The sequence below is a fragment of the Hirundo rustica genome, chromosome 6 (assembly GCF_015227805.2).
Source record: "Hirundo rustica isolate bHirRus1 chromosome 6, bHirRus1.pri.v3, whole genome shotgun sequence".
Taxonomy (NCBI): domain Eukaryota; kingdom Metazoa; phylum Chordata; class Aves; order Passeriformes; family Hirundinidae; genus Hirundo; species Hirundo rustica.
The window spans coordinates 59,746,063-60,015,111 of record NC_053455.1 but is presented as its reverse complement, the minus strand read 5'-3'; the positions used below and the strand labels follow the sequence as shown (position 1 = coordinate 60,015,111).

General features: G+C 50.9%; 27 protein-coding genes and 2 long non-coding RNA genes across 37 annotated transcripts; 12 read left to right on the top strand and 17 right to left on the bottom strand.

The window, feature by feature from the left end:
• The first annotated feature begins 250 nt into the window (after positions 1-250).
• Positions 251-1,436, top strand: POLD4 (DNA polymerase delta 4, accessory subunit). Its single transcript, XM_040066519.1, has 3 exons — positions 251-552; positions 632-743; positions 828-1,436. Exons 1-3 carry the CDS (start codon positions 312-314, stop codon positions 850-852), a joined length of 378 nt encoding a protein of 125 aa, XP_039922453.1. The 5' UTR covers positions 251-311; the 3' UTR covers positions 853-1,436.
• A 477-nt stretch (positions 1,437-1,913) lies between these two features.
• On the bottom strand, positions 1,914-7,435 carry SSH3 (slingshot protein phosphatase 3). Its single transcript, XM_040066340.1, is given in 18 exon segments — positions 1,914-2,104; positions 2,107-2,133; positions 2,136-2,202; positions 2,204-2,536; positions 2,538-2,830; positions 2,886-3,147; positions 3,405-3,605; positions 3,789-3,935; positions 4,016-4,062; positions 4,136-4,264; positions 4,332-4,425; positions 4,547-4,735; positions 5,119-5,184; positions 5,274-5,345; positions 5,409-5,527; positions 6,288-6,453; positions 6,577-6,614; positions 7,379-7,435. Coding segments are annotated over 18 exon segments (2,415 nt in total). The 5' UTR covers positions 7,430-7,435; the 3' UTR covers positions 1,914-1,990.
• A 714-nt stretch (positions 7,436-8,149) lies between these two features.
• Positions 8,150-13,496, bottom strand: ANKRD13D (ankyrin repeat domain 13D). Its single transcript, XM_040066368.2, has 15 exons — positions 13,374-13,496; positions 12,477-12,612; positions 12,271-12,395; positions 11,907-11,952; positions 11,681-11,824; positions 11,096-11,285; positions 10,951-11,017; positions 10,795-10,876; positions 10,521-10,582; positions 10,312-10,442; positions 9,941-10,098; positions 9,726-9,857; positions 9,430-9,593; positions 9,273-9,352; positions 8,150-8,960 (listed from the first exon to the last, which is right to left on the bottom strand). The coding sequence occupies exons 1-15, from the start codon at positions 13,461-13,463 to the stop codon at positions 8,720-8,722; spliced, it is 1,848 nt and encodes a 615-aa protein (XP_039922302.1). The 5' UTR covers positions 13,464-13,496; the 3' UTR covers positions 8,150-8,719.
• Positions 13,497-14,431: 935 nt separating this feature from the next.
• GRK2 (G protein-coupled receptor kinase 2) lies at positions 14,432-21,243 on the bottom strand. Of its 2 annotated transcripts, none has more exons than XM_040066347.2 (21): positions 21,120-21,243; positions 20,331-20,407; positions 19,690-19,763; positions 19,420-19,521; positions 19,144-19,218; positions 18,629-18,690; positions 18,374-18,425; positions 18,147-18,238; positions 17,819-17,918; positions 17,652-17,730; positions 17,428-17,558; positions 17,041-17,135; positions 16,856-16,963; positions 16,715-16,781; positions 16,455-16,555; positions 16,299-16,365; positions 16,118-16,213; positions 15,878-16,040; positions 15,661-15,797; positions 15,463-15,576; positions 14,432-15,278 (listed from the first exon to the last, which is right to left on the bottom strand). In XM_040066347.2, the coding sequence occupies exons 1-21, from the start codon at positions 21,230-21,232 to the stop codon at positions 15,117-15,119; spliced, it is 2,067 nt and encodes a 688-aa protein (XP_039922281.1). In that variant the 5' UTR covers positions 21,233-21,243; the 3' UTR covers positions 14,432-15,116. The 2 variants fall into 2 exon arrangements, with proteins under 2 accessions (XP_039922281.1, XP_039922282.1); XM_040066348.2 differs by having other exon boundaries at positions 15,463-15,573; positions 21,120-21,235.
• Positions 21,244-22,561: 1,318 nt separating this feature from the next.
• KDM2A (lysine demethylase 2A) lies at positions 22,562-56,015 on the bottom strand. 2 transcript variants are annotated; one of them, XM_040066281.1, is made up of 22 exons: positions 55,927-56,015; positions 55,582-55,609; positions 54,266-54,370; positions 41,154-41,292; positions 40,475-40,553; positions 39,234-39,280; positions 38,948-39,126; positions 38,123-38,229; positions 37,713-37,806; positions 37,088-37,241; positions 36,299-36,414; positions 36,058-36,184; positions 34,838-35,259; positions 30,170-30,253; positions 28,262-28,528; positions 27,998-28,129; positions 27,829-27,918; positions 26,508-27,220; positions 25,449-25,612; positions 25,064-25,222; positions 24,755-24,970; positions 22,562-24,665 (listed from the first exon to the last, which is right to left on the bottom strand). In XM_040066281.1, exons 1-22 carry the CDS (start codon positions 55,944-55,946, stop codon positions 24,484-24,486), a joined length of 3,624 nt encoding a protein of 1,207 aa, XP_039922215.1. In that variant the 5' UTR covers positions 55,947-56,015; the 3' UTR covers positions 22,562-24,483. The 2 variants fall into 2 exon arrangements, with proteins under 2 accessions (XP_039922215.1, XP_039922214.1); XM_040066280.1 differs by having other exon boundaries at positions 24,755-25,222.
• A 1,155-nt stretch (positions 56,016-57,170) lies between these two features.
• RHOD (ras homolog family member D) lies at positions 57,171-58,665 on the bottom strand. Its single transcript, XM_040067606.1, has 5 exons — positions 58,537-58,665; positions 57,969-58,056; positions 57,663-57,772; positions 57,439-57,573; positions 57,171-57,338 (listed from the first exon to the last, which is right to left on the bottom strand). The coding sequence occupies exons 1-5, from the start codon at positions 58,663-58,665 to the stop codon at positions 57,171-57,173; spliced, it is 630 nt and encodes a 209-aa protein (XP_039923540.1).
• A 1,785-nt stretch (positions 58,666-60,450) lies between these two features.
• On the top strand, positions 60,451-61,368 carry LOC120753762 (mas-related G-protein coupled receptor member H-like). Its single transcript, XM_040066447.1, has one exon. It carries the CDS (start codon positions 60,451-60,453, stop codon positions 61,366-61,368), a length of 918 nt encoding a protein of 305 aa, XP_039922381.1.
• Positions 61,369-62,778: 1,410 nt separating this feature from the next.
• Positions 62,779-65,504, bottom strand: LOC120753760 (mas-related G-protein coupled receptor member H-like). The gene is made up of 2 exons (XM_040066445.1): positions 64,352-65,504; positions 62,779-64,105 (listed from the first exon to the last, which is right to left on the bottom strand). Exon 2 carries the CDS (start codon positions 63,992-63,994, stop codon positions 63,062-63,064), a length of 933 nt encoding a protein of 310 aa, XP_039922379.1. The 5' UTR covers positions 63,995-64,105; positions 64,352-65,504; the 3' UTR covers positions 62,779-63,061.
• A 905-nt stretch (positions 65,505-66,409) lies between these two features.
• On the bottom strand, positions 66,410-69,447 carry LOC120753765 (mas-related G-protein coupled receptor member H-like). Its single transcript, XM_040066450.2, has 3 exons — positions 69,362-69,447; positions 68,617-68,891; positions 66,410-68,370 (listed from the first exon to the last, which is right to left on the bottom strand). The coding sequence occupies exon 3, from the start codon at positions 68,257-68,259 to the stop codon at positions 67,348-67,350; it is 912 nt and encodes a 303-aa protein (XP_039922384.1). The 5' UTR covers positions 68,260-68,370; positions 68,617-68,891; positions 69,362-69,447; the 3' UTR covers positions 66,410-67,347.
• A 1,266-nt stretch (positions 69,448-70,713) lies between these two features.
• On the bottom strand, positions 70,714-72,952 carry LOC120753766 (mas-related G-protein coupled receptor member A8-like). Its single transcript, XM_058421065.1, has 3 exons — positions 72,874-72,952; positions 71,611-72,627; positions 70,714-70,842 (listed from the first exon to the last, which is right to left on the bottom strand). Exons 2-3 carry the CDS (start codon positions 72,514-72,516, stop codon positions 70,714-70,716), a joined length of 1,035 nt encoding a protein of 344 aa, XP_058277048.1. The 5' UTR covers positions 72,517-72,627; positions 72,874-72,952.
• A 3,581-nt stretch (positions 72,953-76,533) lies between these two features.
• Positions 76,534-79,318, bottom strand: LOC120753769 (mas-related G-protein coupled receptor member H-like). Its single transcript, XM_040066454.2, has 2 exons — positions 78,810-79,318; positions 76,534-78,667 (listed from the first exon to the last, which is right to left on the bottom strand). Exon 2 carries the CDS (start codon positions 78,554-78,556, stop codon positions 77,651-77,653), a length of 906 nt encoding a protein of 301 aa, XP_039922388.1. The 5' UTR covers positions 78,557-78,667; positions 78,810-79,318; the 3' UTR covers positions 76,534-77,650.
• Positions 79,319-84,250: 4,932 nt separating this feature from the next.
• On the bottom strand, positions 84,251-85,647 carry LOC120754249 (mas-related G-protein coupled receptor member H-like; the record flags this gene model as incomplete). Its single annotated transcript, XM_040067604.1, has 2 exons — positions 84,251-85,273; positions 85,519-85,647. Coding segments are annotated over 2 exons (1,152 nt in total), but the record flags the coding sequence as incomplete, so codon positions are not given.
• A 5,115-nt stretch (positions 85,648-90,762) lies between these two features.
• LOC120753796 (mas-related G-protein coupled receptor member H-like) lies at positions 90,763-92,343 on the bottom strand. The gene is made up of 2 exons (XM_040066506.2): positions 92,227-92,343; positions 90,763-91,980 (listed from the first exon to the last, which is right to left on the bottom strand). The coding sequence occupies exon 2, from the start codon at positions 91,867-91,869 to the stop codon at positions 90,958-90,960; it is 912 nt and encodes a 303-aa protein (XP_039922440.1). The 5' UTR covers positions 91,870-91,980; positions 92,227-92,343; the 3' UTR covers positions 90,763-90,957.
• Positions 92,344-95,283: 2,940 nt separating this feature from the next.
• LOC120754248 (mas-related G-protein coupled receptor member H-like) lies at positions 95,284-96,690 on the bottom strand (the record flags this gene model as incomplete). The annotated part of the gene is made up of 2 exons (XM_040067603.2): positions 95,284-96,325; positions 96,571-96,690. Coding segments are annotated over 2 exons (1,143 nt in total), but the record flags the coding sequence as incomplete, so codon positions are not given.
• Positions 96,691-98,799: 2,109 nt separating this feature from the next.
• Positions 98,800-99,789, bottom strand: LOC120754247 (mas-related G-protein coupled receptor member H-like). The gene has a single exon (XM_058421064.1). The coding sequence runs from the start codon at positions 99,787-99,789 to the stop codon at positions 98,800-98,802; it is 990 nt and encodes a 329-aa protein (XP_058277047.1).
• Positions 99,790-100,432: 643 nt separating this feature from the next.
• On the top strand, positions 100,433-111,025 carry LOC120753763 (olfactory receptor 4S2-like). 2 transcript variants are annotated; one of them, XM_040066448.1, is made up of 2 exons: positions 100,433-100,446; positions 110,104-111,025. In XM_040066448.1, exons 1-2 carry the CDS (start codon positions 100,433-100,435, stop codon positions 111,023-111,025), a joined length of 936 nt encoding a protein of 311 aa, XP_039922382.1. The 2 variants fall into 2 exon arrangements, with proteins under 2 accessions (XP_039922382.1, XP_039922383.1); XM_040066449.1 differs by lacking the exon at positions 100,433-100,446 and having other exon boundaries at positions 110,093-111,025.
• Positions 102,393-103,349, bottom strand: LOC120753758 (proto-oncogene Mas-like). Its single transcript, XM_040066442.1, has one exon. It carries the CDS (start codon positions 103,347-103,349, stop codon positions 102,393-102,395), a length of 957 nt encoding a protein of 318 aa, XP_039922376.1.
• A 3,238-nt stretch (positions 111,026-114,263) lies between the features above and the next one.
• LOC120753761 (olfactory receptor 4D5-like) lies at positions 114,264-115,190 on the top strand. Its single transcript, XM_040066446.1, has one exon. It carries the CDS (start codon positions 114,264-114,266, stop codon positions 115,188-115,190), a length of 927 nt encoding a protein of 308 aa, XP_039922380.1.
• A 4,952-nt stretch (positions 115,191-120,142) lies between these two features.
• Positions 120,143-121,123, top strand: LOC120753757 (olfactory receptor 5V1-like). The gene has a single exon (XM_040066441.1). The coding sequence runs from the start codon at positions 120,143-120,145 to the stop codon at positions 121,121-121,123; it is 981 nt and encodes a 326-aa protein (XP_039922375.1).
• A 12,310-nt stretch (positions 121,124-133,433) lies between these two features.
• FTH1 (ferritin heavy chain 1) lies at positions 133,434-136,924 on the top strand. The gene is made up of 4 exons (XM_040066503.2): positions 133,434-133,696; positions 135,104-135,250; positions 135,707-135,832; positions 136,595-136,924. Exons 1-4 carry the CDS (start codon positions 133,586-133,588, stop codon positions 136,751-136,753), a joined length of 543 nt encoding a protein of 180 aa, XP_039922437.1. The 5' UTR covers positions 133,434-133,585; the 3' UTR covers positions 136,754-136,924.
• Positions 136,925-137,198: 274 nt separating this feature from the next.
• BEST1 (bestrophin 1) lies at positions 137,199-144,592 on the bottom strand. Its single transcript, XM_040066345.2, has 9 exons — positions 144,441-144,592; positions 144,165-144,259; positions 143,440-143,673; positions 142,714-142,868; positions 141,928-142,005; positions 140,393-140,545; positions 139,879-139,959; positions 139,208-139,359; positions 137,199-138,923 (listed from the first exon to the last, which is right to left on the bottom strand). Exons 1-9 carry the CDS (start codon positions 144,590-144,592, stop codon positions 137,744-137,746), a joined length of 2,280 nt encoding a protein of 759 aa, XP_039922279.1. The 3' UTR covers positions 137,199-137,743.
• Positions 144,593-151,252: 6,660 nt separating this feature from the next.
• Positions 151,253-163,341, top strand: RAB3IL1 (RAB3A interacting protein like 1). 4 transcript variants are annotated; one of them, XM_040066391.2, is made up of 12 exons: positions 151,253-151,450; positions 154,050-154,284; positions 154,464-154,559; positions 155,901-155,978; positions 156,541-156,756; positions 157,591-157,722; positions 158,459-158,587; positions 158,679-158,791; positions 159,104-159,127; positions 160,431-160,530; positions 161,115-161,181; positions 161,531-163,341. In XM_040066391.2, the coding sequence occupies exons 1-12, from the start codon at positions 151,440-151,442 to the stop codon at positions 161,611-161,613; spliced, it is 1,284 nt and encodes a 427-aa protein (XP_039922325.1). In that variant the 5' UTR covers positions 151,253-151,439; the 3' UTR covers positions 161,614-163,341. The 4 variants fall into 4 exon arrangements, with proteins under 4 accessions (XP_039922325.1, XP_058276964.1, XP_058276965.1 ...); XM_058420981.1 differs by lacking the exon at positions 159,104-159,127; XM_058420982.1 differs by lacking the exon at positions 157,591-157,722 and having other exon boundaries at positions 151,256-151,450.
• A 2,650-nt stretch (positions 163,342-165,991) lies between these two features.
• Positions 165,992-170,840, top strand: LOC120753814 (uncharacterized). The gene is made up of 3 exons (XR_005701233.2): positions 165,992-167,681; positions 168,299-168,469; positions 170,706-170,840. It is a non-coding gene; the product is annotated as an uncharacterized LOC120753814 (long non-coding RNA).
• LOC120753732 (acyl-CoA 6-desaturase-like) lies at positions 169,690-184,929 on the bottom strand. The gene is made up of 13 exons (XM_040066401.2): positions 184,448-184,929; positions 180,935-181,045; positions 179,745-179,942; positions 179,530-179,631; positions 178,936-179,061; positions 177,728-177,788; positions 177,318-177,394; positions 177,054-177,151; positions 176,392-176,488; positions 175,377-175,456; positions 174,222-174,347; positions 173,298-173,371; positions 169,690-173,172 (listed from the first exon to the last, which is right to left on the bottom strand). Exons 1-12 carry the CDS (start codon positions 184,652-184,654, stop codon positions 173,320-173,322), a joined length of 1,335 nt encoding a protein of 444 aa, XP_039922335.1. The 5' UTR covers positions 184,655-184,929; the 3' UTR covers positions 169,690-173,172; positions 173,298-173,319.
• A 5,083-nt stretch (positions 184,930-190,012) lies between these two features.
• On the top strand, positions 190,013-201,030 carry LOC120753733 (acyl-CoA (8-3)-desaturase). 2 transcript variants are annotated; one of them, XM_040066403.1, is made up of 12 exons: positions 190,013-190,033; positions 194,157-194,267; positions 194,546-194,743; positions 195,517-195,618; positions 195,741-195,869; positions 197,043-197,103; positions 197,214-197,290; positions 197,767-197,864; positions 198,184-198,280; positions 198,501-198,580; positions 198,962-199,087; positions 199,301-201,030. In XM_040066403.1, the coding sequence occupies exons 1-12, from the start codon at positions 190,028-190,030 to the stop codon at positions 199,350-199,352; spliced, it is 1,137 nt and encodes a 378-aa protein (XP_039922337.1). In that variant the 5' UTR covers positions 190,013-190,027; the 3' UTR covers positions 199,353-201,030. The 2 variants fall into 2 exon arrangements, with proteins under 2 accessions (XP_039922337.1, XP_039922336.1); XM_040066402.2 differs by lacking the exon at positions 190,013-190,033 and adding an exon at positions 191,976-192,235.
• Positions 201,031-201,162: 132 nt separating this feature from the next.
• Positions 201,163-219,006, top strand: LOC120753741 (acyl-CoA (8-3)-desaturase-like). The gene is made up of 12 exons (XM_040066421.2): positions 201,163-205,199; positions 211,249-211,359; positions 211,781-211,978; positions 212,966-213,067; positions 213,231-213,359; positions 214,506-214,563; positions 214,931-215,007; positions 215,459-215,556; positions 215,849-215,945; positions 216,617-216,696; positions 216,805-216,930; positions 217,230-219,006. Exons 1-12 carry the CDS (start codon positions 205,194-205,196, stop codon positions 217,279-217,281), a joined length of 1,134 nt encoding a protein of 377 aa, XP_039922355.1. The 5' UTR covers positions 201,163-205,193; the 3' UTR covers positions 217,282-219,006.
• A 14,898-nt stretch (positions 219,007-233,904) lies between these two features.
• LOC120753727 (acyl-CoA (8-3)-desaturase-like) lies at positions 233,905-242,605 on the top strand. Of its 2 annotated transcripts, XM_040066394.2 has the most exons (13): positions 233,905-234,005; positions 234,551-234,723; positions 236,123-236,233; positions 236,966-237,163; positions 237,532-237,633; positions 237,747-237,875; positions 238,715-238,775; positions 239,448-239,524; positions 239,820-239,917; positions 240,550-240,646; positions 240,908-240,987; positions 241,659-241,784; positions 242,075-242,605. In XM_040066394.2, the coding sequence occupies exons 1-13, from the start codon at positions 233,906-233,908 to the stop codon at positions 242,124-242,126; spliced, it is 1,404 nt and encodes a 467-aa protein (XP_039922328.2). In that variant the 5' UTR covers position 233,905; the 3' UTR covers positions 242,127-242,605. The 2 variants fall into 2 exon arrangements, with proteins under 2 accessions (XP_039922328.2, XP_039922329.1); XM_040066395.1 differs by lacking the exon at positions 233,905-234,005 and having other exon boundaries at positions 234,484-234,723.
• A 4,251-nt stretch (positions 242,606-246,856) lies between these two features.
• CAT (catalase) lies at positions 246,857-260,513 on the bottom strand. Its single transcript, XM_040066376.2, has 13 exons — positions 260,230-260,513; positions 256,501-256,672; positions 255,500-255,610; positions 254,024-254,154; positions 253,278-253,382; positions 252,820-252,945; positions 252,205-252,396; positions 251,323-251,475; positions 251,064-251,202; positions 249,920-250,050; positions 249,514-249,621; positions 248,906-248,992; positions 246,857-248,508 (listed from the first exon to the last, which is right to left on the bottom strand). Exons 1-13 carry the CDS (start codon positions 260,293-260,295, stop codon positions 248,443-248,445), a joined length of 1,587 nt encoding a protein of 528 aa, XP_039922310.1. The 5' UTR covers positions 260,296-260,513; the 3' UTR covers positions 246,857-248,442.
• A 125-nt stretch (positions 260,514-260,638) lies between these two features.
• On the top strand, positions 260,639-265,741 carry LOC120753818 (uncharacterized). Its single transcript, XR_005701237.1, has 4 exons — positions 260,639-260,783; positions 263,708-263,794; positions 264,073-264,120; positions 265,163-265,741. It is a non-coding gene; the product is annotated as an uncharacterized LOC120753818 (long non-coding RNA).
• Positions 265,742-269,049: the final 3,308 nt, after the last annotated feature.

Sequence of the window (269,049 nt, the reverse complement as noted above, 5' to 3'; positions counted from 1 at the left end):
GAGTGACAGTCACTGACACGCGTGACAGTGCCAGGGAGACAGGGAACACCGGGATGGAGGTAACAGGAACTGCCGCGGGGTGAGAGTGCGGCTGGTGGCGGGGACAACCGGGGGGCGCCGAGGGGGGACGACGGGGGACCGGGACCACCGCGATGGGGGCAGCGGCCGAGGGTGCCCGTGGCCGCTTCCCCAGCCCGGCCCCGCCGCTTCCGCCCGGCCACGGGCAGGGACGAGGGCGGGTCCGTCCGGCGGGTTCCCGGTAGCGGCGGGTCCCGCCCGCTTCCCGGTACTGGCGGCGCCGTGCCAGCTCCATGTCGCGCAGGGCCATGGGGCAGCCCCGGCGCATCACCGACTCCTTCCCGCGGCGGCTGCGGCGGCGGGGCTCGGGCCGGCCCCCGGGCAGGCTCAAGGACAAAAAGGACAAGGATAAGGACAAGGTGCAGGTGAAGGGGCGGGACTGTCCCCGCTCCCCCTCGCAGCCCCCTCCGGACCCGGCGCTCCTGGAAATGTTGCGGCGTTTCGACCTCTCCTGGGAATACGGACCCTGCACCGGTGAGCATCCCCGGTTCCCCCGCTTGTCCCGGTTGCCCCGGGCTCCCCCCGGCCCCGCTGAGCCCCCGGTATCCCGCAGGGATCACCCGCCTGCAGCGATGGGAGCGGGCACAAGAGCTGGGGCTGAGCCCCCCCGGCCCCGTCCGTGACGCCCTCCTGGAGCACCGGGACAACCCCGATGTCACCTACAGGTGAGTGTGGGATGGGATGGGGCACAGGATGTCCTCTCCCGGTTCCCCCCTCCCTTCCCGCTGACCCCCGTTGTGCCTCCGCAGCCTCTGGCACGACTACGAGCTCTGAGCTGCTGCGCTGAAGAAGTGTGGGGAGCCATTGCTGACGCCCCCAGAGCCTATTCCAGGGACACCGGGCGGATTAAAGCTGGTGTGAGCGAAGGAAGGGGTGCCGTGTGCTGTCTGGGGGGGCACAGGGTGGGGTGAAGCCCTTGGGGTGCAGCGGGAGGGCAGGGAGTTGCATCCTCCCAAAAAAACGCCAGGTGAGGTGTCCAGTCTCACAGTTTAATGCCACCCAACTGGGACCCAGGGAGAAAAATCTGTTCTTGGGCGGAGAAAGGGAGGTGGGATAATTTTTTTCCCCAGGAATGGGGTGAAAAAATGAAGAATGAAGTATAATATCGGGTGAAAGGGAGCATAGGGGGGGTGAGGCAGGTGGCTGTGGATTGTGGGCATGTCCTGCAGTGGGGTGGGAAGAGTGACAGTGTCCTGTGGGATTCATATGTTTAGTAGCCCTAATTAGCAGCTTTGCTGTGTGCAGAATCGCAAATGAGAGGATGTGTCTGTTAATTATTCAGGTTATCGATGACTTAATTCACCAGCTCTTTCTGTTGCTTCATCAATAAAATAAATTGTTTCTATCCCGAGGCTGCAGTGGAGCATTGGAGCCGGCAGTAACCTGGGATAAGGTGGGATGGGTGGGGGGCCACCCACAACTCCCATCCCGCTCGCACTGCAGGCTCCCAGTCCTCTGGATTGTGTTATCCTGCCGGATCTGGTCCCGTTGTTGGAACTGCAGTCCCTTGGATATCTTCTACAGGGACAGAATTCCTCTGCTGGGCACAGGATGGAGGTGTTTAGGTGGGCCTCCAAAAAATAAACACCCTGCACCCAGCCAACGCAGGGTTGTGCCCTCCTGGTGGGAAGAAGGAGGGAGATTCCCACACTCCTTCCTTGGCAGAGGGTCAGTCCCAGGAAAGGGTGAAGCGTTGGGATGGCTCCAGCCGCAGGAACAGCCCAAGGAGATGGACAGCAGCAGTCTCAGGGGCAACCTCCTTCCCTGGATGGGTGGGTTTAGGTGGGATTTTGGGAAGGAATGCCTCCCTGTGAGGGTGGTGAGGCCATGGCGAAGATTGCCCAGAGAAGCTGATTACCCCATCCTTGGAAATGTCCAAGGCCTGGTTGGATGGAGCTTGAAGCAACCTGGGCTAGTGGAAGGTGTCCTGTGGGTCAGGGCTGACATCACACGAAGGGATGCCATGGAGGGAGGGGGCCGATGCCATCTCACGGGGTGGTGGGAGAAGCACGCGTGACTTTCCCCTCCACCATGGCCACAGCGAGCTGCGGACCCGCTGTGTGCTTCAGTCCTCCGCTGCCGAGCCTCGGGGCTACCCCAGTCCCGATTCCAGCAGCAATTCCAGCCCTGATCCCAGCCTAGGCACCAGTCCAGGCCTAGGCCGCGACGGTTGCCATGGCAACCCGGAAGTTGTTCCTCTCGCGCCAAGGCCGCCGGGAGTCGTAGTTTCCTCCGTGCCCCTCAACATGGCGCCGCTGGGTCCCCGTGCCAGCCCGCTGCCCCCTAAGCGTTCACTCCGGTCCCTACTGACAGCACCCCACCCTCCAGATGCTCAGAGTCACAAAGACATCAGGGGCTGCCATTTCCACGCTTTATTGCCAGTGCAGGAGCGGTGTCGGTGCTTGTGCGTGTGGGGCGGAGGCAGAGGCACCTCCCAGCCCCAGAGCGCGGGCGGGCCGTGCCGGCTGGATGGCCTCGCCCCCGTGCGTAGGCCGCGCCCTCTTGTTGCTATGGCAGCGAGGAGGCGCCGTCCCATGCCCCCCCAATTAAGGAGTGGGTCCATCCGTGTGGGCGTGTCCGGGCTCTTGGGTGTGGCACTGGGTGTGGCCGTCGCTATGGGTGTGGTCCCAAAACGGGGCGGGGCCACCATCCAGGCTGGCCTGGCGCACCACGCCGCGCGGGCGGGACGAGGGTCGGGACCTCGGGGAGGGACCCCCTGCTCCCTCCGTGGCCTCAAACACCTGAGGGGAGCACAGCGGGGTCACCCCACAGCTGAACCCCCCCATCCCACCCTGCCCCCTGCTCACCTCCTCGGCCAGGGGCTCCCCCAGCACCTCGGGGGGCTCGGGGGTCTCCAGCAGGCTGATGCTCCGCATGACGGAGCACAGGGAGATGCGGGGGCGCCGGGAGGCCCCCAGCATCCCCCCACCAGCTGCCTCCTCCTCGGAGGGCTGCGGGGAGGCCAGCGGGGAGGCCAGCGGGGACAGGCCACTCGTGTCCCTTGCGGTGTCCTCCTCGGGGTGCGGTGCCTGCTCGGCCGCCCGGGGCTCCCACAGGCTGCTGTGCCGGCTGCCACAGACCTGTCAATCAGCACCCGGCCACTCCCCCTGCTGGGAGCCACACCCATGCAGCAGGGTGGGGTTCCCCTTGGTTCCTCCCATGCAAAAACCCCACACCCTCGCAGGTAGGGCCTGGCCACAAAAGCCTCACCCACTCAACGCAAAGGGGTCCCTACAGCCCCCACCCCCTTACCATAGAGGGGTGTGGTTATGCCAGCCCCCACCCAGCTGTCCCCACCCCCGTGTCCCCACCCTGTCCCCACGCACCTGGCGCTCAGGATGCCCTGGTAGAAGTCGAGCTGGCGCATGAAGCCGGGGTTGGGCAGGACTCCCGGCCGGCAGTGCCGGACGTGCCGCAGCGCCCGCTCCAGGGGCCACCCGAACTCCTTCATGGCGTAGGCCAGCACCGTGGCGGCCGAGCGGCTCAGCCCCATCCGGCAGTGCACCAGCGCCCGGCCTCCCGCCGCCCTGCGGTACCCACTGCTGGCACCGTGGCACGGGGGGCACTCGGGGACACAGAGCTTCCAGCGTCCCCCAGCTGCCCCAGCGTCACCGCGGCCACCATGTTCGCAGGGCACCCCAGCGCCTCGGTCGTCAAGACCCCTCCCCACGTCCCCCTGTGTGCCCCCGATGTCCCCCGTGCCCACTGACCGGACGCGGGAGAGGAAGAGGAAAGTGTCGTTCCAGTGGGGCAGGAGCTCGGCCGCCTCCTCATCGTACACCCGCACGTTCATGTACGTGAACAGCGCCGGGAAGAAGTTGTCGATCTCCCGTGCCACGTTCAGGATGTGGGTGACCCTGCAGTGACGCCAGTGGCACCCCAGGGGCTCCCCATGGCGACTCCACGCCGCCCCACGACGGTGCCACCCCACGCTCACCTATTCTGCTGCAGCTCCTCCAGGTTGGCCGCGTTCCACTCGGAGCCCTGCGCGGTGACAGCGGTGAGGGGAGGGGACGCTAACACCCGCCCCGCCCGCCCCACCTGCCCTGCCGCCCACCAGGTAGAGGTGCGGGAAGACGCGGGAAGGCCGATCCATCTGCGCCAGCACCAGCAGCATCTCGTTGTCAATGAAATCCTTGTGCTCGGCCAGGCTGTGCCCCGTGCGCCGCTCCAGCTCCTCTCGCACCTGGGCACCGCCCCGGGTGAGGGGTGGCCCTGCCGGTCCCAGGGACACCCCGCCCGGTGCCACCCACCTCCTTGGACGTGACGTTCTCCAGGTCGGCCACGGCCATCACCTCCCGCAGCAGCGCCCGCACCGCCTGCTCCGACAGCTCCGGCACCGCTGGCCTGCCACCGGCACCGCCTTGTCACCGCTGTCACCCGCCCCGCCCGGGCCACGCCCTGCCAGGCGCGGCAGCGATTGGCCAGCAAGCTGCGGGGTGTGGCAGGGGCGTTGCAGGGAGCTCACCGGAGCGGCGTGGGCGAGGCGGGGCGCACGGACTCGAGGTCGGCCATGGCCAGCCACTCGTTGAGGCAGCTCTGCTCCGAGCCCAGCGCCGCCGCGTAGCCGCGGGCCCAGGCCAGCGCGGGGCCGCCGGGGATGTGCCCGCCGCGGGCCGCGTCCTCGCAGGCGCGGTGCAGCTCCTGCAGCACGGCCCTGCCGCACAGCACCTGCCACCCTTGCGCCGCCACCGCTCCCCCCGACAGCCGTGTCCCCCTCGCTGGCTGTCCCCACCAGTGGGTGCCACCCGAACCCTCCCCAGCTCCTTCCCCGTGGCCGTGCCCAGGCGCCCGTGGCAGTGCCCGTGGTGATACCCAAATCCCCCGTGCCCGCATCCCTGCGTCCGGCGCGGCGCCCACGTTGCCCAGGATGGTGACGGCATCCCTGGTGTCCCTAGCAGTGCCACATCCCTCGTGTCTGCCGTGGAGCTGAGACCCCCTGTGCCCCTGGCAGTGTCCCAGTGCCCGAGGCGGTGCCCCCTGCCCTCGTGCTCAGGGTGGTCCCCAAGCCCCCCATGGTCAGTCCCGGGCCTCGCTCACCACATGGTCTGCACAGAGATGGGCTTGAAGATGCGCGTCTCTCCCCCCGATGTCACGCTGAAACCCCTGCGCATCACGGGGACGCAAGCGGCTCACGGCGGGCACCCCGACCTCTCTAAGCCCCTCCCTGTCCCAAAACTCCGTCCCACCCTTACCCGTCGCCGTCGAGGAACACCTGGGTGTCGCTCCAGAGGGGCAGCACCATGCCCAGCGTGCAGCGGGTGGCCCTGGGGCAGGCAGAGGTCAGGGAGTGCCGACGTCTCCTCGGGCCCTCCCCGCACCCTGCTCACCCCTCGTGGGCGAAATCCACTCCCAGCAGCGCCGTCTCTGCCTCGGCTCCCGCCTCCTCCGGCCTCACCAGCAGCAGGTACCGCACCCGCCGCGGCCGCGCCGACTCCAGCCGCACCGCCTGCCGGAAAGGGGGGCATCGGAGCGGGGATCTGCCCCTTCCCCGTGATCCCAGTGACCCGGAGGAGCACGGGGCTGGGCCATGCCCCCTCCTTGTGGAAGGGGTTTCAGCAGGTCCGTAAGCCCAAAGTGTAAAGGTAGCTGAAGGAGAAACTGGTAACAGCCGTGTCTGCTACCCCTAAAAGGAATTTCACCGAGGTTGTTGGCGTGGAAACCGAGGGGAGAAGGAGGAGAGGGACATAAACAACCTGCAGCTGGAAGAAGTGTGCTTGGAAAAGTTTTGTGAACTTGGTTGAAAGTTTTGTGAAGTTGGTCGAAAACAGCGGTGGAGACTTTTTGTGCCAATGAGCGTTGTGCCGGTTTTTTGTGCCCAACGAGTGGTCAAATGTTGATTTTTTTTTTTGTGACCAATGAGTGGTTGACATTTGTTAAGTGTATAAAAGACAGCGTGCTGTGAGAATAAACAGAAGCCTCCTGAAGACTCCACTGTGTCATTTTGTGCATTGTGACCCTCCCAACAACGACACCTCCTCATCACTTCCCACTCCATCTCTATCCCCATCCAATCCATGCCAGATTCCTGTACCCTTCCTCGATGTTTCTATCTCCATCCCGTCCCCACCTTCATCCCATCCCCATCCTCAGCCCAGCCCATCCTGTCCCACCCTGTCAATTTTCCCTCCCCACCTTGTCCCCACCCACCTCCTTCCCCGTCCACATCCCCTCCCCGTGTTCCTGGAGTAGGGGAATCCATGTCCTACCAGCCGGATGGCATCCTGGGGGCGCAGCAGCTGCATCATGAGGTGCAGGTGCTGCTCCTGCTGTCCCGGGGCTGTCCTGGGGGGCTCGGCCGGGGGGGGCTCGGCCGGGGGGGGCTCCTCAGCAGGCAGCAGCCTCGCAGCCCCCTTGACCATGACGAAGCTCTGCCTGGGGGGCAGGAGGGTCCTGAGCCCCCGGGGCACCCCCAGAGCGCTCCCCCAAGGTGGGAGGAGCTGTGTCCCCATCCCACGCCAGTGTCCCCCACGCCGAGGCTTTGGAACCCCCTCTCACCGTCGCTGCAGCTGGCCACGTCTGGGAACATCTTCCTCCTGCGAATTGGGAGGCAGTTCCTGGGGGAAATGCGACTCCGGGGTATGGACCCGGCTGGGGGGGTCCCACAAGCTCCCACCAGCATGGACACCACAGACCAGTGACCCCCTAAACACCCCCACCAAAAATAGTGTGGGGTGTAGGGACCCTTCGGGGGTCCCAGTGTGGAGATGGATCCATGGGAGCCCCTCGGGATGGCGGGGGGTGTGGCCTGTCCCTGTGCCCCCCATCCCTGGCTGGGTGAAAGCGCTGGAAGCGGGACTCTGGGATGAACGCATGGAAAAGGCCCAGTGGTTAGGGGGGGTGGAGTGAGGGGGGGCACTGGGACAGCGAAGGGACTGGGAGCACTGGGGAAAGTGGGAGCGACTCGGGACAGCCACATCCCCCCTCCATCCACACCTCCGTATTCCTCCCCTAACTATGGGGAAACCCCAGCCGCGAGTTCAGGAAACTCCAACGCGTGCGGAGGGCAACTCCCAGTAAACTCCCGCTAAAGTCCCATCGGCAGCGCCCGGGATGACCCCGCGCCGGGAGCGACCGGAGCAACCTTCACCCCTCCACCCCCGGGACAGCGGGACCTTCCGGGGCACCGGGAACCGAGAAACCCCCCCGCGCAGCCCCATTCCCCACGCCGGGATCGCCGGGACCGGCCCGTTCCCCCGGAGCACCGGGACCCCCCGGCCCACCCCGCAGCCCCGCGGCTCTGGGACGGCCCGTTCTCCCCCGGGATGCCCGGTGCTTCCCGCCGCGGTGCCGCACTCACCGCGGGGCCCCCGGCGGAGCCCCCCGCCCGCCGCACCGTCACCAGCGCCATGCCCCGCCGCGCCGCCCCCCCCGCACCAGGAAGCGCCGCCGCTGCCCCGCCCGCACGGGAACGGGAACGGGAGCGGGAGCGGGAGCGGGCACGTCCTGGCACGGCACGGCTCCCCTCGCCACGGAAACACCGCAGCCGGGAGCCCCGGAGCGCCCTCCCTTCAGAGCGGCGCCTCCCCGGTGCCCCGGAGCCCCCGCGTCCGTGTGGACGAGCCAAGATCGGCGCTCCAGCGCTTGAGACGGCCCCAGCTCCTCCGAAAGTGGGAACCCTCCGAGGGCCCCCGGCACTCGGGGCCCTCCCCGAGGCACCCGGAACCTGAGATGCCTTCCCCAGATCCCCAGAAACTGTGGACCCCCGCCCCGAGGGTCCCCCCGGCTCCTGGGACACCCCAGGCTTCAGCCGCTGGGAATGCCCCAAGTGTCCCCGGCAGGTCGCTCCCAGAGAACTCCTCGCGACCCCCGTGTGTCCACAGCCGAGGCTCCCCTCCCTGGGCAGGGGTCTTTTCCCGAGCCATATAAACAAATCAAATCAATCCCTGGGCCAGGACTGGGGGCACAGGGCCAGATTTGGGGCGAGCTGAAGAGGAGCAGCCCACTGCTGCCACCCACACGCTTACTGGATGAACCCCATCACCTGAGCCCCACCCTACCTGCAGGATCCATCCCTTTTCCCAGGCTCCCACCCCACCCATCCCTCCCTAGGCACAGACACACGTGTGTGTATATATATATATATATATATATAATATATGTATATGTACAGACATTCGGGGCCCCCCTGCCCCCCACTGCCCCAAAGGACAAGGCCTGGGGGTCCCCCAGCAGTCTCCCCCCACACTGCAGTGCCTTAAAAAAGGGGTCACCTGCATCCCACGGGAACCCTCGGGTCCGTCCTGCCCCCCAGGGGGTCACAGTACAACACCAAAGAGGAAGGGGGGTCCCTAGGGAGGGGTCCTGGGGGCAGGGGTATCCCTGGAGGGGCAGGCTCCAGGCGAGGGTCCCCGGGCTGAGGTTTGAGCCTGGTGGGAGAAGAGCCCTGGATTGGGGGTCCCGGGGTTAGGAGGATCCCTGGATCAAATCCCCTGTGCGGGGGCCGTGCCCACATCAGGGGGGTCCCCATGGTTGGGGGGCCATCCCAGCACCGGCCGCTCCCCAGGCAGGGCCGTGCCCGCGCCGGGGCGCCCCCCGGGTGGGGTGTCCCTATCCCTGCAAGGGGTGTCCCCACGCGGGACATCGGCGTCCCGAGCGCGGGGTGACCCCGTATGGGACGCCCCTGCTCCGTCGTGGGGCGCTACTTCTCGGTGAGGGAGAGGCGCAGGATGCGCTGCAGCTCCTCGTCCTCCTCGCGCCGCCGCCGCTCCCGCTCCTCCTGCTCCCGCTCCGACAGCGCCATGGCCAGGCGCAGCTGCTCCGCGAAGCTGCCGTACCCGGGGGGGCCCGGGGGGCTCCCGCCGCCCGCCCCGGGGGGGCTCCCGGCGGCCGGGGGCTCGGCGCTGGGCCCGGCCTGCAGTAGCATGCTCTCCTGCAGGGCCCTGGGGAGGGGACGGCAGCGGGGCCACGGCCACGTCACGGGAGCCGCATCCCCTCTGGCACACCTGTGCCCCACCCCTGGTAGCCACACCCACACCTGCGGTTAGCCACGCCCATTATGGCCACACCCTTTGGGCAGCAAGAGGCTCCTCCCTTCCAGCCCCTCCCCTGGCCACACCCTGACACCTTTAACCCGTGCCCTCCGACCCCGTGGACCCTGTACCTGCCCCACCCCGACACCTTCAACCCCTGCCCCTCCCAGTCTGGCCCCGCCCGGGCACGGCGGGTGTGGCACCCCACGGGTGGAACCTCACCTTTCCAGCTGCAGGTCCTCATCGTAGGGCGGCGGCTCGGCGCCGGGGCGGGTGTTGGTCAGCGCCTCCCAGATGGTCACCTGCGGGGCGCGGCCAGGCGTTAGGGGCGCGTCCGGGCGCGTGCGGGGCGCGTCCGGGCGAGGGGGCGCGGCCGCACCTGGTCGGTCTCGGTGCCGGCGTCCAGCAGGCTCTGCTGGATGGCGAACTGCAGCAGGTCGTCGTCCTCGTCCCGCAGGGGCTCGCTGCGCCCCGCGCCCAGCACCGTGTAGCCCGCCGGCACCTCGAACACGCCCGCCTCCACCTCGCACGGGAACGGCCACGCTGCCGCGCACGGGGAGCCGTCGGCACCCTCGGGAGGCCCCGTGGCCGCCCGCGGCGCCCCGTGACGCCCCACGCCCCGCCCCATGCCGTATCCGCGGGATCCCGGCGCCCCCCCGGCTCCCCCAGCCTCACCTCTGGGCCCCGAGGGCTGGGCGCCGGCGGGCTCCTGAGGGGCGCAGATCCGCACGGAGCCCAGGGGCTGGTCGCACCCGCACAGGTTGCTGAAGGTGATGCGGGCGTTGAGCACGTGGAACAGCGGGATCTCTGCGGGCACGGGGGATCAATGAAAGCCCCAGATGGATTCCTGCCACTATCAATCCCGCCCCAAACGAAGTTTTCCCTCTCACCGATCTTGACGGGGAAGCCGGGGGGCAGCTTGAGGGTGATGAAGTCGCGCAGTTTGGCGAAGTGGGCATTGGAGATGGCCATGAGGTCGATGATGGGCGTCACCTGCTCCGCCAGAGACAGCGGGTGCTGCTCACACAGCCACAGCGTCGCCTTGAACCTGCCCGGGCACCACTGTGGGCACGGGGACCCGGAGGGGCCACCAGCCACCAGCACCACCCCAGTGCCACTGCCCTGGGGCCCTGGCCACGTCCCCAGGGTGTGGACCACAGTGGCACGGCCCCGAGGACCCTGTCACCACCGCCCCACGGGTCCTGCTGCCCAGTGCCACATCCTTGCCCCACAGGTCCCGAGCCTGGGGCGGTGGCCTCACCTCTGCACCTTGCTGGACATCTCGATGGGGCGCCCAATGTTGCGGGTCTCCAGGTCGAAGTGGGGGTCGAAGTACTCCTCGGGGGTGATGGCCGTGGGGTTGGTGGGGCTGGCAGCCTGCAGGACAGGTGCCTGTGGGGACACCAGCACCGCTCAGCCCCTCCATGGAGACCCCCGGTTTCCCCGGCGACCCCCGGGATGGCCACTCACCCCGTTGTGTGTGCCGTGCTGCTGCGCGATGCCCAGGAAGGAGTGGAAGGGGGTCTTGGAGCCTGAGGGGAGAGGGGGGTGCAAGGGTGAGGCGTGGGCAGTGGGAGGGACTCCCAGGGCTGTCACCGGTCAGACCCCTCAGGGGTGACACCCCGCACGCCGCCCCACGCCTGCCACGTCACGCCCCGCATCCAGAGTGTCCCATAGCCGGCGTGACACACCCACGGTGTCCCCAGCGTGTGCACCCCTGACGGGCTGACAGGGCTGCCGTCACCTTTGCTGCGTGACTTGTCCTGGTCAGACAGATGCTCCGTCCTGGTCTTGGTGACCAGCTCCACGTTGCTGGCACTGTACACCTGTGCGGGGACACCGTCAGGCCTGCCGCACTCCAGGGCGTCCGTGCCATCCCCCGCCACGGCTCCGTGCTCACCTTGGCCTCGTAGCCGCTGACCACCTCCATCTTCTCCGAGCGCCAGCCCCAGATCCCAGACTTGTTCCTGGCGGAGTGGGGAGGCCTCAGGTCACCCTCTGGCGCCAGCGTTTCCTCCCCTTCCAGCCCTCCCTCCCCCTCCCACCTCTCGAAGGCGATGTTCCGGGTGTCCAGGTGCGTGGAGACGATGGGCGAGGTGAGCCGGCCGGCCACGTGCTCCTCGGTGGGCTGCATGGCCGCCAGCAGCAGCTCGGGCTCGTGCAGCGCCAGCGCCAGCGTCTCCGTGTACACCACCTGCTTGTCGTGGTCCACCTCCATCACCACGGCCCCCTCGTCTGCCGGGACACGGCAGCGGTCAGCACCCGGCCTGGGTGGGGCACCGGGGATCTGGGGGGATCAGCATTCCCTCGGGAAGGGGGAACTGAGGTTTCCTCCGTGAGATCCGGGGAACTGGGGGTCACTGATGCACGTGAAAGAACCGAGGTGTCCCGCAGGGGAGAGGGGAACTGGAATCCCTGGAGGGGATCTGGGAGGTCCTCATGGGAGTGTTTATAGAGCAGAGGGTCCAGGGGAACCCCTGTCGGGAACCTGGGGTCTTTACAGGGGTGTACTCATAGTGCAAGGGGTCTGTGCCTCCCCACGAAGACTGCAGGGAATCCAGACAGCTCTGAACTTATGGTGCAGGGGGCTGGGGGCTCCCCAAGGTGACCGAGGGGGGCTCGGAGCTGACCTTCCCCCTTGAAGATGTAGCTGCGGCGGCCGCGCTGCCACGTCATGTGCTCGAAGCCCAGGAGGGTGGTGTCCACCCGCAGGCTCTCGCCGCGCTTCCACACGCGGTACACGTCGCTGGGACACACCTTGGACACCAGGGGCACTGCGGGAGCAGGGACCCCTCAGTCCCGCCGCCGGGGGGACGCCGGGGACCCCCTTCCCCCGCCCAGCCCGGCCACGCTCACCCCAGCTCGTGAACTCCCACTTCATCTCCACGTAGAAGTCGGATGCCTGGAAGGGATGAGGAGCACGGTGAGGGGCTGGGGGCTCCCTGCTGGGGTCACTGGGGAGCAGGGGGAGTCTGGGGGGCAGGGATGGGGGGCCCTGCTGGGGCGTCCTGGGTGGGGATCAGGGCAGTCTGGGGAAGCGGGGTTGGACAGGCAAGGTGTCCCTGGGGAAAGAGTGGGGTCATGGAGGAGACAGGGGGTGCTGGGGCGACTTGGGGGGCTCTCTGCTGGGGTCACTGGAGAGGTGGGGAGTCTTGAGCGAAGGGCTGGGGCCGGTGGGTGTCCCTGGGGAGCTCTGGGGCGCAGTTCTGGGGGGCTCTACCCGCCGCAGCTTGCTGAGCAGCTCGGGGATGCCGGCGAGGCGCCGCGTCGCCCGCTGGTAGTCACGGTACTGGAGCACCAGCTGCACCATCTCCGGGTCCCCCGTGCTCACCGCCTCCTGCAGCACTGGGGACAAGGGGGTGCCATCAGCCAGGGGCCATCCGCACCCCCGGACGGCGTCCCCGAGTCCCCGTGGTGTCCCCGTACCCGTCCATCCATTGGCGTTCTCCCGGCCCACGTTGGCGTTGTGCCGCAGCAGCACCCGCACCGACTCCAGGTGGCCCAGAGACACGGCCAGCTCCAGGGGCGTCCGGCCACGCGGGTCTGTCAGCTCCACGTCGTGCTGGAAGGGCGCTGGGGTCACTGTCCCCTCCCCGTGCCACCCCAGTGCCCCCCGGTGCTCCCAACCCCCTCTTCTCCCGGCGGTGCCAGCCCGCTCCCAGAGCTCTCGGTTGCTTCCAGGCCTTCGGTGCTCCAGCCCCTTATTATCCCAGCGTCACCGGTCCTTCCAGTGCCACCAGTTCTTCCAGTGCTCCCGGTCCCCTGAGTCCCTTGGTACTCCCAGTCCCCGCACCACTCCCAGTCCTCCTCCAGCACTCCCAGTTCCCCCAAATGCTCCCAGTGCTGCCGGCTCCCCGTGCTCCCAGTCTTCCCGACCTACCTCCGGTTTCCCCCGGCCCCCTGTGCGCCCAGTTTCTCCCAGTTCCCCCAGTCTCCCCTGGCGCTTCCAGTCCCCCTGCAACGCTCCCCAGAGCTCCCAGTGCCCTGTGCCCCCAGCCTTCCCCGATGCTCCCCCAGTCCCTCAAGGCTTCCCAGCGCTCCCAGTATCTCCCAGCGCTCCCAGTCCCGGCAGCGCTCCCGATCCTTCCAATCCTCCCAGCATCCCCCCGCCCCCCGCCGCGCACAGCATTCCCGGTTTCCCCCAAGCGCTCCCGGTCCCCCCCAGCATTCCCAGCGCTCCCAGTCCCCGCACCCCCGCGCCGCGGTCCCCGCCGTTCTCCATCCCCTCCCCTCCCGCCCGCTCCCCTTCCCGGTGCCGGTGCGTGGGGGGGGGCGCCCGCTGCCCGGCGCCGCTCCCGGTGCCGCTCCCGGCGCCGTTCCCACCGTCCCGGCGCGCAGGGCGCTGTCCAGCGCCTGGTGCCGGTTGTGCCAGACGAGCCGGTGCAGCGGGAAGGTCTCGGCGGGCCGGGCCATCCCGGTACCATGTCCCCGGGGCCGCCGGGGCGGACGGACCGGGCCGCAGAGCGGGGCCTGCCCGCAATGGCTGCGCGGGGGCGGCGGCGGCGCAGCGCGGCGGCGCGGGGCGGGGCCGCACCGGGCACCGGGAACAGCCGACGGCACCGGCAGCGGGAAAAGGGGACGGCATCGCCGCCGGGAACGGGCAGCGGGAAAGGGAACGGGCACTGGCGCCCGGAAAAGGGGAACCGGCAAGGGGAACGGGCACCGGGCGCGGGAGGGGGCAGCGGGAAAGGGAACGGGGCTCCGGAAACGTTATCGGCACCGGGAACGGGAGCAGGCAGCGGGCGTCGTTTAATGCAGCAGCACCGGGAATGGGACTGGAACACACACCCGACACAGCGCGGGGCCGTCGGGCTTGAAAACAGGGATCCTCCATCCCCCAGCTGAGCGCCGGTACCGGCGGCTGCCCGTGCCCAGCATCTCTTGCAGGGACCCGGGGCTCCCCGAGCCTTTTTACATCGTAACAGCAGTGGGCGCCCCGTGCTCAGGACCATCGCGTGTCCAGTCCTGGGTTCATCCCATCCCGTCCCGTCCCGTCGCGGCCCTGCCGCTCCCCAGGAATGCCGGAGCACCAGCCCGGCTGTGCCGCGCCCCGGCCCTGACGCGCTGCCCGCAGGCAGGGTGTGGGCAGGAGAGGTGGCACCTGCACTGCCGGGTGACAAGCGACAGCCAAGATCATCCCTGGGGACAGCGCAGCGACGGGGGACACAACCCCCCAGCAGCCCAGGCTGGCCTGTGACCCCCATCCTGTGGGGCTGGGGGATGCTCCGGGACGTCCCCAAAGTGCTGGCGTGTCCGTAGGGCGACGCACGGGAAGGTCCCACGCCACAGGAGGTGACAAGGACTCCACGCCGCCCTCAGGGGTCGCAGAGTCATCTCTCTGCCACACAGTGAGGTGGAGCCGGATGGTGTTTTTCCATCTTTTTATTATAAAAACTCCTTTCTTTTTTTTTTTTTGGCATTCTCACATCTCTGCTCATGAAAACCTCACTCACCCGCCGGCCCGGCCCTGCCCGGTGTCCCCCAAGCCCCGGGAGCAGAGACCAATATTTACAGATGCTGCCAGGGACTGGGGGGGCAGGGGGCACCCCGGGGCCCATCTGTGGCTGATTTAAGGGGGTCCCACCTGCTCCCTTCTCCTCGGGAGTGAGGGCCGGGGGTGCCCTGGGGAGGGGCAGCGGCAGAGCCGGGGGCACAGGGGACCCGTGGCACAGTATTTACAGGGGGTCCCCGTGGGCACACACGCACTCACAGCCACACACACACACGCACACGAGGGGTTGTCACCCGTGGGACGGGCACGGCCGCGCAGGGACGGGGGGGACACGCCGGCTGGGGCTTCCCACCGGCCCCTTTGGCACACAGGGAAGCGGGCGGGAAGGACGGGGGCTGCCTTCATCTGAGCCGGAGAGTTCCTGGAGGAGCGGGGGGCGCACCGGGGAGAAGGTGCCAGGCGGCGTCACCGCAGCCACGCCCCGGGTGACACCGGCACCGGGCGCGTCCCCCCTCGGCCCTCCGGGTGCACGGAGAGCGGGGGACGCGCGAAGGAACCCAACCCAATAAATTAGAGGTGGGGTGGGAAGGGGGAAGGGGGCGGCGGGGAGGGGGTCAGAGCCCGTTGGGGGAGCGCTGGATGAACGGCACTTTGCTGAGCTCCACCACGGGCGAGCGCGGCTTGTTCTGCATGCGGGGCACCCTCTGCAGCAGCTGCTGCGCCTGGCGCTGCGCGTCCCGCAGCTCCTTCCGCCACTGCGCCAGCTCGGGGTCGCTCTGCGGGGCAGGGAAGCGGGTCAGGAGGGGGGGGACGGGGCAGGGCCCAGGCTGCCGGGGCTGTGGGGTCGCCCCACGTTTTCAGTACGGATGTCCCGGCACGGCTCGAAGGGCCAGCGGCCAGCGAGGGGGTGGCTAGCAGGCAGCGGGAGGTGGCCGGCGGCCGGGGCGTGGGGACACTCACGTCGCACTGCAGCACGAACTGCTTGCCCCCGCGGATGCGGAGCAGGATGCACTTGCGCTCCTTCACCTGCGTCTCCTCCACCGAGTCGATCTCCTCCATGGTGAGCAGGGACTGCTGGGGGGACAGGCTCAGCCCGCTCCCCGTGCCCTCCCCGGGGTCCCCCCGCCCCTCCGCCCCCCGGTGCCGTGCCCTCTTTACCGGAGACTCGCCCTCCCCGCGCCACTCCAGGCGGTTGGGGAAGAGGTAGAAGTAGCGGCGCTGCCACTGCGTCAGGAAGGGGTTGCCCAGCTTGGACATGTAGCCGTGCATGATGCAGTCCTTGCCCATGGCGTATTCTGGGACCACAGGGAGGCGGGATCAGCACCCGGCACGCGGCCGGCGGCGGTTCGGGGCGCGGGTCCTCGGCCCCACTCACCCTCCTCGTGGCCCAGCTGCTTGTTCTTGGCCTTCTTGCGAGCCTCCAGCTTGTCGGTGTCGGCGTTGACGGCGTCGAAGACGGTCTCGGTGACCTCCTGCTGCCAGCGCTCCGAGATGGTGAGCGGGAAGTTGCGGTACAGCTCCTGGTCGCTCTCCAGCAGCTGGGCAGGGCGGGACGCCGGGGTGAGGGGCGGTGGGACATCCCACGCCCCCAGCGCTCGGCCCCCGTGCCCGGTACCTTGATGCCCTTGGTGTCCTCCTCATCGAAGGAGCCGATGTCGAAGGCGTCGGCCGCGTTCACCTCGCCGCGGGGTGGGACGAGGGGCGGCGGGTACTGCGGGCGGAACGGGGGTCAGAGGGGGCACCGCCCACCTCTGCGCCCTCGTCCCTGTCCCCAGCCAGGGGCAGGCACCCCTCACCTTCTGCAGGAACACCATCTGCCAGTCCAGGCCCTTGAAGAAGGGCTCCTCCTTCACCTCCTGCGCCCTGTGCGGGGAGGAGGGCGGCTGAGCGTGGCCGCGGCGGGGCTGTGCCAGCGCATCCCGCACCACGCCCGGGGCCTCGGGGACACTCACCCTCGCCCCATGCAGCCCAGGCGCCGGTTGACGTCCCGCTGCAGCAGCCCCTCGAGCAGGGAGCGCAGCTCCGGGGAGAAGGAGTCGGGCAGCTCCACGGCCTGCGGGAGATCCCGTGAGCACACTGGTGAGCGGGGACAGGGACACACAGGGACACCCGGATGGGCACAAACACGTGCTCCAGGCAAAGGCCAGCTCTCCCCGACCCCCTGTGTGGGTGCCCGCGGCTTGCCCGCAGCCCCCTCCGTGCCCCCACCCACCATGGTGAGGGTCATCCGGTCAATCTCGTGCTTGTCCTTTGTCTTGTGCTGCCGGAACGGGCTGTGCCTGTGGCGTGGAGCGACAGGGGGCTCAGCGGTGCCCAGCCGTGCCCAGCTGCGCCCGGCTGCGCCCACACTCACCCCCGGAGCAGCTTGAAGAGCATGCAGCCCAGCGAGAACCAGTCGGCGCTGCTGTCGTAGGCCACCCCCTTCTGCAGCACCTCCGGCGCCATGTACCCGTGGGTGCCCCTGGGGAGGGGGCACAGGGGGGTCAGGGGCCGCCCCGGGCAGGGGGGCAGGGCGGGCAGGGGTGTGGGCACACTCACACGCTGGCGTGGGGCTTCTTCTTGGAGAAGTCGCAGGCCAGGCCCAGGTCGGAGATGCGGACGTGGCCGAACTCGTCCAGGAGGATGTTTGCGGGCTGCAGAGACACCGGGAGACACCCTGAGCCCCGGAGCGGCCCGCAGGTACGGGGGTGGCGAGCCTGGGGGCGCTCTGTGGGATTTGGGGGTGTCTGAGTGGCCCCGAAGTCTCAGTGTGCCCACGGATTTTGCTGTCGGGGACGTCCATCAGACCAGAGGGCGCCGTCCGGGCTTGGCGAGCGCCCACAGCGCTCTGAGGGCGCCCGCGGGGTTTGCGTCACCCGTGGGCGCCCACGGGGCGGTGGAAGGGTTTCTACGGCTCGGGGACGTCCTGCGGGTGGGGACGGTCACCTTGAGGTCACGGTACACCACGAAGCGGCTGTGCATGTGCTCCAGGCCCAGGATGATCTCGGCGGCGTAGAACCTCATCTCCGCCTCCGAGAAGACGCCGTGCTGGGACAGGTGATAGTGCAGGTCCCCCCCTGCGGGGACGGGGACGGGGACGGGCCGTCACCCGGAGCAGGCGCGGGCAGGGGGCTCTGTGCCCTGGGAGTGGCGCAGGGCTGGGGTCTCACCGTTCATGAGGTCGAGGATGAAGCTGAGCTTGTCGGGCGTGTGGAAGGCGTAGGACATGCACACGATGAACGGGCAGTCCTGGCGGGAGACGCTGCGTCACCCTCCCCTGTCCCCTGTCCCCTGTCCCCTGTCCCCTGTCCCCCGCCCAGCAGCCACATCCCCTCACCCCAGTGCTGACGAGGGACAGCATGATGCGCTCGTTGAGGGCCAGCGTCTCGCCCTGCTTCATCTTGATGCGCTTCTTGTCCAAGCACTTCATGGCGTACCTGGGGGACGGGCACGGAGTCCCTGCAGCCACCGCAGCCCCGGAGCAGGGCCGGCACCCAGCGCCCGCCCACGGCCGCGACGTCCCTGCCAGCCCCGGGCGCCCGCAGCTGCCACCACAACCCCGCAGCCCCCCCCGGACAGGGGTCATCACAGCAACGCCACCGGGACCCCCCCCCAGCCCCCCGAAATCCCAGGCGGGTCCCTCGGTGCCGGAGCGTTCCCGTTACATTTTCCCCGTGTCCGCTTTCCGGCAGCCGTAGACCTCCCCGAAGCCGCCGCGGCCGATGATGCGGTGAACGCTGAAGTCGTTCATGGTGAGCTGGAGGGGTGAGGAGGAGGCTGGGATGAGCCTGGGCACCAAGCCCTGCCCCGGTTTTCCCAGGTGAGGGACACAGAGGCTCCCTAGAAGCACATCCCCCTCTCTGGGAGGTGAGGGGCAGGGATTCCTGCTCACATGGATGTTCAGCTCCACGTTCTTCCACTGGCAGAACCGCGTGAACTTGTCACTGCAAGGAAGAGCAGAGAGGGCAAGAGTGGAGATCCTGGAGAAACACGCCCTTCAAAGGCTCCCTGGATTTGTCTGCAGGCAGGGAGCACCCCCCGGGACACCTGGGAAAGGAAGAGACCCCCAAGTCCCCGGTGTGGGGAGCCCTGATCCCTCTCTGGACTGGGAGACCCCAACCCGCATGGGAATTTCCTCCCAGCTCACCTCTCGATGAATTTCTGGAAGATGCCCCCGCGCAGGTTCTGGCAGATCTCCTCAATGTAGGGCTGGGGAGGACACAGGGCTCAGCACTGGGTCCCCAGGGCCACCCAGGCCACCTCTGTCCCATCGTTACGTGGGGGCTCATCCACCCCAGGGATTTCACATCCCCCCACTGCCACTTCCGGCCCCCGGGGATGCTTCTGCCACCTCCGGGGACCCCGACACCACCAGCCCTGGGGACCCCTGGGGTGACATCCAGGCTCCCGATCGCCTCCCTCTGAGGAGCCCCTGCTACCTCCAGCCCCCAGTCTCCCACCACCCCATGGGGACCACCAGCAATTTCCTCTCACTCCCAACATCCTGGGGACCCTGCCACCATCCCCTGGGGTCCCCATTCCTCCCGGGACACCGCCCTCCCACTTTCAGGGACTCCCGTGACCCCGAGCTCCCTCTTAAGGATTAACTCTCTGAGTGCCGCAGGTGGCAAGGACCCCTTCCCCGCCCGAGGTGATGCCCACCTGGAAGAGATCTGGGGGCACCTGCTTCTTGCTCAGGTGGCTCTGGACGTGCTCCGTGGCGCTCTTGGAGAAGGGCTGTGAGGGGGACAGGACTATGTCACCTCGGGCAGAAGGGACAGCGGCCAGGCAGGGCTGCCCGGGGCAGGAATCCACCCCCATCCATGTGGGTGCCTGGATGGAGCCTGTGGGGGCTTTGGAGCTGCTCCTGAGGACACTGTGGGCACAGTGGGGACATCCCTCGCAGGCTGCTGCCTCGCCCCCGTGCCTGGCACTCACGTGGGAGCAGGCCAGCAGCTCCTTCATGATGTAATGGTCGAAGATGTGGCGGCTGCGGGCGGCTCGCTCCTCCTCCGAGTCCAGCTTCTCGTACTTCTTGATCTGGAGAGGGCACAGCTCCAGTGGCACAGGGGCACACGGAACGCTGGGAACTGTGGCCTCTCTGGGCGCCAAGTTATCCCGCCGCCCGTCACCTCGGGTGGTGCTCTGGGCACCGTGTCCCTGGGCCCTGGAGGCACCAACCCTGTCCCCCGGGTCCTCCCGTCTCACCTCCTCGTAAAATTCCATCAGGGGCTTGGCCTCCTCGGCCTGGTTGAAGGCGAAATCCCGGAAAAGCAGGTAGCCTGCAGGGACAGAGTCGCGGTGTGAGCGGTGACAGCCCCCCAGGCCGGGCCGAGGGACACGGGGACATCCCCCGGGCCTGCCCAGCCCTGCTGCCACCCCAGCGCCAGGCCAGGCAAGGGGAAGTGCCACGCGGGGACCGGTGAGGACTTGGCAGGGTGACGGGGTGACAAGGACGCAGCTGGCACGGGGGAGCAGCAGCCTGGGGCACCGCCGGGCAGTGAGGGGGCGGCTGTGGGGCACAGTGGGGGCAGGGGCACGGGCGGGCACAGGGAGCAGGGCGGACGTGCCCGGAAACCGCCGGAGCCGGCAGAAGGAAGTGAGAGACGCTTCCTGCCCCGGACGGTTTGCGCTGGCGTGGGGGGAAGTGACAGGGCAGGGGACACAGGGTGGGGAACGTGGCGCAGCCCCCCGGCACCCCCGTCCGGCCCGGCCCCGCAAGCCCCCCCTGCCATTCCCGTGGCCACTCTCGCTGTCACGGTGGCCACCGGTGCAGCCCACCCACGCTGGCCCCTCTGCTGGCCCGGGTGCCCCCTCGTGTCCCCACGGCCCCCGTGTCCCCAGCTCACCGATCTTCTGCGCGAAGATCTTGTCAAAGGTCACCTCTCCCCGGTCCTCCAGGTACTTCTGCATGACGCTGCGGATGCTGGGGACACGGCGGAGGGGCTCAGCCGTGCCCCCCGATGGAGCCCTGCTCCCCACCCCTCCTCTCCTCCTCCTCCCGTGTCCCCGAGCCCCGGTGGCACACACGTCCTGGCATCCTGTGTGTCCCCGCACAAGTGTGGCAGGATCACAGCGTGTCCCACGCCAAGGGAGGGTGGGGACGAATGTCCCCCCCTAAAAACGCTTCACAGGTGCCTGGTAGTGAGGGCGCAGGAGGGGTCTGGCAGCGGGAGTGGGGACCGTGACCCACTGCACACCTGGGTACAGGTGTGAGTGAGTGTGTGTGTACACACGGGTGTGACACGGCGGCGACAGAGGGGACACCCAGCTGGGTGGGACCGTGCGTCTGGCAGGATGTGTCCGTGTGTCCGTGTTTGCGTGTCCCTGTGTCAGGCAGGATGTGTGTGTGCGTGTATCCATGTCCGTGTGTCTGTGCAACAGGCGTGACGCGTTTGTGTCCGTATCCGTGTGTCCATGTCCGTGTCTGTCCATGTCCGTGTCCGTCCGTGTCCGTGTGTCCGGGCAGGTGTGACCCGCACACGCACGTGTACGGGAGGTGTCCGCGACCCGCGGGCGCGTGCGAGCGGTGCCGGGAAGGGGTGACCGAGGGACCGGGGGGTGGCGGTGCCGGGGGCGGACGGACGGACGGACGGACGGGCGGGCGGACAAGCGGAGGGGCAGCGGCGGGGCCTCACCTGGGCTCGGGCAGGACGATCCTCTTGCTGGCGCGGGCGGCGGGCGCGGCGCGGCTCTTCTCCATGGCCATCAGGTAACTCACGTCCGCCAGCACCGCCTCCAGGTCCGCCATCGCGCCGCGCCGCCGGCCCCGCCGCCGGCGCCGCACCGGCCCCGGCCCGACCCGACCCGACCCGCCGGCCCCGGAACCGGAACCGCGCCCGGAAGCGGAACGGGGCACGGAGAGGAGCCGGGCGGAGGAGCGGGGAGCGGCCGGGAGGGGCTCGGCGGCCCCGGGACGCGGGCGGCGGCAGCGCCCGGAGCGGCGGGAGCGGAGCGCGGAACGGGGCGCGGCCGCACCGGGAGCGGGGCGGGGACAGCGGGGCTGGGCGGGGACAGCGGCGCCGCCACGCCCGGCCGGGAGGGGCCGTGACACCGGCTGTGGCCCTGGCGGGGTGTGTGACACCGGGTGCGTGTGCCAGCGTGGGGCTGTGACGCCGTCCGTGCGTGTGACACTGTGTGAGAGAGCGCGGCTGTGTGTGGCAGTGGCTCTGTGCGTGTCATTCCACGCCGCACGGTGTGTGCGGCCACACGGGCCGTGCCGGCAGCAGGTGTGACCGTGCGCCTGTGACACCGTGTGCAGGCTCCCTGTCGCCGGGGCCAGGAGGGGACACCCGGAGGGGACAGGTCGGGACGCTGGGATTCGCTTGGCTCTAGTGTATCACTGGTGGCACTTGGGGACCAGGGCACAGGGAGGGTGACAACGGCCTCAGCCACCTGTGGAGGGTGATGTCACCTGCCCTGTGCCTCGCCATGCAAATGTCACAGCCCAGCGCCGCAGAGAGCTGAGCCGTGACATCCCCGCAGGGTGGGGGACACTAAATGTCACCCCGGTGGCACAGGAATCCCCTGGGGGAGGGCAGGTTTCCCAAGGGATCTGGGGGGCAGAAGCCACACAGGCCTCTGGAGGACCTGCGGCCCTGGCAGGAGGTGATGAGACACAGGGACAACTGCCCCCACCCTCCAGGAGAGAGCGGGGACACCGGGACAGCTGCCACCACGGACGGCACGGGGGGGACGCAGGAGGTCCCAGCCCTGGCCTTGTCCCCTCCACTTCCCTCACAGCCAAACGGGCAGAGCTCACACTTATGCATTTTAGTTGGTCTTTTTTTTTTTTTTTTTTTAAATTCCAAAATTCCACCCCCAAGAAATAAAATATTTCCCTTGGGAGGCTGGGCTTTTCCGTCCCCCCACAACAGCTCCCACAGCTTGGTGGTAATTTGGTATGAGCAAAGCCTCTCTGAAAATCCAGGACGGGAGAAGGCTCAGGAAGCAAAAAAACCCCAACCCCAAATACAAAGAAAAAAGAAAACCAACCCCACTTGACAAGTAGGTGCCCAGGTGCCCTCCCTCTGCCCTAGTCAAGAAGCCCCAACCCCAGAGGAGAGAGCGCAAGACATGGTTTGCTTTTACCCTTAATGCTTACATTTAATTTTAAAGCACAAACATCAGAGATGGACTCTAAATCGCCAACAAAAAAATAGATATTTACAATATTTCTCCGGGGAAGGAAGGGAAGGAGGAAGGGAGGGAAGGGGGGAGGGGGGGATTGAAACGAAACAAAACCACAACCAAACCCTTAAAACAAGTGACTTTGCTTGCAGGAGTTGTCTTCAGGGAGCAGGCTGGGTTGGTTTTAAATCACTAAGTGATTTTTATTATATATAATTCTCTTTTTTTCTTCCTCGGGGATTTGCACCACGCCGGGGTGGCGAGGAGGGTCGCACACCGGAGTCTCTGCGGCTGGAGAGAGGGGGGACACGGCGGGAAGGGGGTGCTGTCCCCGTGGAGGAGAGGCCACCTCGCCCCTCTCAACAACCCCAGCTCCGGAAATTTTCTTTCGCGTTGCAAAACTCAAAAAGGAATCCAAAGGAAAAAGAAAAGCTTTTAATTCTTCCGACGTCGTTGCCGGGAGCCACCGCTGAGAGAGGCCGAAGGCTCCTCCTCTCGCCTGGGGGATTTTCCTGCTCCGAGCCCTCCGGCGCCGCTTGGGCCACGCTGCCCCTTGTCCCAGGCACTGCGGGGTTGTCCCCTCGCGTCCCCCTGCCGGGGACAGTCCCCGCGGGCCACCTCTCCTCCTTTATTGCTTCGGGAGCAGCGGGGGGGGTGCGGGGCTGGGGAGCGGGGGTGGTGGTGGTGGCACGGAGGGGACACCCCGGATTGTGCTATCGGTGCGCTGCCAGGGAGAGAGCGGGGTGCTGACACTGGGGGCACAGACAGGGGGAGCGTCCAGGCACAGGCAGGACAGGGAGGGAAATAAAATAGTGACCCAGAAAAAGAAAGATTCCAACCTTTTTTTCCTTTTTTTTTTTTTCCTTGTCTTTTTTTTGTTGTTGTTGTTTTGGTTTTTTTGTCTTTTTTTTTTTTTTTTTTTTTTTTTAAAGTGCAAAAAGCTCTCTGCTGCCCTAGAGAGAGGTTCTTTGGACCAACCATTCATTGCAAAGGAAAATCGGCAGCGAAAAGGGGGTGGGGGGGAAGGAGAGAACGATGCCGGTTCGGTCCCAGGCCGCGGAGCAGCCCTTGCCCCTCCGGCCCCCGAGTGCTTGGTGGCGCTGGGAGCTGGGGAGGAAGAGGAGGCAGCTCCTGTCCCCGCCCCGTACTCGCTCACTCACCCCTGGCTGATGCTTCCCGAGTCCTCCCTGAGCTCTGGTGTACCTGTGGGTTCTCCCCTGTTCCATCCCCTCGGACAGATGAGATATCCCCCTGCTCCTGGGACAGCCCAGCCACGGGGCTCCTGCGCTGGGCGCCCAAAGAACTGCCCGGATGTGCCGGAGGAGGAGGGGGGTGGATAGCAGTCCCTGCAGCCAGACGAGGGGAAGGGGAAGGAGGGGAGAGCGCAGGGAAGCGCCGAGCTGGTGGTGGCGCAGAGGGGGACGGGGTGTTCTGGCTCTGCTCCAGCTTCCTTGGAGAGACCTCGACCCTCAAGCTTTGTGCTACCGGGGAATTGACAAGTGTTTCAAGGCAAGGGAATGACGGGGAGGAGGGGGAAAGCTGGGGGGAGAGGGTGCCCCATTTCTCTGCACAGAGGCCTCTGTTGCAGCCCCCACCTCGGGAGCGGCCAGCCTCTGGGCCGAGGCTCCCTGCCACATGCCCGTTCCTCCTCGGGTACTGGCCAGCCTGGCGGGACGTCCTCCTCGGCAGAAGTCCCGGGGAAGGAGGAGGAGGAAGGACAGCGGAGCGAGGCCAGCGACGGCCCTGCCTGCCGAGTCAGGTGGGAGGCAGCGGCAGGACACGCAGGGCGAGGGGGGAAGGTGGCGGACCGGCTCTCCGAGAGGGGTGGGATGGGCTCTTTTCCTTCTCCTCAGTCTGCCCCGGGGAGGGTCTCTAGCTGATTTTTTGGATCAGCTTCTCATCAGACAGGCAGTAGAGGCTGTTGATGGACAGGTCCGAGATGAAGTGCTCACAGGCTTTGCGGGTGATCTGTTTGCAACCCCGCAGGTCGATGAGGGTGATGTTGGAGATGCGGCGCAGGTACAGCAAGGCCTGGTCCGTCAGCTTATTGCAGCCTGCGGGCAGAGCACAGGGAGCGTGAGGGGGACGCAGCACCGGGAGGAGGAAGGGGAAATCCAGGAGGCGCCTGGAGCAGGGCACGCACCTGCCATGTTGAGCTCGGTGAGGGAGTTGCGTGTGGAGGAGCCCACGGCGGTGAGGAGGTTGGCCGACTGGTCCGTGAGGTGGTTGCAGTGGCTGAGGTCGAGGCGGGAGAGCAGGGGCATATGGCGGATGATCAGGCGCAGCGTGGCGTCAGTGATGTCCAGCCCGGCGAGCCGGAAGTCGATCATGTTGCGGAGTTTGCTGCGATTGTCCTGACCTGCGCGGGCAGAAGGAGAAACGGAGTGGATGGACTGCCTTGGGGACCTTCCCTTGTCCAGCCCAGGGCAGCCCCAGGGCAGCAGCAGCTTACTGGGTTTGTCTGTTGGAGGCGTGAGTAAGTCCCGGATCTGAGGGTCCTTGATTCCTACTGCCCACCGAAGATCGAGGGTCCTGAGAAGGGGGCAGCTGGAGGTACTGAGAGCACAGACCGCAGACCAGGAACAGCCCGCTAGGATGAGGTCTTTCAGGCCTGGCAGAAGGGAGGCAGGTAACAAGTTAGACGGGTTTGGTCGGCTCCCAGATCTCCACCATCTTTTTCCACGCACATGAGGGAGCGGGTCCCCTCCCTGCCTGGGGTGGGACACTTGCTGGGTGATGGGACCCAGGAGTTACAGGCTTGCAGGGTGTCTCCCCCCATGACCCAGCCCTCAGGAAGCCTCGGAGCAGGCTGGTGGCAGAGGAAGGGACACACTCACCTGGCAGCCTGTTGACGAGCCATGTAAGCTGTTTTTTTGAGATATTGGTCCAGCTGAGGTCCAGGCTGACCGGCTGCCTTTTGATGATGCCGCTCAGCGCCTGGGGGGTGATGGACTTGCACCTGCTCAAGTCTATCTTTGTCCACAATCTCTTGTCACAGCACCTGGGGACAAGGACAAGGCTGAAACTTGAATCCCGAGAATCCCATGGGGTAATAAGACTGCCAGCAGGGTGCTTGGCTTCCGCAAGGAGCCCAGCCCCGGCGTGGCCCCAGCCACAGAACAAAGTAGTTCCTCCTGGTTTCCATAGGTTTCCCCAAACGTGGGAGGTTGCCGAAAGTGCTGGGCCACCCATTGCAGCCCCAGCAGGGTTTTGCTGCCACAAAACAAAGACTCCAAGTGACAGCCGCATGCCTGCTTGCCCTCTCTGGGTGCTTCTCCTCATCTTAAGGATCCTTACTCCCAGAAGGCAAAACACTGTGTGTCCCACCCCAGAGCCCCAGCACAGCTTGCTCCTTAGCCAGGAGCAAACACTTCCTCTTCCATGGGAGCTTGTGTGAGCCCGGACCTGATGGCAGCTTAGCTGAGGGTGCAGGAGAGGGGACACTTCTCCACCACACCACTGCCACCAGCTGCTGATCAAAGCAGGCAATCCCCGCTGCTCGGCTGTTAGAAACCTCCCAGTTTCCATTCCTGTCTGTTCCCAAGCCCTCCATGCACAGCTGTCCCAGTGCCAGCATTGTCTTCGGGCCTGCTGCCCCCCGAGGCATTTCCAGCCAGCAAAGCCATCCCGCCTCAGCCCGCCATCCCTGCCTGCTGGGAAGTGAGGCAGCAAGGGAGGCCAGGAAGGGCACTGGCACCTCGCAAGGACACGGAGGAAGGCAGAAGGGAATAACTGAGATGGGTGCGCGCACGGCAGAGGCACCAGGGCTGGCTACAGTGACCCTGCCTGGCTCTGGGGAGTGACGGGAAGGCACCGAGACGAGATCCTTGCCCCCGTCCCCTCTGGGTGTCTGCCACAGATGCACCCCCAGCCCCGGGACGCGTCCCTGCACTCACCACTTGTACCAGGTCTTGCACACCCGCATGCACTCGCAGAGCTCCCTGCGGGTGAGGTAGCGGAACACGGACATCCAGACCTCGCGCTGCACGCAGCTCTCCTCGCCCTCCTGCGCCCGGCCCCCGCGCCCGTTCAGCCGGGCCGCCCCCCCCTCCTCCGTGTTCTCGTCCTCCTCCTCCTCTTCCTCCTCCTCTTCCTCGGCGGCCGCCTCCTCGTCGCCCCCGCTCCGCAAGGGCGTCCTGGCGGGCGCGTGGCGCACGACCACGCGCGGCGAGTGCTGCAGGTTGGCCGAGGAGGCCGTGATGGCTTGGAGCTTGGGGACGATCGAAGTGCCGTGGACATCTTTGGTGGGGCGCTGGAGCGTCACGGTGAGGTAGGAGCCGTGCAGCTTGGCCTTCTCCACCTCCGACAGCTCTTTCTTGCCGCTGGGGTTGTTCTCCTTCTCCCGCACCATGGTTCTCTCCGTGGCCTGGAGCCGCAGCAGCTGCCGGCGCTTGAAGCGCTCGTCGCGGCTGGCGCCGTGGTGGTCGCTGGGCCCGGCCCCCGGCGACGAGCGCGTCACCACCCCGCGGGGGGACGCGGGGTCGTGGATCAGCTGCAGCATTGGGGTGGGCGAGTTGGGCGGGGGGGTCAGGGGCTCCTCGCAGCTCCGCAGGGGCCGCAGCACCTTGGCTTGCGCCGAGTCGTCGTCGCTCTCCTCCACCTTGCGCTTCTGTGGGGAGTGGGGGTGAATGGTTAGCGGGAATGAGACCTGGGGAAGGCTTGTCCCTTCTCTTTTTCCCCAGGGAAACACCATGGTGCTGGCAGGACCTGCACCAGCAGTGCCCAGTGAAATCATAGAACGGTTTGGATTAGACAGGGACACCTTGCACTGGGATCAGGTTGCTCCAAACTCAATTCAACCTGGCCTCGAGCACTTCCAGGGATGGGGCATCCACACCTCTGGCAATCTCTGCCAGGGTTTCACCACCCTCACAGTAATTAATTTCTTCCTCACAGCTCATCTAAGTACCACAAGGGCCAGAGTGCACCCACACCACCAACAAGGATTTTCCTAACCCCTTCTCAAAAGGGGCATCCCTTGATGGTGGGCTTGGCTTCCACTCTGTGCCCAACAGTTCAGTGTCTCTTACAGTGGAATATCTCAGCATCACATTGCAGTAGCATGGATCCAGGCCCCCGAGCGCTGCCCCCCCCATGATTCTCATTCTCACTGGTCACCGCCCCTCCTAGCCCTTGCTGGTTGAGCACAGCCCTGGCAGGACACAGCAGGAGGGATGGAGGACACAGATCCTGCCTTGCCACAGCACAGCTCCTTACCTGGCCCTTCTCCGTGTCGTCACCCTGGTAGCACTTGGGGCACTCCCAGCAGTTGGGGAGCTCATCGTTGAGCAGCCCTTCCCCATCCATCTGCAATGAAAGTGGGGGGTCAGCAGCAGCCCAGCCCCACAGCAGCAGCCCCCCTTTGCCCAGCTCGTGCCCTGCTCACCTGCAGACAGCCAGGGTGAACGATCTCGTTGCAGATGCAGCACTCCATGAGCTTCTTCTCAAAGTCCTGCGAGTCCTCGTTCTGATCCACCTCCCCACAAAGTGCACACGTGACCGAGTGAGGCAGCCTGGGCTACAAAGGAAAGCAGGGTTGACACCGGGGCACGGTGGGACAGCCTTCACCCAGCCTTCACCCTTTCCTTCCCTACTACCTGAACCGTGGAGAAGCACCCTGCTATCCCCCAGGAATCCAACTTGGACTCACCGCCAAGCACTGCCGGAGGACACAGGACTGCTTCATGCGGCCGGGCCCGCCGAACTTCTTCATGTCCCTGCAGTAGTGGCACATGCCACACTCGCCCTGCATGCAGGCCTTGCATTTCCTGCACCGCACCCGCCTCCGCCGGGCGCCCGACACGATGGGAGACACTGTGGACCTGACGGGAGTCGGGCGTGGCGCTGGCTTCATGGTGTGTGGCTTGGTGATGGGGATGGTGGGCAGGCGCACCCGCAGCCGGGCCTGCAGCTTTAGCTGGCAACAGGGAGAGAGGGGATCGGGTGAGGAGAGGGAAGCGCTGCATTCCGCTGGGATCTGGAAGGCCCTGATCCCTGGAATCGGCACCACCGCTTCAGATAACATGTCAGAGAGCAGCTCTGTCCCCTCAGCGCTCCGCAGCCAAAGGCGCCTGGATCAGCGCTGACCTGGCACTTCTCCTGGAGCATGCTTCTTAACCCCTCGCACCACCCCACACACACCAAGAGCTCCGCTTCCTCTCACTCCCTGTTAGGGCTCAAATGGGTCTGGAAATGGCTACTGAGTCCCAAAAGCACCCCAGAGCATCCACGCTTTCCTATCGAGGCAAGGAATGACAGCCTGATCCACCCAGGCTGTGCTGTGTGTGTCACTCTGCCAGCTGTGCAAGGGGACATCTCTGGTCGCTCTCTGCCGAGCTTGAGGCACGCTGGGAACACCCACACCCTCCTTGTTTACAGTGCAGGTAGGACAGCACAGCTCTCCAGCTGTCACCCTGCATCCCATCAGCCCTCACAGGAAATCTGCTGGCTGCAGGATCCTTCTGGGATTGGCCATGCTGGGATGTGCACCACAGCTGATGGGCTTGGGGAAGGGCAGGCTCCCAAGGATGGGGCTGGGGATGTGCCAAGCCTCCGAGTGCTGCCACCCAAAGCATGCACACATCTCCAGGTCACCTCTCCCAGAAAAGCTGCCCAAGATGCTTGTGCCGCACAAGGATTGTGCTGGATGCCCTGGGCAGGGCAGGCAAGCAGAGACAGGCACCTCCAAAAAGGGCAATCCGAGAGGCTCATTTGTCGCCAGACTCCCAAACAGGGACAAACCCTTCAAACCAACCCAAACAGTTACCCACCCTTCCCAGCCTGAAAGGGTCCTGCTCTTCCCACAGCCTGCCTTGTGAGCCCATCTCCCGCCAGGAAGGAAGAAGTGACCTCTGGGAGCCATCCTGGCAGGCCGCAGGAAGGCAGCCTGTGGAAGGGAAGTCCGGCTGCTCCATGCCTCCATCTGCCCAGCGAGCTCAGCCCAGGCTGCAGCCCAGCTGTGGGCCCTGGGCTATCAGCACAGTTGGACAGGGAAAGGCAGGGATGCATGGAAAAGTCCCACTGCTGAAGAGCTGGCTGCTATCAACAGGGAGAGACTCCCAGGAGAGAGCTGCCTCACTTGGGGTTGGAGACCTAATCCTACAACAGGGACAGGGACACAAGGGACACGTTCACCTCACAGTGAGGGGCTGGACTGCTCCTGACCATCAACCCCACACACCTCTGCCACAGTGAGGCCTGCCCTGACACATAACATTCCTCAGGCCATGCAGTTCTCCCTATCAATCCAGAAGGCTCCTGGGAGAGCAGGATCACGCCTTCCTCCCACAAGGCTCCCAATTCTCCAAGCACAACCAAAAGGCTGGAGAACACGGTGCAGCTGGGGTTGATCTGGTTACCACCCATCAGCTGAGCTGGGATAACCGGCACAGTGGGAGATCTCTGGGTTTGCCTGCGGTACCATGGAGGCGGCTGCACCCCACATCCCGCTTTGGCACTGCTCCCAAGGCGGGTATGGAAGCGGTGCCACCACACCCCAGGCTTAGGAAACGGCTCTGACACGTGACACCCATCTGGGTCCCCTCCTTGCAGCTCCTACCTTATCTCTCTTGGGCCACTGGACGATGGGGACGCCTGTAAGTGCCAGTTTGGGGTCGCTGTTTGCGTATTCTTCCAACAGCAGCTAATGGAGAGAGGGGAGGGGGGAACACAGCAGAGAGACAAAAAGCACAGGTGTGAGCAGAGGGAAATACGGCTCCCGCCAGCGAGGCAGGCTCCGACCAGATGCCAAGGCCAGCATGCTTCAAAGGCGGCTGGGAAGGAGCCCTCCTCTCCCCACGCCCGCCAGCAACCATCCCTCCTCCCCACATGAGACAGACAAGCTCTGTCGAGTCGATCTGCACCAGCGCTTTCATCAACTGCATTTCAGCCCCGAGGCCCCGCGCTGGGCTGTGGTAGAAGGGGAGAGCGCCAAGATTTGGCATTCTGGGGGGGATTTTGGAGGGAAGATTCACCAGCATTACCCCCCTGCCCCCCAGCTGCTCCCCAGGCACGGGGCAGCCTGGAGAGTGCAGCAGCAGCAGCAGCATGCAATGCTCCGGCACCCCTTCCGTGGCCTGGCACAAGCTGCCGGCAGCGGAGGAGAGCTGCTCCCCCGCACTGCCTCAGGGTTTGGCTTTGACTTGGAGGGAGAGATCCCTCGGCACCGACCGGACTGGCACGCTGCCCTCCAGCGCGACAGCCCCTCGCTCCCGGTGCGCTCCCGCCCTCACCCCCGTACTTTCGGCACCCTCCGGCGCGGCCCCCTCCCCACATCCACTCCCCACCGAATTTGCCAGTTGCAAAGGTGCTTTATTTACTTGACGTTGCCATGGTTACGCAGGCAGGAGCCTCCTGCCGGCATCCCGGCGGGCGGTGCTTCCCGCTGCCGGGCAGAGCCAGGGCAGGAGGTGCCCGGCGTGCCCCCCGCCCGGTTTTCCTGGTGTCTGGGGAGGCAGGAAGCCGCAGTCTCCCCTGGGCTCCCTGGCAGCGCAGCGTGCCGCCTTCAGACCTTCCGCCTCCCCAGTGAGCACACGGCGAGGGAAAGGTCAGGGCTCGGAGCTCCCACACGGACGTCCGTGGGACCGCAGCGTCCGCCGGCCCGTGGTACCGGGGACGGGGCGGGGGCGGCTCAGGCACGCTCCCCGTCAGGGAGCCGAGGGATTGCGGGGGCTCCCGGTTGCTGCGCCTGCATCTGGCTCGGAGCCGGGGTGGGCGACAGCCCGCTGGTCCCCTGTGCCCCGTGGCGCTGTGGCCGGAGGGACGCGGCGGAGGGGACCCTGCGCACACGCGGCCGGAGCGCCTCGGCAGCGGTGCCGGCGAGAGCGCCCCGGGGACGGGAGAAGCGAGCCCGAGCACCGGCCAGGGACCCCTCCGGGGAAGCAGGGGTCCTCCCGCTGTCCCCTCCCACCCTGTCCGGGACCGGAGCGTCCCCGCGTCCCCTCCCCGCGCCACGAGCGTTGCCAGCTGCCTGACCTTGCGCCTCTGGAGCTGCCGAGACTCTGGGGTGAAGTTTGCCGAGCCCTCTTTGTTTCGGTGCCCGCACTGCGAGGGCTGGGGCCCCCTCCCGTCTCCCCGGACACCTCCGGGGGCTGGCTCAGACCCCGGCCGGAGCCCCGGTGTTCGGGGACATGGCTGGGGGAGCAGCTGCGCCCCCCGCCCCGAGCGCCCCCGGCTCCTCCCCGCCCCCGGCAGCCGCACCGGCGGCCGCGTGCTCCTCCCGAGCCCTTGGGCAGCGGCGGCGGCAGCTTCCTGAGCCGGAGACAATGCTGCTGCGTCACCCACATGCGGTTCCCAGCAATGCTTTGCAACGGGAAGATGGCAGAAGAGAAAAAGGGAGCGAGGGAGCGGAGGGCAGAGCCGCGCTGCTGCAGCGCCGGGAGGGGCCGGGACGGCGGGGATTGGCGCAGGGTCCGGGCGGCGCTGCCCACCGGCCTCCCCGGGATCCCTCCCCTCCCTCCGCCGCCGCAATCCGAGAGGCCGGAGCCGAGCTCCCCGGGGCCGGGCAGAGCGTGGCCGAGAGCCTTTACCCCGTCCCGCTCAGGCCCAGCCTCCCCGGCGCCTTTCTTTTGTCTGCTCCCAGACGGGTTTGGGACACGGCAGAGACCCCGCTGGAGCGAGCGGGGCTTTGGAATGTAGGCGAGGGTCATCCCCCTTGCAGCTCCGCCCAGGGTCTGCACCACCACGCTGCCGATCCGGAGGGACAAACGTCCCGCCAGCCAAGTTTGGGAGCAGCCACATTCCCAAAGGCACCGGGGACCAAACCGCTAGAGGGGGACAGATCCATACCGGGCGATCAAGGTGTCCCCAAGCAATGCCAGCCCGCCGAGACGCCCCCCAGCTACACGCCGCAATTAAAATGGAGGAAACTCCTGAAATAAAGCCAAACAGCACAGGGGAGCAGCGGCTGCTCCCGCTTCTGATGCATCCAAAGCATCTGCAGGCAACTCCAGCTTTGTGCTCCCAGGAAGCCGGTCGCACGCCGACCTGGCTCCAGACTGTCACCAACTGTGCCGCCAGTGACACCCTCGGGCCCCTGGCACGGGCTCTATGTGACCCACAGGCAGGAGCGTGACCAGCGCTGCCATCCCGCCCTTCCTGGCACGGCTCATAGGCCACCCTGAACTTCCTCACCCATCCCTGAGGATACAACCCCACTCCTCACCAAATTCTCTCTGTGCCCATTGCCCAGTCAGGCAGTAAGCAGAGGTTTTGAGATGAGGTCCTGGAGACAGGATCAGCACTTCTGGGAGAGGCTTCTCTTGTTTCTACAACCCTTGGGAGCGCTACAACAGCCCCATGCAGAGCGCAGATATAACCTGTTTATGCCAGGTCACAGGGGCCTGGCTTTAGACCTGCTGTCAGCTGCCTTATGACCATCCTCCTGCCAAATCCACTCATGGAAACCAGCACACCACAGAGGGGTCAGAAAGCATGGATGGAAGCAGTCAAAAGACAACAGGACATCTCAGAAATTCCCTCTTTGTCAACGATCCTTCCAATGACCCCCACCATGCTCAGAATTTTCAGACAATTCCTGCCACAGAGCTACCATTGTCACATCCAAAGTGTCACATCCCGCCACGTGACGCTCCAGGCTGCACTTTTTTCTCCATGTGACCCAACAGACAGACACCCTGAAATCCCCATAACTTCACAAGAGACTGTGGGCAAAGGCAGCATTTTCCTGCTCCTGCTGTGCCTGGGGACACGGGATAGCAGAGGGTGGCACTGGATGGGGCAGATCAAGGTGCCAGGCCTGCAAGGCTGCATGAGAAAACGCCGTGTTCTGACCTGGGGAGCACAGACCAAAGTGCGGCTTTCCTGGCTTGGCCAGATCCCAGCTTCAGCAATGACCTTACCTGGTGACACAAGGGCAAAAGCACCTGCTGCAGATTGCTGGCCCCAGTTAGAAGCTTCAGCTAGAAAAGTCTGAAGCCCTTCTCAGGCTCTACAAACCAACCTCTACTGGCCACTTCCATCATTTCTATGGAAAATGAGTTTCGAAAGCAGGACTTTGCTGCGGTTGGACAAACTTGTCCCACTTTCCCCAGCCACTGCAGGTTGTAACTAGGGATCTTGACGCCTTGAGGATGCCCGTCCTAAGGGACTGAGTCCTGCAGCTCAGGATTACTTCCAAACCTCCAAGGACAGCCAGCTTTAAGGAGCAAATCCTAAGGGAAGTTGTCTGGGACCACAAAGGCTGTTCCCCGCAGCTCATCTGCGAGGTACAATTGGACACAGGGATGGGTGGGTCCTGCCAAAACCACAGGCACACCTTTACCACCTCCAAAACACAAACAAATTCTTTGATCAGGTCTCAAACTCCAACTGAACACCAATAACCTTTAAGGCTCTGCCTTCAAAGCGCCCAACACCAGCCTCTTTTTGTCAGTCCAAGGGTGAAACGCAGAGCCCACAGCTCAGGTTCCTCCAGAGCACCATACAGGGCTCAGAAACGCACATGTCACATTCTCAAAGGTCACAGCACACACAGGATGCCTGAAAAGCCACAGAAAACCAGAAATGCAGCCCCTAAGAGCACCTAGACTCTTTCAGCCAAGACCCTGATCGGCCAAACACAGCAGATCTCTGGATTTACCCAAACAACTCACAAAAAAAAAATAAATCAGGAGATAGCACTTGGAAATAAAAACAATGGCAAAGACAAGGACAGATGCATGGCTGTGTCTGGCTGTCAGCTTTGGTACAGGCAAGTTTGGTACAGATCACCAACAGCAAGGAGGGGAGCAGAAGGTAACTTTTTAGGGATTAGAACGGATTCCTGGGGATAGAGTGAAGCTGAACATTGCCACTTCAGTGCTGAAACGGCTAAAACACCAAAGCTCACTGGGTTAGCTCAACAGATGAAGGCAAATAAAATCCAAACAACCCTCACCAGCCCAAAATAACTGACTCTCGTAACTCCAGGTCACACCCTGGGCAAACAACTCGAACAAAGCCAAATCCACCTGGGGCAAGGAAAAGGCTCCAACTGTCACAGAGTCCACTTCCAACTGGAAGTGAACCGCATCAGCAACAAGCATTCCTGCACTGACAGCCATAGGGGACCCAGCGCCCCTCCTGCTTTCCAAACCCCAAAACCCAGGGCTGTCCCTCGGGTGTTACATCAGCCTCACACAGAGGAAGAGGACACCAATCCTCCTCTTAGGAGGAAGGTGAAACCCAGTTTCCTTGAGGGAATTGCTTTGCTCTCGCTCAGGCCTACCTTGACGTCAGCGATGAGGGCGTCCTCGTCCTCAATTCCGGTGGGAACGCACTTCTTGTGCAGAGGGAGCGACTCCAGCTTGTCCACGAGGCAGCGCAGTCCCTCCAGCTCGAACTGGGTCAGGTGCACCTTCCTGCTCTTGCGGGGGCTGCCCCCGCTCGGGTCCCAGGCCTGGCCGTTTTGGGAGCCCCGGCTGGAGTCGGAGGAGTCTATGGATGGGGTCTTCTTGAGAGCCGGCAGGCTGCTCCGGCAGCTCTTGCCCAGTTCGTCATAGTCCACGTCGGCACCGTTGGCGATGGGGCTGGTGACAATGGACCTCCTGGTCATGGGGCGCCGGGATTCCTTCCCTGCTGCGTCCTCGTCGTCGTCCTCCTCCTCCTCCTCTTCCATGTTCACTGAGTCCGAGGAGCTCAGCTCCATATCTGCCATGATGGAGAAACAGGGAAAGCCATCACAGGAGGTATCTAGTGGGATCCCCCCAGTCACAGGGGATGCTGGAGCAATGGATTTGTATGAGGTGAAAGGAACAGAGAAGCTGGAAAAGAACAGCTAAACACCCTTCCCAGTCCTGGATTGTCTGTGGGAATGCAAGGCCCCAGATATGGAAAAAGGTCCCGGAGGAAGAAACAGCAAATGCCCTAAACTGAATTTCATGTCCTAGACTTAATTTCATGGAACTGGGTTGGAAGGGACATGGACTGTCATCTAGTCCAACCCCAGTGCCATGGGCCTGGATCTTCCACTACATCACACTGCTTAAAGCCCTGTCCAACCTCATTTTGCTTTGGAGGGCTTGTGATCTCCAGCTGAGGGCTCAGGACCTCGCACCACCTTCATGGTGCGAGAAAGATGTGGACTCACTCATGACTGCGAGGTCGCTGAGCCCTCCAAGTAAACTGTGTCAGCCCTTTAAACCCTATGTGCAAAAGGCCAGCCGGAGAGAATTCCTGCCCACAGCACAGTGGTGGTCACTGCAACTTCTCCCCATCTCTTCCGTGCAAGGCTCTGAACTGCTGGCGTGCTGGTTTCACAGCTGAGAGGAACCTGGGCTGCTGCAGTGCCAAAGGAGGAAGCAGAAGTCTGGCTGGTTGTGGCTTCGTGTTTAAAAAAGACCCCACCCAGCCCTCCCCTGCCTATCACAGTGCTGAGCCAGTGCCCCAGCAGGAGGGTGTAAGAAGCCAGTTGGATAGGGGCGAGGAAGGAATAAGGGCTGGACTTACCCATGCTGAGGGATTCCTTCTGGAAATCCTTGGTCAGGTGGGAGCGGCTGGTGATGCAGTACACGTAGCGCTCCAGCACGTACCAACACATCTCGTAATAGAAGGGATAACGAAATTTATTTGGGACCTGCAAAACAGGCAAGAGGATCTGTCAGGCCTCCTACCCACTGCTGCTCTCAGGTAACAGATGCCACACCAGGTCTGGCCCAGTGTCCAGCACGGGATTCCCAAAGGTCCTTACTCGTGTGCGGTCCTCGATGCTGTAGATCCGGAGTTGCATAGGGATGTTGAAACTGTGTAAGAAGTTGCCCCCAAAAACCAGTGTGTCCATTGGAGTGTACACAGCATGGATCCAACCTTGGGGAGAAAGCAGAGTTGGAAGAACGCTTCTGATCCACCTTGCATAGTTTTTTGTCACTCTGGTGTCATCCTAGATTGTTTCCTAATCGCATTAGGCCTAGCACCAAGGGAAACAGCCTTCCAAAGTCTGTTCCAACACTCCAAACACCTTCAAAATAACTCAAGTTCCAGTCCTTATCTCCAAGGCTAAGCAATCCAGCTATGTCCAACAGCTGGGGAATTCCAGCATGGGTTTCCTTAAGGCAAAGCCACTCAGTTCATAAGTGTCAGTTGTGATAACAGGACTCAAGTGAGTGAGTTGTGCAATCCTTGGTGTTTTCTGTTCCTGGTGGTGTCATGAAACACACAGGAAGCTGAGGAGCTGCCTTGGGCCAGCCTCTCCTGAACCTACACTGCTCCATGTGTCAACATGACAGGGTCTGGGAAAGCCTCCTTCAATAATTAATCAATTGCGATGTGAGCCAGCCACAGCTTTCCTAACACTTGGGCTGGATCCACAATGCCATCACGGGCGTGTTTTGGGAGGCGCCAAGCAAAAGGACAGAGCCACATCACATCTCCCTCTTGCAGCGACTCATGAGGAAGCTAAATCCTGCCAGTGTCCCAGGAGTTTCAGCGCTGCCACAACCCTGGCCAAGACCAGGATGCCCCCTGCCCACCCTGAGGGTACCTGAGGGGATGACAAACGTGTAGCCCTGCTTGAGCTCAATGCGCTGGCACTCTGACACTCTGTCCCCAAGGAAAATGTCTCCCTGCTTCCCTGAGAGAAGCCAGTTTTCGTAGAGCTCCAGGTTCTGGGGTGTGGGAGGGATCAGCCAGAAGATCTGCAAATAAAGACAACATGCTTATGTAAGTCATCGCATAATGAACAGCTATGGCTTCTTCCCAACATCTAAATCTCTTCCTCACCCCTCTCCCTGAGGACTTCCCAGCAAAATTACTTGGACAGCTGCCCCTCGAGAGAGGACAAGCAAGGTCTTTCCCAGCCTGACACACTGAGTGCTACAGGTGGCCTGAGCCTGGGATGCTTTTTAAGGTATGATTTACATCAGTGCCAAGAGATACAGAGCCCAGGAAAGCCACCAGAGTGACAAGGAAATTTACAGAGTTAGATTTACCATTTTAAAGCTACAGTCAGGGATTGGCACCTGACTTTATGCAATATATAGGTAAGCTCAGGGTGGAAAGACTTCAGTTTGCTGTCTGGAACCTGCATCTTCAAGGATTCACACAAAACCAGACCAACAGCCACTTTCCTAAAGCACCTCTAGCTGTCCCAATAGGGACCGTCCTACCTTTCCCCCTCGGTGGATGTGATACCACACAGAAGTGCCACCAAAGTCCACGTGGAAATCTGTGTAGCAGCCCTTGACGCTCATCAAACAGTATCTGGTGGAAAAGAAGATGAGGAGAAGGTGAAAATGAATGGTGATCCACACTTCGGAGCAGACATGACATTCCAAGGGAATGGGTCCCCCAAACCCAGGCCAGTGGCTCAGAGCAGTGTCACAAGCCACCTAGCCCCTCTTCCACACAGATGCAGGGGATTAAATAAATGACTGCAGTGGCCTTACAAGTGTCACCCACAAAAATAAGCTGGGAGACTGTTCCTCCCCCTTCTCTTTGGGGGGAAACTGCTGCTCCCCTGGGCAGTTTTCCTGCAAGAGATTGCTTGCTGCCTGCCACAGCTCAGGAAGTCACTTACTTCTGCACTTTTGGATACTGCATCTCCAGGATTGCATTGGTAGACTCTGTCTGACTTTCCTTCAGGTGCCTGGGCCACATGTTATCAACCCAGTCGATCAAATCCACCTACAGCAGAGAGGCAGGAGACGTGAGCACAGAAAAAAGGAGCACAACAAAACCTTTCACTACCCCAGGCTGGCAAATCCCTTTTTGGTCCTTCCCCATACCCAGAAACTTTCCCAGTGCCACTGGGACAGTCCTGCACATAGGATCAGGTGTTCAGATACCAGCTCTGGACTTCCATAAAAACATGCCAGACAGCATCTCATAGGGCGGGATTCAGCTTCCTAAGCTTCAGAAGAGCCAGAGATGTCGAGGTTCCCTCTGCAGTTAACGGAGAGAAGTAACTGGCCCCACAGAGCTGCCACTTCTGCTCTGCTGACTGCAGAGGGAATTTGGGATGTTCATACCATCTCCCACAACTCATTTTCTCACCACAAAACAGCTTCTTGCCCCTCTTCCAGCACACCTCTGGTTTTGGCCTCCTCTGCCCTCAGAGATTTCAGCATTTTGTGTCAGGAACCCTCCCTGACACACTGTGCAGAGCTCAGACCTCCATGTTGCTAATTGCTGACAGCCAATGAACAGGCCATCTCTGCAGAGTGACACACCACGGCCACGTTCACCACAGCCTGACTGGGAGATCAGCTCCAGACTGACATCCACACTGAGCTCATGCATGTTCCAAGCAGCTCCTCTTTTACCACATCCCAATGCCAGGCTGCACCTCCCCTCCAGATTTCCAGGGAAAGCAGATCCCCGCAGGAGGAAGAGCCCCGCTCACCGTAGCGGGTCTCTGCACCAGGTTCTCCAGTTTGGTGTGGCTGAACTCCAGGCTGATGACGTTGTAGAGTTTCTCCCGCTCCTCCTCTGGCGTTTCGTAGTAGCGCGCCCACTGTGCCATGGACATCTCGATGTCCCGCTGCGTGTTCACATCCATCACGTCCACTATCCGTCGGCTCCCTGCCACAACAGACACGTCACTGAACGGTCTCCGTGCGCCACGGACTCCAGGAGGTGAGACCTTCCAGGATCCCAACGACACAAGCGCGTGCGCTCCGGACACTTACCCACACACAGCCGCACATCGTTCACGCTGAAGTCCGGATCCGGCATCCTACGGGACAAACACCTGGCTAAAAAACCCATCAAGTGCTTCTGGCTGCAAACCCTGTGACCCAGGAATTGGCACCCTGAAGGTACATCTGTGCTGCTTTGGTGTCGGAGAACTCCATGGAGCAGGATCTCTAGGGGCACAGGACTGGGGTGAAACATTAGGACAAACTTCTGGCTCGGGAAGCAGGCTTGGGAATAGGATGTACCATCTCCAGAGCTGTTGTACAGCAACTTCTAGCAAAGAAGTCAGCAGGCCTTGAGCTAAGCAATCCCAGGTCTCGTTGTAAAGGCTGCTCATGTGAGTTATCCCAATCCAAAGGCACGGCCGGAGCAGGACACGCAGTATATTCCACTGACACAGCAGAACCACTCCAGTGTTTGTACTGGCACCCTTCTCTGTACAAACACTGCTGTCACGGGCAGAGCGGGCTGGCAGCCATTGGAGCAGCTCTTGACCCAGAGAAATACCCAAAGGCTCAGGAGAAATCCAGTTTCAGCCACACTGTAATTCCCAGTGTCAAATCTCTACCCTCCCAAGTCACCCAGCAGTTAAACTGCGCCTGGCATGACTTCCTAGCCAATCCACCCCAGCACAGAACATCCTGCACTGGATGGGATGTCACCCATCCGTTCACAGCCAGCTGAGGGAGTTCAGAGCAGTGCTGCTGGTACTGGCTCTGAACGTTGGTGAGGGGTCATTTATTCCTCTAATCTTTGTATAAATCAACCCCAAAAAAACACTGACCCAGTTTACACTCAGAGCTGCAAACCTCAACGGATGTACTGCAGCAAGAAAAGCAGACAGCAGCTTAGGAGTTCGGAAAATCAGGTTGGAATTCTGGAAAATGCCAGAAATACTACAAATTGTTTGACTCTCTGGCAGTAGATGCCTATGTTACTAGGAAAGAAACCCAGCCAGACGTTGCATCAGAGCAGCAGTGGGACTTTCCAGACATTTGGTGGAACTCTGATCACCTACAGCCAATTCAGTTCTCTCCTTTTCAGTCCAAACAGACTAGGAAGAACAGGATAACCGAGGGGGGAGATATTTCTCTCCGCTCACTGCACATAAAGAACCGCATGGACACAACACAGTCGAACCAGCTTGGCAGAGCCAGGATCAGATCCCACACAGCGTGGAGAGATGAAGGAACTGGGCCACAGTCACCCACCACTCCGTGCTTCCAGCACTTACTTTATCCCCAGGCCGTCCGAGCTCCTGAAGATGAGTGGATCCCTCAGGCCGCCCCGCTGGATGTACTCAACTGTGAAGTCTGGCGTGGGGAAGACAAGAAGAGGGAAGGTTTAGGAGAAACTCCTTCGGAGGGTTATAGACACACTGAGGTTGAAAAGGATCTCTGGAGATCCTTAGTCCAACCCTGCTCCTCACTCTTCTACACTCCTTCAGAAATCCTGGAACTCCTTTGCAGCAGCTCTGAGAGGCAGCACGGTGTGTGCTGCTGACAAGCCTCAGACAGGACCCCTAAGAAGAGTCTGCTCCAACAGGCAGCTCCTGACAGGTGAACAGCCTGGATTTTGGCGCTCACTTCCCTAGGAAGCTCAGAGCCAAGCAAGAGATGCCTTGCAGAAGTGCTCCTTCCTCCTGGTAAATCCTCATGAGGGACTGTGTGATGAAAAGCCATCCCAGGGAGCCATGTGCGTGGTGAAAGGAAGGGGAGACATCCCACACAGTCCTTGAATTAAGGATCTGGTAGACATGTGGCTAAAATTACAGGTGCTGACCCAGGCAAATCCTCCCATTCCTGGCTGCCACGTGTCCCAGCAAGCTGCAGACCGGCTCTGTGCTCTCCGGAGCAAGCAGCTTCCATGCCATTCCCCACACACTCCCTGGGACTAGCAGTCCCAAGACAAACCTTTGCCTTCCATGAAGACCACGAAGGTGGAGTTGAACTTGTTGGTGGACAGCTTCTCCTCGAGGTCAAATGTCCTCTTCCCTTCGATCTCATCATCGGAGATGCCGTCATCCTCGTAACGCCGCCTCATCGTGCCACGCTGAAGGGACAACACCAGGAAGGGAGAAGTTATGGACCAGGAAGGGAAGCTATGGACCAGGAGGAACAGCCAGAGCCTCATCCTAACCTAGCACAGCTCAACCACGGCCTCTAGGGGAGCCCAGGTGTATCCTGAACCCAAAACACACCACTGAAACATCAGCTTTGCTCCTCCTCCATACAGTTTTGTGCTAATTGGGCTGTATGAGAGACAGATAATCACTCCTAATGAATTCCAACACGGAATTAGGGGAGGAGGGGGGAGAGTTTAGTGTAACTGAGGCAAAGAACAAAGAATCCGTTCCCCACTTTACAGGTGCATCAGTATTTTGCTGCACTAGAGGTAAAGGCACTTGTGAGTTTAAGTATCTGCCAGAACACCAATGATTTAAAAAAAAAAAGATTCTCAAGTTTTCATCTTTGGCTGTGCCTGTACACAAAAGGTGAATTATTCCCTTGTTTTTGAGAGAAGAGTAGCAGAGTGGAAGGAGCACTTTACTCAGAGGGTCTCGTAAGCACATCTGTACAGGGACTCTTGACAGACATCCTCTTCTGGCATTGCCGGATCTGGAAGAAATTACTGTCCCCAGCTGCTGGCCACCTGGCCAGAGAGCAGAGCCCTGCGTGGGAATGCTCCCTAAATCCCCTCAGATAAAAGGCAAACCTGCTCCGAATTAGCCAAGCTGCCTTCCCCTAATTAGGGACGTTCCCCTTATCGAGCGTGCACACCAACTGCTGGGCCAGCAGACAGCCAGGGACAGGATGGGGCAGGAGGTGACACAGCTGCTGGCACCTGCCTGCAGCAGGGAGGGGCAGTGTCACATCCCCACCAGAACCAGCCTGTGATAACCTCACTGAGAAAGAGGAATGACTCCCTCACACAGAAGCATTGCTTCAAATGAAATTTTTAAATTAATTGGATGAACCAGTGCAGGAGCACGTAGGGACACACCAGAAAAAAAAAAAAAAAAAAGGGCTTTCCCCCCACCCCCTCCAACATTTAATTTTAACTCCCAGTTTTAAGCAGGCTGATGAGGGATGCACAGGGAGTTCCCCTGCCATCAAGACAGAGTCATTCACCTATTGTTAACAGCCCATTGACTGCGCTCAGCTTTCCAACCCCTTTTCCAAAACCCTGAGCCATAGGGGACACAAACACCTCATCAGCCAGGCAGGAACAATCGGCTGCTCCTGAATGGGGCACTTCAGGCAGAGTCTTCAAGATCCCGAAATCAGGGACTGTCCAATGGCCCGGAGGATTAAACCATCTGGAAAAGGGCTGCTAGCCTTTGTCTTAAGCCATCCACTAAAGATGAGCGGGATCTCTCCGTTTTTAACAACACAAAAACTCACGTTATTTACAGGTTTTTACGGAGTATAAAGGCAGGAAAATGCATTTTAAAAGCACAGACATGGGAGTGGCACCAGCAGAAGTAACCACTTCCTTTGGAACACCTGGAATTTCTCACTGCTAAGGCTGGGCTGTGCACACCAAAAACCGAAACTCCCAAATGCTCCATCTGCCTTTAAACTGAGACTGGCTCTTCCAAGGGGATGCATCAGAACTTGAAGTCAGACATGCAGAGGTGTTATGACTGTGTTATAATGGATGATTAGCCCACCTCATAAAGCACTTTTCCTTAAAAACCACGGACTCCATGAAGCCTGTGTGGTACTTGGCTTTAAAATGAGGGCACAGAGCAGAGAGGGTTCTGCCCTGTGCAGGACTTAGGGACAATGAGCCAACCTCACGCTCAGCTTTTCCTGGGGAACCCAGCATTTTGGGGAAAGGCCCATGTCATCCTATTCCTTACTAAACCACACCAGAGAAATTCAAGGCACACCTATGCCAGGCAAGGATGTGAATCACCTTCCAGCATGACCAATGTTTCACTTTTCCCAATCCGAGGCAAGTCCAGGACTGCAGATCCCAGCAGGCAGCTCTGTCATCAATGTGCACAGAGGATGGGCACAATGAAGAGGAGGGTTCTGCAGTCCATGGTCTCACCTGCCTTGGGATCAGGTGGGTGGTGGCTCACTGCAGGACCAGGCTGCTTTCTGACCTGCTCCCTTACTCCAGACACTCACTTTTAGAGGGAAAAGTAGCTCTTTTGCCTTTGCTGGATTCAAAACCTGACCTTTTTTGGGGAAAAAGGTTTGGCATGGAAACTCTGGCAAGAAGAGGCTATGTCCAAACCAGTCCTTTAACAGATTATATTTGACCCCCTTGGCTACACTTAGGAGCAAGGGTTACTGCACTGGGCTGGAACTCAGGTGAGTCCCATCTGAGGATGAACCTCGGGATAGCTGGGCTGGAATGAATGACCAGGCATTGTGTTTCCTTCTGGAAGTGGCACCAAGCCAGGCTCTGGATTGTGTAGAGCAGCTCATTCACCAGCAATGTGACCACATGGCTGGGCCTGATTCAGATCCTCTTGGTGCCATGGGTGGATGCTGGAGATGCACTGTGGCACAAGGGAGCTGTTCAGACTCTTTTCCCAGGTCTCCTTCACAGGACAGCCTTCAAAGCAAACGGGCTGGAACCTTCAACCCAAACCACTCCACGATAAGGCAGCCGCACCACAGAAGCGCAAACACCAGGAAACAGGCAGGAACACCTTAAACTTGAATCCCTTTGCAATGAGGAAATAGAGATGCAAAACACAGAAGGAAGGGGATTGTGTCCTCCAGCCGAGCAAATTCCAAAGTCTATTGCTTCTGTCATCGGCAAAGCATCAGCCACAAACCCCCTCCAGCTCCCCGGCAGATCAGCTTTGCCTGTTCCCATGGGCAGGGAAGAGTCTGGCCTCCTAATTGGCCCAGCATGGAGGAGAGCAGGATCCCAGCCGGGGCTGAGGACCCAAAAGCACAATGCAAACAGCTCCCATCCCATCAGACCCTGCCGAGGCCACACTGCTTTCATGTCATTGTTGTCTTGGGAGGGTGGGGAAAAACAATATTTCAGGGCCCCAGAGCAGGCAGGAGGAAGGAAAGGCTTCTGTGCTTCCAGGCAGGCGTTATGGGAAGGGCAGCATCTGCGGGAGTTTTCCCCTCCTGGAGTCTGCAGCTTCCTCACAGCACAGTGGCAGAAACCACAGACCCCATGTCCCCAAAGTGGGTCTCTGTACAAGGACAGATGTGCTCAGTGGATGCTCCAAGAACCCCTTTCTTCTCTGATGTGCCACACAGGGAATTGCTGCCTGGATAAACAACTGGCTACAGGTGACACCTGCAAAGCCATGACAAGCTAATGCCAACCTCACCTCCCCACTATTACACACACAGAGCTGTGCAAATCCTTTGACAGCACTGAGTTTGACCTCTTCACAGGAAGAGCTGGCTATCCTTGTCCCACAGCCTGTGCTAGGGACAGGGCTTGGCTGAGTATCCCTTCCCAGAGCCCATCCAGACATCAGCAAGTCACAGTCCTGGACTTAGACTAGAACTGCTTCTTCCTGGGAGTGACTCCACCATTGGGAGCCCTTCCAGTATCAACCAGTTCAGCCAGGGACACACAGCTTCCCAAAATGAGACCAGCAGATGTCCCCAAAACTGCCACCTGTGACAATGTTCTGGGTGAAGTTCAGCTCCAGTGAAGCAAGGGCAGAGAGTCAGGCAAATTACATTATCTGTCAGACAACACCAGCATTCAGTATTAAACAGCACTATTTAAATTTCACTCTGTTTTCCCAGCTTTCTCTTAGGATTCAGGCATTTTTCATCCTGCTGAGAGTTTTACTAAGAGTTTACAAGTGGCCCAAACCTTTTCTTTCTGTGTCAGGCAGGGTCAAGATAAAGGCAGTTTATTCATCCTCCAAGACCAGACAGCCAGCAAGTCCCACGTAAGATAGCTGTGCCTCACCATTCCTTTCTGACCCTCCTGGCCACCATTCAATTAATGGAGGAAATAGGAAGCACGAATATCAATCCTGCTGACAACTACCCCCTCTATTCTGATTCTTTCACCTGCATTCTCCTTCAGCCAAGGATTCCAGGGAAAGTGCCTCACGAAGCTTCACAGGGGCACTCTCCAAAACCCTTCCATGGAAACCTCTTTCCATCAGCAAGATGGGGTGCAGCTCCCTCTAACAGCAAAGGAGCTGACAGTCAGCTGGAGAGAGCCAGAAAACTCCTCTCCTGTGAGGCTTTTTTTGAGGGAAGAATGAGTACAAGGTCACATTTGAAAGAAAGAACAAGCCGTCCTTTCGCTGAAAGAGCCTCATGTACTTAAAGAGTGAAACCAACACACACACCACAGTATTTTAGTCACTTCCTGTCCTGTCTGCTGCCATCCCTTTCCTCAGCTCCATTTCCCAGCCACCAGGAACCTCTTCCTGCTATGCCACAGCTCCTTCCTCCTCAGGAGACCAGAGCACCCCTCGCTTTTCCTGTCCCTCTGCTTGTTGCCCTTCCAGAGCAGCTTGCCTGTGTGAAGGCCCCCACAAGCCTCTCCTACTCCTTTGACATGAAGAATGCAGGAAATGTTTCACCTCCATTTCCAATCCCAAACTCCTCTTGTTGCAGGTTTTAACTTCTCCCTGGTTCCCAGTGTATCCATAGGACTTACCAGTGCATTTCCTCCTCACCCCATCCCTGTGCAGACTTACTCTGCTGAAATGCACCCAAATTGATAACAAATCAACCAGCTCGACTCTCCTCAGTTAAGGAATTTAACTTCTCACATATTTTTACAGCAAACAACTGCGGCTCTTGTCTAGATAAATCCAGACCTGCAACATTCAAGTCTCTTGATGGGTGTTCTGATCTTGAGCAAGTACCTGAGGGAAGTCCAAAATTCTGCCTCTGAGACATCATGCTGAGAATCCCCAGCAGTTTTAGCAGCGGCAAAGTGGGAAGAACAACTTCCATTTCTCCAGGAAGACACAAGGCAGCCTGACAGGAGGATGGACAAGCAGGGAAGCAGCCAGGCACACAGATCAGCCAGACCCAGGGCACAGCAGGTGCCAATGCCAGAACGGGCTATGCAGGGAAAATCCTACCTTGCCAGCGTTTCCAGATAGAGTGTGAAGAACCGAGGCACCAAGATTATGACACCCAATCAGCAGCCTGCCAGGTCACTGCTTATCTTAAGCACAAGAGCTTTTCCTTTCTATATCCCTCTCCAAGCCCGCACCTCCCCACTCTAAGCTCTGGAGCACCAGCACAGCACAGAGGCAGCAGGGTCCTGCCCTCTGTGCCTCTCCCACCTTCAATCCTGCACTCCCCACTCGCCCAGATATGGGAGGCACCACTTAGGATCTAAAGAACAGGCACAGGCCCCTCAAGAGACTCGGGACAAGAGGAACCACCGAGCTAAACTCGGGTTTAACGCCCCTCACCGCCTCCCATTTCTCTCAAAACCTGGAGAGCAGAATGGGCGCATCCCAGGTGGCACAACCCCGGACAAAGACAGACTCGAAGCACTAGGCTGAGGAGCAAACAGGATCTACACAAAGCTGGAGCCCTTCCAGGCTTCCCAGCTCCAGGAGGGATTCCTATCACGAGCAAGGCTGGCAGCACTTCAGAATGACCGGGGAAAACGCTTTGGTTTGCACTTTTGGGTTACAAAATTGAACGTAGACGAGGAGTAATTGGGGAACTGGAGCAAGGCAGGTGGGGAGGGAGCACGGAGTGGCCAAGGAGAGCTCCACAGCGGCTCCCAAGCCACACACTGACCAGCCAAAGCAGCGAAACCACGAGGCAGAGGAACATGCTAGATCACATCACAGATGGGCAGCTCTGGCAGCAGTCCCAAAAAGGAAGCGCCGCTCCTACGAAAGGATACGGTTCCTCACTCCAGTCACCTGCAGCCTGTGTCCCAACAGGCTTTGGTGGCACTGCTAACCCCCAGACTGCCCATTCAGACCACCAGCCATGGCATCGGGACAAATCCTGCCTGGATTCCATGAAAACCTGGAGAAGCTCTTGAAGGACCATCTAACCCTCCACACCATTTCAAGGCTGAACACCCAGTGCTAAAAGCCATCCTCTGACACTCAGCCTTCTCACTTCTGGAGAAGGCTGGGAAAACTCCTGGAATTGCATCCCACCCCTTCCCAACCAGAAGAAATCCAAAGAAAAACACCGTGCATGGAGCCCTTTCCCTGTCAGGTGTCCCCAGCACAGGCCCTGTGCAGTACCAGCTCTGCTTCTCTTGCTTTGTGCAGAAAGGCCACAGAATCTCCCCCAAACAGAAGAGAACAGGCCAAACTGCTCCAAAGAAGGCTGGCTTGAAAATGATACACATTTAATCCATATTCCCACCACTGAGCCCACACAGACCAGGAGGCAGAGACCCAGGACAAGGGACAGACAGTGCCATATCCCGAGTGACTTCATTCCTTGCTGGGGACCTCTCTGTCTCCAGCACACCGAGAGAGCACAGAACTAGCTTGGATTTTTTTTACCAGGGAAGCGCTCGCCCTCCAAATTTCTCAGTGTCCCAACCCAGCTCTGCCAAAACCTGTTGCCAGTTCTGTCCCATCAGCCAGCCTGAGCGAGGCTGGACCACAGGAGTGCTGGGATAACAAAAACACAGGAAGCTTTGAGGTTTGTACTGCAATTCCTGCTCAGTTGACACTGTTTTTTAAAGGGAACAGCAGCAGGCTGGCTGCATTGGAGGCTATAGGGCTGAGGATGCTCAGGGAGAGGGAAAACAACCCAGGGCCACTGGGAAGAACATGGACAATGTGGGAATCCAGCTACTTGGAAGGATATTTCCTCTGGACTCTGCGCTGTTACACCATCCCTGCACACACTCCCTCCCCCTCTCCTCCAGAAGGAGCCCAGCACTCTTCCCTTCCTTACTCCAAATGGGGCAAAGGGGCTCAGTTGACACATGGAAATATTTATGCACAGCAAATTAAAGACACTGAGGCAGCCTGACCTTAAAGGAGCATGCACTGCCAGCCCTCCTTTCCACTTCCAGCTGCCTCAGCTCGATCCCAAGATTACAGCTCCCAGGAGCCAGGGGTACGTGGAAGAACTAGGAGGACTTTTCTCAAGTGATATTTTCTCCTGAACTCTGTCAGGATTGGCTAAAACACAACAGGATCGTGCCCTCAGCTCCCAGCCCTGAGGACCAGCATGAACAAAGCTCACAGAGCCTCTTCCTTAACCTAAAAGGGTGTGTGGGGGCAGCTTTATTAAAACTTTTGTGTACAGAGCAATGGTTAAAATATGGAAAACCTACTACCCTGCAACCCAGAGCAGATCCCAGCCCAAAAACTTCTCTGGTTGAAGTTCCTGGAACTTCCAGTGGGATTCAGAATCCCTGGACAGCCAGCTCATTGCTGTTTACTCCCAGTGCTGTTGCTACAGCGACAGAGCCGCACAAGCATGGACACAGGAATGGGACAGAACCCCTGTCCAACAGCTCCATCTCCTCTTCCCCCATCACAGATTCCCAGGATACACTTTGTCACCAGGTTCACCTGAACCACCTCCAGTGGCAGAAGGCAACACCACACAGCCAGCTATCAGTGTTCCCCACCTGGCTCCCAAGAACTGGGAAAAGAGGTAAACAGGGAGCAACAGCAGCACAGGGAGTGCAGGACACTGTGGAAAGGGAAAAACAACACCAAAGTTCCTCACAACCTCCTAAAGGCTTCGCCATCATTTCCTCCTCTGGAATCAGCAACACTCCTCCCTCAGCAGCAGCACCACTAGAGATCCCATCCTGAAGGGAATTGCTTCCTTTATACCTTTTCAGAGGACAAGATTAGGGCAGCTCCTTGTTTCTCCACGTTTTGAGCATACCACCGTTTTCCCACATGTGCCCATTCTCCTCCAAACCCAGCCAGTGACGTGGTGTTGTAAATCTGGTGGCTCCTGACGTAACTAAAAAGGCACTGGGGGAACAGGGACTGCTCTCCCCACTTGTCAGTGTCACCTCCAGCTGGGATAACCCCAGAAAAACTCATTCTGGTTATCCCAGGAACATAAACGAAGCCTGCAGAGATTGTTTGGTAACTCACAGGTAACTTGAAGTGCTCCTGTGGTGTTTGGCTCCTTGCTTAGTCAGCACTGCAGCTTCCAGGACACACTCAGGGCACAGCCAGGCTTGGGACAGTAAGAATCCAGCAGATATTTACCTCCTGCATCCCTCTCTGCTGACAGGGAACAGCATCCACTTGCTTTCAGGGACGTATTCTCCCAGGGACCAGCACAGTCATGCATGTGGCAGGATCTAAATGCTCACAGGGATTTCTAAAGCTTTCCAAGAATAGCCTTCAGTTGCTGCTGGCTTCCACCAAAGCCCTGCCCAGACCAAATCTGAACAGCCCCTGAATTATTTAGAGCTCATTTATTACACCTGGGTCATTTGGAATGACTCATTTGTAGTGCCTCCAATTTGAGGCATGTGGGTGAGATTAATTACCCCCCTTTGCCTGGGTCCTGTCTAGACCGGGCAGCTGAGGTGTGTCCAGCAGACCAGGGACATTTGGCCAAGGCGAGGTTTCACACAGGGCACAGAGGAACTCCAGGAAGGAGCTTGGCTTAACAGGAATTGCCAGTGTCACATTTCAAAGGCGGGGAAGAGGGAGCAGGTGATGTAAAACCACCCAAATTCTCGCCCAGTGCCTGGGCCTCATCCCATGCTCAATGTCTGCAGGGAGGGACATAGGCAGGGTCACCCCAGCACACTCATATGAGCCCCAAATCAGTGGGAGCAGCCCTGGGAAAGCCAGTATCCAGCAGGACTGGCCTCTGTCACTCCCCAATACCTGGGGGTGACAAACACCAGCAGTCTCCAGGATCACTACCTGGCAGTGAGCAGCTTTACAGGACAAACAAGAAGTTGGGCTGAACCTGACGGGATTGCTCCTTGCATCCCGTTGTTGGGATACCGTGAAACATTGAAGATGAAGCAACACAGGGAAGGCAGGAAGCTGCATCCTCCTCCTTCCTATCCCACCTGACACAAGCACTCCACAGCTGCTCCCCCCTGAGCTCCCTCTCTCAGCTCTGAGGCCCTCAATCTATCCCTATCCTGTGAGAAAAACTATCACAAGTGTCCTGTCAACATGTGTGGGCCTTCCTGGCCCCACGACTTGTGTCCTGCACTGACATCACCCCATCCATCCCACAGAAAGGATACAAACAAGTTGGAAGCCACAAGATTCCAGCTGCTGGGACTCAGGGCACTGGCTGGAGCCAGCAGTGCCATCCCTCAGGCATGGGTTGAGCTTGGATCACTCCACAGCACGCAGGGCTGCAAGAAAAGCCTTGTCCTGCACATTCCCCAGGCTTCATCCCCCAGCTGATGGCTCCACATGCTGCAAAGCTCATCTGCACTCTCCCAGGGGATAGCGTGGACACCGACATGTAAGGGCAGGTTTGGAAACTGCTGTTTACAAGAGAGGCCTCGGCTTCTGGCTGGTAGGGACAGGCAGAGCCTCCTCTCAAATTTCACACAAGGATCTGACCAGAGGGCAGGGCAGTGCTAGGGCAGGACACAGACTGCCTCAAGCCATGGGACAGAGCACTTCACTCCCCAGCTCCCCTCTCACCTCCCAAATTCTCCGGCACCCACAGCACTCAGGTCTCCTGCTTCCTGAGCCTATGTCCCTTCACGGGTGTCAAAGCCCTTCCCACAGCCAAAATAAGGGTGGCACTGCACCCAGCCAGAGATGGTCTCTCGGGGCCAACACTCCAGCAGGAGCTGTGGCTCAGCCCCCAGGGAGGGTGAGGCTCCTCCTCGGGCCCTCCCCAGCAGCAGAGCCAGTTGAAGAGGTTCCTACCCCACCCTGTCTCCTCATCTCAAACTTCCAGTCCCATCAGGTTTGCTCACTACTCCAGCACACACAACAGCTGGGATTGGATGCCTCCCCGCTGCCAACTTCCATCCAGGGCATTATCCACAGTTCCTTGAGGCAGCATTCACCTCAGGGCCATCAGCTCCTGGGGCACTAAGTGAGGGAGGGAGAAAACCTCTTCAACCAGCTACACTGGCAATCCTAACTGGGAACCACACCCCGAGATACAGACCGCTGGGAAGAGTGTGATGGGCAGGATCTGTCCTTTGGATAATGGCACTCCCCTGCTGTGCTCCCAAGCCATTCCCAAGTTATCCAGTGCTGCTGCCCTTCATTTCTCACCCTGAACATTGTCACTGCAAGCACATGGCAGCACTGTGGTAATGTGCTAATCCCAGCTTGCAATTCACAGGGCCTTGCTAGTCCCAGTTCACAGCACAGGCCTGCCAAAATGAGCCCTGGAGCAGGCAGAAGGTGAGATTTCCTCACACTTCCAGCACTCAGGAATATGGCAGGACAGCTCTGCAGAGGTGCAGGCAGCCCCTGTGAGCAGCAGGCCAATGGATTCTTTTCCTCCAGAGCCATTAAGGAGTCCAGGCTCCTCGTGGGGTGCCCAACAGCTCGGTGTGACACGAGCTGGGTGCAACCACCCAGTGACAGCCAGCAAAGACTTCCAAGTCTCCGAGAGGGACTGTGGCATTGTTAGTGCCAGGGCTGGACTGTCACTCAGGCTCAGGACACAATAGAGCATTTCAGCTCCTCAGTTAAGGGCCTGCAAAACACGCAACTCCAGCTTGAAATGCTGGCACCTCAGCCCAAGCCCCGAGAACCGCCTCGTTAGGGAGCTGAGCAGAACAACACTCACACAGAATTAGCAGGAAACTACTCCACAGTGCCTGCAAGTCCCATCTCCACTGCTCCCAGTCTCTGGGTGAGGAACACAGATATCCCAAAACCTGCTCCTCTGCGTCCCCTCCACACTCAGCATCACCCACTGCCTGCGTGAGACTCCCAGAGCTCACCAGGACACGGCTTCTCCCACAGATGGTCTTGGATGGGTGCAAGACATCCTCCCAGGGATATCCCTGAGTCCAGAGCAACTCGCCCAGGCCTGTGTTATCCTGGGAGTCCTGGGTGTAGAGTCTGAGCTAGGAAGCAAGTACAGTTCGGGCAGTGCAATCCACCTAATCAAAGTGTCATTGTGCCACACAGGCATGTGTGAACGGGCAGAGAATTCCTGCAGGAACATGACCACACCTGAAGCAGAGGTGAATTTCTCCTCCAAACCCAGATGTTTCACCAACACCGATTAAATTCATTCAGAAAACCGATACACATCAGAGATTTTTTGTTGAACCAGAGGTAGGGGACATTAGTGCAAACTAAATAAAATAACACAGAACACTCAAGACTTCCTCTCTGTCCCAATGGAAACCAGCCAGGAAAAAGATGCTGTCAGTGTGATTACCTGACACACCAGAGAACAAACTTCTTCGGCCATCTCAGGTGGTACCATCAAACCACACAATTAATTCAGCTCCTTCACCACCATAAACTATTCTGGTCCAGGTTGTTTGGCTGGTAGGACTACTATCACACCTGGATTGTTTTGTTTTAAACACATTTATTTTTTGCTAGTTGAGCCCCAGTCACACATCAGAAACACAGCTGACAGCAGCAGAAACACACTGTACCACCAGCTCACCGCTTCCCTACTTGGAACTTTTCATTTAGGCCTACTAACCCAGCTCCCAAGTCCAAGGCATATGCGGGATATTCCAGTAAGTCAAATCATGCTCTACAGAAGAAAAACAATCATCTCTTAAGGATCCTTCAGCAAGAGATCATCACTGACACAGCGGGAGCACATAACGAGCTGGAAGTTTCCAGGAAAAGCATGGCAGGAGGTAGGAGTTAAGCCTCACCCATCACACAGGGGTCATGCCTCCTCCTCTGGGCCTCGGGCCAGCACAGACAACACGAGGCCGCACAAGTCCAGGTGAACCTCACCCTGCTGCCCATGTGCCTTCCCAAACCCCTTAAGCACGGAGCTCATCAGAAGGCATTTATCCAGCTTAGCACACTCTGCTGGAGCCCAGCCCATCTGCACCAGGACACCAACTCCTCTCGATTTTTATTTGAGAGATAACAAGCATTTTCAAACTGACAAGTTCCTGGCTGATAGTCCCCTTCACCTGCCATATCTTTATCCAGATGTTTTGGTTTAATCCTGGATCACTCCCAAGTCATACTAGCACTTTGAACTGCATCCAGCTGTGTGAATAAATGTGTCAGGAGGAGGAAGGAGGTGGGACTGCTGCTGATGCCAAATTAAAACATCCACCAAAGCACTGGGGAACTCCCCAGCACCCAGAACTGCCCATCTTGAGGACGAAACTTAATGCGAAGAAGCACACAGCCTCACACTGAATGATTCCAGAGAATTAAAGGATAAGGGTTTACCTTTATGGGCAGCACCTTGAAAGTGAGGGTACAGGCACTGCTGTGACTCAGAGAGCGACTCCACCACAGAGCTGCCACTTGCCCCCCCAGGGGGTTTGCAACTGCCTCAAAACAGAGTGGGAGCTACAGCAGCTCCCCATCTTCCCTGGGATCTCTGGGAATATCACCTCAGACTCTAAGAGCAACTGCTCCCAATTACAGCCCAATTCCCAGACCATTGGATTCATGCAGTTCCAGCAAACAGCAGCACAAACACCAGAGCTCCTGACAGGGCCTGACTGGGACAGTTCCCTTCAAAAGAAAACACTGGGAAGAGGCTCAGGAAAACCGGAGCTTGAAGCTGGAGCTGGTTCCCTCAGATTTCAAAGCCACTCAAATCAAGAATGGTAACAAGCAGTGTTTCAGGTCCTCTGCTTGTCACAGAAAAACACAGACACACAGAAAAACCCCTGTTGTGACAGAAACTACACTGATGCCAGTTTCATGTTCCTATCCCAAAGCTCCTTCCCCAGCCTCAGCCTCCAACTGCCCTTTCCAGAGCTCAGCAGCCAAATTCCCTTCATTAGGACAAACTTGGTGACACAAAAGGACCCACAAAGCCACCGAAGCCAAGCCCACTCCTCTGCGCAGGCTGCATCCATCCACCACCAGCCTGTTTGGGTAGTTCAACCCTGCTGCCAGGAAAAGCCTTTCCCTTCTCCAGCAGCAACAGAACCAAGGCTGCAATAGGATTGTTTCAAGGCCACTACTGACCAGTCTTTGGCTGTAACGGATCCGCTCTTCCTCGGGCTCCATCTCCGACTCCTCGGAAGAGAGCGAGAAGGACACGCCAGGACTGCTGTCGTCGTCCTCTTCCTCCTTGGAAGCCAGAGGGAAACAGTGAAGAAGGGCACGGGGACACCCACACCCCTCATTTCCCTTCTCCTTTTGGAGCCGCCCCGCTCTGGGGGCTGACAGAACCCACTGGATGAGCCCACCCCAACTTTTAAGGCTCCTATTCTAACCCAGAATAAATGTCAGGGTAAACGACTTTGCCAGCTCTTCTGTAACACTGTGGGAGCTGCAGGACTCCCACCTTGGCTCCACACCACCACCAACAGCTCCACTGGCCCACAGCGGGATAAAAACCAGGGAAGGTGCTGTCAAACCCTGGCTTCCTCAAAATTAAACATTGGAGAGCCAACTCCTCCAGACCACACCATCGCTGTTCTCGGGATATCCTGTACCGTGGTACCTGGGAGAAGCTATACTGGTACAGGACATCTCCCGTGATCAGGGAAGGCATATTGGATCTCTGCCACATACAGCACCCAAGCAGGGAAGCAGTCAGGGATCTAACTCCCGGCTGGAGGAGACCTAAATGCTGAGCTCTCCAAATGTGCCACCTTGTGACACCACACACCAACCTGGGAAAACCTCCCAGGGCGTCAGATGGCACCTACACTTTTTTTTTTTTTTTTTAAAGGGACACAAACCAACCAAAGCCTGGGTATGGCACGGCTCTTAATCCCCAGGACTATGCCTAAATCAGACCTTCGGGGAGGAGACTCGGGGAATGGGATCGGGGAAGGGCATCTGCCACCTCCTGTAGTGTTACAGAAACCGCTACGACCACGCTGGGAGAACTCGCTCCATCCTGCTCCTCCCTGACCCTCGGCTTCCACAGCAGAGCATTCCCAGTCCCGCCAGTACTTTCACCCCGCTGCCTCCCGTGGAACCACGGCACCGGGACTCCCGGCTCGGCCGAGGGAAGCAGTTTCCCCACACTTGCTGAACTCTGTTTATAAACAACCGGACAACGGGAGCGCAGCGCGCCCGCCCCTCCGCGGGGGAGGGGGCCACCCCCGGCCCGCGGGCCACCCCAGGCCGCCCCCGCCGGGGCAGGACGGGAGGCGGGAGGGAGGGTCCCCGGGGAGCTGTCAGCCGGCACCCGCCGCCCCCTCCCCAACTTCCCGACGCGGCCTCCTGGGGCCCGGCAAGGGGAGACTCGCCCGCGCCCGCTCCCGCCCGGCCGCGCTCCGGGGCCCCGCACAAACTCGGGGGTCGCCGGTGACCCCCGCGGTGCTCACCAGGTCTCTCCTGCGCCTTTGTCCTCTTCTATCGCCGGCACGGGGGGGGGAACAGAAGAGACGGAGGAGAAGGAACCCCCCGGTCAGCAGCGATCGCGCCCCGGCCACGCCGCGCCCCCGGCCCCGCCGCTCACGGCGCGGGCAGCGGGGCGCTGACAGCCCCGCCGGCCGCCCCCCGCCGCCGCGGCCCGCGTCCCCCCGCCACCGCCGCCGCCTCCACCACCACCGCACCCCCCCCGCCGCCGAGCGCAGGGGCTCCGCCGGCGCCGCCCGCCCCGTCCCGCCCGCGCGGTGCCCCCCCGGCGCCGCCGCCCCCCGGCCGGGACGCGGTTCCCCCCTCCTCACACAGAAGCCGCCGCCGCCATTTTGAACCCGTCAGAGCCTCACATACACACCGACGCCGCGCGCACGCGCCGCACGCACGGGCTCCCCCCCCACCCCCCCAACCACCGCGGCCCGCGCGCCGCGCGTGCGCCGCGCCCTCCCCTGCCCGGACACGCCCCGCGCGCGCGCGCGGCTCGGGGCGACCACGCCCACGCAACGCCCCCTCCTGTGACCACGCCCCCTCCGCCCGTGGCCACGCCCCCGGAGAGGGGGCCGGAGGGGGGAAACCCCGGTGGGATTTTGCGGGGGGTGTCCCTCGGTGTCCCCGCGGGCTTCGCGGCTGCCCACACGGCTGTGCACGCCTGTGTGGGGGTCTGAATGCAGAAACACGGGCACGTACCTGCGTGCACCTACATGACTACGTACAGCTCCCTAGTTACGTATTATAGGTATTAACAATGCTTTTATAAACTATATATAGTTGTAGAGATGGTTATAACCCAGCTATATGCAACCATATAGATAATAAATATAGTGATGGTTATAAAGTGACAATATGGTTACGTATATATTATATATTAATACATGTATAAAAACATATATATATATAAAACAGTATATATGGTTATAAACGGTGCCCCTACAGACCTGTATGTGCAGCATACACCTGGACACACCTGGACACATGCTCAACCCAAAATCAGCAAGCGACCCCATCCCGGTGGCATCTCCTCCATCCCGGGCCCGTGGTGGGACCCTCTGCCCCTAACACCCACTTCACATCCTGACACCCACACGGAGCCCCCGACGCCCCCAGGCCATGCAGGGGCTGCTCCTGCCCCACAGACCGTGTCACGCTGACGGGTTTTTTGTCACTTTAATGGCAGAAGATCACCCGGCAGTCACCCCGTGTCACCCTCCGGCGCTGGCCTGCCAGCGGGAAGGGGAGCCCCCAGATCAGTTCTCTGCTCCCAGAGCCCGGCTGCCAGGGGATGCTGGCATCCACGGCGGGACAGGGTGCTGGGATTCCTGGCGGGACACGACATGCGGTTCTCTGGTGGGACAGGATGCTGGGATTACTAGTGGGAAAGGGACGGGACTCTGGGATCCAGGCGTGACAGTTCATGCCAGGGATGCTTTTCTGCTGTCACCCCACGTTGAGCAGCGGTGCCAGCCCCGGGTCGGCATGCCGGTGGCAGAGGCAGAGGCGTGGTGCTCCTGGGGACAGCGGGAGATCCCGGGGGGGCTGTGCCGAGCCGGGGGGCTCAGAGGACCACGCAGACCCTCTTGGGTCTCGTCTTACGCTGCCTCCGGCGGGCGGCGCTGATGGCGGCACTGCAGGCTGTCACGAAGATGTTCCCAACGTTTTCCTGGTACCTGGCTGAGCATTCCATGTAGGACACGGCGCGGACCTGCCGGGCCATGGCCTCTCCCTGCGGGGACACAGAGTCAGACGCCCCCCCAGGACTCCGATATCGCCTACCCCGTGCTGGGGGCCACCCCTGTCCAGCCCCATCGTGAGGTGACACCCACCTGCTGGCGGGAGACGGGCTCCATCCGCCCGTCCTTCAGCTTCTGCAGCATCTCCTGGTCCTGCCGCAGGTCCATCTTGCAGCCCACCAGCAGCACGGGGACACCCTTGCAGAAGTGGTTCACCTCCGGGTACCACTGCGAGGGGACACGCGTCACCCAGGGATGGGCACGTGTCACCCAGGGATGGGGACAGCCCACGGGCAGAACCCCCGGGGCTGCATTACCTTTGTCAGGATGTTGTCAAAGCTGCTGGAGTCGGTGACATCAAAGCAGATGAGGACAACGTCGGCATCTGAGTAGGACAGAGGGCGAAGCCTGTCGTAGTCTTCCTGTCCTGCCCAGCGGAGAAGGAAACCATTACACACCGGCCTGGGACCGTGAAAGTGACGTCTGTGGGTTAACCCCCCCCCTCCCACTGTCACGGCACGGGGACACCACTCCAAGGCATGACCACGCGTGTGGGACACCCCGAAACGCCGCGGTGGGAGAGTGGCGGGCGCAGCATCCCGCCCCGTCCCCTCCTGTCCCACCTGCTGTGTCCCACAGGTGGATCTTCACGGGCTTGCCGGCAACCTGGAGGGATGCTGTGTACTTCTCGAACACGGTGGGGATGTAGGCCTGGCAGGGGACAGGGAGGGCGTGACACAGGTCCCACAGGCAGCTCTGGGGGGCAGTGATGGAGGAGACCCCAGAGGGAACAGAGCACGGCACAGGGAGAGAAGCAGGGAGTGGGAAACGGCGCTTCCTCCCTGGGGCAGTGGGATGGGAACCAGCCTTGTCCCTCATCCCAGGGCAATACAGAGCACCACGGATGCCCAGAGATTCAGGACAGAGCTTCTGGGGTCTCTCTGCCTGCCCCCCTTCCCTGCACTCCCCGAGTCCCTTATGTGCCCTCACTGAGGGACAAACCCTGCTCCCCACCCTGTGACCCCCCAAGAGGGGCAGAGGTGTCACAGACCCCCACCATCACCCTGCCCCCCTGTCCCCATGTCCCGCTCCAAACTGCCCCGCCACCGTTGTCTGTCCGCCGCCCTTTGCCTGTCACCGCTCCCGCACGGGGACGGTCACCCAGCCACCAAGGGACAGGGATCCCGGTACCTCGGGGAAGTCCCCTCTGGCGAAGGCCACCAGCAGCGACGTCTTCCCGCAGCCGCCATCCCCCACCACGACGGCCTTGATCTCGGTTTCGGGGGCTCCCGGGCTCTGCCCCCCGCGCTCCCGCTGCATGGGGGTGTCCGGTGAGGCCACGGAGCCCGTGTGGCCGCGGCGGTGACAGGGATGGGGACAGGGAGGCGGGAAGCGCCCGCCCGGTCCAGGGTGCGGCTGTCACCTGCCCGCCGGACCCGCCCGCCGCGGGGCTGGGGCTGGGGCAGCGGCGGTGACAGTGGCTGCGACGCAGGTACAGGTGTCCTGGCACACGGTGACCTTCTCCCGGCAGGTCCTCGCGGTGCACAAGCGTCACGCTGCCGCCCGCGCGTCCCGCCCGCCCGTGCGACGCTTCCTCGCGCTGCCGCCCGCTGCCTCTGGCACGCTCTCATCCCCATCCCGCTCCTGACCCCACTCCCCATCCCGATCCCACTCATGAGCTCTCCGCGCAGATCCCCCGGCACGGCTCGGATCCCACACCCCTGGGATGGGACCCCTGTGCCCTTCCCCGTGCCTCATTCCCGCCTCTGATCCTGGGATTTATTGCCCTGAGCGTCTGCGGGAGGCAAAGTCCAGGGGTGGAGGGAGGCACGGGGGGGTGACTCACTGCCCTGGCCCCGCTGTCGCTGCCGCCCCTGCTGTCACACCCGTGCTGTGCCATGCCAGGAGTCTCTGTCCCCGGCGCCCGGCTCAGCAGCACGCGGGTGAGGGGGCAGCCACCAGCCTCCTGTCTTCTCCTAGGGATTCCAACACAAGTGGGACAAGCTGTGACACCCTGCTTTGCTCGGGGACAGGCCATCCCAGCAGTGATGTCCCCTGTCCCCCAGTTTGGATGTCCCCAAGACACTCTCCCCTCCAGTCGATGCCCTCTGCTGCCATCCCAAATCTTCGGTAGGGGTGACTGGGTGCTTCTGCTGTAGGGATGCGGGATCATGTGTGCTGTCCCCTGCCACCAGCCTCTCCAGGCTCTCTCAGTGGGTCCCAGCCTGTGCAGGAGGGCTCTGGAGCCCCCAGAGACCAGCTGGAGTGGATCCAAATTGATGGCTCAGAGAACAAATTCCAAATTCTCACCCAGGCCTGATGCAGGATGAAGTCGGAGGAGAGGGATTCTCGTGCTGGGAGGCTGGGAGGCAAATGCACGCAGTAATGAACAATCTCAGAAGGATGCCAGCATTGGGGCAGGATGGGGAGAGGAGGCTGGAGCACCATCAGACAATTAAGAAGGTGGCAATTACCAGTCTAATGAGATATCAGGTTGAATCCTAAAAGCATCGAGATTCTTTCACAGCGAGACGTAACTGCTGCAGCGTTCGTCCTCTGGGGTATTCTCTCGGACAAAACATTTCCTTTCCCGCAAGAGCAACAGAATTTTGATGGGAGAAGAGGCAGCCTGTGTGCAACTGCCCAGTGCTCTCAGCGCCTGACCTGTGATTGTGCAGAAACGCCCCCAAAAAGCTGCTTTATCTGGGGACAAATAGGCTTCTTGGAGACCCCAGTTTTCCTCACCGGAGAAGACAGTGGCCAGGAGCACCGGAGGGAAGGAGCGTGCCTTGCTCGGACACACCGACAGCTTGGCCCCAAGGAAAGGTAGGAGGTCGGGACCAGAGTCCAGCCCTGGGCACTGCTTTTGTCTCCCTGGATGTCCCCGGAGCCCCTCTCACCGTTCCCATGGTTGTCCTCAATCGGGATAACTGGATTGATCCAACCCTCCCTCACCTCACCCCCAGCCATCCCATGCACCCCCCCCACCCCATCCCCAGCCCTGTTGTGCCACCTCCCCAGGATCCTGTCCCTGTCCCACCCCCTGGGGTCCCACTAACCCCGCTCTGCTCTGCCCACAGCTGGACCCACATCCCGCCGTCCACCATGGAGCCGAACCAGACGTCCCCACCTCCCTCATCTCCCGTTACGGACGCGGAGGGAGATGATTCCTGTGGGATCAACGTCGCCGATGCGGCCACAGACGGTGTCACGCTGCTCGTCTGCCTCTGTGGGCTGTCTGGGAATGGGGCCGTGCTCTGGCTCCTTGGATTCCACATCCGCAGGAACCCCATCACCATCTACATCCTCAACCTGGCCGTCGCCGACTTCACCTTCCTCCTCTTCATGGTCCCCTCCTCCCTGCTCTACCTGCTGGAGGACGTGTCCTGCTCCGCCGTCGTGTCCCTGATGTACCTCAGGTCCCTTCTGCTGCTCTCCCTCTTCTCCTACAACATGGGGCTGTACCTGCTGACAGCCATCAGCATCGAGAGGTGTGCCTCGATTCTCTTCCCGCTCTGGTACCGCTGCAACCGTCCCCAGCGCCTGTCGTGGGTGGTGTGCGCCCTGCTCTGGGCACTCTCCGTCGCTGTCATGGCCGTGGTCACCTCCCTGTGCCTGTCGCAGGAGCACGAGCACTGCCGGGTGGCTCTCATCTCCATGTACGCCCTCAGCTTCCTCATCTTTGCTCCACCCATGGTCATCTCCAATGTGATCCTCTTCATCAGGGTCCAGTGTGGCTCCAAGAGACGTCAGCCTAAGAGGCTCTACATCGTTATCTTCCTCACTGTGCTCTTCTTCCTCATCTTTGGAGTGCCTCTCAGCCTCTGGAATTTCCTTCAGCAGCTCGGCCACACCGTGGTGTCCTCCCAGGTGGTTTTCCTGCTGGCCTGCATCAACAGCAGCATCAACCCCTTCATCTACTTCTTGGTGGGGAGCTGCTGGAGGCACTGCTCCATCGTGTCCCTCCAGGTTGCCTTCCGGAGGGTCTTTGAGGAGACAGGGATCACCACAATCTCCAGCTGAGAGGCCACTGTGCTCGCACCGGCCGTGCTACCCACACAATGCTAAGCTGCCCACTCTCACTCCCAGCCAGGCTTGAAGGTCATCTTCCTGCAGCTGTGAGTCAGGATGCATCCCACAGCTTTTGCCTTCCCTTTTCCCATCCCTCTGATCCATGTTGTTGTGCCTATCCCATTCCCATTCCCATCCCCATCCCATCCACATTCCCACCCCAACCCTATCCTGAAAGCATTCTCATCTCGACTCCCCTTCCCTGTTGCCTGTATCCATCCCATCCCATCCCATCCCATCCCATCCCATCCCATCCCATCCCATCCCATCCCATCCCATCCCATCCCATCCCATCCCATCCCATCCCATCCCATCCCATCCATCCCGTCCCGTCCCGTCCCGTCCCGTCCCGTCCCGTCCCGTCCCGTCCCGTCCCATCCCAGCCCATCCCCGCAGGTTTCCCAGGGCTCTGCTGCCCTCCTGTGGGAACATTTGGGATTGCCGGCATCCAGACGCGTCCTGATCCCCTCTGACATCCCGGATTCCCCGCTGGAGCCGCCTTCCCCGCTACAGCCCCGCTCCTGCCCCGCTCCACCCGGGATCCCCGGCAGTGGATCCACTCCTGGCCATTCCACGCCCCAATAAACGCTGATGGATCCATCCCGCTGTCGCCTCTCGTCCCTCTCCCAGGGAGGCTGGGGGGCGGGACACCCGGGTGAAGCTCTGGAGTGGGATCTTCCAGAGAAACGATCCCCGAAATCCGGATGGGGCGGTCCGGGGTGAGCAGCCCATCGGGAGGGGCTGGAGCCTCGGGCACGGGCCCGGGAGCGATGGGAAGGACGGGAGGTGGGTGGGATGGGAGGTTGTGGGGCGGCTTTGGGACGTGGTGGGGCCCGTGGGCAGGTGTTGGACACAGCGGGACGGCGCGGGATGTGGCGGGACTCGTTGGTAATGTGTGGGATGCGGTGGGGCTGGTGACCTCGGCACAGGCGGGCGACGTCCCGTGGAGCCCATGGTGACAGACACAGGCGTCACCCTGCTCCTGGAAGGGGGCGCTGAGGACCACGGCCTCCTCCTCCTCTCCTTGCTGCTGCACCCCCTGAGCCTGCTGAGGGAGCAGCTGAAGGCAGCAGCGGAGAGCAAGAATTGCTGAAGGCAGAGAGTCCTTTGCGCCTGGCTCCCAAAATGAAAGACCTTCGGGGACATCTTTGCTGTGACACGCTGGGAGCAGCCAGGGGCGAATGCTGAGCCCCATCCTGTCCGTGCCGGTGCCAGCCAAGCTTTGGGCGCTCGGGATCATGGTTGCCCCAGGGAGAGCAGGCCATGGGTGTGTCCCCTCCCTCCAGCCACATTCCTGGCTGGCAGCAGGAACCAGAGGAGGCCGGGAAGCGCTGGCAGAGGGGGCGAAGGCAGTTCAGCATTAACAAAGATGTTTATTGATATCAGACAGCAGTGGGATGCAAGAACCAGGTGCCAGGGGGATTTGGGGATCACAGCCCTGTAGGGTATGATCCCTTTTGGGGAATAGTGCTGTAGGACCCGTGAGAGAGGAGGAAATGTGCATCCTTGGGAATGCCCCTGCTCCCTTCTCCTGTGGGATCACAGCACCACAGAGAGGGGGATCCCGTGGATATTTATTAATCAGGTGGCTCAAGGAAACCCTGAGCCACTCTCCCAGGGTCCTTCAGCAGAGCAGTGGAAGGGATCAACAGCCTGGGATCGCTGTGTCCATGGCAGGATCATGGCTGTGGGCAGTGTTTTCTTCTGGCTCCTCAAAGACCCTCTGGAGGGAGAGCCGGAGGGACTGCACAGAGCAGGGCCTCCAGCACCTCCCTGCCAAGAACAGGATGAAGGGGTTGATGGTGCTGTGGATGCAGGAGAGCAGGAAAAAAACCTGGGAGGACGCAAAGATGTAACCGAGCTGCTGCAGGAAATTGGAGAGGCCGAGGGGGAGAGCAAAGAGGAGGAAGAAGAGCACAAAGAGGAAATTAACAGTGTTGAGCCTCTTGGGTTGCTGCTGCTGGAAGACACACTTGACCTTAATGAAGAGGATTGTGGTGGAAATGACCATGGCTGGGGCAAAGAGGAAGAGGTTGAGGGCGTACATGGAGGTGAGAGACACCCGGCAGTGCTCGTGCTCCTGTGACTGGCACAGGCAAGTCACTGTGACAATGAGAGCGATGGAGAATGCCCAGAGCAGGGCGCACACCACCCACGACAGGCGCTGGGGACGGCGGCAGCGGTACCAGAGCGGGCAGAGGACGGATGTGCAGCTGTCAATGCTGATGGCCGTGAGCAGGTACAGCCCCAGGTTGTAGGAGAACAGCAAGAGCGGTAAAAGTGCCCTCAGGAACACCAAGGGTGTGATAGTGGAGCAGGACAATTCCTCCGACAGGTAGAGCAGGGTGGAGAGGACCATGAAGTAGAGGAAGGTGAAGTTGGCAAAGGCCAGGTTGATGATGTAAAAAGTGGTGGGGTTCCTTCGGAGAAGGCAGAGGACAGCCCCGTTTCCAACCAGCCCACAGAGGCAGACGAGCAGTGTCACACTGTCTACGGCCACATCGGTGACATCAATCTCACAGACATTGTCCCATTCAGTGGGTGAGGCAGGAGATGGGGACACGGTGGTCACCTCCATGGATGGACGCTGGGCAGGCAGTGGGATGTGGCCCCTGGCTGTGGTCAGAGTGGATGGGGAGTCAGTGCTTGGAGAATCCCGGGATGGACCATGCGGCTCCTCTGCAGCTCCCTGGAGAGGGAAGGGTTCAGTGGGGAGCAGTGAGATGTGCAGGGGAGGAGGGTGGTGGAAATGGTGGGGTGGGAGAGGGAGGTGGGAGGGTTGGGATGTTGGTCAGGGGATGCAGAAGGGAAGCGCAGGGCAGAGGAGGGGGGAGCTGGGGAGGGCACTGCGGTCACCGGGAGAGGGAGGCAGGAACAGAGCAGCTGCTGGAGGAGAGGGAGGTGGGGTAGGGAGGAGGGAAAACATTCCACTGACCTGTTCACAGTGGGGCAGCAGCAGGCAAAGGGGGTCTGTGCAGATCAGCGGCGCCTCCTGGTGCCCCTTACTCCTTTGGGATCCATATCCTAAAGCGGCTCCTCCCGGGTCAGTAACATGAAGGAGAAAGTGCCCAGATCACGGGGAGCTCCCCACTCCCATCCCGCTGGCTCCTCTCCGTGCCCTCTCCTGGTGCTGCTTCTAAAGCTCGGTTGAGTCAGAGGAGTCGGAAATTGCATCTTTGGCTACGTCAGAGTTCCACTTACACAGTCGTTTGTTATGGGGTTTTTTTTTTGTTTTTATCCACTAAGGAAGTGGCGTTTGCCACACAATCGACAGACGGAATTTTGTAATTGGCTGCTCATTTCCTCCTGATTAGAAACATGCCTTCCCGGCAGAATGTCCCATTCTCTAATATCCTTCCCTCTCCCGACAGGTTTCCACCATTCCCCCTTTCTCTTCCCCGAGAGATCGTGGTCCCTCCAGCAGCAGAGGGATGCTGGTGGTGCTGGTGACACTGCAATGCTGGCAGTGCCGGCAGTGCTGCTGAAGCAGCTGGGTGCTTCTCAGAAGTAACTCCCAATTCCGGGAAGGGCTCCGAGATCATTGCCAAAACCTCCCCTGGTCCAATGAACGCTCAGCTGAGCTTCCTGGCTCTATCCCACTGCCATCCTCATGCCGGCTCCCCTTTCCTGCTGCCTGTCCCCATCGCATCCTCCTCCCTGCTGGCCCTGCCCGCTCTCCATCCTCACCGCATCCTCTCCCATCCCGCAGCTTTCCCGGCCGGCGGCGGCTCCGCTGCTCCGAGCGCGCTCTGTCGGGCTCTGCTTCCCTCCCGTGCGGAGAGTTGGGATTGCCGGCATCCGGACCCGCCCCGCCCCTTTCCTCAGCCTTCCCGAGCTCCTCGGGCACTCCAGAGCCGGTCCCGTGCGGGATCCCACCGTCAGGGGGTTCCAAACGAGTCTTTGAGACGGCTGGAAAAATCCCCGCCAAGGGCATCTGGGAAAACCACGTTCAATATGAAGCGACAGCACAGCCGCGTTCATTGGCCGGGCTCACTCTGACACCGACCAGATCGGCACAGCGAGGGAAAAAACCACACACAAAACAATCCAGTCGGTGGAAGCAGAACTATGACAGGCGTGTGGACACAGACACAGAGGCAGGGCAAGGTCCCTGTGAGAAATTCCCCTCGAAGGCAGCGCAATGCTCACTCCGGGTGAAGGTGAAGCACCACTGAAACTGTAGTGTACAAGTGGCAAAATTACATTTGAACCAGAAATCAAAGTTTAGCAGCACATTTGTGATTCAGGGTCCTGAGGATCCAGCCCGGGAAAGAGAGGAGCATGTTCAGGCAGTGATAAAAGACCAGATTTTGTGATTGGGGTTGCTTTTAAAGCAATGAAAGAGGAAGCTGACATGGAGACAAAGTGCTTTTCCCATAGGTCTCCTTGCTGAGGCTGTCTCCTGTTCCTCGTTTCCTGGAGAAAGGCAAGAGCAGAGCAGAAGCAGAGCCCTGATCCCAGCAGAGGATGTGAAATAGTTCCCTGTTTGTGAGATCCCTGGAGAACATGAAGCAGCACAGAGAGCAGGGGCTGTGGCAGGACCTGGGACAGACCCCGCTGCGGACGCTGCTCGGGCTCAGCCCGTGGGCTTTGCTCCCCTTTCCCAAGTGGCCACTCCAGGGAACCTCTGGAAGATCCTGACCCAGGGGCAGCAGCTGCTGGGTGTGAGGTGATGTGAGTCCTCTGTGGTGAAGTTCTCCAGGCTGTGAGAGGAAACCAGGTCAGACTCGTCTCCTTCAATTTAATCAGTGCCCCTCAGTGGGGTAGAACCTGGTCATGGCCTTTGTTATTGGTTACGAGATGTCCAAAGGGTATTAAAAGCTCTAAATATTGTGGGAAGTGAGAAATGAGCCATTTTTGGACATTGTTCAACAGGGACACACTCTGTAGCAAAGCAAAGTTTATTAAACAAATTTTGGGTTTGGAGTTACCACATTGGAAACAAAAAAAAAGACATAAATACAAACATAATTTACAGGTAGTTGCAAAAGGACAAAGAGGAGTACAAGATGGATTTTTGCTGGAGCTGCTGTGCAGAGTTGTTGCTCAGCTCCTCCTGAGGGTGGCCAGGTTGAGGATGGAGGTGCTCCAGGCCTTCCTTGGACTTTGATGCTGGGGAAGCAGAGGATGGCCCCATTGTGCAGAACAGCAGCAAAACCCCCTAATTCCTGTGAAATTAAATGGGCCAAGCACCTGGTGAGGGGAATTTCCATCTTCCATATTCTTGTTGGTCCCAGGCACAAGGGTTCAGGGGAGTTCTCCATTGACCCTGCACTTTCCTCAGAATGATTTAATTCTGGGATGAAAGAATGTGACCAATTCCCACTGAAAGAATGAGGGAGTGTTGCTGTTCCTGCCCAGCTCTGCAGCCCTACCTGGTGTCTCTTCCCATCAGCTGGGAATGCAGGGCTGGCTCTGCTGGACAGAAGGGGAAGGATGCTCCGTGTGATCCCAACCCCTCTGCTGCCATCAGGAGGCACCAGCCCCACAGGGATTTGGGAGATCACTGGCACCCCGTGCTGCTGGGTGTGTCCCCATGGCTTAACTGTGTCACATTCTTTGCAGGAAAGAGATCCCTGCAAACACCATGAAACTCATCTGTGCAGCCAGAGGAGATGGAGTTCATTCCCTGGGGCCGAGGCCATGCGGGACATTCCATGGGGAATAGAGCTGGGGCACAGAACTGAGCCCAGCTGCTCTGCTTGGAGCTGTGTGGATCCAGGAGGGAGGAGGAGAGCCATGCTCCAGTGTGCTCCCTGCAGAGCAGCCCTCAAAAATCACCCAAGGCAATGCCCCTGCTCCCTTCTCCTGCAGGAATGCAGCACCACAGGGAGGGGGATCCTGGGGATATTTATTAATCAGGTGGCTCAAGGACACCCTGAGCCACTCTCCCAGGGTCCTTCAGCAGAGCAGTGGAAGGGATCTCCAGGCTCAGACCCCTGTGTCCATGGAGGCATCATTGCTGTGGGCAGCTTCTTCTTCCTGCTCATCAAAGACCCTCTGGAGGGAGAGCCGGAAGGACCTCCAGGAGAAGTTGCTCCAGCACCTCCCTACCACGAAGTAGATGAAGGGTTTGATGCTGCTCTGGATGCAGTTGAGCAGGAACAAAACCTCAGAAGGCAGAAATGTGTCGACAAGCTGCTGCAGGACATGGCAGACGCTGAGCAGGAGAATGAAGAGCATCATGAGGAAGATAACGATGTCGCGCCTCTTGGGTTGCTGCTTCTTGGATCCCCTCCTGGCCTTAAAGAACTTGATTGTGCTGGAAATGAGAATGGGTGCAACAAAGAGGAGCAGGATGAGGGTGTATACGGAGATGAGAGCTGCCTGGCACTGCTCCTGCTGCTGTGCTGGGCACATGTTTGTGACTGCAGGAATGACAGTGAAGAGCGAAAAGAAGACCCAGAATTGGACACTGCCCACCAACCACAACAGGCGCTTGGGAATGTTGCAGCGGCAGGAGAACATGCACATATCCAGTGTACTGCTGATATCAGCCGTCAGGAACAGTGCCCAATACAAGGAGATTGCTGACAGGTGGAAAAGGAAATTCAGGTAGAGCAGGGGCACGATATGAGAGCAGGAGATGTCCTCCACCAGGATGAGGAGGGCAGAGGGGATGGTGAAGAGCAGGAAGAGGAAGTCAGCAAAAGCCAGGTCAAAGATGTCAGTGTTACGGTTTTTCAGGCTGAGGAGCCGGAGGACAGCGCCGTTCCCAACCAGCCCACAGAGGCAGACGAGCAGTGTCACACTGTGTATGGCCACATTGGTGACATGTGTCTCACAGAGATCCTCCCATTCAGTGGGTGAGGCAGGAGATGGGGACACGGTGGTCACCTCCATGGATGGACGCTGGGCAGGCAGTGGGATGTGGCCCCTGGCTGTGGTCAGAGTGGATGGGGAGTCAGTGCTTGGAGAATCCCGGGATGGACCATGCGGCTCCTCTGCAGCTCCCTGGAGAGGGAAGGGTTCAGTGGGGAGCAGTGACATGTGCAGGGGAGGAGGGTGGTGGAAATGGTGGGGTGGGAGAGGGAGGTGGGAGGGTTGGGATGTTGGTCAGGGGATGCAGAAGGGAAGCGCAGGGCAGAGGAGGGGGGAGCTGGGGAGGGCACTGCGGTCACCGGGAGAGGGAGGCAGGAACAGAGCAGCTGCTGGAGGAGAGGGAGGTGGGGTAGGGAGGAGGGAAAACATTCCACTGACCTGTTCACAGTGGGGCAGCAGCAGGCAAAGGGGGTCTGTGCAGATCAGCGGCGCCTCCTGGTGCCCCTTACTCCTTTGGGATCCATATCCTAAAGCGGCTCCTCCCGGGTCAGTAACACGAAGGAGAAAGTGCCCAGATCACGGGGATCTCCCCACTCCCATCCCGCTGGCTCCTCTCCGTGCCCTCTCCTGGTGCTGCTTCCCAAGGCTCGGTGCAGTCACGGGGGAGTCGGAAATTTCATCTTTGGTTACATCAGAATTTCACTTCCTCAGAGCTATTTTTCGGGTTTCGTTTTCGAAAGAGAAAGTAACTTTTGTCAAAAGGTGCAACCGAAGTATTTTGCAAATGGCTCCTCGTTTCCTCGTGATTGGAAACATGCCTTCCCGGCAGAGTTTCCCGTTCTCCAAATGCCTCCCCTCTCCCGACAGGTTTCCACCATTCCCCCTTTCTCTTCCCCGAGAGATCATGGTCCCTCCAGCAGCAGAGGGATGCTGGTGGTGCTGGTGACACTGCAATGCTGGCAGTGCCGGCAGTGCTGCTGAAGCAGCTGGGTGCTTCTCAGAAGTAACTCCCAATTCCGGGAAGGGCTCCGAGATCATTGCCAAAACCTCCCCTGGTCCAATGAACGCTCAGCTGAGCTTCCTGGCTCTATCCCACTGCCATCCTCATGCCGGCTCCCCTTTCCTGCTGCCTGTCCCCATCGCATCCTCCTCCCTGCTGGCCCTGCCCGCTCTCCATCCTCACCGCATCCTCTCCCATCCCGCAGCTTTCCCGGCCGGCGGCGGCTCCGCTGCTCCGAGCGCGCTCTGTCGGGCTCTGCTTCCCTCCCGTGCGGAGAGTTGGGATTGCCGGCATCCGGACCCGCCCCCGCCCCTTTCCTCAGCCTTCCCGAGCTCCTCGGGCACTCCAGAGCCGGTCCCGTGCGGGGATCCCACCGTCAGGGGGTTCCAAACGAGTCTTTGAGACGGCTGGAAAAATCCCCGCCAAGGGCATCTGGGAAAACCACGTTCAATATGAGGCGACAGCACAGCCGCGTTCATTGGCCGGGCTCACTCTGACACCGACCAGATCGGCACAGCGAGGGAAAAAACCACACACAAAACAATCCAGTCGGTGGAAGCAGAACTATGACAGGCGTGTGGACACAGACACAGAGGCAGGGCAAGGTCCCTGTGAGAAATTCCCCTCGAAGGCAGCGCAATGCTCACTCCGGGTGAAGGTGAAGCACCACTGAAACTGTGGTATACAAGTGGCAAAATTAGATTTGAACCAGAAATCAAAGTTTAGCAGCACATTTGTAGTGCAGGGTCCTGAGGATCCAGCCCGGGAAAGAGAGGAGCATGTTCAGACAGTGATAAAAGACCAGATTTTGGGACTGGAGTTGCTTTTAAAGCAATGAAAGAGGAAGCTGACATGGGGACAAAGTGCTTTTCCCATAGGTCTCCTTGCTGAGGCTGTCTCCTGTTCCTCATTTCCTGCAGAAAGGCAAGAGCAGAGCAGAAGCAGAGCCCTGATCCCACCAGAGGATGTGAAATAGTTCCCTGTTTGTGAGATCCCTGGAGAACATGAAGCAGCACAGAGAGCAGGGGCTGTGGCAGGACCTGGGACAGACCCCGCTGCGGACGCTGCTCGGGCTCAGCCCGTGGGCTTTGCTCCCCTTTCCCAAGTGGCCACTCCAGGGAACCTCTGGAAGATCCTGACCCAGGGGCAGCAGCTGCTGGGTGTGAGGTGATGTGAGTCCTCTGTGGTGAAGTTCTCCAGGCTGTGAGAGGAAACCAGGTCAGACTCGTCTCCTTCAATTTAATCAGTGCCCCTCAGTGGGGTAGAACGTGGTCATGGCCTTTCTTATTTGTTAAGAGATGTCCAAAGGGTATTAAAAGCTCTAAATATTGTGGGAAGTGAGAAATGAGCCATTTTTGGACATTGTTCAACAGGGACACACTCTGTAGCAAAGCAAAGTTTATTAAACAAATTTTGGTTTGGAGTTACCACACTGGAAACAAACCAAAGACATAAATGAAAACATAATTTACAGGTAGTTGCAAAAGGACAAAGAGGAGTACAAGATGGATTTTGGCTGGAGCTCCTGTGCAGAGTCACTGTTCAGCTCCTCCTGAGGGTGGCCAGGTTGAGGATGGAGGTGCTCCAGGCCTTCCTTGGACTTTGATGCTGGGGAAGCAGAGGATGGCCCCATTGTGCAGAACAGCAGCAAAACCCCCTAATTCCTGTGAAATTAAATGGGCCAAGCACCTGGTGAGGGGAATTTCCATCTTCCATATTCTTGTTGGTCACAGGCACAAGGGTTCAGGGGAGTTCTCCATCAACCCTGCACTTTCCTCAGAACGATTTAATTCTGGGATGAAAGAATGTGACCAATTCCCACTGAAAGAATGAGGGAATGTTGCTGTTCCTGCCCAGCTCTGCAGCCCTACCTGGTGTCTCTTCCCATCAGCTGGGAATGCAGGGCTGGCTCTGCTGGACAGAAGGGGAAGGATGCTCCGTGTGATCCCAACCCCTCTGCTGCCATCAGGAGGCACCAGCCCCACAGGGATTTGGGAAATCAGTGCCACCCCGTGCTGCTGGGTGTGTCCCCATGGCTTAACTGTGTCACATTCTTTGCAGGCAAGAGATCCCTGCAAACACCATGAAACTCATCTGTGCAGCCAGAGGAGATGGAGTTCATTCCCTGGGGCCGAGGCCATGAGGGACATTCCATGGGGAATAGAGCTGGGGCACAGAACTGAGCCCAGCTGCTCTGCTTGGAGCTGTGTGGATCCAGGAGGGAGGAGGAGAGCCATGCTCCAATGTGCTCCCTGCAGAGCAGCCCTCAAAAATCACCCAAGGCAATGCCCCTGCTCCCTTCTCCTGCAGGAATGCAGCACCACAGGGAGGGGGATCCTGTGGATATTTATTAATCAGGTGGGTCAAGGAACCCTGAGCCACTCTCCCAGGGTCCTTCAGCAGAGCAGTGGAAGGGATCTCCAGGCTCAGACCTCTTTGTGCGTTGGCACATCATTGCTGTGGGCAGCTTCTTCTTCCTGCTCATCAAAGACCCTCCAGAGGTAGAGCCGGAGGGACCTCCAGGAGAAGTGGTTCCAGCACCTCCCTGCCACGAAGTAGATGAAGGGTTTAATGCTGCTCTGGATGCAGTTGAGCAGGAAAAATACCTGGGAAGACACAACCCTGTAGCCAAGATGATGCAGGAAATTGCAGAGGCTGAGTGGGAAAATGAAGAGCACCATGAGGAAGATAACGATGTCGCGCCTCTTGAGTTCCTGCTTCTTGGAGCCCCTCTTAGCCTTAAAGAACTTGATTGTGCTGGAAATGACCAGGGGTGCAACAAAGAGGAGCAGGATGAGGGTGTACACAGAGATGATAGCTGCCTGGCACGGCTCCTGCTGCTGTGCTGGGCACAGGTTTGTCAGTGCAGGAATGACAGTGAAGGGAGCAAAGAAGACCCAGAATTTGACAGCCCCCACCAACCACAACAGGCGCTCGGAAAGGTCGCAGCGGCAGCAGAACCTGCACATATCCAGTATATTGCTGGTGCGTGCCAGCCGGAACAGCTCCCAATTCAAGGAGACCACTGACAGCTGGAAAAGGAAACTCAGGAACAGCAGAGGCACGATAGAAGAGCAGGAGATGTCCTCCACCAGGAAGAGGAGCGTGGAGGGGACTGTGAAGAGCAGGAAGAGGAAGTCAGTGAAAGCCAAGTCAAAGATGTAAGCATTACGGTGTTTCAGGCTGAGGAGCCGGAGGACAGCGCCGTTCCCAACCAGCCCACAGAGGCAGACGAGCAGTGTCACACTGTCTATGGCCACATTGGTGACAGGTGTCTCACAGAGATCCTCCCATTCAGTGGGTGAGGCAGGAGATGGGGACACGGTGGTCACCTCCATGGCTGGACGCTGGGCAGGCAGTGGGATGTGGCCCCCGGCTGTGGTCAGAGTGGATGGGGAGTCAGTGCTTGGAGAATCCCGGGATGGACCATGCGGCTCCTCTGCAGCTCCCTGGAGAGGGAAGGGTTCAGTGGGGAGCAGTGAGATGTGCAGGGGAGGAGGGTGGTGGAAATGGTGGGGTGGGAGAGGGAGGTGGGAGGGTTGGGATGTTGGTCAGGGGATGCAGAAGGGAAGCGCAGGGCAGAGGAGGGGGGAGCTGGGGAGGGCACTGCGGTCACCGGGAGAGGGAGGCAGGAACAGAGCAGCTGCTGGAGGAGAGGGAGGTGGGGTAGGGAGGAGGGAAAACATTCCACTGACCTGTTCACAGTGGGGCAGCAGCAGGCAAAGGGGGTCTGTGCAGATCAGCGGCGCTTCCTGGTACCCCTTATCCTTTGGGATCCATATCCTAAAGCGGCTCCTCCCGGGTCAGTAACATGAAGGAGAAAGTTCCCAAATCACCAGGAGCTCCCCACTCCCATCCTGCTGGCTCCTCTCCGTGCCCTCTCCTGTTGCTGCTTCCCAAATCTCGGTGCAGTCACAGGGGAGTCGGAAATTGCATCTTTGGCTACGTCAGAGTTCCACTTCTACAGAGTCATTTGTTATGATTTTTTTTTGTTTTGCTTTTTCCACTAAGGAAGTGACATTTGCCAGACACTCCACAGACGGAATTTTGAAATTCGCTGCTTATTTCCTCCTGATTAGAAACAATCCCCTTCCCTGTAGAATGTGCCATTCTCCAGCTTCCTTCCCTCTCCCAACAGGTTTCCACCATTCCCCGTTTCTCTTCCCTGAGGGATCATGGTCCCTCCAGCAGCAGAGGGATGCTGGTGGTGCTGGTGGCTCTGCAATGATGGCAGTGCTGGCAGCGCTGCTGAAGCAGCTGTGGGCTTCTCAGAAGTAACTCCCATTCTGGGAAGGGATCCAGGAGCAGTGCCAACACCACACATCAGCCCAAGGAAGCCCAGCTGAGCTGCTTCCAGTCCTGTCCTGTCCCCATGCCATGCTGTTCCATGCCATGCCATGCCATGCCATGCCATGCCATGCCATGCCATGCCATGCCATGCCATGCCATGCCATGCCATGCCATGCCATGCCATGCCATCCCTCTCTCCATCCTCACCCCATCCTATCTCATCCCACAGGTTTCTCGCACAGCATCTCCCCCACTCTGAGTGTGGCCTCTCAGGCTCTGCTCTCCTCTGCGTTTGCCGGCATCCAGATCCCCTCCAACCCTCTCTGACACTCTCCTGACCACTCCAGACTGCTCTGACACCCCAGAACCCACCCAGGGCGGCTTTTATTCCCCTGCCATCCCCCCTCCTCCTCCTCTGCTCCTCATGGGACCCTGGCAGTGTCTCTGCTCCTCCGGGCCACTGTGTTCGGGGACCCAGGAGGGAGGAGGAAAGCCCAGCTCCAATGTGCTCCTCAGGAGCACACAGGATGATAAACGTGGCTGGAGCCAGTGCAGGAACAAGTTAGGAGACCTGCAGCGGTTTGGGGGCAAGTTCTGTAACGAGAAGCAGCAGTGCAAGGCTAAAACTCAAACTCAAGGCAAGGTCACCTTTAATATGGCAGCACTCAGGGAATACGACCACCAGAGACCCCTCTGAATGATCCTCCAGGATCATCACAGGACTTCCAGTAGGAGGAGGACACATGGAAAATAGTTCCAGGAAAGGGATGCTTGTGTTTTAGATAAGAAACGCATATTAATGATTTTGTGCGGTTACAATGGATAAACCCACGGTTGTAAAGTCTCGCCACACACACAGATCAAGGAGAGCTCCTCCTGTGTATCCTGTGCAGGTAAAGAATTCCTGCTTCCTAATGCTTCCCATGGTGTTAGAAAGTTTATTTCAGCCGATTTCAATGCAAAGATCCAGATGGGCTGCACAGGGCAGAGGAGGGGGGAGCTGGGGAGGGCACTGCGGTCACCGGGAGAGGGTGGCAGGAACAGAGCAGCTGCTGGAGGAGAGGAGGTGGGGTAGGGAGGAGGGAAAACATTCCACTGACCTGTTCACAGTGGGGCAGCAGCAGGCAAAGGGGGTCTGTGCAGATCAGCGGCGCCTCCTGGTACCCCTTACTCCTTTGGGATCCATATCCTAAAGCGGCTCCCGTTAGGTCAGTAACATGAAGGACAAAGTGCAGAGATCACTTGGCTCCTTCCATGCCCTATCCTGCTGTTGTTTCCCAATACTCGGTACAGTCATGGGGAAGTCAGAGTTTCACAGCCTCGGGGTTATTTGGCTTGATTTTTTATTTTTTTTTTAAATTTTCCCCTAGAAATCAAGTGCTCTTTTTCTTTGTTGTGACAAATGAGGCCTCCCTTCTTAAAATTGTAAAAAGTTTATTGAACTAAAATCAGGAACAAAAACAAGGTCCAGAGGCACGGCCAGGTGCACCCTGCCCACAACAGTAACAAGCCTGAGATTCTCTTGGAAAGCCAAGCCCACATTCATACATATCCCGCTCCTCAGACACAGCCCCTCCTTCTTCCCGCCTTCCCAGACCTTGTGAAATCCTCGTGCCTTTGACGGCCCACGATGGTCCGAGATCAGCATTGCAGCTTTCCACATTAACACAATACTCATATTAGAAACACTCCAAACTGTTACCCTGGTTTTTCTGAGTTTCTTTATTAGTCTTTTGATTTTCATAAATGGAGTCAGATCTTTTAGTTACTGTAGAATATTAGAGCAGTTTTCTATCTTTCCCACAGAAGTAATATAAACAAATCCTTTGGTTTTCATTCTCTGTCCTTTGTTTGCATATTTCTAACCTGAAAACAATTGTAACTGACAATTCGTCTGGCCACTGAGGCTGAGCGGTGGACACCCCAAAAAGCCAGTCTTCTGCTAGACCCACAAACGTATAAAAAGTAAAAAAATAAACAAAGGGGCTCTCTTCTCTCCGCTCTTTCAGCTGGGAGCTGGATCAGAAGAACCTCTGTGAAAATCTCTTGTCTGCGTGTGATTTCTTGTCTGTCTCAGTGACACCAAACCTTAACAGGGCTTCATTAACATGATAACACACATAATATTCGATCAACATTTGCGAGAGCCAAGCACCATACCACCTGTTTATAACACCGGTGAATGGCTCCACATTTCCCCCTAATGAGAAACCCTCCTTCCCAGGAGAGTGTCCCATTCTCCAACTTCCTTCCCTCTCCCGCCAGGTTTCTACCATTCCCATTTCTCTCCCCTGAGAGATCATGGTCCCTCCAGCAGCAGAGGGATGCTGGTGGTGCTGGTGGCACTGCAATGCTGGCAGTGCTGGCAGCGCTGGTGTGGCACCTGGCTGCTTGTCAGAAACACCTCCCATTTTGGAAAGAGCTCCAGAACCATTGCCAAAACCTGCCCTGGGCCCAAGGAAACACAACGGAGCCAAGATTTCCCAATTTTTCATTCCAGTGCAGGCTCACACAGCCCAATGGAAGGACAGCAAACAGCTGATTTGTGTTGATTTGGCACAGCCTGGTGTTTGAGTGGCGCCAGAGGGCCACAGAAAGCGGCTTCCATGAGAAGCCCCTGGAAGCTTCCACCAGATCCAATGGAGCCAATCTCGGATGGCTCTGAAGATGCACATGCTGCTGGCCCAGCTGGAGAGGTTGGTAACGCCTGGGCGACGATACATTGAAGCAGAAAGTCGGAGCAGCACACACGCAGTTCATAGCAGGGCTGGCCAGGCACCGCTGCCGGGGGATGGGGACGCGCCGTGGCCGCTGCCATCTCGGTGCTGCAGGCACAAGGGCAGTGGCAGCTTCTCCTTCTCAGCGCCCTGCATGAAGACAGCTGCTAAATTGCAGCAGCGCCGCGGCAGCCGCCACTGCCTGCACGATGGCGACAGGGTCGTCGGGCCGGTGGTGAAAACATGGCCAGCGATTTCCCAACCTGGAACCTGGGCGAGATCAACTGCTCGGCACTGCGGTGATTTGGAAGTACCTTAGTACTGGGAGAATTTGTTGGCAACGGTACCGATGGGCAGCAGTTTTTCCTCTAGTCAGAGAGGAGAGGGAGGGTGAGGACAGGTGAGGGAAAACAACACGGCAGCACCAAGGTCAATGGAAAAAAGATGGAGAAGAAGTGCTCCAAAAATCACAGCTGAGATCTCTCGGCAAGTGTATACTGTGATGAAACAAACTGTCCTCCAGCAGTCCATGAGTCCAGAGGAGATGCAGAAATCCCCTCTAGATGTGGTTTGGAGTTACCACATTGGAAACATGCAAAAGACATAAATGCAAACATAATTTACAGGTAGTCACAAAAGGACAAAGATGAGTACAAGATGGATTTTGGCTGAAGCTGCTGTGCAGAGTCGCTGTTCAACTCCTCCTGAGGGCGGCCAGGTTGAGGATGGAGGTGCTCCAGGCCTTCCTTGGACTTTGATGCTGGGGAAGCAGAGGATGGCCCCATTGTGCAGAACAGCAGCAAAACCCCCTAATTCCTATGAAATTAAATGGGCCAAGCACCTGGTGATGTGAATTTCCATCTTCCATATTCTTGTTGGTCACAGGCACAAGGGTTCAGGGGAGTTCTCCATCGACCCTGCACTTTCCTCAGAATGATTTAATTCTGGGATGAAAGAATGTGACCAATTCCCACTGAAAGAATGAGGGAATGTTGCTGTTCCTGCCCAGCTCTGCAGCCCTACCTGGTGTCTCTTCCCATCAGCTGGGAATGCAGGGCTGGCTCTGCTGGACAGAAGGGGAAGGATGCTCCATGTGATCCCAACCCCTCTGCTGCCATCAGGAGGCACCAGCCCCACAGGGATTTGGGAAATCACTGGCACCCTGAGCTGCTGGATGTGTCCCCAAGGCTCAACTGTGTCACATTCTTTGCAGGCAAGAGAGCCCAGCTGCTCTGCTTAGAGCTGTGTGGATCCAGGAGGGAGGAGGAAAGCCATGCTCCAGTGTGCTCCCTGCAGAGCAGCCCTCAAAAATCACCCGGGGCAATGCCCCTGCTCCCTTCTCCTGCAGGAATGCAGCACCACAGGGAGGGGGATCCTGTGGATATTTATTAATCAGGTGGCTCAAGGACACCCTGAGCCACTCTCCCAGGGTCCTTCAGCAGAGCAGTGGAAGGGATCACCAGGCTCAGACCCCTGTGTCCATGGAGGCATCATGGCTGTGGGCATCTTCTTCTTCCTGCTCATCAAAGACCCTCTGGAGGGAGAGCCGGAAGGAGCCCATGGAGCAGGGGCTCCAGCACCTCCCTACCACGAAGTAGATGAAGGGTTTGATGCTGCTGTGGATGCAGTTGAGCAGGAACAAAACCTCAGAAGACACAAGGGTGTAGCCAAGCTGATGCAGGAAATTGCAGGAGCTGAGCAGGAGAATGAAGACCATCACAAGGGAGATAACGATGTAGCGCTTATTGGCACCGCACTTGGTGTTAATGATGTCAATTGTGCTGGAAATGACCAGGGGTGCAACAAAGAGGGGCAGGATGAGGGCATACATGGAGATGAGAGCTGCTTGGCACTGCTCCTGCTGCTGTGCCGGGCACAGGTTTGTCACTGCAGGAATGACAGTGAAGAGAGAAAAGAAGACCCAGTATTGGAGACTGTCCACCAACCATAGCAGACGCTCAGGAAGGACGCAGCGGCAACAGAACATGCAGAGCTTGTACATATTCACCACACTGCTGGTGTACATCATCCGGAACAGTACCCAGAAGCAGGAGACCACTGAAAGCTGGAAAAGGAAACTCAGGTACAGCAGAGGCAAGATAGGAGAGCAGGACACGTCCTCCACCAGGAGGAGGAGGGCAGAGGGGACTGTGAAGAGCAGGAAGAGGAAGTCAGTGAAAGCCAGGTCAAATATGCCAGCATTATGGAGTTTCAGGCTGAGGTGTCGGAGGACAGCGCCGTTCCCAACCAGCCCACAGAGGCAGACGAGCAGTGTCACACTGTGTATGGCCACATTGGTGACATCTGTCTCACAGACATTGTCCCATTCAGTATGTGAGGCAGGAGATGGGGACACGGTGGTCACCTCCATGGATGGACGCTGGGCAGGCAGTGGGATGTGGCCCCTGGCTGTGGTCAGAGTGGATGGGGAGTCAGTGCTTGGAGAATCCCGGGATGGACCATGCGGCTCCTCTGCAGCTCCCTGGAGAGGGAAGGGTTCAGTGGGGAGCAGTGAGATGTGCAGGGGAGGAGGGTGGTGGAAATGGTGGGGTGGGAGAGGGTGGCAGAGCAGCTGCTGGAGGAGAGGGAGGTGGGGTAGGGAGGAGGGAAGACATTCCACTGACCTGTTCACAGTGGGGCAGCAGCAGGCAAAGGGGGTCTGTGCAGATCAGCGGCGCTTCCTGGTACCCCTTACTCTTTTGGGATCCATATCCTAAAGCGGCTCCTCCCGGGTCAGTAACATGAAGGAGAAAGTGCCCAGATCACCAGGAGCTCCCCTCTCCTGTTATGCTGTCTCCTTTCCGTGCCTTCTCCTGGTGCTGCTTCCCAAGGGTCGGTGCAGTCACGGAAATTGCAGCTTTGGTTCCATCAGAATTTGAGTTCCTTCGAGTTATTTCACTTCTTATCTTTTTCCTACAGAGAAAGTGACTTTTGTCATAAGCTGCAAATGAATTATTTTACTAATGTGTCCTCATTTCGTCCTGATTAGAATAACTCTTCTTCCCTGTAGAACTTCCCATTCTACAACTTCCTTCCCTCTCCCAACAGGTTTCCACCATTCCTCCTTTCTCTTCCCTGAGAGATCATGGTCCCTCCAGCAGCAGAGGGATGCTGGTGGTGCTGGTGGCTCTGCAATGCTGGCAGTGCTGGTGAAGCCCCTGGCTGCTTGTCAGAAACACCTCCCATTCTGGGAGGAGCTCCAGAACCATTGCCAAAACCTGCCCTGGGCCCATGGGAGCACCCCTGGGCCATGGGCTCCCGTGTCTATCATTCCAGTGCAGGCTCTCACAGCCAAGACAAGAGCAGGAATCTGTTGCTTGCAGGCAGCCTGGCAGCACTTGGAGCCCACCCTAATGACTGCCAATCTCCAGATGATGCAATGAGAGCTATTAGAGACCAGGGTGCTGTGCACCCACTTCCAGCCCTTCACCAGAGCTGCTCCTCCGCCTCCTCAGCCCTGGGAGCTCCTGTGGTTGTTTTTACCTGGTCCCATCCTGTCCCTTTGCCAGCAGGGACACCTGCCACTATCCCAGGTTGCTCCAAACGACAATCAACCTGGCCTTGGACACTTCCAGGTGTGGATGGCCGCAGCTTCTGTGTGCAACGTGTGCCAGGGCCTCCCCACCCTGATAGGGAAGGATTTCTTCCCAACATCCCATCTGAACCCACCCTGTCTCAGTGGGAAGCCATTCCCCCTTGTCCTGTCGCTCCTTGCCCATGTCCAAAGTCCCTCTCCACCTCTCCTGGAGCCCTGTCAGTGCATGGATCATGAAGTGTTTGCCCTTGAAAGGATTGGCCTGGTGAGGGGATGTGAGATTCCATAGCTGGGGACACAAACACGGTGTCAGCAGGGAAGAGAGGCGACAGTTCTGATCCCAGGTCCCACCACAAGTGCCACTTTCCAGCAGGAGCATCCCAGATCCTTGAGGCATGTTGTTGCAGGGTGTAATTTTGTGTTTTAATCTCATATGGTTTGTTCCCTTTCGCCCTCCTTGGCGTGGTGGTTTAGCCTGGTATCGTAGGTTAGCATAGTTTGTTTTTTCTGGTTATAGAGAAATGTGAAATGTTTCTCCCTGCCAGGACCGCGGAGTGGTTTTGGGGCGGGGAGGACAGGGACTGATCAGAAAGCTGGCCAAGACATTGGCAGCTAGTCTGACCAATGAGGATGCCAATGCGACTTTGGAAAGGACATTTAAAACTCCAGTCTGCGGCAGGTCTCTCTCTCGCCCTGCAATCAGCCATGAGGTAACGCCGTGGGCGGTGGCAGGCCGGGCCGGGCCCTGCTGCCCTCTGTGCGGCCGGGCCGGGCCCAGCCGGGCTCTGAGGGCCGCTGCCCGCACAGGGAGGGCCTGGGCCCGCTGAGCCCCTTTCCTCCACAGCTACCAGAGGGGAAGAGGGGCGGCTGAGCTCGGCAGTGCCGGCCACGTGCTCGGACCGCGGCAGAAGGGGCCAAGCCATGGCCCAGCGTAATCGCCGCTGGCGGCAGAGAAAGAAATCCTGCAGCTCCGTAACAACTCTGAGCCGAGCCGCCCTGGATGAGACCGAGGGGTGGAGAAAAGGACATCTACCCGCTTCCTCCATCAGCACAGCTTTGCATTTCTTCAGCCTCATGCGGCCCGGGGCCTACACGTGGCCCTTGCAGGCCCAGATGGATTTAACCCTTTCCTAAAACATAGAATTTTAAAGCACAACTCTACCTTGAGAGAAAGAAGAAAGAAAACAGAGGGTGCGTAGAACAGACACCACATGAAGTCAGTGAATTACAAGTGAAAGAACTAATAATATTAAAATAGGATTGAAGAAGTGGACATTTTTAAATGGACTTCTCTGGGGTAAACTATAAAGAAATGGACTGTTCTTTGTCGCATCTCCGTGTTGTTGGGGAGAATGCTATCCTAATCAAAATTGAGGACTGATGTAATTGAGATTTTTTTGGCAACTTTAAAGCCCTCGCTCCTGGGTTAAAAGGAGGCCTCAGCCTTTGAGACAAAGATGATTTTAGAGCAGAAGAAGTATTTGTAAATAGTACCCCAGATATACCAAAAGCCCTTGTTGATAGAACATCACAGTCTGCAAAAATTCCAGGAGGTAGCAAATGTGTTCCATTTAAGAGCCACTAGACTATTTTGTCTTGTAGCAAGCGTCCCCATGAACACTCTAGAGAGACTCTTCTCCTAAAGTGATGAATGATTATGTGTAAATAGTGAAACTGACTGAAAATCATAAATTGTGACTTTCTATATTGTTTAGTAAGAAAGCTAATAATTTGTAGGGGGAGAAAACAGTGTTTTAAAGTGCCATTCTGTTTTAGTTTAAGTTTTCTTTTTCTCAACTTTTTTTTTTTTATTCTTTTAGTGTGTATTAATAAAACTATTTTTGTTCATTTTTAAGTTTAAGCCTGTTTTGCTTTTCTTTCTCCTAATCTCTCCCTCCCACAGAAAAAGAATAAATACTAAAACCTCTACATTAATTGGTGCTTCCACCCCGTTTCAGTAAATTACGACCATTACACCTGGGAGGTGTCCACCCATTGGGCTGTCACTTTTCCCTGATACCTACCCCTATTCCCAAATGTTCCCTCTCAATTCTCCCAGGTACCACCCCTGTCTGCACTGCCCCTTGGGGAATTCCCTATTCTCCAAGGCTCCATTCCTTTGTTTATATAAATCTCCTCATATTATCCTCCCCACTGGCTTGTGTTCAGTCAGCTTCACTTTGTGTCGCTCCCTGCTCTTCTCCCTCTTGGCCCCTTGTCCCTGAACTCCACCCTGAATCTGCCCCTTAAAACCCACGGCTCTGGCATTGTTCCCCTGTCTTCACCTCTGCCCTGTATTTGAGCTGTGTGATGTGAACAAAGGAACCTCGGGCTGCACGTGAAGCCCACTTTGCTCCTTTTCACACTGACCCAGCGGCCACTGCCCAGGACTCCAGGACCCAGGGGTTGTGTCACACCCTCCAAAGTGCCATATCACCAGGCATGAGAGGACAGCCTGTCAGCCTGGGGAGGAATCCTCTCACCTCAGCTTTCTAGGAATTCCCTGGAATTCACTGTAGGCTGCTGTCTGACTCCCAAGGGAGTGCAGAGGATGACTCAGATAAAACCTCTAACTTTCCAAGGGCTGTAGCCATGAGAGCAGCACTGATTCAACACTTTGCAGAAGAAATGACATTGCTGGAATCCAAAGTCATCCCTCTCCTGTGTGCCTGTGCTCCTGTTCAGGCACAGAATGTGTTATTCCTTGAATCCCCTTGGAAACTTGGTGAAGGTGAAGTACCCTCCTCTTGGTGAAGGTAAAGTACCACCGAAATTGTGGTATACAAGTGGCAAAATTAGATTTGAACCAGAAATCAAAGTTTAGCAGCACATTTGTGATTCAGGGTCCTGAGGATCCAGCCCGGGAAAGAGAGGAGCATGTTCAGGCAGTGATAAAAGACCAGATTTTGGGACTGGAGTTGCTTTTAAAGCAATGAAAGAGGAAGCTGACATGGGGACAAAGTGCTTTTCCCATAGGTCTCCTTGCTGAGGCTGTCTCCTGTTCCTCGTTTCCTGGAGAAAGGCAAGAGCAGACCAGGAGCAGAGCCCTGATCCCACCAGAGGATGTGAAATAGTTCCCTGTTTGTGAGATCCCTGGAGAACATGAAGCAGCACAGAGAGCAGGGGCTGTGGCAGGACCTGGGACAGACCCCGCTGCGGACGCTGCTCAGGCTCAGCCCGTGGGCTTTGCTCCCCTTTCCCAAGTGGCCACTCCAGGGAACCTCTGGAAGATCCTGACCCAGGGACAGCAGCTCCTTGGTGTGAGGTGATGTGATGTGAGTCCACTGTGGTGAAGTTCTCCAGGCTGTGAGAGGAAACCAGGTCAGACTCATCTCCTTGAATTTAATCAGTGCCCCTCAGTGGGGTAGAACGTGGTCATGGCCTTTCTTATTTGTTAAGAGATGTCCAAAGGGTATTAAAAGCTCTAAATATTGTGGGAAGTGAGAAATGAGCCATTTTTGGACATTGTTCAACAGGGACACACTCTGTAGAAAAGCAAAGTTTATTAAACAAATTTTGGTTTGGAGTTACCACACTGGAAACAAACCAAAGACATAAATGCAAACATAATTTACAGGTAGTTACAAAAGGACAAAGATGAGTACAAGATGGATTTTTGCTGGAGCTGCTGTGCAGAGTCACTGTTCAGCTCCTCCTGAGGGTGGCCAGGTTGAGGATGGAGGTGCTCCAGGCCTTCCTTGGACTTTGATGCTGGGGAAGCAGAGGATGGCCCCATTGTGCAGAACAGCAGCAAACCCCCCTAATTCCTGTGAAATTAAATGGGCCAAGCACCTGGTGATGGGAATTTCCATCTTCCATATTCTTGTTGGTCCCAGGCACAAGGGTTCAGGGGAGTTCTCCATCGACCCTGCACTTTCCTCAGAACGACTGAATTCTGGGATGAAAGAATGTGACCAATTCCCACTGAAAGAATGAGGGAATGTTGCTGTTCCTGCCCAGCTCTGCAGCCCTACCTGGGGTCTCTTCCCATCAGCTGGGAATGCAGGGCTGGCTCTGCTGGCCAGAAGGGGAAGGATGCTCCGTGTGATCCCAACCCCTCTGCTGCCATCAGGAGGCACCAGCCCCACAGGGATTTGGGAAATCACTGGCACCCTGTGCTGCTGGGTGTGTCCCCATGGCTTAACTGTGTCACATTCTTTGCAGGCAAGAGATCCCTGCAAACACCATGAAACTCATCTGTGCAGCCAGAGGAGATGGAGTTCATTCCCTGGGGCCGAGGCCATGAGGGACATTCCATGGGGAATAGAGCTGGGGCACAGAACTGAGCCCAGCTGCTCTGCTTGGAGCTGTGTGGATCCAGGAGGGAGGAGGAGAGCCATGCTCCAGTGTGCTCCCTGCAGAGCAGCCCTCAAAAATCACCCAAGGCAATGCCCCTGCTCCCTTCTCCTGCAGGAGTGCAGCACCACAGGGAGGGGGATCCTGGGGATATTTATTAATCAGGTGTCTCAAGGAAACCCTGAGCCACTCTCCCAGGGTCCTTCAGCAGAGCCGTGGAAGGGATCTCCAGGCTCAGACCCCTGTGTCCATGGAGGCATCATTGCTGTGGGCATCTTCTTCTTCCTGCTCATCAAAGACCCTCTGGAGGGAGAGCCGGAAGGACCTCCAGGAGAAGTTGCTCCAGCACCTCCCTGCCAAGAAGTAGATGAAGGGTTTGATGCTGCTGTGGATGCAGTTGAGCAGGAACAAAACCTCAGAAGGCAGAAAAGTGTCGACAAGCTGCTGCAGGACATGGCAGACGATGAGCAGGAGAATGAAGAGCATCACGAGGAAGATAACGATGTCGCGCCTCTTGGGTTGCTGCTTCTTGGATCCCCTCCTGGCCTTAAAGAACTTGATTGTGCTGGAAATGACCATGGGTGCAACAAAGAGGAGCAGGATGAGGGTGTATACGGAGATGAGAGCTGCCTGGCAGGGCTCCTGCTGCTGTGGTGGGCACAGCTTTGTCACTGCAGGAATGATAGTGAAGAGAGAAAAGAAGGCCCAGTAGTGGACACTGTACACCAACCACAACAGGCGCTCGGGAAAGTTGCAGCGGCAGCAGAACGTGCACATATCCCGTATATTGTTGATATCAGTCATCCAGAACAGTGCCCAATACAAGGAGATCGCTGACAGCTGGAAAAGGAAACTCAGGTACAGCAGAGGCAAGATAGGAGAGCAGGAAACGTCCTCCACCAGGAGGAGGAGGGCAGAGGGGACTGTGAAGAGCAGGAAGAGGAAGTCAGCCAAAGCCAGGTGAAAGATGTCAGTGTTACGGTGTTTCAGGCTGAGGAGCCGGAGGACAGCGCCGTTCCCAACCAGCCCACAGAGGCAGACGAGCAGTGTCACACTGTGTATGGCCACATTGGTGACATGTGTCTCACAGAGATCCTCCCATTCAGTGGGTGAGGCAGGAGATGGGGACACGGTGGTCACCTCCATGGATGGACGCTGGGCAGGCAGTGGGATGTGGCCCCTGGCTGTGGTCAGAGTGGATGGGGAGTCAGTGCTTGGAGAATCCCGGGATGGACCATGCGGCTCCTCTGCAGCTCCCTGGAGAGGGAAGGGTTCAGTGGGGAGCAGTGAGATGTGCAGGGGAGGAGGGTGGTGGAAATGGTGGGGTGGGAGAGGGAGGTGGGAGGTTGGGATGTTGGTCAGGGGATGCAGAAGGGAAGCGCAGGGCAGAGGAGGGGGGAGCTGGGGAGGGCACTGCGGTCACCGGGAGAGGGAGGCAGGAACAGAGCAGCTGCTGGAGGAGAGGGAGGTGGGGTAGGGAGGAGGGAAAACATTCCACTGACCTGTTCACAGTGGGGCAGCAGCAGGCAAAGGGGGTCTGTGCACATCAGTGGCGCCTCCTGGTGCCCCTTACTCCTTTGGGATCCATATCCTAAAGCGGCTCCTCCCGGGTCAGTAACATGAAGGAGAAAGTGCCCAGATCACCAGGAGCTCCCCTCTCCTGTTATGCTGGCTCCTTTCCGTGCCTTCTCCTGGTGCTGCTTCCCAAGGCTCAGTGCAGTCACGGAAATTGCAGCTTTGGTTCCATCAGAATTTGAGTTCCTTCGAGTTATTTCACTTCTTATCTTTTTCCTACAGAGAAAGTGACTTTTGTCATAAGCTGCAAATGAATTATTTTACAAATGTCTCCTCATTTCGTCCCGATTAGAATAACTCTTCTTCCCTGTAGAACTTCCCATTCTACAACTTCCTTCCCTCTCCCGACAGGTTTCCACCATTCCTCCTTTCTCTTCCCTGAGAGATCATGGTCCCTCCAGCAGCAGAGGGATGCTGGTGGTGCTGGTGGCTCTGCAATGCTGGCAGTGCTGGTGAAGCCCCTGGCTGCTTGTCAGAAACACCTCCCATTCTGGGAGGAGCTCCAGAACCATTGCCAAAAGCTGCCCTGGGCCCATGGGAGCACCCCTGGGCCATGGGCTCCCGTGTCTATCATTCCAGTGCAGGCTCTCACAGCCAAGAGAAGAGCAGCAATCAGTTCCTTGCAGGCAGCCTGGCAGCACTTGGAGCCCACCCTAATGACTGCCAATCTCCAGATGATGCAATGAGAGCTGTTAGAGACCAGGGTGCTGTGCACCCACTTCCAGCCCTTCACCAGAGCTGCTCCTCCGCCTCCTCAGCCCTGGGAGCTCCTGTGGTTGTTTTTACCTGGTCCCATCCTGTCCCTTTGCCAGCAGGGACACCTGCCACTATCCCAGGTTGCTCCAAACGACAATCAACCTGGCCTTGGACACTTCCAGGTGTGGATGGCCGCAGCTTCTGTGTGCAACGTGTGCCAGGGCCTCCCCACCCTGATAGGGAAGGATTTCTTCCCAACATCCCATCTGAACCCACCCTGTCCCAGTGGGAAGCCATTCCCCCTTGTCCTGTCCCTCCTTGCCCATGTCCAAAGTCCCTCTCCACCTCTCCTGGAGCCCTGTCAGTGCATGGATCATGAAGTGTTTGCCCTTGAAAGGATTGGCCTGTGAGGGGATGTGAGATTCCATAGCTGGGGACACAAACACGGTGTCAGCAGGGAAGAGAGGCGACAGTTCTGATCCCAGGTCCCACCACAAGTGCCAGTTTCCAGCAGGAGCATCCCAGCTCCTTGAGGCATGTTGTTGCAGGGTGTAATTTTGTGTTTTAATCTCATATGGTTTGTTCCCTTTCGCCCTCCTCGGCGTGGTGGTTTAGCCTGGTATCATAGGTTAGCATAGTTTGTTTTTTCTGGTTATAGAAAAATGTGAAATGTTTCTCCCTGCCAGGACCGCGGAGTGGTTTTGGGGCGGGGAGGACAGGGACTGATCAGAAAGCTGGCCAAGACATTGGCAGCTAGTCTGACCAATGAGGATGCCAATGCGACTTTGGAAAGGACATTTAAAACTCCAGTCTGCGGCAGGTCTCTCTCTCGCCCTGCAATCAGCCATGAGGTAACGCCGTGGGCGGCGGCAGGCTGGGCCGGGCCCTGCTGCCCTCTGTGCGGCCGGGCCGGGCCCAGCCGGGCTCTGAGGGCCGCTGCGCGCTCAGGGAGGGCCTGGGCCCGCTGAGCCCCTTTCCTCCACAGCTACCAGAGGGGAAGAGGGGCGGCTGAGCTCGGCAGTGCCGGCCACGTGCTCGGACCGCGGCAGAAGGGGCCAAGCCATGGCCCAGCGTAATCGCCGCTGGCGGCAGAGAAAGAAATCCTGCAGCTCCGTAACAACTCTGAGCCGAGCCGCCCTGGATGAGACCGAGGGGTGGAGAAAAGGAATCTACCAGCTTCCTCCATCAGCACAGCTTTGCATTTCTTCAGCCTCATGCAGCCTGGAGCTTGCATGTGGTCCTTGCAGGCCCAGGCAGATTTAACCCTTTCCTAGCAACATGGAGCTTTTAAAGCACAACCTTTCCTTGAGAGAAAGAAGAAAGAAAACAGAGGGTGCGTAGAACAGACACCACATGAAGTCAGTGAATTACAAGTGAAAGAACTAATAATATTAAAATAGGATTGAAGAAATGGACATTTTTAAATGGACTTCTCTGGGGTAAACTATAAAGAAATGGACTGTTCTTTGTCGCATCTCCGTGTTGTTGGGGAGAATGCTACTTCTAATCAAAATTGAGGACTGATCACAATGGAGATTTATTTGGGAACTTTAAAGCCCCTGCTCCTGGGTTAAAAGGAGGCCTCAGCCCTTGAGACAAAGATGATTATAGACTAGAAGAAGTATTTGTAAATAGTACCCCAGATATACTGAAAGGCCTAGCTGATAGAACATCACAATCTGCAGAAACGCAGGAGGTAGGAAATGTGTTCCATTTAAGAGCCACTGGACTATTTTGTCTTGTAGCAAGCGTCCCCATGAACACTCTAGAGAGACTCTTCTCCTAAAGTGATGAGTGATTATGTCTAAATAGTGAAACTGACTGAAAATCACAAATTGTGACTTTCTATATTGTTTAGTAAGAAAGCTAATAATTTGTAGGGGGAGAAAACAGTGTTTTAAAGTGCCATTCTGTTTTAGTTTAAGTTTTCTTTTTCTCAACTTTTTTTTTTTTATTCTTTTAGTGTGTATTAATAAAACTATTTTTGTTCATTTTGAAGTTTAAGCCTGTTTTGCTCTTCTTTCTCCTAATCTCTCCCTCCCACAGAAAAAGAATAAATACTAAAACCTCTACATTAATTGGTGTTTCCACCCCGTTTCAGTAAATTACGACCATTACACCTGGGAGGTGTCCACCCATTGGGCTGTCACTTTTCCCTGATACCTACCCCTATTCCCAAATGTTCCCTCTCAATTCTCCCAGGTACCAGCCCCTGTCTGCACTGCCCCTTGGGGAATTCCCTATTCTCCAAGGCTCCATTCGTTTGTTTATATAAATCTCCTCATATTATCCTCCCCACTGGCTTGTGTTCAGTCAGCTTCACTTTGTGTCCCACCCTGCTCTTCTCCCTCTTGGCCCCTTGTCCCTGAACTCCACCCTGAATCTGCCCCTTAAAACCCACGGCTCTGGCATTGTTCCCCTGTCTTCACCTCTGCCCTGTATTTGAGCTGTGTGATGTGAATAAAGGAACCTCGGGCTGCACGTGAAGCCCACTTTGCTCCTTTTCACACTGACACAGCGGCCACTGCCCAGGACTCCAGGACCCCGGGGGTTGTGTCACACCCTCCAAAGTGCCATATCACCAGGCACGAGAGGACAGCCTGTCAGCCTGGGGAGGAATCCTCTCACTTCAGCTTTCTAGGAATTCCCTGGAATTCACTGTAGGCTGCTGTCTGACTCCCAAGGGAGTGCAGAGGATGACTCAGATAAAACCTCTAACTTTCCAAGGGCTGTAGCCATGAGAGCAGCACTGATTCAACACTTTGCAGAAGAAATGACATTGCTGGAATCCAAAGTCATCCCTCGCCTGTGTGCCTGTGCTCCTGTTCAGGCACAGAATATGTTATTCCTTGAATCCCCTTGGAAACTTGGTGAAGGTGAAGTACCCTCCTCTTGGTGAAGGTGAAGTACCACTGAAATTGTGGTATACAAGTGGCAAAATTAGATTTGAACCAGAAATCAAAGTTTAGCAGCACATTTGTAGTGCAGGGTCCTGAGGATCCAGCCCGGGAAAGAGAGGAGCAAGTTCAGGCAGAGAAAAAAGACAAGAGTTTGGGATTGGAGTTGCTTTTAAAGCAATGAAAGAGGAAGCTGACATGGAGACAAACTGCTTTTCCCATAGGTCTCCTTGCTGAGGCTGTCTCCTGTTCCTCATTTCCTGCAGAAAGGCAAGAGCAGAGCAGAAGCAGAGCCCTGATCCCACCAGAGGATGTGAAATAGTTCCCTGTTTGTGAGATCCCTGGAGAACATGAAGCAGCACAGAGAGCAGGGGCTGTGGCAGGACCTGGGACAGACCCCGCTGCAGACACTGCTCGGGCTCAGCCCGTGGGCTTTGCTCCCCTTTCCCAAGTGGCCACTCCAGGGAACCTCTGGAAGATCCTGACCCAGGGGCAGCAGCTGCTGGGTGTGAGGTGATGTGAGTCCACTGTGGTGAAGTTCTCCAGGCTGTGAGAGGAAACCAGGTCAGACTCGTCTCCTTCAATTTAATCAGTGCCCCTCAGTGGGGTAGAACCTGGTCATGGCCTTTCTTCTTTGTTAAGAGATGTCCAAAGGGTATTAAAAGCTCTAAATATTGTGGGAAGTGAGAAATGAGCCATTTTTGGACATTGTTCAACAGGGACACACTCTGTAGAAAAGCAAAGTTTATTAAACAAATTTTGGGTTGGAGTTACCACACGGGAAACAAACCAAAGACATAAATGCAAACATAATTTACAGGTAGTTACAAAAGGACAAAGAGGAGTACAAGATGGATTTTTGCTGGAGCTGCTGTGCAGAGTCGCTGTTCAGCTCCTCCTGAGGCTGGCCAGGTTGAGGATGGAGGTGCTCCAGCCCTTCCTTGGACTTTGATGCTGGGGAAGCAGAGGATGGCCCCATTGTGCAGAACAGCAGCAAAACCCCCTAATTCCTGTGAAATTAAATGGGCCAAGCACCTGGTGATGGGAATTTCCATCTTCCATATTCTTGTTGGTCCCAGGCACAAGGGTTCAGGGGAGTTCTCCATCGACCCTGCACTTTCCTCAGAATGATTTAATTCTGGGATGAAAGAATGTGACCAATTCCCACTGAAAGAATGAGGGAATGTTGCTGTTCCTGCCCAGCTCTGCAGCCCTACCTGGTGTCTCTTCCCATCAGCTGGGAATGCAGGGCTGGCTCTGCTGGACAGAAGGGGAAGGATGCTCCATGTGATCCCAACCCCTCTGCTGCCATCAGGAGGCACCAGCCCCACAGGGATTTGGGAAATCAGTGCCACCCCGTGCTGCTGGGTGTGTCCCCATGGCTTAACTGTGTCACATTCTTTGCAGGCAAGAGATCCCTGCAAACACCATGAAACTCATCTGTGCAGCCAGAGGAGATGGAGTTCATTCCCTGGGGCCGAGGCCATGCGGGTCATTCCATGGGGAATAGAGCTGGGGCACAGAACTGAGCCCAGCTGCTCTGCTTGGAGCTGTTTGGATCCAGGAGGGAGGAGGAAAGTCATGCTCCAATGTGCTCCCTGCAGAGCATCCCTCAAAAATCACCCAAGGCAATGCCCCTGCTCCCTTCTCCTGCAGGAATGCAGCACCACAGGGAGGGGGATCCTGTGGATATTTATTAATCAGGTGGCTCAAGGAAATCCTGAGCCACTCTCCCAGGGTCCTTCAGCAGAGCAGTGGAAGGGATCTCCAGGCTCAGACCCCTGTGTCCATGGAGGCATCATTGCTGTGGGCAGCTTCTTCTTCCTGCTCATCAAAGACCCTCTGGAGGGAGAGCTGGAGGGACCTCCAGGAGAAGTTGCTCCAGCACCTCCCTGCCACGAAGTAGATGAAGGGTTTGATGCTGCTGTGGATGCAGTTGAGCAGAAACAAAACCTCAGAAGGCAGAAAAGTGTTGACAAGCTGCTGCAGGACATTGCAGATGCTGAGCAGGAGAATGAAGAGCATCACGAGGAAGATAACGATGTCGCGCCTCTTGGGTTGCTGCTTCTTGGATCCCCTCCTGGCCTTAAAGAACTTAATTGTGCTGGAAATGACCGTGGGTGCAACAAAGAGGAGCAGGATGAGGGCGTACACGGAGATGAGAGCTGCCTGGCAGGGCTCCTGCTGCTGTGGTGGGCACAGCTTTGTCACTGCAGGAATGATAGTGAAGAGAGAAAAGAAGGCCCAGTAGTGGACACTGTACACCAACCACAACAGGCGCACGGGAAAGTTGCAGCGGCAGCAGAGTATGCACATATCCAGTGTACTGCTGATATCAGTCGTCAGGAACAGTGCCCAATACAAGGAGATCGCTGACAGCTGGAAAAGGAAACTCAGGTAGAGCAGGGGCACGATATGAGAGCAGGACACATCCTCCACCAGGAGGAGGAGGGCAGAGGGGACTGTGAAGAGCAGGAAGAGGAAGTCAGTGAAAGCCAGGTCAAAGATGTAAGCATTACGGGGTTTCAGGCTGAGGAGCCGGAGGACAGCGCCGTTCCCAACCAGCCCACAGAGGCAGACGAGCAGTGTCACACTGTGTATGGCCACATTGGTGACAGGTGTCTCACAGAGATCCTCCCATTCAGTGGGTGAGGCAGGAGATGGGGACACGGTGGTCACCTCCATGGCTGGACGCTGGGCAGGCAGTGGGATGTGGCCCCTGGCTGTGGTCAGAGTGGATGGGGAGTCAGTGCTTGGAGAATCCCGGGATGGACCATGTGGCTCCTCTGCAGCTCCCTGGAGAGGGAAGGGTTCAGTGGGGAGCAGTGAGAAGTGCAGGGGAGGAGGGTGGTGGAAATGGTGGGGTGGGAGAGGGAGGTGGGAGGGTTGGGATGTTGGTCAGGGGATGCAGAAGGGAAGCGCAGGGCAGAGGAGGGGGGAGCTGGGGAGGGCACTGCGGTCACTGGGAGAGGGAGGCAGGAACAGAGCAGCTGCTGGAGGAGAGGGAGGTGGGGTAGGGAGGAGGGAAACCATTCCACTGACCTGTTCACAGTGGGGCAGCAGCAGGCAAAGGGGGTCTGTGCAGATCAGCGGCGCCTCCTGGTACCCCTTACTCCTTTGGGATCCATATCCTAAAGCAGCTCCTCCTGGGTCAGTAACATGAAGGAGAAGGTGCAGAGATCACTTGGCTCCTCCCATGCCCTATCCTGCTGTTGTTTCCCAATACTCGTTGCAGTCATCGGGAAAGTCGGAGTTTCAATGTCTCAGTCTTACAGAGCTTGGTGTCTTTTTTTTTTTTTCCTACAAATCATGTAGTCTTTTTCTTTGTTGTGACAAACTGAGACGTTAATTTTGAGGAACTAAGGATTTTTTAGGAAAGTTAAGATAATAAGTTGCTGAATTAGCTGAAGTAGATAGGTAATCTTTGTTCGCAGTTAACAGAAGCCGGATCTTAGATAAGCTACCCCGGATCTTGTAACTCATTTCTTGTCAGGTTTATGTTTATTTAGTTGTCCTTGTCATGAAAAACAGAATGTGGTAAATAAGACATAAGATAGCTGCAGATTTCCTGCTTAAAGGACCCATTGAACACAGGAAACTGTAAGTTCTACCAAGGAATCATTTGTCACGAATGCATTGAAAAGGTAGAAAGGTCAGGACGAGGAAGACTCATCTTACTTCCTCATTTTAGGTGACCCCTCCCCAAAATAGACCCCCGACTCACTTTAAGAAACAAAGTACGCATGCTTAATAGCCTTTTTGCCAATTAGCATAGGAAGCGAGGAATGGGAGGTGACAGGGGTATGAATATGCATTTGTATTTTGGATATTCAACACTTTTGTAAATAAAAGGCTTTGTAGTTACCTGTGAATTTCACAGTGTGAATTAGGGAACTATCCCGCGTGCTGCCCAGCCATAATAAACATGCACGTTCTAACTTTAAACTGTTAGAGAGTTTTTGTCCGTCACAGTTGGGTATCGATACTAGATTAATACCCATATTTCTTTAATAAGTCAAAACGAGGCCTCACTTCTTAAAAAATTAAAAAGGTTATTGAACTAAAACCAGGAACAAAACAAAGTCCAGAGGCACGGCCAGACACACCCTACCCACAACGGTAACAAGCCTTAGATTCCCTTGGAAAGCCAAGTCCACATTCATACATATCCCACTCTTCCAACACAGCTCCTCCTTCTTCCCGCCTTCCCAGGCCTTGTGCAATCCTCGTGCCTTTGACTGCCCACAGTGGTCCGAGATCAGCATTTCTTTTTTCTCTCCCTCAAGGAAGAGCTGTGCTTTAGAAGCTCCATGTTGCTGGGAAGGGGATCAATCCACCCAGGCCTGCAGTGGCCATGTGCTCTCTGCCCCGGGCTGCAGGGCTCTGGAGATGTAAAACTGTGCCAATATGTGCCAATAGGGGAAGCTGCTGGAGGTCCTCTCTTCCACCCCCTGGTATCATCCAGGGTGGATGGCTGGGAGCTGCCACAAAGCTGTCAGCACGTGGCACTGCTGGGCTGCTCTCTGCTCTCTCCCGCCGGCAGCTGGGAGAAAAGAAGCCCAAGCTGGGCAGCTCCCATGTGGGCAGCAGCTCCTGGCGGCCCGGCCACCCAGAGGGCAGCAGGGCCCGACCCGTGCTCCCCTGCCGCCCACGGTGTCGCCTCATGGCTATCCCAAAAGAAAGAAAGCGATCCTCAGGAGATGAGGCTTTTAATTGTGTGCTTCCCAAAATCTCATCAGCATCTTCACTGGTTAAATTAACTGCCAGTATCTTGGCTAGTTTTCTGATAGGTCCCCGTCCTCCCCACCAAGGCAATTCCAAGGTCCTGGCAGGAAAAAACATTCCACATTTATCTTTAACTAGAAACAAAACCGTGCCAACCCATGTTAGGGCAGGAGATTTTCCTCCAGTCAGAGAAGAGAGGGAGGGTGAGGACAGCTGAGGGAAAACATCATGGCGGCACCAAGGTCAAAGGAAAAAAGATGGGCAAGAAGTGCTCCAAACATCACAGCTGAGATCCCTCTTCAAGTGAGGACTGTGATGAAACAAACTGTCCTCCAGCAGTCCATGGAGTGCAGAAGAGATGCAGAAATCCCCTCTAGATGTGGTCTGGAGTTACCACATTGGAAACATGCAAAAGACATAAATGCAAATATAATTTACAGGTAGTCACAAAAGGACAAAGATGAGTACAAGATGGATTTTGGCTGAAGCTGCTGTGCAGAGTCGCTGTTCAGCTCCTCCTGAGGCTGGCCAGGTTGAGGATGGAGGTGCTCCAGGCCTTCCTTGGACTTTGATGCTGGGGAAGCAGAGGATGGCCCCATTGTGCAGAACAGCAGCAAAACCCCCTAATTCCTGTGAAATTAAATGGGCCAAGCACCTGGTGATGGGAATTTCCATCTTCCATATTCTTGTTGGTCCCAGGCACAAGGGTTCAGGGGAGTTCTCCATCGACCCTGCACTTTCCTCAGAATGATTTAATTCTGGGATGAAAGAATGTGACCAATTCCCACTGAAAGAATGAGGGAATGTTGCTGTTCCTGCCCAGCTCTGCAGCCCTACCTGGTGTCTCTTCCCATCAGCTGGGAATGCAGGGCTGGCTCTGCTGGACAGAAGGGGAAGGATGCTCCGTGTGATCCCAACCCCTCTGCTGCCATCAGGAGGCACCAGCGCCACAGGGATTTGGGAAATCACTGGCACCCCGTGCTGCTGGATGTGTCCCCATGGCTTAACTGTGTCACATTCTTTGCAGGCAAGAGATCCCTGCAAACACCATGAAACTCATCTGTGCAGCCAGAGGAGATGGAGTTCATTCCCTGGGGCCGAGGCCATGAGGGACATTCCATGGGGAATAGAGCTGGGGCACAGAACTGAGCCCAGCTGCTCTGCTTGGAGCTGTGTGGATCCAGGAGGGAGGAGGAGAGCCATGCTCCAGTGTGCTCCCTGCAGAGCAGCCCTCAATAATCACCCAAGGCAATGCCCCTGCTCCCTTCTCCTGCAGGAGTGCAGCACCACAGGGAGGGGGATCCTGTGGATATTTATTAATCAGGTGTCTCAAGGAAACCCTGAGCCACTCTCCCAGGGTCCTTCAGCAGAGCCGTGGAAGGGATCTCCAGGCTCAGACCCCTGTGTCCATGGAGGCATCATTGCTGTGGGCATCTTCTTCTTCCTGCTCATCAAAGACCCTCTGGAGGGAGAGCCGGAAGGACCTCCAGGAGAAGTTGCTCCAGCACCTCCCTGCCAAGAAGTAGATGAAGGGTTTGATGCTGCTGTGGATGCAGTTGAGCAGGAACAAAACCTCAGAAGGCAGAAAAGTGTCGACAAGCTGCTGCAGGACATGGCAGACGATGAGCAGGAGAATGAAGAGCATCACGAGGAAGATAACGATGTCGCGCCTCTTGGGTTGCTGCTTCTTGGATCCCCTCCTGGCCTTAAAGAACTTGATTGTGCTGGAAATGACCATGGGTGCAACAAAGAGGAGCAGGATGAGGGTGTATACGGAGATGAGAGCTGCCTGGCAGGGCTCCTGCTGCTGTGGTGGGCACAGCTTTGTCACTGCAGGAATGATAGTGAAGAGAGAAAAGAAGGCCCAGTAGTGGACACTGTACACCAACCACAACAGGCGCTCGGGAAAGTTGCAGCGGCAGCAGAACGTGCACATATCCCGTATATTGTTGATATCAGTCATCCAGAACAGTGCCCAATACAAGGAGATCGCTGACAGCTGGAAAAGGAAACTCAGGTACAGCAGAGGCAAGATATGAGAGCAGGAAACGTCCTCCACCAGGAGGAGGAGGGCAGAGGGGACTGTGAAGAGCAGGAAGAGGAAGTCAGCCAAAGCCAGGTGAAAGATGTCAGTGTTACGGTGTTTCAGGCTGAGGAGCCGGAGGACAGCGCCGTTCCCAACCAGCCCACAGAGGCAGACGAGCAGTGTCACACTGTGTATGGCCACATTGGTGACATGTGTCTCACAGAGATCCTCCCATTCAGTGGGTGAGGCAGGAGATGGGGACACGGTGGTCACCTCCATGGATGGACGCTGGGCAGGCAGTGGGATGTGGCCCCTGGCTGTGGTCAGAGTGGATGGGGAGTCAGTGCTTGGAGAATCCCGGGATGGACCATGCGGCTCCTCTGCAGCTCCCTGGAGAGGGAAGGGTTCAGTGGGGAGCAGTGAGATGTGCAGGGGAGGAGGGTGGTGGAAATGGTGGGGTGGGAGAGGGAGGTGGGAGGTTGGGATGTTGGTCAGGGGATGCAGAAGGGAAGCGCAGGGCAGAGGAGGGGGGAGCTGGGGAGGGCACTGCGGTCACCGGGAGAGGGAGGCAGGAACAGAGCAGCTGCTGGAGGAGAGGGAGGTGGGGTAGGGAGGAGGGAAAACATTCCACTGACCTGTTCACAGTGGGGCAGCAGCAGGCAAAGGGGGTCTGTGCACATCAGTGGCGCCTCCTGGTGCCCCTTACTCCTTTGGGATCCATATCCTAAAGCGGCTCCTCCCGGGTCAGTAACATGAAGGAGAAAGTGCCCAGATCACCAGGAGCTCCCCTCTCCTGTTATGCTGGCTCCTTTCCGTGCCTTCTCCTGGTGCTGCTTCCCAAGGCTCAGTGCAGTCACGGAAATTGCAGCTTTGGTTCCATCAGAATTTGAGTTCCTTCGAGTTATTTCACTTCTTATCTTTTTCCTACAGAGAAAGTGACTTTTGTCATAAGCTGCAAATGAATTATTTTACAAATGTCTCCTCATTTCGTCCCGATTAGAATAACTCTTCTTCCCTGTAGAACTTCCCATTCTACAACTTCCTTCCCTCTCCCGACAGGTTTCCACCATTCCTCCTTTCTCTTCCCTGAGAGATCATGGTCCCTCCAGCAGCAGAGGGATGCTGGTGGTGCTGGTGGCTCTGCAATGCTGGCAGTGCTGGTGAAGCACCTGGCTGCTTGTCAGAAACACCTCCCATTCTGGGAGGAGCTCCAGAACCATTGCCAAAAGCTGCCCTGGGCCCATGGGAGCACCCCTGGGCCATGGGCTCCCGTGTCTATCATTCCAGTGCAGGCTCTCACAGCCAAGACAAGAGCAGCAATCAGTTGCTTGCAGGCAGCCTGGCAGCACTTGGAGCCCACCCTAATGACTGCCAATCTCCAGATGATGCAATGAGAGCTGTTAGAGACCAGGGTGCTGTGCACCCACTTCCAGCCCTTCACCAGAGCTGCTCCTCCGCCTCCTCAGCCCTGGGAGCTCCTGTGGTTGTTTTTACCTGGTCCCATACTGTCCCTTTGCCAGTAGGGACACCTGCCACTATCCCAGGTTGCTCCAAACGACAATCAACCTGGCCTTGGACACTTCCAGGTGTGGATGGCCGCAGCTTCTGTGTGCAACGTGTGCCAGGGCCTCCCTACCCTGATAGGGAAGGATTTCTTCCCAACATCCCATCTGAACCCACCCTGTCCCAGTGGGAAGCCATTCCCCCTTGTCCTGTCCCTCCTTGCCCATGTCCAAAGTCCCTCTCCACCTCTCCTGGAGCCCTTTCAGTGCATGGATCATGAAGTGTTTGCCCTTGAAAGGATTGGCCTGTGAGGGGATGTGAGATTCCATAGCTGGGGACACAAACACGGTGTCAGCAGGGAAGAGAGGCCACAGTTCTGGTCCCAGGTCCCACCAGAAGTGCCAGTTTCCAGCAGGAGCATCCCAGATCCTTGAGGCATGTCAGCCTGGCTAGGAAGCATCTCACTTCAGCTTTCTAGGAATTCCTTGAAATTCACTGTAGGCTGCTGTCTAACTCTCAAGAGAGAGTAGAGGTTGACTCAGATGAAACCTCTAACTTTCTAATGGTTGTAGACATGAGAGCAGGATTGATTTGCCTCTTCCCAGAAGAAATGACATTGCTGGAATCCTAAATCATCCCTCTGCTGTGTGCCTGTGCTCCTGCTCACGTACAGAACTTATTATTCTGTGAATCCCGTTGGAAACTGCTTATTGAAGGTGAAGTACCACTGAAACTGTGGTATACAAGTGGCAAAAAATTAGATTTGAAACAGAAATCACAGGTTTTGTCCTGCAGGGGCCTTAAAATCCGCCTGTGAAATGACAGGGGGCAATTTGAGTTTGTTCAAAGACAAGATTTCAGGATTAGGGTTGCTAAGAGGAACCTGACACAGAGACAAACTGCTTTTCCCAAAAGGAATGAGGTGCTCTTGGAACTGTCAACCAATGGCTCATTTCAGCCTTAATAAGAGCTCTAGCATGAGACAGGTACCTGCTCTCCTCACAGAAAAGCCAGAGGTTTTAGAACGGGAAAAACTAAGGAAATGAGCAATGTTTTTGGCACTGTTTACCAGGGACAAGATCTGCAGCAAACCCCAGATGTTGTTTATTCAACAAAATCTGGGTCTGGAGTTACCTCATTGAAAAGAAACAAAAGGAATAAATCCAAATCCAAACCTGATTTAGGGGTAGTAACAAAATGAAAAAGACCAATACATCAGAGTTTATTCCCTGGGGCCAAGGCAATGAGGGTGGTTCCATGGGGAATACAGGAACAGGACTGAGCTCAGAGCCATGTGCTCCCATACTTTCTGTCGGTCTCTGAGGTGCCACATCTCCGGGTGCCACGTGTCCAGAAGTGCCTCAGAGAGCTGTCACCTCCACCACAGTGTCCCCAGGGCCGTGGCTCCCCTCGTCACTCCCAGCTTTCTCCTCGAACACTCTCCGCAGAGCGACTCTGACGGAGCGCTGGAAGCGGCGCCGCCGGCAGCTCCCCACCAGCACGTAAATCACCGGGTTGAGGGTGCAGTTCAGCAATGCCAGAAACAAAGAGGGGTCTTCTGGGAATAAATCGCCAGAATGGGGGAGATTGAGGAAAACCTCCACGCAGAAAGGGATTCCAAAGCCGAAGAACAGCAGCACGTTGAGCAGGATGGCCACAAAGAGCTTCCCTGGCTGCCGCCTCCGGGAGCCGCAGCGCAGCTTGAGAAACAGGAACAGGTTGGAAACCAACATCATGAGGGAAAAAACCACAGAAATGGCGAGGGCTACACCTGCAAGGATGGCCTCAGAGTCCTCAGTATAGGTGTAGGTGACGTAGAGGGAGGACACCAAAGCCCCTGCGAGGGCCCAGAGGGCTCCGCTGACAACGCCCGAGAGGTGCCGCGGGCGGTGGCAGCGGTACCAGATGGGGCAGAGGGCGGAGGCACAGCGCTCCACGCTGAGGGCTGCCAGCAGCCCCAGGCTGCTCAGGTCAAACAGGTGGCACAGGAACCCGAGGACAAACACCAAATGCTTATAGTGATGAATAAAAGGCAACAAAGTCGTGCAAAATGCTGCAAAGGTAAGAAAAGCCAACAAAAGCAGGAGAAACAGGAGGAGCAAGGAGAAGTCAGCAACAGCCAGGTTCAGGATGTAGACAGTGAAAGGGCTCTGCTTGGTGTGAAAACCCAGGAACCATATGACCATCCCATTCCCTGCCAGCCCGCAGAGTAAAATCCCCAGGCACACTCCTGCAAAGGCAATCAGGGTGTAGGGAATGCTCGAGCATTGATCTGTGATAAATTCCTCCCAATCCAGAGATCCATAAAGTGTATCATTCATGGTGAAGTTTGTTGTGCTGTTCTCCTCCATGGTGATAGATCCTGCTCCCAGCAGCTGCCTTCTCCCTTTCCCACCACCTCCTAGGGAGAGATGGGGAACCAGAGGGAAATAAGGGACATCAGCATTCCCAGCATTTCCCATCTGTCCACACAGCCCCATGAAGAACCCCCACCCCTGTAGTGCAGGCTCCCACCCCTCCAGCCCTGACCCTGGACAGGAGGCACCTCCCATCAGTCCATCCCTGGACTCCTACCTCCAGCAGGAACAACGCTGTCACAGCAGCACCAGGAGAAAGGACTTGGGGATGGCTGCTGGAACCACTGGCTGTGCTTCAGCCTCATCCCTCGTGCCTGGGTGCAGCCCTTGGCCCAGAGATCACACCCCATGGTCAGAGCCTCCTCTCACAATCTCCCCACATCAGTGACAGCTTCCCTTCACGTGTCCCAGCGACAGCGATCTTGTCAGGAGGAGATGGCCACATCATCCCCTTCCTCTGCCACTCTCCAGTGTCATCCCACCATGCAAGGGGCTCCTGGCTTTCCCTGCGTGTGCCAGGTGGTCCATCCAACGGTGCAGAAAGGGATATAAATCATTCCCAGGGATGGAGGATGGCAGAGGCGTGAGAGAAATGAGTCAAAGACCTTCAGGAGTGAGAACTCACTGGTGTGCAGACATGCAACAGCACAAGTTGCTGAGCACCTCTAGTGACACGTAACTCACACTCAAAGTCTTCTTCCAACTTTCTTCTGGGAGAAACTTCCAGGAGCTGCACCTTTCTCCATCTCCCTCTCATGGATGGATGCTGAGCCTAAGTTCTCACCTTGTTTCAAGTCTTCCTCTATAGTTCCATATCCTGAAGCTCCAGTCTGGACACCCTGGAGAGCACACGGACCTTGTGCATTAACATATCCATCAGTCCTGGGGATGACAGGCACAGGATGCAACCCCAAAGGGGATGGAAAACACATGAAAGAGGGGCAGAAAATAAGCAGACCCCGTGCTGTGAAAGGCTGAGGTTGTGTGGCAGAAACCACCTGGAGATAAGAGCGCTTTGGCAGCACCATGTACCCCACAAACCTAATCTCTGAGGAGACACATCAGCAGGGGTGATTAGGCTGATGATTGAGATTAGACAGGATGGGATTAGAGGCTGTGGGCAAAGCCCTCGTGCAGTCCCGTGTCTGGGCACTCGTGATTTCCCACAGCAAGTGGACACAAGGACAATGCTCATCCCCATGGCTGGCTGCTCAGGGGCTCTGTTGTCATCTAATGAGGTCTGGAATTTCTGAGGGGTTCGGAAAACCCTGTAATAGCCAAAAGGATCATAGTGGAGTACCCCTTCCGTGGATCTGCCCTCAGCAGAGGAGGGTTTGCACCCAGGATTCCCAGCACCTGAAGGGACATAATATCACCTGTGCTGTCCTCTCACTTTTATTGTTTTAGATCCAGCAAACGGTGTTTAAAATTCTAAACTCTGAGTGCCTTCATTAATGGGATCGTAACAGATCAGCAGCTCCTCATGAAGAACTGGGGGGAGGAGAGGAAGCAACTGACATGGCCACCTCCTCCTGACAAGATCTCTGTCCCTCGGGCATGTGAGGAGAAGCTGTCACTGATGTGGGGAGATTGACTTCTTGTAACAATTTCGATTAAAAGAATAAATGTCAGGTAGTCTGATAGCACAAATAATCCCATTTTGCCCCTCAAAGGATTTGGTTTAGAGAATAATTTGTTGCAAATCATGGTATTAATTTACCTTGTTCTGTTTCCTGTATTTTTCCCACCATCCTTTGATTAATTTCTATCGGTAAAGGAGATGTAAAAGCCATGGATTCTGATCTGTCCTTTTAAAGGAAGAAGTAACAACCCTATGCATGATGTAGATAAATGCAGAGACTCTGCCAAGGGCTGGAGGAAATTAAAATAACATGCCACAATGTAATAATATAAAATAACAATCTCCAGTCACTTATTTCTTTGAAATACAAGACAAGGGAGGATGAAACTCAGTGGATAAATTTTTAAAGCAAGTTGGAAGGAGCTGGAGCCCTTTTCTGCTCTGTGGTGTGGAAACATCCCTGGTTCAGACAAGAAACGGACTTGGTGGATGTGAATCTTTTCAGTCCTTGAAATGCTCACATTAGGAAGCCCAGAATGGCTCTGTGAGCCACAAAAGGCTGTGTGTGTGCTCAGACATGGGAGTTCTCAGTTAAGAGGGGTAGATGGATTCTCCTTCCAGGAATTTTATGTCTGGTTCCAACAGGAGGATTGTTGGTACCAATCTTGTTTTCAGAGATCTGAGTGAAAAGCAACACTGAGAATTTATGAGTTTATGAATGACAAGGATGTACCCTGAGCAGGATTTCTTTGATGAAATTCAGATACCAAGACATTTCAACCTTATCAAATGAATATTATTTAATAGTCACTAGAAAGAAACAGGAACTTTTAATGTGTCCTAAACAGAGGGTCAGGTAAATCCTGTGGTCCAGGTGCTTATGTGCCACAGCTGGGAACTTAAAATGATGACCTAAAATATCTACAAAGAGGGTACTGAGGGTCAGGTGAAATGAACCTTCCCCGCGGAGTACCTCGGAGTTCTTCAGTTCTGCCAAGACATTCCAGGCAGGATTTTAGGAGGACATGGTTATCGTGTCCCGGGTTTCCCGCTCATCTCTGTCGTCTGTCGAGTCTTGGAAGGCCCTCTGGAATGCCTGCCTGAGGGCGAGCCTGAATTTCCGGTCCCTGTAGCTTCCCACCAGGAAGTAAATGATGGGGTTGAGGGTGCTGTTGATGCAGGACAGCACAAAGCCAATCTCCGGGGAATACAGGAACTTGTGGCCCAGGAAGTCCAGGAGGATGAGGACACTGAGGGGCACGGCAAAAATGAGGAAGAGGAGGATGGTGAGCATGATGACGGTGAAGAGCCGGCCCGTTTGGAAGGTTTGGGAGGTGCACTTGACCCGCAGGAAGAGGGTGAGGCTGAAGAACAGCATGAGCGGCGTGCAGACGAGGAAATCCAAGGCCCCGATGGCGATGAGCAGGCTCTGGCAGACCCTGGGAGAAGGGCGAACGGTGCACAAAACATATCCCAGAGTGTTCAGGAGCAGGGACAGGGCCCAGAGCAGGCCGGACACCACGGCAGACAGGTGCTTCGGGCGGTGTGCCCGGCACCAGATGGGGGACAGCACGGACACGCAGCGCTCAATGCTGATGGCGGTCAGCAGGTACAGGCCCGTGCCGTACATGAAGAGATCCAGGAAGAGGAATATCCCAAACTGTACCCCCACGTTGAACTGCATCAGGTACTGCACGGTCTCCACGGCGATGCACAGCAGGTAGCCGAAGTCGGCGGCCGCCAGGTTCAGGATGTAGACAGTGAAGTGGTTCCTGCGGATGCGGAAGCCCAGGTACCACAGGACCAGACCGTTCCCCACCATCCCACAGGCAGCACTCAGCAGGCAGAAGCTCTCCATGAACTTGAGGACGGTGTAGGATGGCTCTGGTTGTCCCACAGCCCCGCTCTGGTTGGTCCCAGGAGCCTGGATGGCTGTGGTTGGAAGGAGGATTGGTGTGGCTGAGGGCCTCATAACGGGTGATTCAGACCTGGGAGCAGAGAGGGAAGAGGTGGTAATTCCAGGGTGACTTTTCTAGAGGGGTTCCTTGGTTTGTTCCAAGGCTTTGTTGTTAGAAACTTGAGTTAATGGAATCTCAAAATAATTTGGTTTGGAAGGGACCAAGAGCCTGGAGTAACAGGACAAACGGTAAAGGCTTCACACTGCCAGAGAGTGGGTTTAGATGGGATATTGGGAATAAACTCTTCCCTGGGATGGTGGTGAGGCTCTGGCACAGGTTGCACAGAGAAACTGTGGCTGGAAGTCGGAATGATTGCTGGGAGTTGGAACTGGATGATCTTTAAGGTGCCTTCCAACACAAACTACTCTGGACTTCTGTGATTCCATGAGAACAACTGATAGTTTTATATATTGACGAGTTATTTCTGTTTTAATAAAGCACCATTTGATGTGGTTCTCCTGGGTCCCATGTACAGCAACAAATAAACATTCTGATCTGGCAGAGCCCTCAGCTTCTCCCTCAGAAACTGCAAGAACCACATGTAAGAAACCACAGATTATCTCGTCCTCACAGGACACGGGAGTTGTGTCGCTGATAACTTCTCCACACCATTCCATGAGTTAGGTCACTGCTTCCTTCCCCATTGTACTGAGATCTGATTGAGAATCTTGGGGGTGAAAAAAACCTGGGTTTAACACCTTTTTTTTGGTCTGATGAGAAGAAATAAAATGGTTCTTCTGCTGTCTCCCAACCAACTGTTAATTTGGACATGGAAGGCAGAGAAGCTAAAAAGAGGACAGGAACAAAAAATGGGGTTTTCTGGGAAGATGTGAATCACTGAACCATGCAGCCAGCATGAATCCTCTGTTCTCTCTTTGTGGTGCAGCAGCACACATGGAGATGGACTTCCGGAAGCATCCAGAACGTGACAGACTGAATCACTGCTGTTCCATCCCAGCACCCCCTGCACGCTGACCCCATGGGCAGTGGGAAAAGAAGTGTATAGTGCAAGGAATTTCAAGGCAAGCTTGGATGGGGCTTGGAGCAACCTGGGCTAGTGGAAGGTGTCCCTGCCCATGGCAGGGAGTCGGACTGGATGGGCTTTAAGGTCCCTTTCAACCCAAACTATTTGAGGATTCTAGGATTTCCTTTAGGGTTGATTGAAACCAGGGAACTTCTGGCACTGCAGAGCTGGATGATCACATCCTCAGCTCTTACGGCACCTTGAGCGCTTCTAACGTGAAGACTCTGGAGAGCAGCGCTGTGGCTCTTCCTCCCTCACAACCTGCTCCAGGGGTGGCCACAAATGATCACATTTTTGCAGAAATTAGCAGAAACAGTCTCAAGTTCTGTGCAGCTTTTCTGCTGTGAGACAGAGGAAGCCCATTGGTTTAAGTGGTTTCCTGGCTTCCGTGCGTCCAAATTTGCACTCGATCTGAACACACCGAGGGTGCGAACATTTGACTGTCACCTAAGCTCTGTCTCAGCCCACTGCAGCCTCCACAGGGGCGTCTCTCACCGCTGGGGGTTCGGGGAATGACAGGTGACTATTTCCCGGTGTTAAATGGCTTTGTGCCTTTGATTGTGTCATAGAATCATGGAATGATTTGGGTTGGGAGGGATCTTAAGGCTCATCTTGTTCCAGCTTCCTGCCACAGGACACTTGTCCTGCCAGGGACACCTTCCACAGCCACATTGCTCCAAAGCCCTGCCAACGTGGCCTTGGACACTTGCAGGGATAAGGCAGCCACAGCTCCTCTGAGCAACCTGTGTCTCACCACCCTCACAGAGAAGAATTTCCTCCCAAAATCTAATTCAAATCCACCATCTTCCAGTTTAAAACAATTCCCCCTTGTCCTGTCACTCCAGGCCCTTCTCCAAAGTCCCTCTCCAGCTGTCTTGGAGCATCTTCAGGCACTGGAAGGTGCTGTATGTGCATAAAGACTGCCAGGAACAGAAATGGCTGCAAATGACAGAACATCAACCGTTTTGCGTTCTGCTGTAATAGAAGTGATGAAATCCTTCTCTTACTTCTACAGGCTGTGGATAAGAACATTGCAAAAGTCACTCATCGTTCTCATTTATTTATCATATTCCCTTGCAAGGACTGAATTCCTGTCTCCAAGACACATTCAAGACATGATTCTACTTCCTTATGTAACTAATAAATGAAAGCTCTCCTCAAAGAGCAGCAGCCTGAGTCCAGGTGGTCTTTTCCTCCCTTGAGATTAAACATCCTCCCTGTGGTTTGCCTGCAAATCCTGCCGGTAGCTCCTGAGGCAGAACAACCCTGACCCCACAAAGATGTCTCAGACTATGGACAGAAAGTTACGCTGCTGTAATGCCAGGTCTCTGAGCAATGACTTTTTACATTACAGAGGTGCATTTAGAGCAGTTCAAGAACACTTGTACAGGGAAAGGAGTCCCTGGAATGAAGCTTTCCTTATATTGAAAATGATTATCATCAATTCCTGACCTACAGCAAATTTCTGTCCAGTAAAGCAAGTAAATATTTGATCTTTTTTCCTCCATTGTATTTGTTTCTCCTCCCTTCCCCAAGGCCTGACAGAAACCATCAGAGCACAATGGCAAAGACCCACCTCAGAATTTCTCACCTTTTTTTGCCTTCCTGGGAATTTCAGCGCCTGTGCCCAGCGATGTTGTCCCCTGGATTGCGTGACATAGGGTGCAGCTGGAGTCCTTGTGTCACCCCGCAGTGCTGGGCTGGGCAGCCACTGTTTAAAAAGCCATGGTGTTTTCAGCGTGACCCTCCAGGCAGCCAATCACTCATGGGGGAAATACCTCCTCTGTGTGAGTATGATCACTCAGATTCGAACCACTTCCCTCTCCCCTCTTTGCAGTGTCATGGAAACATGCTTTTACTACTTCTCCCTTCCTCAGCCGTTCTTGCAAGAGCTGTCCATAGAAACCTCGCACTGGTGTTGTGTCCTGCTCGAGGCCCGGAGATGCTCTGGTTTCACAGCCCCTGAAGATGAGGTTTTAGTGCTGCTCAGGCAGAGAAATTTTAGGTCCTCTCCAACATCTTTGCTGGAGTTTCACAACCTCCCTCAGCTCTTCTTGTTCCCTCCTGTCCCTGCCCAGCTGTCACACACCCGTCATCACAGTGGGTCCTCTTCTGACCCACAACCTCTCCCAGCACAGTTCAGCATCTTATGGAGTCCCTACAGCTTCATCCAACCTTGCACCCACACTTCCCACCTCAGCAGTTCCAGATGCCCAAACCCTGCTCCTGCTGCCCTCAACCTGGAGCTCTGGGGTCAGGAGCACCTTTCAGTGCACCTTCACATCCCACAGGCTTTCAGCACATTCCTTCAACACCTCAGGCACTTCCAATTTCCCAAAATTCCTCTAGTCTCATGCCTTTCACTTCCAGTTTCACAACTTCCCCACGTACAGAGCTTCAGGCTCTTCCTTACCTTGTGTCTCCTGAACAGACAGAACCCACCACCACCCACCCACAGCATCCCAGTCCTGTCCATGCACACTCCATGTCCATGAGCCACCCAGATCCACCTGCCAAAGGGCATGGAAACAGAGAAAACACCTTTCTCCTTTCCTGACATCCTTACAGGGAATTATTTTGGGCAGGCACCAGCCTTCCCTCTTAGTCCCTTGGGCCAGGGAAATAAAGGGACAGGAGTGGGATGCCACCCAAATTGCTGCCATATGTGTCAGTGGGCACAGGAATGGGCAGATCCAGCCAAAATTTGCTTAGCAGGTCAGAAACGCATTTGCACATCTTCAGCTTCTGTTGTCATCTGTTCTTCCTCTTCCTTTCACAAAGATTGCAAGACTGTTTTTACTTTCTTACCCAATCCTGTTTCCTATAGTGGTTACTGGAAACCCTCATTGACCTGATCAGGACTCCAGGCTATGGTGTAAAATGATATTTAAATTAAAAGACTATTTTTATCCACAGCACTATTTAATCTCCTCATTAATTTGAGAGTTTCCATTTTCTCTGCACGGATTGCTGGCATTCCATGTTGGGAGACATTCAAAATGCCTTTGCTGTTATTGGGCCATTCTGAATTTCAGCACATGTCAGCAAAACAAAGAAATGGGCAGTGGATGAAACAATTTATTGATGCACCTAAATCACAAGTTGAAAATACACGGTACATTTCAGAGCAGTGATGAGTTGGAGTTGAAATAATACACAAATTCATCGAATTCTGGAATGGTTTGGGTTGAAAGGGACTTTAAAGCTCATCCAGTTCTACTCCCAGCCATGGTCAGGGACTATCCCAGTTTGCCCCAGCCTGTCCTGGAACATTTCCAGGGAGAGGGCAGCCACAGTTTCTCTGGGCAACCAGTGCCAGGGCCTCACCACCCTTCCAGGGAAGAATTTATTCCAAATATCCCATCTAAACCCACCTTCTGTCATTTAAAGCCATTCCCCCTAACTGATCAGGTGAATAGATCTTTCTTTCCAGAGGAAAGCCTGGAGTGGCAAAGGCTCAACTCAGCTGACTTCTGCAGATTTACAAAAGCTGACTTCCTCCCCTCCCTCAGTTTTCCTAATTTGTAAAATAAGGAAATTTTTTTTACCTACTCTTTACTTCACTGCTTTGTTGAAGCATGCAAGTTCTTGCAAAAGGCCTTATTTCCTGGGCTAACAGCGATGAAATTTTATGGAAAATAGAGACTTGGAGGGTCATCAAGAAGTGACCCAAGCCATCTTCTCTCTCTCCCTTCTACCTACTACTAGAAACCTCACAGATTTTTTTTTTTAAACGAGGGTTTGTGGAGTTGGGTTTTTTGGGGGGGGGACACACAATGATTTAAAAATCCTCGCAATTTTATTATTACTCACAGTGGTATAAAACCTAAGCTGTGGATTTAAGGGGCCTTCACATTTGGGAAACATACAAAGCGTGGATTAATAGCAGAGTCTGGGAATGTTAACTTGCCCATGCTTCCCCAATTTAATATTCAACTAATCCACTGGCTGCTATTTCCAAGAATCATGGAATTGTTAAGGTTGGACCTCCAAGGTCATTGAGTCCAACCACTCCCCAGCAGTGCCACCACTAACACATGTCCCCAAGTGCCACATCCACAAGTTTTAAATCGTTCCAGACTGATGGTGACTCCACCACTGCTCTCGGTAAATTGTGCCAGGGCTGGACCACCCTGTGAGTGAAGAAATTTTTCCTAAAATCCAATCTAAATTTCCCCTGGCAGTATGGGATTAATTTCTTCTCCTTCTCACCACGGGGCATTCACACCTCCCTCCTCCAGCCTCAAGAGCACTTGAGCTGAGAGATTTCCTTGGAGAGGGTGGAGGAAGTCTGCATAAACAGGGAATTAAACCCTGGAGGAGGAAGCTTTCCTTGGGGAGATTTGAAGAAAGTTACTTAAACAGTTTTTTTCTCTCTGCTTGCTGGGCTGTGTGTGCACCCTTCAGTGCCCATACTCTTTCCAAGCAGCTCTAACACGGGCAGGAAAAGCCAGGATACACTTGGTGATACAGGAAAGCAAGGAATTAAATGAGGGGGGATTAAAAAAGGCACCTCCTAAGCAAGTGTGGGAAGCTTTTCAGAAGCTGTTCTATGTTCTTTAAAACCTCTACCAGGAAAGGGAGATGTTGGGGACATAAAATCTCACAGCTTTTACACAAAAATTACATCTCCAAACAAAGAGGAGGTAAGTTTTCCAGGATCTTTTCCCTTTCCTCTTCTCTTTCCTTTTCTTAATTTGCTTTCCTCTTTTTCCCCCTGCTGCCCATCTTCTTGACAAATGTGAAAATACAAAACCAAATTTCCCCTGAAGCTGCCAACCATCTCCAGCTCTCTTTGGCTGTAACCACGTGCAGAACTGGTTTTGTAGTCCCAAATCAGGTTATCAAATTTTTTTTTTTCAATTAACCATCTGAGATTTTAGGCGAAAGCCCTTGCAATAAGGGCATGGTGCAATTCCTTGTCTTCTTCTTCTTCTTTTTTTTTTTTTTTTTTTTTTGATTCTAACAGTCCGCACTGTATTTATTTTATATTGCAATTCATTTCACTATATCGTGTACCTCTAGTCAGTAACTGAAAAGATGATTTTAGGGGTAAGAACGCCCTTTTATCCCCTTTCTTGAGTATGTTTTACCTCCTGCCAGTAAAACTGCAAGCACAGGAAATGTCCCAAACTTTCCCAACTTCCTCTTTAGGTTTCACTTTTTTGAGTTTGAGAGCAATTTTAGTTTTCCTACATTTCAGCATCTCCTATGGGTGCTCGATCAGCTTTTTGCCTCTAGAGGAGTTTCTGATTTCACTCTATTTTAAAATCATAAAATAGGAGGCTGGATCAGATGGATCCAATCCCAAAGGAATCCAGTGCGTGACATCCTTGCCCCTGGTAGTGAGCTTGGAACTAGATGGTCTCTAAGGTCCTTTCCAACCCAAACCATTCCAGGAGTCTATGATTCTATGGCTGTGTCTCATACAAGGCAAATTAAATATGTAGAGGGGGAAGAACAACAGAGAACTAAACAAAAAACCAAAACAAATTTTAAAAAGCACTAAAAAAACTTAATTCTAATCCTACAACAGAGAACCAAACAAAAAACCAAAACAAATTTTAAAAAGTGCTAAAAAACCTCAATTCTAATCCTATGTATTTCTTAGAGAGAATGCACTTCTGATAAAGAATTAATTTTTAAGAATGAAAAAACTGATGAATCATTTTGTCTTTATCTTTCCACATTTCCAGGCTCTGCACTGCACATTGCCCGGTAGATTGGCAAAAGGAAAACTCCAGCGGCATGAAGGAATTCGTCCTCCTGGGCCTCTCAGAGAACCAAGGGGTGCAGAAAATATATTTTGTGGTGTTCCTGCTTTTCTACACGCTCACAGTGGCAGGAAATCTCCTCATAGTTCTCACTGTGATGAGCAGCCGGGACCTGAACTCCCCCATGTACTTCCTCCTCTGCCACCTGTCCTTCGTAGATGTTTGCTTCTCCTCCGTCACAGCTCCCCAAATAATTTCTGGCTCCCTGGCGGAAAACAACACCATCTCCTTCGCAGGTTGCATAGGGCAGCTCTTTGGGGTTCACTTTTTCGGCTGCACAGAGGTTTTCATCCTGACAGCCATGGCCTACGACCGCTACGTGGCCATCTGCCGGCCCCTGCGCTACCCCGCGCTCATGTCCCGCCGCCGGTGCGGCCGCATGGTGGGGGTCTCCTGGGCGGGGGGCTTCCTGCACGCCGCCCTCCAGACCCTTCCCACCGCCCTGCTCCCTTTCTGCGGCCCCAACCAAGTCGCCCACTACTTCTGTGACGTCCACCCCCTGCTGCAACTGGCCTGCGCCGACACGCGCGCCGAGGGCCTGGCGGCGGTGGCCAACAGCGGGGTCATCTCCCTGAGCTGCTTCCTCGTCCTGGTCACGTCCTACGTGGTCATCCTGGTTTCCCTGAGGGGCCGGACGCTGGCGGGGTGGCGCAAGGCCCTGTCCACGTGCGGATCCCACGTCACCGTGGTGATCCTGTACCTTGGGCCCAGCACGTTTGTTTACATCCGCCCGTCCGGTGACCTCTCCGAGGACAGGAGCGTGGCTCTGTTCTACACGGTCATCACGCCCATGCTCAACCCCTTCATCTACACCCTCCGGAACAGGGAGGTGAAGGGAGCCATGAGGAAACTGTGCAGGAGGAAAGTGGGAAGTGGAAATGGGAAAGGGTAGGGCTGTGGCCGTATTCCTGAAGGATCGGAGAAAACCAAGCGTGTCTTGCTGTAATTTCTTCTGCGACGATGCCCCAAAATGAGCCTTTCAAAGAATGCCTGGCTGTTGGCTCCTGCTGTAATTAGGAAGGCACTAAAAGTTCTTTTTATGGTGGCAAAGACATTGGGAACTCTGGCATTCCCTTCCTATTCCTTATCAACGAGCAGAGGCCCAGACCACAGCCTCCTGAGCAACTGCAACACCAGTGCTTAAATACTGTTAAAAAATACTGAAAATGTTGTCCAAGTAGAGCATCCCATAAGAAAAAAAAAAAAACAAAAACCAAAAACCCACAACAAAACAAAACAAAAAACCAAAAAAACCCAAAAGCAAACACAAACAAACAAACCCCAAAAAAACCTCACCAAAAAACCACCCAAAAACCCCGGATATTAAGAGCTAGTTGGGTGGCTTGCTGATGAAGGAACAGGAGGGGAGACTTCTCCCCTTCCTCTCCCACTTCAACAAATCCTTTCTGCCCCATTGCAGGCTAGGTTGGATGCATGGGGCTGGGAGCAACTTGGTCCAGTGAAAGGTGTCCCCACCTATGGCAAGGGGTTGGAATTAGATGGTCTTTAAGGTCCCTTCCAGCCCAAACAGCTATTCTGCAATTCCAGAATTATCTGTAATTCTATCTAATTCACCTTTCTCTGCGCAACACTAAATAAAATAAATGTATTTTTTAATCCTTTGGAGGTGAACACCAGTGGGGTTTTTTAGAGGTCTCACTTCTGAGGGCTGCTGAGCAAATAATCACCCACAGCTTATGGAAGGTGTCACTGGAAATAGTGTCAGGCTCCCCTACACTTTGCCAAGAATTCTCACAAGAATTTCATACTTGAGCTCAGAAGTTGCTTCTGTGCTTTACTGTGGCAGTAAAAATACCTGGTGAGCGAGGAAAGCTCACCACAAACCTTTGTGCAATTTTTAAAGTGATTTCCTGAGTTACTTCTTGCTTTAAAGTTGTAAGTCAGGTTGTAAAGTTGCAAGCCTAAGGGATAACATCAGTGATATTTTTGCTTTGTGCTGTCAACACATAAATTACGAAGAAATAAGATTGTAGATGAGAAATACTGGCTTAGGACAGAAAGCAAAATTTATGTCAATTTATATGAATTTATATAAATGTCCTATGTAAGAGACATATTTACTCCGACATCTCTCTCCAGGGACTACACTAATAACTACCCAAAGAACAATTTTAGCTCCTTGCCCACTGATGATTTCTGACAAAACTCCTTTTGCCTCTGGGATCTCATTACTCCTGATAGTCTTGTGCTTCTGTTGTGTGATTTACTTGAACTGTTTCTGCTACAGAAGTAATTGCACTTGAAGATGCTCCTGGAGGTTTGGGTTTTTTTTTTTTTTTTTTTTTTTTTTTTCAGAATGGGAAATACAGAAGGTTGGGCTGTTCTTTTCAGGGCTCAGAGTTGGCAGAGACACAGAGCTGCTTTCACAACTTCTGAGCAGCACCTTGCAGAGAGTTTCTGATGGAACTGAGACATTCTGATGGAACTGAGAGGTTCTGATGGAACCCCTGGAAGTGGTTTGGGGAGGTCGTCAGAGGAAGGACAGCAAGTGAACTCTGTGGAAGTGTTCTGGGATTGTTCCTTTGTTTTGATCAGGCCCCACTGAAATCCTGCCTTTGCAAAGCAGCATTGCTGGTGAGTGACTTTTGTGAGGGCTGTTTCATGATTTAGAAAAAGAACCATTAAAAAATCAGTTCCATGTTTAGAATCCCAGAATGGTTTGGTTGGCAGGCACCTTAAAGCTCATCTTGTTCTGACCCCCTGCCATGGGCAGGTCCGTTGACCAGCGTGCTCCAAGCCCTGCCCAGCATGGTCTTGAGCACCTTCAGGAATATCTCACACTAGTGATCCTTATGTTCTGCATGTTCTGTAAGGGTGGATTTGTGGGTGTGTGTCAATAAAGGAGGGCCACCAACATCTCATTCACTGTCCCAGTGTCACTACAGGTGTATTTATGGGGTGTTCCACACCACAGCCAGGACCTGGGTATTATTTCTACCACCTTCCTCAGCTAAATAATCAGAGCTTGTTATTACACGTGACAGTGACATACTCGGGCTTGGATTTCACTGTTACTCCTTCAGGGAGGAGTTGGCTTTGAACTGAAATTGTCCCAAAAGCAGCAGATGAAATACAGTGGATACTCAACATACCAGAGGACAATGTATGTGTCCTGTTAATGTCCCCTGTCTAATGATTTGGCCTTTTAGATCTTTTAAGGCAGGTTTTTTTAATGCTGTTAGCATCATAGACATCTGGTTTCTTACTTGTAACCTCCTGCTTGCTGCGTTATAAACTCCTCAGCAGAAATGAACAGAGGAGGAATTTCCTGGAGGGATTTTAAATTGGCAAGTGCATTCCTCCCTCTGCTGGTGCCACTTTAACCTCCACAGGACAGTGAGTGTATTGGTCTGCTGAAGGACTTCAAAAACTCCTTTAAAAAATAGAGAGGTGGAAAAATCCTGCAGGGTTTTGCAGCTTCTGCTGTGTTAGAAACCCAAATTTCTCCAGAGAGGAACCTCCCAGACGAGGTGTCTGCCCATGTATTTCCGATTTCAGAGTGGATAAGCTAACTGGAGAGCCCTTTCCTCAATTTAGAGGAGTGTCATTAGGATCAGAACATGGAACAGCTCTTGCTTGAGAATGGTAGCATTTGCTTCAGTCATGGCACTTCGGATTTCCAGCAGGTAAAAGTACAGCACAGCAATTTTCCAGCATTCATGGCTCTTGTTATCTGAGAGCAGCATGTGCTGGAATCACCATTCCTGAAGGGATTTAAAAGCAGTATGGATGCAGCACTTGGGGACATGGTTTAGTGGAGGGCTTGGCAGTGCTGGGGGGATGATTGGACTCAATGGCTTTTCCAACTTCAGTAATTTCATGATTCTGTGATTTCTCCCTGACAGAATGGGAGCGCACCAAATACAGCGCAGGAAAATAGTGGTCAGAGTGAGTTCAGGAGAGAAGGTCAATGTGGAGGGGCCAAAGACCTGAACAGGGACAGAAGAGGGGGTGAGCGCAAACTCTGCCTTCTGTCATTTATGACATGACACTGTGCTTTCTGCAGCAGCAAATGCATCCTGCTCCCACCATCCATGAACCTCGGAGCTGTAGCACATTCCCTTCCTGGCCACCCCCTCACCTCTGCCATCAGAGGCTGAGCTGCCGCAATGGCACAGGACAACTTCTCCCGGGTGACTGAATTCATCCTCCTGGGGCTCTCCGACACCCAGGAGCTGCAACTCCTCTTCTTCACCTTCTTCCTCCTGGCCTACGCCATGGTCCTGCTGGGCAACCTCCTCATCATCGTGACAGTCAGGACCGACCCCAAGCTCTCCTCGCCCATGTACTTCCTCCTCTGCAATCTGTCCTTCATCGACATCTGCTACACCTCTGTCACCACCCCCAGGGCGCTGGTGGCCCTGCTCTCAGGGCACAAGGCCATTGCCTTTGAGGGCTGCATGGCCCAGCTGTTTTTCCTGCACTTTGTGGGTTCCTCGGAGATGTTCCTCCTGACGGTGATGGCGTTCGACCGCTACACGGCCATCTGCAGGCCCCTGCACTACACGGCCATCATGGCCCGCGGGGCCTGCTGGGCCCTGGTCGCTGCCTGCTGGGTCGGGGGCTTTATCCACTCCATCGTCCAGACCGTGCTCATGCTCCAGCTGCCTTTTTGCGGCCCCAACACCATCCACAGCTACTTCTGTGACGTGCTGCCCGTCATCCGCTTGGCCTGCGCCGACACCACCCTCACCGAGTGGCTCATGGCCTCCAACAGCGGCCTCATATCCCTGGGCTGCTTCCTGGTGCTGGTGGCCTCCTACGCGCTCATCCTGGCCAAGGTCTGGGCCCACGTCTCCCAGGGGCACTGGAAGACGCTGTCCACCTGCGGCTCGCACGTGATGGCCGTCACCCTGCTCTTCATGCCCTGCATCTTCACCTACCTGCGGCCCGCTGGGACCTTGCCCACCAGCAAGTACGTCTGCGTCATCTACACCATCTTCTCACCCATGATGAACCCCCTCATCTACACCCTGAGGAGCAGTGAGATGAAGGAATCCATGTGGAGGCTGCGGAAGCTCTGCAGAGCCTTCTGAGACGAGCTGGGTTGGCAGAACCCTGGAGTTACACCCAGAGTTACACCTAAACTCTGGAGTTACCCTTGGAGTCACGTTCCTACACAATACTCTACTCCTACACAACAATGACTACAGATTTCAAATGATGTGCGAATACATTTATATACCCGTCTAACTGTTAATATTAAAAATAATAAAAATCCATGCTGAAAACCCCAAACTCCCTAAACACTTTCGCTCGCGTGGGATCATAATTTTCCAATAAATAAATGAATCCAGGATGAGGTTTGTCTCCCTCTCTGGCATGCTTTTCCCGTGCTGGGACAGCAGGTGGCAGAGGCACATGCACTGTGTCCCCAAATTCACCCACCGACACTGGAAGATGGAGACGGCACAGATTCTGCTCGTAGAGTTTTCTTTAGACGTGTAAGGATATTTTTAGTCATAATTCTCTCACAGAAGCGAATTACTAAAATCATACAAGACACAATATAGAGAGAAAGGAGAAGGAGGGGAGGTGGACTTTGGACAAGGGCATGGAGGCAGGACGAGAGGGAATGGCTTCACACTGATACAGGGTGGGTTTAGATGGGATACTGGGAAGAAATTCCTCCCTGTGGTGGTCTGGCATGGGTTTCTCAAAGAAGCCACGGCTGCCCTGTCCCTGGAAGTGTTCCAGGCCAGCTTGAATGGGGCTTGGAGCAATGTGGGATATCAGGGATAGTGGAAGGTGTCCCTGCCCATGGCAGGGGGGTTGGAATGGGATGGTCTTTAAGGTCCCTTCCAACCCCAACTGCCTCTATCAGGCATTTACATCACCAAATCCATTAGGGGTAGAAATTCAGTGGTTGCCACGAGGGGAGCATCATCAGTTTCTTTGTGCTAGAATGATTGAGGATTGGATTCATCCCACCTAAATAAAATCATGGAATCACTGAGGTTAGAAAAGCCCTCTAAGATCATCAAGCCCAACCATTCCCCAGGGCTGCTAAGGCCACCACTGACCCATGTCCCCAGGTGCCACATCCACACAGCTTTTAAATCCCTTCAGGGTTACTGACTCTACCACTGCCCCGGGCAGCCTGTTCCAGGGCTGCAAAACCCTTTCCATGAAGGAATTTTTCCTAATATCTAATCTAAACCTCTGCACAGGAAGTGAAAGGATTTCCACTTTGCCTGTCTCTCCGTGCGGTCTTAAATTAGCCCTCACTCCCATACCTGTAGGAAGAAGAGGATCATAAGCATCAGTGAGTCACTGATCCTCCTGGTTAAGAGAGATTTCCAAATATCTCCCATCCTTCTGCAAATGAGATTTCTTTTTAATAGTAAATTTCTACTCAGGATCATCATAGAATGGCTTGGGTTGCAAGGGAGCATTTTTTTTTAGTATTAGAGAAAAATGTTGAAAAATTAAAATGTTCTTTAGGTCAATTAGGGTGAATTTTAATTGAGAAAAGAATGTATCACTGTGATTTTTTTTTTAATAGTCCAAAAAATCTTTTATAAATACTTTATTTATAAATCAATGCAAGGGAAATTGGAGCTGTGGTCCAGTTATTTTGCCGGCAATTTGTTCACCATGTATAAACCTAGGGCATCAACAGTGAACAGATTTGAAATAGTTGCTCCAATTTTGATAAAATAAATTTTAAAATCCCTGGTTTTGGCAGCTGGGATTTCAATACAAGGAGCTTGAAGCAACCTGATCCAGTGGAATATGTCCCTGCCCATTGCAGAGGGCTGGAATGGGATGAGATTTAAAGCCCCTTCCAACCCAAACCATTCTATGAAGACAAACAATTTAATATAATTGATTATTTTTCCCCCTGGAAACATCTTGGTACAACTTTAACAAGGCCTCAGAAGATGCTGTTAAAAAGTTGGTGCCTGACAAATTGCAAAGGTGCAGCTTTGGCACCTGAGTTTGTCCCTCTGTGTAAATTGGCTCCACTGCGCACCATTAAAAACTCCCGGAAATTATCATCTCTATGAGCTCACCCTCAAGTTTATTGCCCTCACCTAGAGGACAGTGAAAAATGGCCTCAAAGGGGAAAAAAAATCCTTTGAGAACTGTCAGGATCTCCACAATGCTTTTGTTAAATCCCAAGAAGCCTGAAGAGGTCCCAGGCTAATCAATTTTATTTAAAGACTATGAGACTGAAACACAAATGGACACCAGAGAAAAGGGAGCATTTTCAGCAGGCTCTAATCAGTCTGGGCTCATCATAAACTTTCCTAGGTGGAAACCTCAAACAATGGCAAAGCTGGGTAGTCCCAGAAGTGGACAAAATCGAATCACTTTGGTGGCATTAGAGTGGGGATGGCATGGAGGGGCAACAGGGCAAGAGGGGTCTAATCCATCAATAAGTGCACATCTGGATTCTGAAAATAGAGATATTTTTGTTGTTGTTTGTTTTGGGGTGGGTTTTTTTTTAAGAATTTTTATGATAAAATCTATTGCAATATAATTTTTATTTATTTACCTTGAGGCAGAACACTTGTCTCAAAAACTGTCCTGTGTTTCTACTTCTAATAACCCAGCTATGATTATCCCTGTAAATAAGCAACTTATTTAGAGTTAGATGTAGAGTTGAGAGCCTGGGTGACTGGCACCTTGAGGAGGCCAAATGCATCCCACCCCCAAAGAAACATTTAAGATTTATGAGGGGAACAGAATCACAGAATGGGTTGGCTTGGAAGGGAGAAGTGAGGGATGGATCTCTTTGCTGTATCTCTTTCTGGCGTCTGGGTTTATTACAAAATTCTTTATTGCAAAACTTCATGGGAATTGTGATGCCTGATGGTCCTTGGGCTAACTGCAGCACACAGGGAAAGGTCTGGACCATAGGGATTTATTCCAGCCACAGCTCTGCACTCCCGTGGCAGGGATAGGTCTGTGCTGTGTGGCCCTTGGAGAATTCCAGTTTGTAGAGTCCTGGAATGGTTTGGGTTGAAATGGACCTTAAAATTGATGTTGTTCCACCTCCCGTCGTGGATAGGGACACCTTCTACTATCCCAGGTTCCTCCAAACCCTGTCCAACCTGGCCTCAGACACTTCCAGGGGTGAGGCATCCACAGCTTCCCTGGGCAACCCGTGCCAGGGCCTCACCATCCTCACAGGGAAGAATTTCTTCCTGATATCCAATCTAAATCCCTCATCTTTTAGTTTAAAACCATTCCCTCTTGTCCTATCACTGTTTGCCCGCGTAAGACACAGAATCTTTAATTTTCCAGGAGTTTGCAAACAGAGCAAACAGGCTGGGAGAATGATGGCCAGCCAGAGTCCTTCATGTGAACAGTGCAGAATTTATGGTCAGGTATTGCTGGAATATGAACAGGCCTGTTCCCAGCCCTGGACATCACACAGGAAGTGGCACTCCCATAAATCACACATGGAGGCTTAATGGAAACAGAGGGGAATTTTTGCTAGCTCTTCAAAGTATTAGGTTCCTTTGATTACCAGCCCCTTTTGGCAACGTTCTGAAAAACCCCTCGTCCATGCAATTAAGGGAACATCAAAAAAAAGTGTCAGACACGCTCGTCCCCAGACACTCCCTCATATTTATAAAGCCTCATTAAAGAAGAGAGGTGCCTACTCCTGCAGCCAAGCCAGTCCTTGTGGCACGTGTCTGTGTGAATATTCCAACGCTGCTCTGTCAGGATTCAGCTCTTCCTTACGAGTGAAATCATTCTTATGTCACATGTAGAAAGAAGAAAAAGGATTGTTTTGTTTCCCGGACATGCAGACAACTATAAATCATCTGTGATTAATTCTGTGCAGCAGTGAGTATTTCTGTGTTGCTTCTGTGCTGTTTCACCTGAATGAGCTCCCCATTTTATGAAAAGGGATGTCACTTTTTTTTTCGCTGAGTTAACTGTTTCTTGTGTAGTTTAAGCCCTGGCTTTGCTCCCTCTCAAGTTTCTGGAAGAACACAAGACCACAGAGGAGCCTGGCCAGACGAAATATTTCATCAATCTATTTATCCCTGCATCTCTTACAAATGAGAACGTAGTGCAATATTCCCACCACCTCAAAATCAACCCCAAAGTCTCCCAAAAAGGAGGCATTTGGACTGAACTTTGCTTTCCCTCCCTATAGGGCTGGTATGTAAATCCTTATTGTAAAGCTCTGTTCCATGGAGCAATGCAGGGTAAGTGGGAAGATCCTTTAATGCCACGTTTAGACTTCTTTGAACTGGGGGAAGGGGGGAAAGTCTAGATGGATGCTCCAAGTACTAATGGTATTATGGAAGTCTTTAGGGTAAAATTTATAGAAAACTGGAAGGGGGGAGTCTTTAGTGGGAGGTCAAATTGTAACTTTTTTTTTTTTTTTTAATGATAGAATCATAGAATGGCTTGAGGTTGCAAAGCACCTTAAAGTTCAGCTGATTCCAACCCTCTGCAATGGGCAGGGACACCTTCCACTAGACCAGGTTGCTGCAAACCCCATCCAAAAGCTGAAATAAAGCCCCAAAATGCATCTCTCTGCTGTTTATGAGGGATTTAATTCTTCTCTGATGGCATTACTCCCTTAAAAAGTAGGTTTCAGCTTCAGTTGCTAATCTAGACCCTTTTGGTGATATTATTGATACTAAGTAATTTATGTTGAGAGGAATTTTAGGGATCAATACCACACTCCCCTTGCTCAGAGAACCTTGAAAGCCCCGTTGCGTTGCCTGGGGCTGTGTCCAAGCTGGACACCACAGGGAAAGCAACTTCAACTTTCATCTCTTTAGTCTGAGGCGGCAACTTGCAAGAACGAACATTCCAGATTAATCACTGTGAAATTTAATACCTACATTTTGCCTTTCGCATTAGGAATGTGTGGGTTTGGAAATGGTTTTGAACTTCGAAACAGATGAAAAAAACCCCACCCTCACAATCTTTAAAATGAGGATGAAATCGTGGTTAAGTTACACCTTCTTTATTCCAGGGGAACCTCTGCCTCATTCCCACAATGAGAGAGAAGATGCAGAGGGTCAACCTCTCAACAGTGTCCGAATTTGTTTTCGTGGGTCTCTCTGACGCTCCAGAAATCCGTTTGCTTCTCTTTGTGCTGTTCCTGCTCCTTTATTTGGCCACCATGGCGGGCAACCTCACGCTCCTCGTTGCCATCAGCACTGACTCCCACCTGCACAGCCCCATGTACTTTTTCCTCGGCAACTTATCCCTGCTGGATCTCTTATGTCCCACCATCACCGTGCCCAAGATGCTGGGGGCCCTGCTGCTGGAGCACAAGAAGATTTCTTTCTCTGCCTGCCTGTTCCAGCACTTTTCCCTCATTGCTGTGGTGGGCACGGAGATTCTCCTCCTGGCTGTGATGGCCTACGACCGCTACGTGGCCGTGTGCCACCCCCTGAGGTACCCGAGCATCATGAGCACCAAGCTGTGTGCTCAGCTGGCCGCGGGCACATGGGCTACAGGGCTTTTGAACTCCCTGCTGCACACCTCTCTGGTTTTCACGCTCTCTTTTTGCGGTCCTAACAAAATCCAGCAGTATTACTGCGACATCCCTCCCGTGCTGGTCCTCTCCTGCTCGTCCACCCACAGCAGGGAGTTGGTGATCCTGGCGGTGGCCGGGGTGCTGGGGAGCAGCGCCTGCGTGGTCACTGTGGTCTCTTACATCTGTATCCTCCTGGAAATCCTGGCCAGGAACTCCCCTGGCATCTGGCACAAGGCTTTCTCCACCTGTGGCTCTCACCTGACCGTAGTTTGCCTTTTCTACGGGACCACCATCTGCACCTACGTGCGCCCTTCCTTCACCTACTCCCCGCATCGCGACAGGGTCGTGTCCATGCTCTATGGAATGCTCACCCCGCTCCTAAATCCCATCATCTACAGCCTCAGGAACAAAGAGGTAAAATGTGCCCTAGAAAGAGTGATCAGCTACGTGAGAAGGGCTTTAGCAGGACAAGAAAACATCGCTCAGTCTCCGCCATCAGCTGGGTAGAAGCTACAGCTTGTGACCGATCTTCTCTAACTTTCAGACATCTAAAAAATCAGGTGCTGGAATACAAATTCATTTTTTCTGGGCTCAAAACTCCTCCTCTGAGCTGAAAACTCCTTCTTTTGGCTCCCTCTTCAGTTAGAAGGGAGAACCGTGCACTTCCAGAATTGCGTGGCAAAGCTTTGGGTCGTTTTCACAGCAGGAGAAGCGTCCAGCTGGGAATGTTGTTCTCCACTGAGCACTGAGGAAGCTGAGGTGAGAGCAGGCAGGTGTTGGATGCATATTTTAGGGTAGGAATTCTGGGAATTCGTACTCGGGCACACTTCGATATACCGTACAAAAGCAGTTTATATCCCTTTCAAAATTAAACTCTGAATACATTAAATTGCGTTTTATGGCTCAGCCCTGAAATCTCTCTTCTCTCTTTCTCCCCTTGTTGGGTGTCTGTTGTTTTCTGGAATCTCCAGAGTTCCACCTCTGGAATCACGTTTGGCACTACATTTTACCTTTTTCCCATTTTTTTTTTCTCCTTGCTGCATCAAATCCTACTGGAAAGAGAGGTGATGCTGCTTCCTGCAGCTCACCCCTCTTTTCACCACTTCTCTTCTTTGTAGAGAAATAATAAATCATCTTGTAAAAATGCTGAGATTATTGCCACCTGATTGACCCCCAAAGTTTCTGATGGGATAGCTTTAATAAAATCTCTTTTATTTAGCTACAAGTGGCTCTGGCTCTGAATTTTTAAATACCTTCATTTTGTGACGAGACTCTGTATTAATTGTAGCCTTAAAGTGTCTGAAATGAAAGAAAAGTCATCAGTGTGAACAAGATCACAACTGTGAGCAGGTTATTTATGAAACAATTCATCTGCCAAAAGAAAAAAATCCTCGTTCCAGCTCTTCCAGGACTCTGAACAGGAGCACAACCAGGGCACAGGAGCTGGATTTGTCTTTATGCACAGCTTTACTCCTGACCAGAACCCCTGGAACCTGGAATCTGTTCCAGGCTATTGATGCCCCCTTTGGGTTGTCCAGGCATTTTCACAAGGCTCTGAGGGATTTCTGCCAACCACAAGTTGCTGTCCAGGTGCAGCTGGTGCAGCTAGTGAAGGATAATGATGAAGGCTCAATTATCCTTCAGATCCCTGCCACAACTTCTGCACCAACCACGTGGAGGACTGGAGAGGTGTTGGCCAAGCCACGAATTCTCCAACCAAGGTGTGGAGAAGTTTTCATTTTCTTCAAAAAGGAGGAAAGTTTCCTTCTCCTCAGCGCCTGTGAAGTTGTCCCCGAGGACTTGTTAGAGGATGAGAGAGGTCCACCAGGAGCTTCCTAAGAGGGTTTTAAGATCATTAGAGGCTGCTTCAGGGTGCCCAAAAGGGCTTGTTAAGATGAAGGGCCTTGGGTGGCTGCTCCCTAAAGGACTGAATACTCCTTTTTCCAGAGGTGATGGAATCTAAATGTAGCTGGGTGGACCGATGCCTCAGGAGGGGCATCAGCCTGTGTGCAATTCCAAACCCTGGATGCCTTTAAAAAGACAGATCTGCATTCCAAGGTACCAAACTAGAGCCTGATTTCCAACATGGGTCCAGATGGGAGATCCTGATGCCTCTCCTGACTTGTGAAGGTGGAAAGGTTGGATAATCAAGTCTAACTTTGCTACAGTTCCCTCCCTCTCCACCCACCAGAGCCATGTGTTCCCAAAAAGATCCCCTGTAAGGAGCTGTTTGCTGCCAGTAGACCAAACAAGGGTAACTCAGCAAGGAATGTGTTCCTTCTTTTCTCCCTCTTTTCTCCTTCTTTCCCAGAGAAGCTGTGCCTCATCCCTGGAAGTGTTCCAGGCCACGCTGGATGGGCTTGGAGCAACCTGGTCTGGTGGGAAGTGTCCATTAGAGGTTCACCCTTTATCATCAGCTCTATCGCCCCTTCACGAATCGAGGTGCTAATCCCTAAATATTCCTCGAAACCATGACGCCCTCTTTCATCTTCCTCATGCCCAGTAACTTCTAACGCTGGAAGGAGACAGCTGTGATTTTCTTTGGCAGCACTGGGAAAATTTAGCAGGGAAGGATGGTAATACACTCACCCAGCTCCTGCTCCTCTTTCCCTGGGTGTCTATTTTTGGCTGCTCATGGAAATCAATACCCCTGGACTCATCACCACAGAGCTCCTCTCAATTCCTAGAAGTGGAGCTGCCCTGTTGGAAAGGGGGTGGGAGTACAGACAGCACCAAATAAATCGAGGAAAAATACTCTATCGATGAAATTCCTGTATGAACGATCCTCTGTGCATTTCCACTTTGCTTTTGCCACTGAAAAATCAGATTCACCTATTATTTGGCTAATCTCATGTAACTAGTGAGAGACCATATTCATTTTTTTCTATTTCTAAGCATAAAGGATTCCTGAAATTCTTGATGTGCCTTCAAAAAACAAAACAAAAAAAACAAAACCAAACCAAACCAAACCAAAACAACAAAACCAAAACCAAACAAACAAAACCCCCCCAAAACAAAAAAATCCACCAAAAAACCTCCACGAAACAAACAAACAAACAAACAAAACAAAGACAAAAGAAAACAACAACAAAAAAAGCCCCACAACTTTTTTTTCCGTAAGCAAAGTCCAACTATATTATTTATGAGTGGATTTCATTGCTTGCAATGAAACCAGGTCAGATTTCCCCCTCTTTTTTCTGGCTTTAAAATTTCCAGAACTCTGAGACTCAAAAAACAGTTGCATTTGGCATGTCAGTGCTATTTTCTCCTCCCTTTTCTCCCTATTTTTTTAATTCTTAAACAAAAAAATGGGTTCATAGAATCAAGGCTCCTTGTGAAGAGACTTTGTGCTCTCTGCAGCCACTCTTTGAATACTTGGCTTTAAACAGCTTTAAAATGAAGGAGGGAAGGATTAGATTGGATGTTGGGAACAAATTTATCCCTTTGAGGGTGGTAAAAATCTGGTTGTTTATTACTCCCATTTTAGACAGCTTCGTGTTATCTCATTCAAAGGGTAACCACCGAAAATTTTGGAATTCATACTGCTCATCCAGGCTTCCTTTCTCTGCCCTGCCTAGAATTTATCAGCAGAAATGAGTATTAACTTTTGCAAAGTTAGAGTTAAACTATATGCTTTTCCTTGGAAGGTTAAAATAATACCCAGAATTCCTTTTTCAGCAGACTGAGTCCAATTCAAATTCAAGTTTGAGGTAAAAAAGAAGTGTGAGGGGAAATGCTTGGAAAGACTAAAGATATTTGGGTTTGAATATTTAAAATTATGTTCATGGTTTGCTTTCTATCAATTACTTAGGAATTAATCAGCCTCAGGAACGTAAGCTCACAAAATATTTGTGAGAAATCCCAGAATCAGATGCAACACTTAATCTTAAACTTGGAAAACTAAAAGCTTTTGTATAGGGGAAAATAGTTCATTTGTTTGCCAGCTCTGCCATGCCTTCTTATAGAGAAAGGAATTTATATATATTTTATCATAATTTTCTGGCCTCTTCGGCTGTCACCAAATATCTTTCAGGCCTGTTCTCATCCTGCTTTCTTGACGATTTCACCACTTACACATATTTTTCTATTTTCTCTTTTTGCCTCTAGGCCACAAGCCCTTGTTTCCTTTCTCACAACATAATTAGGTTTTTATTTCTGCCTAATTGTGTAACAAAATGCTTGTTGCTGGTTATGGGAATGTCCAGCCTGAAGAAGGGAAAGCTCCAGGGAAACCTTAGAGCCCCTTCCAGTGATGAAAAGGGCTCAGGGAGAGCTGGAGAGGGACTTTGGACAAGGGCCTGGAGTGACAGGACAAGTGGGAATGGCTTCAAACTGACAGAATGTGGGTTTAGATGGAATACTGGGGAAAAAAAAAAAATCCTCCCTGTGAGGGTGGTGTGGCACTGGAATGGATTTCCATGGGAAGCTATAGCTGCTCCATCCCTGAAAGTGTCCAAGGCCAGGTTGGATGGGGCTTGAACCCCAATCTGGGGTAGTGGAAAGTGGCTCTGCCCATGGAATGTGATGGTTTTTAAGGTCCCTTCCAACCCAAACCAGCCTGTGAATCTGTGATAATCAGGACTTTATAAACACTGGAAATGGTGATTTCTCAGAGGAACCAAATGTTGTGCGTATGCCTGTTCCTTATAAAATCTAAGATGCAATTTGACTCTTCTGTTGCAACATCTTGCGTTGGGCACGGGTTCCACTGGGATTATCTCAACGCGTGCTCCTCTTTACACATCCCCGGGCACGACCTTCTCTCATTCCCCCCACTGAGGGGGGTTGTAAGCGAACAACTCCCCCACCGCCATGACACCCTCCCGCTGACGTCATCCCCAGGCGACACGGATGCCCGACACCGCGGCGCTGAGCCCCGGCAGCGCTGCGGGATGGCGGAAACCACCCTGCAGGTCCCCGAGCGTCCGTGAGGAGACAACAGTGGTAGGGCCGCCCCCGCCGAACCGGAGAAGCCGCTGGTAAGCACGGCTCCGCCGTCGCGCCGCGCGGACTACAACTCCCGGCGTGCCTTGGGGCAGCGGCGCATGGAACGCGCGGATTGGCCGGCGGGGAGCAGCGCAGCGCGGGCGCCCCCACGTGGCGGCTCGGCCGGGCCGGGACCCCCCGGGACAAAACCCGGGAGAACCCGGGAGAACCCGGGAGAACCCGGGAGAACCCGGGAGAACCCGGGAGAATCCGGCTGCCCCCCGCTCCCGTGCCACGGGCCTCGCCCGGGCTACCTGGAGGGAGCCATGCGGAGTGTGATGGCTGGGAACGGGGCCAGTTGCTGCAGTGATTCCCTTCCTTTCCCTTCCCTTCCCGCCCCCGTCCCCGTCCCCGTCCCCGTCCCCGTCCCCGTCCCGTGAGCGGGAGGAGCTCTGGGACGCAGCAGGGAGGTTCCTCCCTTTCCAGGCAGCCTCTGGCAGGCAGGAGAGGTGGAAGTGTAGCTTGGAAGGGTGCTGGGAGTTGTGACCAGCCTCTCAATGCCCTCTTTGTTGACTGTAATCTTACTGCTGGAACACGATGGGAATGTTAACAAAGTTCCTGGAATCTTCATGGAGAGAGCTGTAAAGGACAGCATCCCTCACAGAGCGACTGAACTGAAATGACAGCTAATTAACCTTTCATTTATTCCCTGATTTATGGTATAACACGAGTTTTTGCAGGTGAAATAAAGAAGCTTTCTAAAAGAATCATGACGTCCTCAGTTTGGTTCTTGTAGGTATCAGGCAAAGCACGTTGTCTGAAAATGGAATGTTACCTCATTCCCCGGGAGGAGGATGAATAAAAGTCATGTGATGGTTGGAAGAGATCCCGCCTGCTTCCCAATTCCTCGCCCTCGAGGTTTGGTTGCTTTCGGAGGTGCTGTTGCTCAATCCTGATCCTTCCCCCTGGAAAGGAAGGAAAGCAGGAACTGCCTGAAACAGAGATCTGCCTGGTTTTGGCAGGGGGTGATACGGGGAAAGGGCTAGACCTGTCTTCTCCCAATTGCTTCTGGAGAAAGCCACTTCTGAAGGACCTGGAACAAGAAGAGAAAGCTTCCAGCTGATGTAAAGTAATGGTGGCGTCACTTTCTCTTCCTACTCCTCAGCCTCTCTATGCTGGATGTGGCTGTAAAAACACAGATTCCCGTCCTCCTTTTCCAATCTGCAATTCCCTGCTGTGTTCCCATCCTTGTCGCTGCAGGCCTGTGAAGTGGCAGTGTGACAGTTTAGGTTGAAATAAGTTTAGGAAGTGCTCCTTTTCAGCTGCTTTTCTGGCCTCTGGAATTCAGCAAGAAGGGATTGAACCCTTCCCACCTGAGGAATTTTGTGGTGACAAAATTTTTCACCGCAGCAGGGCTGGTGATTTGAAGGAGAAGGGTTTCCAGCAGAAAACTCTGGAAGTGGATATTTTCTCCTGTCCAAGGCTGACAATCTCCCTGTTCCTCTTGAAATGCTTGTATTTATGTGGAGGGAAGTAGGGCCTGGTGACTCCAGAGCAGATCAGAGTAAACACGGGCAGGGAATAAAGCAGGAATTGCCTTTTCCTGGCAGAGTCCACTGCTAGTTAGGCTGAGGCAGGGATACAGGCACTCAGGAATTCCAATAAAATCCTGGTGGCTTTTTTTTTGCGTGGTCATGCTGAGCCTGCTGGTCATGATTGAACAAAGTTCCCTGGATTAGGTAACAATGCTGCAATTCTGCCTTCTTTTTTCTTCTTAGTCAGACACTGTTTTCCTTGGTGACCTCAGAGATTCCCTCGTGGTTTTTACATCCTTCTGCTCCCTCCCAGGCTGTTGTTTCAGCTGGTGTCAGCCCGTTGCTCAACCTGCACCTCCTGACTGGAGAAATGCTTTGTCAGAGAACTCTTCCCCTCTGGGCTGGTCTGAACATCCTCCCTGCTCCTCGGGATCTCGGTGAAATCCTCTGTCATCACCCTTTGCCCTCGAGTCGCTGAGCTCCTCCGTGTGTCTCCTAACTCTGGAGCTTTCAGACCCATCCAGTGACCAGCCCAGCCCTAGAAAATGCTCAAAAATGCTGTTTTGTGCTAAGTTCATGACCTAAGTTCACACTCTAAGGGTGGCTGGAGGCATGGAAAAGAGACAAATGAGGTGTGGGGGTGTTTGTGTGAGGAATGCAGCCTTTTTGGCTGTGGGGGTGTTTAATCTTCTTTCCTCTGAGCCTGCTGTGGGTTGTGTCCCTTCTTAGAGGATTTTAGAAGGAACCAAGAACACCAAACACCAGGCAAGGAAGGGCCTGGCCCGTGCTAAGTACGTGTGGGGCGGAAATATATTTTTTTTTAAAATTATTATTCTTTACTTGTCAGACTGGAAAGTTCCTGATTTGAGTTTCAGTCTTGGTCATCACTGCCTATTTAGACAGGTTTGTGGCCATGCATGACTGAGCAAGCTACTCACAGGGCAACAGGGTGGAAGATTCCTTAGGGCAGGCAGAGCATTGCTCTGGCTGCTGTCTGAGAGGGAACCTGAGGGCTTCTCCTCCACAGCTTTTCCTGGGAGCATATTCCCAGGACACTGACCACGAGCCCAGAAGGCCAAGGTGGTCTGACCGAGGGGTTGAGGGTTCTGCCCAGCCCAGCAGAGCATCTGAATCAGCCACGTGTGATTGCTGAGGGGTTCCTGTGGCTGCCCTTCCCTGTTATCTCCCAGTCCCACCGAGTGGGTGGCCTCTCTGTCACTGCTTTATTGCCTGCTGGGATGCTGATAGCTGTGGGCACGGCCCAACATCTGCTGAGCTGAACACAACGACTCCGACGCGGTCCTGAAGCCCAACCCCACCTGAAGGGTCGCAGCCATTTCTTGCCCCAGCAGAGATGATTGTCCCTGGTTTACTTCTCTCTCTCTGTGCAATTTCCTTGCTGCTTTCCCCCAGTTTGTTCAGTGTGCGGGGAAAGCACCGGATCGCTTCCCCACCTCGAGGAAGGAGCTCATCCAGAGGTGACTTTGCAGGACAACACTCCACACCTCAGCAATGCCCGGCTGCTCCACAAGCAGCACACAGAGGATTAGGCCCCACTTGAGCCCCTTGAGCTGCTTTTCAGTATTTTTACTTTGATGCCAAGGGCCTGAATGTCGTGCCTTAGGAGGAAGTTACACCCAGCAGGAAAGGTGGATGTGGGTGTGGAACCTGTGGGGTTGTGGCCGCACCTCTGCGTGAACCACAGGAGTGTTCTCAGCGTCCCCTCACGGCACAGCACAGCAGGAACCAGCTTTTCCCGGGGAAAACTCTCCCTGTGCCTCACCTCTGAGGGTGAGAACATCCCTCTACATCGATTCAACCCCTTCACTTCTTCTGGAATGAGTTCCTGGAGAGACCTGCACAGCAGTTTGGGGGTGTCCCCCCGCCCATCCTGCCCGGCAGAGATCTGCCATGGGGCACTGCTTGTTCTTGTGGTGTTTTATCAGGCTGCTGCATGTCCTTTAACTGCCAGCTCCGTGTGAAAGCTTGTTTCTTCTCCTCATGCTTGAAAGCATTTGCTGCTCGTCCCTTTTTGGGTGGCTGAGTGCAAAAGGAGCCTCCTCTGAGAGATTTAGTGTCTGCTCAAACCCAATTCTGCATTAAATCCAAGGAGCAGCTTTGTGCATCCTCACAAATTTCCCTGATGGCCTCAGGGGGGACAAACCTGTTTGTCTCTTTGATTCCCAAATAAAACTTCTTTAAAAAGAAAGAAAAAAAAAAAAAAATCACCCCTGTATTTAGAATCAAAGCTGCCTGGTGATCCATGAGTGCTTGAACGCTCGCCGGTGTTTTCCAGGGGAATTCATGCTCAGAACGAGGCAATTTTTCTGTGGTGAATTGAGAAATTTCCCCGTACTTGTTGACTTTAGATGGGTGGTCTATTTGCAATTTTTGTACAGTATTTGAAGGAAAAGTTCAATACAACAGAAATGGGACAGGAATGATCCCCACCCCCTTGCTTTTAACACTCTGAAGCCGAGAGGGGGAGGAAAAAAAGGTGGATGGCACCACGGGAGGATGGCGACAGTAGAGCAAATGTTGTGGATTGTGGCCTGCGGTGGAATGTCAACATCAAACTTATTGTGGCTTGTGCAGCTTGGCAAATCCGTGCTGTGAAAGCTCCTGTACGTGCACCTGGGGCACAGGCTGCCTTTGGAATCAGGGATGGAGCTTTTCCCTCACAGACAGTGGAATCAGTCTGGAAAGCAGTTTAAGAAGGGATGATACATCCAAATAAATTCGCCAGATCCTGCTTGTGGCTATGCCGACGGAATTACTGTATTGTTAACATTGTTCTTCCTCACTCTCTTGGCTCTAAGTGTATTTTTAGAAGGTTTGTAAAAGACATAAAAATAAAGGGTATTTTGGGCAAATTAGAGAATTGCAAATCTCCTACAGCATTTTGTTCAGACTGTGTGTAAAAATACTCCATAGAGAAAAATTCCTGCATCACAACTTAGAAGAAGTTTTTCTGTCTAAACGAGGGTTTTATACTCATTGTCTACAAAACCTTGTCATACAAAGCTACAGATTATTCTGTGGTTGGGACTTTTTTTCCTGTACAAAAAACAGCTCCGTGTTCGGTCTCCAGAGCAAATTTCCCGGCAGAACTTCAAACATCCTTTGTCTGTCTCCCTCTGGAGAGTGCTTCCAGGAACCAGCAGCTCTGTGTACCCCAGTCATTTGCATTCTGCGCTGCAAGTACCCAGTGAGAACTTGTTGCCTAAATCCTGCGTTTCCCACCCGGAAAAATTCGGGCGCCTAAAAGGAACGAACGGAAAAGTTCGCACCGAGTGTTTTGCCCGAGGAGCGGCAAGCAGGAGTTTTCAGTTAAACTCCCAGAGCAAGTGGAGCCCAGATGTTTTTAGTAAACAGCTTTCAAAACTCACAGTTGAGACCAGTGTCAGATTTCCAGGCACATGATCAACCTTGGAGCCAAGTTTAGAGTTGCTTTTGTGTTTGCATAAAGCCTGGAAGCTGAATGACACTGAAGTTTGTGGATGGAGTGGAGGTTCTCCATAACAAATATTTGACTGGATGCAATTTCTCTTATTTACAGGACTTTGAGCTTTGGGGGGAAAAAAAATTACTGTATTTTTGTTGATTTTACATTTGAGGCATATTCAGCACTTTCTTGCTCACTGGAATTGGAACAGTTGTTGATTTTTAACTGGGATCTGTTATTATTCTGGCCATTAAACCAGCAAAATCAAGTGTTTTAAAGGTAGAGGTGAACAATTTCTACAGCTGAGGAATGAGATTTGTGCATTCCTGGGCATTCTGGCTCTCTGCTCACACCAAGGCAGCCCTTTTGCTGAAGGTGGCCTAAGCCACATGCCAAGGTTTTGGCCCAGGGACTGTATCAGCAAAAAAAATCTGTCTCAGAATTTACTTTGGGCAAATACTGTGCAGTATTTGTTTAGGAGTCCTGTTTTCTGCCCCTTTGGAGAGGTCATGCACGAGAAGGGCACGGGTGGACTCAGGATAAATGATATTAAAGTAGGGGTAGGAGTCATGGAAACTTTCCCTTTGGGTGTATCTTGATCTCTGACCTAATAATCTTCTGTATCATATGCAGACACTCACCGAAAGAAGCTCTGAATAGTTTTCATGCTTAAAACTCAGCTTTACTATCCCCTTACGGGGCGGATTTGGGGGTCTGTGCCCCGTGTACAGTAGCTAAGCCGTAAACAACAAAAGAACTTGCTCCATTGTTCCCGATGGGATGTCATCCAAGGGAAAACAGGGGTTGTCTTCAACAATTTGAAGCTTGTGTAGGCAGACAATACACTGTTTTTGCCTGTGAGCAGCATGAGCATGCCTCTACTTCAGCCCAAGAAAGCAGCTGAGTGGGACATGAATTCAAAATCCTCACACCCTGCCGAGAGGATGGGACAGGCCCTGGGCAGCTGGGAATATTGGGGGATGAAAAGGTACTAAAACAAGGGAAGAATTTCTTCCTGAACAGTAAAGCTGGGCTTCCCATCAAGTGACTTTCACATTTAGGAGGGAATTCTTCCCTGTGAGGGCGCTGAGGCTCTGGCACAGGGTGCCCAGAGAAGCTGTGGCTGTCCCTGGATCCCTGGAAGTCTCCCAGGCCAGCTTGGATGGGGCTTGGAGCAGCCTGGGATAATGGAAGATGTCCCTGCCCATGGCAAGGGTGGAACAGGATGATGTTTAAGATCCCTTCCAACCCAAATCATTCAGGGATTTTATTTTAAATGCATTTTCACGAAGAGCAGCACAAGATAAAAGGAGGCCCAAACCAAGGCGTGAGGAAACAATATGAAATAAAGGTGAAATTAAAACAGTAATTTGAGGCAGGAAAGATTTGGGAATGGCTGACCCTTATCCCATATGAGAACAGAGTGTTGAATTCTTCACCTTGGTCGCCAAGACATGACCCCCCTGGCTGTGCAACCCCGTGTTTCCTCTTCTGCCCACGTAAATCTGCTGTCATCAAAAACACTGTGCATTGTGCAACTCCAGAAAGCAGAATTCAGGACTTCCCTAATCCCACTGACGTGTGATCACGGGTGGCACAGACTGTCCGAGCTGCAGAGGAAATATTCCCGTAACAAACTTTGCCATTATGGAGGTTTGTTTGGTGTTCCTGTTATGAAGACAGGCCCCTGTGAACACAGTAATAAAGAAAAAAAAAAAAAAAAAAAAAAAAGATTCTGCCCAGCAGGTACTTTTTTTTTTTTTTTTTTACATAAGCATTTCTGTGGGAGGAGGAGATTTGACATGTACCTGGCAGCCTGCTGAAGCATATGTATGGCCCGCGTTATCTTATACATCTTAATTACTTGTGATGGTTAACCGACAGGGGCAGCATAAAAACCTGAAACAAAGGGAGGCCGAGGCTCCCTGCTCCCTCCAGGGCATTTGGAGCGTCTGGAAAAGTGCTCTGGTGCTGCCCTTTACCCACATACAGTCATTTGTACAGTTACACAGTTACGCAGCGCGGGGAAGGGTCAAAAACCAGATAAAAATGTGTAGAAAGGGCTGGTGAGAGGAAAACAATTATTTAATCAGAGTTTATGCTCTGAGTACATACAGGAAAAAAATATTTGAGTTTGCAGGCTCAGTGCGTAGGGGAAAAATTATTTATTCTGAGTTTACAGGCTCAGTAAATTGTATCCCTGATGGATTTCAGCAGTAACATATGCTTGGGGAAAACCAGGGTTGAACGTTGGCTTGGGAAAAACCAAGACTGGGGCGTTCAGTGCTATGGGATGATCTCAGTTTAAGCAGTTTCTACTCCCTTGTAAACTGGTTAAGAAAGCAGAAACTCAAAGACTCCAGTGCTTATTGTAAATTAATGACTGAAGGGAATGACTGAAGAACCCGGTATTTATTGAAAATAAACGATGGCACACACCGAGTGACCGGGACAGCGCTAAAAGTAGCTGAAATAGTCATCTCATTACCAATAGGTTCAGCTTTTGATGTTCGGCCTTCAATTCCTGGATTTAACTTGGATTTTAGGAACTTTTTCTCCTCACGGGGAGGGCGGTCAGGCATTGGCACCGACCGCCCGGGGCAGCGGCGGAAGCTGGGAGGGATGTAGTGTGTGGGACACGGGCTGGCGGCAGGCTCAGCAGCGGGGCCGAGTGGAAACGGCCGGATTTGGGGATTTTCGGGGGGGATTTCCCAACCAGGGTCACTCCGTGAGGGACGGCGCGCGCGCGGCGGGAAACGGGGGCGCGCGGGGGTCCCGCCCTTTTTGTGGGCGCGGCCTGGGCGGGTGCTGAGTCACGCCGGGCCGGCAGAAGGGCGCCGGGACGCTCCGCCCCCCTCTGTGGGGGCGCGGCCTCGCGCGCGGCCCTATAAAAGGCGCGTCGTGAGGCGGGGGATCGTCACAGCGCGTCGGCGGCGGAGCGAAGCGGGTTCCTGCGTCAACAGTGCTTGGACGGAACCGGCCGCGCTCGGGCCCGCCGCGCCTTCCCCCCCCAAATCCCACTGCCTACACAGTCGCCTCAGCACCCACCGGAGCACCCCAGCCATGGCAGCGCCCCCCTCTCAGGTGCGCCAGAACTACCACCAGGACTGCGAGGCCGCCGTCAACCGCCAGATCAACCTGGAGCTCTACGCGTCCTACGTGTACCTCAGCATGGTGAGGGCCGCGGGGACAGCGGGCGCGGCGGGCTGAGGGAAGGGTCCTACGAGGGATGAGGGGGCTGCACGAGGGCCTTGCCCGGCGCGGGGTTCCTGGATGCCGGGCGGTGCCTGCGGGCGGAGCTCCTCCTCCTCCTTTTTCTCCACCTCCTCCTCCCCCCTCTGTCTTCAGGCCCGTCTGGGCCGTCCCCTGGGTGTAGGTGAGGCCCTTTTATCTCGCCTGCTCCGCGGCCCCGCCGCGGCCGTTGCCCTTGGCGGCCCCGTTATCAGCCGCGCTCAGCGCCTCGCTGGCGGCTCTGCCCTTGGGGCCGGGCTGGGTAGCGGGAGGTGCCTACCGAAGCGCTTGGCACCTTTCCCGCAGGCGTGCTCGCCTCCCAGGCTCGGGTTTTCCTCCAGGAATCGGTAGGAGTCCGTGGTTTCCTTGGGCCCTCTATTTACATGTCTCCTTTGGCCCGAGGCGCCCGTTTTAGCTGTTCCCTGACCTCTGTGCAGCAATCCTGGTGCTTTGGGCGTGCTGGGACGTTGAGACTTCCTAGTGACACTGTGCTGTGCTTTGGCACGTATTTTGTCGCTTTTTTTCCGTGTTAATTTCTTCCTGAGCCCTGCTTTGAGCTTCTGTTCGTGGGTGATAGTGGTACACGAGCACCGCAGCCTTGCCTTGAACCCCCAGGCCGCTGGTTTAAGAGCAGAGAATTCTGTAGTAGGCTGGTAAATAATTAGCAGTTGATACAGAACTTTCTGTTGAATCCTGGTGTTGGCTCTGATCAAGGAATAAACAAGCTGTGTGATGGCTTCTAAGTGCTGTTACGGGTTTTTTTTGGCTTTCAGAACAACAGTTGCTGTTGAGTTAGTATTTTAGTTGCTATTGAGTTCATATTGTAGTTCAGTTTATCTCTAGTATTTTAAATGTGAGGTGTTGTTTTGTTTTTTTTTCCCCAAAAAAAGTAGAAAGTGTATTCCTTACTCTAATCCCTGGAAAGCCCAGGGAAGCAAGAGGGTTTTATTGCAGAAGTACCTAAAAGTTCTTGGCTTGCCTTACCTGGTGTTGCAAATCGTGACCCTGACTTGCACTATGATCATTGTAAACAAGCTCAGACCAACAAAGGGAAGATTTCTCCTTGAAAAAAGCTTTTCAAGGCTGCCGATTAACGGTGCTCAGAACAAGTATCTGCGGGCTTTCAGGTTTTTTTGTTGTTGTTGTTTTTGTGTTTTCAGAACTGAGCCAAGGACACAAACACCATTTATTTGTGCCCTTGGTAGGGATACGGGTTAAAATTTAATCCCATCTGGAAAAATTAAACGATACCAAGGGCAGAGTTGCTCTGCACTGCCTTGCTGCCCTGGGCTTGGACTGCAGCCATCCTGAAGCAGAGATTTAGAGCCTGTGAACTCTTTTATTTTTCAGTCCTACTATTTTGACCGGGATGATGTGGCCCTGAAAAACTTTGCCAAGTACTTCCTGCATCAGTCCCACGAGGAACGGGAGCACGCTGAGAAGCTGATGAAACTGCAGAACCAGAGGGGTGGGCGCATCTTCCTGCAGGACATCAAGGTGAGCTGGGGGCTGCCCAGCTGGAAGGGGATGAATTTTCCTCTGGGTCCTCCCCAGAAGGAGGGAGATGACAGCAGCTGACACTGGAGAGGCGCAGTAATTTGAGATGTGGAGCAATCTGTTTATTTGTGAATGACTAATAAAAAAGTACTTCTGGTGTAAGGAGAAGGTGCTGAGCCCCAGGTTGCTTGCTGTGAGGTGAGGGCAGAACCAGAAGGCAGCTGGTTCATCACCATCATTAAATTTAACACAAAGCAGATGTGCTCCATGCACTGTTTGGAGAAGTGGGATTTTGAGGGTTTTCTCAGTTCTGTTCTGAGGGTGCACTTTGGATTTTTGACTTTGCATAAATGCCTGGACTTGGTCTAAACAGGCTTTGAGAGTGATCTAAAGATTCTCCACCCTGCTGGTCTGTGGGTTCTTAGAGAAAACACGTCCTGTGCTTTCCCCTTGCAGAAGCCAGACCGTGATGACTGGGAGAGTGGCCTGACTGCCATGGAGTGTGCCCTTCACCTGGAGAAAAATGTGAACCAATCACTGCTGGAACTGCACAAATTGGCAACTGAAAAGAACGACCCACACGTAAGTGCATGCTGAGCATCAGTGTGGCTGTCCAAGGATGTGTCTTTAAACTGTGTGGCTTTAGGGCAGTGCTGTGTGTCCCTGGTACTGTTAAAGGTCAAAAAAGCTGTGAACCAGGCTGGAGTCCTTTGGTAGGGTTATCACTGTCTTTTCAGCAGCATTTTTAAGGTGGCAGAGATCTAATTTATTCCCTCTGAAGTGTCTGTGAACAGTCTCTATGGAGACAGTTTCTGAGGGGGTTGAGTTCCATCTTTTTAAGTCTTTTTGTCACGAGGCTTTTCTGCCACAAAATTCCAGAGTTCCTTTGGAATGTTAAAAGCCCTGATGTTTCAAAACAGTGTCTGAAAACACAGAATTCTTCTCAGGTGGAAGTTTTTGGCAAGGCTGGATTGAAGTTGCTTACTATCAGGAAGAGATTAATATGTGTGAGAATTCAAGCACTCTTGGGAGTGTCCTGCCTAAGTTAGAGCGACTTTCTGAAACAAAACCAGAGGTGTAAATCCTCATTCCTAGGAGCTTGCTTTGCAGTGGGAGTGTCTCAATGGCTAATGCTTCTTGCTGTGAGGAAGAGGAGAGGCTTCCTGAGCTGCCTGGCTCTTTGGGGTTCTGGAGCAAGTGGGCTTATGTAAGCCTGGCTCACTTTGATCTTGTTCTGCAACAAATCTGCTTCCTCTCAGCTTGAAAACTCTGCATCCTCTCTTTTCCTTAGAGAGCCTGGGTAGGATTTCAGGCCTGAATTTAAACCTCTGGTCTCCCTTTCAGTTGTGTGACTTCATTGAGACCCATTACCTGGATGAGCAGGTGAAAGCCATCAAGGAGCTGGGTGACCATGTGACCAACCTGCGGAAGATGGGGGCCCCCAAATACGGCATGGCAGAGTATCTCTTCGACAAGCACACCCTTGGGGACTGTCAGAGCTGAAGCCTTGCCAAGAGCCACGCTGTGGGTTTCAGTGGGACTCCTACTTACTGTCCAGCCGTGCATGCAGCTTCAGCTACCTAGATAAACAGTTCCATACTCTGTACCAAATATCTCCCCCCTCTCTCTGTGTTTTATGTACTGCCCTCCAGCCAATAAAGTGACTTGGTTTCAGCTGGCTTTTCCTGTTTAGTTTGGAGGGAGAGCAGGCAGCTGTAGTGAAGGTGGCAGGAGGTCAATTTGTTGTGTGACACGGGAGATTTGCAGCTGCTGCTGAAGGCAGAAGTAGGAAAACATCTGGTTTCTTTAGATTCTGTGCGGGGAACTAAAATGAGGAAACAAAACCAAGGTCCTGGGCTTGAGCCTCGCTTTTATTTTCTGAGGGTGGGCGGTAAAAATCAGCTGAGTGGTGTCTGCTGCCATCCAGCTTTCTCTGAGCACTGTGAGATCCGTGGTGGGGAATGTGGAACTTCAGAAGGAAGCAGTGTGCTGGGCAGATGCTGCAGCTGCCTGTGCTGGCAGGCCCTTACCCTGGCCTTATCCCAGTACTGGAAAATACCAGCCAGATGGGACTGGAAGAGGCACTGTGGGTCTGCATCACAAATGATGGGACTTTCTTCAGTCCCTTACTTTTCCCTGGGGTATCTTGTTAGGGAGTGCAGGTCCTGCCTGGGGAAGGACTCAAGTTCTCATTCTTGCTGTGAGAAGGGAAGGATCCACATTAACTGTGCTCCTGTTCTGGGCTACACCTGGCTGGTCAGGCTGGTACCTGCCATATTTAACACTCAAAAGTCTCATGCTTTTGCTACAGATTGGGGGGTTTTTTGTTGCTTTTGTTCTTGTTGCAACTCAAGTTGTGCTTGCTGCTGTAGCTGAGACCAGGAGCAGCATGTCCTTAGCGCTGGTTTCAGCCCAGGCTGGGCTCCAGCTGTGTGTCCAGCACCTCTGTTTGGGTGAGTACCAGGATAAGGCAGGTATCCCATGGATTCCCCTTTAGCTGTACTGGTCCATCTGCTCCTCCCCTGGGCTTTCACTGGCTTCCAGGATCACCTCCATCAGCCCCACGTAGTCACCCTCAGCTAGCGAGATTCCAGAGTCATTAGGGGATGGACTCTCTGCTCTCCTGGGCTCTTTGGGAGCTGGGGGGTTAGTGTTTCCGTTCCCAGTGTCTCTCATGTTCCTGGAAACCTCTGGGTGCTGGTCTGGAGCGCTGGCTGTGTCTTCCAAGCTCAGGCTGCGAGCCTCGGGACCCAGGTTGCCCTTATGGGACCTTTCCATCACTGGAGAGGTGACAGGAGTGAAGGAGAAGCAGAGGGAGGTGCTGCCTCCGGGGGTTTTGTTACTGGGGGTGTGAAAGGCACTGGAATGCTCCGAATTGGGAGTGGCTGAGCCCATGCTCTCCAGGTTTAGCCAGGGTGGATGTGAGGCTTTGGAGCTCTTCAGGCTTTTGAAGTTACCTTGCTTCTCGTGCTCAGGGGGCTCTGGCAGGAAGGGGAATTTGGGGCTGTTGGATGCTGTGGATTGCGCTGCTGGGCTTCCTGTGATGGCAGCTTCCCTGGAGCTGCTCTTTCCTTCTTCTACTGTTACAGCCGTGGAGTCAGGACCTTTGCTCTGCTCTGTTGGCCAAACAAAGGTTTCCTTTGCAGCAGAGCCCAGGGAGCTCTGGCTCTTGTCCACATCGCTGGCCCTGGAAGGGGAGGCATTGACAATGACATCCCGAAGAGAAGTGGAGCATGCGGCGATGCTGGAGAGCGCCGGTGGCTTCTTGCGCCCTTGGCGGCGGGAAGGGAAAATCATGGGGATGGAGCTGATGGGCGTCTGCGGAGCGCTGTAGAACCCGGGCCTCTCGTAAAAGGGGGTGGACATGAAAGCATCAAACTCCTTTAGTTTTCCCTCTTCGCTGTCCCACTGCTCCTGGGAGTCTCCCCTTGGCTGATTGATGCCGCAAGGGCTTCCAGCCTTCCCCATGTCCTGGTAGGTATAATGGGAGAAGGGCGACGTGGGATCTCCTCGCCGGCGCAGCAGGTTCATCCGGGAAGAGGACCTGGAGAAGTTGGGGGACTGGACACCCAGGAGGCGGCCCAGGTGTCCCAGCAAAGGAGTGGAGTGGTTGGCCTCCTCATTCTCTTTAATCTGCTCCAGGGGCTGGAACTCCATCTCTTCCTTCTGCATGCTGGGAAAGGCAAAGTGTTAACACAGCCACAGATGGAGGGGAGGAATCTACTGGAGAGGCTGGCAGTGCTGGGAATGCTGCTGCTAGTGGCAAGCCTCTCCCTGTATTGCCATTAGCCCATCAAACAGGGATGCTCATCATACAGGTGAGTGAGGAAAAGAGGTTATTTTTATCCTTTTCCTTGGAAAATGTTGGCTGTTGTGGATGAGCCTAAAAGCTCCTCAAGTGTAGTGTCCCACACAAGACCTGAGCCAGGTGTTGTGACACTTTGTCCCTGCACTCACCTGATGTCAAAAGTGGAGCCCAGGAAGGATGGGCGCTTGTACTCGGCGGTGGCTGCAGTGTAGGGTGGCTGGGGATCGGGCTCGTTCCAGTACAGGTCCTTCTCCAGAATGGGTAAATCCTGGTGCATCTCATCCACTGCCATGAGGGAGACCTGCAGGGGACAGCAGGAATGTCACACGGAGTGAACAGCCTTTTGTGTGCCTGTTATCACAGGACAAATGAACCCAGAGCTGGAGGAAGTGGTGCAGCACAGAAGCCAGGCGAGTGGCTGGGGTTGCTGTGGTTTCCTGTCATTTGGGTTGTTCTCACACAGATTTGATTAACTGGAAGGAAAATGGCACTGAAAGAGACTAGGACAGAAGGGCAGGAGGTGTGGAATTACTGCATGGCAGAAAGCAGAGGAGGCAGTTTTAGATGGACACGGGGTAGGAAAGCAAGGAGTGGCAGGAATGACATGTTCATTCAAGGCTGAAACAAGCAGCCTGGATCCATCCCATGTGCCGGAGCATGGACTGAAGCTGCAGTGGGCTTCTGTGTACAAAGATAAGCCAGAAGCCCCAAATTCCCTGGTGTGGACCGGGAGGATCTCCTGTTGCAGGAGAACTTGGTCACTGTCCTGCCTTGGTGTTCTTCAGGTGAGGCTCACCTGGCGGATCTTCTTCCCCTTTACCTGCAGGTTCCTGTCGATGAGCCAGTTGGCTTCAAAGTCGTCATCGTCCTCCCCAAAAGGGTTGATGAGCTGCTCAGCCACCTGCATGTGGAGAGCACACAGTAAAGGTCACCACTACCCCTTTCCCTAACAGGAGGAAGTCAGGTGTAATGTTCCTTGAATTCTAGGCCCTGATTTTCCTCCCAAAAGGGGGTGCATTAAAAGTGGAGGCATCCCAGGGGCTGGGAGACATTGGAATTTGTAATAACTCCCCCCCTGCTTACACAACCCTCCTGCAACTTAAGGAGCTCCTTTTTTTCCCTCTAGTTAGGACCAAAGCCTAGGAAAAGTGCAACTGGTGTCCAGAATGAGACAGCTGGAAAATTAGAGGGTCCTGGCAGTTCCCTCAGCCCCTCTTGGCTTCCTGCTGTTGCCCATAGATCAAAGAACATTGCTGGGTTCCTGGTGAGCTCACACTGGGAAAAACCCTTAGCTGGGTCAGATTCCAGCTCCAGCCATGTTTTCTTGCACATACCTTTAACCAGCCAGCGTAGAAGAAGAATTGCAAGAACGTAAAGACAGGCACGAAGAGATCCAGCTCATGGCCGGGATATGCTTTCTCTGGATCCAGGAATTGCCTCCCGATCAGACAGGCCAGGAAGAAGCTGTAAACAGCCACGGTCACCACCTGGGAAGGACGCCAAGGGACACACGAGGGCAGTGTGAGTTCCCAGCATCTCCCTTCAGTCCCACCCCACACAGCTCCAAAGCCAGGCTCTGTAGCTTCTGGGAAGCCTTGGATTCAGTTCTGACAGGCTTTTTGCAAGAGGATGCATTTCCCTGCAGAAAGCTACAGATGTTCCATTTTTCCCTTCAGCTTTTACGTGCACTCGGTGCTGCCCCTAGAATGGAATCTGTGCAGGTGTCACAGGTCCACATCCTGGACGGGCTGGGAGCTGTCTCATGGCTCAGTCCATGCTGGCAGGCTACTTCCAAGTCTGGGAAGGGAACTCTGGCATTGCTATTAGCTCCTTTCTTCCCGCTCCTCATGCTGAGCTTTTATCTATTAATATTTGCCTGCCTGGATTTCAGGCTGTGCTGAGCTTTGTGCTTTTCCCTGTCATCACAGGACTGGAAACTTCCCCTTTTCAAGTTAAAAGTAACCAAGACTCTCACATGATCCTTTGATGCAAACAAGGGGGTTCAAAACAGGAATACACTTTCCAACATGTTCCACATTAACCTCTGGGGCTGCCAGAGCAGCAGCAGCTCCTGTTCCATGGTGAAGGGCATCCCTGTTATCTGAGCAGCTGGATTGTAGGAGACAAAGGAGCAAGGTGGGGCCAAAGTGTCTGCCTGGGCTGATAAACAGCTGAGTACACGCCTGGCACAACCTTCCCGGGATGTGATCCCTGCAAGGTGGTGCAGGAAGTGCATCTGTGTGTTCCTGTGTTTTCCGTGGATCTGTGTGCATTTGTTACCCCTGGTTATTTCTGCAGAGGTGGATGTGTCTGAGTTAGGGAAAGGAGGCTGGGCTGGGTGTGTGCTGAGGTACCAGTGGAAGAGAGATGATGTGTGCAGGTGGGCATGAGGGATTCAAGAGTATCCTGCATTTTTTGTGCAGGGGTCAGGTAAGAAGCACTTCTACAAGGACAGGCTGAGAGAGCTGGGGTTGTTCAGCCTGGAGATGAGAAGGTTTTTGGGAGGCTGTGGCCTTCCTTTAAAGGAGCTTACAGAAAGGAGGAATGGGGATTTTTTACACAGGCAGATAGTGACAGCACAGGGAACTGTGGTTTTAAACTGATAGAGGGCATGTTTAGATTTGATATGAAGAAGGAATTCCTTACTGAGGGTGTGAGTCCCTGGCATAGGTTGTCCAGAGAAGTTGGGGCTGCCCCATCCCTGGAAGCACACAAGGCCAGGTTGGACGGGGCTTGGAGCAGCCTGGGATAGTGGAAGATGTCCCTGGATGAACTTCATGGTCCCTTCCAACCCAAATCATTCCGGGATTCCAGGTGTGGGTGTGCACGCGCAGTGGTGGAGCAATGGGTGTGGGGATTCCCTCCTCACCTGGGTGTAGACCAGGGGGATGCTGATCCAGTCGTATCCATAGAGTTTCCCGCACTGGCTGCGCAAGGTGTTGAGCTCCTGCAGTGGGGAAAAGGGAATGGCATGTCAGGGTAACTTCCCATCTCCTTGCAGAGCCTCTCCAGCAGCACTGTTCCCCATTGCTCCAGCCCTTGCCCTTCTGCTTAGACCTTCTCTGGAAGGGGGGCTCAGTCTCAGCCTTGGAGGAATTCCCTGCTGCATGGATGACTTTCCCTGAGCCCAGGATCCCTTCCTAGCTCACTTCACAGCAGTTTCTCCTCACAAAATGAGCAGCCAACAGGTAAGGCAAAGAATGCCCTCAGGAGCATCCATTTCTCTCTCCTGTCTGTAGATAAATAAATATCCCAGAGGGAGAGTTCTCTCTCTGGGGGCAGATGAATCCTGCTCCAGGCAACCGAAACCACGTGACTTTCTCTGCACAGAAATACCGAGAAGGATGAGCTGCTCCAGAGCCTTTTTGTGTGCAGCTGGGCAGGGATTGTTGCCAGGTTGTGCCTGTGGAGCATGGCTTGTTGCCCAAAACTATCTAAGAGGTTTTAACAGCAAAGTCTTCTACAGGACCTCAGTTGCTGAGGATGTTTTTCACCCCACCTAGACTTCTAGTTACATTCTTCCTTGTGGCTTTCCATCTGGATCCTAGAAACCTCCACTGGCATTGGCTGTCGTGGAATGGGTCAAGGACCTGCTTCACAGGTGCCTCCTGTTCCCCAGGATCTCCAAGACCTGCCTGTCCTCTCTGTCACTCACATTGAGGATGCCTTGGAGCAGCACGCTGTCCCGGATCCTCCCGTCATTCCTCGCCTTCACTGCCAGGTTGGAGAACCACACGCACGGGATCCAGAACTTGTTGTGGGGGGAATTCAAGCTCTCAAACTTCTTGTGCTCTTCTGGTGTCATGAGGCCTGGATGGGAAAGAGCAGATGGGAGAAGGATGGACACAGAGGGCAGAAGGAACTGATCTGGTCTGAAACGAAAACATCTGAATCTCAGGTGGATTCCTTGGCTCTCCCTGAAAATCCCAGAAATGACTCAGAATTTGGGGAGACATGCAAGAAGGACAAGTCTCCTTGTTAAAACATTGAGTCATGGAGGCGGGATAGTGGGGTTTTGCTTTGGATGTCTGCAGCACATCAGATCAGAGCCATCAGGGAGATAAAGCACTGCTGAGGGTGCAGCTGCCTGGTGTCCATAGATATTTTTTGAGAATGGGATCATTTGTGTCCCAGAAGTGGCTTTTCTTTTTAGGAGGCCAACAATATCACTCCTCTGTAGATTACCAAGGGAACTCAGACCATGTGGGCAGACTGGTAACGGCTGCACCTTGAAGAGCATCTCCCAAGAGGATTCAGAGTGCCCAGCACTTAAGCTCAGAGACCTGGGGCTCGAATTCCCAGCTGCCCTGAGGGAACAGCACCGCCCCATTTCCAAAGAACCTTTCCCAGGGCCCCCTGCCCCTGGAGGAGCAGTGCTGACCTGCCCTCACGACGTGCTCCATGCTGGGGAAGCGCTTGTAGACGGCGGTGCTGACAGAGCGCAGGATCAGCACGCTGACCAGGTTGCTGTAGCGCATCAGGGTGCGGCGCAGGAGCCTCCCGTACTCGTCCTCCCCGTCCACGTTGCAGGACACCAGGTTCATGATCCGGTCTGGCCATGGGATGCTCTCGTACTGGGCCCACCAGCGGGACACCACCAGGGCCACATAGAAACCTAGAGGGGAGCTGAGAGAGTCAGGCATCTGAAAAGAGCTTCTTCCTCCCACTGTCTGCTCTCTGTGGGTGCAGGAATATCTGGAGGGGAATTCAGTCCTCCATGCTAGAAGGAGTCTGGATTTCCTACTTTGTTTCATAGAATCAGAACAGTTTAAGTTGGAAGGGACCTTAAAGATGATCTCATTCCAACCCTCTGCTGTGGACAGGGACATCTTCCACTAGAACAAATTGCTCAGAGCTCCACCCAGTGTGGCCTTGAAAACTTCCAGGGATGAGACAGCCACAAATTCCGTGGGCGTATCTGGTGTCACTTGGACCTTGCCCTCCTGTGCTGGGGGCACTCACAGCTGTGACAAAAGCAATATATTCCACTTGAGCAGTTTTACAAAGGTAGAGGGAGGGACCTGCTCTGCCAGCAGAGCTCTGCCAAAGCAAGGAGAAGAAATGCTGTCCCAATCCCCTCCCTGCTGGATTCAGACAGCTCCTTACCCAGCACGAAGGACACAGGGATTAGCTCGGCATAGCTGTTGCAGTACAGCGCCAGCTTCTCGAACATCAGCCTTTGGCTTTCACTGAGGATCAGCCTAAAAGGGATAAAACAGAAGCAGTTCTCCCTCTCCTTTCTCTCCTTTCTCTCCTTTCTCCCCTCTCTTTTCCTTCTGGAAAGAGAGCCTGGCAAGTGCCTGTCCAGCAGGATCCCTACTCTAATCCTGTGTTTCTCCCGTGTCCCGCCCCAGGCCAGGCCGTGGGTGTGAGGTTGCTCACCTGTAGACAAGGCTGATAGTGAAGTAGAGTGAGATGAAGATCAGGAACTCGGAGTAGAGCAGTTTGTAGATGCTGCCTTTCCATTGGAGCAGGAGCTGGGAGAAGGTGCCCAGGCGGGCATCAGCCACGCGGTTGGTGTAGGTCACTGTCATCACAGCTCCTGTGCAGGCACACGACAAGCAGGGCTTGGAGCTCCAGCAGGAGGAGGACACGGGGACATCCCAAGTGTCCCACCAAGCAAGATGGAAAGGAAGGTGAAAACAGAATGAGCTGAGATCAAAAGCCAGGTAAAATGGAGGCAGCAGCATGGAGAGCCAGGAGGCAATCTTTGGCAGGCAATTAATTTGATGAGTTTGCCATCTTTTCTCTGTCCTTGAGCTGGTTATAGGATGTATTTTCTGGCGGATCCCTTTGTTTTTAGTGTTTGATTTTTGTCAGCATTCAAGTGGGGCTGGTTGGTTGGAGCCCACTTTTGCCACCCTGTTCCACAAAACACTTGTGGTAAGATTAATGTCAGGGTCACAAACTCCAAAGTTTATGCTTATCCCAGTAATTTTCTTAATATAGCTTTTGTTCCAAATATGTTTCTGTAAACCTACTTGCTGGGAAACATCTTCCTGGAATACTGGTGGGGAAAAAAACCCAACCCAAAGGAAGGGGAAAAACCCCAGAAAGATTTCTTGGGACTGATCCAGGTGAAAGCATCCCAGCAAGGATAGCTGTCTGCACTCTGCTGGTCCTAGTCCTGCAGGCAGAGCAGCCTTCCCTGTTGGAGATCTGTGGAATGGAGTTTGGCCAGGCTCACAGGGCCCGAATTCCAGCAGCTCCACCTCCCTTCTCCCTCAACCATATGTTGCACAATAAATCACAGTGGCTGAAAAATAGGCATTGAGGCTCCTGAAATGCTCCCCAGGCATGCAGCATCCCCATTTCACTCCTAGTCTAACTTGCATAAATAATTCTTTATAATCAATTAATAATCAGACTCATAGTTATATAAACCTGAATGTATTTTAAAAACATCCCAACAAACAGCAAGACACCAGTGCTATCCATGCCAGGCAGATTGGTGAATGATTTCTTGGTTTAGAAATAATTATCCAGTGTGAAACTGTTGGTATTTCTGAATCCTAACATGTCACCAGGCATTGCTATTTAACAGAGGTAATAACGCTGATGATTATGGGGCCCTGGGCTCTTCCCTGCATGATGGGGATGAAGAAGCACTTCAAGGGACAGTTCACACCTTGGAGCAGCTGAAGGCAGGTAAGTTTGGGCCCATGTTCCTCGTTTAAGCATCCTGGTGGAAGATTTACACTTAGGTGGGGACAACTCGCATCCCAGCGAGCTGCTGCTGCAAAGAAAACTAGCAGTCTGGATTTTCAGCTATTTCAACCAAGCAGCATCTTTGTCCCAAAGATGTCACCAAACCCAGTCATCAATCCCAATCTGTTTTAGGCTGGTTTTGTCATCAAACCAAACCATCAATCCCAATCTGGGTTTGGCTGGTTTTGTCAACAGTCCCAATCTGGGTTTGGCTTTTTGGTGCTGCTCCTCCTTTGGGTTTCCCTGTTGTAACTCAGGTCCCTGAGTCCCCTCTTAAGGGTGACAGAGAGGAGCAGAGCTGTCGCTGTCCCCAGCTGCACAAATGGCCCTTTCAGTAAATCCTCGTGTCCATTCCATATGGGCACAGAACTTGGAAGAGTGGCTTTTAACTGCCCCAGAGGTTGCACACACAGGCTGTCCAGAAGAGAAAAGCATGCCCAAAACCCCATACATTTTGGGGGCCCCTTACACAAAGCTGCATCTTTTCTCTGGGCTTTAGGGCTCGAAAGCGCTCAGGGAGAGTCTTTGTTGCGTAATTCAAATACAGATCCCCTTTTTTACCAAAGAAGGAAAACTCCAGCTCTTGTCGATGTAAATGATGGATGTCGCGCACCTCTACTCTGTTCTGCTCCCATGTGGGGTATGAGGCTTTTCCCAGTGCTTTTCCCTCCAGCCCCAATGGTTAAGGCACCTCCCTGCCCACCTGCCAGCCTGTGCTGGGCTGCCCTGGGATGTCACTGGGCAGCTGGCACATTCCATCTGTGGCTGAGGTCCGTGGTGGGAGGTGGCTCACTGGCACACCGGAGTCAGGATGGGCAGGAAGAGCCCACCCGGGGAGCTGCTGCCTGCCACTGCCATCATCCCCTGCTCATCCCTCTGGACTAACCAACACACCTGGAAATCGACTGACCTGGAATTCAGTTGTGGGAGCCCACAGCAAGCAAGATTCTGGGACATCAGGTGCATCACCCGCCGCAAACAGACCCGAGCAGGTATCGCAAAGATGGACAATGAGCAGACAGAGCAGAGCGACGGAGCCAGAGGAGGTCACGGATAGGCAGGAGCACGGATCTCTGCAGGAGAGAATGATCCTCCTGCTGCTGTTAGGAGGACCAGATACTCACAGTCATGGGCTCCTGAGCCGTGCCAGAGGCTGGGGAGGTTTGGTCCTGCACGTGTCCCCGCTGGGTCCTTTGTGGCCCGGGCCACCGCCCGCCTCCTCGTGCCCCCTTGGCTCATAGGGGGATTGGACTTGCCCCACACGGTGTGCTAAGGAGCCTGAGACCCACTTGGGAGCTGCAGCCGGTCACTTGATGCCGTAATCCCTCCTCATTACAAAAGAGACTCTGTTGTCTTTTGCCCCGTTCCCTCCTAATCTTCTGAGTAAGCCCTGCGTGTTTATAGAGGCGGACGGAGGAGGGGGAGGCAGGGCTGGCTGCTCCGCTGCTGCTAACTCCTGGCACAGCCATGGTGGCTGCCAGAAGAGAGGCATTTTTTCCTCTAATTCTTTCCTGTTTGGTCCCTCTCTCTGTGTCACAATCTTACAGGAACTCCAGGAGATTATGCAGGGCTGGAATTTTCCACCAAGGCTGTAAAACGCGGCACGCTTGGGGGCTGCCCTCTCTTCCCTAGGTCAGTGAAACACCTGGTCCATGCTCTGCCTCGTTCTCACAGGATGTTTCCCTCTCATCCCTCACTGTCCCTGGATGAGTTTGCCACCTCTTCCGGCTGTGGTTTGGACGCTGGGGATTTCCAGTCTCCACTGGCTCTCTGAGACTTTCCACGTGTTTGCTTTCTTTTGCTCTTGCTTTTCCAGCAATTGCTTGAGAGCTGTCACTGTGCTTCCTTGCATGACATCCTGGGAAACACTGGTCCTTGCCTTGCTCTAAAACTTCCACCAAGCCAGGGGACTCCTTCCCTCTGTCTTTCCAGGCTCCCTTGTCCCTTTTCTGCTCCTGCTCCTTCCCAGTTGTGACCATCCTTCTCTTCCACCACCTCCTCAATGCCTTTGGTCAGGTCTTTAGGACAGTCCCCTTCCATGAGGCTCTGAATCAAAATTTTTTCTTAATGAACTCATCTTCCGTCATTTAGGAAGCTGTGGGACACTGTGGAGAGGGTGCACAGGTCTGATCCTTGCAGGTAAGAGCAGCTGGAGACCCAGGCTCCTGTAATAACCCATTTTCTCTTGTGCTTTGTCTTTGACACTCAGCATCAGTAGCTGGGATCCATTTGTCCCAGCTGTAGTTTCTTCCTTCCTGTGGCTGATCCTTGACAAGAGGAGTGGGTTGTTTCACTGTTCCTCTGGAGCAGGTGCTGCCTGGTATCTGCCTGATGTGGGATTTCTGGTGCAGTCCTGGGAATTGCTGCCAGTGGCAGGGAGATCATAGTTTAAAATGTGGGATTCAGTGCTCTGTGAAGGGAGATGAGAGCAGGGGACCCTCTCGGAAGGGAATGTAGTCCACTTCCACAGGGATGGAATTGGTGAAAAGGAGGCTGAGATAGATCTTGAGGATCTTAGTGCCTGAACCCTCATCCTGACACAGAGCAAGGAGACCAAAATGCTTCAGGTGAGACATTTTCTGCAGCTGTTGGGAGGACTTTGTCTGCTCCTGGGGGCATGGAACAACAACCCCCTGAGCGTCCTGCTTTTCTGGAGGGATGTGCTGGCATCTGGGGGCCTCTGCTGCCCTCCTCTGAGAGCAGCTCTGCTGACAGCTTGTGTGCTCCACAGCTGCTCTTGGGACAGCAGGAGCTCTGTGTGGAATTTAATATTTTAAAGTAAATAACTGAGGGCTACCAGTGTGGCAGAGCTGCTTGGATCTCTTTCCACATCTGTTGTAGCCTCAGACCCTGAGGAAGAGGATGGTCTGAAAGCCTGCCTTGCTCAGCAGAGCAGGAAGCAAAGAGGTGCTGACATCCATCCTCAGCCTCAGAGCCCTGGAATCATCCTCGTTTTCTCCATGCTCAAGATTTACACATTGAATTGCTGTGCTGGGAGTTGAATCCCTGTTTTGGGAATGCCAAAGGGCCACTCTCAATGCTGAGTTAGCAGCAGCTGGCTGGGAAAGGCACAGTGCCCTCCTTGCTCTCTCCCAGGGAATAGTAAGTGTTTTTAGGGACAGTAGGTCCCAAAGCTTGGTGAAATCCCTTTCCCTTCTCCAGTTTCAATGCTGGGATAGACACAGAGGCAGCTGGCATCAGAGGTGTCTCTCCAAATTATATTCTTCCTTGGAATCTGATATAATTTTTAAAAAATTGAAGTGGGAAGTGCCTGGGGAGATGCTGTTTTTCATGGACAGTATTTACTCAGAGGTTGGAACTGGACAGAAATGCTTGAAGAGGATGCCGTCACCAGCACTTTTGTGAGGACTCCCCAGGCTTATTCCCCTTATGCTGCAGAATTCCTCACTAATTCTGTGCCACTCTGGGAGCTGGGATTGCCTGTCCCTGTGCCAAGCTCCATCTGACCTTTGCATTTTGCTTTTAGGGGCTTGGATGGTGACAAATCTCTCACTTTCACTACTCTGATGTTGCACAGTTCAGTGTGTACAGCATGAAAATGAGGAAGGGGTCCTTAGTGAGGTCCCTCTTCTCTTGCCTTAGGAATTGTGGGGACTAGGTGCCAAAGGGAGATTCAAATGTGCTGGTGCTGGAAATCAGAGACCCCAGAGGAGCCTTGCTGCAGCCTTTGCAAACATGTGGCACAGCCGAGGAGCCAGTCAGGAGGGGGTGGATGGAGCCTGGAGTTTTAGGCTATTTGTTCTCCTTTCCATGGCAACAACATCCGGTTTGAGTTTGCTGGGTAAGGGCTATCAGCACGTCAGATCCTGCTTTCCAAACTCAAAGATAATCCCTGTTCTTCCTTCCCTTCCCAGCTTCTGTCTGGCTTTTTCTTCTCCTCCCTTCTTCCCTCTTTCCCTTTCTCCTTTTCTTTCTTGCCATTTCCCTTCCTTTTATTTCCCCTTTCCCTTTCTCCTTTTTCCTTTCCTTTCCTGCCTCTCTTCTGGGCAGAAGAGGGGAGCACATGCCACTCTCCCCCTTGTGACAAGTTACTTTTTCAAGTGGCTGGGATTCAGCATCTCCAGCACATCGCTCTCAAAACTTCCTGTCAGCACTATCAGTTCTCATCCTTCCTGCCTTTGTTGGCTCCTGGAAGCACTTCTACCTTTCTAATCCAAGGACCTTCTGTCACTGCCGGCCAAGCCTTGGGAGTTAATAATTACAAAGACTAATTACTTCTGGTGCTGCTTTGCAGAGCTGAAGATCTTTCACCTCCTCCCAAAAGTTCCCTGAAGATAGCAAAGGTTGCAGCCAGAGACACAAACATCCCGGACACTCCGTTCCCAGATTTCAGAGCATGGGCTTGGCCCGTGCTGTCCCCATGGATCCCAGGCATGAGGCAGGGCAGGACTGGAGGTGACACGGACACCCAGGAGATGCTGGGACAGAGAATTGCTCCCTGTGTGGTATCCACAGCGAAATCCTGCAGTGGAGACGACGATCACCATGTCTGACTCTTGTGCCTCTGGTGCTGGGTCTGTCCCAGAGGCAGAGGATGAACAAGCCGAGAGCAGGGAGGGAGCTGCTGCTGTGTGTGAAGGCTCCAAAGGCACACGGCTGCCTGGAGGGAAGCCTAGGGCAGTGGCAAGGTAGGATGTGATGGGAAATATTCTCTGAGGGCAGGAGCAGGTTTTGGTTCAAAATTCCAATGCCGTCAATCCACAGGTGGCAATGGGATCCGCTGTGGGACAGGGGTGACAGCAGGAGTGGTTTGCCTGTTGGGTTCCAGGCCCAGTGCTCCCCTTGAAGTATAAAAACCCTGGACAATCAGCAGCAGCCTTATTTCCCCCATCCCTCCATCTTCCTGCGTTTACATCCCAGGTTTCCCCTCCATATTGGCTCTGTGTGGCACCGTTTTGGTAGTGGGGGGCTACAGGGAAGCAGAGATCCACCTGCAGCCCATGGAGGAGCCCACGCTGGAGCAGAGACATGCCCGAAGGAGGCTGTGACCCCACAGGGAGCCTGTGCCGGAGCAGGACATGCGGAGAGAGGAGCCCACGCTGGAGCTGCCTCATCCTGTGGAAGGGATCCACGCTGGGGCAGCGCATGAAGAACTCCCTGGAGAAGGATGATTTCTCCCGTGGGAGGAACCTCACGCTGGAACAGGGGCGGAGTGTGAGGCATCCCCCTCTTGAGGAAGAAGGAGCAGCAGAGGCAGCAGCCCCCATTCCCCATCCCGCTGTCGGGAAGGAGGCGGAGGAAGCCAGGAGCGATTCCGAGCCGAGGACGAACAGCGGAGCGGAGGGACGGGTGTCGGACGCTTCCTTTCACCTCCTCACTGCCCGGCGCTGAGCGGACGGGTGACGAAGCCCGGTAATTCCCGGCTCCGGGCCGTGGTGCCCGTGGCGGTGCCGGCAGAGCGGCCCCTCGGGGCCCCGGCGGCGCTCAGGGCGCAGCCGCGCCCGCATCACGTGGGCGGCGGGGCCGCGGCCGCTCGGGCTCCGCTTTTGCCTCCGCCGGGCACGGCTGTGGCTTCTCCGGGCGCGTCTCCGCTTTTCTCTCCGGCTTCTCCCCCGGGCTCGGCTCCCGCTCCCGGTGCGGCTGCCCCGGCCATGGGGGTGGCGACGGGCGCGCCTCCGCCGTGAGCGGCATCAGCAGCAGCGGGACCCAGCGATGTTGCGGGGGTAGGTGCGGGTCCGGACGGGGGAGGAGTGGCGTCCGTGTGCCGGGGCTCTGTGTCTCCGTAGAATCCTGGAGCGGTTTGTTTTGGAAGGGCTCTTAAAGTTCAACCTCTCCTGCCACGGGCAAGGACGCCTTCCACTAGACCGGGTTGCTCCAAGCTTTGTCCGATCTGGCGTGGACATTTCCAGGGATGGGGATGGCTTCTCTGGGAAATCCATTCCATCACCCTCACAAGGAAGAAGTTACGTGGAAGGAAAGTAAGGAGATGGAATAAGGAGACGGCAGCACTCCCAGACACAGGACTTGGCGTTTTATTGCTGAGGCAAAGACAAGAAACACCAGTGTGTGTTCTGCTGTAATATAACATAAAAATATAAATCACTGCCGGATGCTTTGCCAAACGCGTGAGGGATGATGCTGAGCACACATGGGATGCTGAGCTGCCCTGGGCTGATGCTGGTCCATGGCGGGGCAGCTCAGGCATCCATCCCGGCGGGGATGGAAAAGTCAGGCCCTGCTCCCAAACCTGCTGGTAAGAGTTTAACCTGGAGAGAGCCGGAGGCTGCTTGCACGGGAAACAACCCCGTCGGATCAGCGCTGCAGGAAACATGTGGGGCCCGCTGGAAAAAGTGCAGATCCTGCACATTTTTTTGCTTTTTCTACAGAAACCAACTGTAGAACGTTGTGGGGTGTTGGGGATTTTTTTTTTTTTTTTTTTTTTTTTTTTTTTTGGTACGTTTGCATTTCTTGTGTCTGTGTGTGACGCTTAAGATATGATCCATTTTTGCTGGAAAGGCAGCTAGCCACCAGTCAGCAAGAGAGGCAGTGTTTGTGATGGTCCTTTGGTCTGTGGGCTTGGATTTCAGAGCCCCACCTGGACACTGAGCAGAATCCAGCATAGCCAAGGCTTCCATAGGGATTCTGGTTGCACAGTGCGGAGAAGGAATGAGCTATTCCATCACAGATCATTTTCCAGGATATGTTTTTGGCATTACAGAGTGTGGGTGGGACTGTTTAATTCCTCCATATCCTCCAGTTTTCTTCCGTAGTGTGTGGAAATACACTGAAATTTCTGTCTCCTGAGGCAACTTTCATCTGAGAATTAGAGACTCATAAAGGAACAACTTTTTTTTTTCTTCCTGTGGGCTAGATTAAGTGTATTCGTATTGGTAGACTGGTGAAATGTTCCTTTTCCTTGCTACTTCTTTTATTTGTTATTTTTGTCTGTGCTCTGGTTTCCTTGCTCCTTTCTGGTGTGATTTCTTCCCGGTGTTCAGGGAGTTCTCCACATGTGCTTTTCCACATGCTTTCCTGTGGTACCTGAGCTGGTTTAACTGGGACCTGCTGCTTTGTTCCCTCTTTGGAAGGTGCCTGTGGACAGCTGTTGGTCTTGGACTGCTTGTGGGGTACAGAAAGGGAGAAATTAGGGTGGAAAACATGATAGGACACTCTGGGACTGAGGAGATAAGCCCAGCCTGTGTGGAGTCAGAGTAAGGGGAAGGAGCATGGCCTGGTTGGAATGCAGGAGAGGAAAACACTGAGATGGGGCAAAGAGAAGAGGAAAAAGTGAACCTGAGCAAAAAGAGGTGATGGCTGCTCTGCAGGAGGAGGTGGTGGGCAAGGAGCAGCGTCCAGGAGTGTGGGAGGAGGTGCACAAAGAGAAGGTCAGCAGAGCTTAGCCAGGGCTTGTGAGCCAGAGATAAGCAGCAGCAGGTTAATCTGCAGGGCAGTGTCCGTGTCTGGGCAGGATAGAAACCTTCCACGTGGGGAAGCCTTGGACACGCTGCCCCTGCCTTCAAATGGAGGGAGATTCCAAGGGGAGAGCTCGATGAGGAAGAGGAGAAATGCAAACACTGCAGTGACAGGAGTGCCCTACATGGAGGGCACTACATGGAGGGTTTTCCATTCCTAAAACTTCTCCAGCCTCTCTGTTAATTTGGGAGTTGACAGAGCCCTACTGAGCACCGGGGTGCAGTGTCCTGGGTGACTCTTCTGGTTTCTTCTTTCTAGGATATCTCTGCCTGCTGGCTACTGAAACTAAAAAACAGGGCTTTGACCCAGCTTGGGGAAAATACACTGGTTTAGACAGCTCTGTGGAGGGTTTCAGTGGGAAATAGGTGGGAAAATTGGTTAAAAATAGGGGTTTTTTTTCCTTCTGAAGCAGGTGCAGGGGGCAGAGGAAGGCTGAATTGGGCAGTGGAGGGGATTGGGGTCTTTATAATAGAAAGGGGAAAGCTGTGTTCCTTTTTTGCGCTACTTCAGTTGGGAAGTCTGACCTTAGGTCTACAGGGTGTATCCTGGAATCCTAAAAATCCATTTGCAGGGTGTTTCTCTTGGACAGCAGGTGAGGATGGGATCCCTGGAGGAGCTGTCCTTAGTTCTCCTGTCTTCTCCTGAGTTAATAAGCACAGGCTGCCAAAAAGGTAAAGCGCTTCCACAAGGATGCAGGGCAAAGGAGCAGGTGCAGCTGTTGCTGCCCAAATTCTCCCCCATCACCCTTCCTGCCTCATTCCCACTGCCTGTGCCTGGATGTGTTGTGAGTGTTGGAGGAAGGCTCTGCATCGCCCCTACACTCATTTTCCCCGCGCTGTTACCCCACAGCCAGGTCAGTTTTGAGGAAGAGAGCCAGAATCCACCCGCTGTGGGCCACTGGAAGCCCCTGATGCCATCCAAAGGCGACAAGGAGGAGCCAGAGAGTGGATGCCAGGATGCTGGAGGTGTGCAGGAACCCCAGTCCACGGAGCACCTCAACATGTCCCGGCTGCGCAGCTCCTCGGTGGAGATCCGGGAAAAGGGCTCGGAGTTCCTGAGAGATGAGCTGCACAAAGCACAGAAGGTGAGCCCCAGGGTGTTTGGGAGCTCCTGGGGAGGGTGGCACAGGTTGGAGCAGGGGGGGCTTTCCTAGAGGTGGTGACAGGGGCCTTGGGTCAGGGATCAGGTGCTTGGCTGGGGAGGAAGGGCTGTGATTGACAGGCTGGGGCAGGGCATTCCTATCCCTCTCCATTTCCTCTGCAGGAGCTGAAGCTCAAGGACAAAGAATGTGAGAGATTGTCAAAAGTGAGGGAACAGCTGGAGCAGGAACTGGAGGAGTTAACAGCCAGCCTGTTTGAGGTACCACCCTCTTCCTTTTCCCATCATTTCTTCAGCTAAGCTTACATCCAGCTCCTTTAAGACAGGCTTTCCATGGACTTCCAGCCATCTCCTCCCACAATTTCCTCCTCTGCCCCGTTATTCTTTCCCGTTTGGAGAAGCAGAGGTGGCTGCAGGTAGAGCCTTTACCTGGATTTCTTTCCCTTTAAGCAGCTGTGGGGTGACATAAAGAGCACAGAAGTTATGGTTCCAAAATGTGGGAATGCCTGGAGCTGGAGCCAAGCACAGCTCCCTGTCCCTCTCCATGCCTGCTCTGTAGTCTGCTGTGTAATAGAGATGATTCCTTGGCTCATCCCAGCCCTTGCTGGGGGTGTGACCATGCTGGATGTCCTCATCCACTCAGCTTCAGTGACTGTCCAGGCCTGTTGGTTTTGTTTTGTTTTTTGTTGTAATGTGATTCTTGCCAAGCTGTATCCCAGCAAAATCCCATTCACCAGCAGCTCTAATGTCTGGATGATGAGAAAAGCTAGAGCCCATCTGTGCCTTTGAAACACAGGGCTGTGAGACCCCCTTCCCAAAATTCTGGCTGCCTGAGCACAGGGTGATCTTGGAGATCATGTAGCCAAGTGCTGTCCCCTTCTTCTCTTTGGTGGTCTTGGCCAGATGCTGCTTCCAGGTTTTAGGGAGGCCCCAGCTGGGCTTCATCCCACTCCTCTCTTCCTGTGGGAGAAGCTTCTAAGGCAGTTTCCACATCTGGTCCCCACCTGAGCTCCAGGTCCTGCTGTGTCACAGCTGGGGCAGTGGGGACCAGCTGCTCCAAAAGGGACGTGGGAGGCAAAGTGCAATAACAAGGCAGGCAAGAGCAATGCCCTCACCAAGATTTGGATCAGCGAGTCTGGATCAGGATCAGAGCCACCAGCAGCAGTCAGGGTCAGGAATCAGTGCAGGGATCACCCAACAAGGCTGCAGTGACTGCAGGAGCCAGGCTGAGGTGAGGTTGGAGTCGCTGAGCTGTTGGGTTCTAAATGTTAAAGCAATTCCCAAAGGCAAGGAAAGGCAAGCTCTTGCTTCTGGCATTCTTCTCAGCAGCCTCTGTCAGTGAGAGATGACCTTGGCTAGCTAAACTCCTTAACTTGGCCAGCTACACTCCTGGAAAGGGGATGCACTCCAGGCTCTGGTGCTGGGAGCCTTTTCTGGGAAATTCTGAGGGAAGGCTCTGCCCAGCTGAGGAACAAACCCCCTAGATGTGGCAGGGACATCTGTCCCCTTGCCTGGCACATGTGATGTGGCATATTTGTGACCTGCCTTGTTGGCTCTGTGAGCTGGGGTGCAGCAGGTGGATTGAAACTCTCTCTGGTGCAGGAAGCCCACAAGATGGTGAGAGAAGCCAACACCAAACAGGCTGCGGCAGAGAAACAGCTCAGGGAGGCCCGGGGCAAGGTGAGTGAGTGACTTTATTTTTGGGGTTGATATGATGGCATCTCTACCCAGCCTGGCCACAGGGCTGTTTGCTGGCTGAGCAGAGTGAAGTGCAGCTTCATCTCTCTGAGATGTTCTGCTCCTTTTCCAGCAGACACTTGAGTGAGAGGGAAAAGGCCTCTCACAGACATCCTTGCAGTCTCCTGCCGATTCAGCTCTCATTCGGGAAATGGATCCACAGAGAAATAATGAGTTTAATTGTCACAGCTCTGGGACGGAGGGATAGAGCAGGAGGGACCTGGGGAGTTGGAATTTCCTGACACGGCTGCACCACAGGCCTGCTCTAATGGCACCATCTTGAGGAGAGAGAAATTTCTTCGGAGTTACTGATTCTGAAGAGAGCCTGGGGCAAAAGGGGTAGATTCCCAAACAGTTTAAAATTCTGAATGATGGTGGCACTGGGAGGATGGGAAGAAGCTTCATGGCTGGGCTTGTCGCTGCTCCCATATGGTTTCAGTGTTCGATGGGGTGCAGCAAATAGAGCCCAGCAGGTGCTGAGGGTGACTCTTGCCTGTGTCCCCAGATTGACATGCTGCAGGCAGAGGTGACAGCCCTCAAGACGCTGGTGATCACATCCACACCGTCCTCCCCCAACCGCGAGCTGCACCCTCAGCTGCAGAGCCCTTCCAAAGCTGGCTTCAGGAAGGGCCATGGGAGGAACAAGAGCACCAGCAGTGCCATGGTGTCAGCTGCCAGCCACGGCGTGGCTCCCGAGCCTGTCAGCCGGGAATGCAAAGAGGTGGGTCAGGGACGTTCGCTGCACCGGCCTCGGAGCCGCTGCTCGGGCTTCCCACAGAGCTCTGTGGTCTCACTGAGCAGCTGTTTGTGCCTTGTTCCCTAAATTTGTGCTGAGGCAGGTGCTGGAGGGTTTCCTTTTGTGGGGATTTCCTCTTTGTCGGGACAGGAAGCAGCCGAGGGGTCGCTGAGGGGCAGATCCAGGGGGTGCCAGTGCTGTGAGCGGATATGGAGAGCTGCTGAGCAGAAGCCAGTTCTGTTAGACAGATGTGAACACAGCTGTCCTGGGAAGCAAATAGGAGGCACTTGGTCAGGAAAAATGAGACTGAAGAAGGATGAGGTGGGGGAATATGTCTCACTAGTGATTTTTTTGGAACTGTGGCCTGTGTCGTGAAGAATTGTTGAGGGAACGCAAAGGCTTGTTAAAGATTTGGATCTGTCATTTCTTCATGGAGGCAACTTCCACAGGGTGCAGATCTCCTGGAGTTTCAAATTTCAGGGCTCAGCCTCCAGAGTGCCCAGTGTTATGTGTCAAGGATGGGATAGTTTTTGTCCCTCAGAATCCTTATGTGAGAGGCAATAAAAGGGAACCTGGCATTCAGAGAGTTGGTGCTCTGTGGGAAAGATCTAAAACTGAGCCTAAAAATGGTTCCCTTTTTGCACCTCAAGCTGAAGTCTAAAGATGTGGCTTGTGACCCTGTGGTGCCTTGAGGACCACGCTCAGTTCCTGCAGGGGAGGACTTGAGCCTTTCTCCGTGTCTCGTGTTTTTTACCTCCCTCTTTGCCTGTCTCTCTAAACCTCTTCCTTCGCTGTCTGTCTCTCCCTCTGCCCTCCAAGTCTGGTTTCCCTGCTCTCCTCTCCCTGCTCCTTTGCATCCTCCCTGGGAAGGCTATCCACATCACCTATGAGCCAGGCTGGCAGGCCCTGGGAGCAGATGCTTCCTCCTCCTCCTCCTCCTCCTCACGGCAGGTAACCAACCTCTGGGAGCGGGTGGGACACACCTGCCTCTCACGCTTCCAGCCTTTCAGTTCCAGCTTCCTTGTATGCTAATCTCCATTTATTTTTTTTCTTTCATTTTGTTTTTCTCCATTTGTTTTTCCATCTTGTGGCTCTGAAGCTGTTGCTGGTCCCAGGTGAGCCGTCTCCGTGGCACAGAGGGGATGTGCTGGAATCTGGACTTTTCCAGCTGCATTCACTCACGTCCTTTGCGTTGCTCAGCTTAGTTTTATTTTTTCCTTTCAGAAGCTTTTGTTGGGCTTGTAAGGAGCTGCTCTGTCAGTCATGTTGGTGCTTTGCCCAGTGATCCATCTGGGATTTAAATGCCAGATCCCACAGAGTCTCCTATTGCTCCTCAGCTGCTCTCATCATTCCTGCCACGGGTTGAGCGTGCACTTCATCTGTCAGTGGTTGTGTGGTGGCTTTCCTGAAGCCACAGGAGGCCTCCTGGAGGAAAATGAGATAGAGAGGTGCCTGCAGGCTTCTGGCACACACAGCCCAGGGTGGCTGTGCCTCTCTGACACACAGATCTGCTGCCAAGTGGCAAATGAGACATCCTTGGAACCAGGCAGCTTCCCTCAGATACTTCCATGGTGTCTGAGCCTCTCAGATGCCAGAGCAGATGTTTCATGGGTTTCCTGCATAGTAACAGGTACCTTCTGATGTGGTATTCCTCCCTCTTCCCCTTCCCCTTGGACATTCACTGCAGGTCGACTCCATTTTATTTGCCGAGTTCCAGGCCTGGAAAGAATCTCCAACTTTGGACAAATCCTGCTCCTTCCTGGACAGAATTTACCGAGAAGATGTAGGACCTTGTCTGGACTTCACCAAGCAGGAGGTGAGTGCTGGAAAAGCATGAGCAGCTGGCAGCTCTGGAGCGTTAACCTTCCTGGAATTCATTCCCGCTCTCCCTCCTCGTTTTGCTGCAGCTGTCGGAGCTGGTGCGAGTGGCTGTGGAGCAGAACACCCTCACCATCGAGCCAGTGGCTTCCCAGACTGTCCCCGTGGGCAAGGTGGCAGCAGAAGAGTGTGGTGGCCCCAAGTAAGGACTGTGTCTCTCTGCCTTGTCCCCTCCTTGCTGCTGGTTTGTCCCCTGTCACGGAGTGGGGTGACAGGCAGCTTGGAGCCACCTCACACTAGCAGGAGTGATGTGATATTCCAAGCAAAGAGGAGGGATTTTATTCAGATGTTAAATTTAAGTCCTTTCTTACCTTCCAAGGTGTCCCCGTGACAGAAGGGACGTGCAGGTTTCCTGCCGCTCTCCTGCAAATTATTCCCCTAACGACCCAGCCTGTGTTTATCCTTATCAAGTTTCCTTTTGATTTTTTTTAAAAATATTTTTTTGTCTTCGCAGTGGCTTCCGGTCACAAATCCTAACGTAAGTGAAATATTTATTGTTCAGCCGGTGATCAAAGGTCCCTGGAGCATTAACAAGTCACTAACTCAGCGCCATGTGGCAGCTTGGAGGCTTTTGCTGAGCTGACCTAACTCTTTAACCCTGTTTAATTTCCACCCAGGCAGGATGGGAAGGAACTCATAAAAGACCCAAAAGGACTTTGTTCCCTTTTTTCCCCAGATGCAAAACGCTGATTTTTATGGCAATTTTGGTTAGCTTGGTTGCGATTTGCTGTGGTTTTACACCACAGCTAAGTGGTACCAATCAAGGGAGAGTCACTCTTTTCCAGGATGTTGCAATGCTCAAATATGTGGCTCCTTACAGGTATCTTGTTTACAAAGGTTTTGGTCATCCTGCACCTCCTGGGAATTTAATCTCCTCAAGTTGTGTTAATATCTGGTCAATGATTACTTCTCCTTGCATCAGGACACTTGGAACCCATGCTTCCACTCTTGGCTAATGTTTCCCTTGAGAGCAGTGGAAAACAAGCCCAGGGGCAAGCCCAGGAGTTCTCTGCTCCCCTCTGCTGTCACCTCCTGTGGCTTCCCAGAGAAGTTTTTTTGCAGTTTGGGAGTGATGTTCCTCTTCCTTCTGAGTCCCTGAGGAATGTGGTGATAACTGTGAAAATTCTGCTTTATTGCTTAAAGTGGTTGTGGGGATAATCTGCCGTGCAGATAGCAGGAGAAAAGGGAAGAAAATACAGGAATGCTGCACTCCTTGCTGATGATTGTTTGGAAAAGGCTGTTTTTACCCTCTGAAATCTCAAAATTGGGAAGCCAAACTCCTTTGTCTGCCCAAGGAGGGGTTGGCTTGTTTTCAGTTCTTGGTATGTGCAAATTCTGCTTGAGTGCTGGATTTTACCTGTTTTCAGGCCAGCTTTGGTGCCCAGACAGCGTGATTACATCTCAGCCAGGAAAGCTGATACACCTGAGCCTGCCCAGGAATGTGGGGGACATGTGCAGAGACCAGGGGACATTGGTTGTGCTCGGCTCCAGCCTTAGCTCTTTAATGTTTCCTGTGGTTTCTTCTGGGGCTGTGTGTCAGGGAGAAGGTGCTTTCACCTAAAGTATCCTAAACTTGCTATTTATTGAATATTTCCAGGAGCAAAAGAATATCAGCCCAGGATTTGGGGTTTTTTTTGTTGGTTTTGGTTTTTTTTTTTTCCTTCACACTGCCTGGCCCAGGAGTGGCTTCTGATCTCTCACTTCCATCTCTCCAGGTGGCTGAATTGCTGGATCTGTGCTGTTCCATGGGATTGCTGAAGTGCTTTTCCCTTTTCCTGCAGGAAATGTGCTCTCAGTGGCCTCCCCAGGACCTGCAAGCACCGGATCATGCTCGGGGATTCTGGAAGTTACTATTACATTTCCCCTTCCTGCAGGGCCAGGGTGAGTCCTTCACCTCCCCAGGGTGCCTTGACCTTCCAAAATTATTCCATGCCCTGCAGTGGATGAGTTCCTGAGGGTCAGCCCTGGAACTGAGGAAAAACTGTGGGATTTGAGGTTGTTCCTGAGGCTGAGGTGGCTCTTAGTTGATGATGATTAGGGGGCAGATCCAGCTCTTCCTTCTGCTTTCAGATAACCTTCAGTGTGTTCACTTTCCACGATTTCTTATCAGTAAAGAGCTTTGATTGTTTGGCTTTATTGTTATTATTTAATCCCCCTTTGTAAAACACAATAATTTTCTGCTCTTTAGAGGCTGTTGCTGTTCCAGTCAGATCTGTGCCTGGCTGTGGGAACAAACTGTCCTTTCTGTGAAGGGGAGGGAGAATGTGGATCATTTGTTAATGTTGCTGTTGAGGCTCTTGGTCAGTGGAGGATTTTAGAAGTTAATTCTTTCCTGAGCTGCAGTTTTGAAGAGCTGATCCCACAAAAAGTTGTTTTTTGTGCGCAGGTTTGACTCATTTTCGTTACTTGCACCAAAGTAACGTCTCAAATCTTTGTTCCTTTTTTTCCCTTCCTCTGTCACTCAGATCACAGCAGTGTGCAACTTCTTCACCTACATCCGTTATATCCAGCAAGGCCTGGTGAGGCAGGATGGTAAGAGCTGGCTCCAGTGGGATGCTCTCTGTGGAATCAACTGGGAGGAATTGGGAAGGAGCTGTTTGGAGTGACAGGAGTGGGGCCAGCTGGGGGTGTCTTTGAGAAGCAGATAAAACAAAAGAAAGCACGAGGGGAGGAGTGGAGCATCTCTTCCTTGCGTATCAGCTTCCTGGGAGCTTTGCTCTGGGGTGGAGCTGACGAGGGGTGACCTGATGGGCATGTCCTGCTTCCCTCCCCTTTGGGAATGCTGGGAGCACAGCAGAGCAGGAGCTGCTGGCCAGCTGTGCCCTCCTCACTGATTTTTTGGTGGTTTTTCCCCCTTCTCTGCCCCCGTTGTGCTTTGCAGTGGAGCTGATGTACTGGGAGGTCATGCGGCTCCGGAGGGAGATGTCTCTGGCCAAACTTGGATTTTATCCCAGCGAGATGTAAGCAGAGCCCTGAGCGTGGAAGCAAAGTGCTCCTGGAGGAAGGGTTTGGGGTGCAGTGCCTGTCCTGCTCCCTCCCACCTTCCCTCTGCCTGGAGCAAGGAGCAAGAGGCACAAGTTCCACCTTCAGCTGTCCCACTCATTCAGGTGTGACTGGAATGCAGCTGCCACGCTGCCCCTGGAGCTGGGCTGGCCCTGGCTGCTCCAGGATGGCCACCCATGGACTCTGGAGTCTCCTATATGCAGTGTATACCCGTTCTTTTTTAAACCTTTTGTTTTTATATGCAGCCTGGCATAACCCAAGGCCAGGCCTGTGCAGGGTGGGAATTCCGGACCTTCCTTGCGAGCCAGCCCGTCAGGACAGATGCTGGCTGTCTGTTCCACTTGTTTATTTGGGATGGAGGGTGCTGTCCCCGAGGTCCTGCTGACCACAGCAGCCCTGAAAATGCCAGCAGAGCACAATGATCCTGAACAGTTTGTTTCCAAGTACTTCCTTGTTCCTTTTCAAGGAGCCTGCAAGAGAAGCTTGTTGCCAGCAGAGTCACAAAGAAGGATTTGTTCCTGTTTTTAGCTGGATGTTTGGCACTGGGTTGTGCAGGCTGGGGAATGGCTGGAGCTGTGCACCTGGGGCCTCCAGCAGAAGAAAGGGAGCAGGGAAATTCCCTAACTCCCAGCTGGCTGCAAGATTTTTTTCCCTCTGGACTAGGGGATCTGCTGCAGTTGTCAGAGGCAGATGCAGGAGCCTGTGACAGTCCCTGGTATGAACCTCACCCACAAACAAGCCCTGGAGCTGTTCCTGCTCTTGAGGCAGCTTTGGGCAGTCCTGTTCCCACTCTTCAGGCAGAACCCATGTTCCCAGGTTGGGTTCTTTGTGTCTCCAGGAGAAGCATGCCCAAAGCCCAGATTCCTTCCTGGTGTTACATCAGATTTGGAGATGCCCATCCACTGGGAATCACAACTTTTCCTGGGCTGCCATTCCCTGGTGGGGGAATCTGAGACCTCTGTGTGTGCACATGGGGGCTGCCCCAAAATGTGCTGGGAGGGAGGGATGTTGCTGGAGCTGCAGGAATGCACAGGCCTGACACATCCTGAACTCAGACCCAGGTTTATTGAAGCCATGACAGTATTTTGTAGCTAATTTAGTGTTTTTTTCAGTGACTCTGGAATCAGCTCAGTCATCACCCATTCTGGGGATTTCACTTCTGACAGGCTTGTCACCCTGTCCCTCTACCACCCTCAGCTGCATAATTCCATCCTCTCCTGAAGGATATTACAGTAGGAACTCGATTTTTCTTCTGCCAAGCTGCTGGATTTTGTCTAGTGGGGAGAGAAATAACACAGCTTTGGTTTCCCTGGCTGTGGATTTCAGCTCAGGTGAATTCCACCTCTGGAATTTCTCCCTGCATCTCTTCCCCCTGTCCTTTTGATCTCTCCATGTCTTCCTGAGAGCTGCTACACTGCACAAACATCGCAGCACGGGGAATGAGATGATCTCTCTGGGTCAGAGATATTTTCATTTGTGGGATTTTTTTTTCCCCCCTTCGGTGTCACGTCAAAAAGCACTTTGAGACAGAAGGAACTGCAGCAATGCCTTGTCTGAGGTTGTCTTGCATTTCAAATGAAGCAGAGAGAACAATTGGTGAAGGAAAATGAAATCACTCCGTTAGCCGCGGGATGGTTGCACCCTGCTCTTTCATAAAGGAAAATAAACATTTGCTATTAACCTCTATAAGCCTGGTTGGAGCTGGAGGATTGGGGTGCTGGGGATGCAAGAGAAATGCCTATAGGATGGGGTTTGGGATGCTTTTATTCATCAGAGCAGGTACATGTTCTTCTTGAGGGGAGCTGAGGCTTCTCCTGCTCGGTTGTGTCTCCTTTAATTTGCTGGCTTGAAGCACTGCAGGGGTGCTGGGGAATTGGAGGATCTGCTTCCTTCCTCTTTCCTCATCAGTCTCTCCCTTTTCAGCAGGCAGAGCTTTTGGGTCGCTCTGCTTTCACTAAAACCACTTGCTCTCCTCCCTGCCAGGCTCTGCATATTATCATGGAAGATCTCATCCCCTCTGGGAGATGACAGTGGGAGAGCTGTGTACAGAAAGGGATTTAACTTCATTTTCTATTAAAAAAAAAAAACCCACGCAAGAATCTGGTTGTGCAGCACAGTCAGGCAGCCACGAGAGGGCACAGGCAGCCCAGGCAGGGATTATCCTCCCTCCCTCATTCCCTCCCTGTCTTCCCTGGGAGAATGGAGCATCTCCAGGTCCCACCCGCTTCTGACCCTCCCTGCAGCTTCCCTGTGCTGCTGGGAGAGGGAATTGGGCAGCTGGAGAATGGAAAGGAAAGGAAGGATTTGGATTTCTGTAAGGGATGATAAGGTGAGAGACTGGGAGTGTTTTGCAGTGTCTGTGTCTTTCGGAGTAATGTCAGCAGGGATCGCTGTCAGAAACTTCCCTGTGCTGTTGGCTCCTAAACTTCTAATGTGTCAGAAGAGACATCATGTCCTCTATTCCCAACCTCTTCCACCAGAACTTTCCTGCTGTTTTTCCCCTCACAAATAAACCAGAGTTTGAGCAGAGTTCCTGGGTCTTCTGGTACCTCCTGTAATCTTTCTTGCATCTATTTGCCCCCACAGAGGGTCTGCCAGCCTGTCCTGGGCCAAAACAAAGAGCTTCAAAAGGACGGGAGTTCAAAAATCTGCTTTAATAGACGTGTTTGACTTGCTTGATTTTGTTTTCATCCCTGTTTCTCTGGAGCTTGGGAGAGAAAAGGGATATATGGATATTTGGATGATGGTGGAGGTTAGTGTTGTGCACAATGAGGTGCTTTTAAGCATTTGGATATTAGTATTTGAGAAACTGGGATTTAGACCAGAGAGATTTGGTTGCTCCTGGCAGTTCCCTGTGTCTGCTGGCTGTGTCCTTTCCCTGCTTGTGGAATTACTCCAGGTTTGCTCAGGGCTGTAAATCAGGCTGTCTTTGCACAGCCGGTCAGGCCGTCCCCACACGCCCGCAGAGATGGATGGTTCCTGTTCCCAGGAACGAGCAAATGAAAGAGTTTTTTTATTATTATTATTTGCTCCAGCTGCAATCAAGGAAAAGAGAGAAGATAAACAGCTGGCCTCAGAAAAGTCAGGACTTTCCAAGCTTTCCCAGCCTTCCTGTCGGGTGAATCCCTCAAAGCAGTGAGGATCCCTGCGGAGCAGGCGACGCTGGGCCAGCCATGGGGAAATTCCAGTCATTTTGGACATTCAGGGAGCGTGGCCCTGCCAGGAAGAAGTCAGATGCCCTGGCACAACTCTCAGTGTGCACGTGGCACCCAGGGCTGGGGCTGGCCAGCTCTGCCAAGGCAACCTGTTCTTAATAGGAGCAAATCCCAGTGGTGCCACCAGTGCTGGGAGCCAAGAGGTGGGATTTGCTGTTTGTCATGTCAATATTCCCGTGTTTGTGCAAGGCTCGCTGGGCTGAGCTGGAGGGTTGACCTTAGTCAGGCTGAGAAGGCAGCTGGACTTTGTGCTGGTTTATATAATTTCCAGAGAATGTTTCACCTCCTTTCGGGAGTGGATTTAGGAGGGAAAAGGGAATGTAGAGAAAACAAGACTCAGCCTAGTTGTGGGCTGGATGTGAGGGGAGGAAGGGAAAATGGCTTTGGAGTGGCCTTACAATCAAGGAGGGTGGATTTGGATGAGATGTTGGGAAGAAATCCTTCCCTGTGAGGGTGGTGAGGCCCTGGATACCTGGAAGTGTTTTAGGCCAGGTTGGACGGGGTTTGGAGCAGCCTGGGACAGTGGAAGGTGTCCCGGCCCATGGCAGGGGTTTGGAATGAGATGAGCTTTGAGATCCCTTCCAAGCCAAACCATTCTGGGATTCTGTGATAAACCTGAGCTGCCAGTGGTTTCCTGGCTCAGGAGATGAGATAGCACTGGCTGGAATGATGGAGCAGGGAAAGTTTAGGAAGGAAAACGTACTCCTTAGCTTTTGTTTGGCTTAATCTCGAGATGATTCCCCTTGTAGGAGAAAACATCATCTGCACAGGGAAAGCTGAGTCACTGGTACAAATCTGGTTACTTACAAGTGACTCCAGTGATGGAAAAGCCATTTGTGCAGGAGTAGAAGTCCCAAAACAGCTCCCCATGGGACTGTGCCAGAGAGGGGAGCTGGGAGGAGGAAGCTGAATGTGGAGGCGTTCCCCAGCAAGCTTTGCAGTGCAAACCCCATCACTCAGTCCTGTGCTGCTCACAGAGCTTCCAGGGATGGGGGCACGCAGAACATCCTGAGCTTTTAACTTCCAGTTCCTTCTCCCTCTCTGGGGCTGCAGGCTCCCCCCTGGCAGATGTAGCCTTGGGATTGGCTCAAGGACAGCTCCCTGCCCTTAATTCCCCTGGCTCACTGTGCTAATTCTGCTCTGTTAATCACCTTAGCATCAATGTAAGGTGCTTCACGCCAATGGACACTTAGGTGGGTCACGGCTCAGTGACACCTTTGCTCTTTCTGCATCAGCACCTGCACAGAGGTGACTTGTCCCTTGCCTTTGGTGACCTTCCCCATTGTCAGGCCACCAGTGCCATTGGGCAGAACCAGGAGAAAGGAGGGAAGCACCAATCCAACTTTCCATCAGACTGAGGGCAGTGATAAATAATGTCTCAGGAGAGCTGGAGCAGTGTCTGATGATCCCATGGTGCTTTTGGGCAAGGGAAGTTTTGCAACCACCCCAAAATCTTGGCAGTTCTGGCAGATATTAGTCCTTAATAGGAGAGGGAAACTGGGTTCCAAATCTGATTCATTTCACACTGGAATGATGTTTTTGTGGAGAAGACCTCGTGGGCTGTGTTTGAGTAGTGCCTGAACAAACTGAATTGGGAAACCCCAAACCCACAGCTTTCTGTTGTCAGCAGTTGGGCATTGCTACTTTCTCCTCACTGTGCTGGTTTTAAAAGCCTGGCTTTACACATTCACAATACACAAATTGCTTGAGTTCCCAAACCCTCTCTCTTACTGCAGCATGTGGGACTCATCCCTGTCCCAACACCACCACATCCAGGAGAGCTTCTCTGGAACCATTTACTAAATAATTCACAAGAGACCTTAAAAACTGTTCCTCTCTGTTTAGAGAGGGACATTGCAGAAAGGAAATTGCACCTTAATCTCCGTCCTCTGTTTTGTGTTTGATTCATTTGTGCAGGCTCAACATCTCTTTGCTTTTAATTCTTTATTTTATGCAGACAGAAACATTCCCAGGGAATGCTTTGGGCGGGAAGGGGTCTCTAAAGATCATCCAGTTCTGGACTTGCCAAGAAGCTCCTGCTGCACCATTCAAGCCCAGACATTCTGTTACTGTGGAGCTGTTGATTTTCTCCGGGGATGTGGAAGGAGTCATGGTGCTGGAATGCTGCTGGAACACTGTGGCTTCACCATTCCTTGCCCTCTAGTGCTGTTGGATTCCGTTTCACTTGCATACCTTCACCAAATCAGGTGTTCAGTTTTAGCACTCTGAGCTCCAACATGATGGGCAGACAAGAACGAGCAAGGCATGGAATTGGAACTGGCAGCAGCGCTTCGATTTCTGTTCACATTTTATTTCCCCCTCCCCAGGGTAATGGTGAAGCACAGGCTCTGCTGCTTGGCTCCATTTGGAGTTGTGAGCATGGCCTAAAGGTTTGTGGACTTGCAAAGGCTGATAATTTAAACTCTGAATGATTTACCTGGAGATGCCAGACCAGGAACTGGCTCCAGCTGAGAAACCAACAGCATCTTCAGCTCAGAATCCAAACTTCCAGGTTTTATCAGGCATCTGTAAGCAATAAGGGGACAAAACACCTAGAGAAAGTGCAATATGGCTCCTATGTTTTATAAAAAACTGCAGCTGCTGCTTAATGAAGGCCAGGCTAATTGAGGCCAATTAAATTAATCAGACAAGTGAACCAGCCACACCCATTCCAAGGAGGATGGGTGCAATCACAGGTAATTACTGTCATTAATCCTCTACTTGTCATCCCCACAGCCAGCACCTGGCCAAAGAGGTTGGGGAGTTACCTAACTGTGCTCAGGAGGGTGCTGCAGGCGAAGGTGGTGCTTCCAGGTGAGGATCCTTCTTCTTGGCCTTTTCCCACTCCTTTGTCAAATTTCTGCTGAGCCTCCCTTGACCTGAGCAGCCTGGGCTTCACCTTCAAACCTCAGCGGTTGGCAGAAGCTGGAAAAGCTCTGACACGGGATATTTTAGGGCACGTCATTGTTCCCCTCAGTGAAGCTTACGTTTGTACCCTCCAGCCTCTGTGGGGGGTAGATAACATCTTTATTTTTATTTTATATTATTATTTATTTTTATAATTTTACTTTCTGCTGTGGGGCAATGATTCACCTCCTGTCTCGCTCTGGAATTCTGGTTTATTCCCTTTATACTCTCTACAACATGGTTTCCAAGTGGATAATAAGTGTGTGGCTGGAAATGTGAATGGAACATTCACCTTACAGCAGCTCCAGCAATGCCCTGTTCTGTAGAATCCCCAGGACAGAGGGATGGTGTAGGGAAGACTCAGTATGGAAGCGTTTCTCTGTGATATCTGAGGAATTTAGGCTAATTTTTCAATAAAATATATGTTAACATGATATAACCCAGCATGAACACTAGAAAAGAGGGGTTTTCAGAGGCTGAGCTTATTGTTGTTTTGGGTTTTGTTTTGTTTTGTTTTTTAACAGAGTTTTAAAAACCTGTTGCAAGAAGGAAGCTCACAAATGTGGAAGTGTTCAAGATCAGCTTGGAGGGGATAAAAACTCTACACCTGAAGCCGTTTCTCCCCATGCTGATGCCACACACAGATTATGGTGTGAAGAAGTTTCCTGAAACCTCTAGAACTGGGCTGCTGCAGAGTAAGTAAAACACGATTTATTTATTTTTTTAAAGCAATATTGTTCATGGCTGAGGCTATCGATTTGTAACCGTTAATTTTTATGTACATGCCCCCTGTGTTTGCATTAGGGGAACCTGTTTATTCTGGGATGAAATGAAAGCCCTAAAAACAGGGTCATTTTCTGCTTTGAGTTCTGTGACACCCCGCGGCACCTGCTTTTGGGCAGGATGAGTTTGCCTATGGAGCAATTCCTGTGGACTCTGGCAAGCTCCAGTGTTGGTTTTAGGGGACAGATAAGTATAATCTGGCCATCAGTTTGTCTCCTGACCCTTGACAGACAGCCTGTGAGTTTCCTTTGTCTGCCCCTCCACCTGATGGGCCGTGTTTCAATGGGTTCATTTGGCACAACCAGCTCTGTTAAAGGCTCTGGGCTGACCTCAAGAGTTTTGACCTAAAATCCACTGCTGGTGTCAACCCAAAATCCACCAAAGTGTTGGATGGAACTGTGGGTTGGAAAAGCTGCTGCAAGGTGCTCATCACACCCCAGAATGAGCCATGAATGGGCACAAAATGGACTTTAAGAAAACTGTAAAATGCTTCTATGAAGTTTTCACAACAGTTTTGTTCTCAGCTGCCTCCTCAGACAGTCTGGAGGCTGAGTTTGAGTGGCCAGGCAAATCTTTGACAGGAAAATCTCCTTTCCATTGTTGCTTGCTTCTAGGATGAGGGGAAGCAGCAGCATTGATCCTGAGATTGTGAAGGCTAATAATAAAATCCATGTGTGCTATTAAAGTCAATGGTATCAAAGTAATTCCATTAATTTTACCACGTGAAGTGGAAAAAGGGCTTTCCACACTCACTGGCTAACAGCTCTTCCATAAAAAGCCCCAGAAAAACCAAGGGAAGCCATAATAAGCAAGTCTGATCCAGGTCCTTTTTTAGTTTGCTTCCACAGTGTTCTTGGCTTGGGATCTGATTTTGAACTGCTAAAAAAAAAAAAAAAAAAAAGGTTACAAGGCTAAATCTGAAATTGGAGCTTGAATCACCCTTTAAGTCAAATCCTACCCTGACTCTTTACAATTCTGCATTTGAACATGTGTTTGATCTCAGACCAAAACCTGGATGGTGACATTCCCACCCTAGAGATGTCCCTGCTTGTGGATTTGTATGGCAGAAGTCACTCCAAGAGGGGATAAATTCCCTGAGCACCACTGACTCCGCAAAAAAACACATAAAGCATTTGTATGGTCAACAAATAGTTATGATTTTATTGAGTGGTAGAATACACAAGGAAAAAAAAATTGTTCTTTTTGAGTGATTGATTTCTTTTTTTTTTTTTAAGAATTTAAAAAAAAAGAAACAACAACAAAACCCAAAAAACAGGAGCTGTCCTATAAGGAATGCTGGTTTGCTGTTTTAACATTGGAAATGTTAGGGCATTGTTAGGAAGGCTTTCTTGGGAAAGCATCTACTAAGGAAAAGGATGTCTTTGCCCTAATGAAGACCTCAAATCCAGCCAGAGAGCTCAGCCCCTGCAGCAAGGGTTCCTGATGAACCTCCCAAGCTCTATTTCAGTGAGCAGTTGAGATCTAGACTCCTCAAATCCATGCTTGGAGGGAGAACTCCAAGGAAAGTCCCCTAATTCCCACTGCGCTCCTCCCTGGAAACTGGGGGCAGAGGGTCCCTGCTTCCAGAGCTCTGGGAAAGGGGGGCTCAGTGTGAGATCCAGCTCACTCTGAGGTGCCTGTGGATGTCACCAGTCCCTGCCACCTCCTCTGAGCCTGAGCTCTGCCCTGTCCTGCCCTGTGTCTCCAGCACAGCCCTCCAGGCAGATTCCAGCCATGCTGGGAGATCCAGATTCCAAATTTCTCCTCCTTCACCCTCAGTATTTTTCCTCCTACTCTCATGCATCCCTCCCCAACCCCTGACCTTCCCAAACTTCTCCCATCTCTCATTCTCCTCCCAAAACACACCCAGAGGCCTCTCTTTGCTGCAGTTTGTGCTTTTCTCTGCCATCCTTAATCATCCTGGTCCTCCAGCTCCTACTCCAGTCCCCCAGAGTGAGTGGAGAGAACAAATCCAGTCCTTCCCTGGCTGTTGTTTGATTCTCTGCCCTGAAACCATCTCTGTGTTTCCAGCTCCACATTGCCACGTTATGTAGCTGGGTTCAATAAATCCTGGCAGGCTCCCAGCACCTCTTACTGGCTTAGGGGTTTTTAAAAATTATTGTTATTAATGTCTGTGTCTCATTACAGTACAAATGAATGACCTTTATCAAGAGAAAAAGTGGACAAGATTTCATCTCATCATTTTTCAGAGAAACTGGTGAGTTAAGAGTCATCAGAAAGCTGAGCTGAAAATTCTGTTTCAGTCATTTTGATGGCAGATTTTAACCTGTTCGTGTCTCGCTCATTGCTGCCTTGTTGGAGGCAAAGCTCATGGGAAGTTTATATCCATCTACATTTCCAGTCTTACTGAAACTTCCGGAATGTCTCCAGGTAAACCTAATTTTACTTGGTGAACAATGATAACAAAGCAGAGTGATCCAGACTTCCAGGGCTCTTTGTCTGGGATCTCTTTGACCTGCTCCAGTTAAAGAGTGGAGAGCTTGTAGAATCCTGGATGGTTTGGGTTGGAAGGGACAATAAAGGTCATCCAATTCCACAGGGACACTCCCTAGACCAGGTTGTTCCAAACATCATCCAACCTGGCCTGTAACACTTGCAGGGGCGGGGTGTCATCAAGGAATCAAGGCACGTAGAAAACAGTTCAAATTCCAAGATAGAAAGCTGGGATTTTTTTGGAAGGAGAGAAAAAAGCTGTATGAGCCAGAGGGGCTTTGCCTGAAAAAAATAATGCATCTTTTTTTTGGGAAAAAAAAATGCCCATTTGCCTAAGAACTGATCTTTCCCCAAGATCAACCCAAACAGTTTCCCAAGAAGAAAGGTGAGAAGAGAAGGAGGGGACAGGACTAAGGAGGAAAATTTTTGCTCTGGAAATAAGACAAAAACCCCCAAGGGCTGTCAGAAGAATAAACTGGATATTTAAAAACTTGCACTGCTGCTGCCACTGCGCTCGTGGGTCATCCTTGCTGGAGCACAGTGAAGTACATTCAAGGAAGAGATGCACAAATTAAGGCAGTGCTGATGAGGTTAGCCAAATTCCAGGCTAGCTCCTTACTACCTGCCTGGGAGCTCACAGCATGCAGAAGGATGTTATTTATGGAGCTTGTCACCCTGAACATTCCTGGTGGTACCTGGGTGAGCAAGACCCCCAGAACAAGCCCTTTACAAACCGTAAGTATTGCTTGCTGAAGTTGCAAGATGCTGAATTCCCCATATGTAAGCAAAGATAAAAATCTCATTTTATTCTCCAAAGCAGGGAAGGGAGTACATTTTTTTTTATTTTTTTTTGCAACGCTGGCCACAGTCCCAGAGTCGTCTCTGTTCACGATGAAACACCTTGCTGATTCCCTGGGATGCTGCTAGGATTCAGGGATTTGATAGAGAAGATCCAGTTTCAGAGTTGAGGGAAGTAATGAGGCGTGCAAAGTAACCAAAGTCTCCTTCCTGGTGTTTCCAGGGAGCACCGAGGTGATGCTGGAGCTGGAGGCTGCTTTTGGAACCACAGCCCTTTGTCCTAAACCAAATAAATCTTCTGCTGTGTTGCAGCTGAACCCCTGGATTTATCTGGGGTCAGGTTACCTCTTCCAGAAGCACCTGGAAGCTGTCCAACCATATCTCCCGATAAGCCATTAGTGAATTTTGGTAATTAGGCGCTGGGCAGAAGATTGAGTTTTAGACAACTTGGGAGAGGGTTCTCCAAAGGTCTCACATCAGCAGCATGGCCTGGGCAGGGCTGATTCCAGCTGGGATTCTTGGAGCAGCTCCTCCTTTTGCAGGGAGAACTTTCCTCCTGTGATTGTTCCGAAGGGAAGGGTGAACAGTGCCATGGCTCCTGGCCTGGGCGGGCAGGAAGAGGCTCGGTGCCTGCCAGGCTTATGCAGACAGGCAGAACTCTGGGTTCCTGCAGGGCAGGATGGTGGAAGGGCCATTTGTGGCTTCCCTGGAGCACCGAGGAGCAATTAGCGCGTTTTGCTTGTGTGATTGTTTTGGTCTTTTGTGTGATTTACTGGCAATTCGCTATGCTCGTTAAAGAGAAAACAGACCCTCTCCTAAAGGAGACGTTTTGCTGTTTAAACCCAGAAATCTTCTACCGACCCCTGGGAAGAGGGGCCAATCCTGAAACCACGGCTATCGTTAACCCTGCTATGGTTAGGGGTTAGCTGTGCAGGGCCAGAGTCACAGCTTGCACTAAAGGGATGCTATGATTAGAGAAGGGAAGGAGGCAGGGAAAGGAGCGAGCTGGGTTCTGGACAAGGCTGGAAGAGCAGTCCAGCAGCTGCCAGTCCCGTGGGATGTGAATCCTCTTTCATACAAACATGGGAAAGAGGCATGAGCTGGCTGAGGTGTCCTTGGATTGCAAACTGAGGCCTAAAATCCCTTAGGTGTGACTCAAGGTTTGTGTGGTTTAGGCAGGATGAGAACGAATCTTGTGAAAAGAAGATCAAGGTCAGATATTAATGCCCCTTTTTTAAACATCCATCATCATCCTCTCCCAATCTTCCGTTCCTTGCACTGCTGGCCTCGCTTTCCAGCCTCTGGAGCACATTTTAAATTTGCCTGGGATTAAACAGGTTTCCTGGGCCTGCAGCAGGAGCAGCTGACAAGACAGGAAATTTCATCCCTTCAACCATGGATTTAGACTGAGATCTGAGAGTAAAAGACACGTGTGATACTGCCCCTGCCCACCCCCCCTGCCCACCCCCATCCCTCTCGGTCACTCACACCTCCCCAGAAAGATTCATGATCACTTATGGAGATAAGCATCCAGCCAGAGATCTCCAGATTTCTTTAGGGACCTGTGGAAAGAAAAGGAGAAGTTTGGGAACCTTGCCTCTGTCGTGAGGGCTGTTACTGAATTTTAGTATCAGCCAAAGGATCACACTCACAGAACCCACCCTCTGTCAGCATGAAGCCATTCCCCCTTGTCCTGTCACTCCAGACCTGTGTCCAGAGTCCCTCTCCAGCTCCTCTGGAGCCCTTTCAGGCACTGGAAGGGGCTCTAAGTTCTCCTGGGAACCTCCAGGCTTCACCCCACCGTGCCTTGGTGCTGCATGGGCCCATCCTAACTGGATTTGAGGACAAAAGCAGGTTTGGAACCAGCGCCCCTGCCCATTGTGGCCACCCCACTTTAATCTGCCCGTGCTCAGAGTGGTTTGTGCGGGAGGTGCCTGGACTGCAGAGCTTTCTCATGTTCCCTGCCATGAATTATTCCGCTTGGAAGAACTGAGACAGCAACATTAACACCGAGCTGCTGGCAAGGACAGTTAGACTCATCTCCAGCTCTGCCTATAGGGAATTGCCTGTTGCTGCTGGCACAGCTCTCAGGGGACACAGCAGGGGCTGTAACCTGACCCGTTTCCCTTTGATTCATCACACTGCAGCAGGAGCCAGCAGCCGTCAGGACAGGGCGGTATAAAAATCGGAATCACTAAGATTGGAAAAGCCCTCTTAAGATCGACCCCGGCACTGCTGAGCCACCATGTCCCCAGATGCCACAATCAGGTTTGTCTATGGGTTAAGTGTTTGGTACTTTGACAGCAACAACACAAATTTCTGAAGTTGCTGCCATGTCCTGCATCCTCTGTGCTAGAAGACATCAGGTGTCCCTGGAAAAACGAGCTGCGGGTGGGATCAGGAGGGCCTTACCCAACGATGTCTACGAACGCTTTCCCAAGAGGCTTCTCCTCATACTGGACTCCATACTTGGCACATAATGACTTCACCAAAGGCTTCACCTTCCAGAAGTTGTGCCGTGGCATCGTTGGAAACAGGCTGGAGAGGAGAGAGAGAAAACAAAGCTGAGAAAACTCACGAGACAAGCGGCAAGGGATGGGCATTAAGGTTTGCTCATCGTTGGTGCCTCCTCCTCAAGCTGCACAAAGGAAGGGAGGCGCAGAGACACCCCTGCTTTACCCTGCTCTGTCTCAAGGAGGTGATGGAAACTGAATTTCCTGTCCTGCCCAAAGCAAAGCCGTGCTCAGGACACACTGAAAGCCAGTTCATGCGAGAAGGGACACAAGTGCAGGGAGAGGGCAGCAGGAGTGAGGGAACAGCCTCAGAGATGGCCACCCATTCCTCTGGGAATAATTGTTTCTTGCTGAACTGAATTCCCAGTGACCTGCTTTTCTACTTCTGGAAGCAGGTAAAGAAGGATTTGGGGGGGACACCTTGTCCTATGCTCTTCCATGGAGATTTCCTAAGCCGGCTCCCAAACCAGCCAGCCTCACCCTAAAATCCATTTCTTTTACACTTGGCTGTTGCCATTGGCAACAGACTGTCCATATGGCCCTGTTTCCCATATTTTTTCTGGAATCTGGTACCCAGCATCCTACACAGTCCCACACTCTATAAAACACTGGAGTGCTTTAGGGGAGGGGAGTTTTCTGAGGTGGATGGTTGGGATTTGAGCCCACAGCCTTTGTAACTGGTAGATGCATAATGGCTGCTCCTAATTAAACCCAAAATTAAGGCTCTGAGAGTGAAAATTTTGAAGCAAGATAGAAAAATGTCATGGCTGTAACAGAAGCAGACTATAACGGAATGATTTTGGGGGGAAGGGATCTTAAAGCTCAGTCAGTTCCTGCCCTGCCACGGACAGGGTCACCTTCCACTAATGCAGGTTGCTCCAAGCCCCATCCAGCCTGGGCTTGAGCACTTCCAGGGATGGGGCAGCCACAACTTCCACCCCTGTGTAGTCTGAGACTCTGTTTCCTTGGTATCCAATCCTGCCCCACCTCATCCTTCCCTCCCCCGGGCTGTGACAGGCTGGCAGTGCCCTCGTGATCCCGGCTCTGTACTCACTGGTGCTCGATCTGGAAGTTCAGGTGCCCGGTGAACCAGTCGTTGAAAAAGGACTGCTCAATGTTGCAGGTCGCTGCCATCTGCCAGGGAGAGAGAAAACTCTGAGGATTAGGGATAGCTCATCCCAAAATCAGGGTGAAATTCCTCGTCCCTGAGCTCTGGGAGTGCAGAGCCTGCTGTGTGCAGCAAGGGGAACTTTAATCTTCCCTCCGGGTCCTAAGGTTATCAAATTCTCACTAGGGGTGAAGTGATGTAGCAGCCCAAGCCCAGATTTTTAAATCTCAGCCTCTCCCATTGTAGATCAGAGGGTTGACAGCAGTACCAAGGTGGAAAACAGGAGGAAAAATGCATGCACACAAAGCTTCCCCATCCCCATGTAGTTATTGTCCAGTTTGCCTTAAGTGCAATATTCTGAGAATATTTCTTAGGTATTCTTGCCATTAATGATCATAAAATTAAATATTTTTTCTTAAAATTCAACCAGATTTTTGATTGGGTTCTTCCCTCACACATTTTACTTGGATTTGCAGGGAGATAGAACTTCAAAAATATCACGAATATGATTCTGGAATAAAGAAGAGGAAATGGAGCACTCAGTCACCCGTCTTCCAGAACAAAAGGAAAAAAGCAGTCTCCAAAATGAAGAGTCAAATTATTTTCCTCAGCTGTTTTATTGCTGGGATCTCCAGGCCTGGCCAAAACACCCAGGAATGTGTTTTTGGATTTGAAATCACATCCAGCTTCAGTCGCCACAGTGAGCCCTCTCTGGACTTGCCTTCAGGAGCAGGTAACCTTTTGATTGTCAAAGTAATTGCAGAACTTTGGAATTCCACGTCTTTCCCCAGCATTGCTGCTGGCTCTGGGAAGAACATCTTTATGGGAGAAGTCATGGACAAGACACTCTACCCTAGTAAGGGTAGTGGTGGTAACACTGGGGGTGGTGGTAACTCTCACACTCTTCCAGTAAATCCCATTTCGGGGTGAGTCAGGGGTGTTTTTCCCCCCTCCCAGTTACCTGGGAGCTCAGCCAGTCTCTGTGCTTCTCAGAATCAATTTCCATTGGAATGTGATTCATCTGGGTGACCCACACGAACCAGTGACTCTCCAGAAACCTGCAAAACCAGGAAAAATCATGACAATTTCTACAGGACGTGGGGACATCAGGCAATTAATGTGGAGTTTTGCAGGGGGCAGCAGAGATTGGATGGATATTTACAAGAAATTGCCTGGAATCATCCTTGTTCTGCAAAAGCAGATGATTCAATTTTGCAATTATGCTTTTTTTTTTTTTTTTTTTTTCCTTGCACTTTTGAGTTTCATCAAAAATTTTGGGAATAATGGGCTGGTTGTGATGAGTTTTCCAGCTTGATTTCTGACTTGGAGCATGCACAGAATTACCTCCAGAGTCAGCTGGGCAGAGGGTGGATGAGGCACTCTGGGAGGGTCCAGCCATGACCAAAGTGGGATCAGCAGTGTGTGAGACCAGGGAATGAGGAAAGGCAGGAGAATCCTGGCTGGACCATCATGGGGCAGGGGAAGATGCAGGGAGAGTGCCAGAGGAGGTGGAACTCGGAGATGCTGACAGGGAAGTAAAGCAATGGGACACAGCAGAGCTGAGGCCGGGCTCAAACAGCACTGGAGGGATGGGAGAGCAGCAGGGATGCCTTTGAGCCCTACCTGACAAACGTGAGGAGACACAGGGATCCCAGGACGCCATAGAACGGGATGTAGGTGATGAAGTAGCGCAGGTAGTAGCTGATGGCCCAGGCCAGGTCCTGGGGGGACAGGAAAAACACCAGGCATCACTTTGCCCATCTTGGATAACGTGTCCTTGCTGGTGATGTTGGGAACGCTGGGTAATTCCTGCCAGCCCCCTGGCCTCCCTCTCTGCTCCAGTTTCCAGCCAGACCCCATAAGGGATGGAGGGAATGTTTCACTCACCGCCCAGAACCTGCGCTTGATCATGGTCGAGATGATTTGGATTTGGAAATACACAGGGATGAGCAGAGGCGGGAAGACTGCAAGGCAAAGGGAGATGGTTTGGCCATCGCAGGGGTGGGAAGGTGTGTGACATGAGGGGCTGCTTCCATGGAACTGGGAATGTGCAGTTTTTCCATGGAGCCTCTCACATGGAGGTTATTGCCAGCCTCAGATGTTTTACATTCCCTTGCTCTACAGGGCAATGTTCCGGGTGCTTGGATATCCCTGAGCTGATCTTGGGACCTGCACAGGGTCCTGAGGAAGGGGGTGGAATGAGTTGGGATTTGAGGAGTTGCTCTGCTCACACAGTGAGGGCTGGAAAGGACAAGTGGCATTCCAGGAAAAGGGAAGAGAGGAGGGTGGATACTTACTGAGGAAGAAGTACTCGTGCTGGTGGTTGTAAGGCAGATACTTTAGCTTCTTCTTGCCGTACTGCAGGACACAAAGAGACAGCTCAGCCTGGGATTGGGACATTCCCAGGTAAAAGCAGGTTCTCTGTAATAATTCTTTGTTTATCGACCAGGGAGTTTTGACTGAATTCCCACCAGCAGGTAAAGAGAATTGGTGTGATTAAATGTCCTGACTTTGTCATTGTGTTAGGTGTGAGCTCAATTTTTAAAGATAATTTCTATTTACTTGATGGAATTTTGATGCACTTCACCTTCTGCCATCCCTGTGTCTGTGAGAAGGGCTGCCAGCACCTCCTTCTTTGCTAATATGAATGTGATAGGCGTATAGTCTGTTTTTTTGGAAGGGAAGGCTTGTAACACCCATAAATCAGGCACATTATTCCCTCTGGGCTGAGTTCTGATTCTGGCCTAATATCAGGTATTTTGAAGTGGAAATCCAGTTTTCCTTGTTATCGCAAATGTTTGGGTTTTGCTTTAAGCAGTAGAATCATGGTCTGCTTCCTCAGTAATACAAATTCTGGCTGAGAATTTTTAATGTTGTATTTCCCTGTGTTGTCTTTGCTGCTTGTCCGTTTTCTTGGGGTTTTGTTTTTAAAACTAGAAATCCTTGTTCCGTTGTGAAAAACGCCATGATTTAAGTGCTTTGGGTGGGTTTTTATAAGCAGGCAGTAAATATTTTGGCTCTGGAGGGGTGGATTGTATTAAAATTAAAATCACTTGATGCTGGAAGATATTTCCTATGGAAATGGAAGGTCAGTTTTGAAATGTTCCTGCTGGAATACTGAGGAACACTGTATTTCCCCCTCATGTTGTTACTTTAAGCCAGCAGGATGAAGTGGCCTTTAGTGGCTTTTTCCTTTCTCTCCAATCCCATCTGCACTGTTTTTCCCAAGTTAACCCAGGACACTTTCCCCTGTGGTCAGGAGAAAGGAAATGGATTGGGAATTAGTAGTCACTGCTGCTCCTCAGCCCAAGGGTTGGCTCCAAACTCCTGTCAGACCACATAGCCAGACGAAATCCCTGGATTAAGCATTTCCTTTCTAGCATTCCTGGAAGTCTTGCCTGCGTAAGTCATGTCTAACAATGGGAGCCAACTCTTGGATTTGCGCAACCGCTCTCCGAGGCCCTCATGGACAGGAGCTTTCCATGTTTTCCCCACTTTTCCTTACCTCAACGGGCTGTGTGTCTCCCAGGACAAAAATGTGCAGCATGTTCACATCTGGGTCCTTCTGGAAGATGTTGGGCTTGGCGTGGTGCTGGAAGTGGCGGTGGTTCCACCAGTTTGCAGAGGCACCCTGGGCAAGGAGAACAAGGAGCTTTCATCCATGGAGAGCTGCTCCCAAGGTGGAATTACCCAATCATTTATAGGAACTAAAGTGATGCGACTCAGACTGTGGGATTTGCTTTGGAAAGAGCAGCAAGCAGGGAGTGGTGAAGTTGTTGGTTGCTATGAGACTGCTGCTTCCAGAGGGATCCCTTAGAATCATCCATATTGAAAGGACACAGAGTAAATACACTCTGAGCAAGTTACAGGTCACTGTGTCTTCACAGAAAATCCCGAAATGGTTTGGGTTGGAAGGGACTTAAAAGTTCATCCAGTCCCAAAGCCCTTCTATGGGCAGGGACACCCTCCACTATCGCAGGTCACTCCATGGGCAATGGTCACCAACTTTTTTTGGGAAGGTTGAGAGCCTCCCTTCCCTACTCTGCCACAGCCAAAGTGATGCATTCCCAGAACTCTCTGGCTCCACGATTCCCTTTACCTTCAGGTGTCCAATGACAAACTTGTGGACAATGTGGTTCCAGGAAGACTTCTTGAAGACAGAGAGGTGTCCAAAATCATGTTGCAGCCACCCTGCCTGGGCCTGGGATGAGGGGAAATCAAATAGTTAGGAAGATATTGGGAATCAGAGCTAAGCAGGAAAGAAACAGAGATGGAGGGCACGTTGGGAGTGTGAGGAAGATCTCTCTTTGTCACCTGGGAAGTTGTAAGGATGCAGGAAAGGATGAGGGTTGTGATCCAGCCGGTCCCGAAGTAGGAAACCATGAGCCAAGCCAAAACCTCCATGGCAAGGATGTGGCCCAGGTAAAGGGAGAAGAACAAGGGGCTGGCTCGGAACAGGTTCATGTCCTCCGCTGTCTTCCGCAGGGTCCGGAAATCCTCCACCAGCTGGGACTGCAGTGGGACAGGCAAGAGCAGGGTGAGGCTTGGAAGTAAGCCTGACTGAGTTGTGGGATGGATGGAGGCAGGATGAGCTCCATGCTAAGGACCCTGGCTCCACATTCCAGCTTTTTGCCTTGTATTCCTATGAATAAACATCCTGGCCGGGCAGAGCCCACATCCTGACCTTTTGGACCTGGAGCCAGGAGAGTAATCCAAGCTCTGTTGAGTGTCACATCACCTGATGGCTCTTGTCTGAATGAGCTTTCTAAGCACTAAGAAGAAGCTGGAGCAAGAGGGAATTCAGTGCTATTGTGCCTTTTTCCAGAGCTGCGATAATGAGCACCCACTATCACCCATCATCCATTCAATCCCTGGGCCAGCTCCTGTGCAGCCATCCATGAGGAGCATTCCCGGGTCACGGGGCGCCAGCGTTGTCCCCTCTATTGTGAGTGACACAGATATAGCACAATCATGGCCAGCCACAAACAACGGGGCAGGATCGAGTTTCCTGGCCAGAGCCAGCTGTGCCACGCTCTGGGCCTGAATAATGGATGAGCAGGGATACAGAGCTGCCCTGAGGATGGGCACCGGCTGCTGCTCCTTAGCAAGGCCACCAGAATGAGACATCTGGGGACTTGTGTTTTGGCGCTTGGTTACCAGCAAAGGAGCAGCAGAAGGGAGAACAGTCACCAGAGCTCGTGCACAATTCCCATTCCATATGTCTCAGCTCCCATTTCACTTCAGGATGGGCTCATTCCAGCCTGGGTGGCTGGAATGGGCTGCCAGAAATTGGCTGTTGGTGGCTCTGTGGGAAAGAAAAGGTTTGTGCAGCCAAAAGTGTCACCCCCTTTCCACACATATTTGAATCCATGACAGGATGAAAATACTCTACATGGAGATGTTCAGTCACTGAGAACTTCTCTCCCTCTCTGGAGAACTTCCCAAATGGAAAAAACGTGGTGGGAATAGCCACCCTGAACCCCAGTTGAGGAATAAATACTCACGTTTTTGTCTCGGTCCTGGCTGGGCTCCCCTGGAGCGAGTTCTCCAATAAGCAGCGGCTTGAGAAACTTCTGCACCAAGGTGGGATTGATATGGAAGGCCTGGAATGCATCCTGGAGTGGAAAGAGGAGGAACTGTGTGAGATCCAGGAGGAAGATGTGCTTCCTATTCTCTGTGTCATTCCCACCCACCTCCAGCAGTTGTGGAAGATGGGGGCCAGGTGACCTCCAGCCCTGTGATCACTTTTTGGGACATTAATTCCACTAAAGCCTGATGAATTTGCTGTCCTGGGAGCGGTGAGACCTGGGATGGCATCCAGCCATATGGTGAAAGGCACCTCAAGAAATTCTTTCTGAGCAACTAAATACTTAAATCCTGTTAATTCCCTTAGAAGGTAGGCAGAGGGGAATTTGTGCAAATCCCTCATAGGATATAAATACCCTTGGAAAGTCTGCTCCTGGAGGCAAGTCAAGAGAGGGGGTGACTGTGGTGACTGCAGCTGGATGTGACTGCAAACACAAAACATACTCCTGGGTGTTTTGGCCAGGCCTGGTGATCCCAGCAGTAAAACAGCTGAGAAAAAAGTGGTGACTTTTCAGAGGAATAATGCCTTGTTTGTGGAGTCATTTTGATCCTGGATGCTGGCATTCATGAGTTTATCTGGCTCTTTCTCTATTCCTTCCCCCTGCCATGTATTTTTGTCTGCCTGTATCCCACCAGGTGCCTGATGCTCGTAGTGAGATCTTGGCCAGATCCTTTCCTATGGTGCAGTTGGAATTTTAACCCTAAGGACAGCAGCTGGGACAGAAAGCTGACCTAGATCAGAAACCCTCACTCTGTCCTTGCCCTTTCCTTGCTGCACGGAACTGGAGTCAGCTCTTGGAATTCACCTGGGAGAACAGGAAAGGTTGGTTCCATGAAGTGTTAAGAAAGCATGAAAAAAAAGAAAATCATTAAAAACAGAAGTCAGGAGAGCCATGCTCCAGCCTTTCCACCTTTGTCCCATTGCCTAACAATTGTAAGGACCAACTAAGATCTCACTCCTGGCTCTAAAGATAAAGGGCAGACTGGAAAGTGTTCCCTGTGTCCAGCTGACCCTTCTGGGAGCTGCCCTCCATCAAAAGTCTGGCATTCAAAAATGCTAGGCAATGACCTCGGGCTCAAAGTCCACCAAAATCAATAGAAACTTGGATCCAGAAATGTGTCACTGAAATGTTGACTCTGGCTCCTGGTTTCCCTCTCTGGAACGATTTGCAGAAGATGTGAGAGAGGAAGGAAAAGCAGAATCAGGGGGGAAGCGAATAGCTGACTGTGCCTGCTGCGAGGCTCCACAGTCCTGTGTGGAAAAAAAAGGGGGAAGAAAGGGAAAGAGAGAGAGAGGGTGACACATAAGTGTTAAAAAAATGTTGATTCAGTATTATTTTAACTTCTGGGAATAAAAAAGTCTTTGGAGGTCACATTGGGTGCTCACTGCCTGGAGATCCTGCAAATGATGGAAGCATTGGATTTTTTGTTAAGTATATCTCATGAAGCTCCTGTACTAATAGGTCCCAAATATAAGAGAGCACCTGGATTTTGGAATTGTTCTCAGTTCTGTATTGCAGGAGATAAAAAGCTTCAGGGAAAAGATAATCCCTGGGAAATGCGGCGTGATATTGGCACTTGACCCTCCCAACTTTGTGATCTACTGACCAAATAAGCCGAAGTGTTTTATGGGATGTGGGAATTATTCCAACTGCTTTTGGTGAGAAAAAAAGCTTCGTATAGTTGAGATATAAGCTGTACTTGAGCATTGGGAGTGTTTAGAGCAGCAGCACAAGGATTTTCTTTTTCTTTTCCGTGTTCTGTGCATGAGGTGACACCAGAACAGGTTGGCCCAGACTCGGATGTTGTGTTTAAAAAAAAATCAGAGAGCTGTGGAATGCTTTGGGTCGAAAGGGACTTCAAAAATAATCTCATTCCGCTCCCCTGTCATGGACAAGGAACCTTCCATGGAACAGGTTACTCCAAACCCCATCCAACCTGGCCTGGGACACTTCCAGGGATGTGGAGCTGCAGCTTCTTCAGGCACCTGTGCCAGGGCCTCCCTACCCTGACAGGAAGGATTTCCTCCTAAAATCCGATCTAAACCCACGCAGGGTCAAGGCCAAGCCTTTCTCCCCTGAATGAGAGAGGGTTTTCTGCCTGTAAGTGGTTGTTCACCACAGGGAAGCTGCAAAACTGATGCCAATCCTGGTTTAGTGCTCGGAGCGGTGATTTAACAATTTCAGAGCGTTTTTAAGGCCGTGCCTTCATGGAGTGTGGGATGCAGTGTAGGGTGGGGAGGTAGGGGGAGAACCTGCAATCCTGGAACCACCAACCTGTGTTTCAGCCTCCCTTTCAAGCATTCCAGACAACTGCAGTAGCAGATGCTTTTTGGTTGCTAATGGAGATACTGGAGTTAAATTCTTGGGTATAGGAGTCAAACTCCTCCTGTTTCAGCAGCTCTGTGTTTAAGCAGCTGAAAGCAAAACCTAGCCCATCTTTCTGAGAGAGGAAGCTGTTCATTCAGAGGATTTACTGAAAAAGGGCAGAAGGGCCAAAATGTGGCTCAGTGCTTCAAGGAAAAGAATGGAATATAACCACAGGACGCAGGGAAGTGGGGGCTGATGGAAAGGGGAGGTTCTGCCAAATAATTTTGTCACACATGGAGCCTCCTGTTGCTAAGGTGTCAGGAGCCATGGGAGACCGGCAGTTCCTGTTCCTGCTTGGTCTCTGCACGTTTTGGGAAAAGCTCTGAGGTGGCTTGGATTTCATTAACACGCCCTGAGGGAAGAACATGCTCTCTGGATGCACTTCTGAGGAAGGTGGTTTTAAGGGGAAATCCAGACAACAAACAATTTATTTCTAATTTGTTCCTGTTTCAAGGTTGGGATTTTTTTGTTGTTGTTGTTTGGTTTCTTATCTTTTATGTTGCTGAAACCTGAGAGGTGGCTGAACCCAGCGAAGAAGCAGCTGGAGCAGCAGCAAATGGTTTGCTGCTTTTTTTTTTTCCCCTTCTCTTTTCTGTAGCAACCTGTAACCAAAATCTCCAGAGAATTTTCTACTAGGGGAAAAAAAAATGCTAAAAAGCTCCTTGTTTTAAAGCCTCCTCACAGAAGCAACTTTGAGCCACAGCCTGGCCTCTGTTTAACCCTTCCTGTGCTCGGCTCTGTGACTCCGCATGACACACTGCGAAAGGGGAGATTTGGGACACTTTGCTCCTGAATTCAGGGCTGGAGGCACGGCACAAGCAGGACACAAAGGCAAACTAGCAGGGTTTAAGCGGAGCAATCCCTTCCAACCCATCGGCTCCGGGGAGGGGAACGTGCATCCGCTCGGACCGAGCTGGGAGCAGCGAAAGGGCTGAGCCGTGTGTCCAGCAGGTGTTGGGGAGATGGGGACAGGGGACAGCAGGCAGCCGGCTCCCTTCGGGGGAGGGAAGGAGCTGTCAGGATGCTGGTGGAGCCGGGAGAGCCGCGGGGGTCGGTCCTTACCGTGGCATCTTCGCCGGCGCAGTGGCTGATCACTCGCTGGCCCCCCGGGTGCCTGTTTGCCCACTTGGTGACATTATAAACCTTTCGCTCTATCACCAGCCACTTGTCCGTCCTCAGGTTGTGCTTCTGGATCTCGTCCCAGGTGTAGAAGCGGATCTGCGCCGCCGGCTCCCCCGAATCCCCCCCTTGCTCACCCCCTTTCCCCATGGGGCCACTCGATCCTTTGTCTTCTCGACCAAAGAGGGGAAGGGGCGGGGGGGAAACCTGTCCCTGCGCCTCTCAGGGATGTGCCGGAGGGGAAGAGCTTTCCCGGCGGGATTGAACTCAGCTGATCCTCTGCTCCCTCCCTTCGCCTTCGCTCATGTCCTCCCTTCTCTTTGTTTCTCGCTTCTCTCCGCCTGCTCGGAAGTGCCCCCTAGGCTGGCTGTCCCCGCACTGATGCACTTTATCCTCGCACATAGCCCTGTGTTTTGAGGAAGCTCGGCCCCTTCCACCCACACCTCCCCCCCCTCGCACCCCCCTCTCGGGCATCCCCCCCCGGGCATTCTCCTCCCTCGGCATCCCCTCCCTCTCCCAGCATCATCTTTTCTCCCTGGCATCCTCCTCCCTCCCGGGCATCTCCCCCCCCCTCACCCCACCACCCCAAACTCATCCTCCTCCCCCTTTCCCCGGCATCCCCCCCCGTTCCCGTTCCGCTCGGTGCCCGGGGCTCTCCCAGCGGGATCAGCCGAGCCCCAGCTCCAATCCCGGCCGTCCCGCCGCCCTCCCACTCCTGCCCATTGGCCCGTCCCGATCTTTCGAATGGCTGCGGGCCGGGACCGCCGGGGCACGGGAGGGTGGGAGCCCCTGGCCTCCTTCTCCTCCTCCACCTCCCGCCCCGAGCTTCGTGTCCTTCAGATTTTTTGGCTCCTGCTGTAAAGAGCTGCCCCCGCCGTTTTTCTTTTTTTTTTCTTTTTTTTTTTTCCCTTCTGTTTTCTTTTTTTTCCCCCTTCATTTCCTTTTCTTCCCTTTCCTCCTTCCTCCCCTTCCCCACTTTCCCCTCTTCTCCCTCTTTCCCCTCCCTTTATCCCCCTTTTCCTCCTTCTCTTTCCCACTTTTTCTATCTTCCCCCTTTCCCCCGTTTTCCCTTCTTCTTTCCCCCTTTTGTCATCTCTTTGCCCTTTTCTTTCCCCTTCCCCCTTTTTCCTCCCTTCTCCTCTTCCCTCCTTCTCCTCTTCCTGCCTTTTCCCCTTCCACTCCTTTTCCCTCTTTTTTCCCTTCACCGCCCCTGCTTCCCCTCTTTCCACCCCTTTCTCCTCCTTCCCCAATTCTTTTCTTTACCATTTTTACTCTTTTTTAACCATTTTTACTCTTTTTACTCTTTTTTTACCTTTTTTATTTCCCCCTTCTTTTTCATACTTTTTTCCTGGACTTCTCACCCCACTTCTCGCTGCTGAGCTCCGAAAGGAGCTGTTGCTGTTCTGCCCGAAATCTGCATTGTTCTGCTCTATTTTTTTGCTGCCGCTGGTGGCCTGCCAGACTTCACAGCTTTCCTGTGGCACAAGCAGAGCTGGTTGAGCTCTCCTGCCCGAGGCCATGCTTTTATTGACAGGTGGGATAATGCCATCCATGTTTGCCATCTTTTCCTTGCCGTGGGGCACTTTATTGTACGCAATTCCCACCGTGAGGTTACAAGCAAGGTGTGGCATTGCACGGGCGAAACCAACGCGGGCTGCGTTCCCTGCGGCTTTGCTTATGTCTGACAGGACCTGTGGACACTTCCCGGGGCCAGCCAGGTGTCATCCCCAGTTTTTTCTGGTGATAGGGATCTTCTCCTGTGATTATTTAGCGTAAATAAGTGGGAGGATTTTTAATCCTTTCTGTAGTGGCAGAGGCTGGGCCTAAGCAGGGGAAAGAACCGACAGGGTTAATCGTAGAATCACAGAAGGATTTGGGGGGGAAGTGACCTTAAAAACCATCCAGTTCCAATCTCTTGCCATTCACAGGGAAATCTTCTGCTCTAAGACCCATCTGACCTGGCCTGGAAGACTTCCAGGGATGGGGCAGCCACAGCTTCTCTGGGCAACCTGTGCCAGGACCTCAGCACCCTCACAGGGAAGGATTTTTTCTGATTTAAATCTCTCCTCTTTAGCTTTGTGCCAAGCCATGCTGGAGCTTTCCTCTGTTTCTGCCTGGTGTGAATGCTGCAGGATGGCTTCAGCCTGTTAAACAATCTTTGCCTGTGGTGTGGGGAGAGGAAAGTCAGAAATGACAGGAATGTTTTGCCAAGACTTGCTAGTTTTATTTAGTTTGGTTCAAAATAGCCCTGTGACAAGGATCAGACTAAATTGCAGCCAGACACCACATTAAGGTGGACCTGAAGCTTGTTGCTTGTGGTGAGGGAAAAGTTTGCTGAGTTCTTTGAATTTGTACACATCCAGGCACAGCTACAGGACTAAAATTCTTGATTTGAATAATTGGAGATTTTAATCCTGTAGGTGTCCCTGGATATGTACAACTCAGAAAGAAATCCTTCCCTGTGAGGGTGCTGAGGCCCTGGCACAGGGTGCCCAGGGCAGCTGTGGCTGTCCCAGCCCTGGATGCGGCCCAGGCTAGGTTGGATGGGGTTTGGAGTAACCTGGGATAATGGAAGGGGGTTGGAATACGATGAGCTTTAAGGTCCCTCCCAACCCAAACCATTCCTGGATTCTACGTTGATTCAATGAAATGAGCTGATAAGGAGGTTGATCTATTTTAAAATTTACCTAGAGATGGACAAAGAAGCAAAATCACCACCTGGAACTCCCCACCTGGATATTTCCCATGGAAAATTGCATCATAACTTGATGACAAGCCATTGAAAGATGCTGCTAAAATAATCCCTGCTGCTCTCAGCCTCCAGCAGCACAGCCAGCCAGGCTGTCAGGCTTCAGGCAGTGCTTGTTCCGAGTTTTCTTTGGCTCTTGGGACACAAACCAGCCCCGGCAAAGAGAGGAGAACAGGCTCTGCTCTCTGGCCAAGTGGGTGAAGGGCTGCGGTTGCTGCCCAGTGTAGCTTTAGCAGCACAAAGAGCTTGTGTGAGGGACATAAAAGCCCTGAGTTTAGCCAAAGAGTCACGAGATGTGGGCAAAAAAAGGTGAGGAACATGAAAGGGAACAAAGCATGGGAAGGGGGATGTAGAAGTGGAAGAGTTTTTGCAGGGAACACACGTAGAAGTGGCGTATCTGCTCTTCAGCTAATGAGCCAGTGAAGGATATCTTACTGGGATAGACTGGAATGGTGAAAAAGCAGGGAGAATATCTTTGCACTGATAGCTTTACACTGTCTCATGCATTAGTTTAATGTAAAAGAAGTTCCTCTTCCCTGGGGGAAGCGCTTTAAAAATGTAGCAAAACCCCAACATTTTCTGTGTTTGTTGTCTCATCCCTTTGTTGGGTTTTATGTAGCAGGCAAGATTTGATAAGTTTCTTTTAATTTGGTGTTTAGAAAGGACTAAACTTTGACAGCAGCACACAGACTGGCACCAGCACATGGCAGTGCCCTGTAGCCGTGATTGCAATCCTCATGGATGCAGGGAAAATCCTCCTTTTCCCCCAGTTTATAGTATGAGATCCATCACTTGGTAAGGCCAGATGGCTCCAAGGCATGTGGTGGGAAAAGGAGGTAGCAGGAGAGACATGGGGCAGTTTTCTGAAAGGGGAAAAAGGCTGGAACTGAGGATTTGGGGAGAAAAATAGAGTGAAAATCAGATTTAGCTGCACTTTTACACTTTTTGATACTTTTAATAGACTTTTTGATGCCTTTTTTCCTTTCTGCCAAAGAAAAATACATGTAAGGAGAGAAAGGACCCCAGTGTTTCCCTGTCTTCCGCAAGAGGGAAAGGCTGAGGAGCTCTGAACATAAAAGTAAATAATAAATTGAATGATAAATTCAAACATAGTGGGAAACAACTGGGCTGGGAATGGGGGGCTTGAGCCTGAAGTGAAGGGACCAGTGATTAGGTGGGAATGCTGTAGCAGTCCATGTATTTAAAACAAACTGCTACCAAAAATTTCCTTGATATTTTTTACTCTGGCTGTTTTTCACTCTGACATAATCTACTTTTTTCCCCAGTCCTGGGAAGAGTGGCTGAGAGCTGAGGAACTTTACGAGGGAAACAACCAACAAAGGAACAGAAATCCCCATTGTGTGGCCCTGGCTGGCAGGGATTCCACATTCTGCAGTGGATCTTGGGCTGCCCGTGGGATTATCAGGGTCAGGGCACAAACTGCTCCGGCTGCCAGGGGAGCAGAGGAGGGAATCATGCTCAGAAAGCAGCAGACACTGCAGCAGGGCAGGAATAAGGAGAGAAATGCTCTGTTCTGATGCTGCTTTGTAATAGTGAAAATCCTGCTGGTATTCCCATGTTATCATTGCATCCTTTCTTTCCTTATTCAGGTTCTGCTTTCAAAAGTATGAAACTCTAAACTCCCTCCCTCAGTTGCTAATCTGAATTTGTGACTTCTGAAGGAGAAAAGATAAGCTTATTTTTATCTCCTCCTTTACAGAGAGTAATTCCTGGGTGCTTTTCCTGTCTAGATGCAAAATCCTCCCAAACCTCAGTCTTCTTTGTATCTAAGTTTCAACAGTCAGCGCTGAGCAAATATTCCATGAAGTTACACTGGTTGTATGGAAAATCAAGAATTTATTGTGGCTATGAAGTGTTAGCAACCCAAACAAAGAGTTCTGTATTCCAGCTCATTTCCAATAATACAACTAGAATAAAGGGATCATTTCCAGTTTCTCCCCATTCTGCTGGTGTTACACAGATCCTTGCAGTGGATCCCAGGCCTGGTGTAGGAATGGTGTTACAGGGAGCTGTCAGGAGCTTCAGGCTCTTCCCTGGTAGTAACACAATGACTAAATTAGTGGTTTCCTGCTGCATTTGCTTCATCAGCCTGGCTGTTTTAATTGCACTGATGACAGAAGCTTGGAAATCACGCCACCACAATTCCCCTGTGCCTGGAATCTTCAGCTTTTCTTAGGCTGAACCAAAGCCAAGAACTGAATCTTCTTTTAGACTCTGCCCTTTAAAACTGTTTTTTAGCATTTTTTAGTTTTCCTTTTATTTTTTTTTCCCTGTGGTTTCAGACCTCACCATCCATCATAGTAACTTACTTTCTCTAAAAGGAGAAAAGAAAGGCTGCAATCCTTTCAACCCATCTCCCTCTTTCCCTTATTACTGGTTTGGTCACCAGATGCCCAAATATTTATTGATCCCTCACCACACAGCTCACTTGGGTATTTTAAAGCATGTTAAAAGCCAAAGCATGGTAGTGAAGTAAGGAATTTTAATGTATTTTCTCCAAATTCTGGTGATCCCCAGTCACCAGATTTCCAGGCAGATCAGAGGAGTGAACCAAAAACATCTCTTCCGTCCCCTTGGATTTTTTGGTGGTTTCTGGTAGTCTGGGGCACTGGGTCACAGTGTGACAGTGACAGCTGATATGGAGGTGGAAGCAGTGAAGGTAAAACAAGGACTCGGGGCACTGAAGGACTCATTTAACCTGGTTAATTGTGTTCCAGCAGGGACTGATGCCAGGAATCCCAGCTGGACGCAGGATGCTGGTGAGTCTATAACAGCAGCAGTTTTTTTCCCCTGGCAGTTTTCATGACAAAAGTCCCGTTCTTGTCTCTGAGGCACCCATTGAGATCCCGAGCGGGGCAGGGGAAACAACCACTGCTGGCAACTGGCAGGACACAGAAACCTTCCCTGCTTAGGGCTGGGTGATTCCAGGAGCCTCCATGGCTTAGGGGAAAACAATCCCAGCCAGGGATTTCATGCCAGAAGGAGCTTGGAAGAGAATTCCAAGCGCTGTTGAAAAATTTGTCTGGGAAAATGTGTTAATAAGGCATTAACAGTTCTTATAGCTGCTGAAACCAGAGGAAGTACATGAAGGGAACAAGTGTGGATTTTATCAAGTTTAGTGGTGCTTTTAGCCTCTTAAGATCCCTCAAAGCAAGTATCCAAAGGTTTAACTCGTGTAGGATGTGGAATTTATTTGCTTTTAATGAATATAGGAAAAAGAAAACCAATCTCTGTATATCTCCCATATTAATGATAAAAGGTCATGAATACCACCTAAATTTAGGATAAACATTCTGTTGTGCAGTTGATGATGGGGAAAAACAGAATTTGAAATAATCACTGCACTCTTCTGAATATAGTTGTTCCATTTAAAGAGATGTTAATATTTATTAATAAGAATTGCTGAAGGGAAGGAAATAGAAACGTTTGATCTGGTGTTCTGCAGGCACAGAATTCCGAGATGTGCTGTAGCCATCAGGTGATGCTCAGAATGCGAGGGGATGCAGCCTGGTGGCTCTTTGTTTCTATGGTTACCTTCAGCTGGAATTGCTGTAACTGGGTCAGATTGGAAGGTGTGAATGGAAACAAAGAAATCCGGGATCAATAGGGAGAGTTCACGGATCAGGCTGGTCCTGCTATGGAAAGGGAGATGAGTGCGGGGAGAGGAATTTTAATTTGTAACTCATATGGATGAAGTCCCACCCAGAAGGATCAGTCTGTTTTAGCATCATTCACTCTTCCAGCGTTATTCTGCTGTCTGAAGAATCATCTGCAGGGTTTTGATGTGATTTACCTGTGGTAACACCTTCCCTCCCTCTGGCTGCATATCCAGGCATGAGCAGCCAAAAGGAGCCTTAGGAACAGGAAAAGCTGAGGCAGCTGGAAGGGAGAGGCAGAACAGATGGAAGAGGGAGGATCTGCTGCAAAAGGGAAGCAAAATCAAGAGTAGGGAAGATAAGTTGTAATCAGACTAGAAATAAGGAGAAACAAGTTGTAGAAGTGGTTCAAAAGAAGGAACTTGGGTGTGAGGAATGGAAACTCCCTGGAAAGACAGAGGAGACAGATGGGGATCGGTCTCTCTCCCGGGTAACAAGTGACAGGACAAGAGGAATCAGCCTCAAGTTGTGCCAGGGGAGGTTTAAGTTGGATATGAGGCAAAATTGTTGTCAAGGAACAGACTGTCCGGGGCAGTGGTGGAATCAGCTGGGTGGATTTAAAAGCCGCGTGTATGTGGCATTTGGAGACGTGTTTCCGTGGTGTCCAGCAACAGGACGAGGAGCAAAGGCTGTAAACTAAAACTCCAGGAGTTTCACCTCAACGTGAGGAAGAACTTCTGTGCATCGAGGATGGCAGGGCACAGGGACAGGCTGCTCAGAGACCTCAGGAAGGATGTGATACCTCCCTCTCTGGGGGTCTCCAAACCCACCTGGCTACGATCCTGTGCCACTTGCCCCAGGTGACCCTGAATGATCTCCCCAGCTCCCTTCCAACCCGAACCATCCCGTGATGGTTCGGGAGACTCGCTGCTCTCAGAGGGCTTTTCTAAACAAAATGACTCCGGGAACCATCTCAGCGCGGCCAGCCCGAGTTTCCTTCCGTCCCGCGGTGCCCATCCCGGCATCCCATCCCGGCCGCCCCTCTCCGGCCCCGGGGGCGGGCGCACGGCGAGCGCAGCCCAGTGGGCGGGGGGGCTCCGGGAGGCGGAGCCGGGCCGAGCCGAGCCGAGCCGGGCCGGGCCGGCTCCGGACCAGCCGATCTCAGCCATGGAGGGCTCGGAGCCCGGCCGGGGGGCGATGCGGCGCTTCACCTGGGAGGAGATCGGGCAGCGGAACGGGCGGGGGCCGGCGCCGCAGGAGCGCTGGCTGGTGATCGACAGGAAGGTGTACGACATCAGCGGCTTCTGCCGGAGACACCCGGGGGGCTCCCGGGTCATCAGCCACTACGCCGGGCAGGACGCCACGGTGAGCGGCCGGGCAGGGAGGGATGGAGGAGGGGTGAGCGCGGAGGAGGCTTCCCGGGGATGGGAGCGGGACACGGGGCCGTGTGTGGCACGTCCGGATCCTCGGCTCTTCCACACACGCAGGGGGAGCGCGGCAGGGCGCACGCCCCGCCAGGGATTGTTTGGGATTTGGGGGATTGTCGTTGCAAGGAAGCGTTGTGCTGAAGGAATGACGAAAAACCGCAGCTGGGGGAAAAAAAAAAAAAAAAAACACCCACCAAAACCAAACCAAATCCCCTCAGCAATTTTTTGCACACATGGGAGTATCGGATGCTGCCACCCGTGTGGCACAAGCGGTGACAGAGTTGTTGTTTGCCTTCACCCTCCTCGAACTTGCCGAACCCAAGAGACGACACCAGAGCAGAATGTCACTGAAAGTCGTGTTTCAGTCAGAAAAATAAATGAATCGTTCGTTTCTGAGTGCCAGCAGCTGTTGCAGAGCAGAGTAAATGCTGTTGGAGTTGCGTGTGGGGTGCCTTTGCCAGCGGTGTTTCCTTCCTTTGTCTGCTTGTGCCTTTTCCACGAATTTCTCCATATGCGAGTGTTTGGACCCGAGGGTGGATATGGGGAGGGAATCTACCTCTAGGATGGTGCTGATGGACCGTATTTCGGTCTGGATGGAACTTGAGATCTCCACGTGAGGATCCCGTTGTATGAATATCATTTAGAGCCAGAAATAACAAGTGAATCGGCAACATTTCGCGAGGGCAGGGGGCACATGTGCTTTTTCAAAGCCCTCTCAGTGGCACAGGTTGCCCAGAGAAGTGGTGGAGCCCCATCCCTGGAAGTGTTCCAGGCCTGGTTGAGTGAAGCTTGGACCAGCCTGGAAGGTGTCCGTGGCAGGGGGGAATGAGATAAGCTTTGAATGGCCTTTCCCACACGGACATTCTGTGTTTCTGTGACCAGAAAAAGGTCAGCCCATGTGGTGAGCAGGTCTGGATGGTGGGATTGCAGCCAGCTGCATTCTTTAGGTGATGATATCAGTGCCACTGCTGCGTGCAGCTGAACTGCTGACCGCTCAGAAACCCCTGCCAAGTTTTATTTTCCAGCGGTTTTGTCCCTGGGGATCAAAAGAACGAGACCACAGAACCGGGGAAAATGCAAAGTAAAGGAAGAATTCTAGAAGGTGCAGTCAGCCGTCCCCTAACCCCCAGCTGGGATTGCACTCCAGGGTTTACAGCCTCCATGGGAAGGATTGGTCTAAATGTGTGGTACCATCCTCCCCTTCTCTGCCCATATACTCCTCCCCGTTTCCCCCCCTTTTCCAATGAGAACATGCAAATGTTGGTTCCCTTCTCTTTTTCCCTCCTTTATTCAGTGACCCTGAGCAGTGAGGATACTACAGCTGACCTAGAGCTGGCAACACCAGCCAGTTTTTTTTAACCCCTTTCCTGACTAGAGATCTTTTAAAAGCGCATTTTAGTTTAAAAGCACACAGTGGTGGCCTGGTAATTATAGTGATAAACAATGTGTGGTACAGGAATCTTACAAAGTGATGCCCAGCAAGCAAATATCGTCCCAGAATATTTAAAAACCCCACATCCTTTAGGCTGAGGGAGATTGTAAAAATATGCTAATTTGGGCATCAGGAGAGAAATGTCTAAAAGGAGGTGAATGGGAGATCAGGAATTCAATGCCAGAGTGCTGTGTGTGCCTACAGGATTTGTAATTTAAATATAGGGACAGAATCTGTAGTGATAACAGCCACTAGTGGGTTTTTCCACCTGGTTGCCATGGAGATTGACACCGCATTTAAATAATAACAGTGACTGGTTCCCCCAACAGGAATCTTTTGAATGGTCCAGCATGTCATGGAATAGATTTCTTTTGCTGCCACCTGAATGATGGTTTTTCTTCAACCTGCTCCTCTGTCTGTGTTTCAGGATCCTTTCATTGCTTTTCATCTTGACAAGGCCCTGGTAAGGAAATACATGAACCCCCTCCTGATTGGGGAACTGGCACCAGATCAGCCCAGCTTTGAGCCCAGCAAGAACGTGAGTATCATAAAAACTTGGTTTTGGGGTTGAAATTGTGCTGTGTAACTTGTCTGACTGGCAGGCAGAACTCCGTGTACATAAGCTCATAGGATCTCCTGGGATCACTGTTGGCTGAAGAAGCTTCATTTCACAGCATTATTTGTAGTTTTAGCAAAGATTTGTCTCCGGGTGACCCCTCAGCTTTCCCCCTTTTCACCCTGAGAGGGAAAACTATGCTCCTTTTCATGTTCCTGAGGTGTTTTCTTACCAGTGGATGCTTTTGGGTCTCCCTGCAGAAAAAGCTGGTGGAAGATTTCCGTGAGCTCCGTGCAACCGTGGAGAGGATGGGGCTTCTCCAGCCCAACCACGCCTTTTTCATCCTCTATCTCTGCCACATCTTGGCGCTGGATGTTGCAGCCTGGCTCATCATCTGGTATTTTGGAGCATCCTTGGTGCCTTTCCTCCTCTCTGCGATGCTCCTGGGCACTGTCCAGGTGAGCAACTACACAAAATAAGCCCCAAAAAAGCCAGATTTGGGAGTTAGGTGCTTGTTGCCATAAGCAGAGGACAAATCTTATCATCATGGGCTTCTCCAAATCCTGCTTCGCTCTGGATTCTACCGAAAGGGCAAAACTACTCAGGCTGCTGTGGTAGAGCAGGCTTTGCCTTGCTTTTTCCTCCCCATATTCCATCAAAGCCTTCCTTATTCCAGCCTTCCCCACATGATGAAAGCCATGTCCCGCTCCTGAGCTCCACACGGTGCCAGAACTCCAAGGCAGTGTGCAGGGGCCAGGCCACTGTGTTCCCATGGGAACTTGCAGGGAGTTAGAGGAGAGGGCAGAGCAGCTCTCAAAGCCCCAGCTATTCCTCCTGTGGCCAGCTGATCCCCTTGGAATTACAAGTACTTGGAGGAGGCAGCAGCAAGCTGCTCCTTAAAGGAGACTTTGTTGCTGATTTCAGAGCAGTTTTGTGAGGGAATAAATGCTGGTTCTCAGCTCTGGGGCTGTTTTTTTCCCATGGCTTTTTTTTTTTCTCTTCCTCATGGAAACAACTGTCCAGGACTAAAAGTCATTAGGCAGAGTCTGGAGTGCACTGGTGTGTAGTGAAAAAGGAGAGTTGGGTTTGGGCCCTGGCAGTGGAAGCGCTTTTGCTATCCAGGGATACGTTGTGAGGAGCGTGGGAGTGGGAGAAGAAAGCCCATTTCAGACACAGACCCTCCTGACAGTTCTTTTTCCCCAGCGGCACTGTTGTTTTTTTTTAATTCCAGGCCCAGGCTGGCTGGCTCCAGCATGATTTTGGACACCTGTCAGTCTTCAGCAAGTCCAGGTGGAACCACTGGGTGCACAAGTTTGTCATCGGCCATCTCAAGGTGAGCGCTGGGTGTGGGGAGGGGCTGCCAGAGCAGCCAAAACCAATCCCAGGATAAGGAGAGAACTAAGGGCAGAAGATCCAGCCTTCTTTAGGGCACTTTCTTCTCATCCATTCCCACAGGGAGCCCCGGCCAGTTGGTGGAATCACCTCCACTTCCAGCACCACGCCAAACCCAACTGCTTCCGGAAGGATCCCGATGTCAACATGCATCCCTTGTTTTTTGCTTTGGGGAAAACCCTCTCTGTAGAGGTGAGACCTGGGGGAAGCTGGGAGGTGACAGCAGTAGGATTCAAATTTGGGAATCTGCAGAGAGCTTGGAGACCAGGCACTTAATTAGTTTGATTTTATATAGTGCTACTTTGCCTTCCACTAGTCCCTCATATTCCTCAGTAACATTCCAGCAATTCTGAGATCTTTGTATTCTTAAAACTTCACTCAAAGTTATTTTTGCAGCTTTGGAAGATAAGAACGAAATATTTGCCATGATCTCGAGTTCCTATTTCCCTTGATGAGAGACTTTCAGTTCTTTGAAGATCAGAATTACAAGTTGTTCTCTTTTACCAAGATCAGTGTGACTAATTGTAGCGATCTGGGGATGGCAGCAGCAGATGACAAGGCAGGGCTGCCTAGAACTTCTACAATTCCCGATCAAAGAAGCTGTTTTGGTGGTCTCAGCCTGGCAGTGGGTGTCACAGTGGTTCCCAGCTGCAGTCCAGCTTTATTTCTGATACAGCTCTGAAGTTATTTGAGTGGCTTTAGCATTTGTTGTCTTTAAAAAAAAAAAAAAAAAACTATGTAAATTCATAGTGTCACTTTAGATGCTCTGATCTGCTTTGAAATTAAGGAATGGGCTATTGGGAATTACTTTGAACATGTACAGGGATATCATGGCATTCCTCAAGGAAGCCACGGGCTTGGTCTGTTACGTTTGTACAGCAAACACTGAAAAACAAGCAGCCTCAGAGGGAAGGTAATCTGTTCACCCTCATCCCTGTGGACACAGTTTCATGCTTAGATGCTAATTTCTCTCTTTTCCAGACTAATTGCAAGGAGGTAGGAGTTCCTCACACTGCCATCTTCATTAACAGTCTCATAACAGTGCCACAGCTTGGGGTTTTTTTTTTTGTTGTTTTTTTTTTTTAATTCTGAAGCTCTGCTTTGTCAGCAGACTGTGTGGGTTTCTAGTTCAGCATTTTTAGGCAGCTTGGGCCCTCTGCAGGGGCAGAGCTTCCTGTGCAGGTCACTGTGTGTGTGCAAGGCACTGCCCAGCCCCTTCTGCACCCAGGGCAGGCTGAAAAGTCATCCAGGACGAGGTTCCAAGGGATGGTGGATGCTGGCTTGGTTGGATAGGACATCTTCTGGAAATTTAGGATCGTGTACACAGGTGTCTTCATGGCCTGAGTAATTTGCGTATTTTGACAGCTTGGTGTGCAAAAGAAGAAATTCATGCCTTACAACCACCAGCACAAGTACTTCTTCATCAGTGAGTAACCTCCCCCTCTGCAGTTCCATGGCCAGCAGTCACTCTGCCCCTTGTTTCCCCATGCCATCCCATCCTGTTGAGATAATTCCTGGCTCTGTTTGTCCCTCCAGTCGGTCCCCCAGCGCTGGTGCCCCTTTACTTCCAGTGGTACATCTTCTACTTCGCTGTGCAGCGGAAGCAGTGGGTGGTGAGTCAGCTCCACCGGGGCCAGGGGGGCTTCTCCTGAATTTAGGGATGAATTCGAGTGCCAGATTTTCTGGGAGTTGTGTGTGTCCTCAGCAAAGGATGTGGGTATAGATTTGGGAGTGGTGTTTGCCAAAAGGGGATCTTACACAGCCTTTCTCTGTGAAAGATCCACCGGGTAACAAAAGATGTTCCCTGGTGTTGTAAGGTTTGGTTTTCTCGTTGCTTGGTTCCTCTTTAGATCCAGAGGAAAACGTGGCGCTTTAGAGCATGTTCTGTCTGGTGTTTGCCCTCTGCTGGGCTGATGGGACCAGGATAATTCCTGAGCACAGGGAATGGCTGGTGTCAGGTGGCTTTGCTATGAGGCTGGGGAGGAAAAATCGGTCAGATGTTAGGGGAGGTTTTAAAGGGAGTGATGCTAAATTCAGAAACCAGAAATTCTTCCTTTGAACGAAGTTTTCCCTGTCCCCTGTACTACAGGACCTGGCCTGGATGCTGTCCTTCTACATCCGATTCTTCCTCACCTACTTGCCCTTCCTGGGGGTGAAGGGTACCCTGGGGCTCCACCTGTTAGTCAGGTATCATCCAACTTACAATTCCAACATTTTCTCTGCCCAGTTTGTACCAATCCTTTGTGTCAGCTTTTCTCCAGGCCCCTGGTTATTTTGCTCATCACTCCCTGTTCTTCTCTCTCCTGATCCTTTCAGTGGGGCAGGGGTGGTTTTCTGTCAGACTGCAGGAGGTGGAAGGTTTGTGTAGGTCTGATCTGAACACATATTTGGGGTTCCTGGTGTTCATTTTGTCAGGCAACAACCAGTTGGTGTATGCACAAGTGTTTTGCACTGACTTGTCACATCATGGGTGTGTGATCTGTGATGGTTTTCTGTGTTTGCACAGGTTTATAGAAAGCAACTGGTTTGTCTGGGTCACACAAATGAATCACATCCCCATGCACATCGATTATGATAAGAATGTGGACTGGTTCTCTACCCAGGTGAGACCTTTTTGAAGGAGATCTCTGACAGTTCTGGGTGTGTGAAGTCCATCTATCTTAGCCTGGCCACCTCGTGTTGGCTGGAAGTAACTCCTGGAGCTCTTGTGGCCAGCCAGAATTCCTGTGGGGATGAGACACTTGTATTTGAGAAGGGACATTACTAAAATAATGCTTAAACCAGGATTTTTTTTTATTTTTTTTTTTTTTCCCCCCCTCTCAGCTCCAGGCGACCTGCAATGTTCATCAGTCTTTGTTCAATGACTGGTTCAGTGGCCACCTGAACTTCCAGATCGAGCACCAGTGAGTGGAAACAGGGGCTGGGAGTAGTTCCAAGGAATGCTAGTTACACCAGGGCTGAAGAGCCTCCAAGGTCCCTCTATCAGCTGAGACAGGAACAGAAGATAATGTGGGTTAATTCTGTGCTCTTTTTGTGGGGGTGGAACGGGAACTCCGAAAAGAAAATTTCTGGAGTGCCAGCACTACTTCAGATCTAAGTTGCAGGGCACAGGGGGAGAATTCCCAACACAGACCCTGAAGGGACATGAGGGAGACCCTTGCAGAGCACCCATGGCTGTGGCACAAGGGGAGCTGGGGCCCTTCCAGAGTTAGGCACAGCAGAGGGGATTGTGATTGCACGTGGTGGCGACGGATGGCACGGATCACCACCTCCTTTTCCCACAGCCTTTTCCCTACAATGCCACGGCACAACTACTGGAAGGTGGCTCCCCTGGTGAAGTCCCTGTGTGCTAAGCACGGCATCGAGTACCAGTGCAAGCCTCTGCTCACAGCCTTCGCAGACATCGTGCAGTGAGTATTGACCCGCTGCGTTCCCAAGTCAAGGGTTGTCCGGTGCGGTGGAGTGAAAAGGGGAGGGACATGGAAGGGGAGGGACAGCCTCTAAAGGTCCCTTCTGACCCAAATCGCTTCATCTCTTCCTTAGTTTTGTCTGTAGATGGGAATTCTCACCACGAGGCTTTTGTTTGGAACGTGGGTTTCATTCCCTTGTTTCTCTCTTGACAGCTCTTTGAAAGATTCAGGGGAGCTCTGGCTCGATGCTTATCTACATAAATAAGCAGCAGTGGATCCCTGCAGAGGAATTCTCCAGCCTTGCTGCCTCCTATGGTGATCACCCAGAAGATCCTTCACTGAGGAGAGCTGGCTAAGCCAGAGGTGGGGAGGTGGTGCTGCTTAATTCCATGGATGAATGTAATTAATATGATTTTTCCCTTTTTTTTAATTTTTTTTTTAAGATGTGCTCTTAATTTTTTTTCTTGTGCTTCTTTCATTCCTCTTCTCTGGGGAGCAGCTGGATGGAGGAGGTTGTGTCCCACGGAGCTGGGTGCAGCTTTGGGACTGGGAACAGATTCCTTTCTGTCTGCTGATCCTTCATTTGCTGAGTTATAAGAGGGAAGCTTCTTATCTAACATAGGCTTTTTGGGGTGGCTCTCATTGTGAGTGTAGTGAGAAAGTTGGGACAGCATGAAAACAAAGAATGTGGGAATTAGGGAAATGTGGAAGCTCTAGGGGATGGGGTATGTTCAGTGTTTTCAAATCCATTTGTAATAGGGAGTTCCCAGACCATTTTGAACATGTGTGGGTGGGGTGGGGAGGTAAAGGCAGCAGTTCTCTAGGAACAGGATCTAGTTAGAGCCCTAATTGAGGCAGGGAAACAGTAAAGTGGAAGTTTTTCCGTGTGCCATATTCTCTGGGGACGCTGCCCTCCACATCTCCTCTGGAAGCCTCTGGATTATTTGGCCTGGTGACGTTCCGTGGAGGATCTGCAAGGGGTTTCCACCGTGCCAGACTTTGGAGTGTTACAAAGCCATTACTGAGAGTCAGAAGGGAGAGAAACCCGTCCCATCCATACCCAGGATCCCTACTAAGGTGACTAAGGAAGCAGAAGTGTTCCAGGCCAGGTTGGACAGGGCTTGGAGCAGCCTGGTTTAGTGGAATACAATAAACCATGGCAGGGGATGGAGTGAGCTTTTAAGATCCCTTCCAACCCAAACCATTCTACAATGATTCTGTGTGAAGGGTGATCATAATCCACTCTGTGATTGCCTGAAGCTTTGGGCTTTTTTGAACCTCTGGGTGATTTGTTAAAAGGAGAGAATTCCTGACTCTTGGCCCACGGAGAGTGAGGCATTCCTGCCTGAGCAGCAGACAAATCTAAGGAAGTTAGAAAGGTAGTGGGTGTCAGACTTCTGTTTAAAAGTGTTTAACTTTTCATTCAGCTGCATATCCACAGGCACACCTCAGCCAGAACGTTGCTGGTCTCCCTCTCTTGCATGATGTGCCTTCCAAACACATCCCAGCGCGGTGGGATTTACTGAATGCTCTTACTGCCTTTCCTGGGGTCTTTTAATTTCCTGCCCCAACGTTACAGGATGTAGCACCTGCCATGTCACTCAGGAGTATGCTCCATCACCCTGGTTCCCCAGGGTCCGGTGGATTAGAATCCAGGAGGGATGGGTTGATTTTGAGGATTTTTTTTCTCAAACAACACCCAAAATGAGGATGAGGTGTCAAGGGAATGGAAAAAATCTTCTCAGGCCAAGAGTGTTGTTAAGCACAGGGTAAAATTGTAATGGGAATAATAATACAATCATTAAACACCTGTTGATTAAGACCATAAAGAAAGTGGGCCTTAGTTATTGTTCTACCTTGGTTTTTTCCTGTTCCATTTCTTTCCCTCTTATTACAACTGTGGATGGAGGAAAGTCTATTAATAAAATTCCTTATCTTACCAATCTTTGCTGTCATCAGAGTAAAATACATCTGTGCAAGAGTCTTCATGCTGTAAAAGGTGGAACAAGTGCCTGTTCACAGCTGCAGAGAGAGAACAGTCATAAACCTCTTTCTCCAGAATGTGCTTCTCCTGTTTTTTCTCTGTCACAATAGAGAGGAGACCATAAACCAAATGCCAGGAAAAATAACACAGATGAGCGCATTCACAACCAACCCTGAAGGGTAAGAGTGAAAGGGGACCTGACTCAGCATGATCAGATATGAATGTGCTGAGTTTTCTGAAAGTTTTCCAGGCTTGAGAAGAGTTCTCCAGAGAGTTTTCCAGGCTCAAGAAATACTCTGAAATACACGACCTTGGAAGAACACCGGCCCCAATTTTGCCATCTAGTGGAAACCCTTTAGCCTTAAAAATGGAACCTGAACATTGTGGAACAGCCACAGGGTGGCAGTCAGATATCATAAGGGCAGGAGGACATCCCAGAGGATCAGAAGAGAAGGATCAGGTCATGAGAGAGCCTTGGCAAAGGCGTGGAGTGACAGGACAAAGGGGAATGGCTTCAAACTGAAAAAAGGGAGGTTTAGATGGGATATTGGGAAGAATTCTTCCCTGTGAGGGTGGTGAGGCCCTGGCACAGGCTGCCCAGAGAAGCTGTGGCTGTCCCTGGATCCCTGGAAGTGTCCAAGCCTGGGCTGGACTGGGCTTGGAGAAAAAACCTGGGATAGTGGAAGGTGTCCCTTCCCATGACAGGGAGAAAAGGATATTGTTCCTGAAGATGTCAGAAGTTCCTAAGGCTTTGAAGATTATCCAGTTAAGTGGAATATCATTGGACAAAAGAGGTGGCTTCAACTTGGAATAAATGACTTTTTCCAAATCAGGAAGGAACATCTTCAGCAGTGGAGCAACTGGGATTATAAGAATGTCAGGGTGATGTTCATACAGTTAAGGGTGATAGGGCAGCTGAAAGAGGAAAACACTGTGGTTTTCCCCTTCCCGACACTCACTCATTTGGACTTGTTAATGGTGCAGATTTGCAGTCCTTGCCCAACTTGGGGATGTGTTTGCATCCATGATCCCAAATTCCTGAAGAGTGGAATGGTGTTCTTTATGGAATTCTCCCCGCTTTTAGAAAAGCAGGGGAAATCAAGCTGGCTGTAGATCTGCACAGGATGGATGATGAGTGCAGCTGAGCCGCTCTTAAACTGGAGGATTTGCTGCTTCCCAAGATACTTTTGTAAGGAACATAAAGAGATTTCCTAACAGGTCAGGTGTAGAGGGCAAGTGCAGCAATGCAACACTGCTCAATGGGTGGGAAAGGAAGAGGATTACACCAAAAGAGGTTTCTCTGGGATTTGCATCTGCTGCAGGGACTGGTATTAAACGTTCAGAAAATGGGGAGAAATTCCATCAAGGATAGTTTTGAAACAGCAGCAAGAAATGATACACCCATGATAGCTTATATGAAATGCTGGTTATGATGGTGCCCCTTAGGCAAAATTTCCAAAGGTCTGACTGGTCCATAGTAATCTCCCTTGGCTTTGCTCACAAGAGCCAGCTTGGCTTTTTGATTTTTGCAGCTCATCATGTAGGCTCTTGTCAGTTTGGTGATGTTTTTTGTGAGAGAATAAAATTGTCAGCGTTCCCTGAGCCAAGTAAAAGAAGAGGCAGTGACTTGATCATAACATGAGAAGTTTTAGAGCAGAGAATATTTCAATCTGTCAGTAATAAAGAAATATTCAGCAGCTGAAGTGTGGATCAATACCAGTTCAAGATACAGTGTAAGTGCAAATCAGCACCAAGGTTAATTAGCCCAATTAGCAGGAGCAGTGCTAGATTGTCCTCTAAGGGTAATATAAAAATTCAAGAATAACTCAATTTTATAGGTGATAATTCCTTGTATAATGTTTGCTTTGACTCAGGAAGAGATCAGGGCAGGCCTGTGGGCAGTATTATCCGAATTAGGTCACCTCCTGCATAATAGACCTCTTCAGATGAGCACTTGCCCAGCACTTAGCTACAGACCAAGATGGAATGATAACTTCTTCTGGCAAGAAGAGATGTCAATGTTCTAACAAGTGAGCCTGAATTCCTTTCCAGGATCATCTCCCAGTCGGTTAGGAAAAAGAAACAAGGTGAGGTAAGAAATGCTGGGTGTTGCCCAAGTAAAATAAAAGGTGAGTGGAGATGCTGCAATGAGCTCAGGCTTTGACATTTTCTTTGTTTTGTTCCCTCTTCTCCCCTCATCCAAGAGGAGGACCAGAAACATGTGAGACTAGAAAGCCAAAGGTATCTCTGTCTTCAGCAAATATCCCAAAGTTACCAGAATAAAGGAGGAAGTGTAAAATTATGGGACTTAGATCCCTAGCAAAGAGGGGAGAAACAAACTCATGAGAGCTTTTTTGAGGGATGAGCGACAACCTGTGAGGCAGACTGGGGATAGAAAGAGCAGTGAAAAGGTCATGGAACTAAAAGTAGGAGTTGCTGCTTGTAGCAGCTCTAGCAATGTAGCGATTGAAGCGTCAAAGAAAAACTAAATTTGCAAAAAAAGTAGCAAAATATGAAAACGATGAGTGGTGCCCTTGCTGGGGATGTAGAAGCTGCAGGCCGAGGGACATCTCTGAGGCAAAATGTTTACATTGCCCTAAGAATATACCCCAAAATATGTGGCTGAGGAAGGGCAGAGGCAGGTGGTGAAGGCCAGGGAAGGAATTATGGCCAAATATTGGCTGTGCCGTGTTTATTGCCGAGGTTGGAAGGCCCAAGGCCCACGGGCAGGCCGGATGGGGGAAGGTGCTCTGCGTGTAGGCCATGGAGCCACCGTGGGTGTTTTAATCCTGGATTAGGCCACTTTGTTACTAATTAGGGTTGCACAAACCACCTGTTAAAACAAACTTCGCAGCACGGGCACCTTTTGTGGAATTTTTCTTCCGTGGATGCCCAATTTCAGGCAGCCAGAGCATTTGGAAGTTTGTAAGCAGTGGGAGCCCTGCGCTGGGCACAGAAAATGGGACAAAAAATTCTGCCTGGTCTGAAAAAAAACAACCCAAACATGCGACAGGGAGAGAACAAAATGTGTTTGTTACAGGCATTTAACAGTTTTGTCTTGGATCACTGTGTGTCTTATTCTTTGTAACAATATAGAGCACTTGGGAGAGGAGAATTACAGAATTTATAACTTTAGATCAGCTTAATTTAGATCTTAAAGCCACGGAAGGGCCCCTGGGATTCTGATTTTCACAAAGCTGAAGGGTGCAAAGGGTTTATTTCCTAGGAATTGCAAAAAAAAAAATTATATGTGTTTTAATGCAGTTTATTGTTCTGTGGGGAGATTTAGATGAGAAGGTTCACAGGGCTTATTACAGAGACTAATTTTAGCCCTCATTCTAATTAACACCTTGGGGGTTTATTGTTTACTCATAAAATGAAATCAAAAACTGGGAGGGAAAGCGTGGCTTTTCACAGGTGGTGGGTTTTTTTGGTTTTTTTCCCCCTCTTTTGCTAAGGGTGTGAAGATTATTTTCACAGAGAGAAAAAAACCCCAAACAAAACAAAACCAAAAACCCCTGTGCTAATTTACTGTTGATATCTGGACTAAGTGATGAAACACAAATAATAAAAATTTAAAATATCTGGGCAAATGAAACCCCTCAAGGCAGGGTCTCCATTGCAAATTTGATTCTTGTCTGTTAAAAAACCCCTTGGTTTTGCTTTAGGTTTCTCTTTCCATTTCAGGGGACATGGTATTCCTGAGAAGGAATCTGAGATGCAGGGTGGTGTTTCATTAACCCAGAATATACTAAAAAAGGGAAAACCTGGTCCTTTTCTCCTCATGACTGACATGGTGCCTTTTAATGGTTTTATCAAAAGCAGTAAATTACTGGATTCTTTTTTCCTTTCCAAAACAAAATTTTGCCAACTGCAAAAGCTTTTGTTGCTTGAAAAGGTTGCAAAGGTCGTTCTGAATGCAGCTTTTTTTCCCTGAATTATGGATTCCCCATTAAGTTTTGTGCGGGAGATAAAATAACTTTAATTATTTCTATTTCCCGGCTGTGTTTGGGAAGAGGCACATCGTAGTCACAGAAGAGGGAGTCTTGAAGGAGAGTCCATGAAATCCAGGAAGAAAAACAAGACTCTGTGCACAGGAATGTGTGTGCTGACTGTGGATGGATGCAGGTAATTTCCTCAGAGCCACTGTAGGGCAGAGCATTCCTGAACCCTCCACAAAGGGCTCGGTATCCTGGGAGCTCCATTCCAGAGTCCCGTGAGGACAAACTCTTCAAAGGAAAGTTATGTTATATAAATTAGGTGGTACCCACCTGCTGATGCAGGGACATTTCAGATCATCTCTGCTTTGATCAAAAATGCTGTTCCATGGCTCCACAGCAGCCAGGACAGGGCAGAGACTCAGCTCTGCTTCCAGAGGGAAGTGTAGGTGTACTTGTAGATGCTTATCCAAGGTCACACTTTTCCAGCTTTCTCCACTGTTGACAGCTAATTCTGGAGACCTGTTCAACCCACAACTGTCTGTCATCTATCTAACAACTCCGGTGAGACTCTACACTTTGTAAAGCAGAGGTTCTCCACCCAGTTTTGCCCAGGGGCCACACTTGGGAGGTGTTCCCACTTGAAAGGCTCCATGAAAACCCTGTAAAATGTGAGACAATATTACTCAGAACCTAAAGATCCTCTCCGGAAAATATTTTCTTAAAAACAAGATCACAGGATCATTAAGGCTGGAAAAACCTCTAAGATCATCAACCACTTCCAAATGCTCTGGGGTATCTCAGTACCAGCTTTATTTCTGGATCATTTACCTCCAGTGGATTAAATGTGAGCTGCGAACATCTACGTGACAGAGGATGAAAGGGCTGAGGCAGCAGCAGCCAGCTGAGCAGTCAGGTGGTGTCCTGCTGGAAATCTGGGAAACTGTGTCAAGTGCCTGTGCAAGGAGCCTCTGAGTCACCAGAGCAGGGCTGTGGAGTAGCTCTGTGCACGTGTACCAGCTCCCAGGAACGTAGGACACGTATTTTCGGCAGGTGTGTGGGCAGTGGTTGCAGAACACCAAGTGTGGTGGAAATTCACTTAAACGGGTTTCTCAATAGTTTTAAGCGAGCAGCACTCTGCTTTTCGCTGTCTGAGCTTTTCCATGTGCCTCTGGAATCTATTTGGTGAGACCTGGATAATACAGATAGGGACAGCTTCTGCTTTCACTTGGGGGAGGGATTTTAATTTAACGGAGTATCAGTGGGCGTGACATGGCCCATCTGATGCTAAATAAATTCAGACAATAAATATTTATACACACTGTTAATACAGAGGACAATCATCTTAGAGCTCCCAAACTTAATTCCAGCAGTCTGGTGGATGCTGGCACCCACAGTGTTAACAGTGAAAGTCACAGCTACTGACTGTGGGTATTGACAGAGACATCCCATATTTGTTCGCTCCAATATGCTCCTGGCTCTTTATTCTGCATCTCCTCACAGACCGAAACCAAACCCCAAATTTTTGTCTTCTCCTTTTCGAGTAGCTGCTACATGTACAAGTCTGAATATAGGGCCATGGGAAGGGTTTTTTGTACTTTCAGCCAGCTATGGAGCAACTTGATATTTTCACATGTGCACAAAACCCTATATCTGCAGGAAATTGCGCAAACTGTTGCATATTTTATTGCCACCACCTCAAGTACTGAATATTGATTTAGGTAAGACTCTGCACATATACATAGAACATGAGCACATCATTAGCGTGGACACTCTCAGCTTTTATGTAGAGCAAGATAAAGAGTTACAAAACACAAGTAAAAATTATTCCTCCCATTCTTTTATCACTGTCTTCTGATGAATACCAGCAGTCACTCTTCTCCTTTACTTTGGGTGGTTCACCAATTGCCACATGTTAGGCACTTTTAAATGGCAGTTTGGGGCTTGACTGATTAATTTGCAAGATGCTACATGATTTGAAGAATTAGAATTGCATAATTTGGAGTTCTGTGACAGCCAGAGAGCTGCCCACTCTGTGCTTGGGGGAAAGGGAAAACGCCTCACTCTGCTGAGGTGCCTTGGTCAAGAAAGTAGTTTGGCTTTTTTTATCTATCTTTATCTTCCTTTATCTTTCTGTCCTCCCTGCTAAAGTCTGCAGCTTCAGCTGAGTGTTTTCAGTCCTTCTCAGAACTGGGAGGTCCCTCAACAACCAGTTTTCTTGGAATCCCAGTGTGTGAATTGTCTGGGAAACTCATTGCCATGAGAGATAGTTGACACCTGAAGCTGGTCAGGCTTCAGGCAGGGACTGGGCATCACTGCAGGCCACATCTGGGGTTCTAGACCTAAGAAATTCAGAAACATAAATAGAAGGTTTAGGGTGAGGGGGAAAATTCAGGGATTAATTCAGTATTGCATTACAGAGGGGGTGTGATGGAAATATCCCATCTGTACCACCCCAGGCTGTGCCACATCTGCCTGCTGCTTGTACCTTCCACAAAAGCACCCAAGGCTTGGAATTTCAGATTAAAAAAAAACCCAACCAGCATTAAGACACTGCTAGATCTCAGGTAGGGCAGTATTTAATTTATATGGCTTAAATTTTTCTGTAAAATTGATGTGGGTTCTCAGGAAACTTGGCATTGCCTTGTCTCTGCATTTTATTACAGCTGAGAACTCTTTACCTCTTTATTGCACAGCAGACCTCCATAATATCAGAGATGCTTAGACTTGATTTTTGCAGGAGTAGTGGTTAAGTAAATTATGTCAACATTGCATTTAAGCGTTGATTTCTGAATCTACAGTCAAACTTGGTGTTAACAGTTATTGCTATTATTATTGTTGTTGTTATTATTATTATTACTATTACTGCTATTACCACAAAATATTTTAATGCTATAGACTCATGAATTAATTACTTGAACAATTAGGTGCTGGCTTGGCTCAAGGACATACAGGAATCTCTGAGACCAACTGTATGCAAAGTATTATTAATATAGGAGCCAAATTAACTGGAAATAAATGTGTTCTTTCTTTACTCTGACCTGATGGTATTTTAATGAATTATTTAGTTAAGAAAGACACATTAATTTAGCATGCCAGGGTCAACACAGAAAGTTTCAAAGACCAAGGACAACCTGAAGGTCTTGGGTGGTGATGAGGCTATTTAGAGGAAACAGGTGGTCTTCCCAAATTTCTGTCTTTATTCCTGTTTGTGTTCAGCGGAGCAGTCACTCCTTGCAAAGGCAGCTCAGAAAGGACAAGAAGGAGCAGGGATTTTCCTCATGGGTGTGTCCAAGCGTCTGGAAGAGGAGGGAACTCGGGAAGGGTGCGTTTGGGCAAGGAGAGCCAACCAGCCCTTGGAAGCGCAGGGAGTGGCTTGGAGTGGGGCTGTATAACGGGCAGGCCAGGATGGGCCACCCTCAGCCTGGACACGGAGCTGGCACCGGAGAATTCCGGCACGGATGGCTCCGCAGACTGGCCCCAGTGAGAAGGGGACGGCATCCATTCCAGCCTTTCCACAGCTTTTCACTTGGGAAGAGATCAGGATCCGCAACGGCCGCGGACAAGGCCAGGAGCAGTGGCTGGTGATTGACAGGAAAGTTTATGATGTCAGCGAGTTTTCCAAGAGACATCCCGGGGGCAGCCGGGTTATCAGCCACTATGCTGGGCAGGATGCCACGGTAAGAGATGGGAAAGCAGTGGGGGAAGGTGGTTCTGGTGCCAGGGAAGGAGGACGTGGTGGGGAATCCTGTCTGGTGGTGGTTGTTGCTGTGCTAGTTCAGAGAGCAGACTGAGAAAGCAGCGTGATGCTTGTGGGCTGCAGGAAGGACATAAGAAAAAGTCCGACAGATATATCTGAACACAGATCTTCCAGGGATTCCTGCAAAAATCTTTGATCTAGAGGATTTATCTAAAATCGTTGGGTGCTCGTTGGCAGGAATAGTAAATTCTAAGCAGATCTCCCAGACTATGCTGAAAGGAGACACTGAATTTCTGAACGGGCAGAATTCTGAGCATTGGAAACATGGGCATAAGCTTGTGATGTGAGAGATTTAATTCTTGTCAAGACAAGACTTTCTGACTTGAAGAAAGTTGCTTAGCCTGTCTTAATTCCTCATGTTTCAGCGTGTGGGATGGGATAGCCCAAAATGGACCAGATCAGTTACTTTTCACATTTCATCCCTTGCACTCTGCTTGAAACTGGGGCAGAAAAATACCTGGTGATCTCAGAGGAAGAAAAAGGAGAGGTTTGAGTTTTGTTTGGTTTCTCCCAAGTTCACTGACCTTCAGAGCATAGGCCAGCCCAGAGATCCTGGTGCCATCTCCCGCACTTTCTGCCACTGGACTTTTACAGAAGGAGTCAAGGAATGCAGACTGCATGGGATGATTTGTCCCCAAGCTATGTCCTCCCACCTCCTGCAAGGACCTGCAATTTACATCATTGCATTTATAGACACCCAGGGGCTTTAACCGCAGTGAATGTGTTTAAAAAATGACCTTTGATCTTATTTGCTTTTATTGTTGCAATAATTACAATCTGATTTTACTTGATCTTAAAGGTATTTTCAAACCTTTAAGATCAAGTAATGATTTAGATAAACTATATCCCTTTGAAGACAGGATCACAACCAGTAGCCAAAATCCTGGGTTCAGTGTGGATTTCTGTGGCATCCTAACAATACTTTCTGTCTTGTCCTTGCTAATCCTAATCATTCTTTTTGCTTTTAAAGTCCTGCTTTTTCATACATTCTGAGAAATCCACATAGAAAAGCAGGACTGGAAGGTGTCTCAAAAAATTACTGGTGCAGGGCTTTACCTAAAACCAGGATCCAGGATTTTTTTTTCCTCAACAGCTCTTGACTACTCTAGAGCTCACAGTAACATATGCATAGTGAGAAATTTACTCGTCTGTGGGGATTATTTTGAAAATACAAGGAAAGACCATTGCAGAACATTTAATTGATGTCAAATGTTGTGAGCTATGTGCGTTGTAGGTGATAGTTCTTAAAGTTAGTAAGATGCTAATCAGGGCCTAAGACCAGCGAGGAGAGAGAATTGGCAAGACTGAGAGGCTTTCAGTGATAAGAATCTGTGATACTGATCTCCTGGATAGGAGTTTCTGCTTAAAAGGATTCTCGTTCCTGTTTCCAAACTGCAGTATACATACTTATGGATTAAATCAGAATTCCTGGCAAAATGGAGGAATGTAAAAATGTATAAAGACCTGGGGGATGAGGGGCACAAAATCACAATGGAAAGATTTCCCCTGTCCTCTGGGTCTGGACAGAGTTTTTCATTTGTCACTGTGACAAAGGGTCACTAGATGTCTATAGAAGAGTTCAAATGTCAAAAAAATCACCATGTTCTGACTTTTTCTGCACTAAAATTCTCAGAGGGACTGTCTTCAGCCAAGAGGTTCCAAGGAGGTCCTCTGTCCTCTTCCAGGGATTTGATCCTAACCAAACCTGTGCAGAATATTTGGGTTGTGCTCATCCCTGCTGATTTTCAGAGCCAAAATCATACTGTTCAAAATGAGGATTTTGAGCTCTGTCTGGAAGAAAATCCTTTCTTCTGGAAAATTCACTGAGAACACCAGCTGAAGAAGAGTTTTGATTTGTCTGGAGTCTCATCCTTTATTCTATTTCTTATATTTGTTTTGAAACTAGGATTTGAAATGGTTCTTGGACAAGCACTTTTCTGTCATTAAGTGTTCCCACTTCTCCAAAACATCAACCAGTCTGGAAATTTGGAGGGAACTGTAAGGGACACCCAATTTGTGCTGCTGAACATGAGGCTTCAGCATCTATTTTGTATGGCCTCAGTGTTACACAGACAGGATTTCAAAGCCTCTTCCCAAGCATGGCAAAGACACAGACACACCTCATTCCCTGCTCCTGGGTCCCATCCATAGGGTAGGGCTGCTGGCTGGAGCCTTCTAGGGACAGATTGTGCTGAAACAAGCAGATGAAAGAACAGGTTTCCCTCTGCGAAGGGTTTTCCATCAAACCCTTTCATGTTTATTACCAGCCTCACCCAGGGGCATTTATGAGACCTGGGCTCTTGAAACACCTCCAGCTTCCTTGGTCCAAGCTCCAGTTGATGGGAAAGAGTGACAGGAGAGACAAAAATGGACAAGGGGAGCAGGATTTTGTGTTATAATCCAGACCTGGCAAGCGAGAGGCTCAGCTCTGGTGTTGGGCCACGTGCCCTCTCTCACTCCTTCCCTTTGTGTTCCTCAGGATGCCTTTGTGGCATTTCACAACGACAAGTCCCTGGTGAAAAAGTACCTGAAATCTCTGCTGATTGGGGAGCTGGCGCCAGATCAACCCAGCTTTGAGTCTAATAAAAAGGTGAGCGCCCTAGATTCCAGCGGTGGGAATGGCTCGGGGTTCAGCACGGGAGGAGAAGGAAAACAGGAGAGGAAGCAGAAATCGCCTCTGAGGGAGCACGCCTGGTGCTGTGGGTGATGGGAGGTGGTGATGGGAGGCATGGAAACATGACTGTCCCAGCATCACTAAATCCACCCCTGGGAGCAAGGAATGAGCGCCAGAGCCCCAAATCCTGTTCGGCTCTCCTTGCTGGGATGTCTCAGAATCAAAGCAAAGTCTGTTGACTTCATGCTTGTTTTGGCACTGACTCCCTATTGACAGAACTTCTCCTCCAACTTCCGTGGCTGTTTTGGGATTCCTGGCTCTGCTCTATGACGTTTTCAAGGTAAATAGTGCATTAATATTCACTTTATCCACAGAAATCCCTTTTCTTTACCCACAGAAATCCCTCTTGGAGGATTTTCGCGAGCTGCGCTGCACCATTGAGAAGATGGGACTTCTGAGGCCCAATTATTTCTTCTTCTTCCTGATTTTCCTTCACCTCCTGGTGCTGGAGGCTGCATCCTGGCTCGTGCTCTGGTACTTTGGCATATCCCTGGTGCCTTTCGTGGCTGGCATGGTGTTATTCACCACTGCCCAGGTAAACTGCTGACGGGTGCCCAATGCTGCAGATGCCCTCAGCTCTTCCCGGTGGACAGGATAAATGGAATGTCTCAGGCATTGCCTCTCCTTAGAGCCCATTATCTGGCTGAAGATGACAAGCACGTTCTACGTCACCCTTTTTGTTGCCTGCAGCAGATCTCGTTTTGCTGACAGGCTGCTCCCTGGGGATGGTGGGGTTCTTGTGGAACTGGCTCTTTCACAAGACGGGATGAACTGATCTAATCACTTAACACAACAAAAAGAAGGAATATTTCATTCTCACTTGCACTTTTGTCTCTCTGTTTCTCCTGTCAGATGGCTCTGGTGGTTTTTGGGTCCTTTATGAGTCCCCACTGAATAGTTTTCTGGTGGATTAATAAATTCAGCCATATAAGCAAAGGATCCATTTCAGGGTGGGTGTAGGGAAGGAGGGAATAGGGATTTGTGGCACTTAGATGCGAAAAATTGAAGGGTGTGGCAGAGGGAGGGAAACAAGATTTTCTTATTAATACTGAATGCTTATGTTTGCTCAGATCCCCCTGGAGCAGGTGCAAATGAGCTAATTTATTTAATTAATCTGTTTTATTTGCCTAATATCTGCTAAGGCAGATATCCCTCGAAGAGCAGTCTTGCATTTCCATGGAAATATGGAATGCAGTGAAGCCATAGACTTGGAAAACTTTCCACTTCCTAGCTGTATACTTGGAAATTAATTATTTGTGATGGCAGCAACAGAATTCTGTGCTGTGACAGTGAAGTTAATTGCAGTGATGCTTCGCTGCTTTCCCGATATTCTAAATGAAACTAATATCTGGAATTGAGCAGCTCTAGTGGACAGTGGCCTGGATGGAAGTTCCCAGCCCTGTGATCATCTCTTCCACACATCAGGAAGGATGAAACTCACGCTATGAAGTTACAGAGACTCACAAGGCAAATTATTGCAATAAATCAGTTCTCTTTCCTCAGTGATCCCTTTCTCTCGCAGATCCAAATGGGCTGGTTCCAGCACGATCTCGGGCACTGCTCTGTCTTCAGGAAGCCCAGGTGGAATCACCTCCTGCAGATCGTGGTGATAAACGTGCTGAAGGTAGCGGTGGGAATGTTCTCTGGGGCTAATGGGGACTAAGCAATGGATGGGAGTGTGCCTAAACCCAGGCAAGGTCGCCTGTGAGGGAATTGCAATCAATAGAGATGTGATCCTTGATACTGCTCTGGTTCCAATCCCCGGTGTTGCCCTTTTCCCCACGCAGGGGCTGCCTGCCAGCTGGTGGAACCACCTGCACAACCAGCACCACGCCAAGCCCAACTGCTTCCGCAAGGACCCCGACCTCAACATGCACCCTCTGCTCTTCAGCCTGGGAAAGACCCTCTCCGTGGAGGTCTGGAAAAGCAGATTTAATGTCAGAAAGCTAGAGTGTGATATGTACCTAGTGTGTCACAGTAACAACCCAGACTGTGCCTTGAAACCAAGTGGCTTTTAAGGTCTCTTCCGACCCAGACTCTTCTATTTATTCTATTCTATTTATGATAATTCCCAAAGCATTCCAAGATCTGAGAGTCTCGTGTTATCGCAATGCTGGGGCACCCACTCCTGAGAAGCAGAGGCTTAAAAGCAGTGCTTAAGTAAGGGCAAGCACCTTGAAGGCAGCTCCAGGGGTGAGTCAGCCCACTTGCATTAGAGTATTAGTGAGTCAGATGTTCCCTCTGGATCCTCCTGGCTGCCGGAGCTGTTCGGCACCCAAATCCTTCAGGGCGGGCGGAGCTGCCACTCACCGAACGCAAGCGCAGATTTCCTAACCCTGGATTTTATGGCTTTCATAAAAAGAGAAACTATGAATAGATCCTCCCTGCTTCCATTATAGTTTCTGATAGCATCAGGATAGGCAAGGGCTCGTTTACCTTTTCTCTTGCTTGTAATTCCTTTTAATCATGGGGTGATGAAACGGCCTCATTGCGAGATACACCAGCCTCTTAAAAAAGTGCTCCTCTCTGTTTTACCTGCTGAAGAAACTCTCCAAGGCACGTGGAAAATTCCAGCTCTGCTGTCCCAGAAAGATTCCTGAAATGGGAGATACAAAATGCTTATTGATAGAAAACCATTGGCTCCAGCTGGGAAGGATTTTGTCAGGAATTTTGGGAAAGATGTCTCATGTAGGAGCATGAGCATCCAGAGCAGGCTGGCTGTGCTCCAGTGGGTTTGGTGGAGTGAAAATGTAGGAAATCAGTTCTCATACCTTCCTGCTTTTTAGCAGGATCAGAGTTAGGCACACTCGGGGTAGGCAAAGTGGATTTCAGGGGTTTTGTTATCCAGTTTATTTTTTGCTTTAGTGTTGATCCAGGGCAGACTGGAGCTCTGGAAGTAGTTTGCTTCAGCTCCTTATTATTTTGTCTTTTGAAGAATTGTATTCACAAAAGTTTGGGGTGATGTTAAGAAACTTTTTGTGCAATTGGTGAAAAATTACAAGGTGAAGAAATAAACTTAATTGTGTTTTTCGTAAATATTTCATTATCTTTTTATTTTTCAGCTTGGAAAGCAGAAGAAGAAGTTCATGCCTTACAATTACCAGCACAAGTATTTCATCTGTGAGTATCCCCTAAAACCATGAGTGCATCTCCTCCCCCACAAAAGAAGGGTTTTTAAAGATATTCCCATTGAAGTGAGAGCTCCAGGGAGCTTCCTTCATGTTCAGGAAGGTCCCCATGAGGAGGAATTGCCCCTTCAGTCTCTGTCTGGGTTATGAGATGCAGATGGGGGTGTATCAAACAGAGGGAAGAAAGGGATGGGGAAGAAATGGAGATGTGAGATGAGAAGAAAAGAGGAAGAGATCATGTGGATGCATGGAGGTTAATATGAGTGTAAGACAGCAATTTTTCTTCCACTGGAAAGAAAAATCATTTTTATGATGCAGTGAAATTACAAATGTCTCTCTCTTTCTGTTCTGTCCTTCAGTGCTGGCCCCACTTGCCCTTGTACCCTTCTTCCAGCTGTCAATATTCTACTTTGCAATCAAGAGGAAAAAGTGGTTGGTAAGCACTGCTTCCCTGTTTGGAAAACTCAAAAAATGTCACTGTATTCATGTTCAACTCCTACTGGCCAGGAGATTGGGGGGTAAGAGAGAAAAAAGGATAGAAAAGGCTGATTCTAGGCTTGCTGCAGCAAGATAAAATTGTTCAGAATTGTTTTAGCCTTTTAGCAGATAAATAAGTTACCAGGAAATTCCCAGACCCAGAGTGTGGTAGCAGGGCTGTTGTCTGCAGTTACCAATGGTTAAGTGGGAATATTTCAGGCACACACCTTGGTGCAGAATGGAGCTTACTCCTGATAATCCAGAAATTTGTGTATCAGAATATTTTTTTAAGCTGCAATTCAAGTAAAAGGGAGAGGATGGAGTGGAGGCATTTACTCAACAAAGGCTGATTTTCATCCTGATTTGTTGGGGGGGGTTTTGTTTGTTTTGTTTTTGGGGTTTTTTTACAGGACCTGATGTTGGTTGTGGCTTTCAACATCCGAGTGTGCCTCATGTACATTCCTTTAATGGGATTTAAAAGCTTCATGGTATACTACTGGCTGTCCAGGTAACTCAGAGCACACCCAGAGCCCCCATAATTAATATTTGTGACCAATATTGAACTTCAAAAGAAATAAATGAAAACTAGAACTGCCATTTTCTCAGAATTAAATAGCCCAGAATAAAGTTTCAAGTCAGCAGGGTGGTGCCTGCTCAGGGACACCTGCAGCTACAACTTGAGTGATTCTTAAACTCCAAAAGTGCTTTTTTTACTTGAGAAGAGACTTAGCCAAGTGTTTTAGTGTTAAATTTGGATGGGACTAGAGATATGACAAGAGTTTCTGTGTTTATCTGCCCAGGTATTTTGAGAGTACCTGGTTTATTTGGGTGTCCCAGATGAATCACATCCCAATGGACATTGATTATGACAAGAACAAAGACTGGGTGTCTACTCAGGTGAGAAGCTCCTTTCTTCTGGAATACTGGGCCTTCTGGTCTAAATTATAGAACAAAGACCATGTTGTTATTCTCTTAGACTTACTGCTAATGAGGTTTGCCCTTCCGTTCTTTAAATAAACATTTCTGTGATATTCAAACCATTTAAAATTTTAGTTGAAAAACAGGAAATCTAGATTTTAAAAATCCTGTTTTTTCACTGAAAAGCCTTGACATATTTTTCACAACCCTTTCCTCTCCCTGTTATAGAAAAGTACTGGTGGTATAACAGCCAATCTCCTTTTCAGGCCAGCTAAAGGGAAGCAAAGTGAGATACCTTTATTTTTACCCTACAGGCTGCAGGTTTACTACAGATCAGATAAATCTGAGAAAACTGCCTGATAAAAATGAATATGTAAATAGAGCTTTGCTCACATTTATCCTGCCTCCAGCAGTATAATCCCACATAGTGGGTCTGCAGCAGTTTCCTGTTTTACCAAGGATAAAAAAACTCAGCCCGGCTAGTCTAGACTGTGGTGAATTCCTCAGGGCAATGATGGCTGTAATCCCTGATTTTGCCTTGATTTTTATGCTAGATAAGGGTGGGCAGTGGTTGCTGGGGATTCAATTGTTTGACTTGAAGGAAAATAAAATCTAAATCATCTGGGGGTTTTGGGTTTTTTCCCTCCCAGCTCCATGCAACCTGCAACGTGAACCAGTCTGTGTTCAATGACTGGTTCACTGGGCACCTGAACTTCCAAATCGAGCACCAGTGAGTATCATCCTGGGGGAAAAAATGGGAATAATCTGGGGCAGGGGAGTATTTTGAGCAGGGAGAAAGCCAAGCCTTGCAATAACTGTCCCTCATCCCATCCTGCAGCCTATTCCCCACAATGCCTCGGCACAACTACTGGAAAGTGGCTCCCCTGGTGAAAAGCCTCTGTGACAAGCACGGCATCGAGTACAAAAGCAAGACTTTGGTGACAGCCTTTGTAGATATTTTGCAGTAAGTATCACTTAAAAAGATGATTTTGCTCTGCAGTGGCAGGTAAGAGACACCCAGGCAGCCATTTCAGATCAATGTCCATGGAGAGATGAAACCTAGAGTTTATTTAGACTTTTCTGAAGTTTTAAAGTCTCAAAGCTTGTTTTTCTCTTCCCCAAATCCTCTCAGCTCATTGCCAGCAGTCAGACTTTGAAATTTAAAATCCATTTCTTTCCTTTTATTTCTTTAACTACAGCTGGCTTCCAACAAAGTTGAACTCTGTCTCCTCCTAAGTGATTTTTTCCCTTCTGCTCCTACAGTTCCCTGAAGGATTCTGGGGAGCACTGGCTGGAAGCATATCTGCATGGATAGGAACTGGCAACGTTCCAAGGGAATCCCTTCACCACAAAACTGCTGCCGAGAGCCAGAACACACCATCCCTTTGCGTGTCCTCAGGAGCTGGGCAAATTTCAGTAAGAACGAAATGGGAAAGTGGCCTCAAGATACATTTTTACCTTGTTCCCCACCACAAACCTCTGTTTTTTCCTGCTCTCAATCTCAGAATTTGGAGATGGGCTTTTAAACTTGGGGAGAAGTAGCTTTTGAATCAGCTTGATCAGTTCAACTTTATTGGAAGAGCCACCTCCTTGCTTATGGACGAAAGGATATTCTTCTCCAAGTCATAGAATCCTGGAATGGTTTGGGTTGGAAGGGACCTTAAAGATCATCTTGCTCCACCCCCTGCCAAGAGCAGGGACAACTTCCAACTGACCAGATTGCTCCAAGCCCTGTCCAGCCTGGCCTTGAACAATTCCAGGGACGGGACATCCACAGCTTCCCTGGGAAACCTGCTCCAGTACAGCCTCACAATAAAGAATTTCTTCCTAACATCCAATCTACACACACCCTCAGTCAGTTCAAAACCATTGTCCCTCATCCTGTCCCTACAAGTCCTGATAAAAACTCTCCATCTTCCTCACAAGCCTCTTTCAGTATTAAGGTCTCTTTTGTGTTCTTGGCTCAGTGGATAGGTGAAAAAATGCAGGAAAAGTGCAGGAAAAATGCAGGAAGTCAGGAGACACTAGGCACGGGGAAATTTTTAAGGGATTTTCTAGAACAGATCAAATAATTTGCAAAGAACAAGGTGGCCTCTGGGGCATGTCCCCATCACTTTTGGTCACCTTGCTGTGAGCGTGAAGGGTTGTAAGAGGTTTCTGTTCCTTGGTTGCATGGGCAGGCGGATCAGCTGGGGGCTGCTTCCTCCTGCAGCAGCCAGTGTGAGCACAGCTTGTATGGCATGTGGTGTCCATAGCATAATTACATGTCTGGGTTTGAACTGAGTGCTGACTCTGCCGTCAGATTGCATCTCTGGTGTAGACCAGCTTTGAATCAGGCTAAGAAGACAAAGCACTGAGGCATAGGTCCAGATTTCAAGGGTATTTAGGGTACTCTTGCTTTTTATATATATGTTACATGTTATCTAAAAGTTTGCCTCTTGGTGGTTTAGTACAATTAGTTTTACAAGAGAATCATGAATAAAGTTCTTGATTGTGATTTTTAGATTGAAGTCAAAGCCTCTTTTAGAAGGAGCTCTGATTTATCTTGCTGATTTTGAAAAACAATTATGATTCAGTGACGTTTCCTAATGCCACTTACAGCAAATATATTCCATTACGGCACTGGCAGAACTCATGTGGTACTGTACTCACCTCACTGACAGCAAGTAAGCATTCCCAAATCCAGGGCTGGTTATAATGGTGATATCCATAATTATTTGCAAAACTGAAACACTATATAATTATTTAAGGGATAATACATCATTAAGATGAACGCAGGGATTTCATGGTACTACATAAAGACAATTTAAAATTGCTGTCCTGCTGAAGGTAATATAAACATTAAGGATTCCTCCTTTTTTTTTACCAGTGAGACTTGAAAGCTGTGCTGATCCTGTGTCCCAGTAAAATCAATACAAGGCTGAATGGAAAGGGTTGTTTGTGGTGTCAATCTCATAAATTAAACTGATCATTTGTAATGTTTAATTAGAATTCTGCGTATTTGAATGTCATTATTTATTGATTCTTTTTTCAATCTGGTTTTAATTAAAACATTTCTGTCTCTATTTGTCGCAACAGGCTGCTCTGTGTCAATAATAATTTCTTTATCTTTTTAATAAAGGTTATTAAGAGTGGAGCTGGTTTACCTTGGTCAGATTCTGTCGTGGTTTACAAATGCCAAGGGGTCAGGTGTGAACTGTAATATTCCCTGAAAGACAATATTTGCCATCTGGAATACCTGGAAGAGAAGGAAATTAGGGAGATGCTTTGCAGAATCCTTCTGGAGTTTTCTCTTTCTGCAGGAGTTTGTGCTGAGATGCTGCTGGAAGTGGTTTCCTTTATCCAGGTAGAGCAGAATCTCTTTTGTACCTTTTTGTTCTTCCCTCAGGTCCCAGATTTAGGGATGCAATTGGTTAAGATGCTTTGGGTTGAATCTGATGCAGAGGATTTAGAAATGGATAGAACAATTCCCTTTTCTGCTGTTGTCCTGCTCTGTGTGGCAGCACCTCAGCCTAGCACCTCTTTCCTGAGTGTAAGATGATCCACTTGTGCACTGATTCCTCTTAGCAGCCACCCCTGCAAAAAAAATTCCTTCAGTTTTATTGCCTAAAAACCTCTTCAATCACTGTTTGGAGGGCAACTTCTAGCCTGACTTGAAGGAAATTGCAGTTTGTGTGTCCATAAAGAGAGCTAGCCAGAAACAGAGGAAATAGAAGTTGTATTTACACTGAACGCTTAAAAAAAAAAAAAAAAAAAAAAAAAAAAAAAAGTGACTTTATTCCAGCCTGCTGCCCAAAGCACCTTTTCCTCAGGTGCTGCCCAGAGAAGGTGTGTTCTGCTATTACTCCAAAGCCCTTGAAGTGCTGAGCTGTGCTCCCCTGCATGTACAGAGTCGCCTCTGTCTGAGCAATTTTCCTCTTATCACCCACCCAGGGTGGGGCGTGCTTGGTTTTCCTGGCTGCCATGCCCTGAGGGGCTTCATGCCATGGGCATGCTTGGATCACGCTCCTAAAGGCAGGACTGTGCTTTCCAGAGGATATTTATGGCTGTTTTCTCTCCAAAATGGAGCTGGGAGAAGCAATCCTGCATCCTTTGTCATTAAACTTACAAGAGCAATGTGGTACCTGAGGTTTCGTCGTGGCCCTTCAGTTCAACTTGTTCCCCAGGAAATTCCTCATCTCCTCCATGGATTTGGGCAAGTTTGCTTCAAAATATTAATGCTTTCACTCTGCTTCAAGTCTTCTTAACTGGTGAGTGATGAGGCTGCTCCTCACTTAAACTCTTGGCCTCCCAAGGGCATTTTTTTTTATTTTCTCAGAAAAAAAATAAATACATCTTCCTTGCATCCACTTATTCTTGGTGATAGATAAGGAAAAAACGAGGGAAATAATCTTTACTGATTTGATTGGTCACTTAATCTAATCTGAAAAAAAATCTTTTTTCTCTAAAAGATCTACATTCCCTCTTTGAAGTAACACCTGGAAACACATAAAAATAGATGTGAAAATACATCCTTTAGGGCTGGTTTAGGTTCTGGAAATGGTCTGAAACTCTCCCTACTGACTGTTCCATCCTTACAAATATTTACCATTCAAGTCTTATTTACCCTATCTGTGTATTTTATCTGCAGGGTGGTTATGTTTAGATGGGTACATATGTTTATATTTGAGATTTTGATTTTGTGGGTTTTGTTTGTTTTTTTTTCCATTCTTAAAAGTACATGCTCAGCCACCATGCTATCTTTTTGTGACAATTAATCCAGTTTATTGATTTAAGGTGTTGACACAAAGGGGCCTACTGGAGCTTTTATTCCAATCTGTGATGGGTTAGAAGAGATTCAGTTTAAATGTATTGATGAAACTAAAAACAAAGGTAATTTTGTAAAGCACTATCTCTTGCTTTTCAGGGGTTTTAATAGCACATAATACCTGAAGAATCCAGCAGGAACATCCAGAATCCAGCCCTGTGAGGAGATTATTGAGCAAGAACAAGCTAATTATGCAAATAAAGCCCATATTCCCTGCAAGAATTGCTGCACACAGAGATCTGCAGGGCCTTCATTTTCACTCTGACTCATAATTCCACATTTGGGAGCAGAACTGTGCACATCAGTTGGATCCCAGTCAGTGAAGGGCTGGGGTTTGCTTACGTGGGGTTTTCTACCTGTTTACAACCTGTTGGATTGGTGTCAGCTTCAATTCATGGTCTGTGGTGTATCCAGAACAACAAACAGGCAGGAGAGGGCAAAAGAGAGACCACATCAGATCAGAGCATTATTGCAGCGCCCAAAAGTGGAGACCTGAAGAAGGAAATAAACCCAGCTTTAATTGGGATTAATTACAATGTTTATTTTGTTTTCTACATGGATTGAATCCACAGGGACTTATCCCACGAGGGAGGAGGCAGCTCCACCACAGTGATTTAAAGGGTAGCTCTTCTCAGGAATTACTCATTCCACTTCCACTGATTTATTAGTACCTTTGGAATTGCATCCTCATGCCAGAGGTCCCAAATATTCATCTAACCTCCTTCTGTTCCTCTGGGATGATGAAATAGCCTAAAACTCTTTGACCTGTTGCAACAATGGATTTACCAGGCTTGGCTCCTCATGTAGCTGAAAAAAGATTTGTCTTTATTTTCTTGTTGAAGTGGATGTTAGAGATACACACACCATGGCAAAACAAACAAACTAAACTCCAAACCTCACGTAAAAATGACACATTAAAGTATCTATGCCATTAAAAAAAAGAAAGCAACTTCAAACTAGGATTCCCTGCATTCTTTGTGTTATGTCAGAGAGAGAGGAGCCAATCAATTTTGGAATGTTCTACTTGGGCTTTCTTTCAGGGAAATAGATGGGATACAAACCCCATCTGGGATTTTCTGATTCTGTGTTTCAACACTCCATTGTGAAGCTCCAGTCTGCTGAATCAGAAATCCATCAGCTGTGCACAGGAACGAGCAAAGCAGACAGGGATTACCTGGCAAAATGCTCATTAAAATTATTTAAGTATCAGCTGTGGGACATGAGCTAAAAGCGTGATATTGCAGCACACAAAATTTGCTCAATGTAAGTGGTTGTGACGTAAGATTTTTAACCTTAGGATTGAAGTGGCAGGCTTTGGGGGTGTGAAAATGAAAGAGATGCTCTCGGGGTAGTTTTATATCCTCTTTTATTAACTCATGTCTCCTTTTTATTTCTCCTACCAGCTCTTAAATGAAAAAAATCCCTTGAGTAAGAAGATGTGCTGACAGCTAGTGAAGTGAGGGACAACTCTGCCAATGTGACCATCCACACAACAGTCCTGAATTCTGTGGTCTCTGGAATGAGGTGAAATCCATTAGTGCCTAAGAATGTGGTAGAAAATGTACTGAGGAAACTTTTCCCTGACTCAAAAAAGGTATACTTGGGGCTAAAATTTACAGCTTAAGCACTTCTCTGAAATGTGTCCCCTCCAATGAAAAATCTCAACTCCTTTTTGTCCATTTAATCCTTTTAATTTCCTGCAGCATGGCCCTGAGCTCCTCATTTTGACTCCTTATATTTAAAAATAGTTGATCATGAAAGGCTGTGTTATATCTTTAACCAACATTCCCTTTTTTTTCCAGTATAAACTCTTCATTTGCATCCTTGCTATACTCCCCAGTCCAAAATCTGAATATCCCTGGATACTTTCACTGCCTGTGTGAGTTATCTTGCCACCTCCATGCCTCCCTAATAACACCTTGGGAAGGGATTTATCTCTGAGCTACCCTCTCCAGTTTTGTTACTCCTGGGATTCTGCCACTCTTTCTTCCCCTCTGCAAAGCTGGTTTGAAATAAATATTGGGAGGGTTTATCCAGAGTAATACCTGGATTTAGGCATCTGGGCTGAATAAAATTTCCTGGTATTTCTTACCACGAGTACACCCAGTGACTTAGAGAGCAGAGGAGAGATCCCAGCTAATGTCCTGTGAATTTGTTGACAGTGTGCCAAGATGACAGATACACTGCCAACAAATCCAAACAGTTGGCTTTTCCAGGGAGCTGTATAAGATCCCAGTTCCTCGTCCTTGTATTCCTTGTATTATGGTGCCTTTCAGGCCTTGATTAGCACCAGCTGCAGTCCTTTTATATAGCCAGGGCCTCACTGCCCTCACAGGGAAGAATTTCTTCCCAATATCCAATCCAATCCCACCCTCTGACAGTTTGAAGCCATTCCCTAGTGGCCCAGGAAATAAAAACCTTCCATTTTTCTCTTAATGAAAACATGATTTTGGGGGAAAAAAAAAATCTATGGAATATAATTTCCTTTGGTGCTGCTTCTTCAGCACTGCTATCCCTGTGGAACAGAAGATTCCTGGAAAAGGAATTCTGTCTTAACTAACGAGCTCTTAAATATGACCTCAGATATTAGAAGCAAGTTTGAAGTATAACTGCCTCGTTCATGCCATGTTTTATTGCCTGTTGTCACTCTTCAGTGGCATGAACCAGGGTGTGCCTGGTGTTCTTGTCTGAATCTGTTGACAGCAAGATAATCCCTCTCGTCTCTGCAAAGGAAACCTCTTAACCAGTTTACCACTGGGAGAGCTGGGACCTGGCAAGCCCAGAACTCATCTCCGAGCTCAACTTGCCCTCTGGGTCACTGCTTGACAATTTTAGCATCATTCCCACCTGGAACTGGGAGTAAACCTTGCCTTCTCCAGGTGCACTGGTGCTTACTAAAGCTGAGTATTTGCTGTGGCCATGTGCTCCCCCCGCTGGTAGATGCATCCAGGTAACCATGGAATACATGCCAGGATTACACTTCGCGTTTTCTAAACCTAAAATGTGAAATCACCTGATTTTGGTGTGTAATCCTCGGCTACTGGGGATATTTTACCTCAATTCCGGGGTCAGCACTTCCCCGTATGACTTGAAATCAAATAAATACTTCTTGAAATTTTATTTCCCAGGCGATTTCAAAGGAGTGTTTGTCTGAATGTGGATCTGGAGAAAACCCCTGTGTTTTTTTCCACTCCCTAGAGAAAGGTAGCTGAGGTTCTAGTTGATTGATATTTGGACAGCTAAGGATAGGAAGGTTAGAGACTCTCGAGATTTTGATCAGCTGGAGGAGTTCTCAAGGAGGAAAAAAAAATCGGGGAAAGAGGAGGAAAAATGATCCAAGATCGCCTCCCTGTGGCAGAATCCCGCTGTTGCCCCTGGAAATGGGCCAGTTTCTGCTTTTCCTTGGATGGATTCCTCCCTGCCGCAGCTGCTGTGAATAACGCAGAAATGTTATCCAAATCACAATAACAAACGACAATTAAAAAAAACCCCTTAAACACAGCTGCTGTGAATAACAGTTATCCAAATCACTATAACAAATGTCAACATTAAAAAAAAAAATCTTACTCCTGGGTGTATTTGTATCAGGTGTATTTGATAATGAAAAGGTTGTTGCAATTGTAACAATTAATTTGTAGCAGCTTTGCACCTGAAGATAATCAAAGCTCTGCTTTGGGAGTAAAAGGACCCAAATTATCTCCAGACAAAAATTCCAACTTTTAAGTAGCTCATAAAAGAGAGAAAAAGATGAGACAAGAACTCTAATATTTTTTGGTGGATTATTTAGAAATAATGGCAGATTTAGAAGCCAGGACTGCACAGGACATAAAATTCACAAATTTCACCCCAAACCTATATATTTTAGAGAAGGCATTCTGCCTCCTGAACAAGAAGGATCGTTGTCCACGTGAAATTTCACAGCGTGACAAATTGGCTCCTTTGTTTTTCCACCAAACCGTGAGGGTTTATTCATAAAGTCGAGGCCTATTCTGCCTGCAGGCCACGACGAGGAGGTTCAGGCCCTCGCCTCACATTTCGTGCTGCTTTCCCACACGATGTGCAGGCCTGTCCCTCGTCACCTGCTTTTTTGGGCATGGCTTTGGATGCTGTGAGGGGTTTGCCAGTGTCCAGGAGGACAAATGCCACCTTTGAGGTGATTTTCTACTGCAGGAAGTGTTTGCTACCGATTTTTGGCGCTTTATTTTCTGAGGGGGAGAGACTCGGGGTTTGGATGACCGGTCAGGGTCCTTGAGTTCCCTTCTCTTCCAAAACCTCTTCTCCAAGGGAAGGAGCATAGGAATAGCTGCATGGCCTGTTGTATAGGCAGCCTTTTCTTTCAATCCAACTTAGAAAAAACAGAAGGGGATGTGGTGTTTCCATTGCTTGCTCCGTGTAATATCCTGTGAGAGACCAGCAGTGGCTGGGCCTGACTCAGCCTTGGATGGTTAAACTCATTCCTTTCCTTCCCTCTGCAGCTCCCAAACCCCTGATATGCCTCTTCCAACAGGAAATTTAATTGCATTTTGTCCCTGCTATAATCCCTAAAGCTGCAAATTAATTACTGGGCCGTTGTCCCAGGACCCTGGGTAAAGGTAAAGGTTGTATTTCCAGATCCAAGCTGCCCTGGGATAATAATCCCAGCTGCTGTGAAGCTTTCTGTTCCATGCCCAAAGGACAGCACTTGGAATGGTTTGGTGCCTGGTATCACAGCTTCCTCAGATTTGCAATCAGTGAGCAATCAGGGCATAAACAAGGGTTTATGGGTTTAGCTGCTCAGGGCTAAGATTATCCAATTAGTACTTCAGAAGTATCCCACAGGCACAGTCCGAGGCCTCCGTTTGTCTCATCAAGGATTAGGAGCAATTAAGAGAAGTCAAATGCAATAGTGGCACAATATCCACCAATATCCATCATGTTGCTCTGGAGCATGATTTAAAATGCAATTTCCTTCCAAGGATAACCCTCCAGGTGGCTCATGGAACACCTAAAGAAGGTACCATACTAGAAGAACAAAGTATTCCAACCAGTTAACCTATGGAAGGGTAATCCACGAATCCAAATAAAGATCTAGTCCCTTAACGGACTTGTCTCACGTAGGATCCCTCAGTTCAAGGATGTGGAATTGAGAGGAAAAGGACTGCACATGAAAATTCACCTTAAACCTACACTGTTTGCCTGTTTTTACTCTCCTCAGGCATTATAATTTCCCCAGTTACTTTCTGAGTCTGTGCCTCCCTCCGAAACTGCTTTATCTGCCTCAGTTCTAACACTTCATTATATTTTAAAGATGTCTTTTTCCCCCTAAAACTTTTAACCTTCTGTTTTGCTTAGGTAGTTTTAAATGGTGCATACTCTGATAAACTCGTATGAACATTTACCCTTTTTTACTGACTCATAATTAGAAAAGACTTATGTAAAAAACATATAGGAATAGTTGAACTGTACTTTTACCAATATTTCTTTCAAAAATACAAGTTAGTTTTGATTAAAGAGCATAAAATAATACTCAAAAAAACCCCCAAGGGAGCATTAAATAATCTGGTCAGCATTAATAATCATTAGTGATGGCAGGTTTTTAGACTTTGAGCAATTGATTATCTACAGCAAATAATTAGATCCTTGAGATAACATCTAATGACATTGGAAAAGAATAATGATAAACATTTTCTGATCCTTGGGACCTCTGCAGGGATTGTGCAAGGAATTATATAAGTATTTGTTATACTTCATGATTGTTTTTATTCTACTGACTGCTTGAGACCAGTCAATCTTTTCCTTAATGTGTGTTCCTTAACAACTTTAACTTTATAGATTCTTTAAATGTTTGGTGTTTTGTTTGTTTGTTTGTTTGAGAAGATAATCAAAGGTTCTGCCTGAAAAATTAGACATTTTGATTATAGGTGAGCAGGATACAGGAAACTTTGAGCTTAACTGCAGGTTTTGTTCCTGAGCAGGAGCAATGACATATTTGCCCTACATGAAGACGCTTATGATATAAAACTCTCTTAAAGGAGGAACTGCAATGCAACACTCGCTTATCTGTGCTTAACACCCCTTTTATTGGTTGATTGAATTGTATTATCTGCTCTTTACACGTTGAACACTACTATGTAAGGAATTTTTAATTATTTTTAGGGCTCCTAATTGATGGGCAAGAAGTTTCCAACAGATGCTGTTATTGCACACATATAAACCCACAAGCTTTGACTGTCTGAGTTGCAGCCTTTATTTTACAGCACTGGAGTTGCAGTTAATAAATCCCTGTGGTTTCCAGAGTGAGATGTGAAGGTGGCCACGTCACCTATGCACATTTATGTTCCCATAAACATAACATCGCAACTGCAAGCCAAAATACAGATCAACTAGACTGTTTATAGATTGTTTTAGATAAATTCTGTTTGGCAAGCAAGAATTGTGAGGTTTAGGTAGCATTAACTTCCAATTTCTGCTTCTTTGCCCTTCATAGGGCAGAGAAGACCCCAAAAGAAAGGACGGGTTGTGATGAAATGTGGATCCAGCCACTCCAGGTGAAACAAGGCAGTTAGGTAACCCAGGCGGTGCTGGGCACAGGTTGAGCAAGGAACTGGTCCAGCTACAAAATACAGTTCCTCCCTTTTGATCTTGATAATGGCTCCTGAGTGACAGGATGAATTGCATCCCTCGGTTCCGCTCCCCCTCGTTTCCCTCCACTCGAACTGACAAGATTGTCCTCACGGAGTGAGTGGGTGTCTGGGATTTTGTAAGACAATACGAACTGTGGAAAACACCGGTTCTCACTTGATATCGGCTGACTAACTTGACTGGGGTTTAATGTTGTGCCTCCCCTGTGGAGAATCATCTAGGCTCATTCTTAAAGGTGAGCAAGTGTAAAACCTAATTGTAAGAATGTAATACTGCAAAGGGGTACTTCAATTCTTGGATTTTCTATTTCAACTGCTTCTGCAGACTTTTCCTGAAAGCACAGTTCCTTAAAGAACTCCATTATTTCACTTATGAAAGGGAAGATGAAGAGCTAACCTCATCACTGTCCACTGTCACAACAATGAAATGCTGATTAGGTCTGAAGTACTCCAGTTTTCTTTAAATCTAAAGCTTGTGCTGCCTGCAGCAGGGACTTTTTAGAAAAAGAACCTTGTCAACAATAGCACTGAAGGGCTCAAATCAGATTCATCTTGTCCATCTTTATAGGGTCAAGCATCTTGTCTAAGCTGCTGCCTGGGCTTTCTTGTCAATGGAGAGAGATAATTATCTCTGGATCCAATTTATACTGTCCATTTCCTTAGATGATTATAAAGCAAGAACACATAAATCATTGACATTATGCATTTTAAGACAGCTAAAGCTAAGCGATTAAATTCATTTACTGTACTAGAAATATTGTGGTGCTCACATCATCCTGTTTGGAGACAGAGAGGTGCCATGGAACACTTTCTGTACCTGTGCCACCACACAGCATAATCCTTAAACGTGTAGTTGATAAAAGGGGGTGAGATTGTTAAAGGACATGATATTCTTCACAGAATCATGGAATGGTTTGGGTTGGAATAGACCTTAAAGCCCATCCATTTCCATGGAAGAGACACGTTCCACTAGAACAGTTTACTCTAGCCTGGCCTGGAACACTTCTTGCAAACAGCAAAGGGGGGAGAAAAAAAGAAACAGGGATGAAAGGACTAACCACATTTTCAGATGATGCTTGCAGTATTTATCTCCAAATGAAAAGTCACTGCAATTTATATCTGTGTGTTTAAATTTTGCAGAATATTGTGATTTCCAGCTGGGTTTTGTATGTGCCTGTTAGTGCAAAGAACTGCAAAGTAAGTGCTTCTTGGGAGGTGCAGTGAAAGACACACAAGTCGTGTCCAAATATTACAGAACAAGCTTCTCAGGAAGGTAATTGTGAGGGTTGTGCAATGTGTTTTCACTCTGCTGGCTGACGGGGCCTGCCTGTACCTGCTGACACACCTCAGGTGGGAAGGTTGGGTGGATCTTTATTCAGGAACTGGAACGATTTTCGAGATTTCCCCCAAACACTAAAACAAAGCTTCCTACCAATGGGATCTGTGAGTCTGTGTAGGATGTGGACACAGCTTGCAATGTGCAGCAGATCCTTGCTGACTCCTTTCCTTTCTCCACCTCTTTGTGCTTCCTCAGCTCTTGAAATGCACAATTCTTCTCTTTTATAAGAAAAGGAGGGAATGCAGTAGCATAAACATAAGGAGTGTCCCTCTCTGCCTTCCTTTCCAGGAGAAAATGTGCATTTACTGTGGACACTGTCACAAGTTTCTCTCCAGATTTGCTTTAAGAACATGACTGTAAAAGGTCTCTTCCTACCAAAATGGTTCCAGCTTTTTCCTGCATTTCCCCATCCTTGCCAGTAGTGTGATGGAAAATCACCACCCTTATGAAATCTCTCTGCTTACTTTCCACCACAAGTGAGAGCCATGTTTCACCTTCTACACCAGCTAATTGTGGATGGGTTATGTTCTTTTCCTTTCCTAATTCTTTACTTTATAGTTTGAGATTGATTTTGTTCATTTTCCTTCATAATTCCAAAGTATTTAGAGTTGCTAGGCTGTTCCTTTGGCCTTTTCCAAACACTCTGTTCATTAGAACGTCACCCTCTGGAAATTAGGAAAGGAAGTGATTATGGTTCTGATATACAGAACTAAGAAATTAGGAATTATGCAACATTAATCCCTCTCTCCCCCACAGTTTGGCAATGTGAAGTGGAAATTAGCTCAGAATATTCCAGGTACACTGAGGAGTGAGAGGTCAGTCACAGCAATGCTGTGATAAAGGATTATTTGGAATAGCCAAGGATTTCTGAGGGATTTCTGGCTCCCTCTGACCCTTATTTTAAAATAAATATGTCTGTGTTTGCAGGAGGAGAGGGAGGAAGAGAGGGACTGGTAGATTTGGACATCACTGAAATAATGTGTAGAACTGGGCATAACCTTAACTCTGTTTTTACTTTGCAGGACCAAGTTTGAAATACTCTGTTTGAAACAGAGTACAGTGCAGTTGTGAAATACTTTCACTGATTTTATGCTGGTGGTAGGACTGGTAGGACAGATAATCTCTAAATTAATCAGGATAACATGAGGGAAAGTCATGTGGACTGATAAAGCTTTCAGTTGCTTTATTTATTACTTCTTGCTCTAACAAGAGAGTAGTGCCTCCTGTGGGAGTGAGTGATCATACCTCTGATTTAATGTAATTTTTATGTAGAGCTGCTCTATCCTTCTTTATTCTGTCTCACCTTTCTGGCCTCTCTTGTAGGGTAATTGCTGTCATGGTGAAGTCTGAGGTACAAGAAACAAAGCTGATGAGAGAAATCACTTCCTCAGAGGTTACAAAGTCCCTTGTGTTATGCAGCAATTTCAGCAGGTGCCATCTCCGTGACTCCTGTACCCAGCATTTTCCTCAGCTTATTTCCCATTTATCCCACTAACAGCACTAGAAGTTATCCCATGTTAACATTCCCCAGCCACATGCTTTGTAGTTTTTGTTCAGGTTCTTCTCTTCCCTATTTTTGTGCCATAGCTTGGCTCAAACAACTCTCAAATGTGTTTTGAGTTCCCATGGAAGCTTTTCCTCTGTGTTGACATCCTTGCCTGCCTTGTTCAGACATGCAGAGACACATATTTGGTGCCTCCTCAGCCCTGAATTTGGGACTGGCAACTTCAGATTTGATTTGGGTAGAAGTATGGTAATCTGGTGCTTGGAAAAGCCAGTTGGGATGAAGAAAATAGGAATAATGCAGGGTTTTCCTTAGAGTTTAAGTGGTTAAAAGTGAGGGAAAGTTGGTAGAAGAAGGCTTCCACACGTTTCCAGAATTTTTTCAGGGTTTAAGGGACCTGTGGGTGCAGTTATCACCAAAACAGGGCACAATCAGCTCTACCAGGGCGTGACAGAAGACAGATTCTATCACTTTTCATTCAGTAAGCCTGTGCTGCAAACCCCGAGTCTCATGCTGCTGCTTTTTGGGGGCAGCAGATAAGATCTGCTCTTGTGAAAGATCACATTACAGCACATAAAGCTACGAGGATTCAGCTCTGCTACTTAAAACCTGGGGAGCACACCCAGAGAATTGGTTACCCTACCCAAAAAATAGAGTTACCAGCAGCTCTGGGCAGTGCCAGCTCCTCTGCTAAATCACAATTTATCAGCTCCTTACCCACCTGAACCTTTTCTACCCCAGCCTTCAGGATCATGAACTAAAAGCAGTGACAAATTTCCGTGGGAAGCAGCACCAGTTTGGCTGAGCACATCCAAAGTCCTCAGCAGAATATCAGGACCCTCAAAAGTCCCTACCTACCACAGATTCCCTTCCAGTTTGATGCTGTGGACTCCAAGGACTTGCTCAGATCCTGCTAGGAATGAGGAATGAATAGAGAATATTCCTCTAAGGAGTTGCACTACATAAAAGAATAAGAAAAGGAAAAGAAGGGACAGGTGTTACAGGCTGCAAATAATAATTCACAGATACAACTGGCATTCTTCTATAAATTGCATTTTTATGACTAAGAAGTTTATTTATTTATATTTAATAATTTGTTTTATTTATTTATGTCCTTATTTATGTTTTGCACTGAGTTACTCAGCTTAATTAGTGCTCCTTTTATTTCTTTTTCCTTTTACTTTAAGAGGTGGGTGATGCTCCAAGCCTGGCAGTGTTTAAGAAGAATTTGAACAATGATAGAGGCTTAAATTTTTGGTCAGCCCTGGTCAGCCCTGATAATTGTAGTGATCTAAATTATCTAAACCATTAAATTATAGTCCCTTGCAACCAACTCAACTAAAATATTCTGCTATATTCCACTCTGTTCCATTCTCTCCTGTCTCCAAGAGAGAGGGAATTCCTGCTTGTACATTTATGAAGGTGCTTGACCTCCTCATGCCTTTGGTGACAATCATCTAACCAATGTTTCTCTCCAGAATCTGCCACGTTCATGGCATGCAGAAAGAGAACTAAAGGAGTTTCTTTGGCAGTCAGCAAGTATATTAATCACTTAGGAAGTGCAACAGCTCAGTTTGAAAAAAAAAAAACCAGATTTAAATTTGCACAAAAGTCCATATAACTTTGCTCCCATTTTTTTTTTTTTTTTTTTTTTTCCCCAGGCTGATGACATATGTATTAAGACAAAAGTTCCAGAAAGGACCATCATGCAGCTTTGGTGCACTGCAAGGAAAGGAAGACTGGATTACAGGAGCACAGAAATGTGGGATGTGGGAAGGAACAATGGTTATCAGGTAGCTATCGAGTCATAATTTGATGCTTATCTTTTTAGCAGCTGACACCTTCATTGTGAAAAGACAGGTTGCAAAACCAATCAGCGCTGCTTAATGTCGGTAAAAAAAACTGAGGAGCTGGAACCTTGGTGAGGCAAGGGCTGCAGTGCAGATAATTGAAGGGTTTGCTCTCAAATGGATTGTCCCCTTGTAAGGAGCTGCAGCTACAATGGAGCTGGGCGCTGTTATCAGCATTCCTATCAGAGCAGTGTCTGACACAGTGATAATGTCAAGAGTGTCCTGCATGTAACAGGCAGCTCCTTCTCTCAGCAGGTTACCTGGCTCATCCTGAGGTGATGAAAGCTTCAGCTGTACAAGGGCTTTGACACAAATCCATGTAAGGTCTTAAAACCTTGCTACCATTTTGGGTGCTCCAGGGCAGTTTTTTAAAAAAATATAAAGCTCCAGCAAAGCTCTTGCTTGTCTCCTGGAATCCCCAAGTTCAAACCTTGTCCAACCTGGCCTGGAACACTTCCAGGGATGGGGCAGCCACAGCTTCTCTGGACAACCTGTGCCAGAGCCTCCCCACCCTCACAGGAAAGGATTTCTTTCCCGTCCCATCAAACCCTGCCCTCTGTCAGTTTAAAGCCATTCTCCCCTGTCCTGTCACTCCAGGCCCTTGTAAAAACTCAATCTCCAGCTCTCTTGGAGCCCCTTTAGGTACTGGGATCGTGCACAGAAATTGTGGTGTTTGGGGTTATCTTGTGTGCTCTGTCCACTAAAAACCCTCTGGGGAGGAAGATTTTCCCTGCTTGTCTTACTGACCCAGTGGGAGTTATTTACCTTTGTGCAGGATTTCAGGGTCAAAGAAAGGTTGGGCTGATGATCATGAAGGTTGGACTCGACCTTGGAGGTCTTTTCCCACCTTCCATAAAGCAGCTAAGGAGGTATGAGCACAAGACAAGGAGGGGCTGGATTCTTCTTCCTTTTGTGCTGAATAGTCAATATTGAGTATTCAGTGTAAGAGAGGAAGCTAAAAGAAAGCTGAGCTGCACACCTGAAGGTGTGTGCTGGTGCGCTGGAAGTGGTTTATCTCAAATGTTATAAAAACACATCCTGCAAAAAGCACCAAATGTGAACCTAAAGGGACGGCAGAGCCCAGGAATCAGGAGGAAAAGGTGCCTACTGTGACAGGGGACAAGCAAAGAAACAGGTTGATGATAACAACTATTAAACTTCTTTTTAAGGCACTGGCTGTCTCTGGGAGCTGGGCTGAGAAATAAGTTTCAGGCTTTTCACACTTTCCTCTAAAGGAGAAGAGCCAGTTTACTGTGTAAACAACCTAACTGAGATAACAAGATGAGATTTTTTCTTTTGCAACAACATTTCTTTTGGGAGTCTAGACTGCAGAATCGTTATCAAGTGTGAACTTTACCAGCACAAGTAGGCTCAAGAGCAAACAAGCATTGAGAAAAAAAAGACAAGAAGATGCGTGAGAAATGTTATAAATGTAAAGAAATCAGTTCAAAATAATTAATCATCAAAAGATGGTATCTCAGATAAATTAATTCACATACTTTGAAAAGTCTGTCCTAATCATGGGCTCCTCCATCTGTGTTGTTGCTGACGTGGGTTTTAACAGGTGAAAGCAATCATTCATTTTGTCACAGTTTTAAATTTTCAAGATTTCAAGGTCTGTTTTGGCAAGAGAAAATGATGTGGATGCTGTGACTGTTTGGAGGGAAAGGAAAAGTGGCACCAAGTGTTGTTCTGCAGGTAATGATCATTTCCTGGAGTCCCCAAGTCTAATTAATAATTTTATAAACATGAAGGGGGCAGTGGGAGGTGAAGAAGCAGCAGTTTCACAACCTGCCATCAGAAGCTGGTACAACATTCCATGTGTGCCATCCCAGGTTTATCCCAGGTAACAGAAGCACCCAGGGCAGAGCTTCGAGGATTATTCCTGCCATGGGCTCTGTGGGAACTCCCTGCTCGCTGTGAGTGTTGGAAAAGCAGAAATACAGGGTTTCATCGGGTGCTAAATATTATACTGAGTTTTTTGGAGATCGGTGTGGTTCGGTTGTTGGGGATTTTTTAGTAGGACATAAGGATATGCTTAATTCATGTTTCATCCAAGGGGTTTGTAGACTGTAACATCGAAAGTGAAACTACAGAGTGATATTAATTCCACACCCCCCCCCCCCCCCCCCCCCCCCCCCAGTTAATCAGAGGAGTATTTGTATTTTAAGGGAAGTTTTCCCTGTCTGAGCCCTTAGGGGTACTCCCCCCTAAGCAGTCGGGTACTGCGAGGCTTTGGGGTGTAGAACCAGGGCAGGAAAGGGGCAATTTTTGGGGGGGCAAACCCAACCCCGAGGAGCTGGAGCGAGTGGAGGAGGCGGGGAGCGGCGTCGGGGCGGGTCCCTCCCTTAAAGGCCACGGCGGAGGGGATGCGGGGCCGGAGCTACGGGAGGCAGGATGGCACCGCCGGGGGGTGGCGGGGAGGTGCGGGATGGAGACACGGACGGGGACAGAGCCCCCGCAGCGGGGATGCGGCGCTTCACCTGGGAGGAGATCGGGCAGCGGAACGGGCGGGGGCCGGAGCCGCAGGAGCGCTGGCTGGTGATCGACAGGAAGGTGTACGACATCAGCCACTTCTACCGGAGACACCCGGGAGGGGCCCGGCTCCTCGTCAGCCACGCCGGGCAGGACGCCACGGTGAGCGGGGATGGGGGAGCCGGGATGCGCCGGAGGAGGGTACCCGGGAAAAGTCGTGCGGAGAGGGCTTGGGAGCGACCTCAGTGGGAATTGGGGTATGGGACAGGGTCTGGGGAGCGAAGTGTGACCGCTCCGTGCGAGCCTCGCCGTCCCCATGCCATGGGAAAGGGCAGATGAGATGCAGCCCACGGGAACGGGATCTGAGCTGTTGCTCCAGCTAAATCAGAGCAACAGCTGGAGCGAGACCAGAGGGGCACCTCTGCTAGCTGGGAGTAGAGAAGGCTCCAGAAAGAGCTCAGAGCCCCTTCCAGTACCTAAAGGGCTCCAAGAGAACCGGAGAGGGACTTTGGACGAGGGTCTGGAAGGACAGGACAAAGGAGAACAGCTTTAAACTAAAAGAACGTCGATTTAGATTGGATATAAGAAAGAAGGTTTTGGTGATGAGGATGGTGAAACACTGCCATGGGTCACCCAGATATGCCCCATCCCTGGACACACTCAAAGGCAGGTTGGATTGAACAACCTGATGTAGCTGAAGACGTTCCCTGCTCATTGCAGGGGGGTTGGACTAGAGGAGCTTTAAAGGTCCCTTCCAACAAAAACCATTCTGTGATTGTTAACTCTTCAGGATTCCTCTTATCTCCTGGTCTTGCTTGTGCAGTTGCTGTGAGCTGCAACGTTTTTTTCCATATATAAGGGATATGTGAGGCTCATGGAAATCAAAATAATTTAAAATCCATCAAGTTTAAATTTCAAATTGTGTATTAGCTGAACTTTAAATTCTGTCATTCCATCACTCATTTCTCAAGTTACTACTGCCAGATTTCTTTAATTTCAGTGTGCTGGAAATCCCAGACAATGGATGAACCAGATATTTTTTTTCTGGGATCTGAGCTGCTGCTTATAGTTTGGTTCCATGTCCAACTCATTAAGCCCTGCAGGATCTGAGCCACTTTTGTATCTGCCCATCTTGCATTAGAGCCATTGCTTAATCTTTTGGATGTATATTATGAAAAAATAGGGAATTATCTTAATTGAACTGGAAGATTTTAACCAAAAGAAGAAAGCCATGGAAGGTGGCAGCTCAGGAGAGGATGAGAAGCACAGAAGGCTCTCAGTGAGCAAAGAAACCTGAGGAATGAAAAAAATGAGTATAATTAATGTCACCATTTTAGAAAAGGTGACAGAGCACACTGAAACAGTGAAACTGCGGAGTCCCCTTGGTGCTGCCTTTTGTTGTGGTATTCTCTCACAGAGGATAAAAAAGGAAGAATGCCTTCCACAAGACCAGGTTACTTCAATCTGAACTTGGACACTTCCAGGAATGGAGTGATACAAAAGGCAATTACAAAAAAAAAAAAAAATCTGTTTCTTTTCCTTTATTCCTGTGCTTTTGCAGGATGCCTTTGTGGCATTCCATGTCGACAAGGCGCTGGTGAGCAAGTACTTGAAGCCACTGCAGATTGGGGAGCTGGCACCAGACCAACCCAGCACTGAGCCCACTAAAAATGTAAGTCTATCCTCACAAATCAGATCAAAGGAGACTAAAGGGAAATATTCTGAGCATAGCTTGTTCCTCTCTATCAGCATAGCTCCTGGAGCAATGGGATCCAGGTTCCTCAGTTTTTGGGCTACTACTTAAAGACAAGGTATGAATATGAGTCTAAATCCACATTACGTGGTTGAGAATGAGATTCCTGAAGATGAATTTTTCTTATCACAGCTACTCTGCCTAAATAGCAGAGTTATCAGCTCCTCTTCCCCTTGCTTTGAGGAAGAGCTAACCAAAAGGAAAAGGAATAGTCTTGGAGAACAAATATTCTCCTTCAGCTGTAGGTGCATTTAACCCTCCCCTGTTAAATCCTGGGAAGGGAAAAGTTAAGACAAATATAAGGAATAATTTCATCCAAAGACTTACCACAAGGTGGCGTGGGAAGGTCACGCACACAAAGTACGACTTCCACTAAACACAACTTCCAGCAGAGCCCTCTGCTGCCTGCCAAGGGTTTGACAGAAGAAGCACCGAGGATTTGTTTTAGGAGTTGGGACGCAGACATTGTGATAGCTGCTCCCGGCTCCTCAAAAAAAAAGCTGTATCAGAGCAATGATAATGTTTATTAAACACTGCTCTTTTAGCCAGATCCTTTGGCTCTTTCTACTCCCCATTAAAGTGTTTTTTTGTTATGAGGTTGCAGTGGTGCCCTTTAAAACCTTTAAATTGTAACCCTGGTGCTTCTCCCAGGAAATGCTGGTGAAAGATTTCCGGGAATTGCGCGCTACAGTCGAGAGAATGGGACTCCTGGAGCCAAACCAACTCTTCTTCTTCCTGCTCCTGGCTCACATCCTGCTCTTGGATACAGCTGCCTGGCTCATCCTCTTCTACTTTGGGACATCCTTACTGCCCTTTGTTTTCTCCCTGCTGCTGCTGACCATTTCGCAGGTGAGCAATGAATTCCACGGCATGGACTTGCATCATCCTACACACAGATGTATGTGAGGAGTTTCTTGTCCTTCGTTTTCTCACTTGGCACAGTTTCACTTTGTCATAAAAACACAGCCACTATCTGGATACCAAGAAGAAATTCTGCATGTGGGGAGCTTACACTAAATTTAGTTTGGGATTCTTTCAAGATATGTTCTGGGGGAAGCCTTGAGACTGTCAGGATTCCACAATCCCTTTCTGCTGGAGACTTTAGAGCAAGGTCTGAGAATTAAATCTTGGTGTTTCAAACCAAAGGATGAGTGTGGCAATGTCCTGGCCTCAATTCCTGTCTTCCTTTTCTTCAAAGTTTTCTTTTCCTCCTCCAGGTCCAGGCTTCCTGGTTACAGCATGATTTAGGACACCTCTCAGTATTCAGGAAAACCAAGTGGAACCACTTGCTACACAAGTTCGTGATGTGCCATTTGATTGTGAGTCCCTGGAAAACTTCAGAGGGTTTTCCTGCAAAAACATGTGTTCTGAAGACTCTGTAGAACTGAGGGGATTCTGGCTGTGATGCATGCTTTGTTCTTCCCTTGAACAGGGGGCCTCAGCCAAGTGGTGGACTCTCCTGCACTCCCAGCACCACGCCAAACCCAACTGCTTCCACAAGGACCCTGACATTGACATGCACCCTTTCCTCTTCACTCTGGGGAAGAAATTATCTGTGGAGGTCAGTGTGTGGGTGTGGGAAGTCTAAAACTAAGGTGTGATTGTAAAGAGATTTATTTCTCCACGGTTCACTCTAAGTCCCTTTAAGGATGTCTTGAACAGCTGAAATGCTGATGTAAATAAATTAGATGATGTAAGGGCATTGTATATAGGGTGGAAAATCCACCAGCACATTAGGGGTTGGAGAAACCTAATGACCTAGAACAACAACTCAGTAATTAATGACCATTAGATAACTTGTAAATATCGGTGGAAGGCATGGCTGCAGTCAGCCTGGAATTATTATTTTAATATAATATATGAGGCTCAGTCAGAGGGGTGGCTTTGGTGTGTCCATGTCTTCTAGGAAAGTTTGCTGTGACAGGAACAGCAGGACTGAAAAACCTGGGGCTCTTCCTGGAATGGAACTCTGGCTGGGCAGAATTTGTTGGACTATGTAGGATATTCCCAGTTTGTCCTGCTTGGACATTTCCAGGAGTGACAGCCTAAGAGTGCTGAACTCCTTTTGCTGTAGATCCCATCAGTTCTTGAGACCACACCACAGCAGCTACAGCAGTGAAATATAATTTTCACCATGCCATTGTGGAATTGCTATTTAGAGAATCAGAGAAGAAATAAGGGGTGGAAAATGAGAGAAAATACATATTTCTGACCACTAACAAAACTTGGCCTTGATATATCTAATTCTTCACAAAATGAGTCATGAATCAAGGAATGAGAGTTGTGGGAAGTGTGCAAGAGGAATCCCTCTGGAAAATAAATGAAAAAGAGCAAGTTACCTGTGCAAATTCTTGGTCTCCACTCTTTTTTCTTCTTTTTTTTTTTTTCTTTCCTGCACAGCTTGGGATCAAAAAGAAAAAATACATGCCCTACAACCACCAACACAAATACTTCTTCATCAGTGAGTATCTCCATTCCCCTGCAATTCCCTGGGATGTACTAAAGGGGCTTGGAGATCCCACTTTTGACCTAGAGAGGAGAACAAAGGTGCTTGAGTGAAAGAACACAATAAAAAACCATAATCATAACTAAATTTTTGGAAGAGTTGAATACCTGACCCAATCTTATCTCAGATCTCCCACATCCTGCACGGAGGCTCTGGGTTATGATATCATACCACATCTTTTAGTAGTATCAAAGTCTGTGGGTTTGGGGTTGTTTTGCTTGGTTTGCTTTGGCTTCTTGCGGTTATTTTAACTGCGAGATGTCCTTTTGGAAGGTTGAATTTGAGTTCTTCAAACCCAAATCCCTGATAAAAAAGGGATTTCATATGCATTCCTGTTGTTCCCCTGCTTTGCACCAAGGAATAAGGAGCCAAATAAGCTTTGGGCTGTAGAAGCCACTTCTCAAAATAATAATTTGTGGCTGTTCCTCATTTAAGAGCCTAAGATGAAATCTGAGGTTTGTAAGAACTCCCAGATTAATGGGCAGACCTAGAAATGTTTCAAGGCACTAAACCAACATGCTAACCTGCAATGCTCTCCAGATTGAGCAGGAATTCAGGACCCTTCCCTCCCAGGCTGATGTTGTCACTCAGTCCATTACGTTACCACTGACAAACTTTTCTTTCCAGCTCTTCCTCCGCTCCTGTTCCCCACCTACTTCCACTACCACACATTCTACATTGCCTACACAAAGAAATACTGGGTGGTGAGTACTGCTACTTGTGTGACCAAAGGGGTCAGATGGGGACCTCCAACATTCCTTCTGAGCATAGAGCCAGCTCCTTGCTGGGCAAGAATGCTCAGATTCACCTCCTACAGCAAACTGTGAGAAAGTATCGTTACCTTGTCCTGGATTGCTCCAGGTTATTCCATTCAGAAAAAAAACTGTCAAAGCTGAAAGTAAATTGTACTGTTATACATATACTACTAAGCTTAAAAAAAGAAATAAGCAAATGTAATTTATAAAGACCTGTTTTTCTTGTTGTCTCTGTTCTTGGTAGGACTTGGCATGGATGCTGACCTTCTACATCAGATTCTTTTATATTTATGGATCTTTATTAGAAACAAAGAGTCTCCTGGCATATTATTTTATATTCAGGTGATGTCTTTTTAGAATGTTCTTCAGCCTTTTCTCTATGCATTCTTTCAATCTGTACCTGCCTGCCTTTCTCTATATTTCCACATTCTCCTTTACCACCTTATTTTTTGCCTACTTTTTAATTTATAAATTCTTTTGTTTAATTGCCAGTGCAAGTTTTATGTTGCCCCATTAGCTGTGGCAGCAAAGAGATTTCACTGAATGCTGACCAAACTGAGAAATATTTACCTGAAATAACATTCAGTGCTTTGGGTGTTGGGTCTGCTGCTACCTAAAGACAACATTTAACCAAAACAGCTTAGCCTGGGTGTGCAAATGCCCAGCTATTATCCAGCAGCACTCACTTCAGTGGACAGCACACTCCCCTTGGATCATTTCTCTGATTCTAATCAGTTTGGGCCTTGGCTACAGATAAAACAAGCTGAACACCAGTCAGTGTTATAACAAAACACATGAAGTAATCCTGAGCTTCATAAGGAAATATGAAACTTCCAGGGTTTGGAAGCCCTTCCAGGTGCTGGCTTAGCAAGGCTAGTGTTCAGCCATGTCTTTAAGTCTGGCTCTGCCATTATTTCAATGGCTCCTCGCTGACCTGCTCACCCTGCACTGAATTCTCTCATCTCATTGCACAGGATGCTGGAGAGCAGCTGGTTTGTCTGGGTCTCACAGATGAACCATATCCCAATGGATATCGACTACGACAAGAATTTGGACTGGATGTCTACCCAGGTAAAAGGTTTTTCCCTTCCTAAGAATTGTGGCCATACAGGTACAAATTTTAAGCCCAAGCAAGTCTCCTGTTGCACTAAGGGTGAAATCTGTTGGTGGCTGGGAGGTGGTTAATAGGCTGACAGATTCAGTCATGGAAAAGGTAAAGGAGGGCAGCAATGACACACTCATGGGCCATCCAAAATGAAATCCAGGTCAAGCTCTGGTTCCTAATCGTACTCTGACCTGTCTCTGCCTTTCCTTTCTTCTCCCCTCCTTTAGCTCCAGGCAACCTGCAACGTGGAGCAGTCGCTGTTCAATGACTGGTTCACGGGGCACCTCAACTTCCAGATTGAGCATCAGTGAGTACTCACCCAAGAGTGAATTTTCTTTCCCCTCCTTTCTTTAAAATATTTTTCCTTCTCTCTTTTCCCCCCCTTCCTTATTCCTTTTTGCTCTGAATTCTATGAATAGTTGTGGGGCACCAACGAGTTTGTCTTTAAAACCTGAAACTCTTAAAGAGAATCATGTAATTCAAAACTTTCACTGGATCCACAGGATGACGAGAGAAAATGGAACAGGGGCAGGATCCATGCAAGAACAGCAATAGAGTCAATCCTAAGTAGTAGCATCAGTGAAAATGTCCTGGTTAAAGCACCTGTTTTTAGTCTGCCACAGGAGTTCGAAACCACCTCTGCTGATTTTTTATGCTGTTACTCTATAGAGTGGGATATGCAAAGATGAAGGATGGACTCAGCTCCTCCTCTGTGCTATGGAGATGGCTACTTCTGGAAAAAGGGAGGGAAGGGAGGGGAAAGTAGTTCATTCCATAAACATAATTTAATTTAGAGACAAACTGTTGAAAAGAAGCGGGGAAAGCAGGAAATTCCTACGAGTTCCTTGTGCTAAAAGCACAGCGGGGGGAAAGAAGAGCTGGGAGCAGCTACAGACCCTGCTTATTGTGAGCTGGGTGAATCCTGGGAAGTACTAATGACTAGAATTCCTGTGAAGCTTGCTTGTCTCCTGTTGACAGCCTGTTCCCCTCCATGCCACGGCACAACTACTGGAAGGTGGCTCCCCTGGTGAAGTCCCTGTGTGCCAAGCACGGCATCGAGTACCAGTGCAAGCCTCTGCTCACAGCCTTTGCAGACATCGTGCAGTGAGTAAAAATAAAAATAAAAATAAATAACCCCCCCCCAAGTTGCAGGAGGATGCAGGAGAGACTGGAAGCCTAAGAACAAGAGTTGTCTTGCTCTCCTTTTACCCTCTTGGGCACTTGGTGACTCTTGGGAATGGTGCTGTGCAGGGCTGAGTTGGACTCGATCTTTGTGGATCTCTCCCAACTCACCTTATTGTGGGAAATGAGCACAGACAAAACCTCACTCCCTTGTCCCAGCAACACTCCCCTGAGCAGCCCTGTGATGTGTCCTCTCTTTCTCTCTCTCCCAGCTCCCTGAAGAGCTCAGGAGAGCTCTGGCACGATGCCTACCTGCACACATAAAGGACAAGGCTTGGTGCTACCATTGACAGCCTGCCACAACTGCGTTCCCAGCAAGCTGAGGGTCAGGGACCACAAGGGACTCTCTGGCAGAAGAAAGTGAGTAAGGACTGAGGGATAAAATTCTAATACAGATGAAGCTGCCTGAATTTTTCTTCTGTTTTTTTCCTGGGGTTATGGTTCAGATGTGTTAAGAGTAGGCAGGCCAAGCAGAAGGTGAATTGTTAGGAGAGGGAGGAGCCCTTTGCTGACTGAGTCTGAGCATTTCTGAGCCTGGGCATGGGATCAAGTCAGATCTGTGGAGCTGCACATACATACAGAGGCCTCTGACCACGGTTTGGTTTTTTTGTTTGTTTTCCTCATGTGGAAGGTTTAATGCTTGATACAGCATTTGCTTACTTGAAACTACAAAGGATTTTGGATTAACACGGTGTTCCAGCAATGTGCTTAAATCACAATAAATTAGGATAAACTACAAACAACACTTAGACTGTAGCAAGTGCACATGCAGTGAATAAAAACATAAATGTGTGTTTTCATTACTGTCCTCTAGAGCACCCTCACTGTCACAAGGCCAAGAAAGACATGGGTTAAAAGCAGCTCAAGGCCTCTGCCCTTTTCAAAATGTATCTGGTTTGGGGTGGGCTTTTGTACTTTGAGTTGGGCTGAGACATGTGCACACTCACATACAATCCTGACCGATACAGGGCTAAGATTATACTACAGAAAGGTAAACCAGAAGTAAAATAAATCACCTGCAGATATTTGGTCCAATCTGAAGGTTGCTGCTGCAGCTAAACTGAGATTAGATCAGATTTTGGCCGTGCCAGGCAGAAGATGAGTCAGTGAAAGAGTCTGGTCCAGGTACTTTGAATCACCCTTGAGAGGAGACAACATCTGTCCATTAATTAGTAAGAAAGCCTGTTCTTTGTCTCAAGTGAGTACTACAGTGAGTACATACTCACACCCTGAAATAAAAGACCAGCCTTTGGAAAGGAGACTATAGGAACAACAAAATTCATTTGAGCATTAGCAGTTACCACACTTTTCCAATAGCTTAAGGTTAATAAATAGAAATCTTGAAAGGTAAAAGGATACAAAAAAGTCTCTGATGATGTAACAAATGGACTTTGTACTACTTGTGCAATGACTGGCTGAATTACTTAATAACCTTTAACCCTGCACAGTCAGCCAGAACAAGGGAAAGATTTGCTATCAAACCATTTTTCCTGCCTTGGAAAAAGTGCAATTATGTTTAGAGGTTAACAGCACAAAGTGTAATGCCTGACCCATGGGAGTAAAAGAAGCAATTCCCAAACACTCTGTGGGAGAATTAAGAAACAAAGCAGGAGTCACAACAGTATCATTTACTCACAAACGCATTTCGACTACTTTAAAAAGGCTTAAGCCTACCTTAAGCAGCCTTAGAAAATGATTTATTGGCCTAATGTTGAAGATCATAATTTGATTTTTGGACCTTTGACATCATTAGGCTCCTAGTTCAGGACCCCTGCAAGTCAAAAAGCAATTAAAAAAGAGAGCTGTGAATGTTTCCACTGTTTAAAGACTCAACAGTGCTCCAATGAGGACAGGTGTGCAAGAGGATTGAGCAAGATTGAGATGAAGAGCTGTGCATAAATATGGAATAAAGCCCAGGCAATAGATGGATCAATTCCAGAGCAAACAGGAGCAGTTGCCAAGTTTTCCCTGGGTATCTTTGACCAATCTTATCAGTCTCAGATGAAACGCTGCCTGCACTCCCTCAGGAAAATATTGAATAGCTGGATAAGACTTTACAAAGAAGATATCGCTGAGAGGCCCAAAGAAGGAAACACACACAAATCAGTCACATAACCCAACAGAAAAGCATAAGCAAACAAAACAAAAAAACCACTCCCACAAAAATTTATGGTACATGAACTCAGTGAAAGGAAAACCAGCATCAGCAGTAGAGTATCTTCCTTAAATGTGAACAATGATGAAAACAATATGAAATATTAACTGGTTTGCTTTAAAATACAGCCTCAATTCCTGCAAATCTGAAGGGCAAAGTTCCATTCTTTTCTTACAGTAGTGTTTTGGAATCAGAGGTTCAGGGAAGACAGTTCCTACTTGAAATAATACTGGAAGTTTAAATTCAAAGTGAAGTAGTTTTCCAATAAAATCTCTCAGGAAAAGTACTGAGTGGCTAAAGCACTTTGCACACGCACAATAAGTACAGCAGGGAAAATGAGATTTCTTCATTCCTGGTTTTCCAGCTTCCTTCCACAAAGTTGAGAGAGTTGAGACCTTGTAGACAACACAGGAGCTATAATTATGTAGGAATTCTGAATTTTCATTCTGTTTGAGGAGTGTTGCAACTGTAACTTAGTCTGTAACCAGTAACTGCAACCACCCTCATTCCTCAAGAAAAAAAACAAAACCCAAAAAACTTACAACATTGTAAGCACAAGGCCAAAGATTCCCAAATCTTTGAAAGAGAATCACACAACAGCTTTGATAAGAAAGTGTATCCACTTCTGTGTCAATCCTGAATCAATAATCACAGGGAAAAAGATTTGTTGCACTGGAAAAACAACTCCAACCAAACAATTAAAAAATTAAGTTCCCAATCCTGGTCAAAGTTGAAAAATGGGGAACCCAAGAGAAACAAGGAAAGAATAAATACTGAAATTAACAGAGCCAGCAAATCTATATACAGGATTTCTGTGGTTCGTCACATGGTATGAAACAGGAAATGAAGTTTTCATTCTGACTTGGTCCATTCGAGATTTACAGTATTTGAACCGCTCTGAGTAGCAGGACGTAAAAATACTTAGTGGGGGGTTTTTTTCGTTAAAAAAGTAAAACTACCAGTTTATCAAGCCACAGCATGTGATCTGAGAACAAATTACAGCCCAGCTCTTGAAGGCCTGCAGGGCAAGGAGATTTCCAGCTGCTCTGGGGTTGGAGTTTGACTTTAGGTGGAATTCCAGCATGACAAAATGCAAGCTTTCATCAGACAATTAAACCACACAGGTTCTGCTCTGCAATCCAGGCTGCAAGTGCCATCATTAAGTCAGCTATCAAATACTTCACTTGTTATTTTTACACCACTGCCTGGTTGTTCAGTCCTCATTTGCTTTCCCATTGTAACAATGCACCATTTTATAACCTTCTGCAAACACACAGCTGTTTTGGGGAATCACCACAAATCTGGCAAAACTGCCGAAAATACATTTACAATAATCGAAACAGAACCTCAGTTCCTTTCCCAATTCTGTCCAAAACAGCCTTAGGAAACTGCTGAGGTTTAATCCTCAATGTCAGAGTTGAGGTTATGCTCAAGTCCACCTCTGTATGCCATGACCTCTGTCATGACCACACAACTTTGACCCCAAACATCAGTTCAGATTGAGCTCTGCAATATTATCCAGGGGGCAAAGGTCAGGCTTTACCACGCACTGCAGATCTCCATGCAATCTGCTATCAGCAGGAGATAGGAACACACAACACATCACTGGATCGATTCACTGCCACAGCGCTGGGCTGGAGCCCCACAGCAAACCGACCTCAGAGTGTAGAGAGTCATAGAGGGCTCATCCAGTCCAACCCCCTGTAGTGAACAGGGACATCTTCCACCATATTCCAGCTTGCTCAGAGTCCTGTCCAACCTGGCCTTGAACAATTCCAGGGATGTGGCACCCACCACCTCCCTTGGAACCCCGAGCCAGGGCCTCATCACCCTCATAAAAGATTTTGTGAGAAAATGGTGACACCTGCCTGTGAGAATTTATGTGGATCAGATCTCCTTTTTCTGCAAGAGGAGCAACAGGTATGGAATATCCGGCAAAACAAAGTGATTGATTTACTAGAAGCTGAAATTATGGATAACCACACACTGCTTAGCAAGTAATTCCCATCAATAAGCTGCACTAAGGAAAGGAAATTAGGGCCTTTTCCAACATCTCTGAAGCACTGAAAGTCTGATCCAAACCTACCTCACTCTTTTACTCCCCACATAACATTTAGCAATCCCATTAACTTCCTCATCTCCCGGCATAGCCTAATTTAACAACAGTGATTCTGAAATCTGCACATGTGTTTTGGATATTCAAGATCAAATATTCTGGGGAAGGGAAAATAACCTAGCAATGAAGGCCCATTAAAAGAAGAGGTACTCCTGTAGAAGCTGTAATTTCCCAAACATTACTTTCAAATTAATTCCCAAATCCACTGCTAAAGCTGTGCATCTAAAATAAAACAGTAATAAGGAAATGTTGAGCAATTCTGCTTTACAGGTCCACTGAAATCATATTGCAACAACGTTTGATTGTTTTTACTTCGGCAAAGGAATGTTTGATTTTAATTGATCAGAACACAAAAACAAAACTGTGGTTGTGTCATATCAACAGTCTCTATTCTCACAATAAGGAGCTGTAAATGGATTTACTGTCTTATTTATTTGAAGAAACAGCATAATTGTTTTTCCAGTGTTGCCCAATGCTCTCCACAGTTTTGGGAAAAGCTAAGTTTTCTGTACAACACTTGCCATGGCCAGTTTAGCATAGAAGACAGGTCATTTAAGTCATTTAAACACAACTGTGGGGTTGAAATGTCAGTTTTTAAAACAAAGGCAGCTGCAAAAAGTACACCCAACCTACAGCTTCTGCACCATCTCCAGAAAAACAGATGAATGAACTTCCTAGATTAAAGTATTTGAAGACATTTGGACAGAAAACATGTTGCCAAGGGATTTTTCATTCAATTTATTTCAGAAATAAAAGAAGACAACAACATGAATCACTTAGCAGACACAACCAAAATCAGATCAGGACTTGTTTACTCTTTGCCAAAACTCGTTAAGATTCTCTGTTCCAGCATAATACATTCTCATCCAATCATGTAATCCCACCTGTCTGATCAGTTAAAAAACCAATGGAATCCCAGAATACAACAGGTTATGAGTTCCTATTATTTTACTCCACCTCTACCCCAGCTAATTTTTCACAATAGGTTGGTACATAAATGAATTTTATGTATTTTATTTGCAGAGCAAGTAACATTCTCCAAAACTTTAACAGAACAGCATTTTAGTATCTACTCTTCTTTACTTGCCACCATTCCTGGGAATTCACACTTAAATCAAGTAGTCAAAATACAACTCAAGGCAGACCCAGAAATGCAGTGATTATTGACAAATGGCCCCCAAACTGCCATGATTTGAATTTTTCACATTTGCCTGAGTTAAGAGCAGTAGCTGGGTTCTGAAATGCTTTGCATTCAGCTTGGACAACAGTTGTCCTGTAACTGGGGTGTCCCAATTTTTTTGCACAATTTAAATAAACTGCAGATGCTGAGTAACATTACAACATGCCTCAAATCAGGTCTTAGACGTGTTTTCTGGGTATCTACACTCATACAAAAATGCTGCTTTAATTAAAGGATCACCCTGAAAGTTAGCCCTGGCTTGATCATGAAATAGCAAAAGCAGATTACTGCAGTAAAATAACAATTTCAGCAACCACTGGGAATAGTTTCGGAAGTTCTTGAATTTCAATATTCATGCATTTGAAGGTTTATTTTTCAAGCATTTGGCATGTTAATATTTTTCTATTTAAATTCTTACAGATTAGAAAGAACAATTTACTCTCCTATCCCTGAAAGGGCTGTAAGGTGTATTCAAATTAGTTGAACAGTGCACAGCATAAGAAAGCATCTTTTGCCACCTCCCTTATGTCAGTTCTAGTCCAACACCGCATTAGTAAGCAAAGATTATCTTAAAATATATATTGAGAATACAATTGAACTATATTTAGATTAAATGAGACATACCAACATTTTACTCAAACTACTGGGTATCATTTTACTTCTGCAAGGCCAAAAATGAAATTTGAGGGATGGGTTTACAAATACAGACAGATTAAAAATACTGAGCAGCATCAACTTTTTCACAAGTTTCTCCATGAGGGCAATCACAGTGTCCTTATAGAAATTCGACTGTGTGATTTAGCCAGGAAAGTTGTACAACAACAAAAAAAAATGAAGTGGTGTTTTGATTAAATTTCTGTTTGCTCCTAGAAACTAAGACAATTTCTCCTCATGAGTTGTTTAAAAATCCCGTAAGTTATCATCAAGCAGTAAAGCACTAGTGTTGAAAGGCACTAGGATGGGAGCTTGTGTTACCTGGTTTCCAGTACAGACAGCACTTGAGAGCTCAGTAAATCACACCTGTGAAACACTCCTGTGCTTGGGCCCAAGTCTGCTACATTCATTGAAGCGTTGGACACATTCTTGTGCAGCTGGAAGGACGCAAAATTCAGAGCAGATCTCTTCAGACTTACAGGTTGGATCTTTCCTTGACAGACACACGAGTTGTGGACTGGATGTATGTTCTAATTACATCCTGAAAACAAAGCAACAGAAAAACGTTCCATTTAAAGTAGAGAACTGAAGGAAAAAATTGAATCAGCTGAGTTGTTGCTCTTTGGAGCAAGCACTGAGCCCAAGAAAAAAGGTTTCATTACCATCACAAAGAGTGGGTAACCAACTTGAACACATTGTATATGATGTAGTTACCTTCCAGAAACCCAACAAACCCCAGCTGAAACGAAGTCTTTGTACATCACCAGTTAATCAACATTAAACTGTTATTAGAGTGATGTCTCCTTATTTTGCAATTCTGCAAGCACTGACTTCTGGCCTTTAAGTCATACAGGAATCCAGATTAATTTCTCATTTCATTGGATTTACAAAATAATTCACAGCCAGTCAAAATGCAGCTACAAACATCATTACCATACCTTTTTCCCACCCTCAGCATTGTGTTTGTCCAGCAAAGCCTGGATACAGGCTCCATATTTAGGATGAACATCAGTGAAGTTTTTCACCTGCGCAGGAAGACAAAACAGAAAAGACAACAAGAATTTTTTTCCTCTATTTCAAAAGTATTCTTTACCACATTTCCTGGGCTAGAAGCAGTAGGTATCATAAGGAAGTTTAATTCTGCTCAGTTGTAAACAAGATATGAACATCTTAAAACACTATTTCTGTGGTCCCACACAGAGCTCATTCCCAATTTAAACAAAGTTGCCCTGGGAAGGGTCCAATCCCTCCTTGGCCCTCACTGCCTTCCTGTTTAGAGCAAAAACTTACTCTGGCAGTCATCTGACTTTTGAAACACCAAGCTAAACACATGTTCAACATCTATCCCATTCTTCCCCCCATGGAAAAAGTTACTTTAACATGTTATATATTGGTATTATATTGTGTAAATAGGCACAGTATTTAATTCCTGAGTAAGAAAAAAACCAACCCAGCCTTTTCAGAGAATCTTCCTTTCCAGAAGCCATTAAGATGACATTACTAGACTGGTAGGAAACCTGGAATAAGCCCCAGAGAGGGCACTTACAGCTCGTTTCTGAATGAAGAGTTGGGCATCCTTCAGATTATCTGCAATGTTTTTACACAGCCTCTGGCGCTCTTCCTCGTTCAGCACTTTGAGGTAGAATTCCCGCACCTGGCCATTGGAAAAAAAGGTTTATTTTGATATTCTCAAAAGTGAGTAAGAACATCTTTCGCTTCCTAGTCAAGCAACACTTAAAATACTCAAAATGTTTAAAAGGCAGCTGATCTGTGAGGGTTCTTCTTTGGCAAACAACTCCTTCTCCAGACACTAACGGCAAGAAGACAAGCCAGAGCCTCTACACAACAATGCCCAAAATCTGAATTTCAGATTCTGTGAGAACTCACACTAATACACACCCCACACACTCCCCACTTGTGCCAAGCAGCACAAAGCCTTTCCACATCCCCACCTGGGTCACATTGTCCTCATTGGCACTGTTGAAGCGTTGCACGTCCCCTGAAGCAAACATGCGGCTCTCCTTGAGCTGGGGCTGATCCTCAGGACCAGTGAAGCTGTTTGGGTAATAATTTGGGGCACCACCTGGGGGAAAAAAAAAAAATCCCAAACCAAATCAATCAGATGGCAGCACTTTCAACTTAAGCCAGAAGATGTTATTTGCTTGGAGGAATCTAAATCAATTATTCAGTTTCAAATAGTTTTATTAAAAACAGCTGACAGCATTTTTATGTCAACACCTTCAAACCAGTTCTTAACAGCACCTGCTACATCAATAATTTCCACAGCTTTTTTTCAGGGAATGTTGGTGTGACTCAAAAGTAAGAAAACCTGGCCACTCTCACAACAGTATTTCTCAATTATAACAGACAGTCACGGTTGAAGTCTAAGACAGCACAAAAACACAGTCATTTACATATGTGAATTACGACAATGCTTCCCTGTGTATTTTAAACACATAATGAACTTAGAGAACGGCATAAAAATGAACTCATTATCTGTTCTGGGACGAGAGCAGCTGTCCTCAAGTTCCTGTTTTTCAAATATTTCCCTCTCCTCCCTCAGAAAGTGTCTGAAATCATAGCCCTGAGGAACACATATTTTGGCATGAGCCACAGCTTAAGTACATCCTTGTTTACTCTCAGGTGGAAAACAGCCACTATTGGGCAAACCCTGACAGAACAGAAGCTGCTCCACAGAGGAGAAGTTACAGCTCTACTCTTGGCATTTTCACTTTTGTCTTTCACAATGTCTCAGAAATCTGAAAGCAAAGCAGTTTAGTGGACTAAGCATATCCAAGTCAGTCTTTAAAACCTGACTGCCTCTATTCTCCCACAAACTCCTTTTCTGCTAAAGGCCTTTTTGTTAAGTTTTAAACACATCCTAAGCTTCACTTGGTTTTTATACTTTTAAACAAACTCCTCATCCTGTACCCAAATATCCCAAGCCTCCTGTATTGGATTTATAGAGAAGATTTACGTGCATTCAACACAAATATGTAAAGATAATAAACACGGATCTTAAGCCCCTGTGAACTGAAGAGAATGCTGCAGCCCATGCTTAAGTATCATTATATTGAAAGCTGTTTTCCTGACTACCTTGGTTGTCAGTAACAGTCATTGGCCCATCCCTCTGGTAGTTGGCCACCCTGGCTCTGAAGGGACAATTCACAGGGATCTGGAGATAGTTGGGGCCCAGGCGGTGTCTGTGGGTGTCGGGATAAGAGAAGAGGCGTCCCTGAAACATTGATCACAAACCACCATTAACCACCACCTGTAAAAGACTGAGGCATGTCAGCTCAAAGCTTTCATAAGCAGCAAAGTAACCAATGCTCCTCGGGTCAAACCTCCTGTTTACCTGCAGCATTTTGTCAGGGCTGGGCTCAATTCCAGGGGGCATGTTGCTAGGGTCAAAAGCCAACTGTTCCACCTCTGCAAAGTAGTTGACAGGATTCCTGTTCAGGACCAGCTTTCCCACAGGGATGAGAGGGTAGTCACCATGAGGCCAGACCTATAAGACACAACACACATCCAGTAAAATCAACATCATTACAGTATTATGCAGCTTAATTACCAAGCAGAATTCACCTGATTTAAGTCTAGATTAAGAAAACACATTACTGAGTTTCTGTTCTCCTAACAAACACTGAGGGACTTCTTATTTTAAGAAGCCTTTTGCAATTAATGCAGAGTATTAATGCAACTTATTTCATCATCCCAGCATAATCTCAGCACTTGAGTACCTGAACAAAATACCCGCAGGCCCTTGAAAAGCTGCCTAGGGAAGCAGTGTGTGGGTGGAACTGGTGGCACAAATGTTTTCAGCTCCTTCAAAATGCTTAACTGGCCTTTTCTTTGCCATCTGAGCTGCACTTTTAAGTTCAAAGGTCTTTAGCCACCTAGGGAGAGCAGTGTTAGAGGTAAAAAAATAGTTTATGCAACACAAGTTTATGAGGGCATCTTTCACTGAGGCATTTCTAAGAGCAGCAGCTGGAAGTGGGACAAAGTGAGACCAGCAAGGCTCAGGGTGTGACTCTGATCTGAGATCAAACTTCTGAAGTGCCATGGGCTCTACAGGCCTGGAATCAAGCCCTATCCATACTTCCCTGAGGAAGAGTAACATCAGATATAACACACCTACAGCTTCACCTCCAGAATTTCTGGCTCATCACGGCTCTACAATAGAGGATACACTTCAAAACTACCTAAAACTGAATATTCCCAGCAGTATCAGACATACCTTAGTCACATCAAAAGGATTAAATGGGAACTTCTCTGCTTCTTCAAAGGTCATAACCTGAATGTAGAAGGACCATGAAGGGTAGTTCCCCTTGGCAATGGCATTATAAAGGTCCCGTATGGCATAATCAGGATCGGTAGAAGCCAATCTTCCTGCTTCCTCCACAGAAAGGTTTTTGATGCCCTGGTCAGTCTAAAAGCAACAAAAGCACCAGTTACAGCATGCCTAAAGTAATACAGAGATCATTCATCAGAATGGATTCTAACAAGATTTATAATCCAAGAATGAGATTGTCTAAGTTCTAACTGCCGACAACTTAACTTTCAATTCATAGGACATTCAACAGCTGCCTTCCAGATAAAAATCAGTTCACTGATGGCACTCCATTAACAAGAGACAGATGCCCAAAGAAGAGTTTCTTACAGTCTAGTAAACGATTACTGTGTTAGCAAGAAGAAAGATGCCTCTCCTATTGGTTAAAGGTATGAAACTGACATTAAACAAGGACTCCACACACTTTTGATCCTGAATTAAACTTGAAAAGTCACACGTTTTTATGGCTGTTATCTAATATGATGTATAGTTCCAACTAAAAAAAACCCAAAAAATCAATACCTTGGCATGGAATTTGCAGTAAACCGCCCTTCCATCAGCATTAACCAGTTTGAAGGTGTGTGATCCATATCCATTCATGTGGCGATGGCCATCAGGAATGCCACGATCACTGAACAGGAAAGACACCTGAAGAGGAGGATCAAACACTATTAATGGGTTCAGCACATCGAGGAGAAAGTCTTCACGCCAGACTAAGTTTGTTTATTGTGTTAATCTGCATGCTATATTAATGTTGTTAGGAATTCCCTGAGGAATTTCTGCTCTAGGTGTTAATGAAATAAAACTGACTCCCCCTCTAAGCACAGGTAAGTGTGGATAATTTAAAATCATATTTAAATAAAATATGAATAAGACTACATAAACTTCTCAATCAAACATGGAAAACAGATAGTTCTATTTTCTGCTGTCATAGCATGATTTTCTTAGTCATACAAAATAAAGTCACGGGAGAAGCTTACTTGATGCAAAGACTCAGGTCGTAAACTCCAGAAGTCCCACACCATGTCTGGATCCTTCAGATGAGTCTGAGGGTTCCTCTTTTGGCTATGGATGAAGGATGGAAACTAATTTGTCCAGAAATGGAGGAGGTAAAAAGAGAAAAAAAAAAAAGGAATTAAAGACAAAGCTGTAAGATCACTGGAAAAAAAACAAAAAACACTTCAACCACCGCACCCTTCCTACAAACAAATTAATTCACAGACCAGTAAAATTAGTGTAACATCAAACATTCACAATTAGAATAAACAGAGATAAAGAATGCTTTCATTTTGTGGTTGATAAGGCGAGAGATAAAACTGTTCAGATTTGTATATCTGTGTTTATGAGACTCAAAAATGAATACAGAGATACTGTGAAATATCTGTGCTGAACTCCTGCACTCAAGGAAAGGCCCTCTACTAACCGCTGTCAAGCTTATGACAAAAGACCAGAAAAGCCTGATTTAATAAAAAGAAATGGCAAGAAGCTTTTGAAGGGAAAAGTTCAAGTGAAAAGTATGAAACCACATAAGTTATCAAGTTTTAGTTCTTTATTTACTTCAGTTTCTGAACATCTTTCTAAGTAAAAAATGTTCAGACAATCTGACAACCAATCAAGTTTAAGTGTGCCAAAGCAGCAGCTTTTGTTTCTGAGAGAAGCCAGAACAAGAGGTGAATGAACTTTTGGGCTCTCTCACTAAGTACCCTCACCTTTTGTGCTTACTCACCAAAATTGCATCCCGAATAAAGAAGATGGGAGTGTTGTTTCCCACAAGATCCCAATTCCCTTCCTCCGTGTAGAATTTCATGGCAAAGCCTCGGGGGTCACGAACTGTATCAGCTGAGCCAGATTCTCCAGCTTGAAGAAATACATGAACACACAGAAGTGTTAGGATAGGAAATGCATATAAATATGACTTGAAAATAGACCATAAAATCCTAAAAGGGCAGGGTTGATTGCATTTTCTAAACCAAGGAATTTTAGGAACATTTTCAACAATGCTTCAGGCACTGTCAGTTTTCAAAGGGCGAAGCCAGCAAACATTCAGGCCACAGTTAAAAGGAGGACAAAACAAGTATATCCACCTGAACCAATTAAGAGTGGAATTTACATTATCACTAAGAGAGACATCATCAGATTTTAAGGCTGAATCATCTAAACCCACATTTGTTTCTGTGCACCAAATCCCAGCGGGAAAGCTCTCATCTGGAAGGTAGCAATCTAACCAGCGTGCCTAATAAAAAACTATGGAAGAGCTGTAATCCTTTTAATTCATCCTGCCTCAGCCAGGATGGGATTTTCAATGGGAATTTCGACCAGAGCACAAGTGCTTAGCACAACACCTGAGCAGAAGTGTTCCAGAAGTGCTCAGAACAGCTAACGCTGAATTGTGATGAAATCAGGAGGACGCTTATTCTCTCATTAAAAACTTTGTGTATTCCAGAACAGCAGGGAGGAAACGTGCCCAAACAGGGCAGGCGAAGGGAAGGGAAGGATGCAACAACCCGCTCCAGCAGCAGTCCGTATTTCAAACTCAACTCCACGTTCTTACCTTGTACAACACTCAGGACACCCTAAATCCTAAGGGATTTAACACAGGAAACAGCCAATAGGCCAAAGCCAGCAGCTCCCTGAGCCTTGCTAAACTACTTTATTCTCTCCAATACTTCCAGAACTGAGTCCTCATTAGGATTTCTTCTCTTTTAAATACATCCACATCATGAATTCTCTATCGGACAAACTATTGATCACAATTAGCTTCAATAATAGCATTTAAGATTTTGCTAGTTTGTGCATTCCAATCTTTAAGAAATCAGGGTTTGTTTATGGAAGATTGTTTATTTTTCTTTGCCCGGTATTTAGTTTACATCATTCATCCCCAAAACACTCCTGCAGCGTAAAAGAGATCATAGGTATTTAACTTGCAAGTGTTGATTGTGATCCAACCAGAAACAAAGCAAGCTTTCTGTCACATAAAAACAGCTCGGGCTGCCCTCCCTCCCAAATTTTGGACAGGAAAAGTGTCTCCAGAGAGCTCTGGCAGAAAGGGGAAAAAGCTGCTTAAGGTTTTCCATGTAAGTGAATTTTAGAGAAGATGAACCGGCAGAAGAAAGCATTGCAAACACCCTTAAGTGCCCCACAATGCAAACGCTGCTCTCAGGGCACACATGTAAAAAGAAACAAAGTGAATTTAAAGCCTTACCAACAGTGGAGAAGCGGATGGCAAGCGGAGTCCTTTTCCCAATTTGCTCAAACACTTTTGCCTTGCAATACTCAGTGATATCATGAGTGACTTCAAAATAGCCAAAGGCTCCTGAAGAACAGCAAGTTCAAAATATCAGATCTAGGTGCCTTCCTTCCACTCACTGCTTGTTTGTTGTTAACATATAACTTTAAGTCAAAGGGGAACATAGAAGTACACCGGTTTAAACAATGCTCTAAACACTCAATTTACTTTCACAAAATGAAACTGATTTAACTCAAACTACTTGCTCATTCTCTCCTCCCTAACTGACTTTCAGCAGCTCCTAGCAGCAGCACAGAAGATGCTCCTCTGCCAAGATCTGTGTATTTATCTGGGAGCAAGGCAGCTATTTTTTTAATCCTGCTATGAGTTGCAGAACTTTTGGTGCACCTGTAAGCTGGGTGAGGCAACAGAACCCTTCCCACCCCCACAGAGGAACTTTTCCCATGTACAGTCACATTTTAAACACAGCCCCATGTTTGCTGTTTGCTCCTAGGGCAATGCATGAAAAAAATCTAGGTACTAATTCTACCTTACTAAGACCAATAATATTTTTTTAAAGGTTTAGGTTTTTTAAATTTAAATATTAGATGAGTAGCTTGCTTTGGCAGGCATACATTAGAAGACAAAGCCAAATTCTCTAGTAAGTAACATGCAAACAACTTTAAATAGAAATGGGGAGGAACAGACAAAAGAAGCAGAGACTACAGGAAATACAGTAAAAATTAAAGGACTATAACCACATTTGCTCTCATTGTTGTAAGTAATTTTTCAGTGCTACAAATTTTGGCACTGAGTTCTTTTAAACCAGGCCTTATCACTGTTGTTTATATAGATTTTTTATAGCTAGTAACACTGAACTACAAATAACAATGTAACTTACGTGTCACAATCTCCACGTTAACTCAACAGCTCTTTTTTTAATGCTACACAGAGAAAAGATGTGATTTTAAACATACCTGCCCCTTTTGCATGCACAACCCTCTCAGGAATCCTCTCTCTGTCAAAGTGAGCCATCTCATCAGTGAAAACAACATCTTGGACAAGGAGAGGCCCACGTGGCCCCACTGTCAGGATATTCAGCTTGTCCCCAATGGGGTTCCCAGCGCCCGTAGTCAGGACATCTGGTTTCTGGAAGCAAGAGAAAGTCACTGCCAACACCAGAAATTAAAAACCCTCTGGATCTGAGCCACACAACGTGCATGACTGTTCAACCATGACAAGTCACAGAACGCATCAACAAGAAGTGGCAAAATGACTTCAGGTTCCGGAACATTACAGATGTTTACAGAACATACAGATGTTTACCTAAATCACAAAGCTAAGTTTTAGGACAATTTAAGAAGGGGAGTTGAAGTCATGTAAAATCCAGGAATGTTTTCCATGGTTCACAAATGTTTCTTCTCAAGACTACTGATCTTGCTTCAAGAAAAATATGAGAGGGGGGAAAAAAAAACTAAACCAGGAGCAGCTGCTGGAAAATAAGGGAGAAAGGAGAACAAGAAGGTAATGTCAGTACAGGGGTAGAGACGTAAGGAAAGAGCTACAGCCAGACCAAAAGGGGGCTTCCACGATTAGTGTTGGCCTGGAAGAGTTATGGAAAATAATTGAAGTAGGAACACCTGAGAAATCATCATTTTAGACTCCTGGCACATGGAAGGACTAAGATTAACACAAGCCCTAAGAAGTTCTATAGCCAGGAAATGTCCTACAACTTCAAGAAACACCTGCACTAGAACTGAGTGTACTCCTGATTTCTCATAAAAAGATTTCAGCAGAAAAGTCTTTATCTGATCACATGCGGGGTTATACCCTCCTCTAAGGCAATATTCGTACTTTAGTGGGTCCTGTAGAAAATGCAGTGAGAAAGATACATCAGCTCCAGAGACCTGATGGTCACAGTTCTCAGTTTTTCCTGGAGTACGTTTCTTGTTAGGAGCCTTGTAAAGGACTTAGAAGGACAGGAAAACAAATAAGGTCAAAGGAAAAAAATAAAGCAAATAAAGACAAAATTTGCAACAGGATGAGCTCAAATAGCAGTCTCAGATTATGACCAGCTAACAATAAATCCATCACGTTGCACTGAAGTGTCATAATTCCATATGGGCTCTCCATTCACACCTGAACCACGCCAGCACAAACTCCCTCAAGCCCCTCCTGACCAGCTGTCCTCCTTCTAAAGTTCTATAAATGAAAAGGGATGGTGGAGTGAAGGAAGAAGCAAGTCTTGATGAGAAAAGCATTCACGATTCTAACAGCAGCTTCATGGGGTTCCAATTCTTACCCTAAGCTCTGCTTTAAGGGGGTTAATTACTGCAAACGGACAAAATTCCCACCTGACAGAAGACTTTTTTCCCCCCAAAAGGCAACCCACAAAGGCAAGAAAGAACAATTACTCATATCCACGCCCAGAGCAGAGAAGCAGAGAACGCAGGGAGTTCCAGAAACCCTTGTTTCACTCAGGTCCAGGAATAACCACATAAAAGACATTTGACAGGATAAGTGCATTTCCACTGTGTTCCTACTAATGTGCAGCACACGCTACTCCAGCTGGCTTGAATTCCCAAAATATCCACATTCTTTATTCTTCCTTCACCACTTGATTAGCATAAAGCTTTAAGCATAAACCCAACTCCTCTGGGATGCCTGGAATCCTCACCTACACTGAAAGCTGCACAAACATTTTAAAAGACAATATGTAACTGGTTACAAACATAAACATGTCCAGAAACTTACAGGAAAGTTAAATAAAGGTAAGATAGTATTTCAAGTCAAAGGAGCATCTGCTTAAATCAAAAGGTTATAGTTTGTCATGGGAAATATGCATGAATAGAAATGGTTCTCAGTATATTTTCCACTGCTTATTTGTTACAGGCAAGACTATTCTATAACGCCAATATTTAAGGCCACCAGAAGCAGTTGCTAAAACCACAACTTTCTGACATTAAGGCTATTAAAAAAAAAAAAATAAATAGCAGCTTTGTGGCTGTACAGTCCTCTTTGTGTAGGCAGACTTTCTAGTGGTCACGTTAGAAGTAAAGAATATTCATTTCTTTGGTGGAAGGAGATTTTCCCTTTCGTTTCAGGAGAATGTTACATGGGGCACACAAAGTAAGTTCCAGAGAGGAAAAAAACCCCACACCATCGTTTAAAGAACTCTCATACTACTTTTGGACCTGAGTTTGTTTGATGCCTGTGTTTTCATCGGGTTGGGAGCTGCACACAGCCCAAACCTTGATAGGTAAGAACTTTTAAATCTGCATTTCATTACAGCACTAACCTGCCATGACAAAAAGAAGGGAAGCAAAGCCAGGAGAATTTTAGTCACTGCTGGGATAAACAGCACACATCAAAGTACACACTCACAGGCATTACTGATACTTTGTACCTTATACAACTCACTTTAAAATTCTAATAAGTCTTCCCTACCTTCTATCTTAAAGTCTCATGACTCCTTATGCAACACAGACTCTGGGTTGCCTCCCAATCTCCAAATTAACCTTGGCCTCTTTACAAATGCTGCTTTGCCACAGAAAAACCGACATCCCTACAAAAAGAATTACTCATGGATAAAAAAGGAACTATTATGACACACGCTAGGATATGATGGACTCACAAGTCATCAGGTAGTTTTCACACTGTACCTTTGAGAACCAAGAAAAAAAATAAAATTAAGACAACTCCAATGGGAACGGAGCATCCACCCGCATCTTGCAAGATTGCGACTTGAAACCAGCGCAAAGTGTACTTAGCGGCAAATGCACATTTCTGTCGGAAACTACACGTGGAAACTGTCACAGTGATTTGATGAAGAAGGGAAGTGAACTCTTGCAACATTTACACATTAACCTAAATATCTGGGGTGTATTCTATGTCTTCAGATTACTGAATGCCACGCTATTGATTACATGCCCTTACGATTTCAGTCAACCACTTGTACCAATCCACTTGATAGAATGGTTTGGGTTGGAAGGGATCTTCAAGGTCATCGAATTCCACCTCCCTGCCGGGGGCAGGGACACCTTTGACTATCCCAGGTCGCTCCAAACCCTGTCCAACCTGGCTTTGGACCCTTTCAAGGATGAGGTAGCCATAGCTTCTCTGGGAAACCTGTGCCGAGGTCTCAGCACTCTCAGGGAAGAATTTCTTCCTTAAAAAATTCACTTCTGTCTGGTCAGCAAGTCCACGAAGAATATGCTGAGTTGGAAGGGATCAGCGAGTCCAATTCTTGGCCCTGCACACACTGAACGCGCTTTATCCTTTCTATTATTCCCTAATCACATTTTCACTGGGCTCTACCGCCGTGGCAGCAAACCGAAAAGCAAATTCCCGATTTAAGGCGGAAAACACGACCACCATCCCCGCCCGCGGTTCGGGCGCAGCGCAGCCCCAGCGCTGCCTGGAAGGAGCTGTCGGGGCCAGACAGCGCTGACCGCCCCCATCGCTCCGAGCCAGCTGGCAGCCTCCATCCCTCCCTGCCTCGCTGCTCCCGGGAACAGCTCCAAGCCGTGGGGGCGAGGCCAGGACGGGGCGAGGGCGCCTCGCCCTCCGCCGCTGCCCCGGGGACGTCCGTGCGCTCGGAGCACCGCATCCCGCGGAACCCCGCGGGGCTCCGGCGCCGGGGCTCCCCGCTCCCCAGGGCATGCAAGGCACGGGAGTACCGGGGAGCGGCCGCGCCCGGCGGGTACCTGCGAGCCCCGCTGGCTCTTCCACTGCTTCAGCTGGTCCGCGGCGTCGTCCCGCCCGTCGGCCATTTTGCAGTCTCCGGCGACCCCCGAGGCAGCAAGAGCGGCACTTAGAGGAGTGGCGGGGCGGTGTTCGCTCCGGGCGAGGAGGCAGCGGCGGGGAGGTCAGGCCGCGGCCGGGTCACGCTGTCACCCCGCGGGGACCCTCCGCCGCCACCGCGTCGCGTCCGCAGGACCCGCGGGTAGCGGGAGGCACCGCCGGTACAGCTCCGCTCCGGCTTGCGCCCGCCCCCGCTACCGCCTCGGCCAATAGGATCACGGCCAGCCGGCATCGCGAGTTCTGATTGGTCTAGAGCCACGTCAATCAGGCGCGCGGGGGCCCCGCCCGCTCCTCACGCTGTGTGGGGTCAGAGTCCCGTCTCGCTGTCGCGTCCCTTTGAAATTCCAAGGAAATTTACCAATATGGATTTTTCGGCTGTAATCCCCTTGTTGAGATGCCGGAGCTTTCTAAAGCTGCTGATGGAGGAGGCCTTTTTCGTTGGCAGGAGAAGTTACAGGTTCGGCACTGTGAAAACCGCACGTACTTAGGGAGTTTCTGAGGCAGGGTTCGTTTCAGCGGGGAAAAAATTTCTAAATTGCACAAAACCAAAGCGACCGGTGTATAACTATATACATTACATTAGTATATAACTGTACGGGCACATTCTCTTGTATTGGTGCCTGAAATGGGGTACAGGTGATTCACTAACTTTGGTCATGTGCTTGATAGTAAAGAGCATTTCTTTGGTGACTGGAATTTTCAACCTTAAAAAAACCACCCACTTCTGAGTTATGTGGTTATACTTACAAATTATGAGTAAATATGACAACAGTAGTTTTGATAATACTGAAGGTCCTTGGCTTGGTGCTTAATGTAATGTACTAAGGGTGATGAAAGTGGCAAAAAGCTGGTTATTTTTCCTATTTCTGAGGTAAAATCTTTGAACAACGCAAACAATCCATCTTAAACTCCTTATCTGCAAGATAATATCTACATTCTTTCTCTTAATAGATACAGAGAATTGTCTGACATGTTATTTCAAGTAGACAACTGCTTTATCTAGTATGTGTTATTATGGATTAGAGGATCAAAGCTCCCAAATTCAGGTCTGTACTGTACAGCAAATATCATTGCTTCAATTCCTTTTCTTCAGAATTCCTTTTTCCTGTTTCATCCTTTATTGGGACATTTCTTTCATGTCTTGAAGCCTCGTAATCTTTTCTGCTTCAACATGATAACATCATAAAGAAGGGCAAGGAAGATCACTTATGTTTCTCATATTTTTATGCAAAACATACATCAGCAGACTACACCTACCACGCCTAGGTTTAATATTAGGATTGCCCATATGATGTTTTTCTAAATCAATAATTGCTATTTCAGTTTGCTTAACCAGCAAATTGGGGGAAATGTGAACATTTCCATCAACAGTTAATATTTGCTTTTCCTTTAAAGTTTAACACTTTAAATTCTAAGCTGGCCAGCACATTTAGGTGAACTCGCTAGTCACAAATCTATTTCAATGCAAGAGTAACTTGCAAAAACTTCTCTTTACTTTTTTATGAACCCTTCTTATTTTGCGCTAGAGGAATGGATATGTGTGCACATGCCTACATGTATGCCTCCATAAAAACCAACCAAACAAACAGGAGATTAAATATTGGCTAAGAAAATATGCAAACTCCAAGCCAAAAGCCAGGGGAGAGCTGGTGGCAACACCAGTGGCACCTATTGCAAACAGTGTTTGCACTTGAGCTTAACTAAAACCCAGTGACTGCATTTCATGAGAGAGGTCACACGCAAAGCTCAAAGACACAAACACTTTTGTCTCTCATCTTGCTCTAATTTCATCTCTTTTCAGGAAGAAAAAGCGGTGAATGCTTTTTGGTTTGAATTCCACAAGTATATGGCTGTGGGTGTCTTCATTTATTTCCTTTTCCCCCCTCTCCTATCTTGATCTTTGCTTCCTGTGGTGCCTTATTTGCCTCCCGTTATATAGCTGCATTAAGTAAACAAACTTCAAACAATTCCAAATTAATCGTCTTTATTTACCTGGGGAGACTGGTTCTCGGCTGCCACATGACTTTCTGAGGCATGATCCAAACCACACTTCGCCCTTAATTAAGATTTGGGGAGATTAAAAGACAGAGCGCTTAGCATTTGTGTTTTGTTGTGTTTAAACACAAACTACAAGGTCAGTGTCACACACGATTGTGCTGTGAATAAAGTTTACACATAGCCCGGTGATTTACACCCAAGGGAAGGATCTAGAATTAGTTGAGTAGCAGGTCAATAGTGCCTTTTGCTTGCTAATTAAATTCCACAGGCACCCCAAGCTTTCATCCTACATCCATCAGCCCTCCCTGGCTGCCTCGGTCCTTGCTTCCTCTGTGATTATATCAGAGTTACAAATGTTCCCAAGCTCCCTACAACATCTGAACACTCTGGGTGCCTCTGCTGCCGAGTCAGAGCATTTAATTCCAGCACAGAGCATGTGGGACAAGATGACTTTTAAAATAAGAGAGCAGAAAAGACAAGCACAAGAGGGAGCATGCTCACTTCTTAATTAAACTGATTATTGATGAAAACACTTGTCACAGGATTGAGAGGCTTATTGACCCTTCTGCTAAAGGTGTTCAAACTTGGAGCCAGAGGATCCAAATTATGCATCTGGAGATGAGAGACTTGGATACATTTTCTACCCTGAGCCACAAGGAATAAGGTCAGAAAAAACATTAAAACTCTCATTCAGGCTCACATAATAAAAATATAATTGATATTACTGATACTGATACTATTCTCGGTCACAAATTTAGCTACTGCACATGGACCAGTTATGAAATAATACAATTAATCTATTCTCAAGACCTGAAGTTCTAATTTGCGTTTATAAATATCCAATATTTATATATTTGCAGTACCTCGGGAACATTTTCCACTCATCCTTCTGCTGTCATGCCTGGTGTAAACATCAGGGCACAGAAAAAAAAAAACATGGAAAGAGCAACAAAGAATAATAACGTGACAGAGGATTGAGGGGTAGGTATGGCAACTACAGACAGAAGTAGGTTGCTCGTCTATTTTGGAAAAAAGCAGAGATTTATGAATAGAACCAACAGACTAATGTCAGTTTAAATACAACAGACAGAACATTCTGTCTGTGTGCTGATTCCCAACACACACCCAGGGCAATTTTATATCTCCAGCTGGCAATTACACAGCCATGAAGTTCATGCTGTGGAAGGTCAGCCAACTTCTGTGTGACACGTGCTGAGGTGTTGGACACGGCCTGTGATGAGCAGAAGAGGTGGAATAAGAAACAGGTGATGATGAACCGGGGATCTCTGTATCTCTAAGATGGGTCTGAACACATTTTGCAGCTTTGATGATAAGTTTATCACTCAGTAACTTGCATTGTACGTGGTCTTTCTGTGTGTTCAGTCATCAGATCTAATGGAAAGCATGGAAAACACGGAAATATGTCTTCAGAAGAGGTGGGCTTTGAGGGATCACTGTGGGGGCACCAAGGTAAGGAGGCAGGAAGTAAAATCTGGCTTTTGTGGGAAATAGCACCCTGGACTGTCATTGGACAGAGTGAGATCCTGAGGTGCAGAGAAAATGTAAAAAAACCACATAGAATAGAATCAGGGAAAGGCAGATAGTAAACTTTACTTTCTGTTTTTCACCCTCCTCTGTTGCAGTTTCTAGGGCAAGGTCTCGATTTAAATTACTAGAAAAGTGTGTTAGGATATTAATAATTTATATGTTTCAAACATGTTTTTCTTTGCTTCTCTCACTCTCTGTAGATGAGAATGACTTCAGTGATTTTGGAGCAGTTGTCTTCAGCCTTTGAGGTTTGTGTGGGATTAGTAAATGACAGACCTAGTCCTTTTTAAATAAAAATACAGAATTTAATTAATCTATATTAATTGTTTCTAGTAATGTATTGCTTTTCTTAAACTACTCGTGATCACCATTATGAAGAAGTGTTTCATGTTTAGGGCTGGAAGGCCAGCTGCAATCTACTCCTTGAGATCAGTGAAGGAACAAAAATAGAGTAAGAAATGCAGCACTTTTCATGTAGCGGGGTATTCAGACATCTTTAGCATCCTGCATACCTCAGTTCTGCGGTTTTACTCCTCAAAATTACATCATTGAAATGATTTCACATCACAGACACACGATTTTCTTTTGTTAATGCAGATTTGATTTCCTTTCAAGTTAGAGCACCCACATGAATGTTTTTCTCCATTTGTTCTCTGTGTTATTAGCATCATTGTCTGAAGCTTCTACCCAGTGACAGTTCATAAATCCTCAGTTTTGGAACCTGATTTTGCCCATTAAAGCTTCATTCTCCTTTCAATAAGAAAAGATTTAAAGCTAAGCACAGCCGTATTTTGTTCTGTTGTTACAATCAGAAGCTCTTAAGCTTTTAAAATGGGTCAGCCCTCAGTATGACTTGGTCACATGTTCTTTAAATTAGTCAAGTGCTTAATTAGCATGCTGGATGTTTGCATGTATAAATATAGACGTTTGATCCAAGAGATACCTTGATACAATAGGTGTCATTTCATGTGTTCCAATTCCACAGAAAGAAGGGAGTCCTAAATGAATGGAGCTTGAATTTGTAGAAAATTAAAGGCAATTAAAAATGTTGTCTGCCCAGCAGGACTGGAAAATCAGACTATTATTTCGTTGCCAGGAGAAATCAGATACATGCCTTTGAAAATTTTGGAGGTATGTGTGTAGCTAAATGCATCAGCAGAGCTCTAGGCTGATACATAGAGATTATTGATTTAATTCACTAACAGCAGTGATGATGGATTTCAGCATGGCTCATACCTCAAATTTCAGTTAGTTTGGTTACTAAACAATGTTAAAATTTGTTCTTTACAGAAGTGGTGATTTCTGAATTTCCTTGTGAATATGGGATCATGGCGCTGAGTGGAAAATAAAATATCATCATAGGGAGCTTATGGGGAAAAACCAACAACAACAAACACAGCAGCCAGTGGAATGGCAACAAACCAGATGGATTTGTGGTAACCACAGCAAATACGGATGCTGGGAAACAAGAAAAGGCAAACAAACGGATTTGAGAGATACTGAGAAAGGAAATGTCTTTGAAACCAAGAGGAGCTAGAAATTCTCCAGACTTGATCTACCCACCAAGGCACAGCTGAGAAGTTTGAGTCAGGCACCCAGTGGTCTGTGGGTGTCCTGAGAAATGCTGGATTGATCCCTTTCTGTTTCAGTGAGCCGGGAAGATGGGACGCCCTGCAAGCGGAGGGACATCAAAGGCTCTTGCCAGGTGACAATGGTGGCAGGCACACGTGGCACTTGTGTGCCAGAGCATCAGCCAGCACTCCACAAGGGTAGTAATCCACTCTGCTGACTGGATGGGTCAGCTTCCCATGGAATTGCTGCAAATTCCCAGGGTAGAGACAGGCTGTGAGATCCCATTAAAATAGCATTTTCTAGGTGTTTATAATCCAAATACAGTTGAAAATGTTCTCTCTTTAATTTTTTTTTTTTTTTTTGTCCTGAAAATCCACACACAAACACACACTTTCATATATTTAAATTGATTCATTTTCAGTGTCTCTAGCTGGTGAATAGATGCTAAACATAACTGATTTTTTAAAGATAATTCCAATGAATTGTGAAATACAGGCAGTTTTAAGAATCTGCTTTATTCTAGGAGATGGATGTAGCTGTCTCTTGAGGTGTCGTGTTTAAGAGGAATAGCAACCATTGAGGCTTGTCCCTTGGCATAGTGGCAGAGAGCCCCGGGAATAATTAATCTTAGGACACTAGCACACTAATTAATATTGCTGGAATTGATAGGAACTTCAGTACCTTTGAAAATCTGTTTTTATTTTGATGTGAATATTTTAACCTTCTTTCTTCACTTGAAGTAGCTGCCATTCTCAGTTTTCCATCATAACAGGAGACTCTTAAGGATGGAAGAGCAGCAAGAAGTAAACCACATCTTCATTCTGACAACAAGAAAGGCTACAAAAAATCCTGGGGTTAGTGGGATATTAGATAAATATAAAATGACTCTTCCAGCCTGGACTAATTGCTCCAGCCCAGTGCCTGCCATCTGGCCACCAGTTTGCTGATGCCCTTTGCCCCAGCTCTCAGCATTTGAGTTGCTGTTCCAGCCATTGCCTAAAAGCAATTAGTTCTAGATCATTATGAGTTGCAAAGATGGCCATTGTTTTGTTTAACATTTACACAACTGCCGGAGACTTGCTTCTGAATCAGAGTCCTGGACCAGCCCTTGGCTGTTTTGACCACAGGTAAGTGCATGGAAAACAAATGGTGGATTTTTTTCCTGCTCTTTAAGCCCCAGTTCTCTTCTTGACCTCATTTTTCTGTTCACAGAAAATTCATTGCCTCAAACAGGTAAGTTGGAATCATGGAAGCTCAAAATATACCAAAAAAAAAAAAAAAAAAAAAAAAAAAAAAAAAAAAAAAAAAAGAAATCCATAATGACAGTGTCTTTAGTTAGACATTTAGTCCATTTTTTCATATCCTAAAGACTGCCAGCTTTTTATGTGTTTGAAGAGCTGTGTTTCTAAAATGTTCATCTTCTTTACAAAAGTTGCTAAAATAATTATTTTGAACTATCACGGAAACTGTAACAAATTATTAGTGTGTTTTGGTTTTGTTTTTTTTTTTTCCCTGGAGGTTGATGCTAAGCTACCACGTTAATTGACATGTTTCTTTCCAGCTCCTAATTGCTACCTGCACCCTGGCCTGGCATTTCCAAGATACTTACAAGAGGTTTACAAGCCCTTTACATGGCCAAGAAACTTATGATGTAGGGATAAAAAGGAAAATACAGATCATAACTTCCAAACCACCAAACTCATAAACACACTAAACCCTCCTGCACAGATCCACAGGGATCTATCAGCATTCCTACCCAGCTTTGGTCGCATTTCCTATTTTCCTTGGATTGAGGGCAGTGGTTGAACAGCACAATTGGGTCTTGACCTGTAACATGGACTTTCAAACAATTTTAAGAGGAATACACATTTTTCACTTTGTTTTTTTTCAATACTTTTGGTCTAAAAATATTTGATAATTTTTTACAGCCACAAGAAAGAGCAGTGCATCATATTTAGCATGGAAATTTGGCCTAGGTTTGACCACAACTACTTTTGATTCCTCCAGGGTGAAAACAACTCTTTTTCAGTAGTCCTCTGGTTATATTATTTGAGAAGGTTCTTTTTATTTTCTTTTCTTTTGCTGTTAGCATGGTAGAAGGGTTTTTCACTTGTTTGCACAATGTGCTAACCCCTCTTCAGTTTGGTGGTTTTATCCAAACATATTCCTGAAACTGAAAATAGTTTTCAAGATATGGAAGGCTGAGATGTCTTTGTTTTCTACCTGCATGACAGATTCCTGAGGCTTTTCACTATCATCTTCCACGATGATGGTTTCCTCCTTTTCCTCCTCACCACTCCTAGGGATTGCAACCAGTATTTCCTATCCCATTGTACCTGAGAATTATTTTTAAGTATTCCCCTGTGGACTGGAAGCAGACCTGTGATAGTGATTGATACCTAGTGATCGATATCTATCCCCCTCTAGTTTGATACTTTTGAACAGGGAGGTTTTGCTATGATCCATAATGACTTATCCCACAATATCCACCCTCCGTTCTTCATTTAATTTAATCCTTTTGTCCAATTCTGATATAATCTGACTCACCATTTTATTGAGTTCTGATGGCTCCTGGCACCAGTCCCACTTTTCCTGAATCATCCAGACTCTTCTATATTTTTTGGGGATCGGTGCAATGCACAGAACACTACAGAGCACCGTGACTCTTCCATCACAGGTGATGTGTCCCGGGAATTCTTTCCCAATGACACAAGCAAGGGGGAAAAAAAAAGGGAGTTGATCATCCCCATTGCTTCCAGCATGTGGTTCATCTTGAGTGGAAATAACAAATTGGTCTGTGTCAGCCATCTCCTTGTTGGAAAAATATTCCTGGGTTATGTGATAACAAGCAGCCCTGTGTCATAACTGGAATTAGGGATCTGAGGAGGTGGATGGTGTTATGTTTATCCAGGCTCCACATTGACAAGGTGGTTCCTGAGCCAACAGTGCTAATTAACAACCTGTGCCTGTACTGAGCTGACAATTAGGTTTGAAACCTTAGTACGGGGTTGCTTCCCTAATGCTTTTTCCCCCAGGATTTTACTCCTTGAGGTTGGAATTACACGTGCTCTTCTGCTGTAGCAAAACCGTGCTGGGATACACATCCTGCATCTTCACAAGATGGGTGAGGTGGCAAAAGATTGTTCATTCACATAAAAACTGGGAAAGGAACGTATTGGAAAAGTGTGACCAGTGCATTATGGAAGGTGCTTTCTGACCGACATATTCACTTAGAAAGTTTCCATTAATTACTACACTCACTTGGCAATAAATGTCCAGCTACAAATTCCTGCTCTCAGCATATAGAGATTAAATCTTCTCACTGGAAAAGGTTTCTAAAATTTTTAATAAGGGTAATATAATTTAGTAGTGAATACTAGAATAGTGTTACAATGGTAAAAAGAATAAAAAGTGTTCTTTGAAACACTTTTACAGATTCTTCTGAGAGAGAAACAATGATTTTTCCTCTATCTCAAACTTTCCAGTTTTAGTGGCCTACTAGTGCTACAAAGCTTGGGTTTCTGGCATGTTTTTCTTTTTAAAAAAGCCAATATTAATGGTCATGCTGGGAGAGTTACATCACACTTTTCACATAGAACTTATAA

Bases quoted from the DNA above. Each gene is read 5' to 3' on its own strand.
- LOC120753796 (XM_040066506.2), bottom strand. From the start codon at position 91,869: ATGGAGGTGACCACCGTGTCCCCATCTCCTGCCTCACCCACTGAATGG.
- LOC120753762 (XM_040066447.1), top strand. From the start codon at position 60,451: ATGGAGCCGAACCAGACGTCCCCACCTCCCTCATCTCCCGTTACGGAC.
- FTH1 (XM_040066503.2), top strand. From the start codon at position 133,586: ATGGCAGCGCCCCCCTCTCAGGTGCGCCAGAACTACCACCAGGACTGC. The intron at 135,251-135,706 runs GTGAGCTGGGGG...TTCCCCTTGCAG, and splicing joins TCTTCCTGCAGGACATCAAG to AAGCCAGACCGTGATGACTG. The intron at 135,833-136,594 runs GTAAGTGCATGC...TCTCCCTTTCAG, and splicing joins CTGAAAAGAACGACCCACAC to TTGTGTGACTTCATTGAGAC.
- ANKRD13D (XM_040066368.2), bottom strand. From the start codon at position 13,463: ATGGCCCGGCCCGCCGAGACCTTCCCGCTGCACCGGCTCGTCTGGCAC. The intron at 12,613-13,373 runs GTGGGAACGGCG...GCGCCCTTCCAG, and splicing joins GCGCCCTGCGCGCCGGGACG to CACGACGTGGAGCTGACAGA. The intron at 9,594-9,725 runs GTGAGGCTGGGG...CGTGCGCGGCAG, and splicing joins CCAGCCCTCGGGGCCCAGAG to CGTGGCCGTTCCCGTGCGAG.
- CAT (XM_040066376.2), bottom strand. From the start codon at position 260,295: ATGGCCGACGGGCGGGACGACGCCGCGGACCAGCTGAAGCAGTGGAAG. The intron at 251,203-251,322 runs GTAAACAGGAGG...TCAATGTTTCAG, and splicing joins GCCCTGACAAAATGCTGCAG to GGACGCCTCTTCTCTTATCC. The intron at 249,622-249,919 runs GTGGGGATGTGG...TCCAATGGCCAG, and splicing joins ATGAGGACAATGTGACCCAG to GTGCGGGAATTCTACCTCAA.
- LOC120754247 (XM_058421064.1), bottom strand. From the start codon at position 99,789: ATGGAGGAGAACAGCACAACAAACTTCACCATGAATGATACACTTTAT.
- LOC120753727 (XM_040066394.2), top strand. From the start codon at position 233,906: ATGTGTGCCATCCCAGGTTTATCCCAGGTAACAGAAGCACCCAGGGCA. The intron at 234,006-234,550 runs GTGAGTGTTGGA...GAGCCCCCGCAG, and splicing joins GTGGGAACTCCCTGCTCGCT to CGGGGATGCGGCGCTTCACC. The intron at 240,988-241,658 runs GTGAGTACTCAC...TCCTGTTGACAG, and splicing joins AACTTCCAGATTGAGCATCA to CCTGTTCCCCTCCATGCCAC.
- LOC120753758 (XM_040066442.1), bottom strand. From the start codon at position 103,349: ATGAGGCCCTCAGCCACACCAATCCTCCTTCCAACCACAGCCATCCAG.
- LOC120753732 (XM_040066401.2), bottom strand. From the start codon at position 184,654: ATGGGGAAAGGGGGTGAGCAAGGGGGGGATTCGGGGGAGCCGGCGGCG. The intron at 177,152-177,317 runs GTGAGTGAAACA...CTGTCCCCCCAG, and splicing joins TCAAGCGCAGGTTCTGGGCG to GACCTGGCCTGGGCCATCAG. The intron at 174,348-175,376 runs GTGAGTACAGAG...TCTCCTCTCCAG, and splicing joins AACTTCCAGATCGAGCACCA to CCTGTTTCCAACGATGCCAC.
- GRK2 (XM_040066347.2), bottom strand. From the start codon at position 21,232: ATGGCGGACCTGGAGGCGGTGCTGGCGGACGTGAGTTACCTGATGGCC. The intron at 20,408-21,119 runs GTGAGGCCCCGC...CCGTGTCCCCAG, and splicing joins ATCGTCCTGCCCGAGCCCAG to CATCCGCAGCGTCATGCAGA. The intron at 19,764-20,330 runs GTGAGCTGGGGA...CTGTCCCTGCAG, and splicing joins GATCTTCGCGCAGAAGATCG to GCTACCTGCTTTTCCGGGAT.
- LOC120753741 (XM_040066421.2), top strand. The intron at 215,008-215,458 runs GTAAGCACTGCT...GTTTTTTTACAG, and splicing joins TCAAGAGGAAAAAGTGGTTG to GACCTGATGTTGGTTGTGGC. The intron at 216,931-217,229 runs GTAAGTATCACT...CTGCTCCTACAG, and splicing joins GCCTTTGTAGATATTTTGCA to TTCCCTGAAGGATTCTGGGG.
- LOC120753733 (XM_040066402.2), top strand. From the start codon at position 192,038: ATGGAGGGCTCGGAGCCCGGCCGGGGGGCGATGCGGCGCTTCACCTGG. The intron at 192,236-194,156 runs GTGAGCGGCCGG...TCTGTGTTTCAG, and splicing joins ACGCCGGGCAGGACGCCACG to GATCCTTTCATTGCTTTTCA. The intron at 197,104-197,213 runs GTGAGTAACCTC...TTGTCCCTCCAG, and splicing joins GCACAAGTACTTCTTCATCA to TCGGTCCCCCAGCGCTGGTG.
- RAB3IL1 (XM_040066391.2), top strand. The intron at 158,588-158,678 runs GTGAGTGCTGGA...GTTTTGCTGCAG, and splicing joins TGGACTTCACCAAGCAGGAG to CTGTCGGAGCTGGTGCGAGT. The intron at 158,792-159,103 runs GTAAGGACTGTG...TTGTCTTCGCAG, and splicing joins GAAGAGTGTGGTGGCCCCAA to TGGCTTCCGGTCACAAATCC.
- LOC120753757 (XM_040066441.1), top strand. From the start codon at position 120,143: ATGCAGAGGGTCAACCTCTCAACAGTGTCCGAATTTGTTTTCGTGGGT.
- LOC120753766 (XM_058421065.1), bottom strand. From the start codon at position 72,516: ATGGAGGTGACCACCGTGTCCCCATCTCCTGCCTCACCCACTGAATGG. The intron at 70,843-71,610 runs GTCTGAGCCTGG...TTAATTTCACAG, and splicing joins ATGTGCCAACGCACAAAGAG to GAATTAGGGGGTTTTGCTGC.
- POLD4 (XM_040066519.1), top strand. From the start codon at position 312: ATGTCGCGCAGGGCCATGGGGCAGCCCCGGCGCATCACCGACTCCTTC. The intron at 553-631 runs GTGAGCATCCCC...GGTATCCCGCAG, and splicing joins GGAATACGGACCCTGCACCG to GGATCACCCGCCTGCAGCGA. The intron at 744-827 runs GTGAGTGTGGGA...GTGCCTCCGCAG, and splicing joins AACCCCGATGTCACCTACAG to CCTCTGGCACGACTACGAGC.
- RHOD (XM_040067606.1), bottom strand. From the start codon at position 58,665: ATGCAGCGGGAGCGCGGGGGGCAGAGCCCGGGAGCCCCCGAAACCGAG. The intron at 58,057-58,536 runs GTACCGGGATCC...GTCCCCTGCCAG, and splicing joins CCAGAGGGGACTTCCCCGAG to GCCTACATCCCCACCGTGTT. The intron at 57,339-57,438 runs GTGGGTGTCACC...GTGTCCCCGCAG, and splicing joins AGCCCGTCTCCCGCCAGCAG to GGAGAGGCCATGGCCCGGCA.
- LOC120753765 (XM_040066450.2), bottom strand. From the start codon at position 68,259: ATGGAGGTGACCACCGTGTCCCCATCTCCTGCCTCACCCACTGAATGG.
- LOC120753760 (XM_040066445.1), bottom strand. From the start codon at position 63,994: ATGGAGGTGACCACCGTGTCCCCATCTCCTGCCTCACCCACTGAATGG.
- LOC120753769 (XM_040066454.2), bottom strand. From the start codon at position 78,556: ATGGAGGTGACCACCGTGTCCCCATCTCCTGCCTCACATACTGAATGG.
- BEST1 (XM_040066345.2), bottom strand. From the start codon at position 144,592: ATGACAGTGACCTACACCAACCGCGTGGCTGATGCCCGCCTGGGCACC. The intron at 143,674-144,164 runs GTAAGGAGCTGT...GCTCCCCTCTAG, and splicing joins CCCTGTGTCCTTCGTGCTGG to GTTTCTATGTGGCCCTGGTG. The intron at 140,546-141,927 runs GTGAGGAGGGAA...CGTCCTTCCCAG, and splicing joins TCCCCCTGGTCTACACCCAG to GTGGTGACCGTGGCTGTTTA.
- KDM2A (XM_040066280.1), bottom strand. From the start codon at position 55,946: ATGGCGGCGGCGGCTTCTGT. The intron at 39,281-40,474 runs GTAAGTGCTGGA...TTTGTCCCGTAG, and splicing joins TCGGACGGCCTGGGGATAAA to GATGCCGGATCCGGACTTCA. The intron at 28,529-30,169 runs GTAGGAGCTGCA...CCCTGTTGCCAG, and splicing joins AGTGGCCCAAGAGAGATAAG to CTAAAGCTGCAGGCCCGGCT.
- LOC120753761 (XM_040066446.1), top strand. From the start codon at position 114,264: ATGGCACAGGACAACTTCTCCCGGGTGACTGAATTCATCCTCCTGGGG.